Here is a 284,378-nt window from a genome sequence, read left to right as displayed (position 1 = left end):
AGTCTGTGAGAACAAAGGTCAGTGGACGCTCCCCACTGAAGCTCTTAATGGGAAGCAAGGGTGCAGAGGAAGCGAAGGAAGGTGCTGCTTCTCACCTGCTCCCCGGGGCAGGTGGGGCCCCAGCTGCCACCTCTGCGGTTTGCATTCAGCCCTTGTCTCTGACAAACTCCACATACAGCAGCCTGCTCCCAGAGATGTGCTATTTTAAGTGCTTCCCCTCCTCCTCTAAGGGTGCCATGTGTTTATCTTGCTTTCGAGTTAAAAGGGAAAATCAATTTCACTCTTACCTTAAGGTTTGGGGGTGGGGGCTGTGGGGTGGCTTCATTTCATTAAAATGAAAGTGGCAGTGGGGGCAGGGAGGGCTTCAGAGTCTCACCCCCGTGGCTAGTTATGAATAAACAACAGCCTGGTCCACCCAGACTGTGAGGCCCAGGAGGCCTAGGGCTCACCCGTAACCCGGCGCTGAAGCTAGTCCAAGGATGTATGTATATATGGGCCTGGCTTGGCTCTGAGCTCTGGGCACCATTCCTTTGGATGGACAAGGGCTGTGGCCTGGGCTCTGGGTCTTAGCTGGGTTGTTTCAGGCTTGGCCGGGCTAGGCTGGGTTGGGCCACCCTCCTCGGTCCCCGTCATCCTCCCTACCATAATGGTCGCCACCTTGGTGTCTGCATTTCTACCATCCCTCTTCTCAGCAGCCTGTGAGGAATCCCAGCTCCAGTCTTTGGGCCAAGAGGGCTGCTCATGCTGCTTCCTGCTCTGACACCGGGGGCTCAGGGGGCTGTCCGGCTCCAGAGAGAAGCTGAGGCAGTCAAGGGGAGCTTTCCATCCACAGGGCAGAGGCGCCTGGCCAGAGAAGAGCCAACCAGAGGTCCCTCTCTCCTGTCTCTGGAAGTTTTCACTGAGAAGGACCTTTGGAGTGGAAGGTGTAGGGAAAGGGCCTTCTTGGTGGGGGGACTCTGGAGATGGGGTCTTCCTGCAGAGCAGTAACCTTCGTAGTAAAAGGCAGCTATCTTTTCCCAAAGACCACCTACCCTGACTAAAGGCTGCTGGGTAAGAGCGTGGGTTTGTGGACTGCTTTTCTTTCCCATCCATCTTATTATTTAGCTGACATCTATGGAGAACCCTTGGGTTCCAAGTTATTTAAAAATCTCCTTACCTTCCCGTCGAATGTGCTCTCCCATCCATGGGGCTGATAGGGACTGCAGCAAGGGCCAGACAATGCTCCTGTCCTCAAGGAGCTTCTGATCCAAAGGAGACCAGACCCGGGAACAGACTCATCAAGGCAGGTGCTCTGAGGGGAACATGAGCAAAATGCTGTGGGAACGCACATGTCAGGGAGATTCCCTCCGATGGAGACCTGCAGGAGAAAGGCTCATGGGAGAAATGGGGCTTCAGCTGACCCCAAAAGGATGAGCTGGGATAGAAAAGGTGCCAAAGCAGGTGGGGAGTGCCCCAGACTAGGGGAGTGGCCTTGACAGGTGTTCAGTGATCTGATGTGTGCGGTGGACAGGTGACAGTGATGAGGCGGGGGCAGGGGTGGTGGTGGTGGGAACATGCACCAGAACCATGGTGTCCTGAGGCCAAGGGGATTCAGTACTCTGCTCTCTCATTTTATCCTCATGCCTATCCTTCAAAGTCAGCATGAGTGTCCCCAATTTACAGATAAGGAAACCGAGACCCCCAAAGGACAAGTGACTTGCTCAAGGTCAGTGAAATGGTAAGTGGCAAGGCCAGGATTCAAACTTGAGTGCATCTGACCCCAGAGGTCCTGCAGCCAGAAACAATAGGCTTAGGCATTTGGATTTATGATGGAGGCAATAGGGAGGGGCCGAGGGTCTTGAAGGTTTTGAGGAGAGGAATGGAAGAGTCTCAACTGTTGCCTTGAGAAGATCACTTTGTAAGGGTGGTGGGGGATGGATTGGCCCCTGGGAGAGCTGATGGGTTTGGAGAGCCATCAGTGGGCTTGCAAAACAGCCCAGGCTGGAGAGAAGGAACAATGGCAGTGGCGATGAAGGATCTGGGAAGGGTAGGAGAAGCAAAGCTTTGTGATAGCAGATGGAGGGGCAGGGACAGTACTTGTAGAGCTGACAGTGGTGGGGTTCCCGCCACCATCTCGCAGAAACTGTGGGTTGGAGGTACCCATAAGGTCAAGCAGTCCACACTCTTGCCCCTGCCCCTGTGCCTGAACCCCCTGGCAAACCACCTGGGCTTTGGGAATCCAGTGAATGGCTCCTCCAGGATTCAAAAACACCTGAGTGCTCCGCTACACTCCTCTGGCGCACCTGTGTTCACGTCCTTCCAGCTGGATGCTTCCGGCTATTAGAAGGGTCACCTTTCAACTTAAATGAAACTTGCCTCTCTGCAGCCTCCCTCAGTCTGTCCAGTTCTATTTCTTGGGACAAAACAGAAAGGGTCTGATGCATATTTCATACGCCTGGTCATCAGATACTTGATGACTATTCTCCTGTCCTCCTAAACTCTTTTCCTCTCTAGGCTATATAGTAAAAATGGTAATAATGTGAACACTTATTGCGTGTTTCCTGTTCCAGGTGCTGCGCTGGGAGCTTCACATACGCTATCTCAGGGGCTGGATCATGAGTAGATTTGAAATGTCTTTGTAAGGGGTTCCATTGTAATCCCAAAGGCATGAGGGCTCATCGCAGAATTTTAAGTACAAGAGAGGAAATTTTAGAAAGACCACTCAGGTGGCCAGTGTGAAAAGTGCCTAAAGGGATGAGGTAAAGTGGGGAGGCTGTTGGTGAAGAATGAATAGGGTCTGAACTTGAGTGGTGGTAAAGAATGTGGCAGACAGGGATAATGGGAAAGACGTTCAAAGGCCAAGTCAATAGAAGCTGGGGAGTGCTTGGACACAGGAGGTGAAGGAGAAGAGTCCAGGGCATCTTCAGATTTTTGTCCCAAGTGGATTCTATGAAACAGAAAGTCTAAGAAAAGTATCTGGATCATTTTGAAGGTGATAAGAAGAAAGAGATTACATTTGGTTTTGCATAGATGGAGTTGTAGATGCCAATGGGATAGTATTTACTTACTTTTAACAAGCCTTTTTTGAGGATCAACTATGTACCAGGTACTCTGGTAGGTGCTAAGGTAGTGAAAATTTGGGGCACCCTGTTCTTGATGGGCTTATTAGCTGGTGGAAGGAGACATATGTATAACTTGTCCAGTGTAAAAAAAAAATCGTATTACAGGATTTTCTTTAGTGGGTGAATGAATAACCTGTGGTACATTCATGCAAAGGAATATTATCCACTGCTAAGAAGAAGTGAGCTATCAACCATGAAAAGACACAGAGGAAGCTTTAACATATATTACCAAGTGAAAGAAGCCAATCTGCAAAGTTTAAACACTGTATGATTCCAACTATCTGACATTCTGGACAAGGCAAAACTATGGAGACAGTAAGAAAATCAGTGGTTGCCAGGAGTTGGGGGGGGGGCGGGATGGGATGAGTAGGCAGAGCACAGAGAACTCTTAGTGAAACTACTCTGTATGATACTATAATGGTGGATAAATGTCACTGTACATTTGTCAAAACCCTTAGAAGGTACAACATTGAGAGTGAACTCTAATGTGAACTATGGGCTTGGCGTGATAATGACTTGTCAATGAGGTTCACCGATTGTAAAAAATGTGCCATTCTAGTGGGGGAGGTAGATATGGGGGGGATGTGCATGTGTGGGGACTGTGGATATATAGAAGACTATCAGTACTTTTTGCTTAATTTAGCAATGAACTCAAAACTGCTCTAAAAATAAAGTCTATTTTAAAAGTTAGCATTATAAGATGCTAAGATTGAAATCTGTGTAGGGAATAGACTTCTGAAGGGGAAGGGGTGGTCAGGAAGGGCTTCATCATGGAGGGGACTGTGACTTGTGAGAGACATTCAGTGGAGACCAGTGGATAGCTCAGGAGAGGGCTCTAGGTGGGTGATAAAAATTCGGAATTCATCAGGTCATCAGTGGAAATCGGGGAACCCGGGGAAGAGGGTGTCAAGGTCAGAAGAGAGGAGTCATGAAGGTGGGACCCGAGCTAGGCCAGTGCCTGAGGGGAGGGAAGACCTTGGAGAGAATGAGAAAGGGAGAAGGTTGGGACAAGAAGGACCCGGGGAGAAAAGAAGCTTCTGGCAAGTGGAGAGTGTACGAGAGTGGCACCGAGGAACTGGGAAATGAGGGAAATGGTGAAGCCACTGAGTCAGTTTGAACCCATGGACTAAAGGAGAGACATGCTGGGTCATCTAAAACTGAAAAATAGTTCGGGGACCAGGAGTACTGGACTGTAGCCTATTTCGTATGTCTAGAAAATATAAAATAATGTGTTGTCCAGAAGGAAGTTGGTCCCAGAGCTGGAGAAAGTGAGAGTCCCCAGAGAAAAGATAGGCAGTGCCCATCCCAGGGTTGTGTAGAAGAGAGGAGATCTTGACCCTCAGTCTCAGCAAATTTTGTTCCTAAAGACAGGTACAGAGGGTTCAAGCCATAAGAATTTGTGTTCTCTGGGTCCATCTCAAGAACAAGATGGATGAATGCAGAAGGCTGTGGTGGCCTCTAGTCCCTTCATTCTGCCAGCCGTCTTTGCTCTGAGTCTATTCACGGAACAGCCGTCCAGCATTCATGCAGATCTGCCCTTAAGTTGCCAGGTCCTGAGTCCAGATTTGCCCAGGGGAGGTTGAGAAATTGGAATTTGGACATTTATCTCCAGCTGCTCATCAAATCTCCCACATGTCCTTTCTTCTCCTCATTTGGCCTCATACTTCATTGACAGAATGAAACTCCCTCATCTTCTTCTCCCACCACCAAATCTACTAACCTACAGATATTCGTGTCTAAACCTACAGTTGGTGTCTTCCCTTTCATAACATGGATTTCTTGTGTTTATGTCCAAATCCTCCACTTATGCCCTGGACTCACACCAGCTCACCTTCTCAAGGACTTTCCTCCTTCCATTCCCTCCTGTTCCTCTGCTAAATCATCCTCACCTGTAGATGTACATGTTCTGGAATAACCCATCTTTTGAAAACCCCTCTAACTGACCAGACATCTCCCTCCAGGTAGTGTTCTATTTCCCTGATTCTCTGCACAGCAAGACACGTCAAATAAATAATTATCTATAATCACTATAATCATTCCTCCACCTCTGATTCTCCCCTTAAGCTTTTCTAACTGGTCTTCCATTCCTACCATTCCACCAAAACTCCTCTTGTCAAGATTACCTGGGTTCCCCATCCTGCAAAATCCAACAGTTGTTCCTCATTGGCACTTGACCCCGACGATCCCTACCTTTTCCTTAAAATAGCCCCTCTCTTGGCTTCTGGGACACCCACTCTTCTTGATTCCTTCCCACTTCATGGGCCTCTCTTCGGTGTCTTTTGCAAGCTACTCATCCTCTACTTGTTGGATGACCACTAGCTCCCCAAACTATGTCCTCAGCCTTGACTGCTCTAACCCTAACCTGTCACGCCGCATAGTTGACAGCATTCCATGGGTGTCTGTCAGGCCTCTGGGTTGGCACATGGCCAAAGCTGAACTCCTAATTTCCTCACAAAAGTCTGTGCCCCATCTCAGGAATGGGACCCCCATCTTCCCCGGTGTCCAAACCAGACACTTGGAAGCCACCTCTGATTCCTCCCATGTTCTGTCCTACAAACTCTGTCCTCCTGTGTTCTGTCCTACAGTGAGGCCAACTATGAATTCCACTGGTTCTACCCAGAAATGCTATTCTGGTTCTGTCCGATGCTCCACATTTCTGTAGCCACCACCTGTAGCAGATGTCATAACATGACCAAGCACTCATTCCTCCAGCAACTGAGTCCTTCTCCAGGAATTCCTCTCAGCTGAAGAGGACCCTCTTGCCCAAGGCTGTGTTCCTTCCCCAGGCCTACATCCCACTGTCCAGGGACTGGTTGATTCTAAGGTCCGAAAGCCTGGCCCTCTGGCCCCCATTCAGGACAGCCCTGTGGGGGTCTCCCAGCTCAGGAGCAGCCCTTGACATGGGCAAGAGTTCTGCTGTAACTTCTTCACAGTTTGATTTCTCCCTGTGCCCAACCCTGCTTTCCTCACTCCCCCAACAGGTGTCACCCCTGAGTGCTGTCCCCAGGAAATTACCTGAATGCGAATCACAGAATTCCAGAGTCTGCCTCTTGGGAAACAATCTACACCATTCTAGTCAAAACCACCATGACTTCTCCCCCACACCACTGCAGTAACCATTCACCTAGTCTCTCTGCTTTGGCCCTTGCCTCCCTATAACCTATTCTCCACGTAGCAACCTTCATAAAACAAAAACCACATCACTGACTCCCCTGCTTTAAACCTCTATTCATTCACCATTGCTCTTGGACTAAAATCCAGACTCTCCACCACTGGGCCCAGTGTGGTCTGAGCCCACTGACGTCTCTGGTCTCGTCTCCCACCCCTCTGCTGCTCGTGCATCTCTGCTACAGGCAAGCCGGGCTTCTTTCTGTTCTTTAGACACCCCAAGCTGTTTCCCACTTTAGAGCCTTTGCATTAGCTGTTCCCCTGGCCTAGAATGCTCTTCCCCCAATCTCCCCATGGTTGGCTCCTTATTTTCATTCAGACCCCAGCTCCAATGTCACCTCTCTAGAGAAGCTTTTTCTGACTACCCGGTCTAATGTAGGTTCTCTACATAGGATGCTCTGCCACTTCACCCTGCCTTATTGTCATCATAATACTTACACACATGACATCTTACGGTTTGACTATTTCTTGACCTATTTTAATCTGTGCCCCATGCCTCAAAAGCAATCTTCATTGAAAGTGGGGACTGTGCCCATATTGTTGGTGATTTAGTACTGCACCTGCAATACTCACAAGTGTACAAGGGGGTAAAAGGATGAATGAATGAATGAATGAATGAATGAATGACAGTTTCCAGGAGCCGGCATTCCAGGATCTAATCACTCTTCAGTCCTCCCAAAGAGATTTAGATGCAATGAACATCTCCTTGGGACAAAGCTCTAAGCCCCTTTGGTCACCAGCATCAAAGGCCACAAAGAAGTCAAGTATAGGAAGGACACAAGTCATTCATCAGATTTAGTAACTAGGAGATTATTGGTGACCTTGAGGAGAATAGCTTCAGTGGAGTAGAGGAAGCAGAGGAATTAAACTGAAGCAAAATGAGAGTGAATAGAAGGGCAAGAAATGAATACAGAAAACTCTTGGAAGGAACTTGTCAGGGATGGAAAATAAAGGCTCACTTGTTTCTGTTGCTTGTTTGAGATGGACTTTGCTTGGTTATAATCTAGGGGTAAATTAGTGACCTGGTACTGCTATGAGCATCCACTAACACTCATAGGCTACTGGCAGTGCCAGGCTGTCTTCTAAACCCTTTATGTGTGTATTCATTTACATTACTATGGAACAAATTGCCACAAACTCAGCAGCTTAAACAACACATATTCCCCATCTCATAATTTCTGTGGGTCAGGACTCCTGACTTGGAATAATTGGGTCCTCTGCTCTGGGTCTCATCACCTACAATCAAGGTGTCAACTGAGTTGCATTTGCATCTGGAGGCTCAACTGGGGCAGAATTCACTTCTAAGCTCATTCAGATTGTTAGAATAATTAATTTTCTTGTGGTTGTAACACAAGGGGCCATGGATTCTTGCTGGCTATTGGCTAGAGGCTCCCCTGAGGTCCTAGAGGCCATCTGCAGTCCCTGGAGGATGCCCAGGGTCCCCCAGCGTGGCTGCTTACTTCATCGAGCTAGCAAAGAAAGTCTGTATCAAGTCTTCTGAGACAGAATCCTATGTAATGTGACATAATTATGGGAATGACATCCCATCACCTTTGTCATATGCCACTGGTTAGGAGCAAGTCACAGGTCCTACCCCTACTTCTGCAAGGGGATTTCATGATGGCTCAAACAGCAGGAGGTGAGGATCTTGAGGGACCTTAGAGTCTATCCACTTAACTCACTAATCCTCACAAAACACTATGAGGTGGATCTGATTGTTATCCTCGTTTTACGGAGAAGAATGCTGGAGGTGAGAGAGAAGGGGTGACAGACAGAGCAAGACCCCTCAGGCAGCAGGGATGGGGACAACACAGGCCAGAGCTGGAGAATTCTTCTGTAATTGGAGGAGAAACACCTCAGTCACCGATGCTGGAGAGGAACAAGGGAAGGATCCAAATTAGCTTATAAGATTGGGGTAAGTTCCTAGGTATCTACCCAAAAGAAATAAAAATGTATGTCCAAAAGATGTGTATGCAAATATTCATAGCAGCATTGTTCATAGCAGCCAAAAAGTGGAAACAACAAAAATGTCCATCACCTGGTGAATAGATAAACAAAATATGTTTTATCATATGATGGAACGCCATTTTGCGATAAAATGGAACCAACTTTTGTTGCAGGCTACACCATGGACAAGCCTGAAAAACATTATGCTCAGACACAAAAGATTACATACTGCATAATTCCACTTACATAAACTGTCCAGAAAAGACAAGTTCTATAGAGATAGCAAGTCGATTTGTGGTTGCCTAGGGCTGGGGGTAGGGATGGAGCATGACTGAAACTGGGCACAGGATTTCTTTTTCAGGTGATGGAAATGGTCTAAGATTAGAATGGGTGATGATCGCACAGTTCTGTCAATACATTAAAAACCATTAGATTGTACACATCAGCAGATGAATTTTATGGTATGTAAATTACACCTCATTAAGCTGTTAAAAAAAAAGAAGATTGCGTCAATAAGTTGGCAGAGTACTTCCCACCCCTGCCAATTGGTCTTTTTCTCTCCCACAGAGGTAAGGTCATAGGCTGAGAGTGAGGGGTGTGGTGTGGGGATGGGGATGAGGGAGGATTGTCCAGAGGGATGAAGACTAAAAAGCCAGGAGTTGGGGACTATAGGCGAAGCTGACGTGTGGAAGGTCATCACCAGCAGAGCTGAAGGTCCAGCCCTGGAGGAGACAGTGAGCGGGTCGTGTCCCCAGCCTACAGTATATTTTCCAAGTCCCTCAGCAGAAAAACAAGAGTCACCGGCTTAAATCAGACTTGGCATTTTGCTGGGTGAGATGGGGAAAAGGACAAGGAGGTTGAGGGCATTGGAAGAAGGGGATCAATGTGGTGGTGGCAGCATCTTAGACAGGGGAGGAAACATGCTGGATTCCGGGAGGCGATGATGGATGGGACACTGAGGAGAGTTCAGACACAGGGGTTGCAAGAAGGCCAAGGGCCAAGCACGGTGGGAGTGGGGGTCTGCAGGGACCGTCACAGGGGGTGTTGAATATGCTTCTCCTCTCATGAGACCTGAGCATCCCATCCCAATGTGCTGTACCCCAAGCAGAGCAGAGCAGATGGCCACCTCCCTTGGGATGGGCCAAGTTTAAATAGTCTCTTTGGCAGCTCGGAGCAGCCTGAGCAATGGGCTTTGCAGCCAGCTTGGGTGTATTTCAAATCCTGCTTCCACCACTTTCCGGGTTCCTTGGGAAAGTTGCTGACCAGCTCTCAGCTGGTTAGTTTCCTGGTCTGCAAAATAGGGATAATATAGTTTTGTGTCTCATAGGGCCATTGTGAGGATCAGATGGGACTCGGCCAGAAACACGGAGTGAGGTGCGGACCTAGAAAGCACCCTCCCTGAGTGTGCACTGTTGTTACTGGCCCCCACAGCAGAGAGCTGGCTGGTGCTGAGCTTCCTGTCGGCTCACAGCCTCAGAGTTACATGGTGGGTGCTGCTATAAGCCCGCAGCTGGGTTTGGGACCCAAGGGCAAATTGCACATTTATGCTTGTGACACTTCATCTTCTAAATCTCAGCCTGTTGGTCCAGCCTGAGGACGTCTGTCTGATCCCACCTCCTCAGCGGCGGGAGACTCTGCAGTCTCCACCTGTCTGCAAGCAGGTGCCTTCTGGTCCTCTCTGTCACTGTTGGAGATGCAGGCTCCTGGGCCACCAGAGCTCCTCATGCTGACTGTGGCTATGGCCCCTGGATCATCCATCTGAGGAAGGAAATTACAAAAAAAAAAAAGCAAACCCTTTAAGGTCTTCAAACACTTGCTTGGGGAGTGGGGTGTGGGGGGAGCAATCTCTTCCATTGGATGCCTCTCTGGGGTTCAGAACCCCCTCTCACCAGCCAGCCGGCACTTCAGAGGTGAAGGCGAGTCCACCCCAGCCTCCCTTTCACGCTCCAAGTCCCACAGGAAGGAGGATCGATGCTTTCTGCGTCTCCTGGAGACAGACCGCACATTCCTGCAGGGCTATTGACAGCCTGGCCGCTCTCTCGTATCTTCCATACTTCATTTGTGAAAAGAACTGTAATTACCCTCAAGGAGTCATTGGAGAAAAGTGTACAAATTGAAAAGGACTGGAAATGGGCACCTCTGGCTGCGGAGAAAACACTTTCCATATTGAACCGTCTTCACCCGGGCCGGTGTGTTCCCATTTGCTCAGCCCTTAGCATTTCCACTGAAAACTGTGGCAGGCTTTGTGTTTACCCGGACAACAGGCGTTTGACATAGAGGGCAGCGAGATTAATGAAAGACCAGAGTTTTCCATTTCTCCCTTCCACAGCTAACTACTTTCCTTTCAACTCCTACTGCTAAATAGCTCGGACAATTAATAAAGCTTCGGTTGTGCTTCTTTTTTTTTTTTTTTCCCTCCCTTCTTTTCTTCCCACACAGTTGGTTGTTGATGCTGCCTTAACCTGACCATTCACTGGCTTGTTAACTGGTCCAGAGACTTAGATCTTGCCAAGTGTGGAGAGTTATAGACTCTGGGGAAGAAAAGGTCCCTGTTATGGGGGCAGTTTCTGAGGTCAAGAAGCTGAGAGTCCTGTCCCAGGCCCTGAAAGGAGACCTTGGGACGGGGGCCAGCCTCTGAGCTCCCCACCCAGCTGCCTGGCCGGACGGTGCTCTTAGTCTTGAGGCCTTTCTGTTTGGGGAACTGTATTCCTTTCCTGGGGCTGCTGTAACAACGGACCATAAACCTAGAGATAGCTTACAGAAACAGAAATTTAGTCTCCCACGTTTCTGGAGCCTAGAAGTCCAAAATCAAGGTGTCAGCAAGGCTGGTTCTTCCCGGAAGCTCTGAAGGAGAATCTGTTCCATGCCTTTCTCCTGGCATTGGTAGCTGCCCGCAATCTTTGGTGTACCAAGGCTTGGAGAGGCATCACTCCAATCTCTGCTCTGTCTTCACAGCTCCCGCCCTCGCCCCCTCCCTGATTCTCTGTGTCTTCTCCTTTTCCATCTCTTAGAAGGACATTCGTTGTTGGTCTTAGGGGCCACCCTGATCCAGGATGATGATCTCATCTTGAGCTCATTACCTTCATCACTTCTACAAAGACCCTCATTCCAAATAAGGTCACAATCAGAGGTGCCAGGTGGATGTATATTTCAGGGGGCACGACTCAAACTATGGTAGAGCCCCCGGAATTCAGAGCTTGGGCTGCTTCCAGCCCCATTGTCTGCCTGGTGCCGGAGGCTAAAGCCCAACGTGTCACAGCAGCCGTCAGCGAGCAAGTAGGGGTGGCTGCGGAACAGGCTCGAAAGGAGGAGAGTGAGCACAAACCCCCACAGCAGTGGACCCTCCCCCCACATGCTCCTTGGCTGTCCACGTTCCTCCAGCAAAGCCTCCAATCCCAGCTGGGAAGCTGCTCAGGACCCCTCTCCTCAACCTAGTCCCTCTCCATCCTGTTTCCCCAGCTCTGAACTCTCAGCTCTGGGACACTGAAGTCAACCTCGCTTTTGACTTCTCCGCTCGTTTCTGTCCTTGGACCTCTGTTCTTGCAGACTCTCTGGGCTCCCGCCCCTGGCCCCGCCTCCTCCTCCTGCCCTCAGTGCCAGTCATTATATTAGTAGCACACATTTGTAGTGCGTATTCTTCGCCAGGCACTGTTCTAAGCACTTGGTTTGCATTAGCTCCTTGAATCCTCACAACAGCCCTATGAGGAGGGTACTGGCAGTGCCGGCCCCATTTCAGAGATGAGAAAACTGAGGCACAGAAATGTCCGGTAATTTGTCTCAGGCAGGGCTTCCTCAACCTCATCAAATTGACATTTGGGGCCAACAATTCTTTGTTGTGGAAGATATTCTGTGTGTTGTAGGATGTTTAGCTGCATCCCTGGCCTCTGCCCACTAGATGCCAGGATCATCTCCAACCCCCCCAGTTGTGACAATCAAGGCAATCCAGACATTGCCAAAGTCTCCTGGGGCGGGGTGACCCCAGCTGAGAACTACCGGCCCAAGGCCATGCGGCAGTGAGTGGCAAAGCCAGGATGAAAGCTCAGCAAGCCTACACCTGGCCCTCTACTTCCCTCTATTTGATGCCTATTCTGGGCTTGAATCTGTGCAAGCACCACATGTTCAAGGTTGGGGTGAGCACCTTAGCTTATACCCCATGAAATCTAATGTCCGTCCTTGCCTTTCACTTCACACCGAGACAGGCTAACTGGGCACGGGGCGGACGGGGGCACACTGTCTAGGACAGCTGGGGGTCTCCAACCCTGCACAGTGCTCCTAGCTATGGCCGTGCCGCCTAGGGCCCTGAACAGCTCAGCATCTGGTTGTGAACACCACAGCTCCATGTGCACTGCGACACCAGATTCACAAGTACGACCCGGGATTCTTCCTTGTCTCCTGTTCTCAGGACAGGGTGGCCCCCCCAGGGAAAGTGCAAGGACCCCACCTATTCTCCTTAAGAACAGGAGAAATTCCCGCTTGTGCTCGCTGGGGGGAGGGGATGGCCTTTCGAGGTCCCTTCAATCCTGGCTTTTGTTGATTCTAGAGATGGTGAGGGTTTGGGAGTCTTCAGAGAAGGATTAGTGATTAAAAGACGGGGTTAATTGCCCCTGGTGGTCATGGCTACCGCCCTTGGCTTATGTCCATCCCTTCTTCTACAGGGAAGAAAAGAAGAAATTCAACCAGGAGAGCCAGAGAGGGTTGTTTGTCCTGTGTCCCCCGCCCACCCCCAACACAAGTGTGTACGGCGATGGTGAAAAGCTCTGCATTTCTTTAACAAGAGCTCCTCTCTGCCTGATTCCATAATGAAGGAGAAAGGACCAGATCGTGTCATTCTCGGGGGAAATGTACCCACTCTTTCTAAACATACAGTGGCCCTGAGGCGCTAGCTGCTTTTCATCGTCTGCTATAATCGCTCGTTTTTTATTGGCACATAAAAGGGCTTCCTGTAAAACATATTAAAGCTCCCAATTCTGAATGAAAGGCACTTGATGTAAAACCTCTCCGTGAACAGGAACCACAGCCAATGGGGGCTGATGGCATCTCCCCTGCGTGGGGGGGTCAGAGCGGCCCGGGCTGTGTCCTGTGCCTCCCCTCCCAGGAGTTGGGCCTGAGGAATCCATCCTGGGGAGGACGTGGCCTGGCCAGGCCCTCCACGAACCTGGGTCTTTGATCCCTCTCCTACGGCTGAGCCCTCCCCAGATGTGTTCAGATACGTATCAAGGGGGATCCGAAGCCCCAGGCAAACATGATACATGGCTCCCGGATGCCTGTTTTATTAGAAGGTTCAGAGAAAAAAATGTTATTATCTTTATGTGCAAATAAACATGGCAATATTAGGGAGGAGAATACAAAATATGTGTGCATTTTTAATATTAAAACACAGGATTTCAGAGAAACCGCCTGGCTCTGGGCAAAGCTCCTATCTAGTAGGGGTCCTTTAGTGGAAAAGTTTGAGCAGCATTGATGTTCAGGTCCAAGCTCTAATTCCTGAGCGTTTCAGAATCCTTTACGGTCCGGCTCCATAGCTGGGGTGGAAAAGTCCACGGCCTGGAACAGAAGCTTCCAGAATGCAGGTCTATTTTTCCCAGTTTAAGAGAACTCTGGCTCGGAGGGAGAAAGGGTTCCCACATCACACTGCGAACAGCAGCATCAAGCTGCTCACTGAGGCGACCTGCCATAGCCCCAGCTTCCCAGTGTCATGGTTACAGCTCTGAGATCGAGAGATGTTCGGACCCACAGCGAGTTAGTGTACAGCTCGAAGTTAGGGCCACAGAAGCTGGATATAGCTCCCGTTTACCACCTGTACGATCTTGGGTGGTTGAAAGATTAGCTCACATTAATCGCGTGTTACCATGTGCCGGGCATTCTTCTAAGAGCTTTGCATGTGTCATTTTATTTGCTAGATGAGATAGCCCTAAGAAGGGGTTGCTATTATTATGCTCATTTTACAGATGGGGAAACTGAAGCACAGAATGGTTAAGCAAATGGCCTAAGGTCACACAGCCAGGAAGTGGAGAGATTCGGGATCTGAACTCAGGCAATCTGGCTGTAGAACAGGAATACAACTCCCTCTTAAGCTTCTCTGTACCTATTTTTTTTTTTTAGATTAGTATATTCTCAAAGAGGAGTCCTCAGACCAGCAGGATCGTCGGTATCACCTAGGAACTGGTTAGAAATGCACATTCTCGGGGCGCCTGGGTGGCTCAGTCGGTTAAGTGTCTGCCTTCGCCTCAGGTCATGATCCTGGGGTCCTGGGATCGAGCCCCGCATCGGGCTCCTTGCTCATGGGGGAACCTGCCTCTCCCTCTGCTGCGGCTCCCCCTGCTTGTGCTCGCTCGCTCTCTGTCTCTGGCAAATAAATAAATAAAATTTGGGGGGAAATAAAAAAGAAAAGAAATGCACATCCTCAGTCTGCACCCTGGACCTCCTGAATCAGAAACTCCGGCGCTTCGGAGCAGGGGTCTGTGATTTAGAAAGCCACTCGGTGATTTAGATTCCTGCCAAAGTTTGAAAATCACTGCTTTAGAGGGTTAAAATGAAATAATGTTTATAAAATTCTTAGCACACCATTCAACAAATGTTAGCTATTATCATGACCAGCTTTATTTTGATAAGAGTGAAAAAACTGTTGTGGGGAATATAAAAAAACACCTGCCTCCTTGGTACAGTGCCGTAGAAAGCAACTTACACTGGCAAAAAAAAGAAGAAAAGTATTCAAGCGCACAGGGGGGTCGGGGGGGGGTGTGGAGAGATGTCGACAAAACCATCATGGCACACCTGCCACCTGGAACTCGATCCAGTCCAAATAGATGCAGGCCCCCGCCCCCGCAAGGGGCAGAGCCCAGTTTGTCATCTGAAGGACGTGGTTGCCTTCTCTGTGAATCCGATATGATTTGGTTAATGTGCTGGCCAGCTGATTCACCGGCTGGCTTCAGAGCTGGACCCCAGTCCCCAGTCCCCTCCTGGGCACCCCAATCCCTGCCCACATGGCCTCCTGGCTCAAGACATGGATGCCTCACCCCCGCCCTCCTATGCTTGCTCAGGTATCGTGAAGACACTTTCCTTCGGGTGAGACCTGCCCTCTTGTCACGGTGCATCACCCTCACTAGGGTGACAGGCCTTCCCATCCCTGGGCCAGGTGTGTAATTGGCCTGGCATTCCCCAGCAGTCTCCTGCGAATCACTTCTGTCAGGAGCGGAACAAGCTTATCTGTTTAGCCTGAATTATGTCACCATGTGCTCAATGTAAATCTGACCGCCTTCCCAAAGCGCTGGTCCTGGATGGATGTGTGAATAATTTCGCCACCACAATTATTTTACAATTTTGAATCTTCGCTGGCAACTTAATGCATAGTTTGCAGCAAGAAGCTGCATAAATCAGGACTTCAAACAAAGGCTCCCCAATCGGGCTAGGGGCTCCCAGTGCTGAGAGAGGGGGTGAGCCCCCGACTCAGGGGGCGGGGGCTGGGCTTCTGGGCCCACACTCCCCCAGGCTGCGCCCAGGCTTGGAGCTTCCGTCCGCCCCGGGGGCCTTTCCAGTGCTCTCCAGGCTAGCTTTTTCTTGTGATCTTAGTGTTTAAGTTGATTTCCACTTTTATAAATGGAAGTGGGAGGGGGGCGGTGGTCTTACCTTTCCTCTTCCTGCTTCCATAGCCGCCTTCCCAAAGCTCGTCACCCTCCAGGACAGGACCTGGCCCATAAAGATCATCTACTCCAGCATCTTTTAAAAAAGATTTATTTATTTTAGAAAGACATGGGGGAGGGGCATAGAGAGAGGGAGAGAAGGTCTCAAGCAGGCTCCCCACTTGGGCCGGTGGCCGGGCTCAATCTGAGGACCCTGAGATCAGGACCTGAGCTGACATCAGTTGGATGCTCACCTGACTGAGCCACCCAGGCACCCCTCCAGCATTCTTAAATGTCTGTCCTCCAAGGTCCCAGAGGTGCTTCAGGAGCTGCCTTGGAGGGGGGCAGAGAGGCTCTGGGTTCCATGGCTCAGCAATCAGGGCAGCTCCCTTTGGGTTCATTTCACACATCGGGGTTCTGTCTGAATAAAAGTGTTCACCTGCTAAACAATTCTGAAAACCCCTAGTCTAATCTAACTCTTTTGTTTTACAGAATGGGAATCTGAGCCTCAGAGAAGGTGGGTTGCTAAGTACATTCACTGTGAGAGGTACATTCTCACCCAGGTGAGAAACTCAGGCTCTGGCAAAGGTCCCTCCGACCAGCTTCTTCCATTTACTAGCTTGTGCAACCTTGAGCTAAGGCCACTTCACCCCCTCTAAGGCTCCGTTTCCTCACCTATGAAATGGGAATAATGACAGATTTGTTCTGTAGATGAAATGAGGTCATGTGTAGAGTGCCCAGGCCAGCGTCTGGCACATAGTAAGTGATCAATACATGGATAAATGTGAGCTCAGAGTATTACCTTGGGTCGGCTAAATCCTGACCACAAGAACACACGTGGGAAACTATTTGTGGTGGAATCTGTGTGTAAGGAAAGAAGAGACTGGCATGAACTAAACACCTAATGCCTGCCCGGGTCCTATCATTTCATCTCCATGCTGGCCTGTGGGTCTCCTCATCTGCATTTTGCCAGGAAGGAAACTGCACTCCCCATGGCAGATGGACCGGGGCAGCCTCCAGGATGGAATTCCGTCCTCCCAAGACCAGACACGGGCTGGGCAGGGCACTACAGCCATTTCGGGAAAAGAATTTGGCTGGCACTCAGGCTGGGCTATTAGCAGTTTCTTTAAACCCTGTGAGCTGTGTTCCCCCAAGTACGTTTATTAGCAGACTTTAGTCTCCCTGCAGCCTTCTGACTGTGTTTACTTATCTAGCATTCTCCTGCTGCAGTATGTTGTTCTATTAGCTCGCTCTCCTCCCTAGTTTTGTTTTGTTTGTATACGCTCTCCACTTTCATAAGTGATGAAAGAGACTCACGAGGGGCCTCTCACTGCGCAGGGAGCACCGGGAGAGTGGGTGATGTGGTTCTTCACAAGCTTCAAGGCTGTAGACATATGAAGGGTGTTCTTTCTCCGTACATATGGGAGAGGGATGGGGCATCCCTTTATTCATTCAATTATTTAGCTGGTCTCCATCCAGCACTTCCAGGCACTCTGTGCAGGGGTGGACAAGGCAGACCTGGAACTGGGGGGCAGTTGGGAGTGGCGGAGGGGAGGCAAACTAGCCTCGGGGAAACTGAGTGGTGCAACCATGGGGAGGCAAGTCCTTGGTGTGGGTTGGGAGAGAACCTCACAGGGGCCCCACCTCAGCACCCAGCTCAGGCATGGCCCAGAGGAGATCTCAGTAAAGATGCTGAACAAGCATTTGTGAGAAAATCACAGTGGCATCAGCTCCTCACCTGCGAGCCCAGAACTTTCCATGGGGTCCACAATTGGTGTCTGCTCAGACCTGCAGGCATCCAGGGCAGCCCTCAGGGGAGTTTGCTCTGCTTGTGTTCAAGCCAGTGGGGCCCTCGACTTTCCTTCCCTGGAGTCTGCTGGGGACCTGTGAGATCCCAGCAAGGGCAGGGATGAGCAGAAGAAATAAAACTCCTGCCATCTCTCATACATGTAGACACACTTACATACACGTATGCGTCTCTATTATCTGCACAGTCTTGTGCACACAGGTAGGCATGGGCATCCAGAAAGACATGTTCCCATACTTAGAGGTACATGGCAAGCACGCACGCACACACAGAGCATAGAATCAGGCAGTCACTTAATTCTTCTTGAAAACCTGCATATACCAGACACCATTCAAGGCACAGGGAATAGCAGGGTTTCAAAGAAACACTCCACACCCTCATGGAAACAAAGACTAGACAAGTTAACACACACACACAAAATATACAGTAACAAATGCACCTGAGTGCATTGAAGGAAAATAATAGAACACTGTGAGAAAAAAATAGCAGGGAACATGTTCTTTAAGTTGGATGGGGAGGTAAGCAGCAGAGGGAGTGTTTCAGGGATGGGAGCACACAGGCCGAGGCCTGGAGGAAGGAAAAAGTTCCGTACATTCAAGGAGTCAAAATATGGAATCAGCATTCATATGAACACAGACCGTGCATACATACATACGTATGTACATAGAAATCTACACACAAATGAGTGTGTGCCCCAAGGACACATACCACACACACATAGACAGGTGCATGGAGCACTCACACAAACTCCGAGGCACATATACCAGTGGGGATGAGCACATGCACACACGCATCTATGAGTACACACACGCACCTGAGCACACGCACACATGCACCTATGAACACACAGACGCACCCACCGATGAGCACATGCACGCCCCAGAGCACACGCACACATGCACCTATGAGCACACAGATGAACCTGAGCGCATGCACACACACACACACACACACACCTATGAGCACACATGCACGCACCTATGAGCACACACACACACCTGAGCACACGCACACACGCACCTATGAGCACACATGCACGCGCCTATGAGCACACACATGCACCTGAGCACATGCACAGACGCACATATGAACACACATGCACGCACCTATGAGCACACACACACACCTGAGCACACGCACACACGCACCTATGAGCACCCATGCACGCACCTATGAGCACACACACGCACCTGAGCACACGCACACACGCACCTATGAGCACACATGCACGCACCTATGAGCACACACACACACACACACACACACCTGAGCACACGCACACACGCACCTATGAGCACACACACGCACCCACCGATGAGCACACGCACGCCCCTGAGCACACACATGCACACACCTATGAGCATACACACGCATGCACCTATGTGTACATGCAAAGCAGTATGCAGCAGAATATGGAATCGTGTGTCAGGCTGGCCTTGGTAGAAACATGCACAAGTGAATAGGAGAACGCTCCTAGAGGTACTGAGCACATACATGGCTGTGTAACCCACACAAATACTCACACATTCACCCGCACGCACACAGACATGAGATGAGTGTGCACCATATCTACATAGGTCTGCCCACAATCACCCGCCCAGGTGACATGCACACACGGGCACACACGATATGTTCGAGGAAATAGCAGGTGCTCCAGAGCATCAGAACGCACAGGGATTCCCGGGCCCTGGATCATTAAAGTCAATGGCCATTAAGTAGCTGATCGCTCATTCAATTCTGCAAACACTTGTGGGCGTAATGTGTGGCCCCCTCCATTTCTGCACAGCTTTGGAAGGATTCTGGAGGGTAAGGATGAGTGAGGGAGATCGGGGTCTTAGAGTCTTGGCTGTTGGTAAGCCTTTCCCACCGCAGCTCTTCTCCTCCCGGCTGTATGCAGATGTTGCTCTCATGTTCCAGAGGGGGCTTGGCTCCTTAATCCATTTTCTTTGGCCTTTCTGTGGAGATTAGACAAGTGCCCTCTTGGCCACCGAGATCAGCTAACGTTCCCTGGGGACTGGAAGCTTCCTTTTTCCAGTTGGGGGGGGGGCGTGGATTGTTTCTTGAGTGTCTGGACATCCCTTTCCACTGCTGGGTGTGAACAAGGCAGGGTCTGGGGACCATGCTCTCTGGGGACATGAGGCCCAGCTGAGGTGCCAAGAGAGCTGGGCAAAGTTCAATTCTCAAGGTCAAAGAAGTGGTTAAAGTCTAAAATAAACCTTAACAAAATCAAGTGAGGCCTGTCTGGGAGCAGTAGGGCAAAGTGTCAGCTGAGCAGCCCAGACGGAGAGTCACTTATATTTCCTAGCTTTGGTTTTGTCTTCTGTAATATGGATTTATTCACCAGCTCTTTGTCTTTCTTCACCTCACGAAGAAGACTGAAAGACAAATGGTATAACGGACCCCCGGTTTCTTTGCTGGATCTTCAAGGTCCCTCTATGACCCAACCCCTCTTACTGTCCTCCCCAACCTCGTTGCTAACCTCCCCACCGCTCCCTCCCACTACAGTCCAGTTACACCGAACAACCTAAAGTTCCGCAAACACACTCTGGTCTTTCTTGGCACCACACCTTTGCCCGTGCCCTTGGAATGCCCTTTCCTTTCATGTTCCCTCAACAAATTTCTTCTGAGTTACCGAGGACCGCCCCCCCCCCCCCCCCCCCCCCGGCCCTGAGCTGTGGTCTCCTGCAGGGACCCTGCCCTGATCAATCCACGCAGCACTGGACGTTTCCTCCTCTGTGAGCCTGGCCCGCATCCTCCTGCCCCGTGGGAGGCCCTGTAAGGACAGGGATCACGTCCTGGCCATCCCTGCATCCCCAGGTGTCCCTAAGAGCTCGTCTGATGCTGGTGGATGAGGAGTGCACTAAAAATGTCAGGTTTTAAAAAGACAGCGACTTACTTTAAAAACCAGATGCAGAATTTCTCTCTGGGAAATAACAGCTTTTGTTTAGTTATGTCTAGGGAGTAAAAGGTGATGTTTGCAGTAAAAGGTGAAGTCCACTGCCGTCCTCCCCATCTCAAGACGTGGTCAGAACGAGCCAGAAAGAGAAGGGGAAAGAGGAAAAGAGATGAACTGCTCTACAAAACCGAGTGGAAGAATTTGGAGTTTCCGGAGCAGCTAGGGAAAAGAAAGCCAGGAGCCAGGAAGGGTGGGGCTGGAGGGTGGGGAAGAGGACCTTGAGACACTGTGGGCCCTGGGGCTCCTGGGATGAACGCCCAGTCTCCCTGACGAGTCAGAGTGGAATTCCAGTTTGTGCACGATGCTGGCCACCATGTAAACCTCTCCAGCCCCGCCTCCCAAACCTCAGTAAAGTCAGCCGTACACAACAAACGCCACGTGTTGGTGGACCTTGGAGGGCACCAAAGGAAAGGGGCCCATGCTGGGTGCCAGTGGGGAGAGGCCAGCAGGTCTGGAAGAGAGATGACACAGCAGATGCCGTGAAAACCTATCTCCACTTATAGACAGGACCCAGGCGCAGGCCCCCACCGCCACGGTGGGTCGGGGTGGAATGCAGGTCCAGCACCTGCCCAGAAGCCTTTCTGGGGACACTGGGCAGCCAGAGGTCTATTAGTGTGACAGTAGGAATCACTGGTCTGGAGAAGCTCTGTGGCCTGGGGAGTGGAGTGAAGTGGGGCTGGGGACCAGGAGGGACTTCCCGAGGGCACCTGCCCAGGCCTGGATGCACGTTCAGGAGGAGGACCGGAAGAGCCTGGCAAGGCCTGAGGATCTGCAGAGAGACTGGTCATGCTGAGTCTGCAGCTAATGGGGTGCATCAGGGGGCAAGGAGGAGCTATGCCAGGGGCCTGCAGATCCAGGGGAGGGGCAGCCTACCAGGGACAGGCCCACACCTGATCCCTGGCCCAAATGGACTGGGGCTCCACTGAGGCAGCTCTGAGTTGTGCAGCAGTCTCTGATCCAGCCCCCTGACAGCTGCCTCCCTCCCTGGGGGGCCCAAGCAGCAAGCAGGAGGCTCCCAACATGCTCATCACGCCTGCCCCTGGGGAGGCTGAGGAGAGTTCGCCCAACTCAGCCATTCAGCACGTCTATGAAATTAGACTGAGCAATTAGGCTGGTTTAGAGGCAGAGCGATGGGGCAGGAAGAAGGCATGCCAGCCATGGAGTGCCCATCCTTACTTACACAGTGAAGCCATGCTCACAACCAGGGAGCATCTGGCTTCCCCTGGCCCGTGGGCTCTGGGGTCCCGGGAGCTCAGGCCCAGCTGGGGAGAGAACTGTCTGAGAAGGGAGAGTGAGAAACATGAGCAACCGAGGGAGACAGCTGGAGGCTCTGACGCTGGGTGATCAGAGAGGAGACTGCAGGATGTGGCCCTAACACAGGGAGCAGTTTGGGAGAAATTCCTTAGGGACCGCGTTCTTGGGAAAGGGAAGGAAAGCGGCTCATTCATTCAACAAGCATTTCCTGGGCACCTGCTCACGTGCCAGTTCTCAGCATTCGTGGGGGTTCAGGAGAGCAATTGGGTTGGAATTTAAATGTCTGTACAAAGAACCTGAAGAGTGAACTTGAGCTCCACATTCGGCGGGCTCTAATTTCCTCGTGATACAGAGTTTGGAGGAAGAATCCTTGACTTGAGGTGGGGACAAGGAGAGAAGCCAAAGGTGGAAGTAGGAAATGGACTTGGAGATGTGTCTAGAAGCCTGACTAATGAGCCTTCAGTGCCAACCCGGCAGAGGTGGCTGTGCCCGCGGCTGGCACCAGCTCCCTCCACAGTGATGGAGGCCTCTGCCCTCTGACTAGCTGAGCGAGGCCATGTGTGTGCTGAAGATGGCAAGGACTGGGGGGAATAAAAGTAGAAGGACAGGTGGGAAAAAGGCTCACTTGGGGGAGTGGCAGCAAAATGGAGGCAGGGCTCTCAAGCCTTTGGGAGGCCTGGGGCAGCGTCCAGGGAGAGGGCCGGTCTGTCTGGAGGTGAGGAGGCCTGGCATCTGCTTCCAGCTGGGCTGTTCCGGAGAGTGGGGTGGCCCAGTGAGCACCCAGAGGGAAGGGAGGGCAGAGGCAGGGGCGGAAGCATCCAGAGAGTCTGACCGAGAGGCAGGGCAGGCGCATTAGACACGGCTGAGCACACCCCTGGCATCAGTGGGGTTCCTCACCTCCTTCCCCCATCCCCCCTCAGCCAGGCCTGGTCAGGCTGAGTCAGGAACCCGGTGACAAAGCGAGCAGAAGGGGCTGAGGACGGCTGGGCAGACAAGGGAAGAGATGTAGCAAAACCCAAATCATAGAGCAAAATAGATCCTTCCCCAAGTGATGCTATTTAGATGGCCCCATTAGGGTTTGGTGCATTTTCCTGACAGTATTTCTTTGGATTGAGAGGTGTGACGGTCCTTGGGGGAAGGACTGCACATGGCTGCAGGACAGGAGGAGAGAAGGAAAGGCCTTGGGGCCAGAAGGGGAGGGGGCTTTTCAAGGCAGGCTGCACTAGGGTCCTGGGGGCCCGGGCCCATTTTGGGTCGAGTTTTGAGGGCTGAGTTTGGCAGTTTTTGTTTAGATATTAGAAAAATTAACTGGGACTCCACCCCAGGCCAGTGGCAGAACCGGAAAGGTGGAAGGAACAGCGAAGAATGTGGGGAAGCCCGCAGTGTGCTCCCACGTACGCCCGCCCATTCAGTTGGTAAAAACCAAGAAGCCCAGCGATACACAGTGCAGCTTCAACACTAGAAGCACACTGGCGCAACGACCTGGGAACACAACTGGACGTTGTCTTGTAAAATCAAAGAGTCCAAACACCCTCCGCCCCAAGGGATATGCGTTCAGAAACCCTGGCACCTGTGCCCCGAGAGGTCCACTGACAAAGGCTCGGGGCAGCCGTATTCATAAAATCAAACATAAAGCCCTGAAAACGGGAAGCAACGCAAGTGTCCAATTCTGGAAGGATGGCTGAACAAACTGTGGCAAAACTCACACTGTAAGATGATAAGGAGCAGCGGGGAACGATGGAGCTGTGGCTGCACCAGCAACCTGGGCGAATCCCGGTGACCCGATGTAACCACGGAGGCTCCGCGCACCGCGGACTGTGTGATGCCCCCTTGATGAGGATCAGAAGGAAGGCAAAGGGCACGATCATTGTTTAGGCAAGCTTCCTGTGTTAAAACTGCAGGAAGGAGGAGAGAGGGAGAGAGAGACAGAGAGAGTCTAGAAAGACAAGAGGGGAGGGCAGGAAGGGAGGAGAGGAGGGAGAGGGAGAAAAGGAGAAAGCAGCTCGCTGAAGTAAGCGTCGGAGGGGAGGGCAGGACCGTAGGGTTAGGGGAAAGCACATAGATAAATTCTAATTTGTGCTTTGAGTAGCAGGTTCATGGTTGTTTGTTACATTCCTAAGCCAAAAAATGTTTTAAAAATCAATAAAAAAGGGTCATCATGAAACAGAGTGTGTCCTGAACAGCAGTTTATGGCCAATACAATTCTGTGCTCTGAGGGACGAAAACATTGTAGAACCCCCCCCCCCCCCCCGGAGGTCCCTTTTGAGACCTTGGTTCCGCTCTCCTAGTGTCCTCAGGATGTCCCTAGGTCCCAACTACCCCTTTTCTACCGTCCCCTCCCTCCTACCATGACTCCATCACTTCCCCCGGGCATCTCTCTGAGCTCAGGGATGAGAGGATGCTCGGAAGGCAGAACCATGGGAAGACGGAACCCTCAAGACAAGAGGGCCATGCCGCACCGTCCTGCAATGCAGGGAGGGCTGCCGGCGCTCAGCAAAGGGCAGATGGAAGAATGGCTGTCCCCGTGTCTGACGTTGGTCCTTGTCCCCTCCTGCTGTCAGCGACTTGCTGACCTCCCTCGCTTCACCTTTGTGCCCACGATGCGTTGTGTCCTGTGTTGGGGGCACTTCTTGTCAAAGATCTATAGGCTCCAGGGGCGCCTGGGTGGCTCAGTTGGTTAGGCGACAGCCTTCGGCTCAGGTCATGATCCCGGAGTCCCGGGATCGAGTCCCGCATCGGGCTCCCTGCTCAGCGCGGAGTCTGCTTCTCCCTCTGACCCTCTTCCCTCTCGTGCTCTCTATCTCTCATTCTCTCTCTCTCTCAAATAAATAAATAAATAAATCTTTAAAAAAAAAGATCTACAGGCTCCAAAATCACAGTAGCCTTTCCCCACATCCCTGCACCAGCCACATCACCGGCTCCTCTTCTAGAACGGCATTCATTCACTCGGAAGCATTTGCTGAGGGCTCACTGTGTTCCAGGCGCTGTCCCAGATGCCGAGAAGGCAACAGTGAACAAAAGGAGCAAACATCTTTGCCCCTGGGGCACTTGTCTTCTTGGCGGGAGGAGGGCGGGCAGGACGACAGACAGTAACAAGGTAAATGTGAAAGAGACCCAGGGTGGCATATAGGGGTAGTGAGCCGTGGGCAAGGAGAGGACCGGGCCTAACTAAGGGTAAGGAGCAGGCTGGCTGCCGTTTTAACCAGAGAGGCCAGGGATGGCCTGATGAAGTGAACTTTGAGTATTGACCTCAAGGAGGTAAGAGGGCAAGCTATGGGGCTACTGTTGGGGCGGGGGAGGAGCCTTCCAGGCAGAGGGAACAGCCAGGGCAAAGTCCTCTGCAGTGGATGTGCCTAGACACAGGGGAACTAGGGAGGGGAGGCGAGGTGATGTAAGAGCCAAGGCAAAGGGGATAGGTAAAGAGGCAAAGGTGACACCCGGCAGGGACCAGGGGTGACCTGGACCAGGCTGGTGGCCGTGGAGGTGGGGAGAAGTGGTTGGGTTCTGGGTGCACTTTGAAGGTAGAACTCGTAGGGTGGCTGTGGTGTAAAGTATAAGAGAGGGGTCAACGATGCCACCGGCTCTTTGTCCTGAGCCCCTGGAAGGAGGGTGTTGTCATACACTGAGCTGACACAAGGCTGTGCAGGACAGGTCTGAGGAAGAGAGGGATTCCGTTTCGGATGTGTCAGGGCACGAAGGTTGTGGGATGTCCAAGCCAAAGGTTAGTGGGCACTTCGAGGGCTAAGTGAGAAGGCAGGGGAGAGCCTTGCTTCCAGAATACTCAACATCCCATGGGGCGCCTGGGTGGCTCAGTTGGTTAAGCGGCTGCCTTTGGCTCAGGTCATGATCCTGGAGTCCCTGGATCCAGTCCCGCATCGGGCTCCCTGCTCAGCGGGGAGTCTGCTTCTCCCTCTGACCCTCCCCCCCATGCTCTCTCTCAAATAAATAAATAAAATCTTAGAAAAAAATACTCAACGTCCCTTCACCGGCCACACCCCAGTGCGCCTTGGGGCTTCGGGAGGACAGGGATCATTTCCTAGGCATCCGGGTTTCTCAGTGTCCACTACAGGGCCTGGCCCATAGGCAATGGTGAACGAACGAACAAACGATGAATGCTCGAAGATTAAGAGGGTGTCCACTTTCTGGTCTGATCCACGATGACCATGTATGAGCAGAGAGGAGCAGCTGAAGCAAGGTGTACATAACTATAGGCGCATTTTCGGAGGAGTCCGTCTAGAGAGAGTGACCGTCCCCCTTTGAGGACTATCTCAGGCACTCAGGTGAAACTTGCCTGGAAGGGTGTCAGGGAGGGTGACAGGGGTCCAGTTGGGTTCAGGGTGCTTGGGCTGACATCACTGCCTCTGCAGAGGCTCATTAGCCCCAGGGAGGGGAGGGAGACCTCTGCAGGGGACCTGGCTTCTGGGCAAAGACAGCGTCCCTTTCGGCAAAGGTCTCCTGGGGCCTCCCTGCTCTCTTTCAGATGGCTTGGTCCAGCCTGGTAGTTTTCAAACATTCTCTTTTTCAGGTCATGGAACCCTGTAATAAATCTCCCTGGGAGTGGGAAGAGGGGGAAGAGAATCCCCAGCGGTGGGGGACCCCAGGTGGCACAGGGCACAGCAAGAGGACGGCGGGGGCCCCAGTGCTGGGTCAGGGACCGGCTGCATTCAGCCACACAGATTCCTAGGCCCCACTCCAGAGACTCCAAATCCGTGGCTGTTCTTTGCCTAATGGCTAAGTCCTTGGCCTCCGGTTTCCAATTCTGTTCCCTGAGGTCCAGGATGTGGACAAAGCGCTTCCCCACTCTGAGCCTGTTTGCTCCTCTTATAAAAATCCAGGTTCTGTGAGCACCTTGTTTATAGATGACGATTCAGCAAGACAAAGGCCCTAAAGCTTCTCTATTGTGACTATCAAAAAGCTCCTCCAGGATGAGTAGCTGGGAGGTCACCGCCCCCCTGAGGACACCACTGTTGTCAGATTCCATGGAGCATCTCCACCTTCTTCACAGTGTTCAAGCACTCCCTCCCCCGCCAGCTGTGAGTGTCTGCCTCTCTCCTCGCCCTTCCTCCCCCTCCTCCTCTGTCCTGCCTCTCACCTGCCTCTTCTCAGCCCCTGCCCTGACCTCGGAGAGGGACGCAGCCATTCTGCAGGGCATCACCTGTGAGACGAGCAGGTGTTACGGTAGACAATGGACTTCTGGCGAGGCCTCCTCTCCCCAAAACCTCTCAGAAATTGGGGGCAGCTTCTGAAGATGCTGTTTTTGGCCCAGGCACCAACCAGCACAAACAAAGGCATTTTCTACGGCTGCTGGGAAGGCGACAATTGTTTTCATTCAGCGAACATTCGCTGCTGATGCCAGTGTTTCCTCTTGGAAGCCAACGTTTGGTGGAGAAGACAATGCCAAGCTCAATATTTTCTCTGCATAAAAATCCCTTTAATTTTTTAATCATTTGGCAACAGCTCCTTCCTCCCTCCCCTCGCCCTTCTGTTCTTCTCCCCCCCCTCTCTGTCTCTGGCTGTGTCTCCATCACACCCAACATCTGGGCTGGAGTGGAAAAGTTTGGTGGGTCACACAAGTGTTTCCAGACCTACAAAGGGTGGACTTTGTGCAGCGGCTTGATGGGTGCACATTGTTGTTGTAAGTGTTTTATCTCGATAATTGAGGCTGATGCAGACATGGCCTTCAGCCCCCTCCCTACCCCATTCCAGCTGCTTATATTAGGCCCTGGTTAAGAGAGGCCAGCCCCACAGTGATGAAGGGCCCCTATGCTGCCAGCCAGGGCTGGGGTGACAGTAGTTCTCCTTCACTCTCTGGCTGAGGGTTGAAGCAGCTGTGGTCCAACAGGTCCCTCTTGCTTCCTGAGTACTCCATGGGGAGGATAGCCCCATCTCACTCTCTGTGCCAAGGTCCAAAGGTTCTCAGAGGTCCGGGCTTCCAAATTCCCTAGATCCAGGAGGGAGAGTGCCCTGCCCTGTGCCCCACCATGCCTCCATCCTGACAGCACCACAGCTGGGCCTGGACCGCTCTCTCCCACCGCCATCATGGTGTCTGCCCTTCTGGAGCTGCTTTCCCATCACACTACCTGGAATCAGGCCTCGTCCCCACTCTCTTTGGATGGTAATGCATACCAGGAATGCCTCAATTTGGACCTGACTCAGGTCTCCTTCCCTAGGGAAAACTTGTGTTTCTAGAACACAGCCCAGAGGGAGAAGCATATATGGGCAGGACTTGCAGAATTAATAGATAAATGGGTAAATAAATCAATGAGCGGATGGGTGGATGAACATGTGAGGCGGTGAATGGGTGAGTGAATGAGTGACCCACACGTCATGTGAGAGACCAAGTGAATAAATGAACTCATCCCTGTGTTTGTGCCCAAGGGCACAGTGTGCACACTGACACTGGAGGTGAGTCCGATAAATGTGAAATTGTGTGGAACGAGTCTCCGTGGAGCTGGTAAAGGGCGATTGCGTTTGTTCCTTCTTGCCGATAAAAGCTCCACCGTCGCAGGAAGGGCACCAGCTTTGGATCCCAGGCCCTCTACTGGGCTCGACTGCTGGCTTTGTCATTTCTTGGCTTGTGAACTTGAGCAACTTGCTTCACTTCTCTGAGCCTCGGTTTCTTCATCTGTAAGATGGGATGAATGGGTACCTATCTTTTGGGTGGTGTGGAGAATTTGAGGATTTGCACATAGAGAGAGCACTTACTATTAGTTTTTGTCTCCCTAAAGGAGGCTGAGGTTTTTAGGTCAATGGAAAACATAGGCTTTGGGGCGAGGTAAGGAGTAGCTGACCATGGCCTGGCAGTGGGTGAAGACCACCTTTTGGCTCCAAGGGAACATCTTTCTCTCTCTCTCTGTGGAAAGACATCTGGCTCCAAAGACATCTGGGGGAACACAGATATACCCAGAGGATACCGCCAGACTCCTCTGTCTTTCCCTCCTCTGTCCTAGCTCCTGGTGGATGTTTGACATCACATGGACCAAGCCGGTGTGGGTGGATTTAGGACAAATCCTTCTTGGTGTGAATGATGGAACTTCCTAGAAAGAACGACTACGAAATATTAGCAGGGGCACACCAGAGAGAATGTTCAGTTCACTGGGGCTGAGCGGGCTCATCACCAAGGCCTACCATCACTGTGAACACCGTGATGGGGAGCCTGGAGGCCACAGCTGAGGTGCTCCCTGGCTTGTGGCCTTGGCCATGTGATTTTGAGGGTTGACCTCCATTTCCTCTTCTGAATAATAGCAAGAATAGCATCTACCTCAATGCTAGGCACACAGTGAGCAATGTTGTAAGTGTGAGCTCGTATGGTAGATGGGATGATAGTCCCCAACTACACGCGCCTTCTTGCAAGAGGATTATGCAAGCTCTCCCCATGGCTTTGGGGCTTGGGCATGTGACTTGCTTTGACCAATGGCGTCTCGGCACGTGGGACAGTGTTCTAGTTCCCAGAAGAGCTTTTATGAGTATCTTCTGCTGGCTCTCTTCCTCTCACCTCCACCACGAGAACAACATATTCTAGATACCAGTTGTTTCTTCAGCCTAGGACCTGGTACAAGACACGGGGAGCCCAGCCAAGTCTGGCCAAGTGCAGGCAAGCTGCAGCCCCCATACAATGAGAGCAAGAAACAAATGTTTGCTAGGATAAGCCACGAGTTATTGGCATTCTGTTACTGTGGCAAAACTGACCGATTCAGCTGTTGTTACTCTCATTATCCCCATTTTATAGACGAGGAAGCCAAGGCTCCAAGAGGTGAGGTTACTTGCTCATGGCCACACAATGATTAAGGGGTGCAGATGGAGTTCACACTCAGAATCACTCATTCATTCAACAACTAGTGGCTGGCCCTGCAAAGGTAGATGGGGCCCCTGCTCTTGTGGAGCTTACATTCGGTTGGGCAGAAGTAGAAAAATACAGGCCGACCAGTAAATAAACAAGAAAAATGGGGGTGGTCATAAATGGTTCGAAGGATATAAAATAGGGTGATGTGATCGTGCCTGGGGAGGGGTGAGGGAGGAGCTTCGACAGGACAGTCAGAGAGGACCCTCCCCGCCCCCAGCCCCGCCCCAAGGAAGTAGCATCTCCTTGAAGAGGTCAAGGGTAAGAAGAAGCCGGCCCTGGAAGGAGGCAGGAGAAGACCGTGGCAAGCAGAGGGAACAAATGCAAAGGCCCTGAGGCTGGAACCAACTTGGGGTGTTCCAGGAACAGAAAAGGACCCAGGGTGGCTGGGGGCGAGTGAGGGCCAAGAGTGGAAGACAGGAGTGCAGAGGGAGAAGGGCCAGTCACCTGTGCTTTGTCATCCCTGCTCCGGAAAGCGGGTGGAAACGTATTCTGAGGGCCTGGAGGATTCTAAGCAGAGGCGAGAAGCGTTTGCATTGGTATTCTAGAATCATCGTGATTTTGGATGGAGAAGGCTTGCAGGAGGCCAGCTGGAGACTAGGGTGGTGGTGTAGGAAGCCGCGGTGGCCCGGCCCGGGGGGTCAGAGTGGAAACAGCCAAAGTGAACTGACGGTAGGTATGGTTTAGAAGGAAAGGCTGCATGCTCTTTGGAGGTGGGAATGAGATAAGGAGGTGACTCAAGGATGACCTTCAGGTGACCTCGGGTGGGGGTAGTACCCAACTCTGGTCTGGGGAAAGCTGGAGTCCGGATAGATCTGGAGGGAAAGCAGTTCTGCCTTAGATGGGCCTGTTTGCCACAGGGGGGCTGTTAAGCGGGCAGTGGGCTGTAAGGGCAGGGCTGGAGTTCAGGCCCGATTTAAAGGGACAGGGTGGGGGTGCCTGGCGGGCTCAGTCGGTGGAACATGTGACCCTTGATCGTGGGGTTGTGAGTTCAAACCCTGTGTTGAGTGTGGGGACTACTTAAAAATAAATCTTTTTAAAAAATACTTTTTAATAAAAAAATAAAAATAAATACAATAAAATAAAATAAAATAAAAGGGACAGGGTGTGATCCCCTGAGTCTGGGGCACCGCACTTGAAAGTCAGTTGGCCTTACAGGAGCCAATGAAACAGTCTGAGAAGGAGAAGCCGGCAGGGTACTTCTGTCCAGTTTCAGAGGAGGAGCTCATTATTCAGAAGCTCTGTAACCCTCGAAGCCTGAGACCGTGCCCTGTCTGATCTGGTAGCCGCCAGCTACAGGTGGCCACTGAGCACTCGAAATGTGGCCGGTCCATGTCGACATGCACTCGAAGTATAAAACACACCAGACTCCGAAGATGTAGTGTAACAAACAGAATGTAAAATATCGCATTAATAATTGTTATATTGATTACATGTTAAAATGATAATATTTCTGATATATTGGGCTAAATAAAATATAAGGATAAATCAATTTTACCTGTTTCTTTACATTTATTTTTAATTTTTATTATGACTATTTTTTTTTTTACCTGTTTCTTTATTTTTAAAAATGTAGTTACCAGAAAATCGAAAATCACAATGGGGCTCACATTTGTGGCCTGTGCTGTCTTTCCATTGGGCTCCGCTATCGTAGAAGGACCACAATGGGGTGCCGCCCCACAAAATGACATAACTGCTGAAGCACTGGCCAGAGTCGTCCCCAAGACTTTCCTCCTCCTGTTCTCCAGGGTCCCTGGGCTCCTCCAGTCAAGAGTAGGTGTCAGATTTCTCCACCAAGACTGACAAGTTCTCACTCCAGCCCCTCTGGACCTGTTTTTGCCTGGAAACCACATGCAGTTTCCATCAGAAAGAAAAATACACACAACATGAAACTAAAGAAAGGAGCAAAATTTCCCTGACGCACTGCCAAGCAACTGTTCCATTTCCCACAACACCCTGCAGTTTCTTCAAACACAAAGACGTTTGCCACATGGTCAATGAAATCATTTGGGAAAGTGTCAAAAGACCATCCACGGCGCTGGAAAGTTGCAGAGCCCTGAGATTTCCCCATGCTCCCCAATGGTCTAGGGGCCATTTATCTGGCCCCCTAGCTCAGATCTCCCGGGGGGGTAGTCCCTGAGATCACACCCCTGTAAATCCGCACCCCCCCTCACACTCACAAGGATTGCCACTGAGGGTCTGCATGAGCCCTGGGGACACCTTGGGACTCTGAGCCATTATTGTTTCTCCTTTGTGGAGGGCATTTTAATGCAGTAGGGTCAGGCAGTTTTTGAAAAGTGTCATCTTCCCTGCCTGCCCACAGCCTAGATTGGTTAGGCCACCTTGCCCTGGGGCTGTTGAATGAGGTGGACCCTCAGTAGAGTGAGCCAGAGACCTTAATGCTGCAAGAGAGAGGCAGAACCCCAAGAGACTGCCCAAAGAGAGAGCCCAGAGACAGTGAGACAGAGAACAGAAGGAACACAGAGCAAGGAGGACACCTTGGATACTCAGGTAGGGTCAGGCCTGAAGAAAGCTCAGAAGAAGGGAGTGCATTCACTCATTCATTCACAAAAATAGAACTGAGTACCTTCTATGTGCTGGGTACTGCCTTAGGCGTGGCTAATTCAGCAGAGAGTGCAGCAAATCTGGCGTCTGCCCTTGCAGGCTGGCAGACCTATTGGGAATATTAAACAAAGAACGCATGAATGTATTTGTAAGGAAAACTGCAAGTGCTGTGAAAAATAGGGATGTGATGCCGTGAAATCCCCACCAGAGATGTTTGAACTGAGCTGGGAGACCAGGAAAACCTTCCTTGGGGAAACAATATTTGAGCTGAGATCTGAAGGGGGACTTGGGGTTAACTGCATAAAAAGGAAGGCGAGCATGCCAACCAAGCAGAGGAAATGACATGTGCAAAAGTCCTGTGGCAGACGGAGCAGACTGAATTTGAGGAATGGAGGGCAGTGTAGTTAGAGCAGAGCTAGCTAAGGAAAGCTTGGTAAGAGATGAATCTGGAGATGAAGGCAGGGCCCAGACCACATGGGTCTCATAGAGGCTTCAGAGTCAGGTCAGAAAGTAGAGTCAAGATTCTGAAGCCACACACTAGAAAGAGGAGGAGACTTGTTCATTGCCAGGGAGAGCAGGTGCATGGTGACACATGGTGGAAGCAGTGACAGAAGTGGGGACTGTGCTGGGAGTGGGTCACACCTGCAGTCAACCACATCTGGGTTCACAGCCCCAAGATAATTTGTACTTTATGGGGGTACCTTGACGACTAGATGAAACAATGCCGGAGATGCACTTGGTGGAGTGCTGGCACATGGCAAGTGAACACATTATAAAGCAATTACATATTAGTCTATTATTCTTATTGTGGAGATGGGGTGGGGGACATAGACAGGGAGCCCCACAGCAGAGCTGAGACCTAGCGACAAGATGGTTCGGGTCCATGGAGGAGCGGGGCTGGTGAGAGGTATAGCAGTCGGGCACAGTATGCTGGGCAGGGCACTGCCAGGCGTCCCCAGGCCCTGCCACCCCAGTCCGGGGACCTCATTTCCCGTCTTCCCTCCCATCCACCTGGGAGTTGGCTGGTGTCTCCCATAAGGGCAGTGGACAGAGGCAGCATCCCCGGGCTCTGCCCTAGTGTCTCCCCCTAAGGATCCCAGATGACCATGCTGGCACCAGCTTCTGAGACCTCACCCTGTACCTTCCGGGGGGAACCTTCTGGGAGCCTGGGAGGTTAGCATCAGCGATGTGAACAACGGGCGTTAATGTACCTCAGGCTTCTCAAAGATCCCAAACTTTTACTCTGCCTTTAAAATATTTTTTTCGGGGCATCTGGGTGGCTCGGTCATTAAGCATCTGCCTTCGGCTCAGGTCATGATCCCAGGGTCCTGGAATTGAGCCCCGCGTCGGACTCCATGCTCTGCGGGAAGCCTGCTTCTCCCTCTCCCACTCCCCCTGCTTGTGTTCCCTCTCTCGCTGTGTGTCTCTCTGTCAAATAAATAAAATCTTTAAAAAAAAATTTTTTTTTCAATTTCAAAGGTTTGGAGCTTTTTGGGGTTTTGTTGTTGACATGGGTCAGAAGAAATGCAAACAAAAGAACCTGGGGATTCGGGAGGTAATTAGTATACATATAATATGTTTTTGGTTTTCTCTTAATTATAAAAGTAACATATACCCAACCTGGAAACTTGTAAAACACAGAACAAGACAAATTAAAAAATTGACCTAAACCAACGCTCCACAGATACTCACTGTTAACAGTATATATATATATATTTTTTTGAGCTCTTATTACAATATAGACCAGCCACCGCACTGGGGCATTTTAGGCACAACCTTATTTTTTTTAAGATTTTACTTATTTATTTGAGAGAGAGAGAGAAGAAGAGAGAGCACAAGCAGGGGGAGCAGCAGAGGGAGAGGGAGAAGCAGACTCCCCGCTGAGCAGGACTCGATCCCAGAACCCCGAGATCATGACCAGAGCCAAAGGCAGACGCTTCACCGACTAAACCACCCAGGCGCCCCAATGCATGATCTTATTTTGTCCTCACAACAGCCCTATAAGGTAGTACTATTATTATTCCCATTTCACAGATGAGGAAAGTGACCCTTAGGGCTGCTACACAGTTTGTTCAAAGTCATTCACACTAGATGAGGAGAAGCAGGTCTGGAATCCAAACTCGAGCCTGTCTGACCACCGGCACACGCAGCTTCGGACGTAGGTCACATCCTCGCCATCTTCCTTTCTAATACACACATTTATACACACATATACACATCTCTAGTAATAGTTACCCTTATACTGATTGCATGAACCAGATTATTTTGCTTTTTCACTTTGCAGCATTTCGTGTGTATTTCCTCAAATCAACCATATTCTTCTACGGCACTGTTGTGAACGTCTGCATTGCGCTCTGCAGTGTAGACAGGTAGCACTCTCAAACCCTGGCTCCAGGGGCATCTGGGAACTTGTTGGAAATGCGAATTCTCAGGCCTTACCCCCAGACCTGCTGCATTAGATATTCTGGGGGTGGGGTCCGGGAATCTGTGCTTTAACAAGCCCTCAGGTGATTCTGACACAGCTGACGTTTAAGAATGGACCCTTCAGGCGTTCTGCGTTTTTCTGAACTAATCCCCTATAATAGGCGTGTTTAGACGATTTCCAAGCTTTGGTTATCAAAGACCAGGCAAAATAACCATCTTCATTTGCCCGCGTGTGAAGATCAAGAAAGCGGTTTTAAAATAAAATAGGTGTTGAAACCAAATCAAAACAAACAAAAAACATGGACTACTAGATGTTACACTCAAAAAAAGGAAACTAAAGAGAAGCATGAGAGATTTTGGTCAGACCCAAGGAAGGACTTTCTTTCCTGGCAGGACCACCTGGCGGGAGGAATGTCTCTGGAGCACGGGAGCTCACCTGTGGGGACAGCTTTGTCCTGCGGGCAGCCCGGGAGGGCACTGCTGACGCACTCCAGGCCTTTCTCACAGTTTCTGGGCTTTGGAGCATATGGGCCGAGACGTTTATGAAAGAGACAGTTGCTGTCTGGGCCCACCCAGCGGGAGGAGGGCAGAGGGGTTGGGAGCCTCAAAAATGGATCTGGAGGGCAGGCTGGCCACTCACCTCCCAGCTGGTGATTTCATTAAGTGAGCACCTGTTGAGTGGGCTCGGCCCCACTCCTCAGCTGCCCTGCCAAGCCGTGTGGCTTGTTAGTCTGAGGCCGAGCCCAGACTTCAGAAATCAACTCCAGGCTGCTCCCCGGGGTCTTGGAAGACACCCTCCATCTGATGCCAAGTGGAGATCTGTCAACAGGGTATTTTGCTGCCTGTTCTGGAGTTCCGGACTATCACGAACGCCTGCCAGTTCTCATTTCCTGTCCGCCTCTCTAGCCTGCCTATTGGCAGGAAAACTTTCCTGGAACCTGATGGGCCTGAAGGACGCCGTAACAAAGAATTAAGAGAAACGATTTTAACTTTCCTGGCGTGTCTCTGTTTTCTCGCCTGTGACGTGGAAGCAGCAATCCCCGTCCAGCGAGAAAAGGGACCTCGTGTGGGTTGTAAATGGTAAGCCTTGCCTATTACGTAGGGTTCAGATGTCACCGCTGTGCATTCTGATTCTAGAAGCTGGTGTTGTGGCTGGCTCCTGAGGCAAACGCTGCATGTTGGCCTGGGGTCAACAGAACTCTTCCACTTAGTGACTGTGTACCGTGGGCAAGTCCTGTTTCCTTCCTGAGCGCCCGTTTCCCCATTGGCGAACAGAAGTAATGAAGTCTAGCTCATGGGATGACGGAGAGCGCCCCGCACGCAGCAAGCCACTCAGCAAGGGCTGTCTCTCTCTGTGTGGGAGACGGTGAGATACAGTAATCTGTGTTTTGACCTCAGACATCAGCACATCTTTTTAACTGGCTTTTCCAGTTAACGGGCAGCTTTGGACACATCACCTTACCTCTCTGTGCCTCAGTTTCCATATCTGTAAAATGGGGGAACAAAAGCACCCACTTTGTGGGGCTCTCGAAAGAATAAAATAAAATGCTGTCCTTAAAGGGGAGTGACTATACGGTATCACTAGTCCTAGTTTTCCAGATGTGGCACAGCCTGTGCCAGCAATCACCTGGAAATGTGGACACACCGGGAGAGTCCACTGCTTGTCGGTGTCGGTGGGATGTTCCGTCGGCAGAGATTTATCGGCCACTTACTGCTCCCCGGGTCCCTTGAGTTTGGGGTTTGTGGAGGCCACCTGGCAGAGAGGCCTCGGGACCGGACAGACAGGAGGGCGCGGAGGGGGTCCCTGTGAAGGTCAGAGGAAGTGCACCGCCCTCGGCCACTCTCCCGCAAGGAAGCAGAGTTCTCAGCTGGTGTGGCTGTGTCTCAGGGCAGTGGCCATCCCTGACAGCCCCTCCCCGCCACCTCCAGAAAAGCAAGACCTTGAACAATCGCAGGTTAGAAATCAGCCCTCAAATTCCACTGCAGGTTATTCAAGGGAGAAAAAGAATAAAAATCAATGCGAACCCAGTCTCCGGTTCTGAGGACCAGTCGCATCTTGTTTGTAACCTGCAGGGATCAATAAGAGATGCTTCTTTGGGTCCATTTTTAAGCTCAATACCATGGATGCAATTTGGTTGACAATTATGAGCAATCAGTTATCTTGTACAGCCTCGCTCCCACCGCCAGCCGCCTGTTCAGGCAATCATGAGCTATTACCGAGGGGGGCCGCGTTGCTGAGGGCTGGCTACTACAATGCGCTCACCAATGATCACTCAGAAGTAAACAGAATTTGCTGATCAATTAAGTCATTGGGATGGAGAACTTATGAGTGCTCCAACGCAGAAGCCTGGCTTTTTCTGTTTGTATCCATTAGCCAGGAATAGGTTGTTATTGAATAAATGATCTTTCTCCCTGGCATTGGCAGTCACAGGGGACAAATGTCTAGGTTAGGACTCGCAAGAGTTTGCAAGAGTTCAGAACATCCAGTGCCCCTTGCTGCCATCAAGAATGCAGAGGGATAGTCACCTTCATGACACAGATCTGAGTTGGGTGGATAAAAATCTACGGGGTGCCCCTGGGTTTTAGGCACCCCAGAGAGGGGCCTGAGCTAGGGCTTGTCAATGCCCTGTGGGGAACCTTCCTCCAAGATCCTTGCCTTGTGGCCACTTTGCTGCAGGAGCAGCCCTAAGCAGAGGGGTGAGTGCCAAGGTGAGTGAGTGGGTCATGGACTGCTTTGACAAATGGGCACAGGTTCTTCATCCTTTCTTTAGAAAATTGCTCAGATCCCCCAAGTTTTGCATATCATTTTAAGGCAGCCTATGAAACCTGTGATAAGAATGTAAAGCCAAGGCTTTTGGAATCAGATAAATCTTAATAATTGCTTCCCATTTGCAAGCCATGGGATCCTGGGCAGGCAACTTTAGTTCTTCCTCCCTGTAAGGAAATGGTGATAGTATTGACCTAATAGATTTGCAGGATGGCCCATGTGAAGCAGTAATCCATATGCCTAGCATGTAGTAAGTGCTTAGTAAACATTAACCAGTATCATTATTAACATGAATAATAACTACTAGTAGGGAGTAACTATAAATCATGTACTCTCTCTATGCTGCATCTGTAAAATGAGGATATAATGGTTCCTGTTTTGCAGACACCTTTATGGAAGAGTTACTTAAAAGGATATGTGGGAAGCACTTACCCCAGACCTGGCACATTGTAGGTGCTCAATAAATAGTAGCTGTTTATCATTATTCTGGTTGTTCATATTTTTATCCTAATGAATATGACTGATTGTTTCCTGTTCCCCCCATCTGCCGAGGACAGGCTTGGGCTGAGGGGGATCCTGATGAAGGCCTTGGCAGCTGGCCCACGACAAAGATGGTGGAGTTCATGATGGACTCAGGTGGGGGATAAGGAGTCCACAAAACAACCATGTGATGCGAGCTGTCGACCCCAACCCTGCGATGGATGTGCTGTGTGACCTTCGCTAAGCCTCTTTCCCGATCTGGCCAGCACTTTCCCAAACATATGCTGGGCAACTGAAGTTGATGATTTGTAGTTGGCTCAGCCCATCTAGTTAATTGCTGGAGAGATTTCCTGTAGCTGACACTGGGTCTAGACAGGTGTGGCCTGATGCCAATGGTGGACTGGGGCGGGGCCGGGGGGAGGCAATAACTTGACCAAAGGCAAAGAATGCCCCTCCTTTGCCTTCTTTCCTTGGGAAAAATAGGGCTCACTGACTACAGATGTCTCCTGAAACCTCCTGGCCATTGTGGGTCCTTCCCTCCATCACATCTAGAAGCTTCAAGTTGGGCCACGATTGCCCACTGTCACCATCCCAGCAAGCCAGGCAGCCGGGTCCTCTCTCCATCCTGCCCTAGCCTTACTTGAGACCAGGAACCACGGGCTGCCTTTTGCTCAATGCTTCGGCCGGGGTGGTGGGATGCCCAACCTGTACCGCCTCCACCATTTCCTTACAGATCTCTCAGAGCCTTCATTTCTCCTTCTGTGGAACAGCATGAATAGCCCTTGCCTCGCTTTACCCCTGTGGCAGAAAGGCAGGACCTCTCCATGTGGAGCAGGGACAGTGATGTGGCCACCAATGAAGCCACCGTCCCCTTCAACAGCACTTGGAGTGAGCTGGCGCACCCCAGCAACCTCTCCTAGGGGCCCGAATGGAGGACCGGCTGGGCGGGGTGGAGACGCTGTTTCTCACCCTGGATTTGCTCCCTCCCAGGCCAGCCCCCTTACTCTGGAGTGTTTCTCTGCAGGAAATTCCTGATGCCATCTCTCCACCTTCCTCCTCCATCTCCCTGCCAGCCCCTGATTCCAACTTCACCCTGTTAACCTTAAAAATCAAACTGCCAGTTATTTTACCAGAAAAAAATGGGTTTATTCAAGAACCACAAATCACAATCTAGAACAAGCAGGCTATGGCAAAACCACAGGCAAGACCAGGAAATGAAGGAGAGAAACTCTCTTTTATAGAGGAAAGCGGAAAGTTGGGAGGGGCTGTTCTACACAAAAAGTCCACTGGAGTTAACCTGGGAGCTTGAGTCTGGTGGCTTTTCGTTGGCTGAATTGTGGCGATGGGTCATTGGCTGGGCTGTTGCTGGGGTTGGAGGAAGCCGGCTTACTTCCTGCTGGGACAGTAAGGTAGTGAAAATCCCTCTCTGTCCGCTGGGTCTGCCATGGACTTCCAGTGGTAGGGTGGACTCTGTTCTAAACAAGGTTTGCCTTTATGAATTTTCACAGTCCACACCCTTTCTTGGCACTGCCTCAGCTCCCACACTGTTCCTGTGGGCCAGCTCCCAGCCCTCCATCTCAGGGCCCCTACCCGCACCCCCCCAGGTCCTTCCTCGGGCACCATGTTCATACATGTCCACGGCCAGTGTCACAGCCTGTCTTCCTAGGGCAAGTGAGAGCAAGAGGGGCTGGGGTGACTCCAGATACCCTGAGTTGCATTATTAGAAGCATACTATCTAGGAGGAGGGAGGTGACAGTCTTGCTCATGGCCCTGCCAGGCCACCCAGGTGTTATATTCAGTTCAGGTCCCCTGTTACCATGTCCAGAGAACTGGGTGGTTTTCCTTTAGAAAACACTTCTCACTGTCTGTAATTACTTAAGTGACAATTTGTTCATGTCTAGCTTCCTCACCAGATTGCATGTTCGGTGAGGCCAGGGGCCAGATGAACTGGTGTAGTTCACCTTGTGTTTACAGTTCCTACCCACATGTTGCCACATAGTAGGTACCCAGTATCAATTTACTGAATATATGAATGGATGAATGGATGGTAAAATGGATGGATAGACAGGTTAAGAGGGAAAGTAAAGACTTTCTGTAAAGCCATCCCCTTACAGGTGTGAGTTTAAAGGAAGTTATGTTAACCTCAGATACAAAGCTGTCTGTTATTTTGGAGCAAAATTAGTTTATTTGGGGATAATAGAGACATGCAATTCAAGATGAGCAAGCTATGCCAAAACCATAGCTAAGTCCAACAAACAAAGGAGAAGAAAGTTATTTTATGGAGAAGAGGGAGGAAGCTGGGAGGGTTGTTTTGACAAGTCCCCTGGAGAAAAGCAAGAGTTCAGGTTGAGGATGGTTTCTCATTGGCTGAGTTGCTAGAGTAGTTGATTTCTTATAAGAGATGCAATCTACATCTCTCCCTGTTGGGACTTGTAATTGATGATTCTTTCCTCTTAATGATTCTTCTGTTGGGGTCTGTAATTGACAATTCTTCCTGAAATTGACTTTGAATGGTATAGCTCCCCCTCCAGTCTCCCTTTCTAGCTTCACAAATCTACTTTAGTGAGGTTTCTCTTTATTAAATTTCATAGTTAGAAGGGAGAAGAGCCGTATATGCAGAGGTCAGTGTTCTGTGGCTGTCTGGGACGACATCCCATCTCTGAACCAGAACTCAGGTCTCCCCCCACCCCCAGCTCAGGGCATTGCCAGAAAGAACAGGATGGACCACGGGGTCCTGGACATGCTTCTCCCCATCCGTACACTACCATCACCACCCCCCACTTCATCCCATCGGATGGCAACCTTGTGCCCCCAACCATCTTGCTTTCAGGAAATTACATGATCCTTTCAGGAACACCTGAAACTTAACTGGATTCCATTCTTGGGGTTATTTGCATTTTAATGACCAGGAAAAAAAATCACTTCAGTCCAAAGGGTGATACAGATGAGGTAAGACAGCAAGCCCTTGTGTGAGGCTCTGTAGGTGTTTAGAGAGAAGGTCTCTAGGTAAGGAGGGCTTGATGGTTGTCTGGTTGACATCCTCCTGGCAGGTTTGTGGGCCATGCAGCTTCTTACCCCAACCCCTGTCCCCAACAGGTACTGTTCCAGAAACGTTCTTTATTTCCCCAACAGGGCTGGGTTCTCAATGGTGGGCATCATGGCAGCCTTTCAGAGCCGAGCTGCAGGCTCTCCTTTTCTCCCTTGCCCCAGACTAGGGTTCTTCTATCTGCCCAGGCCGCCCAGGCTGGCCGGAAGCCCCAGTTCAGCTCCTCCCAGAAATGTTGTTTCTGTTGTTTCTGCACAGGGGCCGTAGCTTTTGCAGAGACGGAACTGGAATGGCCAGGCTGCTCAGAAGCCAGGAGTGGGTTTGCAGCAACCCCCAACCCCTCCCTGTCATTAGGCAGGCCCTAGTGGGAAAGAGGAGGGGAGTGAGAGCAGACAAGCAGCACCAGGCATCAGAAAGAGGACCGCATGAAGTGCCTGTGGATTCTCATGTAAACAGTCTCCCCAAAGGACCAGATGGCTATCCGTGACCCCAGAGAGAACCCTGGGGTTCTCTGGAGAGGGTGGACATGGGTTGAAGGAGAGGGGCCTTTTCCCAGTCAGTCTGGGTGGTGGGAAATGCTCTCGCAATGAAAAGCAGACCCACTTGAGCCTAAGTGGCTGGTCCGTGCAGCACAGTTGTGTGGTATTCATGAGCCTGGCATTTGCTCTAATGGCAAGGCACCGTGGGCTCTGGCTGTGATACTCAGCATGGCCTTGCCACCCCCTTCTCGGCCACTCTGTGATTTCCCATCTGTGAAACGAATATGCAGAACACACATGACAGTGGCCTGGGTGGCCGGGCATGGGCAGACATACACACTCACACATGTCAGCACACGTGAACACGTTGGCCTGGGTTCTGACCCAACACCTGGATGAAGGTGGCTAGAAAGTCACCTCCAAACCCAGCTAAAGATCCTCAGGGACTGGCTCTGGAGCTGCTCCGTCACAGAATGCTCAGGAACCCCAGACGGAGAACGCCGGACTTGCCAGAGAACCGGGTTCGAGTCCCAGCTAAGAGCTCAGATTTGCCGGGTGTTCCTGTACCCCTAGCACCATGCCATGGGCCGAGTATGCCTTCTCTCCTCACCTTCTCAAAACAAATGCTGCAGCAGATGTCCTCGTCCCATTCTATGGATTAGGAAACTGGGATCAAGGAGCTTGCCGGACATGCTACAGCAAAGAGGCAAGGCTGGGATTCAAATGAGGTATGTCCAATTCCAGTGGGACACAGCGGGTTCTGTCACCCTGCTGCTTACTAACCTCACACCCTGCCTGGAGTCTCGGGCTCCTCTGCACACCAGAGGTGCAGACGTCCCCTACTCCGTGCACGGGATTGTGACCACGCGAGCGGGTGCCACACATTCGTCTACTCACCCTGGGGTTGTTAAGCCTCTTGATACACGGTAGATTCTAGGCCAGAGATTCTGACTGTCTGAGATCACAGAGAGCATTTTCACTATAAAACTCCACTCTAACGACTCGAGAAACTTTCCTTTCCTTGTGAAAAAGAACGTGGAAGAAGCAGCCCGAGCCAGACCTGGCAGTGCCCAAACCCGAGAGGACTCAAGGGGATGAATTTCTGTGAGCTTGCCCCCTGGCCTCCCTGATTCATTGTCTTGAGGGCAGAAGAAAGAGCCAGTGGGAGGGGGTTGGAGGCAGCTGATCCTCCAGCAGCCCCCCCCATCCACTTTCCCCCACTCCCCCCACCCCCACAGGAAGTAGAAGAGCCCCCCCTGCATTCCTCCCTCAAACCATCTTTGTCTTGCGTGGTCTCCCGGACCTAGAGCAAAGGACATTTACTTTGTTCATCCCTGAATCCGCAGCCACCAAGAAAGTGGGGCGGGCGGGCGGGGGTTCTGGGAAGAGGGACTGGACAGCCAGGAGGCTGATTTCTCCTGTGTCTTGGCGAGCTGAACCAGTGATGGCCGAAGCCACCAGCTCTAGGATCACCTGACAAGGCTGAGGTGGAAGATTCCCGTTCCAAATAGCAGGCTTCTCCTCACAGCATCCTGAGCACAAGCAAAGCCCCAGTCGCCTACGTGGTGGAGCTGGAGGGCTGCCCGGCTTGCCAGTCTGGCACCTCCACACCGGAGTGTCCCAGTTACAGGCACACAGAGACACATGCAAGCCGAGGGGGAGAAAGGCCCTGGGAGACACCGTCGTGGGATGAAGCTGAGCTTCTGGGTTCTTTATATCAGAACGGGGGGAGGCCACAGGAGAGGGGAGCGTGGGGCCTCCAAGAAAGACGAGCTGGCCGGGAGCTACCATCTGGTGGGTGCTCTCTCACTTTTTTCTGCTCAGGCCCCAGAGCAGAGGAGCCAAGAATCTCCTTCCCTCGATTCACCTGCAAGCTTCTCACTTCGCTTTACGAGAGATTCTGCCCCAGGCACACATCTGGTCACACCTGGTTGTATGAGTCAGTGTGCACTTAAGAAGATGTGTGTATACATACATATGTGTGTGTGTGTGCATGCATATGTGGGCAGGCTGGTGTGTGTAGGACACATGGAAGTACGTGTGTGCGTATACCAGTTGTTTCAGACAAGCACAAACCCGTGTGTTTGTGCGTGCATGTGCATTCTCAGCCCACCCATCTCTAGACCCTTTTCCCTGCCTGGGTAAGGAGACCTCCAGGCTGCTTCTCTCCTGAGTCTACACTTGCACAGGGGATCTCATCCTGATCCCTAGCTTCTTTTCCTGCCCCCGCCCCCGGCCCTGTGAGGATGAAACTCGCAAATCTGTACCTCCAACCTCCAGCCTCTCTTCCAAGCTCTAAAGCCTTGTTTCCAATGGATGACTTGTGTACCTCTCAAGCCCAATGGTCCCAAACTCTCCCTTATCACTCATTTCCGCAAACCCGTTTTACCCCCAGCCCTGAGTATGCCAGAGACCGCACCGCTGCCTTCCCAGCCTCCTTTGTGCCTCACACCTTATTACAGAGGCCTGTGAAACGTCACCTGCTGATTTCCCTGCTGCCGTCCCAGGCCAAGGCCGTCTCACCACACACCCACTCCACTCACGAGCCCCTCAGTAGTCTCCCAGGATCTAGGCTCTCTGGCCCCTCTACACCCAGGTCCGGGTGAGTGGGGCCCTTTTTAAAAGCATGAGCCTGGATCATATCACTTTCTATCAACAACCTTTTGCTGGGTTCCTGTGGCCTTCGAAGTCAGTTATACTTGAACCCAAATCTCCCCTCTGCTGCTCGCTACCTGTGGGATTCCGTCCACGTTACCAGACCTCTCTGAACCACACCATGGTTTTCAGGGTTACAGTCAAAACTAGCAAGACAACATACGAAAGGACTGCAAAGTGTCTTTTCTGTAATATATACATTATATAAATGTGTTTATATATATATACTATAAATATGTGTAAGTATTATATAAAATATGTATTTTCTTAATTCCAGTTCCTTGGTTTGTGGGGAGAAGTGTGTGCACGTGTGTATGTGTGCATGCATGCACGTGTGAATTTGCAAATATGTAGGAAAATGAGGGACTCTTACTTATCTATCTTGTCATTCATTCATTCATTCATTCATTCAGCATGCAAGCAAGAATTTGTTGACCCTACTCTGTCCCACGTGTTGGTTCAAACTGTAGAAAGACCCAAGTTCTAGCCCTTAAGAATTTGGCATCACATCTGAACTTCCTCTCAAGTCCTATACCCTGAGCGAAGTCCAGAGTCATCCCACTTCCCTTGTTGAGTCCCAGTTTAAGGAGGCGTGATGATGTTTTCAGAGAGGGCAGGCTGGCCCTGTCCCTCCTCCATCACTGAGGGCCTCTCACCTGGAATTATTTGTCTTAGAAATCACCAGGCTCCACAGAGCCCTTCGGCAGCCTGGTAGGCCTAGCTTCTGCCCCGCTTTGTTCTGCCTAGCGAGCGGCCATGGTCCGTGCAGACGGTGGCCGGCGTAGAGGGGCAGAGGGCGGGTGAGGGCCCTGCACACCCTTCCTAGGAAAGCCATGCTTGCCTTTGTGGGGGGCAGGGAGGTGGAGGTCGGCCAGACTCCATCAAATGGAAGGCTCTCCAATTTACTTTCAGGAAGGAGCTCCATTAACGCCAGCGTTTGGGGAAAAAAAAACAAAAACACTAATCACCATCCGAAATGTACATGCTATTTCCCATCTGGTGTGCGGAATTGGATCGTCTCGGGAGTCTCGGGAAAATGCGGCAGATGGGCTGGGTTTGGAGCTCCTCTCCCCACAGGCAGTGGGGAGAGGAGGAAGAGGCTTGGCACAGGCAACCAGCCTGCGTGAGGAATGGTGGGCCCCGCCGGGCCCCCATCAACTGGGTCCTGGAGGAACCCTCCCCACTGTCAGATGCCCGATGCCGCCAGAGCAGCTGCGTTGGCTGCCCCTGTGGCTTCTGGTCCATTCTGGGAAGCAGTGGCTCGTGCTCGCAGTTTGCAGGATCTCCGCGGCAGCTCAGGCTGCGGTGGTGCCAGGGAGAGATTTGAGGGGCTCAGACGCTGGCTGGTACTGCTTCTTAGCTGCGTAGTATGGGCCAGTCCCTTTCCAGGGATCGTAGTCAGTGCCTCCCAGAGTCACTGAGAGGCTCCATGAGGCCCGGGGCAACACCTCACACTGTGCCCGCACACATTATTACTTGGTTTGGATGGCCCTGGGCAGGAGATTTAGGGATGCTCCAGAGAGGATGGGGGCATCACCATAGACCTCTGCCGGGGAGGAGGCCTCACCCTCGAGCTTAACGTGCAGGCCAAGGGAAAAGGTGTCCAGGTCCCCACGCTGCACCACAGCAAAGGGGTGTGTGTGTCACAGACAACAGCTCATCTGGTGACCTTTGAGTGGAGTCAGGAAGGAGAAGGGCAGGAGACTGGAGCAGCTCCCAGCAGGTGGACAGAGAGAAACTGGAAGGGAAAGAAGGGGTTGGGAAAACAGAGCTCCTGCAGAGAAGGACAACGGAGAGACAGCAAAGCATGAACAATGCTCTCCGAATTCTGTGTGGCAGGGTCCCTTCTGGAGAGGGGATGCCCCTCTCCTCCATCTGACCCCCAAAGATGACTGCTGTCTTATCAGGTGGCAGGATGCCGACAACACCTTTCTTGTCTGCGATGACTTTCAGTCGCCCTCCCTGGGACACCCCTCCCTGCAACATCTAATTAAAGGGAGGAAAGTAATTAAGGAAGGGCATGTAACATTCCCTGTAACACTAAACTTAATAACACCCCCACCCCTCCCCACTTTCAATCCATAAATATGACACGCAGAACAACTCCCTGCAACACTAAATTGTTTATTGCTTGCTAAGCTGGAAAGCACTTGAATTAACCTACTGCATAAGTGGAGTTAGGAAAGATCCAGGCATCTTTAAGTGGAAAGAGGACGTGAGCCAGACAGAGTCCTCATCTGGGACCCCAGAGGATGATGCCTCACTCACTCTGTCACGCACTCATTCGTACAAGAGTTTGAGTCCCCACTGGGTAACAGAGCATTTGGTAGTGCTTGGGACACAGAGAATGAACCAGCATCGTCCCTGCAATTTGACACATGTTGCCTTCTGCAGCTTTAAAAGTGGCAGTTCTGAGCCAGTGATGAGGGGAGGGGACCCTCTTGGGGAGGGGGGTTAAAAGGAGATGACGGGGCAGCCCCTTCTTCCCGGCTGGGCCATTGCTGTTCACCAAGCCTATCATATACGCAGGCGCTGTGGGGGGTCCAGAGATGAAGCAGCCGCTGCCCCTGACCTAGAGAAGCTCACAGTCAAGTTGGGGAGAGGGCCAAGGACTCGACATGAATTGCAGCATTAAGAGGGCCAACCCTTAATTGAGACGTGCCAAGGGCTGGGAAAACAGAGGGGCGGGAGCGTCCACTTTGTCTGGGGGGAGCCCTAGGAAAGATCACAAAGGGGCTGACATTAAAGGTGGATTTTGAAGCGTAACTAGGAATTCCCAGCAGGGGAAAAGGGTCGGGGAAGGGCTAGATATGAGGAGAAGCTGGTACAAAGCCTCGAAGGCATGAAAGGTGAGGTGACCTGCTTGGGCTGAAGTTGAGAGGGGTGGGGACGGGTCCGGGAGCGGGAAGGCATGGAGGTAATCGGGGAGCGGGAAGGCATGGAGGTAATCGGGGAGCGGGAAGGCATGGAGGTAATCGGGGAGCGGGAAGGCATGGAGGTAAGAGGGAGGAAGGTACTCTCTCCTACGAAGAGAAGCAGGATACCGTCTGAGGGTTGGGCTGCCTGGATTCAAAACCTGGTTCTAAGATCTTGCCATTTGCAACGACGTGGATGGAACTGGAGGGTGTTATGCTGAGTGAAATAAGTCAATCAGAGAAAGACATGTATCATATGACCTCACTGATATGAGGCATTCTTAATCTCAGGAAACAAACTGAGGGTTGCTGGAGTGGTTGGGGGTGGGAGGGATGGGGTGGCTGGGTGATAGACATTGGGGAGGGTATGTGCTACGGTGAGCGCTGTGAATTGTGTAAGACTGTTGAATCACAGATCTGTACTTCTGAAACAAATAACGCAACATATTTTAAGAAAAAAAAAGAAAGAAAAAGAAGAAGATAGCAGGAGAGGAAGAATGAAGGGGAGTAAGTCAGAGGGGGAGACGAACCAGGAGAGATGATGGACTCTGAAAAACAAACTGAGGTTTCTAGAGGGGAGGAGGGTGGGGGGATGGGTTAGCCTGGTGATGGGTATTAAAGAGGGCACGTTCTGCATAGAGCACTGGGTGTTATGAACAAACAATGAATCATGGAACACTACACCAAAACAAATTATGTAATATATGGTGATTAACATAACAATAAAAAATTAAAAAAAAAAACCCTGGTTCTACCACTTCCTAACTGTGTCCCAGTTTCCTCATCAGCAGACTGGAAAGGATAATGGCACCCACCTCGTAGGGCAATTGTGCGGAGTAAAGGAGTTGACACCTGCCAAGTGCCTAGAACCTTGCCTGCACGGATAATGCCTATGATTACTATCAACTTCATTATCAACACCCTGCCCTGGCATGCTTGTCTAGCAGACATCCCAGGGTTTTGCATTTCAGAGAGGTTGGTCCAGCAGTGGTTTAGATACGGTATGTCCCCAAACACCCCTGTCCCAGAATCCCCTAGGAAACTTGCTCAAATCCTTATTCCCAGACCCCACCCCAGAATGACTGAGTCAAAGCCCCTCAGATAAATGGGCAACTAGTGATATTTCGGGGACGATGGAAATGTTCTAAAACTAGATTGTCATGATGGTTGCACGACTCTGTAAATTTCACTAAACACCGTTGAATTGTATACTTAAAATGGATGAAGTTTATGGTATGTAAATGATGCCTTAATAAAGCCATTAAAAACCAATTCCGCAGGTGATTCTGTAAGCAGCTCTGCCTTGGAGGTGGGGGCAGGCCGGGGCGGGAACTCAGAGCCTGACCGCAGGGTCGATGGGCGAGGCGGAGGAAAGGGACAGAGAGGTCACGGAAATCCTGCCGGCGGCTTGTGCCGCGCTCGCCTGGATTTGAGGCCGCTTTGCTGGGCTTAAACTGCTCTCTCATCTTTTCAAGGAAGCCATTGGATTTTGCTGAGGGCTCTCCCTCTTCAGGGCTCCTCCAGCACTGGCATCTGCCCACCTGTCATGAGCGTGTGGCCCCACCAGCGGGCTGCTCTGCTTCCAGGCCTGGTCCCCCCCACCAGTCCCGGGAGCTCCTCAAGGGCAGGTGCACAGGGGCACAGATGAGGTGGTCTTCTAGCACACAGTGGGTCTCACCACCCCAGGCTCCCTCCATGCGCGGTGTGGATAGCGCTTCAGAGCCTAGATGGAGAAGGTACTAAACTTGGCCTCCACATTCTCGTTGCTCAGAAGCCACTCTCTTCTGGCCATCAGCTTTATCTATGGCTTTTTCTCTTCTTCAAGGCCGGAGCTGCTTTTATAGGGTACAATTCCCCTCTTGGGTTCCCCACTTTGTCCCCTCTGCTCTTTCCTGGGTCACCACCATTCCTAGTTGTCTTTCTCCAACTCTTGCTTGGGTTCCAAGAGCTCCTGCTTTGGATATGACCTCTCGTTTGCCCCTTTGTCCCCGCTTTGGGTTCTCAAGTTCTCATCTGTCCCCTCAAACTCTCCACATGTTACCCTTCTGTGACCCCACGACCCCCACCTGCATCTCCCCGTCCCTATCTGTGCCCCTTGGCCTCTGCCATTTATTGCCAAGGATGCCACCTGTGACCCTATAGCCCTCCCCACGTCACCTCAGCCCTTTCTGGCCTCCCTGGGACAGAGGGTTGCCAGCAAAAAGGAATAAATGCATGGATGAGGGGAGCAGCTGGGCAGATATTTGGAACTAGCTGCAAGTGTGGTTGGTATAAAGTGTTTTCCCTTGAATTATCTGGAAAATTGTTTCTATTTTTTGCTCAGTGGTATGTGTGCAGATGCAGGCATGGGCCTCAACTCCACACCATGCTCTGTGGAATTCTTATCCATACCCTTGCCCTTCTGTCCTGGCCTCTGGTCACAGGACAAGAGTCAGCAAGATAATAACCATCTAGCTAAGGGCTCCCGACTCCCTGGGGCACATCCCACACATCAGCTCTTTCCTAGGGCATCCAAGGAGGAGGAGTCATGTAAAAAGCCATCTGGGGTCCCATTTTAGCTACTCTGTCATGCTCCTCTCTTCCCTGGGGCATTAAGGACACCATTAAAGACTCAAGTCCCCTGACCCAACACGTAGGGTCCCTCTTGCACTCGACACAGAGAGCCTGTGGGCCGTGTCAGATTCCCTCATATCCCAGAATGGGCATCAGAATCTTGTTCTCTGGTTCCTATCTCTCCTGAAGCTGCTCAGAGCTTCTCTGGGCTTCTCTGGGTGTCTCTGAGCATCCTGGTTCTTGGAAGGGATGCATGTGCATGCTGGAGAGCAAAGGGACTCAATTGGCAGAGTCAACAGAATGACAAAGCCAAATCAGAGAAATGAGGCTGTGGCCACTGACACATGTCCCTGCCCGGCCCCATCACCTCAACCCAACCAAACCCAGGTGGGGGGTGGGAGCCTGGGATTAATTGATGGGCAGAACCCAGATCTCCTGGTGCCTCAGAGATAACACAGAGCTGGGGCTTCTGCGGTGAGGCCCCTTCCATCCCAGGTCCAGGCTACCCCCAGACTTCCTCTCCCTGCTGCCTCCCCCAGCTGCATCCCTTCACCCTCAGCATTTAGCAGTGAGGCCGCTAGGCCTCCTAGGCCTCAGAGCCAGCCTGGGGACCCCAGCCCCCCTGAGTCTTCTGAAGGCTCCCAGCTCCAGATAGGGAGGGAGAGGTAGGTGTTCTCTTTCTAAATAGGATCTCCTGAATTGTTTCTCAGGCCAGAGGCCTGCGGAATGTCCCTGGGGATGAGAAGGTCCTGGACTGAGATGCAGGGAGAGCGAATCACCATTGTCAGGGCCAATGTCAGGACCGAGAGGCAGCCCAGGCTGGTAGGGGTGGGGACTTGGTGGCAAGAAAGGCGTCTGGAGAAATGTCCAAGCCTGGCAGCAGGTTTGGGGTACAAGCCTTAGGCTTCCCTCCTCCTCCCGATGGCAGAAGAACAAAGAAACCCCCACCCCCAGCAACCCCAGCTTCTGTGGGCATTCCATGCAGTGTTGGTGGGTGGGGGAGGGGAATAGAGGGTCTGCTTGACACACAGCATTCCTTCCGAGCCCTTCCCCATCCCCTGGGAACCCTGGAAGGCCTGGAGTGGGTGAGAGAGAGAGAGAGAGAGAGAGAGAGAGAGAGAGAGTGTGTGTGTGTGTGTGTGTGTGTGTGTGTGTGTGTACACATAGTCCTTCGTCCTGGACACTTATAAGAGAGAGGGTTTCTCCCAGGGCCTATTCAAGGCCCACCATGGCCATGCAGCAGAGCGAGTTAATCACTAAGTACAACACACTCTGACCAGGTGTTGGGTACTAGTCTAAGCACATCACGTGTGTTAACTCATTTAATCCTCACAACAAATCTGCAGGAAGGATTCCTGCCCATTCTACAGGCAGGCAACAGAGGCACTGAATTTGGTAAATTGCCCAGAGGCACTCAGCTGGGAAAAGACAGGGCAGATGGGAGGCCAGTCTGCCTGGCTCCAGAGTTCATGCTTTCCAGAGAAGTAGGCCTGCCCTGCTCCGTTCAATGAAATCTTGAGGAATCTGTCCCTTTTCCTTCCCCCAGAGGAGCCTATAGCTTTCCTCTGCCCAGGCTGCCCCTGCCTCTGACCAGCGCCCTGAGGCTGGTACTCAACGTCACTGCGTCCTTGCTGCCCATGGACGAGGGATCAGGAAGAGCAACAAAGCAAAGACATGTCTGAGCTCGGAGTGCTTGGATGTGGGGTGAGCTTGCTTTCTAGCACCTGCTACAGCTGGAATTTTGGCCACCCCCAGCCCTATTCCGGGCACAAACACCAACACTTTCTTCCACATTGGGCGGTTGCTAGCGGAAAATCTCTCGCCGGAACAAGGTGGAATAGGGGCCATATCTGGGGGGGTGCCACACCAGGAGGTGGGGGCTGCCGTACCAGGAAGTGGGGGCTGGGACTGTCCAGATCAGAGCCCAGGACTGGCATCATGCGGAGTTGAGGACCACTCCCCTCTGGACCTGGAGCAGGGAGGCAGTATCTCTCCCCAGCAGCCTGTTGTCCCCATCTCCCTCTGGGTCCTCCTCCTGAGTGTTGAGGTCATGTGCTCCTCTCCACTCCCAGCCTGGCTGCCTGCCACCTTGTCTGTCTTGCAGGCAGAGAAGTGCCATACCTGCGTGCCAGAGAGACACAGGTGTGCCTTTGCCACTCACACAGCGTACCACCTGCTGGAATCTTGGCAGAGGGTGGACTTGGGATGGGATCCATGGGAGAGACAGTCTGTGGCATAATTAAGAGGGAGCAAAACACAAAACAAAACAATGTTTTCCTTCCTCTCTCTTTTCTACCACTTGCTCTAATTATTTTCCCACTTTAAAATTCTACATCAACTTTAATTACGCTGGCCTCGGGCAGGGAAGTCTGGCAAACTTGGAGAAGTTCACTTGTTTATTTTCTTATCGCTCAGTGATTGGATTTTCGAGGCTGTTTCTCTCTAAGAAAGGATGATGGCAGCCTCCTGCCCGCGGGGGGACAGGTGCAGAAAAGAAAGGCTCCGTGCAGCCTCCGAGGGAGGCACTCCTCCAGAAAACTCTACTGCTGGCCCACTCATGCTCTAGTTTTGCCTCGCCTTTCCCTCCAACCCCTGCCTCTTGCTATTACCCTGCAAGGTCAAGGTGGGGTAGAGGGGAGCAATTGTTGCACAACCGAGAGAGCACTGGGCTTGGAGTCCAGAAACTTGGGTCAGAAGCTCCATTTTGCCGCTTGTTCATCCATGTTGTGTATGGATCGTTCATGCGTGTGCATTCATTCATTTATTTGCTCATTCATGCATTCATCCACTCCCTTACACATCATTTATTTGCTCATTCATCCCTTTTTCCTGACCACATGGGGCCAAGGTACATACTTGCTTCTGCCACACCCGCCCCCAGCAAGTTATCTGTGGGAAAGCTATTTGACTCCTCTGAGCCCATTCCTTCAACCCTGGGTTGTTTTAAGGACGAAGCAATCACGTGAATGGAAGCCAGTGGGGTTCCTCTAGCCCAGGGTGGTGGCATTTTGTGGCACCTCTAATATTACATCCATCATCAGACCTGGGCTCTGGGTTTTTGTGGGCCTTGGATTTGCTAGCAGGGCCAATGCCTGGACCAACACCACAGTCAGAGGTGTGAGCTGAATTCTGAAGGTTGCTGAATTTCGTGATCCAGTGGAAGAAAGGAGAGCTGGGAGCTGTGCAGGTGCCAAGAAGCCCGGGTGGCTGACTGGGGAGCTCAGGACACCGTTGGGGCACCCTGGGTTGTCCCAAGAGGTTGGATGGTGTCTGAGACTCGGTCTGAAAAGTGGCTGGGGACAGGAGCAGCAGGTAGGTGTCTGCCAGGGCTGGTGGGCAGGCAGTGCATGAATGACTGAGCGAGGGAGGGAAGGAGTGGGTGTGTGTGTGTGAGTAACTGAGCCAGGAGGCGATGGAGCAAAGGACTGAATACATGAATGAATGCGTGGACAACTGAGTGATTGAAGAGAAGAGTGGATGAGTAAACAAATGAATGAGTGAAGAAGTGAGCGAATAAGTGAGCAAGTAATTAAGCAGAAGACTGGATAATTGGATGAATGAGTGAATGTCTGAGCAAGACATTAAGTGATTGAATGAATGGATGGGTGGATGGATGGATGGATGAGTGGAGGAATGGGTAAGGAACTGAATAAGTAAATTAATGAATGAGTGAACGACTGAGAGCATGAATAAATTAATTAGGGAATGACTGAGTGACTTCAGTGAGTGAGTGAGTGACTCTCATCCGCACACCTGGAACCTGGCCCACAGGACAGGGAGGTGACTGTTTCCTGTGGGCATTGTCCCCTCCTCCCCTCCCCCTATGACAGCAGAGCCCCATGTCCGGCCCATCAGCGGCTGCGTCCTTATGTACAGATACAAACAGGATCGCCACATGTCGTTTACCCCTCCACCAATGGTGCCCGCATTACTGAAACACACATGTCAGTAAAATAACATATCTCTGGTGGCTTGTCTACCTGTCTCCCTCACTGCTGAGAAATAACTCGCAGCAGCGGGTTAAGCTGACAATAAACACAGGAATTGACTTCAGTGGGAATGAACTTGCTTGACTGTTGACAAAAATCTAAGGCGCTACAACCTTTGCGGGGCTTGTTGCTTGCTTGGCTGGCAGCCCCCCGCTGCCGTGTTTCTTCCTTCCTGGGACGGGGACGAAGGACGAAGGCCCCGGGCTGCTGAAAGGGTCTTCTGTCCCTGGGCCCAGAGGCAAGTCTCGGTGTCCTGGAAAGGGCAGAGGCTTGGCTTTTGTGGTTGCACCAACTTTGCCGTGGAGAGAATGCCGGCAAATGAAGAGCGGCTCTGAGAAAGGCACCTCCCTCCTCCTCCCTGCTCGGGCAGGTGGCAAAGATCCGGTCAGGGCTGGCAGTGGCCTCCTTCTGGTCCGGGCCCCCTCTGGGGTGAGAGGGGGCGAGGCAGCCCGTCCCCTCACTCTCCCCGAGGCACCCGGAGGGCAGGTCTGCATAGCCATGGCGTTGCCTGCGGGCACTGGGACACTTGGAGGAGGGGCTGGAACCCTGGCTTCAGCGTCCAGCTGCCACCAGCAGCCAGCCCGCTGGGCAGCCTGAAGGGAGATGACAGTAGGCAGGCTTCAGCAGAGGGCACTCAAGCGCTAGGAATCTGCACTCAGCAACCGCAAGCCGGTGCTCCGTGGTTTCCCTGGGAAGCGGAGACCATGAATCTCGGTAACTCGAGCCCAGGGCCTCATCACTCACCGTGATTGTGGGGGGATTGAGGGCTGGAGTGTATGGGTCTAAACAAAACGCACACACAGGGGACTCGTCCAAATGAGGCCGCCTGACCACCACTGGGAGTCTCCTCCCACCCCAGCAGAAGCCAAGGGGCCGGGAGGGGCCAGCGTCTAGGGCTTCTTCTTCCCTACCCCCACCTGTGAGCCAGTGGGAGACATGAATCTCGCTGGCAGCGACTTGGGCCAGCTCAGCCATTTTCGGGGATGTTAATGAAATGCGGGAGCACTTGTCCTTTCAGACAGCGGTCCCTTTTATTTTGGAATGAAAAGCTGCATTAGTCTGAATGAGGTTCGGAGGCCTCATAAATCCAGCGTTGGCTGCCTCGTGGGGGAGTGAGGAGCCGAGGCCTGGCTGGTGGGTAGACTTGTTTACCAACAATTCGAAAAGCCAGGATTGGTGGCTCCCTCCATCCCAGGGGATGCAGCTTGAGGGCCTGCCAGTCTGGGTCCCTGCTGGTGGCAAGATAGCCTGGAGAGGTGCACTGCACCAGGGAGAGGGGGCTTTGGGCTTCTCCTCCTGAGCTTGGGGGTGCTCCAGTTTGCTCTAGGAAAGGGCCCAAATCCTATTCTACTCTTAGCCTTTCTACGTATGAGCAGCCAGAAGCCCCAGTGGGCCTCTAGCAGAGCTGAGGGGATCCTCTGCTAGAGCCTGTCTCCTGGTCAGTCCAGGCAGGACGGGACAAGGGTCAAGCCTGCCCGCTTACGAGGCAGACAGGGCCACATGCAGATCCTGGCTCCTCACCCACAGCACCTGGCAGCGATAGCCAGTAAGTATTGTAGGAAGGAAGGAAGAAGGGGGCAAGAAAGAAGGGAGGGAGGGAGGAGGGAGGGGGAAGGAAGAGAGGAAGGAAGGAAGAAGGGAGGGAGGGAGGGAGGAGGGAAGGGAGGGAAGGAGGAGGGAGGGTGGGAGGAAAGAAGGGAGGGAGGGAGGGAAGAGGGAGAGGAGGGAGGAATGGAGGGAGGAGGGAGGGGAGGGAGAAAGGGAGGGAGGGGAAGGAGGAAGGGAAGGAGGGAGGGGTGAGGATGGGAGGAGGGAGGAAGGGAAGGGCGAAGGAGGAAGGTCACATAGTAGCTGTGTGACTTTGGCCGTCCCAACCTCCCTGAGGCTCAGAGTCTTCACTGTAAAATGTGAAGATCACAGGGACCCTAACCTAGCGGGCTGTGCGGGGGGGTTAGAGGGAGTGACACACCATCTGGAATACAGAAGACCTGTGATAAAGACTGGTGGTCATTATTATCATTGCTGTTGTTTTTGTTGTCTCGCATCCCACCCTTTCCCAGACTGGAAGGGAGCAGCAGGCTGCTGTCAATTTGGGAAGACTGCTGTGTGGTACAAAAGGGCTTGCCGCCATGTCCACAATAAGGCCCAGGTCTGGACCAGGGACAGCCAGCTTCCCTCTGACCCCAGGGCTCCCCCTGGGTGGCGGGCCCCAGTGACAGAGCCCCGCAGCCTCCGCGGCTGGAGGCTGTTTCCCACCGCAGCCAAAGGCAGCAGAGGGAAGCCTCCTTCCGCAGCGCCCGGCAAGCACCCGCCCACTCTGGGATGCGGCAGGAGCCAGGCCCAGCTCCTGCTCTTCCCTGGACCTGGCCAGGGGCCTGCAGGGGCCAGGGTAGCATCAGGGCCTGGGGGCCTCTGATTCCCCCTCTGCCTTCATCCATTCACTTCTCTAGTACCTCTCTGGTGCTGGCTTTCCTGGAGGCCGCTCCTTCTGCTGCTCCCCAGCTTTCATCCCTCCCTCCCTCCCACTGACCTTTCACAGGCTTTCACGTAGGGTGCAGATCTGCCCCTTCCCTGGAGTCACCCCTCTCCCCTTCTGCTTCTGCAGTTTCCCTGCCAGGCCACTTCTTCACTGCACCCTACCCCTCTCCTGGCAAGAGGCTGCTTGCAGGACCACCAGACAGAATCAGCATCCAGGCTCTCCCCTCCACCCCAACCCCTAACCATCCTTGGGCACCCTCGGTGGTGCCTTGTGAGCCTTGCGTCCTTTGCCTTGAGTTCAGGTCCTGCAATCCCCTTTCCCTTCCCCCATCAGGACACCGGGATCCCCTTCGTTAGAGAAGAGCCAGGACTTTTTGGTTCCTTGGAGCAACTAAACCAGGTGATGGGGATGGGGTGTCCTGTCTTCAATGAAGAGGCTCCCCTCCCAGCCCCGCCCCATGCCCCCAGCTTTATCCTGGAGGGTGGGGCCTTCTGCTCTCCTCTGCTGTGCTTCCTCCTTGCTGGTGCCCACTGGGGCCCAGAACTCTCTATCAAGAGGTGGCAGCTGCCTCTCTGGCTCTGGTTTGCATGCCCTTCCCTCTGGTCTCTCGGGCAACATTTTCCAGTGGCTGCTTAGGAAACCAGAGGCTCTGGCTCCCGGGTGAGGAAGGCCCAAGTCTGGCAAAGAAGGTGGCTCGGTATCCTCTCTTTGCTGTCGGGTCTTTGAGGATGGCCTCAAGACCCGCACACCTCTTGGCCTTCTCAGAAGAGCCCCAGGAATCCTCCGCCCCCCCTTCCCTGTCAGGTGGGAGGGAGTCCCCTTGCAATTGGCAGGATTGGCCACGCTGCAAGTCCCTTACTTCCAGAAAGGAAGGGAAAGAAAAGATGGGGAAATTAACAGCCGGGATAGAGCTGGACCGATAGTCTATTTGCAAGAAAATTAAAGATATGCTTTTCAGATGTTAGGGACCATGCTCTTACCAGACAGCTGGCAAATGGGAGAGATTGGGAATGATGGAATAGATCAAACTATTTAAATGAGAAAAATAAATTCACACACAGCCTAGCCGCTGCCCGGTGACAGATCCGTTTATTTATCTACTGTATCGGCACCGCTTTGTCTCTGTCAAAAAGGTCATTAAACTCGCCTAACTGCGAGTTCCCAGCCTCCTGCTCCAGACTCGCTCCACAGCCTTTCCTTTCCCTCGACACCCAGCGCCACTTGAAAAAAAATTTATTATTGCTAATAAACAAGGTTTTTTTTTCTTTTTAACCCTTTCTAGCTTGCTCCCCCGTGGGTCTTGCTCCATCCCACGGAAATGACAGTTTCTCTTCATTCTTTCTCAGGGGGAAAGGGAAAGAAGGTAGCTCCTCCTGCACAGCTGGGGGAAGACAAGGGATGGGAAGTACCAGGGTGCATTTCAGATGCCCTCGGAGTCTAAGGATTTAACCGTTTTCCTCGGAAAGCCCTGTGGCTGCAGGGCGCCGTCAAGTGTTGCCTTCCACGGCAGAGGGTCTGGCCTGGGCTGTCCCACCCCTACCAGATCCTGCAGCTCCCCGAGCCCAGCGTGCACAAGTCTCTTTGAAATCTGTCTCCCCGGAGGAGCCCCAGCCCCAACTCTGCCTCCCCGAGGGCTGGGCTTCGGGAGGGCAACCGGTTTCTGGGTCGGTCTCTGGCCGCCGCCGTCCAGCCTGCGCCCGCGGCGTGGGATCTGAAAGGCGAGACTCCGCAGACGGCGGACTCCGCGTCCCTCTGCTCCCGCGGGCGCGTCTCCTCCAGCTGGTCGGGCCGCTAGGCTGCCGCCGTCGCCCAGCTCGCGGTGCCAGCTCTCTTGCTCCACGCCCGGCTCCCAGGCTCCGTGCCCTCGCCGTTGAAGGGACTGGGGGCGGCAGGGCGGATGGGGACATCTGGGAAGCGAGGAGAGTCCTCGTTCTCCGGGCGTCCCCCTAAACCGGGTCCAGGGTCCCCTTCCCCGCCCCCTGCGCAGGTGTGAGCGCGCGAGTGTACGCCTCGGCGGGCGTGAGTGTGAAGTGTGTGTGCGCGGGGGAGTGCGCGGAGGGAGCGCGGGCGGCGGGCGGCGCGGGAGGCGGGAGGCAGGGCGCGGGGAGGGGGCTGGGAGGGAGTGTGTGCGCGCGTGCAACTCCACTCCGGGGCTTTGTGCGAGCCCGGGCGATAGCATTGGCGGCGGCTGGAGGAGGAGCGGCCGGAGAAGCGTGCAGCCCGCCCGCCAGCGCCCGGCAGCCAGGGCAGGTGGGAGCCCGCGCGGGAGCCTAGCCGACGCTAGCCGGAGCGGAGTCCGAGCGGAGCCCGGGAGCCTCGCTCGCGGGCGGCCCGTGGGCGGCAGCCGGGCGGGGCGGGCGCCGGCGGGGCGGCCCCCCAGTAAGATGTGCGCGGCGCCGCGGGGCGCCCCCCACTCACAGCGGCGCTTGGGAGCCGGGCAGCTGGGCCAGGCGGCGCCTCGGGGGCTGCTGCGCGCCCGCGCCTAGAGCTGCCGCCCCAGGGAGCCCGCCACGGCCGCGCCCCGGGCACGCTCGGCGGCGCCCAACGATGACCGCTCCCTGGCGGCGCCTCCGGAGTCTGGTTTGGGAATACTGGGCCGGGCTCCTCGTGTGCGCCTTCTGGATCCCGGACTCGCGCGGGATGCCTCACGTCATCCGGATCGGTAAGGGCTCCCCGGAGCCGGGGGTCTCTGTGCGCCCCGGGCGGGGGCGGGAATGGGGGGGGGAAATGAACGCGATCCCCAGAGATTTTCCCGACCTCTCCGGGCTGCCGGGGCCGGGTGACCACCGGGACCTCGTCCCGGTGAGGACAAAGTTCCAAAGCCGGGGTCACGAGGCCTTACTTAGTGGGGAGGAGGCGGCCGGGCCGCGGCGGGCGAGGGGCCCTTGGCGCGCTCGAGAGAGGCCAGATCTGGCTGAGAGTAGCGAAGCGTTCCAGCCCCAACCCGAGTGGCGGGCGCATTTCCCGGCTACTGCCAGCATGACCGGCCTCAGACCGAGTTCTGGACCCGGCTTCTACCCGGAGCGGGAACCCTGGGGAAGACGCCAACTTCTCTCCCCTCCTGGCTCCCGGCAGGCCCCTCGGCCCCATCGGGGGCACGGCTCCAGCGGCCGCGGCGGGGACGCGGGCGACGGCTTCGCAGGACGGGGGCATTGGGTCTCCTCTCCCGGCGGCCGCCCACGGCCTCGGGGGGGCCCCATGCGGCCGGGCGGCTTAGGGCAGAAGAGGGGCAGCCCCCCGCCGGTCGCTCCTGCGGTCGCCCGCGGCTGGGGGGAAGGGAGCGACCGAGCCTGCCCACGGCGGCGGGGAAGGCGGCGGGAGCCATCCGAGCGGCTTTTAAAGTTAGCCGAAATCCCTCCGCAGCTGGCGGCGTCTGGCGGGGCTGCGCGCGGCTTTCTGGGGCTTCCGCGTCTCCGCTCTCTTCTCTCACTCCGGGCTTTTAACTTTGTTGTGGTCGCCCCAGGCGCCTTGTGGGCAGCACTCTGGGCAGTGCGGGGGCTCTCCGGGTGTGAGGTCCGCGCCCGGCCAGGGCTGGGTCCGGCCTGGCCACGCGGGAGCCTCGGCCACGCAGGGCCTGCGCCTGCTGACAAGCCGGAGACCTGGGCCGCCTGGGTTCTTGAGGCGCCACCACCAGCATCTGGCACCAGGCGGGCAGAGCTCTGCTGAGCCAGGGCCACCTTCCTCCTTTGTGGCACTTCCCCAGGAGCGGGCGCGGACTGCTAGAGGCGTGATGGGGTACAGGGAACCGAGATCGGGCTTGGTTTCCGTACTTGAGGTTTTCCTAGGAGGCGGTTTGGAAGCTGGGGGTGGGGGGTCTGTCTTCGTGGCTCGCTCTTGGTTCCCACAATCTCTTGAACTCAATATCTATCGGGATGGGGGTAGAGCGCAGTCCCAAGCGCTGCCCACGCTGGGGTCTTTCAATCCATGCCGGGACCCTCGCAGACTCAAACCCAACCCGGAGGCAGAGGGGTCCAGGCTCGGGTCTCTGGGGACATCTCTCACGGTCGGGCTTAACCCTCTGCAGCCAGGGCTGTTCTTGGCAAGCCAAAAAACCAAATCAAAACAAAACAAAAAAACCACAAAACGTCTTCTATCTCAGCTCTTTTGCCTGCCCCAGCTCCCAGTTTGGTCACCATTCCAGGGGCAGGTTGTCCCTTAGTAGTGCGCCAGCACTCCCTTTATTCCATCCTTCCTTCCCTGTTTTTAGGGTGCCCTTGGGAGAAAGGAGGGGAGACCCAAAGGTGCTGTGTGTCCATCCCACGCATTGCAGGTTCCTCTTGCGTGGTTCTTCCCTCTGCAGGGGGTGGGGGGAAGCTGGGTATGCTCTAGCCCTGCCTCAGGGATGGAGGTCTTTGGGGGCCCAGGAAGTCAGGAGCAGATGAGGACAGGCCCAGAAGGATGAGCCAAAGAGGGGCAGGATGATGTATCCTTACCTGCCCCCTCTTACTGTGAAATTGACTTGCACTGGGGGCTCTTCACTGCTCTGAGGGGAAGCCCCAGCCTGTCTGCCCTTTCTTGGGTTCAGCTTGTAATAATGCAATTAAGAATGGCAAAGCCCTCCTCTCTTCTAATCTTCTTCGTATTAAGCCCCAGGATTAATTAGCGTGTCAGCCCAAGCCATTTATATCTGAGAGCCCTGCCCCATTTGATTCCCAGCCTGAGGACTGGGGTGCTGCGCGGATGCCAAACGTGACCGCCGGAGCTGTGCTAGCTTGGACCGAGGATGGGAAGGCTCTGAAGCCTCCGGGCTTCTCTGGAGCTTCCTGGGGAGCTGAATTTCCATCGTTCTGAGCCCAGGCTGGAGCCTTAGCTGGAGCCAGGGAAGCACAGTGGACGTGGTGCGCGCGTGCGTACACACACACACACGCACACAAAATCCTATGCCGAAACCCAAACACACTGCCTTGGCTGGGTCTGACACTCTCTCCCTTTTCTGATCCACCCGTAGGAGTCCAGGGCTCTGGCTGGGGCTGCAGGAATTGAGGTCCTGGAAATTGGGCTCCGGAGTGTGCTGGGTGCTTCTGGTTCCCCAGACGGGTGCCTGAGCCCGCTGTGCCTGGAGCCGAGTCCTCCAGCAGGCAGGCATCCCCAAGCACCAGCCTGGGAGAGGGTTTTCCTGAGGGTGTCTGAGGGGCTCTCTGGGCCGGGGAGCAGCATACCCGCCCCTCTCTTTGTGTCTTTTTTGGGGACTGAAATTTCCTCTTAGACAAGGAGATGGATAGCTCAGCAGTGTGACAGAGTGTTCAAACAATCCATCTTGAATAGATGAATTGCTTTGCTCTGTCTTTTTGTAATTGTGTCTATCAGAGGGAGAGGTCAAGGCATTGATTGCTTGGATGGTTTGCAAGTAACAAAGGAGAGCGAGGGAGAGAGCGAGGGAGAGAGAGTAATTGGATTGTAGTCTGCGGGAAAAAATGATCATTGATTATTTTATATGAATATATGGAAGATGTATCTGTGTATGATTATCAAGTGTTGCTCATTGAAGGTTTTCAAGGCATATTGTTCGGCGTTTTATTATTACTGTTATCATCGTTATTGTTGAGATGGATTCTGGTCTTAACTCATGGAAAGCAGTTTACTGCATGGGTCCTCTCAGTCAGATGGGCTTCATTGACCTCACGGGGGAACCTGAATTTCCTGGTTATGTGACCTAGAAGCTGAAGTGGAGGGGCCCTAGGCTGGGAGTTAGGAGGCCTGGGTTTTCTGCTCTGTCTTCTGCCCGTTTACTGAGCCATTTTGGTCAAATCACACTGTCCCCCCAACCTCGAGCCTCAGTTTCCCCATCTGTAACCCTTTGGGTTGGCTGTGACAGTGTGGGATCTTCTGTGGCTTCGAAGTACCTGTGAGTGGAGACTGATGGGGACTGCCCTGTCCGCGACATTGTACGTTTCATGGTTCCCTGAGGCTCCCTCCTGTTACATGCATACTGTAGGATCGAGGGCCAGCTTGGAACTTGAAAAGGGAACCAGACAGTGGTGGCAGCAGCTGGGGAGCTCTAGTGGAGGTGATGATCTCTAGCCAGCCAGGGGGAGGTTCAGAGCCAAATGACTGCGGAGACATAAAGCAGGTGTATGTGGTGGGGGTGGGGGTGGCAGGGAAGGGCTGATTCAGTCTGGGACTCTCCGAGTATCCACAGATGGAGCAGAACAGATGAGCCCTCGGCCCCGAGCCTGGGCTGGGGGGCCCAGTGGGCATGCGCAGCAGTCTGTCCCTGGGGAATGAGATCCCCTCCCCCAGAGGTCTCCCAGCCAGCCCCGTCCGTCCACATCTCCTGTGATCGGTTCACCCAAATGGTCCTGAACATTCATCTCCTGAGTTTGGGAGCCTCATGTAAAACAATGAGGAATTTCTTACCGTGACTGGTGATGCGCTGAGACATTTCCGCCTTGTGGGAGCAGACAGGAGCTGAATGAAGATCAATAGGCTTTCCCCCCCTGGAAGTAAATAGCTTCAGACAAGACCTGGGAGTGGCCCGAGGGGCCTTGGAAAGCATTAACTTGAGGAATTTCAGCCTCCACTTTCTAGCCCAGCCGCTCCTGTCAACCCGAGCTTCCCTCCTCCTCAAAGCTGGAGTTTAATTTCTTCTTGATGCTTGCCTCGCACTGCGCTAAACAGTCTTTCGACATCGGGATGATCTGGGGTTTTTAGAGGTGGCTTATGCAGGGTGAGCCAGGTATTGTGTCCTGACTGGGCTCTTCCAAGGTCACTTGTATCCCACTGTTGCTGGCATGACAGCTGACTTCAGAAGTCCAGCCCGCTGTGCTATTTTGAAAGGGCTTTGAGGGGCAGCTCTTCATCTCCCACCCCTTCAGGAATGCAAGGCTGCTTAGCTGCTTTTAGGATCCTTTCTGGGGCCTGTGAGCCTCCCCAAGTCCCCCGTGTTCCCACAGGCACTCTGTGTCCCTGCTTTAGGAAACAGAGCCCCCTCAGGGGTTGGGGGGGCGTGGAAGAAAGCAGAGATTCCTTCTAATGTCCCCTGTGGATATTAGGACTCTTCCTCGTCTTGGGGGTGGGCTACAAGGCCATATACAGGGAAGGTGGCAGAGGCTACTTGGGGTGCCCTTTTAGGAGGAGACTCGGTTGTGCTCAGCAGCTGACTTTGTTTCTGATCTGCTGAGGCCATGCTTCCTCCATCCTGTTACAGACAGCTGCCCCTGCCCCCTGTGGCTTCAGCCCGAGCCCCACCTTGTTTGCCCCGGACCCTCCCGAGGGACTGCAGAGAGGCGAGAGCCAATGCTCCGTTTGGCTGGGCAGCAACGGCAGCAGAGAAGAGCCTGGAGCGCTCCAGGCCCTGCCCAGCAACAATGAGGACCAAAGTTCCAGGAGCAGGGTTTGTCCTCCTGATGCTGAGGTGATGGGGCTGGAGCTTTGGGTGGATGGATGGATGGGCCCAGAGGGGCCTGGTGCACACAGAGGTCCGGGCTCATTCGCTGGAATGGCCCTTCTCCCAGGTGCTGATTCCCCAACAGTAGCACCAGGGGGCAGTGTGCCTGTGTTGAGGTATCCGTGTGTGTCTCCTGCCTGGGACCCCACCTGGGTCTGGAGCGACATCAAATCACTGCGCAACAACAGGGACAACACAAAGGGCCGCAGTTTATGGAGCACTACCAGGTGCCAGGTACCGTGAGGTTCCAAACACTGACCAGTCCTGCGGGGGAATAGTAAGTGCTCAATAAAGGCAGCTGCTGCTTCCCCCCACCCCAATCTTATTTAGCCTTTGCCACCCTACAGTCATTGTTTCCATTTTGCAGATGGGGAAACTAAGCTTGGCAAAGTCACTTACTTGCCCAAGATCGCAGGGCCAGAGAGTGGTAGATGCAGGATGGGAACTCCCATCAGCCCGACTCCAGGTCCTGTGTGGTTGACCGTCTGTGTGGTTGGAAGGTGTGACAGCACCGGGTTGCAGAGGCGCTGAGCAGAGCACCCCCAGCCCCATGGTTCTGGGTGCTGCGCGTGGCCTCGTAGGGCTGGGCTCTGTCTGGCCTGGTGTCGGAGAGGGCTCTGTAGATTCTGAGGCGCTTAACCCTGCCAGTTCTAGTTTGCAGAGTCACACTGTCCTTGCTGATGGGCCTCGGGGCAGATAGGCTTCCTCCAGAGGAAAGGACGGGTGGTCTTTCCCACCCCTCCCACCAACACACATACTTACACAGACTCCATCCCACTTTGTTCGGGCTTCTGGACTCTGCCCAACACTCCAATTCAAGCCTGAAAAAAAGGATGGACTTTCCCTGGGGGATGGCTTGTCTCCCCCCATAGGAATCCCTCTGCTCTGGGGACTCCTGCCTCCGTGTCCCCCCGGGCAGCCACCAGGTGGTCCTCAAAGCCCTCGTCACAGTCTTCAGGAAAGGGCCCCATCCCTGCGTCCCTCCTCACCTCCATCTTCATCTGTCAGTGAGCTGGCAAGAGCAGGTGGTCGGTGAATTGCTCTTTGTTCTTCCTTTTCCCCCTCACCTCCCTTTTCCCTCCCCAATCCCATCCCCTCTCCCTTCCAACATCCTTTCCAGGCTAATAGGTTTTATGGTCATTTGATTTTTAAGCAAGAGTCACATTCCGACCTTCTAGATAGAGCCTGCCTTGCCAGGAATTGAGACCGGTGGACAGTATGAGGGACAGGCCCACAGACGCTGGGCTCTGGAACCCATGCTCTCTCTCAGATGCTCTGGGTCTGGTGTGGGGACCTGGCTGCAGCCCTTCTGCCAGGCTACCTCTACGAGAGCAAAGGCAAATTCTTTTTTTTTTTTTTAATATTTTATTTATTTGACAGAGAGAGACACAGCGAGAGAGGGAACACAAGCAGGGGGAGTGGGAGAGGGAGAAGCAGGCTTCCCGCGGAGCAGGGAGCCTGATGTGGGGCTCAATCCCAGGGCCCTGGGATCACGACCTAAGCTGAAGGCAGCCGCCCAACTGACTGAGCCACCCAGGTGCCCCGAGCAAAGGCAAATTCAAGTTGACCCTTCCTGTTCACCATGTTCCTTCTTCCGGGGGATGCAGGGAGACTGGCCTGATGGTGGCTGCCAGGGACAGAACTGTCCTGGGAACTGCACTGCTGAGAGCCCCTAGAGAGGTGACAGGTTTGGGACAGGCACAATCGGAGGGGTCATGTTATTTTCCAGGGCCTCGGTTTCCCCATCTGTAAAATGGGGATGACTGTCTGACTCACAGAGTCAGAGAGGTAGGGCGTCTTTGCAGAAAAGCTTAAATGCTGTCCAAAGATCAGCATTTCTTATTGCTGGTGTTCGGGGATTGTGACACCAGCACAGGGCCAGGACGAGGGGGAGGTGAGTGAGGCGGCTAGGGGGCAGGATTTAAGCAGGCTCTCCGTGGTGACCCTGTGGGGTGCCTCTGACTGAGAGAGCAGGTGCTTGCTGACATGTTGCATCCCGAAGTGCCTCGTGGGCCTGGACCAACCCCTGTGCTTGCTCATGGAGTCCCTGCTTTCTTCTGCTTCTCTTTGTGCCCCAGAGACAAAATCCTACCCGAGTGGGAGTGGGGACACTGGGGTGAGGCCCAAGGGGTTGGGTTTGAGGACCACAGGTCGTTCTGATTTTGCTTTTGTTAACCTTTGGCCCCATTCTATAGCAGCCGTGGCACAGAGCAACTGGGCCCCACCCCTTGCCTTGTTTTATTTCCCTTGGAGTTATGTACAGGGTCCCCCTGCTTCTAAGTCCAAGCCTGGCACGCCCCTCTCCCCAAAGGTCACTCTGCTACATTACCCCCCTTGCTTCCTTGGACATCTCTGCCTTGTTTACCAGTGCGAACTGATCTTGGCTGGAGTTAGGCTTGTGGCTGTGTCTAGGGTTTTCTCCGGTGCATGCGTGTCCTGCCTCCCCCGTTAGATAAGTAGCTGCCCCAGAGTGTAGAAGGGTGCCTTCCCCACCATCACTACCAGGCGGCAGAACGAGTTGTTTTGGAGTCAGATAATGTATTTTACTGGTTCTAAGATGGACTTCCCGCCTCTATCTTCCCACTTCTCTGAAATCAGTGTGTCTCACATGTTGTTAACTGGAGTTATCTACAGGATCTTTTTCTTTCTTGGCACCTCAAAACATCATGGCGCATATGGGGTTTGGGAAAATATGGTGGATCTGAGTTAGACTCTGAGTCTGCATGTCTGTGCCTTGTGACATTGGGCAAGTCACGTTACCCCGGAGCCTCCGTTTCCTCATCTACAAGGTAGAAATATTACTATTAGGCAGAACCATATGCAGATGTTTTTGACCTGCAAAAATTTCATATGGCTGAACCTTACAGTATCATCTTCACAGCGTTAGTGTGAGGATTAAAGAAGATAAAGTGTATAAAGCTCTTTGCATGGTGCCTGATGTTTAATAAATGTTAGGAGAGAAAGGATCCCCCAAGGGTGGGGGCCGTGTCTTTGCCATCAGTGTTTGAGCTCTGAGGCTCTCTGCTGTTTATTTACCCTCTGCCTTGTGCCAGCCCTTGTGCTCAGTACTCCATGCAGCTTAGTACATGGCATTTACCCATTGCCCGCACACCCATGTGCCCCATAGCGGAAATGGTAGGGTCTGGCTGCCTGTGACCGTTATCCACCAAGTTAGGGAGAGAGAGAGGTGCCCTTCAGGATGCTTCTGTGTCTTAGCTCCCAGACTCCTCCTGGCCTGCTATTTATCACATACCTGTAGCCCATGAGGGTGCTGGTTCTTCCCTATATTTGCAGGGTTGAAATGCATTTTGCCTGTGTTCAGAGCCAAGAAGACCCTGGTTGTGGGATGTTCTTTAGGAATTGATCCGGGGAGTCCTGATCTGTCCTTCTTGGATGTGGAGTTGAAGCTTGCTTCTTGGGCAGGCCCGTGCAGCCCAGAGAGGGTCTGTGGCTGGAGGCTGGGCTCCAGGGGATAGACACTCCTGGCTCTGTGGGGAGACGTCAGGTAATGAGGCCACGGCAAGAGCTAGGGAGGAGAGAGTCCCCATGGTGATCATACAGTTCGGAGATAATGAGATGGAGTGAGATCTGGGGGGAGTGACAGCTTCGACTCCAAATCCTTTGGTGCCATGCTGAACGGTGGTTAAGGAAGGCAGGAGAAAAAAGGGAGCAAAAAGGAGCTGAGATGCTAGTTTGTGTGAAGGGGGTTCCAATCCATAGGAGACAATTAAGTCTTGCGCTATTAAAGGGACTGATGCAGACAGGCTGATGATGGAAGGGGTTTATAGAGTTCTCAGAACAACTGCAGAGATGAGCTCTTTAAATATGGGAATGAGGGAGACTTGTGCAAAGCTTTCCTGCATCAGCTTTGCAGAACTGAAATATGCTATTCCAAAAAGCCTGCCCAATTGGGTGGAAAAGCAGGAGCAGGGAGCCAAGGACTTCCCAGGGCTTCACGGCATCACATTTCCTGTCTGTGGTGGAGAATCACAGAATCTAGGCTGAAAAGGACCCCAGGGGTCATTCTAGGCCTCTGGTTCTCAAACATCAGCATGCATCAAAATCACCTGGAGTGCTCGTTAAAATCCAGATTGCTGGGCCCCACCTGCAGAGCTTCTGATTCAGTAGGTCTGGGGGGAGGCCTGGAATTTTAATAGGGCCCCAGATAATGTTGATGCTGCTCATCTGGGGCCTACACCTGTGAGGACCACTGTTCTAAGTCACTGCAGGGCCCCGCCTTACAGGTGGATCTCTGGTCTCTATTGAATACCACCTGAGACAGGAAGCTCACTAGTTTGGACCCTGTTTTGTTCCTTACTGCAAATGTTTTGGCTGATTCCAATCTTTGTTGCAAGTTTTCCCCTAAAATTCATCTCCCCACAGTTCTGGAAAAGGCCACAGAGCTTGGATGTTGAGAGTAGAAGTTCTGAGATCCACCTGTCTGAGTTTAAACCCTCTTCCCCCTCCAGTCTCTGACACTTTGGGTAAGTCACTTAACTTCTTGGCCTTAGCTTTCCTCACCTGTCACATGGGGATAGCAAATAGATTTGACCTCATGGGATCGTTGTGAGAATGAATCTGCCTGGCACGAGAGAAGTTGTCCGTGCACTTTCACAATCTAGCATCATGGATTAGTTAGCAGGTTCTGGAATCTGCTGGCCTGACTCTGAAGCCTGCCTCCATCATTTCCCATCCGTGTGATCTTGGGCAAATTAATCTCTCATAGTAATAATAATAATAATAATAATGATAATGATAGTACCTGCCTCACAGGGCTGTTATAAGGATTAAATAAGTTAATGTTTATAAAGCGTTTAGACCACGGCGGTGATAAGCACTCAACAAATGGTGTCCATTACTCTTATGTTACAATCACCATGCCCACTGATTCTGGTCCGGGTTTGCTCCCTGTCCCACCATGCAACCCTATGGAAATGCAAAGGCATTTCTCCAAATTAAATTTTTCCAAATTAAAATGCTCAGTTCTAAAAAAAAAAAAAAAAAAAAGATGTTCAGTTCTTCCCCCAACAAAGATGCTCTGTTCTTCCTGCATGGTGTTGAGAGCTCTCCACAGTGCTGCTTGTGAGTTGCACCCAGTAAGCGCAGCTCCTCAGCTTCCATGTCTCCTTGTATAACCCAGACCACTATCTCTGCCTTCTCAGCAGCCATCTGCTTTGCTGAGTTATGCGGAGCTGGTGGTCTCTTGAGATCACCTGGTCTTTTGCACAGGCATCGCTGCTGATCTATAACTACTCTCATCTTCCCTTTGGCAGTTGATCTCTCAAGCCGAAAAGCAGGACCTGTCATTTATCCTCGGTAAATCCCGTATCATTGAACCTTCAGGCGGTTATTCTCGCTCATTGTTTCTGGACCACCAAAGCCTGTTCCTGTCCCTCCATCCTCAGGAGGTAGACGTGAATTTCACTCTCTTCGTCTTCCCACTCCTGGGGGTCTGTGGTGGAGAGGTTAAGTGGTTGTGGGCCTACACTATGATGGGGGCTGGAAGCCTCTGTTCTCGATGGTGCAGCTTTTGTGGCTTCCCTTTCTGCGGTCTGGCACGCTTAGTGCCATGTGAGCCTGGGATGAACCCGCCTGCCCTCCCTTCCGCCATCAACACGTTAGTCAGGAAATGACCAGTGTCAGAGTCCGTTGGCTTAATTCAGTGACCTTGGGTCCACTGTCCTATACTTTAACCAACTTCAAAACCCCACTAGCTGACTTAGACTCTGTCCCTCTTTGCCTGACACACACTCTCTGTTCCACTGTACCGAACACCCAAGTCCCCAGGGGCCACTGTGCCTTCCTTCACACCCTGGGCCTCTGCTCTTGCTGTTCTTCCCAGACAACTTCTAGTCATCCTTGAGGTTTCAGCCTTTCTTGATGCCTGCCCACTTTGATGGGCCCTCAAACCCCCCACACTTCCCTTGTCATAGCACTTATGTACAAGCGAGGACTCCAGATGGCTTATTCACCACTTCATCCAGTGCCTCTAGCACAGTGCATGGCACGTAGTAAGGGACTAACAACTATTTGTTGAACAGATGAATGCACTGATGGATACAGTCATTTGAGGAGAAGTTCACCTACCTGCCCTGTAACTCAGCTCCACACCTTTTCCATCTGGTCAGCTGGATTTTGCGAAAGACATTGTTCGAGTCTTCTACCAAGTCTAAGTTCTAGCAAAGTCTGTGGTGTTCTGACACCTTAATTCAGCACCTTCTATGCTAAGACTTTTTCCATGTAGCTAGCTTGGGCAAAACTGGAATATTTAGAGGAGTGGGTCCTTCTTTTCCCCAGGCCTAGATTGGTCTTTACATCCATTGTCTGGTTCATATCATGATGATTCTTCTCGAGAGAGAGACATGAGATGTCTACTTCAAGGAGAAACTGAAGAAGAGCTCCCGACCTCACCTGTCCCTCCTCCCCACCTGCCCCTCAGCATCTCTGCGCCTAACCTCTGGAGCCAAGCCAAGAAAGAGAACTTCTGCCATTCGTCCTTACCAGGCAGGCCACTCTGGACAACTGGCAGACAGGGCTGCTGCTGTTCCACATGCTCTGCGGCGGGTCCTCGGTCGGGCCTCTCTGCTTTCCGCTTTCACCACATCACTTCCTTCTGTTAGGATGTGTAGACAACAGGTCTCCTTGCTGGCTTCGTGTAAAGCAGAGGTGTTGACAGTTGACCTGCAGGTTCAGGCTGTCTTGTCAGCTTGGGCCATTTAACCCCGGGGGCATGTGCATCTTCTGGGTTCTTGGGAGTGTGAGTGTGTACACGTGTATGTGTTTGTGTACTTCGAAGAAATGATGACCACTTGGAGGTTTGCTTCTCTAGCACACACTTCCCAAGGTGGGGCGCAACAGCCATTCTTTATCCCAAAGCCTGATGAGTGACTGTAGTGACTTTCCTTTGGGTCAGTGGGGAGCTGAAGACTTCAGTGGTGCTCCCAATTCCTGGCGGACTGGGCCGATGGGTCTGCCGTATCTGTGTAGCTGAGAGTGAGGTTGGGCCAGGTTCGCAGTGAAGCCCTGGGCTTCCCCTCTTGCGCTCGACAGCACCGAGCTCTCCCCTGAGGCCATGCCCCCTCTTTCTTGCTTCCTTCCCCAAGGAAACAGATGACACATTATGAGCAGAAAGAGCCTGTTGCCTACATGGCCATTTTTCCTGCCCAGTTTAGTAGAGGTGACAGCCGTCTATTTTACTTGTCTCGTAACATCGAATCAGTAAATAAAATATGGGTGAACTCTCAGGTTTAGCTGAATTATGGCTGGTCCATGGGGACGGAGGGCTCAGGGAGAGCTGAGCAGAGATTGAATCCCTGGCTTGTTGCAAGAGAGACCGAGGCTTGTGTCCACCTCTAGCTCCAGGAAATCTTTCAGTGCTGAAGAAGGCCAGGCAAGGTCATCCTGTTGACAGTCTCTGAGTTCATGGAAGAGCCAGAACACAAGGAGGGGCCCCCAGAATGTTGGAGCTAGAGGAATACAGTACCTCTCTTTCCTCTTTCGTATCACAGATTGGGATATTGAGGACCAAAAGGGGGACACCCCTTGGTGAGCCATAGGAAAATCAGATGAAAACATGGGTCTCTGACCCCCCAGTTTATTAAGAAAACTCCATCCTTGTTCCTATCTCTCTCTCTCTCTCTCTCTCTCTCTTTCTCTCTCACACACAACACACACACACATACATTTGAAGCTTTAAATTTGCAGTCTTGAGGTAGACTAAATTTTTCCAGTGCTGAAAAACAGACCTATAAAACATTTTTTCCACATTGAGGGAGAAATACTAAACCAGATTCATGTGTGTTTAGAAAGGCTCATAGGTAATTGATATATCCTATGTAATTCCCCAAGAGGCTGGGAGATTAAGGTTCACCCCGAACCTCTGTGTTCAGCACCACGGAGAGCAGTCAAGCCCTGGGGTAGTGAGTGGGCGCCATCTGCTCCCTGACTCTTCTAGGAAGGGTGATGTTATTTTATTTTTTTTAAAGATTTTATTTATTTATTTGACAGAGAGAGACAGTGAGAGAGGGAACACAAGCAGGGGGAGTGGGAGAGGGAGAAGCAGGCTTCCCGCTGAGCAGGGACCCCGATGCGGGGCTCGATCCCAGGACCCTGGGATCCTGGACCTGAGCCGAAGGCAGACGCTTAACGACTGAGCCACCCAGGCGCCCCAGGGGTGATGTTAGTGTAAGGTCTTGCTAAACAGGCGTTCTTTTTCCGAATGCTATTCCTCTAGGACTCTGGTGTTCATAAACTGGACTGAGGTGTTTAGCAGGCACACAGTAGGCTAGTAAGAACGATTATTGTGGTCATTCAAATCAAGTAATTCACAGTAAAAGAAAATGAAGAGAACAGATAGAATTTTCTCCCCCCCCCCCCCCCACCACACACACACACACACACAAATTGTTCCTAAGCCTTTGGTGCTTTGTACAGCTCGTCTGCTAGGGAGCAGTAGCAGATGACAAAACGAGTGAACATTCTATTGTCAAAGATCACACCTGATACCAAGCATCTTTGCTCAGCTTGTCAGCATCATCTTTCACATTGCATTTGGTAAGTAGGCTTGTGTTAGGTATTTTTATCCTGCTAAATGTGATTTCTTAAAAGTATTTTGTGTGTTATTATTTCCTGAGTTGTGGAACCCTGCATACCTATAATAGAGCCATATTTTCTGCCAGTAAATAAAATTACTCATCATTCAGGTGATGGGAATTAAATGTGTCACAGCTTCGTGGTTTTCCCCAAAGAACCCCAGCAGTACCAGGTGCTCCACCACCTGGATGTGTCTGAGAAGCCTTGTGATGGGGCTGGATATCGACAAAGGTCTCTCCTAGACAGGAAAGGCATTTGCTGAGTGGCCTCAGCATGCTCAGAGAAAGGAGGACCTTTTGTCTGTCACGGAGGTGCTGGGAGCTGGCTGGAACACCTGGCCTAGAAGCCCAAGGGCAAAGGAGTCTGAGAGTATCTGAATGACAGAGTCAGAGGAATTGGCATGTGCCTTTGAACAAGGAGTGATGTTTAAGTCAACGGGCTCCGAGGAGGCAAGATGGCACCTTCCAGTCATACAGCAGATTGATGTGGATCGGGCAGAGGGAACATGGGCTCTGTGCCTGCAGAGCAGGGCTACTTCAGGGCCCTGGCTTGAGAGATCTCAGTGAGAGGGGATGGGTTTTTCTTTTTTTTTGCTCCTTCTGCTTGGATTCACAGAATCAGAAAAATCTGCTTTGGAAATGTGGCTATTTTTATGCTGTTTGTAATTTAGTGTTTATTTCCTGCTGTTTTCACATGGACTCTGGGCTGACTCATTGATTCACCAAATATTTATGGAGCGCCCACTCCGTGGGTTGCGGAGTGCACCAGGAAGGGGGTTGTGGAGGATCTGGAGGCACGGAGCTGCCTCCCTGGACCTGGTGGTAACTCGGTGGCCTCCTGCTAGGTCCGTGTAGGTGACCTTCAGTGATGGGCCTCGTTCTTTGAACATGCAGATACATGCAGTGCAGACCAGAGCCCCACACTGAGAGATCTTCCTCACTCTCCTGGGTGCTCTAAGGAGGAGCACTAAGGCTCAGAGAGGGGAAGGAACACGGTAAAAATCACACAGCAGAGCCAGCTGGGAAGCCACATCTGTTCCCTTGCACCTTTCACGTCCGTGCTCCTGCTTGCCTTGCTCCTTCTAAAACGTATCATCCCTTCCATTGTTCTGAGGATTCCTTCACTCCTGAGCTGTCACACCCCATCCTTGCCCCCCCCCCCCCCGCCCAAGGCTCATTTTGGCCAGTTCCCTGTCTCTTGTCAGAATGGAACCTTCAACTTTTCTAGATGGGGCAGGTTGCGTGTGTAAGTAGGGAGGGAAGGTAAGGGTAGAGGTTAGCATCCCATTTTTGTCTCAAAAGGTTCTGTCTCCTTTGGTGGGAAAGTTTTTCTTTCTGGCTGATTCAGATTCTTCCTGCAGCAATGTAAATCCGTCTCGTCCATGACATGACATGGCCATTTGTGGAGTTTGGGAGGGAACATCTCGATTGGGAGCTAGTAGCTTCGGGGACTTTTTTTTTCCTAGGGCTGTAGCAAAGAAGCTCTCAAACACTGAAGCTGAAATGGCTACACCTGCCCTCACATGGGCTTGGGCAGATTTATAATATTTTCTTTTTTAAAAAATGGGGATTTTTTTTTCACGGAGACAATGATTTATGGAATAATCAATTTCTTTATCTACCTAATACATTGGAGTGATCCGTCAGTGCAGGCATCCATCTCCCCCAGAGGCTGGAGAGGGCCGGCAGACTTTGAGCCTGACTCACCCGGCAGAAGGTGGCTTTTTCTGTGTGCTAGTTTGATCCCAGAGTCTGGATCTGAGGCCTGCAGTAAGGAAGGTCTGGGGCTCCTGCAGCCCCACTCTTTGAGCACAGATGCTAGTGCTTTCTCCTCCTCCGTGTCAGCCCCACCTGGAGAGGAGTAAGGTCCAGCACTCGCCAGCCCCGTAGTACAGGTACGGAGTCCGAGAGGAAGGTCAGAACCCAAAGCTTGCAGATGTGAAGGCAAGGGTTGTCATCTCTTAATCTCTGAAGGCTGTTGTGTAGGAGGGTGAGCAAACATGGTCTTAGAAGTCCCAGCAGAGAGAATTGGAGCCAGTGGGAGGATGGCCCAAGAAGGCAGAATTTGGTTCAACACCAGCCATCTCATAGTCGGGGCTATTTGAAGATTTAAGTAAAATACCTCGGGGGTAGCAAGCTTCCTTTTAGGGGAGGTAATCAAGAACAGATTGGCCAGGGATGTTACCGAGGGGCTCTGGGTTCCTTTCACGGTAAATTCTAGGCATCCCCAGCTGTGCAGCTAGAGAGGCTATAAAAACCCGGGCTTTCTAAGTTGCCTGAAAGGAACATGCCTGCTCTGTTGACACAGACTCCACCAACTCACCAACTCTGAGCTCAGAGTGGTGGTTGTGAGAAGTCGTCTTAAGGGTCAGACTCTTTCTGTCCTGTCTCCTGCAGCAGTTCGTCCCTTGGCAGTGCCCAGGGGTCAGGAAGGAGACTGGTGGCTGCAGCCAGCCCCAGGAAGGACCTGTCAACGTTTTTGAGCAATATAATGCCACATACACTTGGCACGCCTCATGCCATGTCGTTTGCCCGTCTCTCTGCTGTAGGTATGATTACCTTCTTTTGCAGAGGTAGGAACCGATGTCTACAGGACATGGGTGGTCCAAGGTCGTACAGCTGGCCGGGGGCAGGGCTCTGTCCCGTTCACAAGCACACGAGCCACTGTTCCTCAGCGAGCCTTTACTGAGCACATACTATGTGCCAGCCCTGGGCCAGGTGCTGGGACCCTCAGGATGAGCAAGACAGACGTGGTCCTTGCCCTCATGGAGCTTGCAATCTGGCAGGAAAGACAGACATCAGAGAGTCACTACGGGTTCAATGCCTGTTACAGAAGGGAGGCGCAGGCTGCCCAGGGGAACATCGGGAAAGGCTTTCTGGAAGAAGTGACATTTGGGTTGAGACCTGAGGGAGGAGGAAGGCACAGTGACACCAGGATGATGGGGAGGAGGGAGGGATGTGTTCTAGGTAGAGGCGATAGCATGTAAATGCCCAAGGGACAGACAGTTGTGTTAAGTTGAACTGCAGGAAACTATCAGCTTCGTAGGTCAAACGTGGCCAAATATCAGCAATTTCATGTGTTTCAGACTTACATTTAAAAAACTCAAGGAGGTCTGTGGGGCTCAGTTGTTAAGCATCTGCCTTCGGCTCAGGTCCTGTTCCCAGGGTCCTGGGGTCGAGCCCCGCATCGGGCTCCCTCCTCGGCGGGAAGCCTCCTTCTCCCTCTTCCACTCCCCCTGCTTGTGTTCCCTCTCGCACTGTCTCTGTCAAATAAATAAAATCTTGAAAAATAAATAAATAAATAAAAATAAAAAACTCAAGGAAGTCCAGTGTGAATAGAGTAAAGGGAGGGGGATGTGGAAAAATAAGGCCTGAGTAGGGGGCTTCATGTAAAGCTCTGTAAGCCTTGTGAGGAGGCTGGACTTTATCCTAAGGGCATTGGGGAACCATTGAGGACTGTAGGAAGGGAGCAACATAGCCAGATTTGTGTCTTTGAAAAGTCATCCTGGTGGCTGTGTGGTGTGATTACTACAAAGTGGAAGCTGGGGGGCCATCAGGAAGCTGTTTAAGTAGTTCAGGTGAGAAAGGACAGGGAGATGTGTGGGGGCGGATGGAGGGTTGGTTAAGAGACCAGTTGCCCTCAATCCTGGTCCAGGGCTCTCCCGAGAAGCTGCTGTTCCCTTGGCCCCAGGCCTGAGCACTGGAAGTCAGGCCATGGTACATGATTGGACCCTCCCCAGAGCCATGCACCTGTTTTCTGAGCCCTCTGTTGTTGGATGCCACATCAGTTGTCTGAGAGCTCAGCTGGGCCTCCAGCCCCATTGCATGGTTCCCTGGTTTGACCATAAAACCCTCAGTGTGTTCCGTCTCATGGTGTGCAAGGTGATGAGCACCCCGTGGGTGGTGGGCTGCTCACAGTCTCCTCCAGCAGGCGGATGGGGCTTGGAAGTCTGGTCACCTGGCCAGGCCTTCTGCAAGTCCTAGGTCTTTGTGGCAGCCTGGCCAGGAGGCTTGAGAAGGGGACTCTGTCTGTCTCCACTTTCCTCTTTGAAACCTGTAAGGGGCCAGGAGCTTCTCTGTGGCTGAGCTGAAACCCTTCTCGCATTGACCTCAACTTGCAGGACAGATACCTGGGTCAGTGCCACTGACGACTGCCGCATCAGGGGCGGGAGGGACAGGGGCGCACGGATCTGGCCGGGCTGTGCTTGCCCTATGGTTTCCATCTCCAGCCCCCCGTGCTAACACAATGTTGCTGTGCTCCTAGACATAACACGAGTGATCTGTTAAAGGCTCACGATGTACCAGACACTGTCCTAAGCATCTTTCCGACATTCATTCACTTAACACAGCAGATCTAAGAGGTAGGGACTTTATCCCCACTTTAGAGACGAAACAGTGCCTGGCGGAGTGCACAGAGAGAAAGCATTCAGAAATATTCCTTGATACCATTATGGTCACCCATCATCATGGCTGCTATTATTTTAAATAACGGCTACCAAGACCTGTCACAGTTCCTGGCATAAAGTGGGTGCTCAGGGAATTTTTGTTGAATCTGCTTATACAGATTGGGGCAGAAAATGGGGTGAGTGGCTTGGGTCAGGAAAAGGGAAAAGCTTGGGAAAGGTGTCTTCCCAGCTTCCTCCTGGATCCCCAAGGATCTTTTGCTCCCATTCCCCCGACCCCCCGGCCAGGCCTTTCTTAGCCTGGTCCCTCCCGTGTCTCTTGCTCCTTACCTGTCCCCATTCTTCGAGCAAGGGCACCTGGATTCCATTTCTTGGCAGCTGCAGGCAATGCAGGGACAGCCCCCAGGGCCCCTGTCTTGGGGGAGTGGGTGGGTTGGAAGAGCCCCATCCTTCAGGACGTCACTGTTCAGTGGGCCCTGCCCAGTAGCCAGTCCAGCCAGGACTCCACATAAACTCTCCACGTCCAGAACCATTGTCAGCTCAAGGCAGGTGGGGCTGTTTCTTGACTCCTTGCGTCTGCGTTCTGTGCTTCCCACATGAATGCCCTCCCCCCTGGCCTCCTGCTGAATTTCTTCTTTCTCATACTTCCTCTTCTGTCATAGGCTCATCTCCTCCGGGAAGCCTCCTCTGATGCACCCAGGCAGTGGCATGACCTTCCCTGAGCCTCCCAGAGCGTTGCTCCAGCCCCCTTTTTATAGCACTTTTCATGGGTGCAGAGATGATCTCCTTCCCCTTGACTCACCCCAAAGCTCAAGTGGAAGCTTGTGGACCTCTTGTGTTTGCTTCTGTGTTGTTGTTGTTGTTGTTTTTAATCTTGTTGATGGTTTGCTCTCTTGAAGACAAACTTCTTAGCCTCGAATTTAAGGAATTCCCCTCCTGAACTCCTTTTCTAGGTTCTGCTCTCTCCCTCCCCCACCCCCATCAATTTAATTTTAACTTGAATTAGTTTTTTAAGTTGAGTTAGCCAACATTCCAAAATTGGGATGTTTTATATAAAATTTTAGGTTTCTAGCTTCCTTTCCCCCGTTTGCACACGCCATAGCTCCCACCTGTCCTTACAGTGCATCCCCTGAGACTGGCCGTTCACAGTCGTGCATGCGCTCTGCTTGCAGTGGCATCGAGGGGGAAAGGTGAAACATTTTGTGCAGCTGTGGTTTTATTATCGGGAGCGAAGAAGAGGCAGAGCAAGAGGGCCATTTATTTCAGATGTCTGTGTCTCACCCCATCCTGCCTCCCCGTGGGGTTCCTTTTGGCTCCCGCAAGGCACGGGGTCCCTGACCCCCACATGGATCAGGAGTTTCTCAAAGGCAAGGATGTTAACTCGTTCCTCTTTATCATGCTATTAAGAGCTGATGTTCACTGAGCCTCCCCCCCCCCCCCCCCGCATCTCATTTAACCCTTACAACATCCCTAAGGTCGGTGCAGTTATTTTGTCTTCTTTCCAGAGGCAGGATCTGAGCCCGAGCATGGGGAAGGACCTGTTTGGGAAGGGGTGGTTGACAGATTTTTATGCCGGTCTGCCTGGCTCCAACTTGATTCCCCTGCGTATTCCCAGCAGCTGCACCAAGCAAGGCCCACAGTAGACAGTTAAGTGCCGGACAGATCACACTGAATCCCCGAGTCACGGATGGGCTGGAGGCTGGGAGGGGGCCTCCCAGCAGTGGACGGTGGCAAGTGGCATGTTTGGGATGTTCCCGGCTCTTCTTTTTTGGGTGTCTGGATGGCTGTGAGTGGTGCTGTGTATCTCGTTGGCAGCATTACCCAGAGTTAAGTGAACACATTCCGGGCCGAAAATGTGCTGGGAGTCCCTTCGCATTACCGTGCCTTTGAGGCACCAGGATGTGGTGGGGCATCAGAGCGCTGCGGGAGCATTTTAACAACCACTGTCCTTGCCCCCACCCTGTCCCATTGTGCCGACACAGCCCCAACCACTAATCAGGCATGGATAATAGGCCACACAGACACGCCCTTTCCCACCCGCCTCCGGGCTCTGAGCAGGCATGCAGAGTAGGAGGCCCTGCACAGCCTCCACTTCTGCTTGGCCAGGGTGTGGGGGAGAGCGGGCAGAGGCTGTGCCCACAGCTTGGTAGGGGCATCTATAGTGAGAGGGTGGGCTGTCTGGTGTCAAGGGTCGGGAGGTGGCTGCAGAGGGAAGCTTTAGCAAGGCATGAAGGGCCAGCTCTGCCTGGGGTCGTGTCTGTGAATCCCGCCTTGCCCAGACACATCCAGCTTGAGATTCTAGATATCTGGCCTTTCTGGGTCTGGCAGCGGGTCCCTTCCCAGGGAGAATAGCCGTAGCTGATGGTGTTGGATATCGTGGCAGGGACGAAGCGTGGCTGCCTTACTGTCCCTGGCGCATAGTCTCCTGGGTACACAGTTCAGGGCCGCTTCCCCGGGGGCTGAGCTCAGCTCTGCCCCACTGTGGGACCTGAAGGTCTCCACTTCTGGAAATTGCGATGACCCTCAAGGTCAGATTGTGGAAGTCTGTTTGAGTAACCTTCGTTCTTCCCAGCGCTAAGGAGGTCATGCGGGGTTGTCAGCCCCATCCACATGTCAGCAGATCCCGTGTCTCCACCTCCTGGGGGCTTAGACCTGTAAGAGGAGGAGAAAACCGTGGAACGTTCCACCTCCCTTGAGGCTCAGCGCTTCCTGTGCCAGCTGGAAGTGACTTTGCAACATTGTTAAAGGTGAGGCACAGCCCCCTTGCTGGGGCAGATGCCAGCCCCTCGGGGGGCTTGAGAAGAGTCCAAGCAGGGGCCCCCCAGAGCCCCCCAGCCTCCCTGTGCTTTAGCACACCCTTTCCAGGGAAACAGGCTTCCCTGCTCTCGGGGTGGACAGCACCGCCTCTCTCATCGCCCCATCTCTGCAGACAGGCTCACACTTAAAACAAAGAAGCAAAAAAATAACTAATAGACCAAGACCAGGAAAAAAGGACCACCAAGGCTTACCGGCCACTTATGGTGCCGGGTAATATAGAGCAATTCTGGGTGCTCATTCTTTAGTCCTCATCATGACCCTGTGAGATGGCCCAGGTATCCCCATGTTGCGGGTGAAGAGCTTGTGGCTCAGGGAGATGAAAGGACTGGCCCGTAGGACTCAGCCGGTAGGTGGCAGAGACTGGGTGCGCCGTGGATGTCAGCCTCAGAGCCCTGGCCCTTAGCCATTCACACTAGGACGTGGCTACCTCCTTAGAGAACACGCAGGGTACTGTGGAGTATGGATTTTTCCAGATTCCTGAACCTAGAGTCCTGATAAAATCCGGGCAGGAGCTTCCTGGGCTTCAGGATCCCTTGATGCTAAGACAGGAACAGGATGTTTAGACTCTATTTTGAGCCCACTGTTTTCATCCCTGAATGAACCAATGTGGATGAATTCTGAGCAAGAGACAAAGAGTGAGTCAGGAAGAGGAAGCTGGTGATTGAGACAGAGACACTCAGAATGGAGGAGACAGGGAGAGACAAAGAGATGGGAGAGAGACAGAGACAGAGAGGGGAAAGGGAGACTAAGCGTGTTTGGTACTGAGATGAACAAGCTCGCAGATTCCCGGTGGGGTCAGAACGACCTCACAATCAAAATTTGCCTGTTCCAGGCAAAGGGAACAGCATAGGTGAGGGCCTTGGGAGCGGGAAAGAGTGTGGCCGAAGAACAGAGAGAAGGCCCACGTGGTGAACAAGAGGGTGGGCATAAGATGAAGCCAGGAGGTGGTTTCCAAGGTCCTGTGCCCAAGAATCAAGATGGCACAGATTCTGGACCAAGGTACAGGCCAGCCTCATACTATAGACCGTTGGTTCCTCTGGCCGGTTTAGGCTTTGGGGCTCAGCCTCATTCTCTTCTTTGGTACATTCTTCCATGGAGCTGCTCTCGGCGAGTGACCCTTCTTCCCAGTGCGGGGGCTCACTCAGGCGTGTCCCAAGCATACACTTGCTTGGTAGAGCAGTGGGGGGCCATAGCACTAGCCCACGGAGGACCAGGCTTTCTGCAGGGGACAGGTATCGCTTCCAGGGTGATTGATGTCTTCTGCCAAATCCCCAGCCTCCAGGTAAGTGGACTTCTGGTGGAGGTCTCCAGGGGCTTCATCATTCTTGGGGCAGGTGGGAGCTAAACAGCTCTGATTGGCTCTGATTGGCTCCTTCCGTGCAGCGTGTGCCAGAGTGTGTACCCATGCACGGCCCACGTCTTGGGGGGGAAGAGCACACGCACTCTTCGAGGCATCTGGAATTTTGAGGATGGGACACCAGGCCATCTGGTTCAATCCCCTGATAAATGATTCAACACATATCAGTGTCTGGGTCCAGGCTGGGCGCTTTGGGGAACCCTAAGAAGAGAGTCCATCATTTAAGGTAGCAGAATTTTCTCCGGTTTGCCAAGTGCATGTGTGTCTGTGTCCCCTTCAGTGCTCCCACTGGTGAGCTCAGCAGGCCGGGGCGGACGGAGGCCCCTCAGTCTGCACTGAAGAGACTGATGTTCCGTGAGACCAGCTCACTAGTTCAAAGTCACACGAGTAGGATCAAGAAAACCCTGGTTTAGGCCCAAATGTGAACCACTCCTTCACCGTTTAGGGGCTCTGCGACCTCGGGGGCACAAGCCCGGCCTCATTTTTCCTCATCTATAAATGCAAGAGACATGCTAAGCTTCATAGCACTTAGTTGGGGCTCTGGTAGAGTTGGTGCTTAGGAAATGTGCAGCTCCATTTCCCTCTGGCCTTGTGACCTGGCTCTGGACCTGGGCCTCTCCTAGCCCATCCCTTCTTCCCTGCTTCGAGGCTTTCAGGTTCATTGTTGTGACCTTGCACAGAAATGTCTTGATATTTGCTGCCAGGTAGACAAAACATCTGGAAGATTTTCCTCTCCATCCCAGTGTTTTGGTGTCATGAAGATAAAGCCACGGAGACAGAACTGCCAGGGCCTGGTTCCCAGAAGGCCATAAAACACGGGCAATTCTGCCTGGCCCCGCTCCCTGCAATCCAGTAAAGTGCTCCTTGCATCCAACACATGGTTATTTTTTACGAAATCGCTGAACTAGCCATGTTAGCTGTATTGATCAATAAATTACTTTGATGAAAACTCAGGAAGCAGTGTCCCTTTGGCAGTCATTCCCACACAAAGACAGGGCTCTACACTTTTCACTTCTCAAAAACCTTGGTGCCATTTTCTGTCCCATTTTTCTTCTCTGCGTACGGCTCCCCGGGCCACGGCCCGAGCCAGGACCCACCCGGACAGGATGGGGAGCTTTCTGGGACTACTGGCAGGGCTTCTGGTCCATGGCATAGAGGCTCACTAGCAGGAAAGTTAGTTGCTGCATCCACCTAGGCCTGCAAGAACAGACTTGCTTTCCAGGGCACCTTGTACCCACAGCCACCTGCTGCTAGGTGTCCTCCCATCTGTGAGAGACTCCTCATTAGCAGCCCTGCCGGGGAATGACAGCCAGTTACAGCATCAGCCTCCTTGCTTGGAAGAACCAGGAAGCCAGAGCAGACCCATGGCCTTTCCTTCAATTCACTCATTCATCCATTCATGTGACTTTTTTTGGGGCCCCTGCTCTGTGCTGGGAACTTTCTGTGTGTCATCTTACTGAATCCTTACCAAAAGGCAGGTTTTGGAAATTGACCTTTCACCCCCCTCCTTTAGGCATAACAGTCCTTTATAACAACATCCTTTATTGCATGCTTAGGGAAGGCAGGTGCTGTGCTAAGTGTGCCTACCTTGGGTGAAGCAGCAGGGCCGGCAGTTATGAGTCCAGGCATGGGGCTTTGATGCCTGGGTTCAAATCCTGGCTCTTCACCTTGGGCAAGTTCTGAACTTCTCCGTGCTTCAGTTTTTCCATCTGTAAAATGAGGATGAAGAAGCATTTGCCTCATAGGGTTGTAGAACAGATTGAGTTAACTGTGGGTAAGCACCCCGTGTCTAGAACTTTCAAGCACCATGTAAGTGTTGGCTGCTTTCAGCTGGTGAGGATTCAGTGAGCTAATATAGCTAAAGTGCTTACAGCGGTGTCTGCCACACAGAGCTTGAAGCATGTAAGCTAATGTCATTGTCTGTCCCGATCGACACAGCAAAGCTGAGGCAGGAACGTTTAGCCTCCCCGTGTCACAGATGAGGAAACTGAGGCCAGGTAGATCATCCAGGATTTTGGAGCAGAAATCTGGCCATGGCTGGTCTGACTGCAGCCTCAGGCATTTTTCTGTGGTGCTGGAGTGCGTGGCGCAATCGGGTCCTGTTGTAGGGTTGGAAGGCCCCTGGAGATGCTTGGGCCAGCAGAGTACACGTGGTACAGAGGGGGGAGTCTGCTGCCCGGAGGGGTAAAGTGACTTGCCTGAGAGTACACAGTTGGGTGGGTGACTCCTGGGTGCTTCCTGCATGCACTGTAGGCAGGAATCATGTGTCCGGATGTGGGCAGGGCTGTCGTGGCCACACATGCTCCCTTCCCTCCAGGAACATCTTGAGAGCTCCCAGCATAGCTGGTAAGCGGGTAGGTTCTTGAGTCAGACTTGTTGGCCTGGATTGGCCACTGCCCAGCAGTCATGTTTTCCGTACCTCAGTTTCCCTTGCTTATAGAAAGGACCAGGCGGGAGAAGATGCCTGGTGCATAGCAAGCACTCAGTAGATGTTATCTCATATTTATCCATCTCCAGAATAAACACTGAAATAACAAGAATAAACGTCTCTTTATACAGCTCTAAACATTTACAGCTCCTTCTGACCCTCGGACAGCTCTGGAAGATAGAACGGGTAGTGTTGGGTCCTTGCTAATTTGTAGCTGAGCAAAGAGCGGTCCGGTTTAGGGGACAGGTCCAGGTCACACAGCTGGTGGGTGAGGGAGGCCAGACTCAAAGGATCCGCAGGCCTGCAGAGAAGCCTTCCGCCCTGTGCTGCAGCTGCCCCCTTTACGGAGCAGGGGACCCAGCCACCCCCCGTGGAAGCTGGTATACAGCAGAGCTGGCCTCCCAGGCCGCTTCTCCCCCTTCCCCAGTGTGGGTGCGCTCTCTGCAAGCACAGCGCCACCCCGTCACTGGGGGTGGCCCTGCTCTTTCCTCCTCTTCTTCATTATGGGGACATTGGCTGCCCCCTCCAAGCTCTGTCTTTCCCCTGCTACCCGTCCCTTGCCCTCACCCATCTGCATCCTGGGGACTATGGCTGCAGGCCAGGGGACATTTTTCCCAATTACTGCTTTCACCCTAGTTCCTGATTCAGCCTGGCCCGGCCCAGCCCCATTTGCATACCATTAGCTATGATGCCATGCATTATGGATTCATATTTAATTTTAGTACTTTTTGGAGGCAACTCTAACCTAATTAAAATCTCCTTCTCCAAGAACCTGACATTTCCCCGAACTCTGGTAACATGGGTTCTGCACAAATGGACCCCCCCGCCACACACACACCCCTCCAGTCATAGACACATACTGCCATTTCAGCCCCCGTTTCATGGATTCTTTTTTTAAATGAAAAGGGAAAAATGAAAAAAATTCTCTCTCCTCCAAGTTGATTTGTATGCAGACTTATCTCTGTGAGCCCCCTGGGGCTTGTGTCTGGAGAGGTTGCCAAAGCTGGGCTCCACGGAGAATCTGGGGCTGGGGGAGTGAGGGGGTCTAGGCTCCAGCTCAGCCTCGACCTGCCTCCCCGGGGAGTCACTGAGCCTACCTGTGCCTCAGTTTCCCCTCCTCCTTGAGATCATTGCAAGATAAAAATTTCAAGTCCACATCATGCCATTATCTTCCACCCGTTCATACTCAGGCAATCTGAAATGAAGTATGTGGAAATCTTTTTCCTTAATCAAATGAAAATGAAATAGCGGGGTGGGGGGCGAGGGATGGAGAGGGAGAGATGAATAGGTGGTGCACAGGGGATTTTTTAGGGCAGTGACTCTCTTCTGTATGATACTACGATAGTAGATCTGGGTCATTACACATTTGTCAAAAACCATAGGATGTACACCACCAAGAGTGATGTCAGTGTAGGTTCATGGATTATAATAAATCTACCGCTCTGGCTGGGGTTGTTGATAGAGTGGAGGCTGGACACACGGGGGAGGGGTAGATGGAAACACTCTCTACTTTCTGCTCATTTTTTTCTATGAACCTAAAACTTCCTTAAAAAACAAGTTTTTTAAAAAAACAACAAATAGCTCGGTGTTTCCTTTTTTAAGATTTATTTATTTATTCTAGAGAGAGAGAGTGGGGGGAGGGGCAGAGGGAGAGGAAGGGAGGGAATCCCAAGCAGACTCTCCACTGAGCGTGAGCCCGACACCAAGCTTGATCCCACGACCCTGAGATCATGACCTGAGCCGAAACCAAGAGTTGGACCCTTAACCGACACTAAGCCACCCAGGTGCCCCTACCTCAATATTTATTGAATGCTCACCCTATGTTAAGCATTTCACATGCATTAACTAATTAATTCTCGTGGCAACAAGGGAATTATTGAGGTCAGTATTATAATTATGACATCCCCACTGGGCAGATGAGGAAACTGAGACTCAGAGGGGTACATAGCTTGCCCAAGGTCACACAGTGAGCAAATGGTGGAAATGGGATTTATTCCCAGATGGTCCACCTTCAGAGTCTGTGGTCTTAACCATAACACAGCTGCCTCCTCCTTTTCACCAAGGAAAGAATCAAGGAGATGGGCTGGAATTGGTTCATGGTTCAGTTCTGTGGTAATAATGACTTAATTCTTGCCTGTCTCAAGAGCAAATGATTGGTCACCGTCTGTCTCCCTGACGTTTCTCAGAAATCAGCAGGTCAGCGAGTTTTCTGACCACACACTGGAGGGCTCAAGGTGTTAGTGTGCAGACCCCACCTGAGTAAGCTGAGCCCACCCTTGTCTGGGATGGACGCCATGAGAGCACAGAGGTCCCCAGGAAAGGGGGACGCTGACCCTGTGCCATGCCCAGGCTCTCACTGTGACCTTCCCACGTGTGGAAGAGCCAGAAAGATGCATCTAGGTGGGTGGCTTTGTCTGGGGTTGACCCTAGGTTTGCAGTGTCGGGGGAGGAAAATAGGGTATTCATCTTCCCCCACCTTTTAATGATGAAAAAATATAAATGTACAGAAAAGTTGCAAGAATTTTACAGTGAATACCCAGACACTCACACGGTATTTCTTTAGTCACCGTCTGCCTTGTGCTCTGGCTGAGCCTGGCAGGGTCCACAGTCATTTCAGCCCTCAAGCAGGATCAGGGGAGTGGGGCTTCTCACACCCATTTTACAGATGAGGATCCTGAGGCTCAGACAGACGAGGTTACCTGTCGAGTGCCACCCAGCCCAGCAAGTAGAGAGCCAGGAGTTGCACCCAGAGCTCTCTGACCCCCAAGGCTGCTCTTTTTCACTCTTCTGTCTGTTATCCCCACAAAGAGTCCCCTTTCTAATGGCAGGCAAAGCCATTCTCACCCAGGCCCCCCTGGGTGCCAGGAGGGAGATACGTGTGGTGGCCAGAGGGCAGAAAGGAAGTGGAGGTAAGGTACTGGGTGTTCCTCTTCGGCAGGCTTGTGCTGGGCACATCATCCTCAATGACAGGCGTTCCCTCTTCGGAGACTCTTGGCCCATGCGGGACCCAGAGCTCTGAAGAGCAGTTGACCCCTCAGATGGCTGGGCAGCTCCCGGGCTCCAGGGTCCTCCCCCCTTCCCATGGCTGCCTGCTTGGCTCAGGATGAAGGTTGTGACCCCTCGATGCCCTCGTCAGAAGCCTTCCCTGACTCCCACTATGCTCAGTCCCCTACCTGGACCAGCCACTCTTCAACCGTGATGAGAAATAATTGTTGAACCAACCACACGTGGTTGAGCATGTTGAGGAAATGTGTGGAAAGTGGCCCGGGCCTGGCACGCAGCGTGTACGCATTACGGGAACTGTTCTTTCAGCCAGCTGGAGCTTCCCAGCGAGATTTGTGCTCCTGTCCCCAGCCAGGCCCGACGGCTCCCCAATGCCACCACACACTCAGGCCTCCTTGCCTTGCTCCTTTGGTCCTCTCTGCCTGGAATGCCTTGCCCAACATCCACCAAGGTCAGATCTCATCTCCTCCAGAAGGTTCTCCAGTGTCCCCCCCCCGGCACAAAGGACTTCTCTCCTCACCTTCTCCCTGGCCCCTGAGCCCCGTGACCATAAGCACAGTCTGGTGCAGGGGCTGCATGGCTTGACTCGCAGCTCTGCCACTTGGTGGTTGCCTGACCTTGGGTAAGTTACCTGTCTGCTCTCTGCCTCAGTTTCCTCATCTGCAAAATGGGTACGCTGATAGTCCCTCCCTCCTCATGAGACCTGCCCTGGCTAACGACGTGAAAGAACATTTGCCTGGTGCCTGCTCCCAGCATGTCAGAGCCTGTACCCCGGGGGGCCTCCCGTGCTTCTCTGCTGAGCTTGAGCTGACTCCGCGTTCGGCCCCCACGTGGGAGAATCGGTGAGGAGGAAGCCCTGCGGGTGGACAGGATGCTCCTCCAGAAGGCAAAACTCAGGGCAGCCGGTAGACGGGGGCGGGGAGCGGGCCTACAGCGGGGCTGAGGCAGGGGCCTCTGTCCGGCACAGGGTCCTCTCCGTGAAGACGTAGGCTTCCCAGGGTGCAGTGCCAGAGGATGCCGGCTAGGCCTGAGTTCAAATCCTGCCTGCACCGCTGGTTCGCTGTGTGGCCTTGGGCTCGTTCTGTGGCCCCTCCCAGGCCTCAGTTTCCTCTCCTGTGAAGGGTAGAAGCAGTCAGCCGAGGGTGTTCGGCACAGCAAAAGCCGCAGCGCTTCTGGCACTTTCCACGGCTTCGCACGGTTCGGCTCAGACCTGTCCTGTCTGCCTCTCTCACCAGGGGCTCTGCCGGTGACTGGGAGCAGAGCGCTGATGTGTGACCCACGTGCCTGGTTTGCATGGAGACTGCCCTTTATCCAGAGGGATTTCGATTTTTAGATTTTTCACAAATAAGTTCACCTGAGTCCTACGGGGCATTGACCAGGAAGGTCTTTGACTTGAACCTCCATTAGCTGCCTCTTCCTTTCACGCTGAGGCTTTTGCAGAAAAATCATTTAATGTTTTCTCTGTGTTTAAAGAAAGCTCCGAGGACCCATCAGGCTCAGCCTGGCTGGCCTGATCCTGAAACAAAGTGCAGTCCCCAGTGGAACATGCCAAGCTCTGCTCTTAAGTAAATTCAGGGGAGCATTTCTGCACGTGGCCTGGCTAGTTATATTTAGGTCTTGCCAGGCCTTTGAGTTCTTCCCCACTGCAATATTAAAGTGGCTCTGAGCTAAGGCTCACAGGGCAGGGACGGGGGTGGGGGGAGCCCCACCCCAGTGAACGGAGCAGGAGTTTGCCCTGCAAGGTCTGGGATTCATGCTTGGCTCTGACAGGTGTGTATTTAGAGACAGGGAGAGAGGGCCACAGACCCCAAAGAAACAGACGGCCTTCCAGAGGAGGTTCTCCCAAGCACGGGCCTCCTGAGTCCCCCTTTCACTCCCCATTGACTCACACCCACGCCCTTCTGTTGCTACATCTTCATCCCTACCTCGACGCAGGTTGTCTTCTGTGTCAGAGATTCTCAGTCTCTGATATGTCTCTGCAGGTCAGCTTATCCTCACCCAGAAACCCGTAAGGGCTCCCCAGTGCCTGCATGATAAAGCCCAACCTCCTCAGCTTAGCATTCAAGGCCTTCCATGATCTGGCCTCCACCTACCTCTTCATCCTCACCAGCAAGCATAAACCCCCTTGGGAGTAAATTCCACAGGCATAGGGGCTTTTTATGCTTGGTGCCTTGAGGATTGCCTAGGACACTGGAAGTGCTTGATAAATATTTGCTGAATGAATGAATGAACGACTAAATGAATGAATGAACGATGCCATGATCTGTAGTTTCCCTACCCTCATGGTTTTGCTCTGCCAGCCATGTGCTGCCAGGCAAACCTTCCCACCTCTTTGCCCACCTGTGTTCTACACTTTAAAGCCCAGATCAGGTCCTGCCTCCTCCGAGACCCCTTCCCTGGTAGCCCGGCCCTGGTGACCCCTCCTGGTAGCTTTGTCACCATCTGTTAGACACACGGTGTCTTCCTTGTTATCTGGCTTTCTAGAGGCCTCATCTGCCCTTATCCTCAGCTGCACACCCCTGAGGTCTAGGACGGGTGAGTGTCCACACCTTGCCTCCACACTCAGTGCTTCCCAGAGTTCCCGCGTGGCTTTTAGCGGATGTGAGAGGGAAGGTTGGTCCGATAGGATGGGACCTGGTCTGTCCAGGAGGGCAGAACCCGTCCTGGCAGGGTGGAGGGTAGGGGCAGAGATGCTGCCACAGGTGGGGGATGGGGCCTGGTCCTTTCTGGGCAGAGCGTGATGTCCAGAGGGGCCGGCAGCAGACATCAGGTGGGGGCCCAGACAAGGAGAGCCGCCAGAGGAGTGGCCGGAAAGTGGCAGAGCTCAGAGGAGGAGTCCCAGAAGCAGGGGAGGTCCAGCGCTTCAAGGCAGCAGGCAGAAGTGGGCCAGGATTGGGGGGTGCTGTCATTGGAGAAACTGTCCTTAGGGGGAAGGGACTGTCAGGCAGGTGTCCCAGACTGGCACTGAAGCCCAAGATCTAAGGCAGCAACCCCGTGTCACACCCATTGACTGAGGTTAGGGTTCCAGCTGGCTGAAGGGCCGGCTCCACGGTGGACTTCCTCTGCCGTGCTGGGCTGGCTGGGGAGGGGCCCAGAGATCCGGAGAGCTGAGACGGGGGTGGGGAGGGGATCCAGGGGTCTCACTGGGGAACGGGAAGGAAGAGGCTCCAGGTAAACACAGTAGGTGTTTGGTAAACGTGGGCTTTGGCCACTGCAGATAATGGTTGTCGCTCCTGCTGTCACCACGCCCAAATCACACGTGGGAAGTCTCTGTTGGAAGGCTTTCGAGGACACACGGGTGCACACACGTGTGCGTGCGTACACACAGATACACATGCACATACGCAGAGAGACACACGGAAATGCACACAGAACCCCCTCCAGAGCTCATGACAACAAAGAGACGCCACGCATGGAGCGTGGAGAGGGACCAGACGACCAACCTCCGATGCCTCTGGAGGCCCCTTCTCTGAAGACCAAGCTTGTTGATTCCGGGGTACAAGTGAGAACAAAGGGAGTGGTGATTTTATGTGGGGGAGGGGCAGGGAGGTAGGGCCTGAGAGCCTCCTGGCCAGCCCCCGCCCCCCCACCCCCCACTCCACTCCAGATCCTGAAACTCAATATTTCCCTGGTTCTGGGGTCACTTAGCTCTCAGAGAGAACAATTCTCTGTTTCTTTGTGTGATTCTTTATCCTTTTCAAAGCCCTTTTGTGCACAGTTTTCAATTTGATACCCCCCCGGTGAGGTAGGCAGGTATTCTTATCTCTGCTTTATAGATAAGGAAATCGAACCTCAGAGAAGGTGCCTGGCTTGACCAAGCCCCTCAGAGGGTGGGCTGTGCAGCGGGGATTAGAACCGGGAGCGTGTGCCTTTCTGCCCTGTCGAGCTCGCCTCCGCCCTCTGATGCGTGCTTGCATTGGAGAGCAGCCTCCTCGGGCCTGCAGGCATCCCTGCTGATGTTTCCTGGGGCGTGTGTGTGTGTCCGAGGGGGTGGGGTGCTGAGGGCTGCGGTGGGGCCAAGGGCTCCCTCAAGTATTCCATCCCCCCCACCTTCCTTCAAGTTGGCTTTGGGGGTCCTGATGGCAATAGGTGCCCATCCCCCCACCCTCGCTTCCCCCCTCCCCTGCCCACTGGGGGCCGCACTGGAAAGAAGAGAGTGGGAACAAGTGAGGTGACAGGGTGGGAGGGGAAACATGAGATGGCCCTCTCAGCCCAGAAGGGTGGCAGCGGGTGGAACGGGACTCGGACTTTGTCAGTTTGGAGGGAGCAGAGAAGTAGAAACAGCCTGGCTCTCTAGGAGCCACTGAAGGGATCTATCTTGGAACCCAAAGGACGAGTTCCAGGAGAAGTTCAAAGAAGACGTTAAAAGGCTTTCGGAGAGACATGTGGGTTCGGTCAGTTGCTCAGAAAGGCCAAGAATGGATTCAGGGTACAAATGAAAACAAAGTGAGTGGTGATTCTATTTAGGGGAGGGGCAGTGAGGTGGGGGCTGGGCACCTCTTGGCCAGACCCAGACCCCTGCCCCACTCCAGATGCTGAAGCTCAGCCCTTTTCACCTGTCGAGGCTGAGATCTTGGACATTAAGCAAACATCTTTCTCTTTCTCCTGTACAAGGCAGACTCAGCATCTGAAATTTCATGGCACTGACCCAGGAGGGCATTGTTGATGTTTTATGTTTGTGTCCAAAAGTGCAATTTGGGCTATCAGCTGAGATTAATTTTTAATTAATGAATTAGGAACTACTCCATCTCATTCCACGGAAATAACTTGAGGTTGTTTACAAGAATACATTTAATAAGGTAGCTAACTTATTTTTCAAAGAATCCAGGACCAGGAAAAATATAAATTAGAAATAAAATGTTTCCTGGGAATAATGATAAAATACTGTTGTTAAGTCGTAATGTCCATGACAGTTGCCGTAATGGGGCCAAATGTTAGACTCTGCTTCCTAGTGGCCAATACTACTGGTTATTAAAATTTTACCTTTTCTTTATAGAAAGATCACCCTGGTATCTCTGGGACAAAATAAAGCTTTTTATTAACCCTTCATTTTAAGGTAATTTCTTCATCTAAGGCTTTATATGGAAGGTGCTGAGAGTTGCAAAATCCTTCTAGCAAATGACAATAACAGATTTCCTAAGACTGAGGCTGGGTATTGTCTATTCTCCACGTCAGCTGAAGCCACATGACAAAACTCACAATGACAAAACAAAGCCAGGAGCCTACGTACACTCCAAGTACACAGCTTGATCAAGCAGAAATGCTAGATCGGCTGGAGGAATAGGTAGCTGGCCTGCTTGGCCCATTCTCCAAAATGCTATTTTTCTTTGGGTTTGTGTTGGGCAAGAGATGGCTGATGCCACCATCTCTGGCAAGATCTGACAGCCCCGTGGTAGTTGGTTAAGGGCTGCTCCATTTCATTGCAAGCAGTGATCACCAGGATTCTTTGACTGATCATGATGACCCCCCACTAACAGACTTTAGCGTGCACCCAGATAAATGTTTATTCTGTTGTTTATGTATTGTATACAGGTACACCCAGGTCCATATACTATGTACCTTATACCTCATCTGTGGAAATAAGTAATTAAAATGGATGAGATTCAGATCAATGTAGGTAGAAGCTAATGTATATATATGTATGTGTGTGTGTGTAATACATATATATTTTGAAGAGCAGGGCTCAATCTCACGACCCTGAGATCACGACCTGAGCTGAAATCAAGAGTCTGACGCTTAACCGACTGAAGCACTCCTAGAAGCTAATATTTTGTTTGTCTTCCCAGTGGCTTGTCTGATGCCCTCCCAGGCTGGCGCCTTCTCCTTTGGTTCCTCTGCAAGCCCAGACTGCTTACCCATACCTGTGACTGCGACTGGGAGCCGGAGGGTGGAATGAACTCTCCCCCACTGGCAGGCGAGGGCTTCCCATCACTACCCCTGCCTCCTCTCCCCTCCGCGGGGATAGCATCTCCCAGATGTCCCCCATGGTGGCTGGGTGGCACCCAGCTGCCCACAGTGGTAATTCACCTGAGAAAGCATCTGCTGTTAGCCGCCTCTAGCCCTGTCACTTCCGTCTCCTACTAGTGCAGCCCGAGATCACCTCCCAAGTAAACCACTGGCACACAGCTCTTTGTCTTGGATTCTGCCTCTGGAGAAATTCAGATTCCCTCCAAGCTTTCTTTTGAGGGATTGAGGAACCTATCCAGATTCTCGTCTTCTTACTTTGGCCCGAAGAGGGGCCCTGGTTTTTGTTTTTTTTTTCTTCAAAACCAGTCCTGTATCTCTTCCCCCAATCGGACAGTCCTAAACCTGGCGTGATGGTTCCAGCCTGGGAGATTTCCTGACCAGCCATTCCAGGCCCCCTCCGTGAGCAGGGAGAAATTCTGTAACGCTCCCGAGGCGGGCCAGCGCTGGAGCCCTGTGCCTTCCTGCCAGGGAATCAGATACAGGACGTCCCCCCCGAGTGAGTAAGTTAAGTACCCAGCCCTACAGAGTTATTGAATATAAACTCATTAAGTTTGAGAGGACAACTGCCAAATGCAATTGATTTTTGCTTTAGAACCATTGATCTCAGGCAATTCCTTCTGACAATAGGCAGATGAAGGACCCCTTGTCCACGGCCACTCCTGGTTTGTGACAATACAGTGGAGCCATTTGTCCATGGGAGCTCATTGTTCTGAGTACTCTGGGCAGCAGGGGTCCCCGGGAGACATGAAACATACATTTGCAGCACCTAAAGGTATTTTGACTCTTGAAGTTAGGAATGAAAATTACTGGTTGGTCATCTCAGGAAGACCCTTGCATGGTTATGGACAGAATCGAGGTAGGAGCTGTTGCAGCCAAATGCATTTTACTCGTTCACCTCTGCAGCCAGGGACTGCTGCCAGCTTCCCTTGCTGGGGATTCTGTGAAATCAGGGTCCCCTGCACAGTGCTTTGGTGGGTGCCCGTGGATGTTTGTGGAATGTGGATTTTAGAGGTGGAAGAACTCCCAACAGGCATTTTAACCCAAGAAAGGAATTGGGATCGAGGCCATCGTTTTCAAAGCTTACCCTTGCCCACTCTGATGTCAAGTCCCTCTGGATGCCCACTTCTGATGGGAAGCTTCCTGCCCGGGTAGACATAGGGGAAAGGAGGTGAATTTGGATTCAGAGAGATGTGCAGTTGAATCTTGGCTCTGTACCTTGCTACCTGGGTGACTTTTGACAGGTAACTGCAACTCTCTGGGCCTCCATTTCCTTTTCCATAAAATAGAATTATTGCCGTGTAAAATAGTGGTAAGCATTAAATGATGTAATCCAGGTGAAGAACTCAGCGTGGTGCCCAGCACGTGGCTGTGGGGACCTTGGGCAAGTGACCTTACTTCTCTGAAGTCCACTTTCCCCATCTGTCAAATTGGGTTAATAGCACTTAACCTCCTAGGGTTGTTGGGAAGATGGCCTTGACGAGATTTATGTGTGTGCAACAATGATCACCGGACCTGGCACCTAGGAAGTGCTCAATAAAGTCAGCTGTTAGCACCGTAATTATTATTCAGTCATATATATGTAATTATTACTCACTCACATATGTGATAGCAGTAATAAAAGGAACACCTGTCTTGTCCAACCTTAACAGTAGGAAGGCTGAAAGACCACGTAGGCCGGCGATCTCTGAAGGTCATTCATTCAGCGGGTATCTCTTGAGTGCTTACTGGGAGCCAGGTCCTGTCCTGAGCACGGGGGAGTGAGCAAAGAGCAAAACAGCCAAGATCCTTGCCCTCAGAGAGCTGATGTTCCAGCAGGGACATTAACCACAAGCGTAATGATTACAGTAAAATATAGAGAGTGCTTCATCATATCAAGTGTTTAGGAGACAAAATAATACAGGGTTGAGGACTTAGGAGGTAGAAGGGGAGGGTCATGTGAAATCAAGATCCGGGCCCCCCAGGACCTAGGTGAGAAGTCTGTTTGAACAAAGACCTGAAACTCAGTGCCTCGAAGTGGAGAAGGTGGAGGGGCCGGCGCTGGCCCCTCCCTGCAGATGCCTTCTGCGGGGGCCGTTGGCCAAGGGTGGGGGGATGGGTTAGCCTGGTGATGGGTAGTAAAGAGGGCACGCTCTGCATGGAGCACTGGGTGTTGTACGCAAACAATGAATCATGGAATACTACATCAAAAACTAATGATGTAATGTATGGTGATTAACATAATAAAATAAAGAAAACAAGAGGCCCAGCCAGAGGCCCCTGCCTTGGAATGGCCGTAGGCCCATTGCTTCTGGGGGAGGGAGCTGGAAAATCTAGGCTGGGTGGGGCAGGTGAAGGGAGCACTCCCTAAAGCCCCTCTCCTGCAGCCTCAGGCCTCTTTGGAAACTGTCTTCTATGTGGGCCCTCAGGATCCTTGCCAGAAAGGACCTTTTCAGAAAGCAACCCTGAAGGTCAGATGCCAAGTGCTGTGCTCTCCGCCTGCCCTTGTGTTCACCTGGCTCCTCACACCTGGCTCCTGACTTGCAGTTTCCTTCCTTCTGAGGCAGGAGCTTTGGTCCTGGTCTGGGAGAGTGACCTGCTCCTCCATTTTCCCCTGCAGCTGCCTCTCTGCTTTGGTGCACCTGGACCCTTTCCCCAGACCGTGCACCTCACCCCCAGCTCTGTGTTCCCAAGCCTCCCTCTGCAATTTGGGGTCCCTGCAACATGTAACGGACTCACCTTATGTGTTCAGGCTCCCAACCTCAGGCACCTGAGCCTTCTGCTCTGTATCCCATGTCCCACCTCTTCCCCCGAGTGGCCCTCATCCCTGCTCCTTCCCTCCCCATCCCCCCAGCACACACACATCCACACGCACCCCACTTCTGAAGTTCAGCAGAGCAGGGCGGGGAGGGTTCAAGGGGGTGTGATGGGAACTGCAGACCCTGCAGGCGGACATCCAGGGACACGTAGGAGGCTCAGAAGCCCCTAGGGCTTTATCAGGAGGGGGCCTTCACTGGTTCTGGGGGCCTAGGGACTTGCCCTGCCCTGCTTCCTGCCTCGAACTGACATTCAAGCTGTCTTTCCCAGGCTAGGAGAGGGGCTCCCTTCACCACCAGCTCGATGGGGAGATTTGGGAAGAGCAGTGGAGGGGGAAAGGGAGTTTCTCAATAAAATGGAGTTGGGAGCTCCTGGGTGGCACAGTTGGTGAAGCGTCCAACGCACGGTTTCGGCTCAGGTCGTGATCTCAGGGTTGTGGGATCGAGCCCTGCGTCAGGTTCCATGCTGAGCACAGAGTCTGTTAAAGTTTCTCTCTCCCTCTGCCCCTCCCTGCCTCTCTCTTTCTCTCTCTCTCCCCCTCTAAAATAAATAAATCTCTATAAGAACATAAAATGGATAAGCAGACATCACAAAGCCGTCAGGAGAGCCGGGTGAGATGAGCAAGGGAAGCTCTGTGCCCAGCGCTTGGCCCGTGAGGGAGAGGCCAGCCAGCGACAGGTGCAGCGAAGATGCTGCTGGTTCGTGCACCTCCGCCATCGGGTCCTTTATAGATCTCCCTCACCCGCACTAAGCATCTAGGTCCTTGCTGATACGGGAGAATAAAGTAGACGCGGGCTGTTTTTCTGGGAGACCACGGTCTTACTGGGGAGGCAGTGTTAAGTTCCAAGGTTGTGTGGTCAGGCTGTACCCGGAGTGAGATGGAGAAGTGCTGGGGAGACTGGCAATAGGGTGAGGTTGGGGAAGGGTTCCTGTTTTAACCTGATAGGGAGTGTCCCTCATGGTGGGGCTTTAGGCCAACATTCCAGCCAGGGCTCTCCATCCCCAAATACGGATCAAGCTAACAGCTGCCTCTTTCACTTGTGCCCTTGGCTCCTCCAGTCCGAAACCTGGGCAGAAGGGAGGGGCCCGGCCGGTTCTGGTCCCTCTAAGATGGACCTGCACACCGCTGCCTCCTCCCCTGGATTTGTTCAGCTTATGCCTACTGGGTGCCAGGCATTCCTTCATGCTCTGAAGTTACAGCAGGGAGCAAAGCGGATCCTGGTCCTTGGATTAGGTTTGTTCCAGTTGGGGGAGAGAGAGCCAGTAAGTGGGCACAGTCACCCCCGGCCCTTCCTGGGCTGCTCTGGCCGCTCTTCTTTTCCAATGGCTTTGGACTAAGTCTCTGCCCAGGGGCACCTCCAGTGCTCCCGGGATGGTGGCAGCCTGCCCCTCCTGGCCAGTGCCGCGGAGCTGGGGGGCTGGCTCCCCCTCGCTGTGTGTGGCATTGAGCTCTGGAATTATATTTCCTGATTTAACAACTGCAAGTGTTTGCTGTGGCTTTACTGCCTTAAAAATGTTTTCTAATAATCCCCAGGTGTTTCTCTCGCATACAATAGCCTGGCTTGTTACAGCCCAATTAAATCCTTATTTGAGACGCTTAATTAAAACTGTGAACGGAACAAGCCATAAAGCTTGCTCCTTGCCAGCCTCATGCCAAAAGTGCCTATCCCTGCCCCCACCCCCACCCCTTTCCTGCTGCTGGTGTTTGCAACTTCCGGTTTTGACTTGGTGGAGGGGGGGCATCCAGTTTCCTGCCCGGGGGCAGGGAGGGGGTGTGGGGTGGGCTCCGATTGCCGAGCTCCTGACCTAGAGACACAGGGATGGGCTTCTCCTTGAACTCTTGGTTCCCAGTTCCCCACCCAGAAGCAGCCTCTTCTCCGGGGCAGGGGTTTTCAGCCTCGGAAATATTTGCATTTCAGGCCAGATCCTCCATTGTGGGTTGCTGTCTACGCGTTGTACCGTGTTCCGCGGCCTCCCTGGCCTCTACCCACGAGATGCCAGTGGCACCCTCCCCCCAAGTTGTGACAACCAAAAATGTCTCCAGACATTGCCCAGTGTCCCCTGGGGGGCAAAATAACCCCCCCTCCCATTGAGGACAACGCCCCCTATTGAGAACCACTGTCTTAAAGGGAGGTGCCTTCCTAACACCACTGATCCCCAGGAGCCAGGCAGGGCACAGCTCGGCAGCCGCTGGAAGTTCATCTTCACCCTTCCCGCCACACCAAGTGCTAACAGAATGGGGAGCTACAGGCCATAGAGGTGCATCTGTTCCACTCCAGGACACTGGGAAAATGTCTCGTGGGGAAGCTGAAAGAGGAGGAGGGCCCTGCCTCGGAGCCCACAGACACACATCTCTGCCTGGAGAACCCGTATGTCTTCACAACTTCTTGGTCTGCCTCTTTTCTCCCATGCCGTGCTCAGCTTAGGACCAAATGGAACAGATCTTGTGGAGTAGACCCTCGAGGTAGGGCAACCAACTTGCCCTGGTTTGCTGTGACTTCTCCAGTTTTAGCCCTTAAAGTCCCAGGTCCCGGAGACTCCATGGAGCCCGGTGGGATGGTGGGGAAGGCCTGTCCATTGCTCATCCCACCGCAGGGTCCCTCACGGGCTAAGAGAACTGCTCTGGAAGGAGGAGTTGTTCCTGAGAGTCCATGGGCCCTAGGGGCATCATTTCCCTTCATTCCACAAGCTGGTGGGCTATGATCTTCATCTTCTGCGTGAAGAAACCAAGGCCCAGAGAGACTTGCCCACAGCGACACGGTAAGCAACGGAGAGCCAGGATTTGAACCAGGCTTGTCTTACCCACGCCACTCTCATGTACCTTTTCCATAAGATCCTGGAAAGGGAGGACTTGGACACTCTGGGTTCCGATACACAAAGCCTCTCTCCTTGGCCTTGGCCGTGGAGGAAGTGGAGCCTCTTTCCTGAGGCTACTACCCCCTGATGCAGAGGCAGGGGTGTGGGGGCAGGAGAGCCAGACCTCCCAACATCAGCTAGGCATACCCGTGGTCCTGCACAGAGCCCCCAGTCAGTTCTGGACCTGCCTGCTGATCGTTCCAGCTCCCAGAACAAAAGAATGTGACCAGAAGAGCCACTCGGGACCAAATTCTCACCAACGAGATGGCTGGTGAAGTGGCGTGATGGGAATGCTCCTTTGTGGAATGATCCACAAAGGAGCATTCTGGATAGGCTGGACTTACAGTGGTTGTATCCCAAGGATGGAAAGAAGGGAGGTTAATTGAAAAGGCACATCAGAAGTGATGTGCTTCCTGGAACACATCGTCCCCAGGAGGAGTGTCAAATGCTAAGACTTAAGGCAGCGTATAGAATATACTTAGAGACATGTAGCTGTAAGTCATAATAACGGCCGTTCTTTATTGAGTGCTTACTGCGGGCCAGATCGGATGCTAAACAGCTTCCATGTCATGGCCAGAACCGTCCTCACAACAGCACAGGAGGTAGGAAGGGTCGGCCACCCTGGTTGTTGAGATGAGGAAACGGAGGCAAATAGCGGCACCCGCCCAAAGGCACACGCATAGTCCTTGGGGGAGGCAGGATTGCGAACCCACAGACCTGGGTTCAAGTTACGGTCTGACCACTTCCTTACATGCTGTGTGGTCTTGACTCAGTTATCAGTGTCTCTTTTCTAGATCAAAGCTTGTTTGTTCATCCATGTGACATGTGAACACAGAGATGGGTCTGTAGCCTGTGTACAGGAAACAGGAAGTCCCTTCCGCCTAAGGGCCCTGCCATGGGAATGTCATAACACCGTCGAGCGGGAGCCCTTGAATGGGCTATGGGGAGGAAGAAGAAGGGAGCAGAAGTAAGGCAGGTGGAGAGTGCAAGTCTTTCCAGTTTCTATGGAGAACAAGAGAAGGATTTCATGTTCATGGGTGACAAGGGACTTACAGGTGACACTTCACACCACTGAGGGGAAGGATGGTCAGCCTGAAAGGGGCCGCCCAGACCTCAGGGAGAGAGAGCCCCAGGGTGGCCCGGGCACTGAGACAACCTGCCGCATACATCCCTGAACCACTGCCTACTGAAGAATGGAGGACAGGAGAGCCCTGGGAGACCAGGAATGGTGGATCCAAGAAAGGAGAGTGGTTTCCAGAAATCACAGATCAGGGAGCTTGCTTGAGGCTGAGGTTTGTGAACACTCATAAACCAAAATGAAGCTTTCTTGAAGACCTCTCATGGGGCACACGTCATGTTAGGTGTGGGGCCAAGTTCTGCCAGACCCATCTTGCTCTCCTGGACAGAGTCATTAAACTTTAGACCAGGGGCAGGCATTTGCCTGAATCCCGCAGGCCTTCAGATACGCTTCTCAACTGTCCTTGTGGACAAGGTGGAGAGGCTCAAATACCAAGGACAGCTAGGTGTGTGGGTAACTGGCCTGATGATTGCATTCCAAGGGTGCTTGCTTGTTAATGGTTCTGTCCACAAGTAAGGGGGACCTGCTGGAGTGCCACAGGGCTCTGTCCTTGGCTCACAGGTATAGAGTATGGGCTGCTTGGTTCCTGTGCGTAGGACCCAGTAACAGTGAAAGAATCAGGGCTCGCTCAGGCAGGGAGAAGCTGAGGAGTGGTTCAGATCTCCGACCAAGGTCTGGGGACCTCAGCTACAGGACTCAGGTTCCCCGGCTTCTGCCCTGTCTTCCTGACTTCCCGTTGCATCCTCACCCTATTCTCTGGCTCGGAGCTTGTGCTCACACATTGTTCCTGGTCCCCTGTGCCTGTCACTTGCCCATGGTTTGTCATGACCTCTCCCTCCTGTCCAACCTGGTGGCCTTTTAGCTTCCACAGGTAAAGCTTCGTGCTCAGCATTGTCTCATTGACTCTCCTATCAGAAGGAATCTGATGAGACCATCAACTGTTCACACAGGGCCCTTGTCGTGGGCCTTGGCCCAGCTATGGATGGGCCTCCAGCCTTAGTCAAGTGTTTGAAGCCCCGGGGGATGAGGGCTGGAGAGGTCACAGTATACAAAAGAGAGGGGCCTGAAGGCTGCCCTTTTGGCAGGTGTGGTGGATTGAATGAAACCACCATGAACAATAATGATCAGTTATTACTGATGGTGTGGCAGGTACAAGGATGTTAATTTCATGTAACATGAAATCGTGGGAAATTGCAATTACGTCGGGTGACAGCAGCAACATGCAGGACTCCCTTGATGGCTCTGTCATTTTTGTAACCACGCCTCACTCTGGTGGGCATCTGCAGCGCCCGTCTCCGGCAGCACGTTCTCTGTCCCCTCTGCTGAGGTCACTGACAGTGTCGGTCCATTGCATTTGTGGGTTCTGTCCACCATTGCGTTCGTGAAGGGCTTCACAGGCGGAACCAAATGGAAGGAGCCTAACTTGGACGGAGTGAAAGGTGGTGCCTTGCACGCAGGTGCAGAATCCAACCTGAGTCCAGAGGCAAAGACTGTGAAAGTATGTGAGTGTTACAGGCGGCTTTGGTTTTTGTTTCTGTTTTCTGCCAGGAATCTCGGAAGGATGCCCAGTGTATGTGATGGCTCAAAAGCCCCATTCTCCAAAAATTCTGGGCAGCATTATTCAAAGTAAAGGATCTGACAGGGAGGTGATGGGGCCACGCCACTCGGCACGGGGGAGACCACAGCCCATAGTACTGCATTTGGTTCTGGGTACCAACTGATGAACGTTGAAGTTCTGAAGATAATCGCCAGCATTTATTGAGAACCTATTGCGTGCAAGACACTGTTCGGGTGTTCTCTATGAGATTGATGCCATTTTGCAACTCATAAAACTGAGGAGCGGAGAGATTATGTAACTTGCTTAAGGTTGTTCAGCTTAAAATAGCTTGAAACCTGGGCATTTGTATAAATTATCTGAGAAACTGGAAGTGAGAAAATGGAACGGCCAAGTGGTTTGAAGGCAGAGCCCGCGGTACATACTAGGCAGCGCAGGAATATCTTAAGAACACTTAACACTTGTGCACAGTAGGGGTTACTGTGCCCATTTGATGGAGGAGAAGGCCAAGGCTCACCGAGGTGAACTAACATGTCCAAGGTCCCAGAGCTAAGAAATGAGAAAGGGGGTGACCCTGATTGGTGTTGACCACCTGGCTGGATGATGTGTGGGACCCTCAGAGCGGTCAAAGCAGCTGCCTTTTGGAAGAACCCGATAATGGCTGGCCTGGGCCACTGATGGGCTAGGCCACCCAGAAAGGTAGAGCCTCCGGCAGTGATGGTGTGCAAGCATGGGCTTGGTGAGCTCCTGGCAGGGTATTTACCAGGGAGGACACTTGGGACCCACAGCTGTGAAGGGAAGGAGGGAAGCAGGGCTCTGCGGAGAGAAGTGTTGCTGTGGTGCATTGGCAGCCCGGGTGCCTTGAGCCCCACGAGGTGCTTCGGAGCTGGGGTGCCCCTTCCACGGCCCATACACCCTTGTGCTGATCAGGTATTCTGCACGGGCCACCACCGGAGGCATGACCTTGGGTAAGGCCGTTTTCTACAGGAGAGGCGATCCCCAAAGCGGGCTGCTGGCTGGGGGCCACTCCAGCAGTGGGGGATAATCTTTCTTATTTCTAATCCCAGCAGCCATCACACCCCCTCCTTGTCTTGCATACACCTTGCCCAGACTCCTGTCATCTCACCATTACCGTGAGGGTGCTTATTAATATCCATCAGATTTCCTGCTAACAAAAGGCTCTTCGATGTTCTTTTGCCTCTTATCCTCCCAAATGCCCCATGAACGGATTATGATTAACGCCCGCACTTGATAGAAGATGGACTCAAGGGCACCTGGGTGGCTCAGTCGTTAAGCGTCTGCCTTTGGCTCAGGTCATGATCCCAGGGTCCTGGGATCGAGCCCCGCATCGGGCTCCCCACTCCGTGGGAAGCCTGCTTCTCCCTCTCCCACTCCCCCTGCTTGTGTTCCCTCTCTCGCTGTGTCTCTCTCTGTCAAATAAATAAATAAAATCTTTAAAAAAATAATTAAAAAAAAAGAAGATGGGCTCGAATGCTCAGAGTTAAGATACTGGCTCAAGGATGCACATCCAGCAAGAGGGGGCCTCCTGCCCCTGGCTGGAGTGCTCCTTGCACCAGGCCCTGGGTGCTCCCCCGTGGCACATGTGCTGATGGCGCCTTGGATGTGCCACACTTGGTCACTTTGCTGACTTTCCTCTATGGCTGGTCTGTTGAAGGTCCCCTATACCCCCCATCCCCAAGGCTTCATTTCTCCTATCTGTGCTTCCAAAACTCCCCTTCCCCCGCTGAGATTCAGGCTTTCTCCCTCTTAAGCGACCCAGATGTCCCAGAGACACCTTGGACTTGCCATATCCAGCACTGACCTATCATCTGACCTCAAGGCTGCAGGGCAGGGAGGTGGCATGAGCTCAGGGCCTGGGATTAGACTGTGTTCTCATCCTGGCTCACCACCTACTCGCCATGGCCTTGGGAGGCTTCTTGGCCTCTTTGTGCCTCAGCCTTCCCATCTGTAAAATGGGGATGAATGTGGCGTACACCGGCCTCATGAATGTGTGAGGGTCAGCTGAGCTAATGCACATAAAGTGCTGACAACAGGGCTTGGCACGTGGTCAGCGGTCTGCAAATGTGAGAGCCATTTGGACTGTTGCTCCTGAGGGTGCTTACGAGTGCGACCGTCCCCCGAGGCCCAGGTAGGGGCAGGTGCTGCCTCACCCTGCACACTGATTGATCTCTGCCTCCCTGTCTTGGGCACATGTCCCTCTTCGCCCCCCCACCCCGACCATCAGCACTGCCTCAGCAGTGTCCAGCTTCATCCTCCACCTGGACTCAGTATTTCCTAGGAGGCCCACCGAATCCATTCTCTGCTATTCAGGTACCAGAATTTGGCTTTTCCGATGTGAATATTTGCTCATGGCTCTCTTTGGCTTCCAGTCCTTCCATGACTCCCTATCGCTCTCAGGGTAAGGTCCAGCCTCCTGAAGTGGGTGTTTGTGGCTCTCTGCCATCCCACCCACAGCCTCTTCCTGCCCACAAAGGCCCCCCGATCCTGCCTCCCTAAGTGCCTGGCATCTATTCCTGCCTTATGACCTCTCTCACTTGGATGCTCTTCTTTGAGTTCGGTCTCCTTTTCGTCCCCAAACTCCAGGAAAGGCAAACAATGGTATATTGTTCTCTCTGTCTCGGGGTCCACTTGTTTTAGTTTGGTAAATTTGAGCATCGGAAGAGCGAACAATGGAAGGGGTTCCAGTCCCAATGGAGAGCAAGAGTGAGGCTGTCTTCTGGGCGCCATCCCCATCAAGTCCCATCTTTTCCAGATCCTCAGGCTCCATTCCAGTCCCGTCTGTCTCCCCTGGCAAGCCACACACTATCTGCTGCTAGAAGCAGCTGAGGATTGGCCACACGGGCCAAGCCTCTTCCATCACACTGGGATACGGACAGCAGGCCTCTGCACGGGGGCGGACCCTGGTCCCGGCCCTCTCTGCCACGCGGTTGATAACCTTTGCTGTTACACTCAGCCTTTTGTTTCCTGGGCCTGGGCTGAGACTTCAGCTGATGAGAAGCAGATGGGCCTGAAGCTACAGCCCTCCAGGATCTTCAGGTTCAGTTGGGAAAAGGCAGATTCCTGGGAAGAGCTCTGTTTGGAACCCGCAAGACAGGTTCGAATCCCAGCCCTTCCCCTTGCTGGGGGTGCGGCCAGGGTGAGGCACAGCGCTTCTCCAAAGCCTGGTTTTGTCGTCTGTAAAATGGGGGCTGTTGCCAGGAGGTTCATAAGGCAGCCTCTCATGGAGGTGAGCCCAGGGGGGCAGCCGGGGTGCTAACAGAAGACTGGGACCTGGGTTTGAGTCTGGTCTCCGCCACTCACTACTCTGTGTTTAAGGCTGCTCACTGCCTTTCTCTGGGCCTTCCGAATGCAGCACTGAATATGATGGTTTCTGTGGCCGCTTCAAACCCTGACCTGTGATGGTCTAGGACTCCTGCGAAGGGGAGTCTGGGAGAGGGGGAGGAAGAGTCGAGGAACTGACATTTGTGAAGCACCGAAGAATCGCTTCTCGGCCTTTTGGCTAAGATCAGGTGAAGCGCCAGTGAGGTACCAGCACTGTGCTGAGTGCCCTATGTGCCTGAGCATCCAATGAGGTGAGGGCTGTTATTCCTAGTTTACAGATGAGAAGACAGGCTCAGAGAGATACAGTAACTTGCCTAAGGTCACAAAGCACGGAAGTGAAGGTGCTGATTCTGGAGCTCTTGTGCTTCCCTCAGGTAGCTCGGGGTAATCTACAGCCCCCTTTTCCCACACACACCCAGGAAGGGGCAGCTGGGGAGCAGGGGAACGGACAGGTGGGTTAGGACCCAGGACCCAGTCTCTATACTCACCTGGACTACGGAGGTCAAAGCATTGTCCCTTCTCAGGAAGCTCATGGCCCCAGCAAGGCTCAGACTTGAGTCTGCAGCTAAACACCTTGCCTTCTCCTCTGCTCCCAGTGGCCCTTGGGATCATCCTTCCCCACTCCCTGGAACTCTGGCTTCCATGGAGAGCCAGAGCCCCAGGCTCAGAGGTTTGCAGCTACCCAGCTGCTGGAGACCTCCCAGCAGTCCTTTATGCTACATCCATGCTCACAGAGGAATGGTGCCATCCATTCCCTTAACAGACCTGAAGATCCTGTGAATGCCTTTATTTGCCATTAGAGAAAATGAGTTTCGTTTTGTTCCCCCCTTTTTAAAGTTTTTCGTATTTTTTTTAAGATTTTGTTTATTTATTTATTTATTAGAGAGAGAGCACGAGTGGGGTGAGAGGCAGAGGGAGAAGCAGACTCCCCTCTGAGCAGGGAGCCCGATGCGGGGCTCAATCCCGGGACTCAAGGATCATGACCTGAGCCGAAGGCAGATGCTTAACCAACTGAGCCACCCAGGTGCCCCTGAAGATTTATGTATTTATTTTAAAGAGAGAGAGAGAAAGAGGGAGAAAAGGAGAGTGTGAGCTGGGGGAGGGGCAGAGGGAGAGAGAGAGAGAGAGAGAGAGAATCTTAAGCAGACTCCCTGCTGAACATGGAACCCAACACCAGGCTTCGATCTCATGACCCTGAGATCATGATCTAAGCCGAAACCAAGAGTTACATGCTCAACTGATGGAACCACCCAGGCACCCCCGTTTTCCCCCTTTTTAAGTTGGACCCCAGCCCAGGCCATTCCTTGGAACTCAGTTACTAAAACCAGCAAATTAATGGGAATTTGTCTGGGTGGAGCCCTTCACGGGTCCAAAGGGTTCTCTGGGACTTCTCGCTAGCCCTCCCGGTGGCCTCTGTCTGGAGCTAACAATGCCTGGACTTCTCCCAGCCCCCAGGGATGGGGGCCCATTGCTGGCCCTGGTGCTAGGGGACTGGCCCTTCCCAGCTGGGGAGCCAGGCGGGATCTCGTGATGGAAGAGCCGGGCGGTGTAGCTGTGACTGTGTGGAGGACCAGCCCAGAGGACGCAGCAGGATTGGGGGGGGCAGGTGGTGTCCAGGCAGGTGGGGCATCCTGATGGGCGGGGTCGGCGCGTATTTCAGAAACCTGAGCTGAAGCCTAAGAGGGGAGGTGGTTGCAAGGGCTGGCGGGGCTCAGGGCTCGAGCCCCCAGGTCTGGGCTTGGGAGGGCTGCAGTCGCGAAAGGGACCTGGCAGACCAGCGGGGAGAGCCTTGAGGGCCTTGTTTAAGTGTGCTGGTTCCCCAGCATGTGTGTTCTGAAGCAGGGCTGTTGGGGTCAAATCCTTACTTTCTGTACTTGGTCTGACATCTTAGACAAGTTACAGAGCCTACCTGGATGCCAGCTCCCCCCTCTGAAAATTGCAGATGAGGGTAAGTATCTGCTTCACAGAACTTCGTGAGGCTCAGTGGGGTATGGTAGCAGGATGAGGCTTAGCATGGTGCCTGGGATGAAGTCGGGGTGGGGGGTGTCATTGTCATTGTGTTGTGGGTGCCATGCCAGAGAGGCTGTGAATTAGGACTACCTCAGGCCAAGATTGTGGTTGGGACACGCTGTGGTCCCACAGGACATGCAGGAAGAGGACCCTGTGGGCCCCAAAGTGGGTCAGCATGAGGGCAGCCAAGCTTTCCTGGGCCAGGTGGGGACCTGGCTGGTGTCCACTGCAAGATGGGTGAGTCTGGGCTGGAAAGGGGTGGGGGCCCAGGCTCGGGCTCCCCAGGAGGGTCCCAGAGATCAGAGCATGTGATTCAGAGGGGCCAGTTCGCTGACAGCTCCCTCTGCCGCACCAGACTCCAAGCAATTAACCAGCCAGGCCCCCGGGAGGAGCGCTCGGCAGCAATCAGAGGGTAACCTTGACCTCCTTTGCACACTGCTGAAGCCGCCTCCTACCTCCCATCTCCAAGGTGCTCTGGTGCTTTTGAAGGGCAGCTCCTCTCCCGCTCAGGGAGCACTGGTCCCCCTCTGCTGGCAGAGAAGGGGGCGGGGGCTCCCGGGCCACCAACACTGGCTCTTGGTTCTCCCACCGAGACAGCGGGCCTCATTGGGCTTTAGCCCTGGGCGCCTTTCTTGGAGATGCACAACATCCTCAGCTGTGTGTATGTCTGTGTGTGTGTGTGTGTGTGTGTGTGTGTGCACACGAAGGGGAGAAGGGATGGAGGATGTGCCCACGAGTGCAGGGGTGGAGACACCTGTATGCATCTGCGTGAAGGGAGAGGCTGTGGGTGCTCAGCTTCAGGAGCATGGACGAAGTGTGTAGGAATGTGAAGGGGGCAGTGGGGGATGTGTCTGCGGGGCGGGGTGGGTGGGAGTGGGAGACGTGCGTTGAAGGGACGGGGGAGCTGCCCTGGAGAGGCGGGGGCAGTGAGTCTGAGCATCACGGGAGTTGAAGCTCTGGAGGGGGAGGTGGCTGGAGGGGTGTGCGGAGCTTTGGTTTTAGGATGTAGTGACAGTACACTCCCGCCACCCCCTCTCCACCAGCTCGGGCCTGTACGTTTCAAATACTTCATTGTCAGTCCTGGTAAAGCCTTTATTTATAAAGCGCGGGTGTTTCATTCAGCTTAACTGAAAAGGCCTTTAAATCACCGCAGCTGGGAAGGGCTAATTGCAGTTAGAGTTGTCAAGGACTCTCTTGTCTGCTTTTGCCATCTGTGACATAGTGAATGCAAAGATCATTTTAAACATAGGCAGTTAATGTAGAGAATAATTTGAGAGCTTTAGATATTTATGGTAAATTATTTAACTTTATAGTTGAGTTTTATTGCCTCATTATTCAATGTGTGAAGAATCTTGGTGTTTTCTGTGACTCTGCACTTTGTGGAGTTTCTCTTTGCAACGCTCAGGAGTGAAGTTACTCCACACTTACTTACGTGAGATCTGGGCACATTGCTAGTCCTCTCACAGAAGGCGCTCTCTGATCTTTGCCCATCTGGCCACAGCTTCTTCTGGCCCTGCCATCAGGGTTTCTGGGCAGGCTTGGGTGCTCGGCAAAGCTTCAGGGTGCCTCTCGCCACCAGACCAGCCCAACTGCTTCCTGCTGCCCTGGGGGGGGGGGGGGGGGGACGGCGGCTCTGCCAATTACAGCATTGCTCTGCCGTCATCCCCCATCGGGCTTCGGTGATGCAGGGGAGAGGGGTGCAGGCAGGAGGACCGGGCTCTGGGAGGATGGCACCCAGGCTTGGGTTTTCATTTGCTCTTAGGCATCGCTGTCCTGGTGCCTTTCGTACCTGCCCGAGTTCCAGTAGGGCAGGCCCTGGTCATCTCGATGTCACTGATGTGCTTGAGCTATCACTGATCATTGTTCAGAGTTGAACCTTCTAATTACTTAGATTTCTTTTGAGCATCTGAAATTTAACTCATGCTGGAAGATAGCCCATCTCTCCCAGCTGTGAGCAGAGGGAATCCTGGCTTGGGTATTGGAACCCACGCACTCACCCTTCCGGGGATGCTGGCAGGGTTTGGCGGCAAGCACCCGAGACTCCTTCCCTAGGCCAGGGTTCCAGGGTGCAGATGCCTCAGGAGCAGCCCTCAGACAGCAATGGATAGGAATAGGAAGATAAATCCCCTGGCTTCTTTGCTCCTCTGTTGGGATAATACTGGGGCATAGAATGTTCTGTCTCCCAGCATGACCCAGTGAGATTGAGCCCAAACTGCTCTTGGCCATAGTCTACTCATCAACACCCCCTTTTTTGGCTTCCTTCTCTTCCCTCCCTCACTGCCCCTCACCAGTATTTCCTGGCCTCACCCCCCAAAGAAACTACTTGAACTCAGATCCATGTCTCAGGGACAGATTTTAGAAGCTTTACTAGACACATATGCAGCCGAGCCCTACCATTGCCCACTTGTTAGACTGGGGGTGCTGATGCTTGAACTCTGCTTCCCCAACCCACTGGCTTGACTTGGAGTTGGGACGTGGCATGCCCATTGCTTTGGGCTCTGCTCGTGACAGTTCAACCTTGATCAGGATTTCTGTGAGAGGGATGGAGTGCTCAGCTAGCCCGAGTTCAACTAGCACAGCTCCCTAAATGAAGGTGCTGGGATTTTCAGAGGAAGATTATGTCCTTGGGAAGGGTGAGTGACTGTTTTCTGTGAGGCTCCAATTCCTAGTTCAAGGTCTAAAATGAGTGCATCAGGTCCGAGCTCAGTGGCTGGGGAGGATTTAGTTTGAACCCCAGAGTTATTAGTTGTGGAGCTGAAACTGTCACAAGGTACCTGTGAGGGATGTCGGAATGAGCTCTCCCCACATCTCCTGCTAGGAGACTGCCACTCATTCTTCAGGACTCAGCTGAAATGTCACCTCCTCTGCCAAGCCTTCCCCAACTCCTCCAGGCTCTGGCCGATGTGTTTCCACAGCTCTTTGTTCAGGGCTTGCTAATTGTACTTACCACACTGTCTTGCCATTTATCTGTCTCCACATCTGGTCCCTGACCAGGCTGTGAGCTTCTTGAGGGCAGAGACTGTTGATTCATCTTTTTTGTCCACAGAGCCCAGGGCCTGGCACAGCCATAGCTCAAGAAATATGATCTGAATTAATGGATGGATGTGGATGGGTCGGTGGATGGATGGAAGGATGATCGAATGGATGGATGGATGGACTGAGGGAGGGACAAATGGCTGGTTGGATACAGACAGACTGAGAGATGAATGGATGAATGGATGGACTGACGGAGGGAGAATGGGAGGGATGGGCTGGTGGGTGAGTGAGTGGATGGGAAGGTGGGCAGATTGTTGGGTGGATGTTGAGGAATTGTGGCATGCTGTGTTCAAGTTGAGTTTCAGAGCCAAGAAACAACCACTTTCTCCAATGAGTGTATTCTTTGGGCAGTAGGCTCCTCAGGATTTTCACTGGAAACTCAGAGAGGAGAAGGTAGTGAGTGTGGGTCCTTGGGAAGGGGGCCTTTCCTCTGGGTGAGGTAGCTGGGCTGGGAGCTGTGGTTTGGAGACCCTCCCCCACCTTCACCTGGAGCCTGCCTTTTTCTCCACCATTCCTGCCCCCTACCTCTTTGCAAAGACACCACAGGGAGGAGCTGGGAGGAAACTCAGCTGGGAGGGGGCTGCCTGCACCCTTTACTGAGGTCCTACTTGGGGGGAATCCAGACAGAGAAGAGCCCCAAGTGTGGCATGCTCAGCAGGTGGAGAGGGAGCCCACACACAGCTCCAGGGCTGTGGCAGGAGGTCAGGGGGTTGGGGTGGGGTGGCAGAGCAACAGCCTAGAGGGCCGGAGGCAAGAGTGCCTTTGAGGTTTAATGACAGTAGCTGGGGACTTAGGGTGCAGCCTCTGAAAAGCCACCTTTTGCCATTTGATGGTTGCACCATGTGGGAAGTTGGCCAAGATCCCAAGGCCTTCCTTTGGCCCTGAGATGTTCCAGCAGGAAAGGTCATCCCTCCGCCACACCTGAGACCCATCCGTGCCACCTCGGGAATGGGCCACACCCACACCTCTGGCTAGCAGTGACAAAGGAGGCCAGAGAAGGTGTGAGGTGCATGCGCCCGTGCGCGGCACCGTGCATGCGGGTCTGAAATTCACCATGCCTGCCCCTGCTGCCTCCGCCCCAGACCTCAAGGTGCTTTCCATGAAGACTGCTCTCAAGCCCCGCCCCAGGCTGATGGCAACGCCTGGGAGGCAGGCAGACATGAGGGGCTTGTGGATGGTGGGGAGCCTCAACTGCAGGGGCACACCAGGTTTTCAGCGCTTCGGGCAGCTTTATTAGGGATGGGCAGGAAATCCTGGCCTGCCTTGGAGCCTGAGGAGGGGACAAGGCAGAGAAAGAACAGCACCCCAACAACCCCCCATTCTCTTCCCCAGAGTTCTGAAGAGGAGGTCCTGCTTGCTGTCACCTGGCCCTCTGTTCCTTCCTCCCATCTTGTCCTTGTTGATTCCAGTCTTTTCTCTTATCCCTCTGGCCATCCGCATGGTTTCCGGAGCGTGAAGCCTCCCCTGCCCTCTGTGGATGCTGAACATCCACTGTGGGGGTGACCCTGTTTGTGGGGAGGGGGTGCTCTGAACGACAATGCCCAGCATGTTCGAGATGTCCCTGAGGCCTGGAGTGCCCTGATTAATCCTTGGCCCGCTCCCCGTGTTTGCCGCAGCCGTCCTGGCCTGGGCCCCACACCCTAGCCGCACACATGGCCTGATGATTCCGGCGTGGAGACGCTGACCCTTTGGCCAGGCTGAAGCGGGGGCACCGTGGAAAGGAAGGGTTTGGCCCTTACCCCTGGGCAGACCCCAGCAGGCACCCACTGCCTTTTCTCTTCCCTCCTGGCTGCCACCCCCTCTGCTTCTTCCTGCCCCACACCCACCCTTCCCACCCACAAAGCACCTCAGTACCCACACTGGCTCATCTTCATGATTCCCAGAGCCCTTATGTCCTGGAGTTTGGGCAAGCCAGGAGTAGCCATTTAGAGAGCTGGGGGCAAGATCTCTGGCTGCCCGAGAGGGTCACTTCCTGGGGCCAGGTGCCCTGAGCTATGACTTTGCTCTCTGTCAGCTGGTGAAGCTCCTGGAGTCATCCCCCTGTCCCCACCAGTGTGGGGGTGGGTGGGTGTGAGTGAGGGTGCCTGGGCGTGTCTGTGTGTGTGACAGGGCACCTGTGGGGATGTGAGTGGAGTGCTGGCGTGTGGGTGCTGAGGCTGAGCATGACGTGACCAGTGTATGAGGCCTGGAACCCCAGCTCTTCGCCTGAGAGTGTGTGTGTGTGTGTGTGTGTGTGTGTGTGTGTGTGTGTGTGTGTGTCTGTGTGTCTGTGCAGACACAAGAATGTGTGTCTGCAGTGTTGTCTGTCTTCCTCGTTCCGTTCCCTCTGGGTTCCTACAGAGCATCTGCTCTGTGTCAAAGGCGCCTGCAAAGCAGTCTGGATGGAATCCGCATCCCCTTGGGGTGGGCAGTGGTGGGAGAGATAGAAACCCTCCCAGAACAGGGCCTGGGTTTGTAGAATGAACAAGTAACAGTTAAACAATCCCATAAATACATCATTAACTGTGATCATTGACTCTGAGGAAAAGCCCAGAGCTCACCAAGACCATATGTTAGAGCAATCTAATTTGAACTGGGGGTCAAGGAGGGCCTCAGTTTTGAAGATTTCTTGCCATGAGCATCATGGGATGGAGCAGGATAGAGTCCTGGTCAAGAGCTCGGATTTGAGGCCCAGCTCTGCCGTGTTACCAGCTGTGTGATGGGAGTAAATGCCTTGACCTCTCTGTGCCTCCACATCTGTGAAATGAGAATGATCATGGCTCCTGCCTCCTAGGGTCACGGCGAGGACTAAAGCCGTGAGCAGCACTTAGGATGGGGCCTGGCCTCTAGGAAGCTCTCAGGGTTCCCTAGGATTACTGTCTCCCCCATCCTCGGTGCTGGAAGGGCTGGGTGCGTGTGTCATGTGTATGTGTGGGTATGAGCAGGAATACGCACAGGAGACAGTGTATGTGACCGAGCAGATGTGCTTGTGGCTGCATACGTCCCAGATGCGTGTATTTGTAGGAACTGTTGTGTGTATGGGACAGTGTAGGTATGATATGGCCGGGGCGTGTGTGTGTGTGCACGCGCGTGTGAGAGCAGGATGGAGCAGGACCAAGGGAGGGCTGGAGCCAGAACTGAGTGCCGCTGCAGCAGCAGGTGGGCCCAGGGCCGCCAGGGCTCACTCCGCGTGCGACAGCCGGGTTTTAATTGTCCGTGGAGAGGATGGGGCTCTGGGGAGTTGTCAGCAGCCCTCTGAGAGCCGCCGTTGGGCTCCTTGCCCTACTTGTAGGCCAACATCCTTCAGCTCAGCGGGCAGCCACTCCTCTCCTTCCTCCTTCCCCTCCTCCCCCACTTCCCGCTCACTTCCCAGCTCCGTCCTCCTGGCCTCCTCCTCCTCCTCCTCGGAGCTCTGTGTATGACCCCCTCTCCACCGCTTCTCCCCCTTCCCCTCACCTTCCTTACTGCTTAGAGACCCTTGGCCCTGGGGCTGCCCCTTCCGTTCTCCCTCTAGGGACTCGCATCGGCCTGGGAACAGGGCACTGCTCCCTGAAGACCCTTTTCTTCAGAAAATGACCTCAGGCAGTTCTTCTCCAACTCCACACGTGGATTGTTCTAATGCACATCTGATTCTGTGGCCTGGAGCAGAGCCTGAGACCCGGCGTTTCTAACAAACCTTTAGGGTGGTGCTGGGCTGGCCTGAGGTCCACATGGTGACTGAGGAGGACCAGAGGCCTGCAGGGGCCAACTGTGCACCAAGTGGCCTTTCTCAAGGACTCCACATCCTCCCCACTCCTCCTCTCTGGGTGGCTGGCCGAGCCAGGCCGCCTCCTCTGGAAGCTGTAGGAGAAGTAGCTGCACTGGAGACCCTGGGGGTAACTGGTGGTTACCAACTGGGGTAACTGGGGAACAGCACATGTGTGCTTCTGGCTGTCCAGCCTGGGAACCCACCACGGGAGTCCTCTCCTGGGGAGCACCACATACCCGCCCCACTTGCCCCACCCAGTTCAGCTGGACAGAGCGGGATGCTGTCCTCAGGGTCTGTAGGAAACCCGCCTTCTGAGGCATTCTAAGCTGTGCCGGCTGAGCTGGCTGAGGCGGTGACAACAAGAGTGGGCTCCACGCGCTGGGGGCAGTGGGAGGACTTGGGAGCAGGGCAGGGAGCCTGGGGTGGCGGGGAGGACTCCTTCCCGGCCACCCACAGTGCCTCTTCCAGCACCTGCAGGCCCCCCTGCCGCTGCTGTTTGCAGGCACACCCCCAGGGGGACACAGACATGCTGTTCCCTTGCAGCTGGGCGTGGTGTCATTGGCTCCTTGACATTACGTTCTGTATTTATTGGTTTATTGTCTGACCCCTCAACAAGACTCTAGGCTCCAAGAGGGACTTTGTTCAATGTCACATCTTCACTGCCTAGAACAGTGCCTGGTACAGAGTAGGTGCTCGAAAACATTTACCGCGTGAATGTCCTAGGCAGCCTGTATACGCTCCTAGAAAGAATAAACGAGAGTCATCAATTCAAGGCTGACTTGCCCCTCACCCCCCCATTACCTCCCAGAGGAAAGACCGGGCTGGCTTCTGGGAGGTAAAATGGAGCAGATGGTAAGCCGACTCTGATCAGACGAGCCTGGCAGCACTCCCTAGCGTGGCCACTTACAAGCTGGGTGCTGCTGTTCGGCAAATTCTGTCAATGACTCAGTTTTCTCAAATGTGGAATGGGAGCAATGATCCCCAGTCATTGTGGCTGTGAGGGGTCTCAAGGCGTCGTTTAAAGGGAACTTCGATGGGGGTTCCCTTTACCTTCCCTTCTGTCACCCCTGACCTGTCTGGCTGCCTCACCACCCCACCTCCCTGGTCACTAGGCAACCAGCTAAGGGGACGTGGTGATGAGCAACCCAGTTCAGAGCCCTGTGGTGATGGCAGGTCACTTAGCTCAGTGCTTGGTATATGGTCAACATTGAGTCCCTTGCAGCTGTGGCATTATTCCCTTTGGCCATAGCTCATTGTTCACACAGCCCAGCCAATGAGCCAGGAACGGGGAGGAGGGATAGATGGATGGTAGGAGCTTCTGTTTCCTCTTCCATAAGTAAAAGAGCAGGATGGTCCTTCGTATGATTTCCTGCTGTTGTGGACCCTAAACTTAGCCTTTTTTATCTGTTGCTGTGTTCTATCCCCTCTTCCCTGGGGTGGAAGAGCCAGCCCTGCTGAGAGAAGCCAGACCTTCCTGGGACTCAGGGTGGGCGATGCTGACTCCAGGTAGGCGGGGCCTGAGCGCCCTTGGCCTGTTACTAGCACCTGCCAACTGCGGGAGGCTGGTTCCCGGGTCTGCATGGCAGGGTTCAGGTGTCCTCAGGCATGTCTAGTGTCCAAACCAGACAAGCTGATCCCAGTAGTCAGGGGAGCAGATGGCACGCCAAGAGGAGGGAGAGGGCCCCAGGCAGAGGGAGCAGCAGGGGCAAAGACCCTGTGTGAGAAGAAGCGTGGCACATTTAAGCCAGGGAAGCTGGGCACCTGCGTGGGACCCACCTCGCAGGGGACAGGCATTGTGGTGGGAGGTGTGCTGGAGGGCTGGGCAGAGGCAAACCCACACCAAGCTCCGTAGGCCTTGGGAGGATTTGGGGTTTATCTTAAGAGCAATGGAAAGTGGATGAGGAATTAAGCAGGGCTATGGCCTGATCCAATTTGAATGTGGAGAATGGTTGGGGTCCATGATTTTGTCCTGCTGGTTCTGCCACAGGGACATCGGGCTCTTCCAAAGGGGGTTTTGCTAGGAAATGGAGAAGGACACGAGGAGACCCCAACACACGGGAACGTGTATCTGTGGAGTGTGTGCTTAGATGCGCATTGCAAGAAATAAAAGCCACTTAAAAGGACTTAGTGTCAGGATGCATGTGGATTGGAACTGTAACTGGGCAGCCTTGGGAATCCAGAGGCCTCTGGAAGCAGCCTCTCTTTCGATCTGGGTCCCTCTCCCTCCCTCCCCCTCCCCGACTCCATCTCAGGCACTGTGGCTTCAGCCCTGTGATGTAGGAGCCCTCTTTGTTCTCCTCCTGCCACCTCTACCCTCTGCAGTCCAAAGTTTCTGCTCCCCGTGGAGCCCTCGGCCTCCATGGCCCATCATACCCTCTCTGGCCTGACCACACCTCCTCATCTTTCATCGGCAGTTCCTGCCGCTGACCAGCAAATCTTTTCTGTGTTTCTTAGTTCAGATTCCCAAGAGAAGAAATCTGATTGGATCAACTCTTCTTTATGAGCCCAGTCATAGATGGTTTGTCTTTGGGTCGAGTGTCTGCCCCTTTGATCGGTTGTGTCCAAGGAGGATGTGGATCCAGAGCACGGCCTCCAAGGCAGCAAGCACTATGAATGGGGCGCCTCCCCTTGAGGAGGGTGCAGATAGGGCAGGCACATAACCGGCTTATTCCAGAAGTAGACACTTCCTGCACTGGAGTTCTAAACTCCAGGCCGTCTGGGTCTGACCGCTTAATCAGTCGTGCTGGGAAGCCAAAATATCTGAGCTCTGAGTGACCAGAACTGAACTGGGATCCCCAGCCATAGTAAGACTAAAATTTGGCCTATTGGCTCTCTAGCCCATGCCATTGGTTCCAGCAAGGGAGTATGACTGGTTCCTTGCAGGCCAACCTCAGGGTTAGAGTACCTCTTGTAGTGAGGGCTAGTGGATCTAGAGTCCTTTTCTGTCTCAGTGATGGGTCCATTAGACTAAGACTGGATATCACTCTTAGAGGGGAAATTCAGTTTATAGAAGTCACCATGACCAATAACCATTCATCGGTCCCTGACCCATCCAGCAGGCTGTACTGCTCCAATATCATGAGGCGGTGTCTGAGCATGGTCAATGCCAGCCTCTCTTGGTCTTCAAATATGTGTTGTCCGTGCATCTCCAGTAGTAGGTTGATGGCAAATGGCTATAAATTTTCATTCCTCTCTGTATTTCTGATCTACCTAAGATGACTGCAACATCTCCCATCAAGAACTGGTCTATTTTCGGCCAGTAGAATTTGGCAGAAGGGACACTGGGGCTTCAAGACTCTTTGCATGCTTTTATTTTCTCTCCACTGGAATTCTGCTACTGTGATGTGAACAGGGCCGGCATGTCCACTGGATGATGAGAGATGGGTGGCCAAGTCACCCCACTGCTGCAGTTGACACAGCTGGCCACTTGTCAGTCATTAAATGAGGCAGCCCCTGCTGGCCCCTGCCTACCACAGACACATAAGCAAGCCCAGCCTAGCTTGGCCCACATCAGTAGAACCATCCCCATGATCCAGACTCCTGAGCAGTAGCAAGTGCTTATTGCTTACAGCCACTGAGTTTCTTGGTGCTTTGTTAGGCAGCCATGGCTAACTGATACATCTTCTTGCTGGGACACCTCCGAGGATGTGTTGCTAAGTGCTGTCTAGCTCAGCCTCTGAGCCTGGGAGGTTCACTCCTTGAAGGCAGGACATAAACCATGGTTGGACTCAAGTTGCAGCGATGACTCTGTATATTGATAGATGCCCCGTAATCTGGGCGCGGTGTGCCAGGCAGCTGCACTTCCTGCCACTTACAGAGAATTTGCTGTAATGCATTGTGATGCATTAGCATAATAATTGCTAAGCATTCGCAAATGAATAGCTCACTGACTGATGGATTTTGTACAGAATCTGTGAAGGTTACATCGAGGGTGAAAACATTTCACTGTGTCAATGAACATACTTAATTTTTCTGGAAGTGCTATTTAAATTGCGTCGTGCTATGACATTAGCATAACAAAGACATAATGCATTCGTTTATGCTGTAGTAGGGAACACTGCCTTAATCAGCGGACATCATGGCGGGGGCGGGGGGTGGCGCACGGGATGTGCAGAGAGTAGCCTGGGAGCTTCCAAGAGCAGTCCCATTGGGTCCCTGTGGCCAGGCAAGGGAGGTACTGCTCATGCAAGTCCCACCCCTCAGACTTGCCTCCAGGGGCCCTGGGGCTCTGGCAGTGGGTGGACTCTGTTTATTGGCTTGTTTCCTTTTCACTGATTTCTCTTCTCACTGTGCTGGCCACGGAGTCCTGCTAATGGGTGGGTGGGTCTTGGCTGTCAGAAGAGAAATCCTCGGAAGAATTAGTAAGCGTTCAAATTTGACAGGATTCACCCGCCCCCCTCAGCAGGGCAGGGTGGCCTCCCCAGAATCAGCCAGCTGGTCCCAGAAAGCTGGGCCTTGGGCCCTTGATCCCTCTAGCTCCCTTCCCTCAAAGGGCCTTCAGAGAGGTCACAGAAAACCTCACAAGGAGGATGGCTCCATTACCTTAATTTTCTTCATTTTCTGCATATCTGGCTCTTTTGGGGGGGTGGTGTTTGGAGAAGAGAGAGCCTGCTAATTGAGCATCTACTGCCTGCCAGTGAACTGTCTTTATTAGCTCAGAGCTTCTCCACCAGCTGTGCCCTGATGCTGGGTCTCATGGTCCAAGCCCTGGGTTAAACAGAGTGAGACAGATTTCTTTCCTTTTTTTTTTTTTTTTTTTTTTTTTTGGCGGAACTTCTCAGAACCTTTAGTATAATAATGAATCTTAAGTATCTCCAAGAGAGAGATGGTGTCAAACCTTTTAAAACAATGGAACCTGGTTTGAAAGAGGAAGACATGGTTTCATTTGTTGCTTTATAGGGATTCCGTGACATAAGGATTGTTAACCCCATCTCAAAGCTAAGGAAATGGAGGCTTCACAAGGAAGTAATTTGCACAGAGCTGGCAAATGACCCAGGTGGGATTTTAATCCACATCCCTCCCACACCAGAGGGATGATGTGGACTGGTTTCCTGAAGGGAAAGGAGGGGACTGACAGCAAGCCTTTGGAGGGACAGACCACACTGAGGATGATTACAATTGCTGCTGGTCACACCCACTCAGTCGCTTAGGACCCTGACTGTCTGAGGGAGTTCATTCTGGAGAGGCGGGGCTGAGGTCAGGACAGAGAGATGTCTGTCGTGTGTCCTGTGGCCAGGGGTCCTTCTGGCAAAAGGCATGCAATTCAGAAATGTGAGTAACCAGGGAGGAAGTCAGTTGGCCCTCCCTGACTCCTGAAGTGGGGTTCACAGAGGAGAACACTTAGTGTCTTGGTGCTTTGGGACTGGGTAGTATGGAATGAAGGAAGTGGGGGTGATTCAGAGCCCCAAGAAAGAGGGAGGAGCCAGGAGATCCAGGAGCCATGGGGAGGGGGGAGCAGGACCAGCCATGTCCCTTTGAGATGCACTTGATTTCACACTTCCTAAGTCCCAGTCCTCAATCTGGATGGCTCTGAGGTCTGGAGAGTGGTTGAGCTCATTGTGTGAGCCCTCTACCCTTGCCTCCAAAGTCCGGGGCCAAGTGGTGGGGGTGGGGGACAAGTGGTTTGGGACTCTGCCAAAATGGCTTTTCCCCAGAGCTAGGAACTTCTCTTTGAGGGATCACAGAGTCCTTTTAGAATCTGATGGAAGCCATGGACCCTTTCCCCAGAGAAATGCACATTCATATAATGAGTTGCATACAAAATAAAGGGTCACAGATGCCCTGAAGACCATCCCCTGGTATGGCCTCCTGTCTTGGGGAGAAAGTAGTTGAGACTTGAGACTCTGGCAAAAGGGAAGAGGAGGGGAGCCCTCCCATGGGTTTGTGAGGACTCATCCAATTGCCCCAGGTTGGCATTCGAGGGCTCATGTGGCCTTCCATCCTCCAGCCAACCACCCCAGCACACACTCCCTCCCACACCCCAGCCACCTGTCCTCTGCCAGCTCAGCCTGACAGCTCGTTGTCCATAGAGCGCAGTGCAGGTCTCCCTGCTTGGGGCTTCTGCTTGCCATGCTCTTCTGCCTCTGCTGCTAGGGGTGAATCTTGCCCACTTTTGGAGTCTCTCCTCTTCTGGGAGTCCCTTGTGATAACTTCTAACTCGGTCTCATTCAATCGAGTGTTTATTTATTGAACACTTCCCACGTGCTACATGCTGGGATACAGAAAAGGGCAAGAGGGATGGGTCACTGTTCTCATGTGACCTACAGGCCAGTGGGGGATCAGACAAGGAAATAAGCATTTACAGATGTAATGGGTGTCATAAAAAGGAGAAAGTGAAGAGTGCTCTGGGCCCATGTAGCAGTGGGGATTTCATTTCATCTAGGGTGGAGTTTCCAAACTTCCATCACTGAAATTCCACCTTTACATTTTTTGCCATATCAGCATACCATCTGTGCTATTACTTATTTCTCATTTTGGAAAATAAACATTAAAAGGTTTACTGACCCTCCTAGCCTTGTCCTAAGCAATATTATCTGTGAAATCATGGGTCTTAATGTGTTATTTATATATTTTTAAAGTTTTTCCTATTGCGGTAAAATACACATAACCAAGTTTATCGTTTTTGCCATTTTTTGAAGATTTTATTTATTTGGGAGAGAGAGAGAACACAAGCAGGGTGAGGGGCAGAGGGAGAAGCAGACTCCCCGCTGAGCAGGGAGCCTGATGCGAGGCTCGATCCTGGGACCCCAGGATCATGACTGCGCCAAAGGCAAATGCTTAACCATCTAAGCCACCCAGGCACCCCCATTTTCACCGTCTTTGAACATATGGTTCCATGGCATTAAGTACGCTCACAATATCTTGCAAGTATCACCACTGTTCATTTCAACTTTTTCATCATCCCATACAGAAACTCTGTACCTGTGAAACAGTAATTCTCCATTATAAAAAACAAAACAAAACTCTGCTTTGTCACCCCTCCCAGCCCCTGGTAACCTCTGTTCTGCTTCCTATCTCTATGATAATTTGCCTATTCTATATAGCTCATATAGATGGAATAATATGATATTGTCCTTCTGTGCCTGGCTTCTTTCATTGAGCATAACGTCCTCAGGGTTCATGCATTTTGTAGCCTGTGCCAGAATTTCCTTCCTTTTTAAGGCCGGATAATATTCCATTGAGTGTATATAGCATATTGTTTATGCATTCATCTGTGATGGACATTCGACTTGTTCTCACCTTTGGGCTATATGATGTGTGCCTTTTTGTATTTTAATTTATGTTAAAACATATACATAAGTAGTAAAGAGATAGTTTTCTGTGATTGTTTGTCTTGAGAACAGAGTCTAAGATAAGGACTTGGGTGTAGGCAGTTTATTTGGGAAGTAGTTCTAGGAAACAGGAGTGAAGGAGTGGAGAAAATGAAACAGGGACGGGATAGAAGCCAATGAAATAATGAACTGGTTATTGTGGGCACTTGGGGCTCAGTCCCATTACAGCCTTCTGATGAACCAAGTAGAACACCCCTCAGAATTATCCAGCTGGAGGACAGGAAAGCGAGGCACATACCTGCAACTCCAACACCCATTGCTTTATCTACCCCCCGCACTTCCTGGTGGCTCCTGAGGGGCTCAGCAACCTTTCCAAAGTTCAATAAAAGAGGGAAACTCCAGGACCCATGCTTGAAGTGGGACATGGGCAGGGAACTGTCCACTACAGCTGTGCTGAAATCAGCTGACGGACTCATTGTAAACGTCTGCTGCGTTATCTAAAAACATTCCTCATACTTCAGTTGATGCTTTGGGAGTGTTGGCCCCTAAAGGAAATGATGTCTACACTGTCACCTACACTGTGATTAGGAGCTAGTCAGGCAAACAGTATGGAAAGGGTGTTCTTGGTGGAAGGAACAGCTCAGACAAAGGCCTGGGGTACAGACAGAGCTGGGCATGTTTCCAGAAGGCCAGAGCTGCTAGAACAGGGAAGAGGAACAGGGGAGGTGGGCAAGGGATGGAGTGTGGAGGGTCCTGAGGGCCCCAGTGATGTTTGTATGCTTTCCTAAGAGCCATGGGAAGCCTAGGAAGGATTTCTTTTTTTTTTTTTTTTTTTATTTTAAGAAGTGTTTAACTTTATTATTTGCTTACATATTTTAAATCTTCGAATAAAAACACATGGATTAAAACATATGTAAATCTAAATAGACACTATGGATTTGAATAGTGTTCATACAAGTGGAGTAGAATGAATGGAAAAGTATTAGGAGTTCAGGAAGGATTTCAATAAGGTTAGGGTACCAGTACTGCCTGGTGCTTTGTCTTTGTTCCATTTTCCTGGGGCAGAGACTAGACTGCCATGGGTCACTCACTCACCAGACCCGACTGCCTCTCCAGGGGACTACTGTGGGAGCCTCTCAGGTTTCTTCACTCACAGGGCCCAATTGGCACCTGGTACCTGCTCAGAGTTGATGGTGACGATGGTGGAGGCCCTGGGCTTGAGACCCCCTGGGCAGGCCAGACCCCCCCCCCATGCAGTTCCCTTAGTATTAGCAGATATTTTGCTGGACACATGTGTTCAACCCCATCTTTTGCCCTCCAGTGTAATAGAGAGGAAAGAGTTCCATGGAACTGGGTCCTACCTCTGCTTCTAGCTAGCTGAAGGACCTTGAAAAAAATCACTTTTTTTTTCACCCATATCCTCAGTTTCCTAGTCTGTTAAGTGGGAGTAATAATGCCTGTCTTGCATGGCTGTTGGGCAGATTCCATGAGAAAACTTTATCAAGAGCACAGCAGAGTGTTTGGAAGCATAATAAGTATTCAAGACAGGGGGGTTTCCTTTCCTAGTAACCTACACTCATCTTGGTTTTGTGAACATAACCCGGCCCAACCTGCCTGAGGGAAAGGTCACATAACAGCGGCAGAAGGAACCCCTGGAGGTAGGGACAGCCCTTATTAAGATAGGGTCCACCTCCCATTGCTCAAGAGTCTGCTGCTACCCCCTCCATCCTCCCTGTTAGTGGGCACTGTTTCCTCGTCCAGGGGCTGGCTGAGGTTGGATGGGCTGGGTACTTTTCTCCCAAGGAGCTAAAGTCAGGAAAGTCTCGGCCACTCCAACAGGATCTGTCTACTTCCAGCTTGGACAGGCTCTTTGGACCTAGAAAGAGTGGCTCCAGCCCCAGTGAGGTTCTCACGGCAATTCCCAGGGCTCCCAAGCCCTGTGAATTCCCCTTCAGAAATGGCCTCGTTGGGATGCTGAGCACGTGGTAGAGCCCGTGCCAAAGATGGATCAGGAGCCTCTGCGTGTGGCCCGGCTGGGATGATTACTGCTGCTAAGTAAATTGCCAGTGCCTCCTCAAGCCCCCTCCTGCCTGGCTCTGTGATTCATTTCCGTTCAGAGAAGTTTAATAATTAGCAAAGGGGATTTTCTAACAACAGATGGTGCCTGGCCCTGGGGAGTGGTTCTGCCGCAGACGTACTTTGCAGAGAGGTAAGCTGGAGATGTTCTCCTGCTCCCTCCAAACGGGTGTGTCCGGGGCACTGTGACTAGTGGGTCTGTTTGCATAATGAGGCTGCAAGAAGAACAGAAGGAAGGGAGGATGTCCACTAGGGACACAGGGGTGCTGGTGACTCTGCTAGAGAGGCGACACCAGGCAATGGTCTCCTTCACTCTGCTACCCATCTGGAGGTCTTCAAAGATAGAAGATCAGAGCTGCCAGGAGTCACGAGAGCCCACCCAAGAGCCTGTGTGGGATTGGGACAAGACAGAGTGAACGGGCCAGGAGCCTCCAAGAGCCCCTAAGAGGCCTTTGATATCCCAGCATAAACTTTTCCCCTGGGCCCTCTCTGAAAGCAGAGCAATTGGCTCATCCTCTATCTCCCTCCTGGTACAGATTGAGAACTTAGACCTTGGACTCTCTTGATTTTAGAAGCCCCAAATCAAAGTATCTTAGGTAAAAAGAGAATTGGCAGGCCCTCCGAATTAGATAATCTCAGGATAAACTGACTTCAGATAGGAGTAAACCTAGGGAATCAGGCCATGCCATTTCTTGACTTTGCTTCTGTGAGGCCCAGCAGTGGCCTCATTCTCTTCTATGGCATAGGCTTCCCTCCCTTTGTGCGGGAAAGATGTTGCTTTGCTCACGCTAGCATAAACCCTCCAGATTGGCCTGGACTCGGTCATGTGTCCATCCTGGATTTGATCTCTGTGGCAGTGGGAATGCTGATGGCCAGTTTGGACACTAATCATTTCTCTATGCTTGAGAGAGAGCCCTGTGATCGACAGTTCCACCAGAACCACAAGGAGTAGGTGGTTCTTCAAAGGAAGAGCTGCAGAAGAGCTAGACCAAGCATGGCCTGGAGGTGGCCAGCCCAGATCATGCAGCAGCAGAGCTGGGATTAGGAAGTTATACTTTGCTTGACTAGTGGCTTCTCAGGCCTCAGCATGGCTCCCCAGTGAGGGCTTGTTATGATCCTCGTCCACCTACCATGTTCCTACTGGGACTTGCTCAATGGTCTGAGACTGTCCTGGGATAACACACAGGGTATTTCCTTTGTGACAGTAGTAGGCTACTTGGAGAACATATGTGAGAAATGATTGCAAGACCAAGAGGGATGTAAGACATTGCAGGGCCGGTCTGCAGAATCAAGGCATGAGTCATATCCCAGGGAGCATGGTAGGCCCATTCCCAGGAGTTAAGAGTGACGAATAACCACTGTGTGATGGGATGAGCTGGGGGAGGGAAGAGGTCTTATGAGTCAAGAGTTCAAGGATAGGCTGGATTTAGATAAAGAGTTCCAGGCAGAGCCAATGACATGGTGGTAGGACCTACCCAACCATTCATCATCCATCCACCCTTTTATTCATTCTACAAGATTCCTATTGGGTACAATTTATGTGCCAGAAATTGAGTTAATAGTGGTGATCAGAACATACAATATGCAAAGGGGACAATGAGTAGAACATTCCAGCCAGGTTAGAGAGTAATCTGATAGAAGAAAAGGCAGGAAATGTAGTTTGGGTCAGAGTATGGGGACCTCAAATACCAGACTCAGGGGTGTAAGGATTTCCCTGAGAGAAGCCACTCCTGATATGGGGAGTTGATCCCACTCACCACCCATGGACACCCTGGGGACATTCTCTTAGGTCGGGATAAGGGTTTCATGAGCAGAGAGACCTTCCATTGCTCTAAACATAGTGTTCTTTTCCCAAATCACAGAAACTGTGCAGTTAGTTGATAAGATATTCTCAATCACCACAACTCTTACACATTTTTAAAAAATTTTTAAAGATTTTATTTATTTCAGAGAGAGAGTACACAAGCAGGGGTGGGTGGGGGGTAGACAGGCTGAGGGAGGGAGAGAAGCAAACTCCCCACTGAGCAGGGAGCCCAATGTGGGGCTTGATCTCAGGACCCTGAGATCATGACCTGAGCTGAAGGCAGACGCTTAACCAACTGAGCCACCCAGGAGCCCCAACCCTTACATATTTTTAAAAGTTAAACCCTTGCTGCCTGCTAACACGGGTCCCCAGTGAGCGGTACCAGATGACGTGACAGGAGCTGTTCAGTTCTGAGGTATCCACACCTTACTCAGCCTGTTGACCTCACCCATCACACTGCTGTTGGTGATGTTGGTGTTCTATGTTTTCCCCCTGCCAAGCTGGGATTTAAGTACTTCCTATTATTAGTTTCGATATGATCATGCCTGTTAGCTGAATTGTTCTTAGCTCATGCAACAGAGTACTGTTCATCCACATTTTTATGGTGTTCCCAGGAAAGCACCATGATTCCTGGGTGTGCCATGCCCTAGATGGGTTTAAGACTTGTGTTGCAGCCTGAAGCCAGGACCCATGATTTTTACTGAACTCTGTGAGCTTCATGTCTCCCCTTGATGAATTCTCATTTATCCTTCTAGTGCCTGTGCCTGTGTCCCTCAGCTATGAAGTCCTTTCTAATACCCTCAAGAAATAGTGAATCTTTCCCCTCCAGAGGCTCCCAGGGCACCTTGCTCATAGCTTCATCCTAATTCCTGACTAATTCCATCATTAGGCTTTTCATTTCAGTACCTCCAAGGCCTCGCCACAGGCCTGGCACATGGTTGGTGCCAAAAAATGTTGAATGGATGAATGAACAAAGCTATCTTCATAATTGTATGTGAGGAGGTTAAGCTGTTGAGATCAAAAGTCTGCAAACTCTTCCCAAAAAAGCCCAACAAAACAAAAGCCAGGTCTGTTCCCAGGTGACAGATTCAAACACAGGTCCCACACTCCTTGTTAACGCTTGCCACTGATCTCCCCAGGGATATAATGGGGTGAAGATGACCAGACACAACCCCCTGTGCTGGTTGCTAGAGACAGGGTTGATCTCTGTGAGTTGTTTGGATTCACTCCTCCCCTTTCTCCCTGGCTGTGTCCTGACAGGCTCCTGCCACTGGTGGATACCCATCGACTCAGCCCCCCAAGGAGATTCTTGGCGAGGGAATCAGCAAGGGCTGATTGAGAAGATGAGCCAGAGGATGCTTTTCTGTTTTTCTGGAAAGGATGCTTTGTTTTGGGAGCCAGAGTAATTTGGGGGAAGGGAGGATGGCATTTGCAGTCAATTCCATTAATCTGGCCTCCTTGTGGGGAACAGAGGGAGTGGAGAGTGGGGGCTGGTTCCACAGTGGGCACTCTGATGAGGCTATTTAATTAGTTTGCTTCCCTTGGGAGAGGGTTGGAAAGGCTTTCTGCCTTGGTTTTGTCTTCAGGATGAGTCACTGTGTTTGTTCAAATTGTCAACTGTCAAACTACAGTCAAGAGTGCATCCTGGGTAGAGGTGTTGGTCCTGTCCTGTTCCTGAGACACCCACTTTTGAGAAATGGGGGCCATGTTACTACCGAGTTACTGGCCCAAATGTCTTGGCAAGGGCCCCATGAGGGCCTGGCCAGTGCCATATGGAGCTATGGTTGGGGGATGGGGAGGTGGGGGGTTCCAAGCTGAGAGGAGGATGCAGCTACTGTGACCATGTCCCAATACTACTAGACTGGTGGGATGTTGATGTGTATATAAGAGGGGGGGAAGGTCTATAAATCCAAGGCCTTTAAAAAGGCAGCTTAAGATATCTTCCAAGCTGTCCAAAGCTTGACTGGAAACAGGTTAAAATGTTCTTTGCTTTTGGGGGAGTATCAATACCCGGGGGAAGAATACCCAATCACCACCCTTAACAAAGAGCTTCTGACTTGCCTTACAGAAACGTGTCAATCTCAGTGGCCACCAATTATCCTGCCCTGCAGGACAATGGTAATGATGGGGGTAGGGGAGAAGAGAAATAAAGAAAGAGGGAGAAAAATAAAACTGGAGAGAGCGCATGAACAGAGAGAGACAAAACAGAAAACACAGGGTCACAGAGAGAAAGACATAAGAGCAGGTGAAACTGTGGGGAAGTGAATAATAGAGCTCCCATGGCTCGCAGTGGAAGTTTCTAAGGATACTCTGAACTACAAGAGACAGATATAGATGGGGTGGCTAGGGCGGGGCGGGGGGGGGGTATCTGTACCATCATAGAATGCCTACACTCCGCGAGCTCAGCTTTTCAGTGCAATAGAGAGACTGGAGGTGAATCTGGGCATCTGTTCCCAGGTGCCTGGGAGCAAGGTCCTTCAGAACAAGCTCAGTGGACAAGTATGTCATTTTTATCAATGGCTTTACTGTCTTTTATTGAGTGTTCACTATGGGTCATAGATCTGTGATCTTAATTCTCACAAGAAGGGTGTATTTTTGCTAGAATTAGCCATATTTTATAGATGAGAAAAACTGTCTTGCAGAGTTTAAGTAACCTGCCTCTAGGTGGCAAAGTTGAGCATCTAACCCAGGCCCATCTGGCACCAAAGTGAATCTTCGTTACCCTTCTGTCCTCTACTGCTCATCGCATACCTTCTATGGGCACTTCCTAAGGAATCCTCCCCTTGCCCCCACCACTCTGTGTCTGTCATGTTGGATTTTTTTTCTTGGTTTTCCATCCTGCTTCCTCTTTACTTCCTGTTCTGTCACCTCCCACATTCCCAGACCATAGCCAGTGGCTAGATGTCCAGGTGTCGGCTTTTCCAGCTAGCGACAGATGATCCAGGAGTCTTTGCTCCCTCATTTCTAATTACATTTTCAAGGGGTCTGAGCTCTGCATTGTGGAGTGATTCCTGGCAGGGGGTAGTCAGGTCCTGCTGGGCATGGAGATGGGAGTAGAAAGCCAGGACAAGCCAGAGGAAAGCAAGAGTCAGAAGCACTTCTCAGGATTTTGTGGTGCCTAGCAGAAGGTACTCAGGCCTGAGCCCCTGGCCTCTCAGCTGTCAGTGGATCGGGAGGACAGGAGGCTGGGAAAGAGAATTGTGGACCAGAAGGACTCTTCTATGCACCTATGGGCCTCTTCCACTCTATCACAGCACAAACTAAACTATATTGTCATTGTCTAGAGGTTAAAAGGGTAGGCCCTGGAGTCAGGATGCCTGAGTTCAAACCCTAGCTCCTCCTCTTGCTAGCTGTGACCCAGATGATAATGACACCTCCTTCATAGGGCTTCTTAGAAAAATTAAATGAGATACTGTCTATAGAGGGTCTCAACACAAATCTTGCTACTTAGAATTCATCAAATATTTGTGATAATTTTCTCTAACTTATTTGTTCTTTTTATCTCTTAAGAAGACAAATATTCTATACGTTTTTAAATAGTTGTATCCTCAGAAAGGAGCATGTTGCCTGACAAGCAGTGAGTCTTAGTACATGGTTGTGGAATGAATGAATGAATGAGAGACTCAGCACTCTATTAATCCTTCCTTCCCTGGGTCCAAGTCTAAAGGTTGGAATCCCCATGAAGGTAAGTGCCAGGGGGAGCAGGGTGGGGTGGTCTCTACCCAGGAAGAAGGTTCTGATGATGAGGATCCCGGGAAATAAGCTGCCACTGAAACCGTGATGGACCAGTGGTGTCCAGAGTGGTCCAGGAGTGTCCAGAGACAACCAGCTTCATGAGGGGGAGAGAGGGCTCTTGGTGTGGATGAGGATGAACCCTTTCCACAAAGATCGATCGGGATCTGCCTTACCAGTCTTGGCCTTTCAACTAGGAATTTCTCTCACCTGCCCCGCCAAGTGGGGCTGACCCTGAATTGCGTGGAAAGTCGAAGGCTGTAGTCCTCCTCAGCCTCAGCCAAGCAGAGCCTTGTTGGGAGCTGTCCCTGGTGCTGACCTACCAGCCCCACCCTGGTTCTGGCAAAGAGGCTGTGGTCCAGACTGACCCAGCCCAAGCTGGACTGTTCTGCTGAACCTTCCAAGGCCCCTGTTGGCTTGGCAAAGTCTTTAGGCTCAGTCCAGGCCAAATGCTGGCCTGTCTGACACTTGTCTGGTAGCCTGTCTGATCTCATCTCCTGCTTCAGAGATCCCAAATGAGCTGCCTCAGCTGATGCAGACTGAGTCTGTGGAGAGCAGATTGGGAAAATGATGGGAAAATTCACTGGTTTTTCTCTGTGCTCTATCCTCAGTGCTTGACTCTGACATCAGATTTGGAAACTTTCCCCCTGCACCAATCCATTCTCCTGTTCTCTGCAGATACCAACTGAGTGTGCTACCATTTCATTTGATTCTGACACTGTCTTGCTGGGGATATCATCGTCTCCCACAGATTAAGGGCTCAGTCCCACAAAACTACCCCCATCGCAGATGCCAGTCTCAAGTAATGGGTCCCTATGTTACCCACGGTTTTGTCTGACTTGGCTGTAAGTTGAGGTTCCCAAAAACCCCTCCTCAGGTTCAGTAATTTGTTATAACAGTTCATAGAACTCAAAGAAACACCTATGTTTACTGGCTTAGCATAACATAAAGGATATGGTAAGGGATGTAGATGAATAGCCAGATAAAGAGGTACATGGGGCAAGGTCTGGAAGGATCCCCCATGCAGGAGCTTCTATCCCTATGGAGTTGGCTTGCACCACCCTCCCAGCACATGGATGTGTTCATCAACCCAGAAGTTCTGTGAACATTACACCTCAGGAATTTTTATGAAGGCTTAATCATGTAGACATGATCAAGCATTATTTTTTCTTAAGTAGGCTCCACTCCCAGCGGGGAGCCCAACTCAGGGCTTGAACTCACAACCCTGAGATCAAGACCTGAGCTGAGATCAAGAGTCGGACACTTAATCCACTGAGCCACTCAGGGCCCTGGCCCGATCAATTATTAACTCAGTGTTTAGCCCCTGAAGTGGGGCTGAAAGCTCCAAGCTTCTAATCCTGGCTTAATCTTTCTGGAAATTCCAGATGCCTGAGATTCAGGAATCCAGATGCCGAAAATTCCAAAGGATTTAGGGGCTCTGTGTAAGACGCTCCTATCAGCTCATCACTGAGGAAGTTAGATTTTAGGAACTCTGTCAGGAACCGGACTCAAAGGCCAAATATTAGGAACTGGAGGCAGAGACCAAGTGTTTTATTTCTTATTATGTCACAGGTGATGCCTGAGGACAAAAGATAGGATGCATCAGTGTACAGCTGGCCAGATCTGTACCTGTAGCTGGTACCTCTCACTGGCCAGCATGCCCTATGGCCCAGTCTCTTGGGACCATGGGCCATATTTCTTTTCCACAGCAAAACTTGTGTTGTGGGTGGGGCTGAGAAGTGCCATCTCAGCATGATGCTTCCCGGCTAATATAGCAGTGTGAAGCCTCATCTCTGGAAGGGCAGATTAATCATTTCTGCTCAGAATCACCATCCTGGCCAGATTTATGGTGGCGGGAGCATGGGAGCCCCCGACTTTATGGTCTTGTAAATTACAGAGCTGCTTGTGCAAGAGGCAGGCTGGGCTGTAAATCATGTGTAATTGCTTGTAAATCGGGAAACAAATAGTATTTTTGCTTAAATTACCCTCTTTGCAATGTTTCTTAGGGAATTGCCATTCCACAGAGGACCTTTAACCTCTCTGGGGCCAAAATTCCCTCTGGGGCTCAATATATAAACCATCTCAGAGTTTCTCAGAGCCACCCCAGCAAATCTGGAGGCCTTTAGGTCAAATGGAGAAGAATTGACTGCGGTTGTCATAAATTCCTCTTTCAGGCAGGCTTAATCCACATTCTCCTGGGACCGCCCCCGCCTCCATTTTGAATTAACCCCAAGGGTCCCATCTGGCCCCTGGCTATGGCCAGTCCTCTCCAAGGCTCTAGGAAGACAAGCCCACGTGAGCTCCAGAGAATCCAATTTCATTCCTCCTTGTCCCCCACGCAAAGGCAGTGACTCACTGGATGCTGGTAAGCATGGTCTCTGTGTTAAGAAGCTATTTGCTGGCTTTTTCTCATTTTTTCCCATTTCAGTGAAATTACATTTATAATCTTTTTGCCTGCCTTGGTCAACTTTGAAGAGTCATTAAATTCACTGATAGGCAGCCTGGTAAACTTTAATTGAATCACGAATCACAGGCTCCTAGAAGGTTCAGCCTTCAGGGGACCTTGGGGACCACATAATTCAGCTCCTTCATTTGACGGACGAGGACATAGAAGTCTGGTATGGTTAAGTGACTTGCCCAAGGTCACACTCTGAGTGAGGGCAGCTCTGGGATAAGAGTAGAGTCTTCTTTCTTGGGTGCTGCGCACTTTCCTTCCACTGTGCAGGCCCTCGGATTTAGCTGTCACTTGCTGTGTGATAAATCTTAATGGGATCAACAAGCATGTGTCTTATAACCGGCGAAATTTCCTTCCCTAGGAAACCCAGGCAACCCATGGGCTGGGGCTAAGATGGTGGCTCCGGCAGCTACGGGACCTTCCTTATGGGCTCGAGCATAGGACTTCTGTTAGATCCCTTCAGGACTCTGCTTTTCAGAGTAGCACTTGAGGCTTGAGTTTGATGCTGTTGGTTGGATCTGTGCTGGTCCTATTGTGTGAGGTAGTTGCGGGGCACAGTAAAAAAAGACACGAATAGTCTTGGATCCCAGCCCTGCTACTCGTGGGTGTGGTCTTGGTGAAGTCACTTCACCGAGCCTCTGTTTCCTCATCTGTCAAATGGGCATCGGAAGATTTCCCTCACAGGGTTTCTGTGGACACCATAAAGATGAGGCGTGAGGAAAGCACCCAGGCCAGGGCCTGCACATGGGGATCCCCTCCGTCCATGCTGGCTGTATCCAAAGGCAGACATGTGGGGCTCTTGGTGTTCAGTGACCTGACCTTATCTGTGGATGCTCTGTGTATAAAGAAGGGGGAAGGGATTACGGTGTGGGGACACCCCTGGGTCACATGGAGCCTGTGGTCTGATTTCCTGTTCTTGAGGGGGTCTTCATCAGCTGTGCTGAGGCTGCCGGGCCAGAGCCCACAGGCACCCTCCAGGAGAGGTCACCTGAGCTCTGACAAATCCTGAACCCTCACCCAGCACCTCTCTGGGGTAGGGGATACTGCCTGCGGAGGGACTCCGGTGCTGTCTAGAGGGCTGAGGTACAGCAGCCCGACACACTCCCATCTGTCCCAGGCCTCGCTCGACTGCGAGAGCAGACTCGCGGGTAGCTCTCCTCCTGCCCAGGCTGAGCCCGCAGCTTCTCAGCACCTCCCCCATCCCCATGCTTTGTCCCATGGGGCCTCCATTGTCAAGGGTGTGAAGAGAGAAGGGTGATGGGCTTCTGCTTGGGAGGAGAAGCCTTCTGGCTCTACACAATGTCTCTTCACTCTCACCAGCTAATTCCTTGTCCCCGGGGTTGATGGGGGCTGACAGGCAGTCTGGGACCAGTTTGACACAGAATGTTTTGGGATGCCCTTGTCAGTGACAGCTGTTCAATGCCAAGGTGCTTCCGGGGGCATGCCAATCTGAAGAGTCGGAAGGGGGCTACAGGGGCCTCTTGCCAAGGATTGCTTCCTAAAGGACTCTGGGCCTCAGTAGGTGGGGCGCCCCTCAGAGGCCAGCACCCTCTCACTCGTCTGTGTAGATCACAAGAAACAGGAATTCAAAGCAGGGGTTCAGATCCTGCTGCACCACTTCAAGGCTGTGCAACTTTGAACAAGTTCCCAAACCTCTCTGGGCCTCTGATGTTCAAAGGAGCAGATAAGGGCACACAGCTCAGACAGTTGTTAGGGGACTCCGTGAAATCCCGCACGGACGGAGCTTAGCACAGTGCCTGCCACATGGAAAGCGTTCCTCAGCACTGTGGTTATTAATACAACTCCTCAGCCTCCTTCCTGGCCCGCGGGAGACCATCAGGAAGCGTGACGGGTGTGACTTTCATGTTCAGCCTGGCGTCCTGAGCGTCCTGGTCTCAGGAGGCTGAGCAAGATTGTTTATTCCCGGAGCTGTTTTCTTCACTGCCCGCCTCCCCCAGACACACTCGAGGAGCCAAGTGGGCAGGAGGCACGAGGAAGACCTGCCAGCCTGATGGAGTGGAAGACTGGTCTGGCTCCTGTGGACAGACGGAGTAGAGGACACTGGGCACGTGTCCTCCCTGCCTGGGACCCTGACCCCAGGCGTGGCCTGGCCTGGATAGGGACGCTCCTCCTCCTCTGCCCCTTTGCTGGTTGTTTCTCCTCCCTGACGCTTGCTGGTCCTGTGCCCGCCATCCCTTTCTCCTTGCTGTTTCCCCTCCCCGCCTCCAACCACCCCAGATCATTTTGGGCTGCTCGTTTGTCTCCCTTTCTTTTTCCAATTCTCTGCCTCTCTGGCTTCTTTCTTTCCTTCCTTCCTTCCTTTTTTATCCCTCTCTCCATCTGGCTTGGTCCTTTTCTTTGCCTCTCCGTATCTCCCCCTCTCTCTGACCTTTTATTGGCTTCTGTCTCTCTGTCTCTTGACCTCTCTGTCTCTTGACCTCTCTGCTTCCGCGCGCGCACGCGCCTTTGGTTGTCATGCTCCTTCTTTTCCTTTCTCTATCTCTTTCTCTTATATATATATTCCTGTTTCCTCCTTCCCCACCCCTGCACCCCTCTGCACCACCTCCCTCTCCAATGCCCCCCACTCCAGGGTTAATCAGCCTCTACTGCAGGGGAGGGCAAGGCTCTGCTCAGTACTCCCCAGCTCTTCTCCTAGACCAGCTGGTTTGCTTGGCTCTCTTTCTCCTTCCCTGCCCCTTCCCCCAGAAGCCAAAGCATTACTTTGATTCTTTCTTGGACGGCGGCCTTGGGGCTGGGACTGACCTCCTGCAGTGTGTACTTGGAGGAGAGAGAGTGGGAGGCACCAGAGGCCTCCGCCTAGGACCCCCCACCTGCGGCCCTTCTCTAGCGTGGCCAGAGCTTCCAGGCAGTGAGGATTTATTAAGCCCGCTGCGCGCCCAGGGCTGTGGGAGGTGTAGGAGAAAGGGGAGAGGGCCTGCTTGCAAGGATCCTTCCATCTGGTTGCCAAGGAGAAGCTAATGTGTGTGAACTGGCTCACAGGTGGGCTATGGGTGGTTAGAGAGCCAACGGTTATCTACCACGATGCCCGGACTTGTCAGGGCCGGCCTTGTCCCACCACCACCTGCCACCCTGCCCCTCACTCAGTCCTTCCTTGGGCCTCCCTTCTTTAGACGCCTTTCCGTGCCTTCCCCCGACAAGCTGGACCCCATGTCCTTTGTCTGCAGTCCCAGGCACCTGTGCTTAGACTCTCAGACCGGCCGTCACTGGGTATTGAAATCATCAGGCGGTTGGCTGTCCTGGTCCTTGCTGAGTCCCCAGCGCCTAGCTGGGCCTGGCACAGAGGAGGGGCACATTCTGGGCTCTTCTTAGGAGGGGTTGGGAAGTAAGGAGGTGTGACTGGAATTAAAGCAGGACAATCTTGCTGCAAGGGTCTTTGCCTCCTGTGGCGAAATGGTTGTCTCACATGTCCCTAGTCTGTCATCTCAAGGCACTCATGTCAGGGCTGCCAGGACCTTAGAGACGGCTCTGTCCAGCCCTTCCCGCTTACAGCCGGGCCCTGAAGCCCACACTCAGCCGGGCTCTGCTCCCTCTGTTCCCACTGAGATGCCCTGTCTCTTGATGCTCATGCCTGTTGCTGTCTTCCTCTGCCCCGGGCTGTCTCACGGTCTGCCACTGTCCTCACCCTCTCTCTCCTGTTTTTCTTCCCTCTGATGGGATAATTATGCTAATCAGCCTGTCAGAACAAAGATAATCGTGGTGGACTATTTCAGACTTTGGAATTCAGGCTGAGGCCCCTTTCCTGCTTGCCTCTGCATGCCCTTTAACCCCCAGCGCAGGGCTCGAGCCAGGCAGGTCTGCCGCGGGAGCGCTGGGGGGGGGCTCCTGGGGGCAGTGGCAGGATGAGGGTGTGGATGAGTGTGTGGGTGTGCACACACATGCACGCACACCTGCACTGCACAGGACCCACCTCTGTGTACGGGCACGCGTCGCCCTGGATGTCTGCAGAAACCAGCAGAACATGGAGAGGCTAATCAGAGAGCTGCTATCCCTGGCATGTGATTGCTGAGGGCAGGTCATCTCCATGTGTCTGGCTCCAGCTCTGGGGGGACCCCTGACACACCCCAAAGCAACAGTGGTAGTGACATGTGCATGGCAGTTCCCTGGTAAAGGCCAAATCAGCTCCCTTTCTTCTTTGGGGACTGTACCCCACCCCCACCGCAGCTCCCCAGCCAGTCCTGGCTGGAAGGGGCCTCAGGGTGCTCACTCCCTGCGCACCGTGGGTCATCACTGGGTGGGGGCCGAGGGGTGCTGCTGTGCCAGGCAGCAGGGCCAGAGGGGCGGTTCTGTGTCCTGGGGGTCCTGGGGGGAGTGATCCCCTAAGGAGCCCAGGTTTAGCAGCGGGAATCCTGGAGGTGCTGATGGGGAGGGGATGGGGGCTGATGTGAGGTTCTGGGCCACCCTGCCTGTTTTCCTGCTTCTCAGATTTTGCAGTGATCCGGAGGAGCATGGGCTTCAGCCCAGGAGTGGATCCAGAGTCCCTGAGGCTGCCGTCCAGCCAGCCAGGCCCCTTCGCATACCTCCCGCCTGTTGTTGATGTCCCCTTCTTCTCCAGGGGCCCCCAATCCCTCACCTGCCTTTCACTTGCATGCTCTCAACAATATTTGTCCAGCATCGAGCAGGTGCCAAGCCCTGGGGTGACAGATCCCCACCTTTGAGTAGCGCGCAGAATTACACCTCTCCCCACCTCTGCCCTGCCCAGTTCCCTGCAGTGTCAACATCTCCTCTTTAGTCAGAGTGCAGGCCCTGATCAGTCCCATGAGGCTCAGGACCCAATCCAGCTTTTTTCTGGGGCCCCTGTGTCAGAGCCTCTGTTTCTACACCTATCCCTGGACATCATGCCCTGCCTCCAGGAATGTAAATGGGGTGGGGGAGGGGATGGTGCCTGGTACACTGCGGGACTCAAAATGTGGCAGAAACCTGCTCTCTTCCCCCTGCCACCAGCAAGCCCCCCCCCCTCCACCATCCTTCCCCCTGCCCTGTGCCAGGCGCCCAGATCTTACAAAGGACCCATCTAGCAATTTACCTTTAAGCCCAGCCTCCGCTGCATTGGCCGGCCCCCTGCCCACTCAGCCCCGCTCCCCTCCAGGCTAGCAAACGGCATCAGGTCCCCAGAGGAGCCAGCTTGGCTGCCCTAGGGGAGAAGCTGCTGCCACCCCTCCCTCTGCAGGCATGGCCTGCTCAGCACCCCAGACCAGCTCAAGGCCTCCAGCTCCAGCGCAGGGCCTCTCGCTTCTTGAATCCTGTGGGTGCTGGGCCTCAGCCAGTGTGATGCAGATGAGTCCACTCACAGGCCAGTTCCCCGACTGGACAGGGAAGCTCTCTGAGGGCAGGGCCCCCCAGCAGCCGACCGATTGAATGAATGTGTGATTAAGTGAACCAATGATGAATGAATATTATCTCTAAGAGAGGAGATCCAAAGCTTAAAACAACAACAACAACAACAAATTTTGTATTTTAGAAAATTTCAGAATATACCAAAGTAGAGAGACTGGAAGTCATGCGCTCATCGGCCAGTTGTCATCAGTTGTCAGCTTGTGGCCAGTGTGGTTTCGTGTGTCCCTGCCCCCCTCTGGGGGCCAGCTTCGCTCTGTGCCCACTCTACCTGCCCAAGGAGGGTGGTGCTCAGGGCCAGGCTCCGTTAGGAGTCTTTCAGAACCTTGCAGAGATGGCGAGGCAGCATGCCAGCTGAGGGCGTGGTGTGGGAGTGGACATGGCCTCGGGCAGCCCTTTCCCCAAAGACAGAGCCTGTCTGCGTGCGGCGTGGAAGGAGTTAGCGGCGTTTCCCCTCTCTCTGGTGTGCGCTTGGAATGTCGCCGTCCGGGAAATTGTGGCCATTTCACAGTCGAGGCTTTGAGTCATTTAAATGGCTGGTGGTGAGATGCTACACTGACTCATTTAATCTTCCTAAGTAACTTTGCTCCTCTGCGCTTGTGCTTACGTAGCACCTCTGCCCAGCGTCGAGCCAAGGCAGCTGCTGGCTCCATGGATCACGTCTGCCTGCCCCAGCCCCAGCCCCGGCCCGTCTCCTCCTGGGGCTTCTCCCCAGCTCTGCCGCCCTGGCTTGGTCATGTGTGGGCTTGCCTGGAGAGGGAGGAGGTGGGTGGTGGAAGGGGCACATGTCAGAGCTCCCTGGGGGCCCTGCTCCCCAGGCTGAGGGTGAACACGGTGAGCAGGGTGCCAGGGCTCGACTCCTGCCTGGAGGCCCTCCACGTGCCCCCTGGCAGCCAAGGGAGACAGGCTGCTTGGGAGAGGAGTTGGGCCCCCAGGCTCTGCCGCTTTGCCCCGTCACCTACCAGTTCTGAGAAGTCAGTCTGGATGCTGAGCCTTCATCCTGGGGGCCGTGGCCTTGGCCTTGTTTACCCCACATGGGCGACCAGCCAAAACACTGGCCCCTGGCCCTTCCCAGGAGGCAGGGAGAAGAGAGGACCCTCATGTGGAAGGTCAGCGAACACTCTGGATGCACATATGAGTGCCTGCGTGTATGTGTGTGATGTGTGCGTGTGTGTGGGGGGGGTCCTGAATGCCTTGGTGTATTTGATGTATCTGAATCCATACGGCACAAGCCAGGATGTTCCTGAACCTTCTGCCTTGGCATCCACGTACACGTGTGCTTCAGTGTGTGTATGTTTGGTGTGTTCTGTGTACACGTGGGTATGTCTGACCCTATGTGTAGCCCTGGGACTGCTGTCTGTGAGTCTATACCGATGTGCTTGTGTGGGAATGCATGTGCCAGTGGCCCGTGTTTCCACGTACCTGGGCCAGGAGTGTGCGTACACGTGCATGTGTGTGTGTGCTCTGTGTCCGTGCCTCTGTGTTTGGGTGACCTGAGGTCTCTAATGACTCAGGACTTGTGTCTCTGTGGGTACCAGTGCCATGTGTACGTTACACGCCTCTGTCAGGCGCCATGCGTCTGTCCACGTGTTTGCGTGCTTGCCCGCATGTGCACGTGTGACGTGTGCTTCTCGGGGCTGAGGAATCACCATCAGGCAGTGCTGGGTCAGGCCCAGCCCGCGTGTCCCATATTCGCCCGTTCCTCCCCTCCCGGCAGCATTGACGCCAGCCACGCCAGGCCCCGCCGTTGGCCAGGTGGGCTGTCACTTACCTGCTGTGGCTGTCGCAGGAAGGGAAGCTGCTGATGCGTGGACTTATGTGTCCGCCCCAGCCTCAGTGACCGGGTGAGCTCGCAGCCCAGTCTGGGCACCCCCTCACTCTGCTGAGGGCTGTTTAGGGCTGCCTGGGGCTGGGGGCCCAAGTGGGTGAAGCCTGTGCCCACCCCTGCTGAGAATGCCAGCACCCTATGCCGCCAGCTTGGCCTTCCTGCTTGCTCTCGAAGGAACAGGCCTTCGCTCCTGTGGGCCCATGTATGTGTGAGTGTGTGTGAGTGTGTGTGTGCACCTGCAGGCTCACACAGGAGTATGTCCCTCTCTGCATACCGGCAAGCACTTGTCCATTCTGTGCTTGTGTGTTGAAGTGTCTTTGTGTGGCCTGAACTTGGGTGTCCCCGTGTGTCTGGTTTTATCTGTGCTGTGTATGTGCACGGGCATGTCCTCGTGTGTGCGCGCGGACCTGTGAGTGGAGGTGAGGCGTGTACACTCCTGCTTCCTTACACTAATCAGGGTAAGCCCGGGGGACCTGTCTTTTGGAACACAGACGTGTTCTCCTCCCTGTTTTCCTGCCCTCCGGCCTCAGGCCCTCTCCCCACCCCTGCACATCAGGGAGATCCCTGCATACCACTCAGCACTGCCCCGCTCAGAACCCTCGTGGCTCCCCACTACCTACTCAGTACAGACCACCCGCCTTTCAGGCAAGGCTGCTCCGAGCTCCCTCCCCCGCCCCCTCGGATGAGCTCTCGGGGCTCTGCCTTCGCTTGGGACTTCCTGCACAGAAGGGCATCTGTGAACTTACTTGGGCAGGTCCTTGGGTATGTGCTAGGCCCTGGGAGATGCAGGCAGGAGCAAGCCCCGCCTAGCACCCCAGGACCTGTCGGGCTGGTGCAGTGATAAGGCCAGAGCTGGGATGTAAGGATGTAAGTCATGCCAGACGCCTAGGTCTTCCCAGCAGGAACTCCCTCCCTCCATCTCGGCCCCGGAAAAGCCCTCTGTTTTTGAGAGTCCCTTCACAGCCCCTCTTCGCGGGTTCTCTGCTGATTCCCCGGTGGAAGGTGCACGCTTTGCTCCCCTCGTGCCCACCCAGCGGCATCTGACCTCACGCTCTGGGACATCCTTTGGCTCCTCGGGACAGTAGGTTTCCTGAACCGGGGCTGGGCACAACAGCCTACACAGAGGAGGGAGGCCAGTGGCTGTCTGACCGCAGAGAGAGAGGCCCGGCTGTGGTTCCCTGTCCTCAGCACCGTCCTGGGGGTCCTCCAACCCTTGGCTGTGCCCCTCCCACCGCAGGCGGTGTTTCTTATTCACGCTGTTCTCTTGGGATCCCTCTTTGCCCTTCCCGCTAGGGCAGCGCTTCCCGGGCCACACTTGGATGTTAAGCTAATAAAGCCCGAGTGAGTGTCTCCCCTGAGCGCCAAGTCCTGTGTGCCCCAGTCCTTGCTCTGCGTTTCCACTTGGGTGCCTCAAAAGCACCCAACTCGCAGTGGATGGCGCCTTCAGGTATCTAGTTCCACAGGCTGGGAACCCACAGGATCGCGGGGGACTCCCGCCCGCCTCGCCTGCCCTGGCCCCGTCCATCACTCTCTTGCAGGTTTCCCCTTCTAAGCATGCCTAGGTCCGTTTCCTCCTCTCCATCCGGTCTACGGCCGTCCCCCTGGGCCACGGTGATTGCCACCGAAGCTGTTCTTGCATCTGCCCTGGCCCCCACCCCTCCATCCGCTCCATGTGCGGTATCTACAGAGTCTGTCTTGGAGCCTCACCCCCAAAAGCCGTCCACAGCTCGCCATCACCCTGAGAACAAGCCCCGAGTTCTCTGCTCAGTCCACCAGGCCCCTCAACCCACAGACTTCCCTTCCTCCGCAGATGTCAGCTTGACTTCCTGTCTGCAGCCCGTCCTCCTGTGCTCCCTCCCCTGCCCCCACCCTGGTCGCGCCTGGTGGGGTCCTCCTGCCACCCGCTCTGATCACGCTGGGCGCACCCCTCAGCACTTCCAGAACCCGAGCGCCATGCTTAGGTTGGATTATTTCTTTCCCGGGTGTCTGGCAGCCCCTCCCTACCACGGGGGCTGCAAGGCCACGGCGGGGTCAGGGGTCGCCCCCCAACCGTGGCCTCGGTAGGGAGGCACACAGCCTGCACAGGTGGGGAGCTCAGCAGCCTTGGCTGCAATCACGTACCACCGCCCACCACCCCTGACTTTGGGCAAGTCCCCCCCCCCCAAAACCGGCTTCCACACCTGCGAAGCAAAGTGGCTGACCGGCAGGACATTCACTTCCCTTTGCCCCTCACAAGAGAGACCGCCTCCCGGAGATCCTGGCCGCGCAGTTTGGTGGGGTAGGGTAAGCAGGGCGCAGCCACATGCTTCCTGCCCCCCGGACACTGCCTCCTGCCCTCTTACTGCCCTCTCCGCTCTCCTCATTCTCTTCCCGTTTCTCCTCCCTTCGGTCGCGCGTCTTCCCCTGCTTTGTGCCCCCTCCTCTGCTCCTCCTTGGCCCCTTCCGTGCACCCCTTCCTCCTCTTCTTCTTCCTCCCCTTCTCTGTCTCCTCCCTCTTTCTCCTCCTCCTGCCCTGCCAAGGGGGAGAGCACAAAGGGTAGTCAAAGTTAATTTAGGCTCAAGTGCCTGGTCACCTAGAAACAAGGCCGGTCCCCTGGTGCAGGGCCTCAGCCGTGGCCTCATTAATCTGCGCGAGACCAGCATTGGCGGTGCCGACGGAAGTAAGTAGGACAGAAGCCTGCTGCTGTGGAGAGGGGCCTTGGGCTCTGGCCACTTGGTCCGCAGCAGTCACGTGGTCACCCCCAGGTGTGCGGTGGGAAGAAGACAAAGGAGAGGGAAGGAGAAACAAAGACCCCAGGATATCTGCTGTCCCTTCCTCCCTGTGTCCTTGCTCCTGGCCCAAGGACCCCCGGGGTTTTGCTGTCCCTTTCTTACATGTGTTCTTGACTGTGGTCCACTCTTCCTTACCCTGAATGCAGGGCTGCGTGGCTCCCTCCCTTCAGAGGGAGCTGCAGGGGCTCTGAGTCACCTGCCCCAGCCTCTGCTCACATGCACTGACCCTCAGAGGGCTCCTGGGTCCGGCCCCACAGCTGTGAGCTTCGGCAGCCCCACAGCAGGAGTGCTGGGCGACCCCGAGCACTGTGGCCTCCCGGGCCAGCCAGCTTCCTCCACAAAGCCACCTCTTCCCAGCTGCAGGCTCCAGCCTCCTCCTTTCCTGGGCCCTGCTCCGGGACATTTTCCTTCTGGGTCTGAGTACATCTGTTCTGCTCTGCCTTGGTTAATGTTAGGGAAAACCTCTGACCCCAGCCTGTAGCTGAGGCTCTGCCATGCCCCACTTCAGACCTTATGCAGTCGCTGTAGCATGATGGGCCCCCGATATCCCAGGGCGCTAAGTGTGTAATTGGTAGGTGAGAGCACGCAGTCATTCATGAGAATCTGCTCCCACAAATTGTGACCCCAAAGTCCCAGCCCAGTTCTGTTTTGCAGCAGGGTTCACATCAAGTGTTTATCAAGATAGTCCCTAGAATCAACAGACAAATCTCAGGGAGGCCCTTGTTTTACGAGAGCATATCGTGCAGTGAGATGAAGGGTACCAGCTGGGCCGAGCTGCTTCTGCGTGGCATGCCTCTGCCCTGTTCTGTCTGCCGGCCACAGAGCCAAGCCCATTCTAGTCTGGTCTGCTGGAAATCTGATCCATCTGGGAGTGGGGGAAGATGGGCTTAAATACCTAGCTGCCCAACTGTTAGGATTGGTCAAGGAAATTATGCAGCACCCACAATTTTATGGAAAAGTATTGTATTTTACTTAAAAAATATTATTTTATAAATGGGAAAAAGACTGGAAGGACCTGTACCAAAATATAAACAGTGATTTTTCTGGATAGTGCAATTATAAGTATTGCTAATTTTTTCTCCTTTATATTATGGGGTGTGCGTGTATTTTGTAAGCAGGAATGAGTATATTTAAAAATCCAAATTTGAATGCCAACTTGATCGAGTCTCAGCTGTGCTATCTTTGGCAAGCCAGTTCTCCTTTCAGAGTTTCAATTTCTACACCTCTAGGACTGGGGTTATAAGAACCATTTCATATCATTGTTCCAAAAAGGAAAATGAGATTTTGTGTGTGTGTGCGTGCGTGTGTGCGCGCACACATGCATGCACTGAAGCAGGAGCTGGTGTGTGTTTAGAACAATCCAGTATCATGGGCACACACGGGCCCTCTAGTGCCAGGTGGCCTGGATTCGAATCCTGACTCTGATACATGCCAGCTCTGTGTCTTTGGGAAAGTTGCTTAACTACTCTCTGCCCCTCTTGTCTGTGAAATGGGGTTGTCATTAGGAATAAGAGCATTAATCCATGCAAAGCACTTAAAGTGGTACCTGGACACAGCAAGGGCTCAGTAAATGCTATTCTTCTTCTTAGTATTTTATTATTGAATACCTGTTCTTTTATGTTCTTTCTAGACCATCAGGATCCAGAGCCCTGTGTGGCTCATGGGATTGCTTTTCTCCAAGAGGATTCTTTCTGCCTGTCTGTTTCAGAGTCAAGGGAGACAGAGACCTTCCAGAAGCTTCAGTCAAGTAAAATTGGGGCTCAATATATGGCTGGGGTCCAAGGTCAGGAAGAGGTTAAAGTCAAGGTTCAGTCTGGTGTCAGAATCAAGACTAATTTGCAGAAAGATTTAGGTCTCTGGGGCAGGGGCCCAGCTTCATCTCGCTTTCCAGTGGAAGCAGGCAGGGTCTGGGGCCTACTCCCTGCTGCTGGCTGGACATTCTGGAAGGGCCTTTCCCTGGGTCCTAAGCTCACCCCTCAGTGAATTCATCCTCGGGCCCATTTCAGCTTCCCCAGAGACTGTACGTTACCTTCCTTCCTAAACAGTTGGAGACGCTCTGCTGGGTGCAGTGACTTCCATCCTCCTCAGGCAGTCCTCAGGAGCGACCCTTTGTGTCCTGGACCCCTGTCTTCCAGCTCCGGGAGAGGCCAAGTCAGCTGTGGCAGGAGGGAGGAGCACCCTTGTCACAGCTGTGCCAGGCCTTGGCTGTATTTTAGCATCGCTCTTGCCTGTCCACCCGGTGGACAGTGGGCTGGAGGGCTGGAGACAAGGAGGCTAGGAGTCTCTTCCCCTCTGCAGGTTCAAGTTGATGGAAGGCCAAGCTGCTCCCCAGAGCCGAGCTGGGCTCCTGCGCTGGGCCCCGCTGGTGATGAGCAGGCATGGAGCTGTGTGCACAGATGGCCCTACGTGTGCTCATAATCTGCCAGAATAAATAGTTATTGTTAATCTCCCCTGTGCTTTCCTTCTTCCCCTTCCTCTCCCATTTACTGCTCGCCTCGGGCTGATGGTGAGGTGCTTGAAGGCAGGGGCTGGATTTTCCTTATCTTGCTGCCCCAGTGCCTGGTTCAGGGCCTAGCACAGAGTAGATACACTCTCAGCATGAAACCAGGCACATAGAAGCCTCTATCGGCCATCAGAGGAGTTCATCCAAACCAGATCTATACACAGTAGGCTTTCAGCCAACTCAGACTGGCCCGCAGGGGTGCTGTCTTGGCGTGGAGCCTAGCACACAATAGGTCTCTGCCAGTATAGGACCTGGCACACAGAAGTCTTCCAGCATGGTGTCTGGCACATAGTAGGACCTCAGCCAACCCAGAGTAGGTAAGTTTCAGAAAAATGCTTGCTGCATCAAGTCTTTTATCTCTGTGCTACACGCAAGAGGTAATTACTGAATGCCTAGTACGTACCTGGTTTGGTACCAGATGTTCCGTGGGGGGAACAGGGTGGGTAAGACACAGACTTTAATTCTTATTTAGGGAACCTATAGCCAAGTGATGAAATATTAGCCCTTTATAAAGACTCTACCACGTGGCTGATCGGGGTAGGTGAAAGGAGGGGGTGCTGCTTGGAAGAGGAGGCACTGAAAATGGATCACGGGTCCCACTTCAGCTTCGGTACAAAGGCAAGTGACAGAGAGTGGGGAGGGCCCATCAGGACAGCTGCAGTGTCATGAATCGCTGTGACAGAGTTTGAAGTGTGGGGTGTCAGGGCTGTCATTCATTTGTTCAACAAGCACCAAATGCCTATGACAGGGTATGATGATATGGCCACGAATAAAACCATCCCTGCTTTCAGGGGGGCAGGAAGATCGAAAATCTGGTCTATTGGATGTTAACTGTTGGTACTGCTTTGAGGAAAACCTAAAGCCGGGTAAGGAGGTGAAAGCCCAGGGGGGGTGGGCTCCTTTGGACGGTCCCTCGATACGATGATATGTTGACATTTGAGCCAAACCTGAATCCAGGAGGGGAGAGCACATGTGGCGTTAGGGCGAGAACCCTGTCGGTAGACAGAAGCGAGGGAGGGCCGGGGGTGGGAGCCAGACAGGGAAGAGCCTCGAACACCAGCATGAGGAACTTGGACTTGACTCTCTAAGCAGTGGCCTGCCTTTGAAGGCTTTTGAGCGGGGGAGGGACATGATCGGAGCCTCCAGAGGCAGAGCCTGGCAGAGCTGAGGGCCGTGGCAGAACTGGACGCGGAGGGCAGCGGGGTGGTGGCTGCCAGCCCCAGGCGGGGAAGGACAGAGCCCGGAGGCCGGCAGTGGTGGGCAAGGGGGGCGGATGCCATAGGCCTTCAACAGTGGAACTGTCTGGTGGCCTGAGGTTGGAGGAGGAGAAGCGGAAGCAGGGCAGATGAGGGTGAGTGGGACCCTCGCGATGAGAACGGGAAACACCAGGCCCCAGAGTGGGCTGGGGAGCCGATGGTCCCTTCCTTCTGGAATGGTGGTTGCCCCTGCTTCTCTCTCCCCCCACTTACTCCCCAGCAACCCCCCCGCATCCTCTTCTCTCCTCCTCCAGTGCCTTCCCCTACTGCCTGCAGACTCCACAATCCAAATCCCAAGAGGTGTCTTGCCTTTACCTTCCATGTGTCTCTTTCTCTTTCTTCTCTGTCCTTAACCCTCCTGAGCCAACCTTCTTAGAGGAGATCGTGAAAATCAACTAGCCCGGGTCTCTGTGGGGCCCCTGACAGCCCGATGGGATGTGGACAATATCAGAAGTAGCTAAGTACTCTGGGTTTTGTGCCAGACAGAGTCGGGTTTTCAGTCTCTTTTCTGCTATTTACAAGCAGTGTGACGTGGGGTGATCCTCCAATGTGTCCTCTGTGTGAGGATGGAGGTGCTGGCCCAGAGCCTGGCCCAGAGGAAGGCTTCAGAGGGCGGTGGATGTTGCTCTTATTGTTGTGATTTATTATCCACATGTGAGGCCGGTCACCCCAATAGATCCTTCGGGTCCCAGAGCCGCCTTCAGGGAAGTATGTGTAGTTTGGAATCAGGCCAATCTGCTCAAATGACTCCTGATGAGGTGCTCACCCCAGTGTCCTTTCAGGCCACCTGGCGGGGGAGAAAGTAGCCACTGTCCTTTCTGCAGGAAAGGCCTTCTGTCCAGTAGGCCCTGGACCCCCAGGCTCCCTGCAGCAGATCCAGCAGGTGCCTGGAGACTCCTTGCTGCTTGCTGGAGCTGCAGGCCCTCTGTTATCCCAAGACCATGTCCCCCTGCCTGCAGTGTGTTGCCCCAGGGCCCCTGGCCCCTCAGGCAAAGGATTGGTGTCCCATCTTTCCTCTCAGGGTGCAGCCCTGCCTCTCAGCCCCAGGCCGCAGGTGTCAGCGCTTTCCTGGGAGGCTCTGGTGCAGATCCGGCTCCTGTCCCTGGCCGGGCCTGCCCTCGGCTGGGGCCTGGGCTATAGCTTTGATGATGGGGATTTTGGCTTCCCACAGAATGCAGGCCCCAGCCTGCCTCCCCAAGTTCTGTCCTCCTCTGTCACTTTCTGGCCTTTCCATATCTAGCCCTGTCTTTTCACTCTGGGCAGATTCTCTCTGCCTCTGCCATCAGACAGGCACTTCCTGGGGGCTGGGGCTTTGTCACCCTGGGGAAACAAGGGTACTCCATAAAGTGAGACTCTGTGGGACACAAGTCCTCCTCCACAGGGGCCCAGAGGAATGAAGGACACATCCTCACCCAGCATGGGGCGCTAAGAAGAGCAGAACGTCCAAAGCTGCCGCTCAGCTGTGTGACCTTGGGCAAGCCCCTTAACTTCTCTGAGCTTCTGTTTCCTCACCTCTGAAGTGAGAATAGTCATTCCATCCTTCAGGGCCAGTGTGTTGATTAAATGAGATTTTAAACACCGGAAGCACCTTTGAAGCCCCAGCATTCTGGGGAATATGGGTTATGTATTAATATCTGAGTCAGGAGCCTAGGCCCTGACTCTTAAATCGATGGACAACTGTGAGCCATCCGCACTCTCTCTTGGGTCCCCGGGGTCCTGCTCTCTCTACTGCATAAAGGATCAGTCTGAATGATGTTGCAGGATCAGTTTTAATGCTATTGCAAGGCCCTGCCAGCCCTGAAAGCCTGTGACAGACACCTGGACTTTTCCTTTCCCTAGTGGGAACCTCGAGGCCAGAGAGCCCAGCCCTGCGCAGGCCGAGGGCTCAGACCACCCCTCCAGCTGCCCGGTCCCAGTCGGCTCCCACCCATCCCTCCCCATGTGCTGCCCCTGCTCCCCTCACCTGGAACCTTGTCCAGAAAACTAACTGCTGCGACTTCAGTGTTTATTTGGAGACAATACAAGTCAATTGAAACTGCCGCATCAGGAGAAATATGTTCCACTTAGATCTTTAAATTAGCTCGGCGCCTGCCTTTGATGAGGCTGGCTTGGGAGTGGCGTCCGCCCACGAGCTCCACTGATCATTGGCCATTGTGGGCCATTTGCTTAATGAACAGTGTGGCCAGCAGCCAGGGGCGGGGGGGGAGGGCGTGGGAGCAGCCCGGCACACCTGCCCACAGGCCGTGAGCCGGGGTGGCCTCACCGTGCCTTTGTCTTGGCCCTGGGCTCGGCAGCCTGCCTTCTGGTTGGAGAGAGCACAGGGGCAGCTTAGCTGCTGCTACTGGGTGGAAGAGAAAGGTGGCGCTGGCCACAGATCACGAGGCTCTGCCTGTGTCCCCTGCCAAGCACGGGCCGAGCGCTCGGCAGACACTGCCTCACTGAAAACGGGAGCAACTGCAAGAGGTCAAGGCCGTTGCTCTCCCATTTTACAGATCAGGAGACTGATGAGGGCCGCATCGCTCTGGCTCAGAAGCCCGTGGAGGTCAGGGGAAGAGGGCGGAAGGAAGGGGGCTGCAGCAGAGACTCCCTGCCAGAAATGCCAGGTCTTGGGGGCCCCACTCCTCTTCCCTTTTGTCTCGTGGCCTCCGTCCTGCATCTTGGGAGCGGGTTCTCTGCAGCCTGAGACCACTGCTATCTCCTCTTCCCCTCCTGCCTCCTTCCTCTTTTCTTCTGCCTGCCCCCCCTTTCCTCCCCCTGCTCTGACATCCTGCAACCCTCAGTTTTCTGCTTTGCCCCCAGATTCCTCTATGTGGGGGGCTGTAGAGATCCATGGGAGGCCTGTGATCCTGTCAGCCTATAGGGCCTTCCAGCAAGGAGGCCCTTCTGCCATCTCTAACGTTGATCTCCAGATGATTCTCAGATGCTTGGATTCCCCCGTGCCTTCCAGAGGTTGCATTCACTAGCGTGGCTAGCTCTGGGAAAGCTGTTCTCCTCTCTCCTTTCTGTCCTTCCATCTTTATTCCAGGCCTTCCTCCTATGGGGTGGGATTTATAAGTCATGGTTGCAGCCCTTTGAGGAGCCCCTCGTCTGGGCCAGCTGTGTGTGTCCCAGGTAGAATGGAATAGGGTCCTACGCCCCGGGGGGCAGTACTCAGGTTTGCTCTGATGTCCTGGGGGAGATGCGGGTCTTGAGCTGGCCTAGAGTCTCAGAACTGTTACTGCTACCGGCCCAGCTGGGGTTATTGGGAACGAAGCCTTCACCTGCAGCCAGGTTCCCAGCACGTACCTGCCGGGCCAATCACACTGGGTGGGTCCAATGCCCGAAGCAGACCAGCCCCTGGTTGGGCAGCACCCAGCCGAGATGGGCCTCCCTGGCTTCACAGGGCTTCCCCCCAGGATGGGAAGCTCCTCGAGGACAGGGCCCATGCCTTTTCATCCCGGCGCCCCGTGACTCCTGCCCTGCCCGGTGAGAGCAAACCATGAGTGAGTGAACAGCAGCTATTGTTAACTTGACTGCTATTCAGTTTTCTCTTTATTCATTTGCTCGTTCATTGTTTGCTCTTGCCAGGAATTTTCTGGTCCAGATTCTTAACATGTAATCATCTCCAGGGCCAGGACTAGGGAGATACTAATGAGGTGCCTCGGGCACAAAATTTAAGGAGACACTCGCTCAGGAGGTCATGGGAGTGCCTGCTTATCTCCGCTCCTGAAAATAACTTTGCTGTCAGGTATTGTAATTTCCATTTCAGAGATGAGGAAATGAAGTCAGAAAGGGGCTAATTTACTTCCCCTGGTCACCTGTCTGGGAAATATTTATTCCCAGATCTGTGTGACTCCAGTGCCTTTGTTCTTCCTCAGAATGGTCCTCAGTTTCCCTGCCTTGCCCGACCTCTGAGCAGGGCCCTGGCACACGGGAAGGGGGGTGAGTTGCCGCCCACTCACGTCCCGTGTGTCCTGCCCGCTCAGCTCTCCTGCGCCCCAAGCACAGACTGACCACCTAGGGGCTGGTCCTCTCTCCTCTGCTCAGCAGAGGACAGTGAACTTGCGCAAGTTACTTAAACTCGCAGTGCGTCCATGTCCTCATCCCTAAACAGGGACAAAATAATAGTCCCTTTTTCGTGAGTTGCGGTGAGGATGCTGATGTGGAGGGATGTGTAATACACACAGCACTTAGAACAGTGCCTGCCACCCAGCAAGCTCCATGAAATTGTTAGCTATTTTTTAAATTAATTAATTAATTTGAGAGTGAGAGAGAGCACATGAGCAGGGAGGGGCAGAGGGAGTACGAGAGAGACTATCTGAAGCAGACTCCATGCCCAGCGGGGAACCCGATGCGGGGCTCCATCTCAAGACCCTGAGGTCATGACCTGAGCCGAAATAAGAGTCAGACGCCCGACCAACTGAGCCATCCAGGTGCCCCCATTGGCTATTATATTTAATAGCTGGGTAACCTGTTGTCACCTGATGGTGGGTGGAGTCTGCGGTGAGCCCCAGGCCCTCGGCCCACTGAGCCCTCGGGGTTCAGTCCCCAGCTCCCTCTCAGGAGAGCTGGTCCTCCCCTCTTCAGGGCTGACAGTTCCCAGGCTGTCACCTCAACGCTCCTGGGACCTAGGATGAGGGGGATGGGGATTGGTCCCTGACACCCCAGTTGCCCTCTAGCTCTCAGCAAGGGAGCAGCCTCCCTGCCTCCTTCAGCTTGCCGGTCTCCAGAACTCACAGGAGCTTTGGAGGGAGAGAATTCACACTTCACTGAAAATGTGTTTTGAACAATTAGCAGGTCTTTACCGGAGGAGCCTTTGAAGTAGGAGCCCAGACCCATCTCTGTGGAAGATTTCCCCAGAACTGACAGGCTGGCAGACGCCACTGCTCAGCCTTTCCCTGAGTCCCAGGGGCTCCTGGCTCCGGGCTGGCATCCTGGGGCTCCCATGCGTCCCTCCATTAGAGCAGCTCCAGCACCGAGGGCTGGGGCTACCATAGGTGGTGCAGTGGAGCTGGGCTCCCCCTAGGGGGTGGGGGGGGGGCCTGTGTCTAGTCTGTGGGATTTTTCTGTCCCGAATCTCCCAATCCACCCGCTAGGGCAACTGAAGCCCTTGATTGTGAACTTGGAGCTCGTGCATCCTTGAATGGTGCCTTAAACTATGTATGTGATTATTAGTCGAATAAATGTGTGGATTCCTCCAAGGATTGGCCCTGCCATCTTAAGCCAGGCTCCATTTCCATGGGCAAACTGGAGACAGGGTGGGTGGGAGAGGAGTGGGCTTTCTGGTCTGTAGGGCTCTGAGCTAAATCTACTTTCCTTGGAAGGGCTCATATTGCAGTGGAGTGAAGACTGTGTCCTGACTCTGCTCCCCTATTAGCTGCATGATCTTGAGCAGGGCTGCCAGTGCATCTCGGGTTCTCCATCTGTGAAATGGGTATGCTAATCTCTACCTTGCAGAGCAGGTATGCAGAGGAAACAAAGTCCTACCTGGAAAGTGCTTGGCAAAATAAGTGCTCGTGACTGATTGGCTATAGGCTCTTACTACGCCTCTTCTGACCTGTTGCCACAGAGCCAAAATGGACAACTGTTAGCTGCGGCAGAAAGGGCCCTTTCTGCATCATCCCTACCGCACAGAACAGGGGTGCGGGGGAGGGAGGTGGGCAGGGAGGGATCCTGGCCTCACTCTCCTGCCCCGAGAGACAGCCCCCAGCCTGGGCCTCTAGGCTGCTGCTTGATTCCCTTTCTCTGACGTTCCATCCATCATCATAATTGCTTCTCCCGAAAAATGAATTTGTAGTTGATTTCTTCAAAAGAGGGAATCAGCCAACAGATAAAAAGGTTGTTTTATTTAATTTGCATGAAGAGGCCGCCTGCTGCCACCCAGCTGTGCCGGCTGGGCTGCAAGGAGGACGCCTGGCTGCATGGATGTGTATAGGTGGGTGCGGCTTTTCTCCAGCTCGGGGTCTCCCTCCCAGGGTGCGCAGGTCCTGGCCCCAGAGAGCCGATCTTCGGTGTCCACACTGGGCTGAAATCATTCTAGCCCAGGAGACCGGCACCTGCCCCACACCTATCATTTCGGGGACAGGACGGGGCTTCTAGCTCTCAGAAAGCTGAAGGCCAAGAACCCAGACACTCCTGAGGGCAAAACTCGGGAGATCAGGGGCTCGATCAAGCCAAGTCTGATGCCCATGGCCGAGGTCATTAAGTTTTCTCGGGAGAAAGGGGTATTTCAATTGCATATATGTTTGGGTCCAGTCAGGAACCCCAGGTTCCTCTCTGAGATGCAGCTCACCTGAGGCTGTTGTTTCCTCTCCAGTTCAGTGAAGACTTGGTGGTGCTCCCATGTGCCCAGGGCATGGCTGATTCTCTCCAGAAGCTTCTGTGGTAGTGAGCAGGAGCTCTGTCTTCAGGAGAAATTCTTGGCAGGGGCGAGGGTCCATGGACAAGGCAGAGCCATAGCTGGGGGGTAGGACTGGGGCCAGGCAGAGAAGTCCACTGAAGAGATCTCCAGGGATTCAGAAGCTTAGGTATTCCATGGATGGGGAGTGGGGTGGAGTGTGCGTATAAGTTATTGTCTAAACCCAGACACTTTTGCATGTGAACGTGGGTTGTGTTCATAATCACTCCAGGACTGTCTCTGGCAAAGCAAACGTATGGGTTCAAGTCAACCATGTGCCAGAGGCAGTGGGGACTTAGGCTGCTGGGGCACCCTCCGAACAGCTACCAAAAAGAGCATCAGATATTTCTGGATAGAACCAGAGGGCCTCCCTGGGGCGGCCAGGGCCATAGAATGGAGGTGGGGAAGCAGCTGGGGACAGCAGTGGGGGGTGGGTTCCATCCCCCCGGGGCTGAAGCTCAGGGCAAGCCACTCGCCCTGTTCTGGCCTCCGTCCCCTCTCCCTGAGTTACTGAAGGTGCAAGGGATGCATCGTGTCTGTAATTGCTTTGCTCCTTTGTTTAGTCCTATGAGAGTGCTCCCCCGTCCCAGGAGTCTCTGAGGACAGAGGCCCTGCCTGTCTCAGTCACTGCTGGGTCCCCAGCTCCTAGGACAGCACCTAGTACGGGTGGACGCTTGGGAAGTGGCTTGTGGACTCGGGGGGTCTGCGAGGGCTCTCACTTGCACACCCATCCAGGTAGGGCAAGAATGAGCATGTCAGGAGGGCCCAGGACAGCTGTAGTACATGCAGGTGGTACAACAGCTCCTCCTCGAGCTCCTTCCTGGTCTCTGCTGTTGGGTCGTTTTGTCCCTTTTCTGATTCACATGGAATTCTTCTACCCCCGCCCCCCTTCTGTAAGAAGCAGCAACATTCTGGGTGCATAATCCTGGTTGCAATTATTAAGGCAGGTTTGGGTGGGGAGGGGGCTTTCTGAAGGTGGCAATGGTTAACTCAAAAAGCATTATGAGCAGCCATGGTGGCTCACCCAGCAGGGTTGGGGTGGGGGGAGCTCCCAATACTCATCCCTGTGTCTTTTCTTCCTTGAGGGGTGGGTGAGAACTCCTGCCTGAGCCTCCATCCTGCCATCTGAACTGCTCCTTTTCCTGAGTCTTCCTTCCTGTGCGGACTCTCTCCTCTGTGCTCCACTGGGCTCCAGTTCCGCCTCCTCTCAGCTGGGATGGAGCAGTCCCTGTCGCTAGTAGCAGAAGGGGTCTGTCCTCTACCGGCAAACGCACAAAGCCAAGTGCACGACCTTTTCTGTCGTTTTGTTTGGGAGACTTCCTTCCTTTGCGGCAGCCCTCCAGGAGAGAGGCTGCAGTTGGGTCCCTTCCTTCGTCGCCCCTCGGGGACTGGGCCTCTCCCACCAGCTCCCCCATGGGTGCACGGTCCACTTGCATGTTCCGCCGTGCGTGCCGTGTGTTAGAGGGACGTGGGTCTTGATTGCAAGCAGGGGAAACACCTGGAGCATCTGGCACGTCCGTAGAGGCATTTACCGGCTCATGTAGCCACATGCGGGGAGGCAGGGTGGGCTCAGCCTTAGGGACAAGTCCATCTCTCTGCCCTCCCCCGCCCCCCACCGTCTTGCACTGGCTCGTGAGTCCTGCATTTCCCTGAGTCAACTTTCTTTTCTCAGGTTGGCTTCTCCATCATGTCAAGAACCATAGCCTCTGGGAACTCTAGGCTGTCCTTCATTCAAGTGTTACGTCAAGAGAGAGATGTCTTTTCTCTCTCACCTCCTGTTTGAACGTCCCCAGGAAAGGACTCCATTGACCACGCTTGGGTTGGCTGCTGACCTTGCCACCAATTTCTGCGGTCAGGCCGTTGGCTCAGGTCAGAGGACAGCAGTTCCCAGTCAGAAACAGGCCACGAGCAGGGGGCCCGGTACAGTGGAGGATCGCTGTCCTAAGAGAAGTGGCAAGTGGGGGTAAAGGAGACCTGGCTGGCAGGAGAATGGGGTGAGCTGGGCAGAATTATTCTAGTTTATGACGGACACAGGCAGGCCACTTTTCATCTCCTGGTCTTTCAGCAGGAGAAGAACTGTGAGTGTCAGTCCAGGCTGAAAACACATTTCTCCAATGAACAGAAACGCAGGCACCAAGGAATTCCTGACTGACATTATCGATTCCTTCCCTGGCAGCAGCAAGGCCGGGTTGTACTGTTTAATCACTTCCAACCCTTGCTTTGTGGCCAGTGATTCAGTTCAGGGCTCCGGAGGGGCTGGACAGGGCAAAAAACACCCCCAGTGCTCTTTCTGGGGAAGGAAAACAGTGTGTAACCCCACTGTCTGGCACAGAATGGGTCCTGTCTCCCCGTCCTCTCCCTCCTCCTGGTCTTGGGCTAGAGCCAGCCGCGGAGGACTCAGGAAGAGGTGCCCATCCGTTTCCACTCGAGAGGGGCCGCCCTCTGCTTCCTGCCCTGTCCTCCGGACTCTGCCTCGGCACTGCCTGTCCTGCAGGTGTGGACTGCCTTGGACTGGTGCTTGTCTTCTCCTCCCGTCCACGAGTGTCTGCAGGGCACAGACTAGGTCTTGCTCATTGGTTTGTCCCTAACACGTGACACAGGGCTGGGCACCCAGTCTATCCTTACAGGAATGCTCATTTATTATGTATTAGTAAAAGGATGTGTACACGCTTGGAAGGCATGCTGGAACATTAGGTTAGCAGAGGGCTGAGGTGTCTTGCAGAGACCACTCCATGCAGCTCGGCCAGCCTTTATCTGAGGGTCCTCCCAATTGACTGCGTAAGAGCATTGTCCTCCAGCTAGCTTAGTTCATGGAGTGGTCCTTGGGGTATTATGAATTAGCTGTGCAACTTGACTGTGCGTTATAAACTTGAAGTGATAGCAGTTGGAAGACCTGCTTCCTAGAACCCTTTCCTTCCTTCCTTCCTTCCTTCCTTCCTTCCTTCCTTCCTTCCTTCCTCCCTTCCTCCCTTCCTCCCTTCCTCCCTCCCTCCCTCCCTCCCTCCCTCCCTCCCTCCCTCCCTCCCTCCCTCCCTTCTTTCCTCTCCTCCCGTTCCTCCCTCCCTCCCTCTTTCCTTCTTTTTTCTTTTTTTCTTTTATATCTGTCTCTCTCTCCCTCCTTCTCCCCTCCCCTCCCACTCACCCCCCCCCACTCTCACCTTCTCTTCCTTCCTTCCTTGGAGTCTGACTTGTCTCCTCAGCAGGACTGTCACCTCTGCAAGGGCAGGAACCGGTCCTTGATCGCCTCTGCTCGCCACCTCTACCCCGACTCTAATCTTACAGGGAAGTGAGGGGCAGGGCATGTCTCCAGGTCATTTTTCTCTCCCAGGATTTCTGTTTCAGCGAATCACAATAAATTCAGACTGAGTGTGTTTATCTGTGAGGCCTGAGAGAGTCATCTCATGATAAGGCATAGCTCACGAGGTCTGATAACATCTGTATCTTCTGGCTTGAACTTTTGGACCTCAAAACTGAGTCCCAGTTCTGTCCATGCACACGGAGTGGAGCAAGGTATCACCTCTTGCCTCCTAGATTCTCCACTTCCATTAACGTGGCCACCGATGTCCCGAGCTTCCTGGGGAGCTGATTGGTCCTGGGCTCAGTGAGCACTTGAGAGTGGGTCGCTAAGCTATGTCCCTGTTCTGTCCTCTGCTCCAGGGATGTGGCTTCAGTGGACTCTTTTAGAGTTAGTCCATGGTTGGAGCTCGCTCAGATTCTCCATCCTATTCCCACTGCCATCCCTCTGGCTTGGTGACATGACTCTCCTTCCATAACAGGCTGCGGGGGAAACAGGAAGCACCCCCGTACGTCTCTCAGCGTAGTTACAGTTTCCAATATAACACTGCCAGGGAGGGGCGCCTGGGTGGCTCAGTCGTTGGGCGTCTGCCTTCGGCTCAGGTCATGATCCTGGGGTCCTGGGATCGAGCCCCACATCTGGCTCCCTGCTCCGCGGGAAGCCTGCTTCTCCCTCTCCCACTCCCCCTGCTTGTGTTCCCTCTCTCGCTGTGTCTCTCTCTGTCAAATAAATAAATAAAATCTAAAATAATAACACTGCCAGGGAAAATCTAGAAAGGGGAAGGAATGGGGTTGCACAGCTACTTCCTGACAAAGTGGTATTTCCTCTCGTTTGACTTCCCTGCTTGCGCACACACCCCCTCCACTGGGAGTCCTGCCGATTCTCACACCCCAAGCCCAAGGCCCCAGTCCCTCTCTCAGCGAGTGTGCAGATCTGGCTTCCCCCTGCCCTGCACACCTGCACACTTCTCTCTTGCAAGCACACAAGGTAGTGTGGAAGCAGGACTCTGACCCTGGGCGAGAGTCTGTATCCAGCCAGTCCCGCTGCCCCTCCACTCCCCTGCCCCTCCCCGGGGCTGCCCTGGGCTTGGGGAAGCCTTCCCTTCCTTGTGCGCAGCCGGACAGATGCCCCTGAAGCCTCTGTGCCCGCCCTGCCTCAGCGCCTCTGCTGTCCTTGCAGCCTGCCAGGACATGGCGCTCTTTTCCTGAACACCTTGTAGAATCTCACTCACCTTCTTCCTGACTCAGCCCGCCGTTTTTCTCCTGCCTCTGCCGCGATGACTGTTTCAGTTGCGGAGCAAGCTGGTCTGTGGCCTGCCTCGGGACTTTCACAGTGCTCTTCCCTCGATGGAATGCTCTTGCATGCATCCATCTCAACTCACTCTTGTCCTTCAGGTCTCAACGTAGATGTCATGTCTTCGGATGAGCCTTCCTCCACCTCTGTCCCTTGTTCTTTTCCTCTGGAGAATTTATTACAAGTCATAATTATATGTGAAAGCTGCAAAGGTAACAGACCTCACCCAGGGCCACCTGATGCAATGCAGCCTCTCCTAGCCTTGTGCTAAGCCGCACGCTCCCACCACACACTGAATGTGGGGAGCGGAGCGGGAGATCTGTGTCTGTCACCGAGCACAAACCTGCATCACTCTGTCCCCAAAGCTCTAACCCTTTGGCAGCCACCACTCTCTCTTCTTCCTTCTCTCTCCTCTTGAGCTGCTGCTATCTTGCTTCCCCTTCCTGGCTCCTGTGCCTCCTTTACTTCTCTCCCCTATCTGGAACCTTCCCTCCCAGGTTTTGATTTCCCTATCTTAATTAGAGTAACTTGGCCTTTCCTTGGTTCTTCAATCCCTTCCTTTCAATCCATTGCCCACCAGCCAAACGAAAGGTGTAAAAAAGAGCAAGAGAGTATCTAATGATCAGTTTGAATTCTGTTCCATGCACGTAGGTATATTTGTTTGATGACCGTCACAGGAGCTTTGTGCAAATTCCGTACACTTACGTGGCTTCACGGATGCTTTATTCACCGCTGCACACCCAGTGCCTAACGTGGTGCCTGGCACATAGTAGGGGGATCAGTAAATATTGACGGAATGAATGAGTATCTTGTTTCTCTAAAGAAACTCATACTGATTTCAATTTGAATGTCTGGAGTGCTTGGGTATCGAATCCTGGGTGCTCATAGACCCATCAGACTGTCACTGTGGTTTAATAAGAGGGATATTTGGTCTTTGTCCCCAGTTCCTGGCAGAGAGCTCCCACAAACTCTTAAAATCTCCTGAGTGATAAGGGTGAGATAGGAGAATCTTTTGGTCTAATAAGGTGACTCTTGTTGGGCCTTATAGATAGCTTCAGGGTGGGCACTGGTGGCCAGAAAGATCAAGCCTTGATTGGAAGCTTGGAACTTTCAGTCCCACCTCCTAAGCTCCTGGGAAGGGAGAGGGGCTGGAGATTGAGTTCAGTCATCAATGGCCAGTGATTCCATTAATCATGCTTACATAATGAAACCTCCAGAAAACCCCTAATGATGAAGTTTACAAGAAATTCCAGGTTGGTGAACACATTGGGTGCTGGGAGAATGGTATGCCCAGGAAGAGCATGGCAGCTCCCTGCCCCTCAGCTATACCTTGTCTGATGCCTTTCTTCCATTTGGCTGCTCTTGAGTTGTATCCTTTTTTTTTTTTTTTTCACAAAATCAAAATATTTATTTTGTTCTTTTACATATGACACTGTTAACACATTCCTACTACAGCAATACTGCTCTCCAGGAGCTTACAATCTAAAACGGTCAACATTAATTGTAGACTCAGTGATTAAGGCATTATATCAAATGCAGACTTTGTATCTTTAGATGTATCTTCTGAAAGAAACATATGGAGTTGTATCCTTTTTAATAAGCCAGTAAATGTCAGTAAACTCTCTTCCTGAGTTCTTGGAGCCCTTCTAGCAAATTATGGAACCTGAGTGTATTTTATAGCCACTGTGTTAAAAGATCAGGTGGCCCAGGACTTGGAATTGTCATCTAAAGTGGGGACAGCCTCGTGGGACTGAGCCCTTAACGTGTGGAGTCTAACTCTGGTTAGTTAGCGCCAGAACAGCATTGAATTGTTGGGACACCCTGTTGGTATCGGAGAATCAGAGAATGGGATGGGTAGAGAAAAAAAACCCTTCAGAGTCACTGTTAGACCATGTGCACATTTTGGGGTCTTAATCTCCTGGTGCAAACATTAGCATCCAGAACTCCCAACCACATGTGGATTACACTCATTCCATTTAATCAGGGGGGCCTCTGAATCTGGGATCATCTGGGGTACCTGTGGCAGCTCTGTGTCTAGGGAAGACCACCTCTCCTCCGCCCCTCCCCCATCCGCTCTCCCCTGCCCTGCCCCCACACCCAGTGAAGATGAGAGTGACTGAACAAGCGTGAACGATATGGAAACTTCCCTCCTGAATGATCACGCTAATGGTAAATTGATGGGATTGAATACATTCAAGTCGGAAATGATCCAAATATATGCTAATGAAGCTGAATATGCATTATTTAGACTAAAACAAACTAACTGCGAGTCAGGAAATAAAGTAGGTGAATTATTAGTTTGGCAACTCAAGAATCGGAGAAGCGTTCCAGAGACAGGCAGAGGCAAGCAGGAAAATGTGGTTAATGAATTCTAAACCAATTAACCGCAAATTGATGGTGTGCTCGGAGACCCGCCACCCCCAACTCCCTCGGATTGCTTTCTGAAAATTTAAAAGAAAATGCTGTTGCCAGGCACTTTTCTTGTTTTCACTTCCTAAATGTGCTCTCCTGGAAACTTGAGTCGCAGGGAAAAAAAAGAAGAAGAAGAAAAAAACTACAAACAGATCCCAGACACGGGAATAGGGCTATTTTGGCCACAGGGAGAGATAAATAATGCAAAGAGAAACCTCTCAACTCTTCTTTGTCAAAGGGAATCATCCTCAGACTGAAGAGCGGAAAGCAAGCCTCGATCAGAGGGAACTAAAGCTTGGGATGGGTGAAGAAAATGAAAGAACATACCGTCCTTGTCCAGACTAGAACAACTCAACTGTCCTGGCTGAATTGCACCCCAGGGCACAGAAGATCGCAAATGAGCCCCCCCGCCCCCGCAAGACTGAGGAGTCACTAGGAAGGGGTTAAAGCATAGGAGGTGGCATCGTGCTTTCCAAAGATAGAGTCTCTACATTCCAAGGTATTTGATGGGATCATAGGAGAATCTCAGGTTCAGTTCATAAAACGTTACAGAGTTACACCTACAGAGATCTTAGGAAGTAAGTAACGACCAGTTGGAGCCAGGGATCAGTTGGAGCCAGCATGGGCTCACCATGAACTAGATCTTTGCAGCAGGGGCGCCTTTGTTGATGAATGCTCTCCTGGTGGCTCGATAGAAATAGCCCCGCCCCTCGGCCACACCTCCCCTCTCCCACCCCGACACACATCCCTGCTCTTGTTTTTTGCCTTCTCCTCCCACTGGACTGGAAGCTCCGTGAGGACTGGTGCTTTGTCTGGTGCAGGGTAGGGGCTCGGTAAATATCCGAGGAATGAGTGAGACCTCCCCCTCATTCCACATTCCCCGAGCATGGCCAGGCCCTCAAGGAGGACCCGCCCCCACCTACCCACCCGGTTGTAGACCGAGACCCTGGAAATTAGAGCTGGAGAGCAGCCCTGGGCCTTGACTGCTCAGGGCTTGACCTCTAAGGCACATATCCCTGCCCCTTAGGAAATACAGCTCAGTGGACTTGGAATTCTCAGGTTGACAATTTCTCATCCCCCACACTCAGGACTCCCCTGCTCTACCCAGTCGAGGAAAGGGAGGAGAAGGGCTAGCTAGGGAGTTCTGACTCTCAGCCCTGTGCCCCTTCTACTTTGCTTTGTTGCCTGTGAACTTGGCAGTCATGTTGGAGAAAAGTGTAAGCCATGGGAAGGACTTCTGCTGCCGCAGGACAGCCAAAGCACACGGAGATATTCTACCTTTGATTACGACAGAGTCACTTCGTTATCTGTGGGTGGACTCACAGGCTGGCAGCAGAACCATGGAGAAACGCAGAAGAATATGGAAAATAATGGAGGGGAGGGCAGATGTGAAAAAGAGTCAAGTATCAATAATAGCATTCTTTCAGAAGGTGCCAGATGTTCAGAGCTGTGTAGTTATCTTTAGGCCCACATTGTGTTCTTGGCAACATGGCAATGTGCCCCCATCAGCACCCATTCAGGCAGTGCGTGGACGGAAGAGGAGCAGGGAGCACACTGATGCAAAGGCAATCCTGAGCGAGTCGCTGGGACACCTCTGCACTGAGGCCTGACACCTTGAGCAGAGTGAGGGCACCTGGCAGAGAGGTGGGGGGCACGGCACGAGTCGGGGAGGGGCCACTTGCAACCTCAAGCCCCAAAAGCTGCTGGGCTAGGTGGCCGCAGCCTCTGCAGGCTGCCAGGCTGTTTAGAAAGCAAATAGCTCAGCCTGCTCAGTGACAAACCATGTTAGTGTAGGCTTTGTTCTCTATCCACACACAAAAAGGATCGCTCAGACAGAAACAGACAATGTAACAGACTGCGGAATGAATGGTAAATGTGTTTCTACATATTGGATGTGAATGTAACCGAATCAGCTGACACTAAGTGTGTCGTTTGACATGTTTTGGTGATTAGTGTTAGTGATTTGGGGATTGCCATGACCTCTTTCCCCCTCCGTTATCCCAATACATTCATTCCAAGTAGAGTTATGTGCCAGGCACTGGGCTCACGATGACACGGGGAGCAAACAGACATGGGAGCTGGCCTCGGGCGTTCCCAGGCAAGAGCCCACTATGGATGTACCTGCAAGAGTGGCCAGGTGGACCTGCCTCTCTACTTGTCTTCACAAATGTTCAGAATGAAAGAAGAGGAGAGTGCCTTTAGGAAGTGGAGTGGATAGGCGCGAAGTGGCGGTTTAGAAAACAATAGGAATCTCATTTGAGCCAAGAAACTTCTTAATGGAGGAGGTGCCTCTGGTTATGACATGAGCATCATGGGTGCTGACCCTTTGTTGGAAAGAAAGGGGCTGGGAACGTTGCCTCTGTGTCCCCTGACTTCTGACCCCAGAAGGGAAGGGACATGAACTCCAAGTGACTCTGGTACCAATGGATAAAGAAAGGCACGGCAGGCCTTAGGAGTGCCGAGGTGTCTCCTAAATCTCCTCCCCTGGTGGAGGAGAGGACTGTGATACATCCAAGTCCCGTGAGCCAGAGCAGACCACATGCTTCATTTGTCTAGGAGTGATACTCACCGAATTTCTAGAGATTGGGCACCACCCAAAACCCCAGGGTCTGCTTTCTATGCCTGGAAGTTCTAATGCATGCTAAAAAAACAAGAATCAGATTGTCATGTAGAAACTATTCTCAAATTAGAGTGAAAGTCGATCATGGGAAATTGTCAGCATTAAGATTTATGGTCCGTGGGCCCTTTGTGCCCTGGAGAAGGAGAGAGGAGCCGACTGAGAGGCCAGTTGGTGTGTGGGATGTTGGCCCCCAAGGAAGCCCCAAGCATAGAACAGGTTCTTCCGGGAAAGGGAGAGAGTGATGAATCCAGGCTGTCCCAGCAAGCGTCGATGTCAGAGATGGGTCTTGTCTCGGGGCTAGAGAAGGAAGAGCAGGCTGGCAGAAGAGTTGACGCAGAGCCTCTGGAAGATCCAACTGGGACTGGACAGGATGAAGATCCGATGGACAGTCTACTCCTGAGATGTGGGGGCTGACGAGCAGGGTCAGCAAGTCAGCCCCAGCCAGTCAGCTGGCGAACAGGCAGGGCTTCTTGCCAGATGCCAGAAACATGGCCTCTGAGACCCAGACAGAAGGGGATGCACAAGTCTCTCTATGGGAGTGAGTTGGAGAAGCTCTCGTCTGGTCCCAGTGCCAGATTAGGAAGATGGCCTCTCTTCCAGATGTCTTCAGCGATCCGGCATATGGCAAAGAAAAACGCTCTCCTCCCAAGTCAAGAACAATCATCTGTGGAGTGCCAGCCCATGCTGGATGCTGAAGACAGAGTGGAGAACCAAACGGTCCTGTCAGGGGTCATTGTCGTATCCCCATGAACCTTGCCGCGAGGGAGCTAGACGATAAATAAATAAATAAATATCCGGATGAGTACAGCAGGTATTACGCACTCTGAAGGAACGGGACAGGATTCACAATGAGGAAGAAGAGGTGATGAGACCTTAGAGAAGGGGTCAAAGAAGTCTCTCTGAGGAGGGTGAGGTTTGAGCTGAGGCCGGCAGAGGGATGAGGACCCGCTCATGCCTCTCTCTAGTGGGGACGGGTGCAGAGAAGGAGCTTATTTCACCAGTGAGGAACAGTCAAGGGTTTCTGTTTCTATTCAGTCTTGCTTCTCGTGGAGTTTCTCTGTTTATCCTTTTATTGAGGCATCTCAGGTTTACTATAATAATCTGACAAATAGACTTTATAGAGAAAGAACATGCTTATGGAAACTCGGGGCAAACACTGGAGTCCCAACAGCTGAGTGGAGGGGAGACCCTTCATAACTGGCTCCACCTGCCACTTGTGACTGACCAGAGGGGTGGGCTCCATGCCCGGAAAGCCATCATCCCTGGGAACGTGCTGTGCAAATCCAAGCCAGGCCAGAGATACAGGCTCAGCAAGCATCTCAGGTGTCTGCACTCAGCTCTCCCACCTACACAGGTAGCTGGCTCTACTGCCCATGTGGTTGGTTGAGCTTGGGTTCGGAGACGGGGGGGTGGGGGTGGGTCTCAAGCTGTAGGTTTTGAAGAGAAAGGTCCGAGTTCCTGCCGTTCCTTAGATAGCAGTTGCAGAGTCTACTCGGAGATCAAGACAAATATGCATGGGCTACCTGGGGCCCACCCCATAATGTTTCTCTCCTACCCCCACCTCCATAAAGTCTGTACTTACACCATCCCTGGTGTGGAGCCCACTGAACCCTTGGCCCATGTGATCAGGTCTGTGGAAAGCTCGAGGCTTTCAGTAAGGATGGGGAGCACGCCTGGAATTTCAGGCCAGTGGATGTACCTTCACATATGGTCAGGCATGTGTGATGGACAAGGGGCACAGAGCCTGTAAGCCATGGTTTGCCACTGACTTTCCCTGTGACCCTGGACAGTGTCTTTGCTTTCATTGGCTTCCATTTCCTTACCTGTGCAATGAATTTGGACTCACTGGCTTTCTGCTTTGACACTTAGGATTTAGGATTCCTCCCACATTGTATCAGGATTGCCTGGTGTGACCGATAAAACGTGACGGTCCTGATAGTCTGGGACTCCTACTGCTAGGTCATAGAAGACATTGCCATTTCCTCTTTGCTCTCTTGGGTCACTCATTCTTGGGAAGCCATATCATGGGGACACTTGAGCAGCCCTGCGGACGATCCCTGTGGTGTAGAACTCAGGCCTCATGCCAGCAGCCAGCACCAAGTTGCCTGCCGCATGAGTGCGCCATTTTGGGTCTTCCAGCGTCAGTGAACCCTTCACGTGATTTGACGGACATCCTGACTACGGCTCATGCAAGAACCTTAGCCAACGAAGTTGCTTCTGAATTTCTGATTTAGAGAAACTGTGTGAGATAATATTGATTGATTGTTTTAAGTTGCCAAGTTTGGGGAGCATTTCTTCCACAGCCGTAAGGACTGTGCTGTCCCTTGTAGTCCACAAAATGTGCCTCAGAGATGGAGCTTCCCAAATTCTGTTTGCTGGGGCTCTTGTCCCAGGAGATGCTCACCAACCAAAAGAACTTAAAAAGGCCTAATGTAAAGAAGACTGTTGAGTTTTGCTTAACCCGGGGTTCTCCAAATTCACCTGACTGTGAATACCCTTTTGTGCCTACATTTCCAGGAATTCATGGCCGATGGAATGTGTTCTGGGAACTGCTGTTCTAGGACAAATGGAAGACTGGATGCACTAACGTACTAAAGTACTAATGTACTGTAATCTTATGTACTTGTTACCTCAGGGTCTATTTAGCTTCTGACTACATCTGACTTCATTCACTTCTCCATCATTTCATCCATCCATTCACGCATCCATCCAGCAACATTCACGGATGCCTCATCTCTGCTGGAACCCAGACGGGGTACCAGGAGTACAGAAATGCATCCTTCAGCTCCTGCCTTCAAAGACTCACAGGCCAGTGGTTAGAGTGAGGGTTCAGATATCATACTCCCTGATTCTGAAGCCCGGTTCTGTCCCTTATAAGCTGGATGACCTTGGGCAAGTTTCTTCACCTCTCTGATTCAGGTTTCTTTATCTGTAAGTTGAAACTAATAAAAATTGTATCTATCCCATAGGGAAGACTTCTAAGGATTAAGTGACCTAACATAGGTGCAGCACGGATTTGGTGCCTGGCATATGGTATGTGTTGAATAAACTTGAGCTGTTTTCATTATGCTTATTATTCATTCTCTAAAGTTCAGCACAGGTGCATCTCCTCTGGGGAGCATTCTCTGACACCCGTACCTGCCAAGCTGACCAAGGTGCTCTCATGTCTCCTTCCTTGAGAAGATCCTGCCCTTACTTGCATCAGAGCATTTTCTTCTTGCATAGCTGGGGACAGTGAGGGGTCTGTTATGGCCAAAGCAGAGGGTATAAGGGAATGAGGCTGAAGAGGGGGTGGTTTGGGGTATTTTTCCCCCAGGGTGAAGTCTAGGCTGGATTCCCTGGGTGATGGGAAAACAGTGGGTGTTGGGGAAAAGGGTGTGGCCAGTTGGTCCTCCATCCCCAGGCCTGGCTCAGCCTGCCATTGGAATGATGTCTCGCAAGGCTGCCCCTACACTCACATGAGCAGAATGTTAGACTGAGCCCTGGGTTGGTACTGTGGTTTTGCCTGGCAGGAGGTGACCTCATTGCGCCCGCCACCCCATGGCTCTGCCACTGTTGTTCAGACACATCTGGAATACCAAGGAACGCCCTTCTTTGTTCACCTGGGGAGCCACAGTGAAAAGTCTGAGTGATGAGAGGGAATCTGCTTCGACCCCTGGGGCCTGCATCCCTGGGATGGAGGGAGCTGTGAGCTAGACCATGATGTTGGAGTTTCTCATCTGTTCCAGCGGCATTGCCCACTCAGAGGGGTTTTGCCGAGAACAGCTGGTAAATTCACCTCAGTGTCTGCTTTCCCCAGCCCTTGCCTCCACTCACCTCTTCCCTTCCCCCCCACCCCCCAAAGCGGGTGGCTGTCTCTCCACTGAGCCACGGCTCTGACAGAGTCTCAGGGTGACTCCGAGGCCTTCCTGGTCTCCAGAGGCAGTTTCCAACCAGCAGCTGGCCTCGGAAGTGCCCGAACCCCCCTTCCAGCCCGCTGGCTCTGAGCAGTATGGTGGCCGTGTGCCGGCATCTTCAGGGGTTCCAGGCGGGGCCCAGCGCCCCCACCTCTGCTCTCTCTCGCGCACACACGATTCCAGAGGCAGAATGCTAGACAATCTCTTTTTCTTCTCAAATCCGTGAAATCAGGAACCAGAGGGCAAACTGGGGCTCCGGGTCTCCAATTATCTCTCTCCCCCTGCCTCTCAGGGAGCCTCACATTCTCCCACTCGGCTCCAAGCAGTCAACAGCCTCTCGGAACCTGTTGAAATCTATTACTGACCTTTGGTCTCATCACCACAAATGCGCTTTCTGCAGTGCGGGGGTGGATTAAACAGAAATGAATTGGCCGATGGAAGCTTTACGACCCTCTCCGTTCTCGCCTCTCGTTTTCCCCCCTTCTCTCTCTCTTTCTCAATCTCTTTTTTACAGAAAGCCAGCTGGGCAAAGCCAAGACAAGGTGACAGGGCCCAAATGGACTGAGGTCACAAACACCTGCACGAAATTCGCCTTGTTCGTCTTGCAACTAGGGCACCAGCAGCTCCACGGCACGGGGCCTGTTAGTGCTAAATTCATTGCGTCTGGCAAAAAAGAAAATAAAACAAAATGAAAAGCCCATAAAGTCGAACCGTTAAATATTTAGGGCTCGTGATGAACAGCATGTCATAATATTTGTTGAATTGCATTTGCTATTCAATGCATCCTTTCCACTCAAGGCCCCAGTTTGGGGAGGTAGAAGGAGAAAACCAGAAGAATTGGGTTGTGTCAAAAACGAAACGTGGGTTTTAATTTAACCTCAAAAGATAAATCTCTCTGTCTGCTGGTCCTGGGCTGCATGGCTGTTAGCACTCTTGAAAGGGGGTCTTTGCCTCCCCGGAGCCTGTCTATTGGTGCTCACACACAGCTCTGTGTGTAATTAGCAGATGCTCTTTGGCGTTCGACTTAAATTATCAGATGTCAGGACATGACACTTTATTTGTGTATGTTTTCCTTGCTTAGCAATTCAGGCGGTACCTGGGGAAGGGAGATGTGTCGGCTCAGCTCTAGCCAGCTCCTCCTTGCAGCTCTGCGTCTGGGAGTCTGCTCTTACAGGTTTGCTTCTTTGGCTTATGACCTCTTTTCACACAGATTCCCCAGGAGAACCCATACAGACTCAGTTCCTTACCTCATCAGAGGGAGGGTTAATAAGATCTTTTCTTGAGAACAAAAAATAGGCATGAATATAAGAACTTGGGGAGTCTGAGAGGTGGGGAGTCCCTGGCTCTGGCCTGGGAAATAATAGTAGATTCCTTCTTGACAGGCCTGGGAGATCCTGTTAAATAGAAGTGGGTAGCGAGAAGATGGCAATGAGAGAGGGAAGGAAGGAGGAGCCCCCAAGTATGTACATTGCGTGTATATTACCAAGTTCACCTGAAGAGCATACCACGACCACCCCCACTCCCGCTCTGTGGTGCTAACTGTCCAGTTGGGGAGTTTGTCCTACTCATGGGGCTTGCCTTTCTGTCAGGAGCCCAAAGGGCCAGGGCAGAGGCGAGAGTTGGATCTTCCTAAAGTAAAAGTAGGGCCCCAGGAATGTTTGGGGCTGGCCCTAGGAATCACTGTGATCTCAGGAATCCACAAGAAATGGTCTTAAAGGGGCATCTGGGTGGCTCAGTCGTTAAGCGTCTGCCTTCGGCTCAGGTCATGATCCCGGCATCCTGGCAACCTGGGATCGAGCCCCATATCGGAGCCTGCTTCTCCCTCCCCCCCCCACGCTTGTGTTCTCTCTCTCTCTCACTGTCTCTCTCTGTCAAATAAATAAATAAAATCTTAAAAAAAAAAGAAATGGTCTTAAAGATCTCTGTCCAATGACTACCCAAATCATTGTGCAGTGACCTTGGAAATCGGAGTAGAGATCTGGTGAATCAGAGCCTGATGGCTCCCAGGGAGGGTGTTCAAGAGCCTGGAGGCAGCAGGTCAGGCCCTGGTGCCTAAGTGGGCCAGGCCAATGAGGGGCTGAGACTGTGGATGATGCTTGGGGTTCCTTAGCCAGGCTCTGGCCACACCAGCACTGAACACCCTTTTCCTCCCCTGGGCTACTAGAACTCCAATAACCTTTTGCTAAGCTTCCCAGAGCTCTGGAGACATCCAGAGCCCAAAACTGAGCCTTGCCCATCTGTCACCAGGCTCTTGTGCCAGGCTCGGCTTGTGGTAGTGACCACACTGGCTACACCCTCAGCAGAGCCCCAGCCTCCACTCTGCAAGGCCAGGCTGAAGCTGAGCTCCCAATTTCAGCAGGCTTGTTTGTTTCCATACAACATCTGGGGCTTACTGCCACCATCTGGACTTGCTCCCAATCAAAGCCCACTCCTTCTTGCTAGCTGCCAGTGCTGTTCCCGACATCAGCCAGGTCTCCCAGCCAGAAGCTGGACAGCTTGTGGGTGAAGGGCTCAGAGGGCATGAACTGGCTCTCTAGAGCAGTGTGTCCAGGCCCCTGGGGAGCATTGAGGCAGAGGGTTGTGCTGTGTGTGTGTGTGTGTGTGTGCGTGTGCATGTGTGCACGCAAGTATGTTTTGGATGCACATGTGTGAGTCCAAGTTCACCTCTGTGTGCTTCTGTATCCGTGTCTATGTGTACGTGTCTGCCTTTGAACAGGCACGTGTGTATCAGTGTAGTGAATGGTAAGAACACTAGCTCTGGAGTTGGCGTGCTGGAGCCTTAATTTTATCATCTGAAAAATAAGTGTGTGATCATGTTTATAACTGAGGGGTTGTCAGGAGAGCCAAAGAGGATAATGCATATTCATTGCTTGCAAGCAACGTTCAGAGGAGGTGCTCAGTACCTATGGTGTTACCTGAGAATGTGGGTTTTTGTGTGCATGTCTACATGTGTGTATCTCTCTGTGGATTGGCGGTACGTGTGCCTCTAGGTCTCTGTATGTGTCTGGGGGATGTCTGTGTGTTGGCATGCTGTGCCCCGTGTGAGGTGTGTGCATGTGTGCTCCAGAGCCAGGCGCCTACTAAATATTTGTTTTGCCGGGCCCTGGGGAGTGCAGTTGGCAGAGCTGCCAGCGCTGCGTGCAGTGTTTCTGACAGCTCGAGCATGGCCTCCAAGAAGTGTGAACTTTCTCAGGGTAAACAGCTAATGATACCGCGATGCCAGGGCTGACCCCCCCTGGCGGGCCTCCTTGCATGCTGGGAGTCATTAGGAGGCTGCTGGCTGGCACCTCCCTCCCGCTCCCCCAGCATAGCACCTGGCGGCTGGGTGAGTGATACGATAGTGGGGCTCAGGACCCAACCCACACCCTCACCACCACCCACCCTCCCCACAGCAGGCAGGCTAGCAATGGAGGAGAAAAACAACTTCTCTTAGCCAATCTCCCCCATTCAGCCATCAGCACCTTGGAGAGCTCCTGGCGCGTCTGGGGAGGAGGGGCGGGAGAGGCACAGAACCAGCCCCTGCTTTAGTTCCGGTGCAGTCAGGACTGGGGCTGTGGGACTCTAGTCGCTCCAGGTCTCCGGATGATCAGGGAAGCCCTCATAGGGATGTGACTTCCTGGTTAATTTATACAAAACCTCACTCTTGTCTGAATTGGGTCATAGCCTCTGAGAACTCCTGAAACCCTGGCATGAAACCTATTTCATTGATGAGAAAAGTGGCCCTTGATCCTCCACCCCAGCAGTGCCCTCCCTGCCCCTCATCCCCAGTGCTATTTCTGAAATGTACCCAAGCTGCCTGTGCCCAGTACCCACCCTCCTGTCCGTGCATGACTATGATAGGGCTTCACCTTTTATTTGGCTGTGTGTGCACCCACTCAGGGAGCTCTGAGTATGTATGTGTCTTTGTGCACACTTGCTTATATGTGTGGGTACTGGATGCAGACAGGTGCCCAAATGGGGCCGCCAGTGCATGTGTGTACCTGTATGGATATGCATGTGCATGTCACCAGCTGCACAGACACAAGAGTGCCTTTTTGTGCTTGTGTCAAAAAAGGAGTTTTCCAAAAGCCATTCAAGGGCCGGGCTATCCAGACACACCGCAAGGGGCTCAGCTCCCCACTAGGTTATCTGCTGAGGGTGAGGACAAGGTGAATATTGAGATTCATTCTAGAAAACTGTGATGCGAGAGAAGCCAAGCTGGGAGAGAACACTGAAGACTTTCATTCTCCTCACCAATTAACAGATGAGGAAACTGAGGCCCTGCCAAGAAGTTGGCTTCTGGGAAGTCTGCAGGGGCAGAGCTGGAGCCACATCCTGTGGTCCTGCTTCCTGGGCAGTGTTCTCCCTCTTTTTGCCACCCCCCCACCCCCCCACCCCACCATGGGCGTGGCCCACTGCTTCTGACTTGAGCCCTCTCTGAGGCTCCAGCATATCAGGGGTCAGACAGTCCAGATTGCTTGGGTCTCCTGTCAGGTCGGAGGAAGGCCTCATGGATCTCTCCCCTCTCCACCGCCCCTGTGCCAATCAGTGGAGGTCCCTTTAACAGATGGATCAGGCCTCTCCCCCCGCAACACCCCCTGCTGCTGCTGCTGAAGAGAGAGAACCTTTCCAGACAGCCCCTGTCTGTGTTTCATTACAAAGACGCAGCCATATTCCATTAATTCCTCATTTGCTGTGGGCAAAGCGCTGATACGTACATTTTTACCTGGGGTGGTTTTAATCAGTTAATTTAACCAGAAACATTAATAATGTATTTCTTTGCCACTCGACTGCCCATCTGTTGAACAACTTACCTGTTGGAGAGCAATGTCACCTCCCGTGACTCAGAGCCCTCGCCTGCCCAGGAACAAGATGAGATTCTGCATATTTCATGGCTTTGCAGACCAAGGGTGAGGGCCAGGGTTGCTGCTCCCTGCCTGCCATGAGCTCCCAGGCTGCGGTGGCAGCATGGCCTTCCTCTCCCCCAGGCTCCAGACCAACGCCATCTCTCTGCCTTTGGTCATTGCTTTGTTGGGAGATTCTGGGCTACAGGAGAGGTTGGATCCCAGCTTACTGTTGGGGAGTGTGCGCTGGGAGACACCAGCAGACAGATCTGAGCTTTTGAGTGCAGCTTAGCTGCTCCCTGGGCAAGCAGCTGTACCTCCCAAGCCTCTGTTTTCTCGTCCCCGTCTTGGATCTGTTGGAAGGAGTCAGTGGGGAAGTCTGCATGAAGATCAGGCACAGGGCCAGGCTTAGAGTGGGTGCTCCTTATAAGAAGGTTTCCTCCTTTGAGGCTAAATAAGCCCAGGGCCCCATATCATCAGGGCCAATCCCAAGGAGGCTGAAAGTCTGAATTACCTTGAGGGAGTCCGAGGTGCTCTTCAGATCAAGTACCCTCCTGGCTGGGAGGGAAGGAGAGGAGCCATTCAGAGCCCCCGTGGGGCCCGCTGTTAAGCACTTAGGTACCAGGTCTTGGGACGTTCCAGGAGGGGGCTGGAGCAATTGAGGCAGCAGTGCAACCTTAGATGCTTGGGGATGCTGCTTGGCTGAGGTCAGGGGGTGCCAACCATAGGACAGACCCGCCGCCTGACCTCCCTGAAATCGTGGCTTTCCTGGGTTCACCGCTTTCTCCTCCTTCCTCAGAAACCATGAAGCAGCCAGAACTCTGGGTGCATTGCCCCACTTCTGAACCTGCTTCTCAGGGACGGACACTCAGCCAGCTCAGGTCTGTGTCCTGTCTTCCTACAGTCATGGGGATCCCGAGGGTGGCAGAGCCACCGTGTTCCCCGCTGGTGGGGTCCCAGTGCATACCCACTGCCTGAGCATCCAGCACTCACCCTCAGCCTGGTGCCGTGAACACAGGCCTCACCCTCTACAGGGCCCTGGTGAGCAACAGAAAAGCGAAGCATGTCTGTCTCTACCTAAGGGCTCTAGAAGGACCCTCACCTCACTCCAAGAGGCAAGAGTGGGCAGATGTCAGAGAGAAGCAGAAGAGGGGTGGGTTGGGGGGGGACACTGGTCCCAGGTGACCAGAGAGATTTGTCCCTGGGGGTCTGGAGGGGCCAGAGCAGGTGGGATACCCTCAGGAGCAGCAGAGCCAGGTTTCCAGAACTTTCCCTCTTGCCTCCATCTGCTTTGATTTCATCAATTCTAAAACACCACTGACTGAAAGATGCATAATTTTATGTACTTCCCTAAGAAAGAAAAAATCGCCACCAATTAAGCTATGACACAGTGCTTTCTTATCATCTATTGCAAACCCATCTCCATTTCATGGATGTTAAAACGTGGAGGAATAAAATGTGTAAGTGGGAATGAGTGAAATACGGTAATAAAATCAACACCCATTGCTGTTTATCCGGGGTTTTCCAGGCAGTAGCTTCTCTGTCTAGGGGAGACCAGCAGCACCTTGCTCCAACCTCACAGACCCTGGGACCTGCACTGGCTAGCATTCAGAGAGGTTAAGCAATGTTACAAGGTCACAGACGGTCCTAATAATGAAGAATATTTGACTATGCTTATGTACCGGTAAGATCCCCCTGGGAATCTGTAGGAAGGACTTGGGAGACACACACAGCTCCACAGGCTTGCCTGCAGTCTGGGCCTGTAGGTAGCAGAGCCTCTGGGTTTGACTGACAGCTCCACCGTTCTGTTATCAGCTGGCAGGGGCGGAGCTCCGACCCTGCTCCCAAGGCCTCCAGGCTGTGCTCCTAACCACTAGACTTAACTGCCTCTTTTCAGGAGCAGAGGGTGCCAGAGGGGGTGGTTCTGAGTCGGCGTCCACCTCCCCAGGACTCAGCCTCTCTCTGGCCTCCCAGTGCCCTGGAGGCTGCTCCCCCCGCCCCACCCCAGAATGGGCATTTGCTCCCCCGCCCCCCGACCCGGCTGGCCAGAGGGAGAGTCCCAGCTCTCCGGCCTCCCTCAGAATCCAGAGTGAGTGGGGGGCAGCCGACAGGCGGAGATGAGGCAGAAACGGGGAGAGCAAGAGCTGCTGTTGAAAACTCAAATTGGTCCCAGAGAGAAATGGAGCCTCTTTTCTGCCCATCAGCTCCCTTCCCCAACCATTACCAGGCAAGCAGCATGAGGGCCTTGGTTGGAGCAAAACTCAGGCGTGGGTGTGGGGAATGGCTTCGGGGCAGCCGGGACTCCCTTTTAGAAGGCCACAGAGACTCCGAGGGCCAGCCTGGGCTCATCCTCCTCAGGGAACTGGCCTGGAGCTGGGGACACTTGACCCCAGGTAACCTCGGGTGAATGGGAGGGCCCAGACCCACCTGGCACAAGGAGAAGGGGCAGGTGCTACATGGATAGACCCAGGTGCTGAGGGGCCCAAAATCTGTCCCAAGAGCAGACGGCAGCTCCTGAGGAGCCGGCATGGGCAGACAGTGGCTGGCTTAGGGATGGCAAGTTCGGGAGCGGGGCTTATTCCAAGGCTCAGGCAGAGAGCAGCAGGGAGGGAGCACCAGAGGCCGCAAGGGGCATCCACTGCGCGCCAGGCACGGGGCCAAGGGCTTCATGTACATTATCTTCTCTAACCTGCCCCGTAGCACTAGGAGGCAAGATTCCCATTTCACAGATGTAAAAACTGATAGGCAGAGGAACCACTAGTGAGTGGCTGAGCTGGGATGTAACTGCGCCCAATAATCTGACTCCAGACCACCATGGTCTTGTCCTTCTAGGGACACTGAGGCCTTCAGTAAGGGAGAGCAGGGCAAGATGAGCTCCCAGAGCTGGGGGGCACATCAGCACAGATGAGTTTCGGGGGCTAGGGTGCTACAACTCCTTAATTCCCTCCCAGCACCGTTCAGTCGTGCTCCTAGGCCTGTGGCAGGGTTCAGCAGGGTGCAGTGGGCGGCAGTGCAGGGGGTGGGGACATAGGCCTTGCCTTTGAGAACTGGGAGCCAAGCAGCTTCCCCTGGGTGTCCCTCTTTGGCTTGCCTGCTGCTGCTGATGCTTGAGCTGGCTGTCTGGCTAGAAGGGACTCTCAGTCTTTTTCCTCCCTCCTGAAGATGAGGATGCTCCCCAGCAGCAGTCTGCCCACAAGACTCTCCAGTCCTCCACTGTTGGGCTCCCTGGCCGGCCCAGTGCCAGCGGGGAGATGCTGTGCAGATCCATCATCATGGTGTGTCAGCTGTGAGCTGAGCACAGCAGTGCTGGAGAGAGGAGCGGCAGGCCTTTCTGAGACAGGGACGGAGAAAAACATTCCAGGGAGGAGATGGCCTGGCAGGCAGAGGCCTGGGCAGGACCACACCGGCCTCTGCCCCCTTGGTGAAATCACCAGGCTCTTTCATGCTTGCTCTGCTCCTGCTGTTGTTCTGCCTGGTCCATCTGCCTCTACTTACTCTTCAAGGCCCAGCTTAAACATCACCTCCTCCAAGAAGCCTACTGGGAGTGCTCCTGGTAGTTTTCATTCTTATGCACTGTGTGCTTCCCACAACACAGCAGTCATCACCCTTCTGGTTATTGATTTATTTATTTGATCCTTTCTCCCTTTAGTCTGTGAGCAACACAAGGAGACAACGAACTTACCCATTCTTAGGTTCCCTCCACATTAAGATAGCAGTAAATCTCCCTAGGAGAGCCAGAAAAGTCAGTCCCCTGGAGGCACCCTGTTTACTCCTTTCCCAGCTCTTATGACAAAGTTGGCACCTCAAAGGCAGGGAGCTTGTTTGCTTAGACCAGCGCTGTCTCCCCAATGCTTAGAATGGCCCTTTACAACGTAGCAAGTATGCAGTGACTGCCAAAGATGGGGGCTTTCTTCCCACCCACTCAGTATCTGGGCCCAGCACTGGGCCCTGGACAACACATCCCCTGAAGGCCATGCCGTCCAGTCGGGGGACCAAGATGGAAGCAGTGATGAAGGTCGAACCAGTCAATGTGGTGTATGGGGAGGGTCTACCTGGCTGCAGGTGTGAACTGCAGGGAAGTCCCACTCCCTCTGAACCTTCCTTTCCTCCTTAGTAACATAATGAGAATCTAATATTTAGGGATGTTGACTAAACAGGAGGATGCTCATAAAGCCTTTGGCCCAGGACATGGCGCACGAGAAGGATCGAGTACTTTGTCACCATTAATAAGAGGCATAGGCATAAAGATGTGGGCCTGGCTGAGAAAGCGTCTGATGGGGCTAAACCACACGTTGCGGAGAGAGGTTTAGCGGGAGTTAAAGTGGGTGCAACGATAGATGGGGCCAGGTTTATGGGAACATTTGAAAATCAAAACAAAAACCAGGGCCCTGAGCCTGGGGCAGGTGGAAGCTACGAAGGGCGTTAGGCAGAGCACCCAGCACCATTGAGTTCAGGCTTTGGGGTCCATGGGCCAGATGCAAGGAGGGTGGACTGGGAAGAGAGAGGGGGAGGGGAGGGAGACCTGGGGAGGCTGGTGCCCTGGTGTAGGGCTTGAGGTGGCAGGTGGCACCAGACATAGCCGTGACAGACCCCAGAGTCATCTGGGGGCTGCAGGGTGAGGAGGGGCTTGGGGTGAGAGGTGAAGACGCCCCTGAAGGACACTGATGCCCTTCCCTGAGATGGGAAGCCCAGTGGAAGAGCAGGGTTGGGGAGAAAATGCTATATTAGATTTCAGCGATGTTGGGTTAGTGCTGTCGTGGAGGGCTTGAAGGTACATCACAGGTTGGAGAGCCTTACCCCGACAGAAGTCTGCTCCTCATCCACAGCCCAGAGGCTACCAGCCTCTCAGCAAATGTGACACGTGGTTGGGATCAGTGTGGAACACCCCTCTCCTGGGTGAGGATGATAGGCAGCCCACCCTGGCATGAACATGGAAGGGGGCATTTACTTGATCATTTTTGGCAAACGAGTCCACCGTTTTATTCTCGTGGCCTAATTCCCTCTGCTAGGAAATACTTGAAGTCTGTTATTGCTGTTAATTATAACCTTATAAGGCAATGAAAGAATGAATGGGAAATGACTGAACCCATAGCGTAGAATGAGAACCACACACCATTTCCTCAATAGTTAAACATCCATCTAGCACCACGAAGCTACAGACTTAAGCACCCTGTGGGCGATGGTGTTAACCTTTCTCAGATGAGGCTTGGGGAGGAGATTCCAGCTTGGCTCTGAGCTAGATGCTCTATTTTATCACCTGTGCACTGTTTGCCATCTGAGGCTCCTGACTCAAACCAGAGCAGAGCATTAAGTTCTGGATCTGCAGCAGCTGTATGATTTTGGACAAATTGTGGACTTCTCTGAGCATCCATTTCCTCCTCTGAAAAAAACAAAGTGAGAATAAGAAAAGAATCCCTGTCATGGGGTTGTTGCGAGGATTAAGTGAGCTAGTGAGTGGGGAAGGCAGAGAACACAGGCTCAGGAGCCGTTAGTGATTCTCCTTCCAGTTAGTACAGCTCCTGAAGTGCTTTTGGTCCCCCAGCTAATCCATACCAGATGATTATGCAGAAAGTTCTGTCTCTGCAGTTGTTCAAAGGGCAGGGTTTCGTCGATGGTGTCTTTAAACCTTTATTTTAAAAATTCAAGCCACTTTCTCCAAGACTGCAAACGGTCCATGCAGATTTCAAGTTTGCAACTTTGCTCCCGTTCTCGAAGGCACCTGCTGTCCTGCCTGTTCTAAACTGCCTTGGGCTTTCGGAGTGGCTGTGACCAAAGGGGATGATGCATCTTTCTGGCTTTTGGCAGGAAGTGCCCGGCTTTCTGATCCGGACGCTCCTATCTGCCATCTCCCCCACCACTTCAAAGCCCCAGATTACAGTCTGACTTTATGTCGTGTCCCCTTCTGCCACCTGAGGCAGCAGCTCTCATTGAAAGCCTCTGTCCACATGTTACCTCCCTGGGGTTTTGTTGGTCAGTCATGTGATGCTTGCTTGCACTTGTAAGTTTCACACACATTCAGTTATAGCTGATATTTACAGAGTGCCTACTCTGTGGCAGGTACCGGAGAGAATGTGAGAAACCAGCTACCTAGGCTCAAAGAGCTGATGTTCTTGTGGTAGCTGACTATCAACTAGATGAAAAATTCTGGAGACCATTTCAACTTGCATTAAGAGCTTTGGGAAAATAAGCAAGGTAGAGGTCCCCTTACCCTTGCGGTGCTGTATAGCAGGTGCCTGACACACGGGAGGTTCTCCCTGAGTGTTGGATGAAAGGAAGGGAAGAGTAGCTGAACGTCTCTATCAGCAGAGTTGGTGGGGAGCAAGGTCACTTGGATTTTCTTTGTGCGAGCCTGGGATTTCTTTGTACAAGCCTAGAGCTTGTGAAAGATGCAAGCAGCCTCATTTGCTAATGATCATAATTAAGCCAGAATCTCTTATTCCAACCCCTCGGGGAGAGAGGCACAAAGCATGGGGCTGATGAGTTGGCTCCCTGTGCTTCTCTCCCTGCTGTGTCCCCGCCCAGGTGAGATGTGTGCCCACACCTGCCCAGGTGCGCTCGCACACAGCCACATGCTGATGGCGCCTGGCGGGGTAGTCGCACCTCGAAGCTCTGTTAAAACAACCAGTCACTAGTGTCCCAGAATCAATCCAGGAAGAAACAAAATGTGTCACACGGGGGCCCTGGTGCTAAGTAGATCGAACACCTTCAGTGTCATACTTTGTCATGCTTTCTTCATTCTTTCTGTGTGTCTGTGGGGCTCGCGGCTGGGGACCAGGTATGTGGGGCAGACTGAGATGTGAAGGCTCGGGCTTTGGGCCTCAAATAGCTCACACCTCAGAAGGGGGAAAAAAAGACCACTTTTGCCCAAAGCCCTGTAACACAGCGATTCCCAAAGCGTGTTTTCAGTGAGATGCTCTGCCAAAAAAGGTTTCCACGGCTGTCAAGTAAGTTTGGGGAATGTTGCTTATGCTACCCCCATCTCCGAGCCTGCACATGAGCAGAATAAATGCCCAGAAAAGTCCTGCAGAGAAGGAATCTACTTGACCTCATTGAACTTCTAGTTTCCCAAACATACGGGACACTCTAGCTTCCTTGCACGCTGACGGCAGTTTCCTGATATCACTGAAATAGCAGGGATAAAATTTGCCTTCCAACCAGGCCCGATGTGCCCGTCCTCCACCCAGTGCGCACAGTAGCTGCAGTCAGAACCTGGGCAGGGGCAGAGAGAGAGGATGAAAGGAAGCCAGGCTCTCATGCGGTCCAGTCATCCTGGGGCTGTAGCCTGCCTCTCCCCCCCACACACACCTGCCGTGAGCAGGGAGCTATTGGAGGGATCGGAGGGACACCACAGGGCAAAGCGGTGCTGTACCATCTACTTCCGGGAGGCCAGAGGAAAGTCACCAGCCAAGAGCGCAGAGGAGGTCAGGGTCTTTGAGCAAGAAGTGGACCTGGAATTGCTCTGGCAGCATTTAGGTAGAGTTTGGGGTAGGGGGCGCTATGGGGTAGGTGGGCTGAGGGCGGACAACTTCAGTGGATTCAGACCAATGATGAAGTGTACTGGTATTTTCAGCATCTGTGGGTCCTCCCTTTGAGAGCTCCTACCTGGGCCCAGGAGGCCCAGCTGGGAGAGCTCCCAGAGTCTGGGGCCTGGCACGTGTGTGTGTGTGTGTGGGGGGGGGGGGGGGTGTGTGGGTGTGGGTGTGTGTGTGTGTGTGTGTGGTGTGTGTGTGTGTGTGTGTGTGTGTGTGTGTGCGCTAATGAAAACAGCATGCGCTCTTGCTGCACCCGGCCCATGTCACTCCGCCCGTGCTGTCACAGAAGAAACAAAACAAAACAAAGAAGTGGAAGTTGATTCTATAATTAGTGCAGTTTCTTCACTGTTCATTCAGGATCTCCAGAGATCAATTAGCTTGCTTTTAAGCTAAAAGGCATCTGAATAAGTATTTAACCTGCATAGCAATTGATATTTAAAACAGATGAGGATGGGAGTAATAATGGAGAACGGGCTGCTCCTGTCTCCTCCACTAATTTCCCGGCTTCCGCACCTCCGGCCCCTCACCTCTGCCCACTCCACATCCGGTGTGGCCGTCAGTGGGGCCTCTTGGCCTTCTCAGGGCTGGGCTGTGGGTGGGCAGGCTGGCACTGAGGGGCTGCTGGAGGCAGGGCTGTCGTTCACATGCTGACACTGTGGAGCAGGTGGCCCGGTGGTGAGGAGATGAGCCCCAGTTAGGGCTGGCCCGCCCCCAGCGCGGGGGAGAGCCGGGTCCTCTCTCTCCTGCTACCAGCCATGCTGCCAGGCACAGGGCAACTCGCCCTCCAGGCTGGGGGCAGGGGGCTGCAAGCGTGCTTCCTGAGAACACCTCGGCGGAAGCTTCGTCTAGTAAGAGCCAGCCACTGCCAGGCTGGGGTGGGGGCAGCTTGGGAACTGAGGGAGCCAGTGTCCTCCTGGCTGAGCATCTTTTGGCAGGTGGTCTGAGGATATTTGTGTGCTTTTTGCTTTGTCACTGGAATTAACATCCTGAACTGGAATTAGCTTTTTAGAACAAACTGTGTGTGTGTGTGTGTGTGTGTGTGTGTGTGTGTGTGATGTGCATTGATAAATGCATTTATTTAACAAATGAGTCTTGACATCCTCTCTGTGCTAGATAGTGTGTTGGGCACTGGGGGAGGGAAAGAGATGCCAGGATGGCTAAGGTGTGTCCCCACCTTCCAGATGACCACAGCCTAATGGGGGAGGGGGGGCACCCGATGCATCATAACACGTGTGAGCCTACAGAAGATGAATTCAGAGTTCAGGGAAGATGTCTTAGTCGGGGACCCCAAAAGCAGACCTGACAAGGGTTCTGGTTCTGGGAGTGATCCCAGGCAGGTGGTGCTGGACAGGGAAGTGAGTCAGGGACGGAGGAAAGGCAGTGAAGGTGTGCCTGCCAGTGGGCTACACTGCGGATGCCTGGGGCTCAGCCCCACTGGGCCCTTTGAGGAACTGTAGATCGTACCTCAGAATTGTGCCTCCAGGGGCAAGGAAATGAGTTCACCCATCTACTCCCTTCCTCCTGGGCAGAGGTTCTGCAGAGTCCCTAACTCCCTGGCTCTTGTGGCCTGTGCTGGCCATGCCTGCACCATTGCCAGAGAATGTTCTAGATACAGAAAGCCCAGGCCATGCAGAGGACGTGTCTAAGGGTGGGCCCTGGGTGGGACTGGGGCATAAGGGTGGTGTCTGCGACACAGGCTGAGAAGAGAAGTGTGGGAGCCGGGTTTGGAGGGATGGAACAGAGGAGGAAGGAAAGTGGATGCAGGTGGAGGAAAAGCATGTTTGAAGGGACAGGTGCGGATGGGCCAGCGAGCACTGCCGTGTGGGTGGGGGACGTGTTGTGTAGAGGAGCGGAGGCTGGGGGAGGCCGGACTGGACCAGGAAGGGTCTCAGAGGCCAGCTTGGGGCTGGTCCTTCTGCAGTGGGCATGGGTGCATGACAGTGGGCTGCGTCATGGCTCTGCCCCTCCAGGAGGTGGGCCAGCCCCGCCGGTGTCTCAAGGATTCTAGATCTTCATTCCTTCGGCCCCTCCGGCAAGGACACTCGCTGCTGGTTGCACCCCTCTGCAGCAGCCCCCTTGCCAGCCCTGTCCCCAGCAGCCCTAGATCCTGCTCCTCTGCCTACTGACAGCTCATCGGTCATCAGGCTCTCTGGGCAGCACTGGAGCCTCCAGCCATCCTCCCAACACGGTCGATTCTGCAATATTTGACTTGCATGTCCCTGAGTTGTACAGACAAAGCTCCACATATCACCAGATCAATTAAAACAACTGCCACCAGGCCCCAGAACTCAATCAGGAGCCCCTCCCCTGGGGCCCCACGGGATCTGCTGCTTCTCTGGATGCCCTGTCTCCGGGAAGTGCTCCCCAGCTTCCTTGGCACCTCTTACCCCTTTCGAGGGCTTACAGTGGGCCTTAGATGATTTTTACCATTTAGGCCTCACAATAACTCTGTGTTATAAGTGCTGTTAATATCCCCATTTTTAGAAGATGAAACAGAGACACAGAGGAGGGAGGCGACCTGTCCAAAGTCACACAGCTGGGAAGCGGTGGGGTCCACTGAAACCAGCCATCTGGCTATAGCGCCCACATGCCTGACTATACTTCTGGCCTCATCCAGACCCTGTCCCACACCCTGTCCCAGACCCCACGTCCCTTCAGCCCCTCCTTATTGACAAGTCCTCCCCTCCTGCCTGGATCCCACTCGCCCGCCCTCCAGTCCTGCCCAGGATGCCCACCCAGGGCCAGTCTCCCCACTCGCCACTAGCTGCTGCACTCCCTTCACAGCTCAGATCTCGAGCAGGTCAGATGCTGCCTCCTCCATGAAGACCTCCATGGCAATCTTCTGAGTCGCACCAGCTTTCTTGACCATTCTTACCACATGGAGAATTTTTAGCCATGTGGTGTTTCTATTTGTGCCCCTCCTATCATCTCCTTTTTAAAGCTGTGAGCTCCTGAAGGGCTGGGAGAATGCCCAAGTGCTGGCTCACTCATGCAGTGACCAGCACAGAACTGTGTTCCCAGTTGTAGCCAATAAACTGCTTGGGGAATGAATGAATGAATGAATGAATGAACGAACGAACACGAGGGAGACAAACCTACTTCTTGCCCCCTCTCCTTGCCCACAACCTCAGAAAGCCCATCCTTGGGTCTTTTCTGCTAGGCACTGCTTGCCTTCTACAAACCACATATTATGCCCAGCGGGGAAAGCCAGCCAACTTGTCCCCCGACTCCTCCTCCTGCTGAGACAACAGCATACAGAGGCCCAAAAGCAAGTTCGGAGGCACCGTCAGGGTCCCCCAAGGGCTGGCTAAGGTACAGTAGAGAGCAGAGCCTGGTTCTTCCAACCCACAGGCTGCACAGAGCCGCAGGGGCCCTGGCAGGGAGACGAGAGAACCTAATCAGAACAGACAGGGAGGCGGGCCCGGGAAGAGGCTGTTAGCAACAATCACACTGATCAGCGTCTCAATTAATCTCCATGACACCTTGGAAACTTCAGAAAAAGAACAAAGCGGACCAGAAAAGAAAGAGCAGACTCAAGCCCCGGAGGAGAGACAGTGCCTGGGCCTGGTGCTGGGAACGTGTGTGTCTCCTGGGACTCCGCCACCAGACAGAGCGGGGAGGCAAGCCCAGGCCCTGCCGAGTCTCCCGGGCTCCCCGCGCTCAGAACTGAGCTGCTTCTACCAGGACCAAATTCAGGAGGACAAAGTTGGTCAAGAGAAAGGGAAATCTCAACAGACTCTAGAGCAGCCCTAGAAAGTCATGAGGCCATGGGCTTAAGCAAAGGGACTCAGCTTTCTACTGTCATCTGCCCTAAGACCTGTGCCTCTCGGTGTCTCTAGGGCCACCTGACCAGAGGGAATATGTGCTGGGGGGAGGGGGTGCCGCCAGGGTCCTTGCCCTTAATGTTGTAGGGATGAGGCCTGGCAGGGCAGCCGTGACCATCCTGCCTCCTGTTTTTTGAGGTCACACACAGGCTGCCGTAGCAGGTTCACCCAAGAGGCAGGGAAATTCCACCATTGGGGCACATTTCCAGAGACAGAAAAAGCAATTTTTAAAATATGGGCATTTAGGGGGCACCTGGGTGGCTCAGTCGGTTAGGTGTCTGATTCTTCTTGATCTCGGCTTAGATCTAATTCTCAGAGTCGTGAGTTCGGGCCCCGTGCTGGGCTCCACACTGAGCATGGAACCTACTTTAACAAAATGAGCATTTGGGGGGCGCCTGGGTGGCTCAGTTGTTAATCGTCTGCCTTCGGCTTGGGTCATGATCCCAGGGTCCTGGGATCGAGTCCCGCATTGGGCTCCCTGCACCATGGGAAGCCTGCTTCTTCCTCTCCCACTGCCCCTGCTTGTGTTCCCTCTCTTGCTGTGTCTCTCTCTGTTAAATAAATAAAATCTAAAAAAAAAAAAAATGGACATTTTTGCTTAGGGTATTCAGAATGTTTCTCAAAACATACAATAGCACATCATCGTAGAGGCTGCCAGAAGGAGAACTGGTTCTGGCTGGCACAACTAATTCACTCCCTCCTTCCCCGACCCCTGGCCCTCAGTTTCACTTTGTGGATCAGGGGATGTTTGAGCTAGTGATTTTTGCGCTGTGCTTGGTAGAACCCTGGGGGCTACCAGAGCCTTCTCCGTGACCAAGTCTTTAAGTGCCCAGATGGTGGAAATAGCCTTGGGCAGTGGTGTGGTAGTTAAACATACTTTCCAGGGAAAAAAAGCCTTAATTTGTAGCATCTGCTTATTTCCGTGGTGTAAATATTCTCACCGTGGCTGATTTCAAGCTGCCAGCTCACTTTGAAAATTCCTTAAAATTTCACAATTGGCTCTAATGAGCTGGCTTTGGTTGCAGAAGGGAATCTACTACATAGTAGTTATAACAGCATCCTGAACCTCCCTGGGCCTCATTTTTCTCTTACGTGAAATGGGACAATAATACTTTCTACCTAATGGGGTTGTAGAGGTTCTTTGAGTATTCAATGAAAAGTGTGGAAAACGTTCATCATCATCCCTGACACATGAATTATTTATTATTATTATTATTATTATTATTATTATTATTAGTTTTACCCACTGGGTTTCCACTCAAGATTTTGTTTGAAGAAAATGTTCCAGTTCCAGCTGTGTTCCACCCCTGCTTACATCTTTTGGGACCTAACTCTCTCTCTCTCTCTCTCTCTCTCTCTCACACACACACACACACACACACACACACACACACACACACCCCACCCCAGTTCCTCCGCAGCCCTGGTGTCTCTGCTCCATTTTATTAAAGCAGAAAGCAGTGACAATTATTTTCATAATGAACTGGCTCTTCAAATTAATGCCAATTACACTATGCAATCATGATTAAGATTATGCATTAATCAATGGTGCCAACCTACTTATTAGCCTCTTTAAATAACGATCATGAGGAATGTATGGGAAGGGAGAAAATGGAGAGGAGCCAATCGAGTGGGGGAACTTCCTCTAAGTGGGGCAGGATGCTCTCTCCAGAAGCCAAGACCCAAAGCAGCCTTTCTTCCATGAATCAGTACCCTAGCCCATCAGAACCTGAGCTTCCAAAGCTCCTTGATCTGTACAGGCCTCCAACACAAAAGGGAAAGGGGTCAAGAGGACCCAGCAGGGAGAAGGGAGAAGAACCCTTGACAGTTTATCAATTGATGAGGTTCAGTGCCCCCTTTCCCTTCCTTCAAAAGCATGAAAAGGTAGAGTGTGATTGATATTTCCCCTAGAGTAATGCCACCCCCATCTTAGGTCAGATCTCCCAGATGCAGAGCCTGAGGCAGGGATTGAGATGCATGAAGTTGCTAGAGGGGAAGAGAGTTCTTTAGGAAAGCACTGTCAGGGAATAAGCAAAACAGGGTAGAGATGGGGATAGGGTAGGCAAAGATGCCACCTTGGATAACAACATGGAGGTGCTGGGGGGCTCTGAAGCATGCATGCACCACAGAGTTATCCCCACCCTGATGCCAGGGGACCACCCTTTTGAGCCCCAGTGTGCATGAATTATCAGTGGCTGCAGACTGCTCCCAGGGTCAAGGTGAGTGGGGTAACCTTCTGGGAAAGGTAGCTCCCTCCAACTGAGAACAATTATCTAGAGAAAAGGGCAGCCTATGTATGGAAGATTCAAACCCAGTTCTGCTGCATCCAGAACCCACTCTCTGAACCTCTGTGTTGTACCCAAATATTTGTTGCTGGGGTGTCCCAAGAGATTCAAACGTTTGGGGTCACCTGGTCCTTGACATGTTCAAGTAGAATGATGCCCATCCTTGCACCGGGTTTGGGGGTAGGGGAGGGGCAGCCTTTTCCCGGCAGTGTCTCTAAGAATGCTCCTGGGTTTCTAGTTTCTCTGAATCTCTGCTTATTCCAACTTGTCTTCTTTCTGCCCCAGTTCACCCTGTGCTGAGCACTGCCTGCCTGCATTCACTTTCCCCAAAGAGCACAAGCTGGTGTCCATTTTCTGTGGCTGACTTTACTCAGCGTCAGGTCTCCTGTAAGGAAGGGAGGTGACAGCACCGTGCAGGCTCACTGGAAAGTAAGCACGCGGCACCACTGTGCTAACCCGGCCCCTTCCTGCCATGGATCCACCTTTGGCCATGAGTCATAGTCTCCTCCTTTCTCCCTTTTTGGGTTTATGTCCTACCTCTTGCCTTCCTCTTAGGCCCTTCTCCCATCCTCCTCATTCAAAATTCAACATCACATCCTTGTATCCTTTGCGCAGCAGGTTAGTACTATCATAGTCTTATCTTCTCCATCCTGGCCTATGGGACTTTTCCCTTTAAGAGAAAGGCTGCCCTTCCCCTAGAAGAGGGGATGAACTACAGCCCACTGGCCCAGTCCAGCCAGCCCCCTGTTTTAGTAAGTAAAGTTTTATTGAAACACAGCTGTACCTGTTTGCATACCTACTGTCTATCACTTTCACGTTACGATGGAAGAGTTGAGTAAACCCATCTGGTCCACAAAGCCAAAAATATTTACTATCTGATCCTTTACAGAAAGTTTGTTGACCCCTGCCCTAGAACATAGAAGTTTAAAATTCATTTTGTGCTTCTAACTGGCATTCTTTTAAGAATTGCCATGAACTGGGGCGCCTGGGTGACTCATTCGTTAAAGTATCTTGCCTTCAGCTCAGGTCATGATCCCAGGATCCTGGGATTGAGCCCCGCATTGGGCTCCCTGCTCAGCGGGAAGCCTGCTTCTCCCTCTCCCACTCCCCCTGCTTGTTTTCCCTTTCTCGCTTTGTCTCTCTCTGTCAAATAAATAAATAAAATCTTAAAAAAAAAAGAATTGCCATGAATTAAGCTCTCACCACATGATATGTGTTTCATTACATTTTCTTTCTTCCTCGCAATGGTCAACCCTTGGAAGTATGTGCCCCATTTTGCAGATGGAGAAATTGAGTCTCAGAGAGATCAAGTAACTTCCCCCAGTGGAAAGTCCAAGCTAGGGTTCAGACTGAGGCATAACCATCCGCAGAGTCTGAGTTAGGAACCTTTCCGCTTTTGCATCCAAAAGCTGAACCCCACACATTGGCAGGTTATTGTCTGCTTATTGTTGCCTGAGCTTTCCTGTAGGGCAGAAGCCTGGTGCTAACTTCTCTTGATGGGCTAGAACTCAGTGGCAGGTTGGCGTGTGGCAGAGATCGGTCAGTGTCTGTGGAACTGAATGGCATATCCCCTGGGCTGGGATCTCAGTGCCTGAGATGTGTCACCACCCTCATGAGCAATCAGCCTCTCTCCTTTCTGCCCCACCTGCCAAGATGTGAAAGGCGGGGAAGGAGTGAAGCCCTAAAGGAAAGAGCTCCTTGTCCCCTGACATTTGACCCTCATTTAAGCTGGGGATCTGTAATGACGACTTCTTCCCAGGCTCCCTTAGATAATTTTTTTCATTTTTACATTTTAAAATAATAAAAAGAATGTGTATTTATTGTAAATAACCTGGAAAAATCAAGATAATACAAGGAGCAAGCTAAAAGTATCCATAAACCCCTTCTATCCAGAGATACTCATTGGTCAAATGTTGGTAGAAATCTTTCCAGTCTTTTTTCTATAAATATAGATAATGTACTTTTAGTTTGATAAATAGATTTCAAACTGTAATATAATTTTGTTGCTTTGGTGGGGTGGAGAACGAGCATTTTCTATAACATTAAGTATTCCTTAAGAGCATTTTTTTTAAAGCTTTTTCCTTATTACCAAAGCTCTTGCTCAGTGTAGAGGACTTCAGGAAAAAAGCGCTAAGCAAAGCAATCCATTATCATTTTACTTTCTAGAAAGAACCTCTGTTAACATTTTGGTGTATGCCCTTCTGGTATGTCCTTTTTGATTTTAATTGGAATTGCATTAAATTTATAAATTAATTTGAGTAGAACTGACATCTTTACAATATTGAGCCTTCTCTTCCAGGAGAAAGTTATGTCTCTCCATTTATTCAAGGCTTCTTTTATGTCCTCCAGTAAAGTTTTGTAGTTTCCTTGGTATAAGAATTGCACATTTATTGTAAAGTATTTTATGTTTTTGTTGTTGTCTTTATGAATACGGTCTCTCTTTTTCCTTATAATTCCTCACTTTTTAGGAATGCTGTACGTTTTTCTGTATTTGTATGCTGGCTCCTTGATGAGCTGTCTGGATTCTGCTAGGTTTCCATCTGATTCTCTTGAGTTGTTAAGAAAACAGTAATAAGCGTCTGCAAATAATATTGCATCTCCTTTCTGATTGCACTACCATGATTTGTTCATTTTGTCTTATTTATACAATGATTTTAAAGAATATTTTATTACAGAGGATATCTGCCACATCCACTTAGGGAGAACGGTATAATGGAGCCCTGTGTACCCACCACTTGGCCCCAGCAACCAGTAACCCATGACCTTTCCTGCCCTATCCGTACCCACTTCACACCCACCCCTCCCCTATGATTTTGAAGCAAATCCCAGATACCATGTCCTGCCATCCTATACCCTGACTATTAATGCCTGCAAGTTGTTTTGCCATATGGGTGGCTTTTAATATATCAAATAATCTCCTACTTTGGGACATTAAGTTGTTTCTATTTTTTCAATATTATGTCAAGAATATCCTTCTACATAAATGTGTTTATGTATCTCTAACTTATTCTTAATTTATATCCTTAGAAATGCTAAATCCCTAGCATTAAATTAAAATCCCTAGAATTACTGGATCATATGGTATTTTGATCATTTATTTTCCTTTAAACACATACACACCATCACATGATGGCTTTTCTGATTAGAAATATAACACATGTTCACTTCAGAACTTTTAGAAAATACAGAAAAACACAAAGAAGGAAATTAAAATCACCCATAATCCTGCCACTCAGAGAGAAGCCCTCTTGACATTTTGGGATGCATTCTTCTCGTCTTGTTTTATGTGTGCGCCCAGCATGTGTATGCACCCCCACACCGACTCACATGTTTACACACTACGTGTTACAGATTGTAAACCTGCTGGAGGACTGGGGTGGGGGGCAGATTGATTAGTTCACTTTTTAAAATACTCACTTGGAAAAAAAATTTTTTTCAAAATGGTGGAGACAACCCAAATACCCATTAACTTGGTGATGAATGGGTAAATAAAATGTGGCACATCCGTAGAAAGTATTATTATTTAACAGTAAAATGGAATGAAGCACTGCTATACGCTACAATGTGGATACGACTCAAAAACATGCTAAGCGAAGGGAGCCAAATGCAGAAGACCACCTACTGCATGATTCTGTTTATATGAGATGTCCAAAAAAGATAAATCTCTAGAGACAGAAAGTAAATTAGTAGTTGCCTGGGGCTGGGGCTGCAAATAGTGATTGACTGTAAACAGGCTCATGGGATCTCACTGAGGTGATGGGAATGTTCGAAATTGTGATGATGCTCACACAATTCCATAAATTTACCCCCAAATCATTGTACACTTAAGATGTATTTTGTGGAGTTTCTTAATGTAAATAATACCTCTATGAAGTTGGCTTTTGAAAAGAGTAAAGAAAGTAAACATAAAGCTTCATTTGGAAAATAAAGAAAAGCACAAAGAACAAAATAAGAAATCTACCACATAGGACTGTTCGCTTGTGCTGTCTTGAAACACCTCCTATTTTTCTGTCAATGTTAAAGATTCCTCCTTATCTTCCTTCTGTTCTCCCTCTTCTAACGTGGAATCGCACTGCAACTACAACTTTATAACCTTTGCTTTTCACTTAAAAATATGTCTTGGGTATTTCCCAAGTCCCTAAATTTTTGCTATTGCATGGAAATATACAGGTTATTACAGTTTATTGACTCTTTCTCTGGTGTTGGACATCCCTAGATCCTCTTCCCCATAAGTGATTGGTATGTCCACCGTTGCTGTCAGAGCCAATTCCCAGAAACTGAAGTATTGAGTCAAGGAGAAGTATTGAGTCAAAGACCCAAGCATTTTTAAGGCTTTTGGTATTTTCTGATGGCCACCAGGAAGGCGAGGTATACCAGTTGCCACTTCCACCAACAGTTAAGCAAGTGTCTGTTTCCAAACGCCCTTAGCATGCGTTGGTGGTATAGTGGTGAACATAGCTGCCTTCCAAACACCCTCAGCAAAGCTGAGTGTTATAAGTTATTTTATGTTTGCCAATGGGATGGGCAAGACATAGTAAATCACTGTTGGTTGAAATGGAGTTTATTTGATTTTTAGGGAAGACACACATTTCTTCATATGTTATGTAACATATCTTCATATGTTACGTAACATATCTTCATATGTTAATAGCTCCTTTGTATTTTTTCTTTAGCGAAATGCCCATGCTTGCCCTTTGCACATTTTTCTTTTGGAATATTTGTCTTTTTTGTAGACTTCTAAGTGTTTATTTTTATAAAATAAGAACATCAACTTTTATACTGCCAAATATGTTACAAATATTTTTCCAAGTTTGATGTTTGCCATTTAATTGTTCATGGTAGTTTTGATACATTATTTCTGTGGAGTTATCAGCATCTCTCCTATGGTTTCTGACTTTGTTATAATGCCTGGAGAGACCTCCTCCTCTACCTCAATATTTTGTAATATTCACCTACATCTTCTTTTTTGGTACTTTTATACTGTTTTCTTTCTTCCTTCCTTCCCTTACTCTCTTGCCATTTAATCTTTAATACATTTGGAACTTATTTTGATATATGGCTAAAGATTGGAATCTAACTTAAATTTTTTCCAAATGATTGAATAATTGTCTCAGCACAATTAATGAATAATTCATATTTTACCTACTGATTGGAAACAGCCGCCTTTGTCATGTCTTAAATACTTATCTCTACTTGAATCTCTTTCTGGGGGCTTTTTACCTCATCCCATTGATCTGTCTGTATTTTCATATGCCATTAGGACATGTTTTTAATTATTTTGGCTTTTATGATATGTTTTAAATCCAGCAATGCAGATCACCTGTCATCTCTTTAGGCTGCTATCTCCTGGTTAGTCTTCCTGATGCATTTTAGAGTCATCTCATCCAGTAAAAGAAAAACCCTTCTGTGATTCTGATTGAAATTGCATTAAACTGAAAAACTAATTCAGAATAAACTGACAGCTCTTATTCTTGAGCCTAACTGTCGTGGAACATGCCATGTCTCCTCATTGTAGTCTGCTGTTACATCTTTCCCTTGTAGTGTTTTTGTCATTTTTAATGCTGAAATTGCATACTTCTTATTTGTTTCCTTATTCTTTATGTAATATTTTTGTTGATCATAGAAAGGAGATCTTTTACCATTAAGTTTTCTTACTGGTTGTTGCTGATATAAAGAAATGGTATTAATTTGTGCTAACTGGTCATTTAATTCAACCCTCCTGCTCCTGCTTCTTCTTAACTAGTTTTTGTGCCTGGAGATTAAGGGTTTGCAGGAAAACATTTATATCATTTGCAAGAATTATTTTTTCTTTCCAAGAGGTGTGTCTCTAAATTCTTTTTCTTTCTTATTTTGTTGGTTAATGGTGTGGTGTAAATCTTTACCCCTCCTTTATCTCTTTAATGAGAATGTCTCTACCCCTCCTTTATCTCTTTAATGAGAATGTCACTAGAGACATTCTCACCATTAGAGTGATATTGAAGGCAGATTTGAGCTAAAGATGCTTCAAGGCAGTAACTTTTCTGGTACTAGTTTATTAAGTTTATTAAGCGTTCTTAACAGCAGTAGATACTGGATTTTATCAAATGCCTTTTTACATCTTGTGAGTTGATCATATGTTATTTTTTTCCTTTGAATCATTGAGGTAATGGAACGATACCCATAGATTTATGTTGAACCACCCTTTCTTTATATTGAATATAACTATACCTGGTCATGGTATGTTATCCTTGTAATAGTCTAATAGATTCTACTTCCAGCACTCTATTGAGAATTTTCATAGCAATATTAATAAGTTGGTCATTTTATTTGGCTCTGTTTGTCAGTCTGTTGCTGGCTGAGTGAAATGAGCTAGGAGGATCTTTGTATTTCTTATGCTCTAGCACAATTTCCATGCATGGAATTATCTAAGAGAGTATTGAACATTTTGGGGAGAAAAATCTTATCCATAAATCGTTCTGAGCCAGGAACCTTTGTTAGCATGCCCTCCCCCCTTCCCCAGCACACACGATTTTACCCATCTGTTGCAGGAGGAATCTTTGAGTATGCAGATGGCCCCAACGCCCAGGTCATGAATGCTGAGGAACATGCTTTTCGATTTTCTGCCAACATCATCAACAGGAACAGGACTCTGCTGCCCAACACAACCTTGACCTATGACATCCAGAGGATTCACTTTCATGACAGCTTCGAGGCCACCAAGAAGGGTGAGTATGCAGCCCTGACTGGTATCTTCCAGGGGTGGGGACAGAGGGAGCTGCGTTTGCTGTCCAGGGTCCTGAAAACGGGCCCCAGCTCTTGGTGGGCTCGAGGCTTAGAGCCTATGCCGCCTGGTTTGGGGACCTGCTACATTTTCAGTTCAGGGTAGGCTGTGTCATCCCCCAGGTTGTCCATCAGGAATTTCTAGGCCACTGGCAGGTACCGTGAGGGAATGAGAGGCCATGGGAGGAGGTGGACAATGAGGCCTGAGATGGGGTTGGGGAGGTAGCAATGTAGAGGTCGGCTCATATCCCCAACACCTTTGAACTGAAGCTGGCACTTTCAAACTTGTTTTTCTTTCATTGAAATCCTACCCAGAGTATCAATAATTAAAATACGCAACATTTAGTTGCCATAAAAAGACTTAAACAATGAAGCTGCTTCTATGGCTAACATAATTTGACCCCAGAGGCTATGGATGACACTTGAAGCTTGACATTAGCCTCAGCATTCAATACATTTCCATATTTTGTTTTAGCTTCACAATAACGGGAAAATTATAAGTGATAAAAATCAGCTTTAGTAAATCCAGTCAGTTTTCTCCACACCTGGATTTTAAAAAATAAAACAAAACATACATTGGGTTGCATCCTTCTTTATTAGTGACACATTTACAATAAGCTCCAATGACTGCACAGAAAGGACTGGAGAACTTTATTCCAAAATCCTCAGGGAGAAAAAAAAGCAACTTGTCAATACCTGAATGAGCTAGCAGTTTCCAGGGTGGCTTATAGCACATTTGAGTATACTCATGTGCTCCTTTGTTGCTGTTTTTAAAAATATAATTTACACACACACACACACACACACACACACACTTAATTGAAATTAACTTAGAGTCTCAGCTAACTCTAGAAATAGCTTCCATATATCCCTAGATTTCCACAGAACTCCATTTAAAAATCTCAGGCCTAAGGAATCTCACTCCCAGGGAAGACAGGATCATCCTTCCTATAATTTGCCATCATAGCCCCTTGCTTTTCTTCTTCAAGGCGCTTATCACAATCTGTAGTTAAATAATGGTGTGTGCTTGTTGTGTTTCACCTTTTCTCCAATACTACTGGAAGGAAGACTCTTTCTTGTTAATTGATACAGCCCTAGCACCTAAAAGACTGGTGTATAGTAACTACTCATTGAAATAATTATTGAATGAATCAATGAATGAATGATGTGAGAATGGGGCTTGGGAGCCTGAGCATCATTGCTCAGGACCCTTGTCTGCTGAGCTTAGAGACAGTGTCATTTGTGCATCTCGGGTAGACTGAGGCTCATCCAAAAGATCCCCTTGGTCTTTCTAAGGGGTTCCCAGTAGCTAATCAAGGTCTCCTGGGCTCCCAGGTATAGGACCTGCCAAGGTTCTCCCTGGGGCTGGCTCTGTTTTCCAAAGCCCCATTGTGGGTAAACATCTTAGCGTAGAAAAGCAGTGTAGCATGAGCTTGGAGCCAGATTGCTTAGCCTTGCACCTTGTCCATTCTGGTATTAGTTGTGACCTTGAACAAAATACCTTGTGCTTCAGTTTTTTTTCACCTACAAAATGGACACATTTCTGTGAAGTGCCTGGACCGGTGTTTGGCACATACAAGGTACCATATTGGACTTAGCTCTTATTACATTTGTTGGTTTGCTCTCTACCCACTGAGCCATCAGGTTAAGGGCCTCACCTACAGGCACTTTCTCCACTGCTGGCCCCTGTCTCATCTGCCCTGCTCCTTCATGCCTTGTAAGCTGAAGGGCACAGGGTTCCTGACCTTGAGCACAATACCCCTGACACTTTTGATACCCCTGCCCTGAGTCTCAGAGCCGGCCTGCAGACAGACTAGAGAAACCCCACCCTGTTAGCCTCGGAGAGTGGTCCTTTGCCCATCACCCTTCTCCTTGGACTGGCCTGCTGTCCTCCCTACCCGCGTCCTCCCAGCTCTCTCTCTGCATGCCTGTGGCCAACGCTGTACAGTTAGATATCCACCTCCCCACTGAGAGTCCCCTGCTGGCATCCTCTGCCTGGCCTCGTCCAGCTAGAAAGTGACTGAACTCAACCAAAAATGCTCAGTGAAAAGGTGAGGACACAGAACAAACGCCTGGAATCAGAACAGAGGTTTACGTGGGCATGATGACCCCAAAGGGCTAGGCTGGGTATTCTGTCCATTTTTTCTAAAAGTCACTAAAATAATATGACAACTCTTTAGTAGCACACTTGCGAGTCAGCACGGGGACCTTCCCCAGCCAGCAGTGAGCCCCGGGCAGAACTCCAGAGTCTTCTGAGGCACTTCCTCTAGCGGGAACTTAGAGTTCCACGCGATGTGGAACTGCCAGGTAGTGGGTGAGTAGACCTGAGGCAGAAACACCCAGCTCTGGAAGTCCAGCCAGACTGGGCCGCGTGACCAAAACCACGCCCCCTCATCCCCCACCACCTGACTTGTTTGCTTAAAACCCCAGCTGCTGTGTCCTGCTATTCTTTTCCCAAATCATCAGAGCCCATGGGGGCCTGTCCAGTCTAGCCCAGATGTGACCTTCTAGCCACACCTGTGCCATTTGCTCCCCTGGCTTCTGGGCTCTAGCCCCACCTGCCATCCTCCGGATGCCACGCTTCCTCCCACCTCTGGGCTTTTGCACCTGCTCTTCTCTTTGATGCCCCTTCCCTGTCCCACCTCTGCGTTGCCATTTGTCTAGGTCCTCAGGGGAGCCCTCCCCAAGTCCCCAGATGAAGGTCAAGTCTTCACCTCATAAATCTCTGGACTTCTCCTTCACAACCATGATCCATGGGTGTGTGTGTGTGTGTGTGTGTGTGTGTGTGTGTGTGTGTGTGTGTGTTTATGTGATTATTGTCCACATCTTCTGCTAGATTACACGTCTTTTTGCCTCTTCACTGCTGTCCTAAAGAACCATTGTTCCGACTACCGGTGTCATACATACACTGCTCTGCCTGTTTCTGAACTTCACATAAAGAGAATACCAGTGCGTACATTTTGGCTTTGTGTGGAATATACCCGTGAGATTCATCTATGTTGTTGGATATAACAGGAATCTATTCATTGTTGTGTAGTGGTCTGTTATATGAATACACTACAATTTTTAAAACTCAAACGTATTGTTGGACATTCAGGTCGTTTCCATTTGAGCCCAGAGAGTAGAGCTGTTACGAACATTCCTGTAGATATCTTTTGGTGCACAAACGTGCATGGTTTTTTGGTGGGTAGACACACATGAGTGGAAGTATGAGGTCACGGGATGTCATATGTTCAGCCAGATGGCTTTCCAGAGTCCTGGCACCAGCCCTCTTGGGCGGTGCACAGCAGTGGGAATCCCTCCACAGCATCATGACCACTTGATAAAGTCTATTTTGTTTCTGGTGGCTCGTGTGGTGGATATCTCATTGCGGTTTTACTTTGTATTTCCCTGGTGACCAGAGGTCTTGAACATCTTTTCATTTGCTCATAGATTGTTCAGATCTTCTCTTTCCTTGAGTGGTTTTTGAGCCTTTCAACCACCTTTAAAATGGAGCTGCTTGTCATTTTCGTATTGACTTGTAGGAGTCTTTTATATATGGTGGGTAGGAGTCCTTAGTGGGACTTCCACATTGCTTATATCTGCTGCAAATGAGCTTGCCTTTTCCCTGTCTTAGCAACATCTTTTGAGAAACAAAGTTCTTAACTTAAAGAAGTCTGATTTGTCAATATTTTCCATATGGTTAATGGCTCTGTGTTCTATTTTTACCTATCCTCATGTCATGGAGATTTTCTCCTACGTTCTAGAAGCTCTGTTGTTTTTTTCTTTCGTGGTTAGCTCTCTGATCTGTCTTACAGTGATTTTTCTCTGTATAGTGGGAGGTAGGGGTTGAGGTCTATTTTTTTCTGCAGCGTTGGTGAGAGTGAAAACCGGTTGAACTTCTCAGGGGAGTTTGGAAGTGTCCACTAAAGCTAAACGTATGCCTGCAAGAGAGTTCCTGTCCACCTTATTGATAACAGCCAAATGTTACGGGAAATAAATTAAAGGTCCATCGACAGGGGAATGGATAGATTGGGGTATAGTTATACAGTGGAATTTGAGTTAACAATAAAAAAAAAAGAAAAAATTCTTCCTGCACAAAACATGGATGAGCCTTGCAGGCATAATGTTGAGTGAATGAACAGTGGTCGCGTCTGGGAGAGGGAGGAGTTTGCAGCAGATATTAACTGGAAAGGGGAAGAGATAACCTTCTTAAGTGTTGGGAATGTTTTATATTTTGATCCAAGTAGTAGTTACATGGATGCAGTTACATGTAAAATTTCATAGAAGTCTGTGCTTAAAATTGATGCCTTTTACTATATTGTGTTACACCTCAATAAAAAAAGTTTAAGAGGCTCCTCTCTGCCATCACTTTCCCTTAATGTCCCTCCGATAGATACTATACCCAAGACAGACCCCTGCTGTGGTTAGAACCACCGCTGTCTGATCCCGGAGTCATTTCTGTGGTTGGATCGTGCTCCCCCTTAGGTACGCTCCATCCCTTCGGGGAATCCCTTGTTCCCATGGTCTTTATGTTTTCTTTTGATCTTTGGTTTTTGAAAATGTATTCCTCTGAAGCATTATTAGGACTCTTCCGGGGGATGACCTTGGGGTTCGTTCTAATTAACCCAATGAGAATGATCAATTCTGCCATCACAGCCGGATCCAGCCACCTTGGGCCATGGTGGGGGGGGGGGGAGCGGGCGCTGCGCACGGAGCCCGGCATGACATGCCCCGCCAGCTCCGTGCAAATTAGGCCTTCCCTCCACAGGAGGCCCAAGAGGCCTTTCCCCATTAAAAAGGACTTTCACTTATTGTCTTTATTTTTAAATGTTTTGTGGAAAATTAAAAGATGAGTGACTGCCAAACAGTGCCTGAGCCAGCAACCCAGAGAGAGCCTGTGTTTTCTTCCAAGCCTGACCGGAGTGGGCCTGGAATCGACCCAGCACTCCCCAAGCTCCTCTGCCTTCACTTATTCTCTGGGCTGCTCAGTTCCTTTTAAGACACAAATTGATTGGGATAATTTTTGCTCTAACTACAATTGCCATGGAAAGGGGGTGAGGGGGGCTGCCTTCAGGCTGTGGACTCCTGCAATGGCTGTGAACCACTGAGTTACTGTAAAATGACCAGAAAATGGATTCCAGATTGAAGCTACAAATAATGTAATTACTGCAGTGTGTGCTCAGGGCTACCAGAGCAAGAGTTGGCTGCTGCCCTGGAAACATCTGGAGATAAAGCTGCAGCTACTCCTGCCTCTGTAACCCCCGCCCCGGTCCCTCGGGGGCAGCGGCACTCTTCCAGCCTGGGAGATCCTCAGAAGGTGACAGGAGCACAGAAGGGACAGAGAAAGGGATGAAGAGAGAGGCCAAAGAGAAGAAATGGGTGGCGGGCAGAACGGATGCTTCCTGTGCCCCGGCCGTGAGATGTAATGACTGCATGAACCGCAGTATGGCCATCATCCCCCTGTCACCACTGCCAACGCCAGTGCACCATGCCCACAATTACTATCATCACCCCCACCCTTCACATCATGCTCACTCCCATCACGGTCACTACGGTCATCGTCACCGCCAGATGGCCACAGCTTCATCATCACCAGTCTCAGTGCCAACATCATTGCCATCATTCCTACCACCATCACCACGGTCATGACACTGACATCTTCATCATCACCAATCTCATTGGTGCCATCAAAACTGTTATCACCTCCATTCACGCCCTTACCAATGTCACCACCCCATGATTATCATCCCCCTTATCTTCATCACTGTCATAGTGCTGGGATCTTCATCATCCCCAGCCTCATCAACACCAACATCATCACCACAGTTACTGTCATCACCATCAAACGGCTATCACCTCCTCTCTCATCAATGCTTATATCGCCATCATTATTCCCACCATCATCACCACCATGACTGTCATGGCATTGACATTTTTATCATCATCAGTCCCGTCCTCATCCCATCATTATGCCACAATATCAACATTATCATCAGTTCCACCTTCGTCCATGCCACGGCCATGATCATCAACAGTACGGTCTTGGTCTTTGCCTTCACAGCCATCACTGTGGTTACCTTTATCATTGTCTTCACAACTGATGTCAAAATCAAAATTGCCTCCTTCAAGATTGCTCTTACAATCCTCTGCAGAATCATAACTTGTGGTTGGCCCACTCTGCCTTGCCTCAGCCAAACCAGATACCTAGACCTTGGGCCCGGACAGGGGACCATGATCTAAGAGGTTGGGATGGGTGAGGGTGTAGGAAGTAGTTGCCTGCCTGCTTCCAGGCAAATATCAAAGGGGAAAATCCAAAAGGCAGATTCTTGGAGGTGGTAGTGGAGGGAATGAAACATACTGGTCATTTGACCAAGTTATCAGTCAGAGGGTCCTAGAGGCAAAAGGAAAAAGGTAGAGATAGGAGGCATAGGATGGAAACCAAGGACATCATAGGACAGTTAGAAGGTTCAAAACAGGGTTGGGAGACAGAGCCTGAGAGAAACTTACAGATTTTAGAGAGTGCCCACAGCTTGAGGGGAGTGGGAGCGACCAGGCCTAGACAGCTGTCACTCACTGTCACTACCTCTTTTGTGTGTATCCAGCCTCCATGGCTAAAAGTGACTCGCATATGGTCTCTTCCTTTCGGAGCACCTGCTCTTAGGGGGATGAAGTGGCCAGAAAGACACTTAACACACCCAGGATGCAGAGAAGCAGCATGAACGAGCAGTGAGTGGACAGGTCAGAGGGCATGGCCTCCTTGGGGCGAGGGCCCTAAAAAGAGAACTTCCCCAAACGGGACAATTTATCAACAAACCCAGTGTTCTATTTTGGAAGCATTTATTATCGCTGGGGTTGATCCCACACCGAGGACTTCTCCAGGCTTGTTGACTGTGGGGTGACAAGAGCAGGGACAGCAGCACTTCCCTGACTGTAGAAGCACCAGGGAGGTGCTACTGCCTCACTGTGCATCTTCTCCTGCACCTGACATCGGCCACGAGGAGTCCCGGTCACCCAGGAAATGCCCCCTATGTTGGCCCTGCTGCTTCCCATCCACAGCTGCCCTGTCCCATGTTCCAGGTGGTTCCAGCAGACTCCTGACAACAACTGGCTCCCCCACCCCACCCCAGAGTGCTGTATCTTTCACCCAGGCCACAAATGGCATTCTCTCGTGTTCTTGAGGGAAGTACAAAGTTCAGGGACAACACTGTCTATAATTCCTCCTTGTCCCAGGAGGCAGTAAGGGAGGAGAGGGTGGATGTCCATGAAGAAGAGAAAATACCCTGAAGACCACCCATTCTGATCAACTGAAAACCACCCTACATCTCTGGATCCATTGGTACCACTGTTGGCCCAAGCAAGAGGGCCCCTTTCCCTGGGTCTGTGCTTTATGGGGGCTGCCCTTGCCCTCCTCTGGTCAGTGTCTCCTCCCAGGACAAAGGGTCAGTGGGACTAAGGGCACTTGCCTAGCAGAAGCCTGTGCCCTGCCTTTCTAGTCTTTGCTCCAAGTATCTAGAACCCTGAATTTCCTACCCAGTTGGCCCTTAGCCCACCTCCAGGCCTGCATGAGCCTCTTCCCTGCACTGTTCTCCAGAGGGAGAGCCAGACTGCCAGGGTCACACTCTTAGACCCTTTCCAGGGGTGAGCAAAGGGCAGCTGTTTGCAGGGGTGTGGACAGAGCTCGGACATAGGGGTGGGGTGTCCACATGGAGAGTGCAGTCCTCCTTATGGTTCAGGGCAGAGCCAGCAGTAAAAGAGAGGGGGCAAGGTGGGAGCTGGTACCACCCCTCCCCACATCTCTGGGCATGGGAAGTCTCCATGCCCACCTGATTTTCCAGTTGTTAGGAAAGGTATTTGTCAGGGTAGGAGGAAAGGGTGCGTTTTATCTAACAGTTTGTTAGCTTGACTTACAACATTTAATAATGAGCCACATAGTATGTGGGCCTCCATTTATACTCTGGTCTGGGGCCCTGCAAATCTTAAGAGTGGCCTGAGCCCAGTAGGTCATTCCCAGAGGCCGTTGGGGCAGCCAGGACATGTCTGAATCCACTGCCCATCGATGCTTAGGGACTGTGTCTTGCCTCCTCCTACACGCACCATAGGTTCCGAAGTGTGCACGTAGCATCATTCTTGTGGCCGCAGGCTGGTGAGTTTGCTGACACTTTATTGATAGATCGGTTAGGGCTTTTCTGGCTGCAAGTGACAAAACACCAAAGCCTAAGTGACTTGAGCAAAAAGAGAACGTTTCGGTTCATGTACCCAAGGTCCAAGGTTGTATCTTATTTCTTCCTCTCCTTTGGCTCTGCTCACCTGCATAGTGACTCCGTTCCCGGACAAGCACTGCACTTTGTTTGTGAGCACAGGGTGGCTACCACACCTCCAGATCGTCTCTCCCCCAACGTCTCCTTGCAGAGGGAGAGTGCTACCTTCGCAGTGTGAGGTCTCGTGGCATCCCATTGGCTCTGACTGGTCACATAACCACCCTCTAACCCAGTGACTGGGGCCTGACGGAGGCCAGTGTCTAAAGCACGTGCTCTAGCCCTCATGGCCTGGGGGTGGAAAAGACAGGAGCCCGAAGGAAAATCAGAGACAGTTGCCAGAAGAAAGGGCGAGAGCTCCTGGGGAACCTTTCCCTTGACTGCCCCTGAAAGGTCCCACTTTAAGGATCTTTCAGGCACAATCCCTACGTGAGCCTGTGGCTGTCCTTTGAGACCCAGCTGCTCTGGGGCTGCTCGTTCAAAGCTCTCCTGTGCCCACCGGTGTTTGCCCTCCCCAGAAGCATCTGCCCCTGCCTGAGCCCCTGGGCCTCCCGTAAGAATGCAAACTGTTTGAAGGCAGGGAGTCAGTCCTCATTCAGTCAGCAGAGGCTCAGACCAAGTACTGCTTTAAGCACGTTTAGGTACTATTCGGGTACTGTTTATTGTTGATACAGCCGTAAGCAACATAGATCAAGCCCTTGCTGCCTTGAACTTGCATTCTAGTGGGAGGAGAAAGTCAACAAATGAACAAGACTTCTGGTGGTCATTTAATAAATAAAGAATAAAGAAAGGTTTGGGGTTTCGGGGATCTGGCTGGAGAGGGATTCTTATTACGGGTTGGGCAAGGGATGCTTCTTTAGGAGGACCACGTGGATGCAGAGACCTGAGGAAAGGGAGGGAGGGAGTCATGCAGCTACCTGAGCAAAGAGCACATCAGCTAGAAGGGACAGCAAGTGCAAAGGCCCTGAGGCAGTAGTGTGCTTAGCGTGTTTGAGGAGCATCATGGAAACCAGTGGGGCTTGAGTGCTGTGAGGAAGGGAGAGAAGGATGGGAGATGAAGTCAGGAAAGTGGTGGTGGTGATGGAGACAGGAGTGGGACAGGGGTGGGGAGGAACTGCAGTGAGCAGGGCCTCATCTGTCACGTAAGGGCTTTGGCTTTTAGACCGAGTAAAACTGGAGCCTTTGGAGCAAAGGAGTGATGTCACCAGCTGAGGTTGGGAGAGGTAAAAAGTAGGGAGGGTCCCTGAGGAAGCTGGGGCCGGCGAGGACGCTCCTGCAGTAGTGCAAGCAGAGGAGGATGGTGGCAGTGGCGAGAAGTTCTGATTCTGGCACATTCCAAAGGTGACGCAGCAGGATTGGGAAGTGGAATAGGAGAGAATGAGAGGAGTCGAGGGGAAGCCAGGGTTCGGGACCTAAGCACTGGGATGGTGGAGCTGGTTTACTGAGGAGGGGAGGCTGGAGGAGGAGAGGGGGTTGTGTTTGGGCCACGTTCGGTCTGAGATGCATCTTGGGCATGCATGTGGTGGTGTCCATCGAGAGGGGAGATGAGCACCTTGAACTTTGGGGAACAGGGTGCGGCTGGAGGTTCCACAGTCGCCACGGGGGAGGTGTTTCATCCTACCTGTTTCTCAGCCTTACCCCCCACCCCCACCGCCCAGAACGGGGTTGGGTCCAGAACTGGGGGTGCTCAGCACAGTGATGACAGCATCAAAAGTAATCCCCATCTCTGTTTCACGGGCAGTGCTGAGGGTCTTATACGCGTGATCTCGCTCGACCTTCCTATGATCCGTGATGCGGGGCGATTGCAACCCTGGCTTCTAGAGGAGGAAGCCGAGATTCCGAAGGGGCCTCATTCGTCTGCCCTCAGAAGGTTCCAGTTGCTGTTTGCCCCCGCCTGCCTGACGAGGCCCAGCACTGACCCCCGCACCTCCCCTCCCCCCCCCCCCCCGTTGCAGCCTGTGACCAGCTGGCCCTGGGCGTGGTGGCGATCTTCGGGCCGTCACAGGGCTCCTGCACCAACGCCGTCCAGTCCATCTGCAATGCCCTGGAGGTGCCCCACATCCAGCTGCGCTGGAAACACCACCCACTGGACAACAAGGACACCTTCTATGTGAACCTCTACCCTGACTACGCCTCCCTCAGTCACGCCATCCTCGACCTGGTCCAGTACCTCAAGTGGCGATCGGCCACTGTGGTCTATGACGACAGTACAGGTGGGTAGCCAGGCCTGGCTGGGCTGAGGGCAGGGGGTGAGGGAGGTAGAGCCCCAGGATGTGCTCGCCCAACTCAGCTGCCCCTGGGGGAGGGTGCACACTCACACCTGAGACTAGCAGGTCCCCCGGACCCTCGCCCCTGCACCCCCTCGCAGCCCTGGGCACGCCAGCCACTCACCTCTCGCTCAGCCTCAGGCTCACCTCACACCTTCCCCACACTCCCACCTCCACCCCCCTGTAGCATGCTCATGTCTGCACTCAGCAACCCCCCAGCCCCTGCACTCACCCCTGCACAGCCGTGCCCACACCTGCCCCACTCCCTCAGACTCACATTCCCGTCTGCAGCAAGCGTGGGCAGCTCTGAGCCGGCTACGGGCGCAGGCTCTGGACACATGGGCTGGGGACTGTGCTGGCTATGACACTTACTAGCTGAATAGCACAGAGCTGTTTCCCTTCTTCCTCTTTCTTTCAAAAGACTCAAGTCCCAAGACATTTCTTAGCCTGGCCTCTTAAGAGAGAGTGACCTTGGCAAGTCTCTTAACCCATCTGGCCCTTCTCTGCCCACGTGTCAAGTCAAGATCTATAGCATCCAGCCTGGAAAGAGCCCTTCAGCTCTCTGCAGCCTGTGATTCTATGTCAGCTCTTGATTACCTCCTAATGGGGAGTGGGAATCCTAGGGAGACAATCCCTCAGAAAAGTTGTCTATTTAACTTGAGATTCTACAAGCATCTATTGCGTTCCTGCTATGCCCACAGTACCAGACAGGAGATCGTGGCGGGCAGAGGCCCCCACCCCAGCTCAGTGCCCCCAGCATGAGGTGTCTGCCAGTGAGGGGCATGAGTACCCCGCTCCAGGTCGTGGTCAGCGTTTTGGCAGCCCTGTTAGATGATCTGTGTTAGGACACTGCTGGGGAGGACTGTGTGGTTTTGAGCCTGCTTCCTTGCCCAGACCATGAGCCTTGTGGGCCTCCAGGATTTAGAACAGGGCCTGGTACAACCTGGATGTTTTTAAATGCTGTGGAACTGAATTGAATTGAATTGAATTAAAAATCGAGATGAAATAAATTGTAATTAAATATTGCAGGAAGAGAGTGCTGGGCACTGGTAAGGGAGTAGGAGGATGTGGCGATCCCCTCGTTTTTGGGGAGTGAATCCTAGCGTAGGGATGTGAGCAGGCACCCAGAGGTCACTGGTCATTCCAGGCCACCGGAGCTAAGGATCAAGTGCCGGGTACATACAGTCAGGGCCAAGGCACTCGGGAAGAGGAAGCCCTGCTGCGGGCTTGGCTAATCTGGGCTGACTGACAGAGGCAGAGAGACGTGAGCGGGGCCTCGAGGATGGACAGACAGAGCGAGCCTGAGGGCAGCACCGGCCGCGGGGACAGCGTGAGCAAAAACTGGGGAGGCGGGACTTGGCATGGCGGCCTCCTCGAGAGCATGGCCTGGTGGGGGGAGAAGATTCAAGTTCGGAAGGTGGGAGGAAAAGGTCAGATGAACAGAGCGTATCAGGCTGCGTGAGGGCTTCGCTGTCTGGCTTCAGAGTTCACGCTTGATCTTGGAAGCAGCCAAGGCCCATGGAGTGTTGAGCAAAGAAGTGGAATAATGAAAGCTGAGTTGCCGAAGGTGGTGGTGACGGCATCGCGCAGGGAGAGGAGACACTCGGGGGTGGCTGCCTTGATGCAGGCAGGGACAGAGGAGGCTGGGATTTGAGGGGCTGCCTGGAAGAGAACTCGGGGCCAGGATGGAAGGGAAGAACTGGATGTGAGAGTGTGTAGCTGGACACAGAACAGTCAGAAGAGACTCTGGTGCGGACCATGGCTCCGCGGTCCTGGGGCCTCCGGACTGGAGGGGGTCGGGGCAGAGGCTTTGCAGAGGGTGCATGAGGCTGCTCAGGGCTGATGCTACCTTCTGGAGCTCCCTGCTCTCCAGTGCCTTCGCCCTAACCATACGAGCGAGTCCCTCGATTATTGGCTCGGGTGGCCTGGCATGCCCAGTCGCCTCTGGGTGGGCACGCACTCTCCCCCAGCATGATTAGCTTCTCAGAAGAGAGGGCATCCCGTCTTCATTTCTTCACCCTTACCATGCCCAGAGCACCCTTTCTTCCAGGATTTAATTAGAGTTTAATTCAACTTGATTTTCAATTCGGTTCAATTACATTTATAAACACAGGGGAGTCCGGGATGGAGCCAGTTTGGTCAAGAACACACTGGGTAGTGGGAATTCAGGGCTGGAGTCAGCCAAATAGTGAGATGACTTTGATGAGGACTGGTGGGTGGTCAGAGGTGTACTCCCAGAAGCAGGCTAGTTCAAAGGGACAACTAGTGAGTCCTCAAACCTCCCCCTCCCCGAGTGGGAAGCACTTCATAGTGGGCTTCAGGGGCTGCGTGCATTTGGATGTGCTGGCTGGGGTCAAAGACAACCCAGTTCCCACTGACTCGAGCAATAGGCACTTCGTTCTCTGATGGGCAAGAAGGCTGGAGAAGGGCCTTTCCAGGGCTGGCTTAGCAGCTCAACAGAGGCCGGGGCACTGGGTCAGTACCCCTGCAGTTCTCCTGGTTTTCTCTCTCCCGGTCAGAATAGAGCTGCTACAGCTCCGAGCAGCCCATCCTCACATGCCGACACCCTAGGAAATAGAAGGAAAGAGGCAGGAGCCAAAGAGATTTTTCCTGATGTGACTCCTGCCTCTTAGCAAGGAGGAAAATTTGTCTAGAAACCTTCCAGCAGACCGTCCTGGACAGCAAACTGAGTCCGTGCCTACTACCCCAAGCATAGTCAGATAGGAAAGGGAGCGCCCCTGACTGGCTCTTAACCAATCACCAGTCAGCTCTGGGGACTGGCACCAGGCCACTCGAACAAAATCATGGTTCTCTTAGCACATTAGAAGGGGGCACACCGGTCTCTATAATACTTCTGCGTTGATGCTGTGTCACCGGCCACCCCCCAAAACTTAGTGGCTTCAAATCCTACGCATATGTTTAGCTCACAAGTCTGTGGGCTTCACTGATTGGCTGAGCTTGGCCAGGCGGTGGTTCTGGTCTCAGCTGGATCGCTCACCTGCCCGGGGGTCATTTGACGGTTGGTGGAGATGACTGGCACCAGCAGGCTAGCCCAGGCACGTTGTCGTGACAATGGCAGAGGTGCAGAAGAAGAGACCCAGGGTGCACTTCCGTTTCCACTGTCTAATTGTGACACACCTGCTGATGCACCATTGGCCAACACAGGTTACGTGCTGGAGCCCAGTGTCCTGAGTGGGGCAGGTCACCTGCCCACAGCTGGAGGTCACTGCGAAGTTACATAGCAAAGGGTGAGCTACGGGGTGGGGCGAAGAATTCAGGTCATCCCTGCAATCGACTGCAGAGAGAACTCTTTTTAAGTGTTCTTGGGATCCCACAGGCAAGGGTGACCGCATGAGGACACGGAGGGGTCAGTGCCATTGAGAGTTGTTACAGTGCCCTAGAATCAGGAGGGGCCACAGCCTCATGGAGAAGCACCAGGGTTAGTCACGAGACAGGAGCCCGAGGAAAGCATGGGCAAGAGCTTTTTTTGTACAAGAGCCTTCAGTTACTTCATGACCATAAAACGGCCCAGATGAGGGTAGGTGGGATTTGTTAGGTGGGGCTGTCCTCTGTGGGGCAGGAAGCAAATCACAGATGTTGCGGTTTGATTGGAGGTTTGGTTGGAGGGCTTATACTATGATTTTGTGTATCCACCAAAACACAGGAATAATAGGAACGTAAACAACTTGGGCCATTAGTTTGGCACATGATTTCAGGATGCCGGATCATCAGTTAGAGAATGTTGCAAAGGATTATATTTTAGGAACCAGCAGTGTTTGCCCTGTGACCTTTGACAAGTGGTCACCTTCGTAACCTAATCTGCACACAAAGGCCAACTCATGTCAAGAGTGAAAGGAAAGGTCTTAGAAAAAGCTGAGATGGAGAAAAGGGCCGCAGCCTAAGAGCCAGCAGGTTGGGTCTCGAATCTTGATCCCACAGCTAGCGTGCCGCCGAACCTTGAGGTGGTCACTTAACCTCTGTGGGCCTCAGTTTCTTTGTCCGTACATTGGAACAAAAGCCCCTAGTCTACATGCCTTCTAGGACAGGGAGATTTTAAATAGGGTGATGAATGCAGAAGTGCTTTGTAAGTGAAAAGCGTGATTCTAAAAACCATGATTCACTGCAGATATTTTGAGAGAGATTGATTAGGGAAGCAGCCAGGAAGGAAGGCTCATTTCGGGCAAGCCAAGAGCCTTGTCCTCTGCTGGGGTGGGCTGAGACGAGCCTCTGGTCTCCTTTGGGAGTACACTGATGAGGAGGAGGTCTGACATTTCCTGCTGGAAAATGTGGGTCACTGTGTATTACACGGGGCAATGCACTTGGCTGACAAGAAGACTCATAGCCTTGTGCTCCAGTGTGCAGGCTGTCCCCCTGTCCTCACGTCCTGGATCCCAAAGCTCACGTGCCTGCTGATGCCACACAAGACTCTGAACACTGAGCAAGTGGGAGCAAAGTGAAGGCGGGGAGCCTCCCAGGCTAACAAGTGTGAGTGGGCAGCATCACTCAGCCCAACTAAGAATTTCTGGGGTGAGTTGGGGATGGAGGGTAAGGCTGGTGTGTGTTCCAGAAGAAGTTGTGGCCCTTCTCTCCCCTGCGCTGGTCAGCTGATGGCCCCTTCCTCCTCCCTGTCAAGTCTGGTATGGGGAAGCACTGCGGCCCCTGTTAGATCCAGACCACTCCCGGACTCCAGAGCCCTTTGCCAGCCCATACACCTGGGTCTGAGACCTTCCAGGGGGCTGGGGGATCCTGATGCCGGTGGCCATGGCAAAGCCTGTTTGGGAGCTCCTTGGGAGGCTTAGGTCACAGGGATATATCTCTGTCCTCCTCAGCAGAGGGGAATGATGTACACCAGATGGCTTTCCTGATGTCCAGCCCTCCAGAATGGGAAGGAGAAGTCGAACAGATCCAGGCATTTGTATCAGAAATGGCTTTGGAAGCCCAGAGGCTCTGTTGGAAGGCACTCAAAGTAGGCGGTCTGTGTGGGGGGACTTTGTCCAGATAGGGGACACGACAGTAGTTGATTGCAAGCTTTGATCCAGAGCAAACTGCCTTAACCAAAAAAGGGGGGCGGGAGAGTGGATTTGATTGGCTGCCTTTACTGGCAAGTTTAAGAGTCATTTTAGCTTCAGGTACTGTTTGATCCAGAGGCTCAAATGGGTATCATTCGGACTGATTTGTCCTGACTTCTGCCGTGTTGGAATCCTTCTCCGGTTCTAGGTGGTGATGCCTAGATTTGCTCCCTCCCTATTTGGAGGTAAGTGGAAAAGGGTGTATCTCTTACCCGATGCTCTGGCACCATTTTTGGAAGTCATCTTATAGGACCAACTGGCGTCACCTACCCAGCTCTGAGCCTATCCCTATGCCTAGAGGAATGTGGGTGCTGATTGGCCAGGCTGGGGCCACATGCTGTGCCCCGAGAGCTGGGGATGGACCCCTCCCAAGTCACACGGTTTGAGTATGGGGGAGGAGTTTCTCCCCAAAGGAGAAGCAGAGTGCTCTTTGTGGGGCAATGGAGCATGGTTGAGTGGACAGTGTAGTGAGGACACAGACCCTGAGCCCTGAGTGTGGGTGGGCAGCCCAGGGGGACCCTGGCCCCTGCTGGCTCAGCCCCTCCCTGAGTGGGGAGGGGTATCGAGGGCAGCAAGCAGTCTTGCTCCCAGGCTAAACAGAGGGGACTCAGCAAGGATGGACCTTGAAATAGCAACGGAAATGAACTTAATTAGACCTAAGTAAGCCATTTGTCTCCAGGAAGTGACATTCAGTTTTCCCTGGAAGTCCCCAGATTAAGTGGTTTTGCAAAATGCCAAGGTGGAGGATGGATTTTTCAGTGTGGGGAGAAAAAAAAACAGTAAGTCATTTCAATTATGGAGATTTGTGTTGTGCATCACCTAAGTGCCAGGCCCCGTGCTAGGGGCTGTGGGGATCCAGCCCATGAGGTTAAGGAGCCCATGGCGGGACGAGGGAGTGAGACAAGGCCAGAGGAGGCTAGTGCTGAGGGAGGAGGCCACTAGGTGGGGGGAGGGGTGTCTTGTTTAGACAGAGCAGTAGGGGTAGGCTTCATGGAGGAGGTGGTTGCCCGGAGCCTGGAAAAATCAGTCAGGTTTACTGAGGCAACCTGCCCTTGGGTTGGAGGCACAGTTCCGCTTTGTCTTACACGGTCCAGCAGTTGGTACAGCTGAGCCTCGGAGCCTTCACTTGTGCCCACATCCTGGAGGCAGGTGCCCTGCTTCCCAATGTCACAGGTGGGGTGATGAAGAGGGGTGCCCTCTGGTTTGGGCTCCATAAATCTGTAAATGCGTTCTAGTGTAGAGGGGAGTGCGTAGGTGTGTGGTCAGTGGGAATTTGCTGTCTGTGCCTACTGTTGAATCTGTATGTGTGTATATGTGTCTTTGCGTGCACAGGCCTTGATTTACATGTGGAACGAAGCCCAGGCTTGTGTCCGCATCAGCATGCATGCCCCTATAAATATGTGTTTGTATGGGCATACAAATCCATGGGTGGTTGCAGGTGTGTACAGCCTGGTGCACACGGCTGTACCCGAGCGTCCTGGCGCCCGTGTCTGGACCCACGTGGCTGTGTCCACGCACCTGCACAGAGCTCCATGGGCCATGCATCTGTGTCTGTGGGTGCACGCAGACCTGCGGCCACAGGCCTATGTGCACACCCGAGCCCGTGGAGGCCGACAGCTGTATTTACCTGTGTGCACACGTGTGTCTCTTGTACCCCGGGGCCTCCCAGGACTCATCCGACTGCAGGAGCTCATCATGGCCCCGTCGAGGTACAACATCCGCCTAAAGATCCGACAGCTCCCCCTTGACTCCGACGACTCACGCCCCCTGCTCAAAGAGATGAAGCGGGGCCGGGAATTCCGCATCATCTTCGACTGTAGCCACACCATGGCCGCCCAGATCCTCAAGCAGGTGCGTGAGTGGTGGCCAGCCCAGGGGATGGGGCGATGGAAGGGATGGGCGGGATCTGCCTGCCCTCTCCCCCTGCCCCGCACCCATGGCCAGGAGGTGGCCAGAGCTCAGGTGGAACCCAGCTCTGCTTCGGTCTGGCTGTTTCGGCACCCCGCAGAATGGACCCAGTGTGGTCTTCAAGGTCTGAGCCAGCGCGAGGGTGGGGTGATGCCCGGACTGAGCGGAGCCTGGCGCCGGGAGGCTGTTGCATCAGTGCTGAGGCTGTGGGTGGGAGGCAGGGGCTGCCGAGAGGGGCCCGAAGCCGCACAGGACAGAACATTGCGGGAAGTGCTGGGAGGCCTCGGGGTGGCAGGAACAGGCTCAGGGGGGCCTCACTGCCTCTCCGGTGATGCGTTCCCCATAGCCCGCAGCACTTGCTGTTACTCTCCGACTACTAGGAGGTTTATTGAAGTTCCCCACACCATCTGCTCGACTCTGCAGCGACTGTGGGGGAGGGAAATGCCTCTCGGTCCTGGATGGGCCTCTGTTCCTTTCCAAACACAGCCCAGTGTGGCATGCTAGGGACAAGAGCCGTCTCTGCCAGCTACCTAAGAAATAAACAGCAAAATCGCCCACAACCTCCGTGGAGGGTGCCACAGCTGAAACCCAAACCATTCACATTTGAGCCAGTGCTTTGTGTAAAAGGCAATTATATGGTCCCAGAAAGCATCCCTGGTGATTGAACGAGGCCTTCTGTGGAGCTCTAAGTCATGGCCTTGCAAGATGCAGGTGGTGGGGAGGAGACACAGGCAGTGCAGGGGGCTAGATGCCGAGCCGGGATAGGAGTGTTCAAGTCCCGGGGGGGCTAGGGAGTTCCCAAGTCCCACCCCCCCAGTCAGGCCCTGCAAGGGGTGCCCAGGCGGCCTGGGAGCCAGTGTCTTTCCCCAGGCTCCCTCATCCCCAGGAGGTTAAAGAGCTCGCTTGGGGTTTGACCCTCGCTTCTGCCCTTGGGTGTTGTGCGCCCAAGATCAAGGAGCCCCCGTGTCACCCCCTCCTCTGTAGCTGCAGCCAGTGATCCCTACCTTAGCCGGTGGCAGAGGATTCTGTTGAGATGAGGCAAGGAGAGAGTGTAGCCCAGTGTCCGGCACTGGGTGTGGGGCATCTGCGGTGTCACTGTGGAGGAGACTTACGCTCCCCAGAGACCCCTCACCCCTCCTCCCTCGGCGACGGCCAGCGCTTAGTGCTTCCCTTTTCTTCCTGGCACGGGTAACAGAGTAACAGAGACGGCCACAACCCTGGCTGGTCACACTGAGGAGTGACCGTGTGCCAGGTACCTGAAACCCCTCACTTAGCGCCCCCCCCCCAGGCAGGTGGCAATGGCTATCATGCCCAGTTTACAGGTGAGGAAACTGAGGCTCACAGGGAAAGGAACGGGCCCGAGGTCATCCAGCCAGAAAGAGAGAATTTACTCCCACATCTGCCTGACTTGAAAACATACAGACTTAAAGCTGGAGACGGTATGCTCCACTGAACACCGAACTCCGGAAGGGTGATCGCGGCTGCTGACGGAGGCCTGGGCTGAGCCTCGAACTTGCTGATGTGGGCTGTGAATCTCTAAGAGGGCGAGAGAATGAACGGTGCTTTCCAAGTGTACCTGACCCTGGGATATTTTTCCTCCAGAGCACTTAGGGGCCCCGGCATTCTGAAGAACTCTGTAGAAAGTGCGTTATGGTCGTTAATATTATAGATTATAGGTTTCTAATAAAATACGTAAATGAAGGTAATGCAGGCTTCGTGATGATACACAGCATAATGTATCATCATAGTAATTACATAGTAATAATCGCATAGCAGCCTAGCGGCCTGCCTGGTGGTCGGCTGGACCAGGGAAGCTGGGATGTCTGCACCCTACAGGGAGGTTCGGCCCGAGCGAAGCCTCTCCTCCTCGGGCCTGGCTGGGCTGGGGAGGGCTGGGCTTCCGCACACCTCTCTCTGGAGCCAGGACAGAAGGTAGTCTGGGGCTAACTCCAACAGCATTTCTCTAAGTGTGGCAGGCCCGGAGATGCTCACGGAAAAGCCAGACGACGGGGCCCAGCCTGGGCCTGCGGAATTTGGAATCTTTGCATGCAGAGTATGGCCCAAGATTCTGCATTTTTTTTGAAGATTTTATTTATTTATTTATTTGAGAGAGAGAGAGAGAGAGAGAGCACAGCAGGGGGAGGGGCAGAGGGAGAGGGACAAGCAGACTCTGCTGAGTGGGGACCCCAATGCGGGGACTCGATCCCAGGACCCCAGGATCCCGATCTGAGCCAAAGGCAGGTGCCTAACTGACTGAGCCACCCAGGCGCCCCAAGATTCTGCATTTGAATCTGTCCCGGGTGACTTGGCTGCACACTCCAGTGCAAAACACACTGCTGTCTGCTAGCCAGTCATTGTTACTTCGGGGAGGTGGTCTCGAGGACATCCCAACTCCAAGTGGCCCACCTCCTCCGAACCCCTGCCAGTCTGGTCCTCCCCACTGGGGTGCGGATGGGGAGGGGGCTTCTCGGGTACCCCCTGCGGACTGCTGATGCTCTGCTCTCCCGCAGGCCATGGCCATGGGCATGATGACCGAATACTACCACTTCATCTTCACCACGCTGGTAACGTACCTCTGGGTCCTGGCACAGGTCAGGGTGGGGTCCCCTCAGAACAAGGTCAGCCAGGTGGGGACCATTGTGGCAGCTAGAGGAGACTCAGGCTGGCCTTGCTTCCTAAGGCTCTAGGTATGGCCCCAGGCAAGGGCCCAGAGACATCTTCGTGGCCTGCCCATGTTGAGAAATGCCCTCGAGTTGTGACTCAGGGCAGTGAGTCTAGACCTGCCTGTGTTGACACAAGCCCCTCTGATGACTAGCCAGTCATTAACCTCCCTGCCTCAGTCTCTTCGTCTGCAAAATGGGTGCGATAATAGCTTCTACCTCCTAGAATTATGAGCTCAGAAAGTAAAATGCTGAGAGCAGTGCCTGATTGTGTGAAGAACGATGCAAGTATTAGCTGCTCTTATTAAGATGACCCTCGGCTCCCAGCTCACACGCTTCCCCATGGATGTCTCAGTCCTCACGCGACAATAGGAAATGCTGCTTTGGATTCCTGCAGCATCCGTGCTGAAGTCTGCCCACTCACTGTCAGCTGGGCCAGCCCACCTGTGGGCTCCAGATGGGTCCTGTCCAAACTCAGAGAACATTTAGGGCCATTTAAACCCATTAGGATAATTAGTTGTGGCCTGAAATCAGCAGAATAAAGAGATCCCTGTGCCAAAGGGGCACCCACACACAGCCACCCTGCCCTGGAGCAGACATTCTAGCACTTCCCTGGGGCCCTGGGTGGACTCTTCCACCCAGCCCAGTTCTGGGGCACTGACTTCCTGGCGCTGAAACAGGCTCCTGCCCTCCTCATCAGCCTTGCTCCAGCCCAACAAGCTTCTGCGTTCCCTCATCCATCTGGCACCCAGGGCTCCAGTGAGGGTCTCATGATGACTGGCACAGAGGCCCCGCCCTCGAGGAGCTCCCGCCCTGTGTGGTCCGCACCTCCAGGTCTAGCTCCTTCGCAGGTGTATGCCATCCCAGGCCCGGACACGTGGTCGTGGCACACAGTGGAAGGAGACATCGGTGTGGAGGGGTTGGTGGAAGGTAATTTGAGGCAGGAAGGGAGATGCTTAAACAGGGCCTTGAAGCATCAGTAGGAGTTCACCAAGGAGAGAGAGGAAGAATATTCTGCACAGATGGAACAGCATAACCAAAGGCCAAGATGCAGGTTAGCTCTTCACTGGAGAGCTGGGGCTGGCTCAATCTGACTGATTGCTAGAGCCCATTGTAGTCATCTGCTCCCAAATCCACGTTCAGTGGTAGTGCAGACATAGCTTGGAGTTGGCCGTGGGGGAAGGAATATTCATACCACAGAAGTTGGAAAATACTACAAATTAGGGTTTGTAACCTCCCCTCCACTGAGAGCTGGTTACTAAGCATTTACCAGCACACTACTGTTTCTTCCCCACCCACTGTATTTTCTGCCCTTGGCAGAGCTCTGGGCTCCCCCTGCACATGCTCCTGCTCCAGGGCTCAGATCTGGGCATCTGCCGGGAGTCATGTTGGGAGAAAGGGATTCTGGAAGCTGGTGACTGAGATCAGGCACCTTCTTCCCCTAGTCCCTTCTGGATTTCTACACACCCAAGCTGACTTTTCCATGTCGTGTTATATCTTGGAAAGTCATTGGAGGCTGGAGGATGAGGCTACCAGATCTCCCACATTCCACCTCTGTTTGGAGCTGGGAGCAGGGCAGAGGAGGAAGGCCAGGAAGGTGCGGTGGGGCACGTTCATGGGCCCAAGGCCCTGTCCCTGGCATGGCAGCCCACCCATCCCATCCCGGGCATCTAGGGTGCTGAGACCGACTTCTGGGCCCTTAGCCCTGTGGCCTGGCTCGACCTTTCAGGCAAAGCTCTAGAGAAGGCACCTCCCTAGTGATGCCATGTTGTTCTCACTGATGCCATTGCCTTCTTGGGGTCAAGGTTAGAGGTCTTGGAGGGAAGCTCAGGGCAGGATGTGTTGTGGGTTGTCCTGCAGCCCTAGACAGGATCCGCTTCTCTTACTTTTTCATTTCCTTATTCAGGCATCCATTTATTCACTTCTGGCAGCCACGTACAGATGGTCTCAAGGCCCCAGGTTCTGAGCTAGGTGCTTGGGTGGGAGACAGTATGCAGAGTTGGATCCATACAAAGCTCACCAGTTGGCAGTCTTCCTTCATGCACATAAGGATCAAGGACTGTGCCCGATTCAACTGCCCCTGTCTGGTGCCCACAGAGTGCCTGGCATGCAGTAGGTGCTCATTAATGCTTGGATGAGTGAATGACTACCATACAAAGTAGAAGGTAATCCGTGAAGTTATCAACACCCTTGTCATGGCAACAGTTAAGACCAGGGACTCTGGTGCCCGCCTGCCTGAGTTAGAGTCGAGATCCTTCCACTTCCCTGGGCAAGTTACTTCAACCTCTCTGGACCACCTTTTCCCACCTACAAAATGGCCACAGTAACAGCGCTACCTCATAGCACTGTTAGGCTGAGTGTGCACTATGTCGAGTGCCTGATGTTTATTGAAGCAGCAGGTAAGAGTTCAGTGGATGAAGTACCTCCTGCTTACGTCTTCTGTGTATTCAGCATACGTCATCTCATCCACAAATTCAGAACGCCTCTCCAAGGGAGGTATGATCTCCCAACTTTACAGGAAAGTAGAAACTGAGGCTCGAGAGGTCACCCAGCAAGAAAGGGGCAGAAGGAGGGTTTTTACCAGCTGGAAGCTGTCCAGCTCCGGAGGCCTCTGCTAGGAGCTGTCACACTGAAAGCCCGCACGAGGCGGTGGCTGGCCTCCTCTGGCTGCACACGGCAGCAGTGGTCCAGATGCGGTGATTGACACGAATCGGGGGCATGGAGCCTCCACAAATCTCAGCAGGGCCCACTCTTCACAGGTTCCAAAGCCCTTTCTCCACATCGCTGCTTTACCTCTTCACAGGGCAGGGGTTTTGCTCCCCGTTGATGGATGGGCAAACCTGGAACCAGAGAGGTTGAGTGACTTGCCCAGAGGCTCCCAGCAGGTCGGGGTAGAGGCCTTGGCTCCTGACTGCCAGTCTTGTGCATGGCTGTCCCAGCCCCCTGCCTCTTCTCCTCCCCATGCCTCTCTGAGGGTCAGGGAGAGTGGATCTGCCCAGGGACGCACAACCCTTACACACGAACAGCTCTGCAGTCTGCAAGGGAGTAGGTGTGTCGGCATGTGTCGGCGGGGAAGGGGTCTACCAGCATCTCTCCCAGCTGCCGCCTCGCCGCCCGCCTGCCTGCCAGGGCAGCAGCTGCGTGTCCCTTGGGCACTCCACTCCGGCCCATGTCCCCCTTCGGCCTTGGCTCCCACTCCGCGATCCTCCTTCCAGCCCCCGTGGGCTTCAGAGTCTACCTCATGATCCTGCCTCTTCACGCCCGTTGGTCAGTCAAGGCTGTATTTTGGGAGGCCGGTGGCATCTGGCATTTATTTGCTTCCCTTTCAGAAACCCACGTCACCAATGCGTCGCTGCTAAAAAAATTCTCCGAACTTGCTGCTTTCATGCAGTAGACATTTTAATTACCCCAGCGGCCATAATCCGCTCCAGCCAGCTTCGAGCCCTTCCTAGATAACCCGCGTTACTCAGCCCCAGCTGAGCCCCTGGTGCATGTCATGTGTAGGTAAAAGCCTGGAGGTGAAAAAAGAATTATAATAAATTAATAGATAAGCAATCACAATTAATGCCACTTCCCAGCAATAACAGTTATATCATGGGAAAGATATTTTCATCTGTCATTCCTTAAGGCAATGTTTTCTGAGCTTCGGCTTCTACCCAGTCAGACCCATGGGGTGCTAATGAATTAGTCTATTATGTTATGCTGAATGTTTCTAAAAGGTCCCTCGTCGATACTGAATTCAGTGTGTCAACATTTGGCATCAAGAACAGCAACTTTTTGCCAAGCGGCAAGGTTGCCCGTGGCTCACTGTGTACGGCGATTGGGGTCTCCGCTCAGGGCAGCGCGGACACAGAAGTGGAGCTGGACAAAGAGCCCTCTTTAGCAGCTCCCGTCATCCCTGCCCTCGTGTCACGGGGGTGGGGACGCTTGGTGCCGCAAGCCCTACAACACTTTGCACTCCAGGCTCGGTGTGACAGGGAGGGAGGTGACCCCAGCAGTGACACCCCATCACCCCCCCCCGGGTTGGAATGGCTGCGGCCACCCCGTGAGTGTCAGCAGAACACATGCCACGTCCAGAGACCGGAAGGGCTGATGTCACCAGCCCCCAAGCCTCCCACCAGGGCCAGGGATGCCACCCTTCTCACTGAGTCCGGGTGGCCTCTGGTCCTAGAGGAGGGTGAACCGAGTCACGGACGCCCTGGGCAGGCTGATGCTTTGGCATCTTTCAGGCCTTAGGTAGTAGGTCAGCACTGCATTGGAGAGGAGGCTGGGCCCCGTGCTGGGGTGGAGTGAGAAGGGTGTTCCCTGGGGGCAGAGGTCAACTTCTCTTCCTTGGCCCTGGCAGTGAGCTCTGGCCCCAAATTCACATTCTCCATCTTGCAAAACAAAACTGTTCCACCTCCCCTTACCTGCCTTCTCCAAAGGCAATTTGGGGGAAGATCTCTTGATACTAAAGCAGGCCCCTTAAGGGTCTCACTCTCCCACCCCCCAAGGCAATTTACCAAACCCTTCCTAGCCTCCAGCTTCATTGAGAGCTCCCCCTGAGAGGAGGATGTGAAACACTAGTCTCCCATCCCAGGCCCTTCCCAGCGCTGTTTAGGTGCCCCAGAGAGCTACTCGGCTGGCTGACCCTTCTTTCCACTTTGGGTGACAGGGGTGTTTGGCTCTGGGGTTCAGGAGACAGACACAGATACTAACAGTTGTTATCAGTGGGGGTGAAAGGCAAGAGGTCCCAGGATGAAAGCGGAAGCCCCCTCGACCCACCCTGTGGTGCATGTGTAAAGGAGTAGTCAGGGGAGGCTTCCCGGAAGAGGTGCCACTTGAATTGATTTGAATCTCAGAGAATAGCCCGCCTAAGAGGGTTGAGGAAGAGAGACAGCCCCGCCAGAGGCTAGAAGATGCACAAATGCCGGCATAGCGATGAGAAGCTGCGTGATGGGGGCAGGGGCAGGCGTCAGCGAGGAAGGGAGAAGGGGAAAGTGGTTTGGTTCCTGAAACAAACATGGGAAGGGGTGGGAAGAAAAGTGGGGCAGGAGGGCGGTGGAGAGCTTTGTAAACTAAACTAAGGAACTTGGACTTCATTCTGAGAAGGTAGTAAGGATTTATAAACACAGGGTTGGATTGATCCTTCCGAGAAACCCCTCTGAATGCTGTGTGGACTGCAGGCTGGTCACGGGACGGGGGGGGGCTTGGGAGCTGGACTGCCTGGGTTGGACTCTGTTGCTCCACAGGTTAGCCGTGAAGCCTAACCTCTCTGTGACTCAGTTCCTTCCTCCGAAATGGGGTGAAAGTAACACCCTCCCGGGATAAGGTGGAAATGAGAATTCAGTGAGTTAATGCACAAAAGGAACTTAGAACGTGGCCTGCTGTTCCGAGGTTCGCAGGGGCTCATAGCTGTTAGCTCATCGTGATTGTTCCTATATTGCCAAGACGGGTAAGGCAGGAAGGACCCAACCCCTCTCTGCTCCTCTCCTCTGACAACCGGGCATGTCCCTGGGGTCGTATCCCATGACTGTCACAACCTGCTGCCAGAGAATATTGGTCAAACACTTAACTACGTCTACCATGCACCAGATGTGCTCTGCGCACATCCATGAACCCACTTCTTCCCCATGACAACCCCACCTGCTAGGTCCTGTTATCATCGCCTGCATGTGGCAGCTGAACCCACCTGAAGTGAGGAGGGTAGATGCACCTGGAACCCAGATGGCCTGGCCTCGCAGTCTGTGCCCCCGAGCTTTGCCGGGGCTGTCTCCGTGCGCCGCGCTCAGGAAGGCGCCGTGGGGAGAGAGGCCTTCTTCTGGGCATGCCTTCCCCATGCCCCTCCGCTCCTCTGATTCCACACGTGTCCCCAGCTCAGCCCTGTCAGGAGTCATGACTTAGATGAGGGGCTTCTCAAATCCCAGAGTTGCCAGGCCGCACCCCAGACTCTCCATGGCCTATACTCCCCAAAACAGCTCCAAAGACAGTTCGGGTGCATATCGCGTGTTTGGCAACCACGGGGGCATAAAGCTCAGGCGTTTCTTGAATAAGACAGACGGTGGTGTACCACCCGCTGTCCAAGTGTGTGGGAGGGAAACCCTGGATTTGGAGTGCTTCTAATTTCCATGGTGAAAATACTCCCCCCACAGCTGGTATCAGGTGACCAGTGTGAGGTGACTGGAAGCAGGAAGAAGTGCTAACAGTTAGCTCGCACAGGCCAGTGCGAGCCAGCTCCAACACCCCACCGAAACAGACCTGGGTACAAATTCTGCTCTGCCTTTTTTGAGCTTTATGACCTCAGGCAGGTCACCTCATGCCCCTGACCCTGTTTCCTCATCTGTAGAAGGAACACACTGTTAAACAGCTACTCTGCAGGGGTGTCAGGATGGGGTGGTATCCTCCATGTGCAGGGCTGAGGGCAGTACCCACCCTCCACTCCCCACTGAGACTGGGGCAGGCACCCTCTGGCCCACTCGGTGAGACCCCTTCATCTGCTGACGACCCCACCTCCTGCTCCCACCCGGCCCCTTCCCCATCCCAAGTCCTGGCCTAGAATCAGCGCCCTAGTTGTTTGGGCAAAGCTAGGACTAAATTTTCTTACCCGGGGTTCAAGTCTGCTCCAGATCTCTCCCCAACATCCTATGCCCTAAACTTTCAAAGAGGAAGCCAACACCACACATTCCAGAAGGAGCCCATTTTGAGGGTGCAGCAGGAGCAGGAAGAATTTAGCATCAGTCGGGAATATGTGAGAGACCAAAGGAAGCCAGCACCATGCGGAAGGGCTGCTCCGTGAGCTCATCATTCCTCGAGCTGCCGTCGAGTTCATGGAAGCCTGGACTATGATGGGCTGGGTTTTAGTCCCAGTGACTGCAGCCATGCAGAGAACAGTACAGCCTGTGGGCTGTCTTGCCTCTCTCCCAGCACAGGATGGAGCATATGAGTTGAGGGACCCTCGAAAGAGGAGGGACCGGAGGCTGGGACAGAAGATAGCTTGATGAGAGTAGAGCATAGAAAAGAATAGACAGTTGACCAGGAGGACCTTAGGACTCAGTTTCTCAAACCACTAGTAGGAAGGGTCTGCTCCTCCTAGGCTACCACCCCCTATCTCCTCGACACTGCCACTTCTTCCTAGTTTAGCACCTGGCTTCTTCCTCCATGCACACACACCCTGCCCAATCCCTCTCTGCCTCCTTGCCCCACCGGCTCCCCTTGCCCCAGAGCTGGAGCTGCAGAGGGCCTGAAGCTCGTCTGCCCCACACGTTAAGGCCAGTCTTCCTGGTCCTTAGGCCGGGGCCTACTCCTTACACCAGACTGGATGCCACCTGGCCGTGGACAGATGGGCTGACTGCTGGTCTGTTGCTCCTAGGACACAGCGGGTGTGGAGGTCTGGCTGATGATGTCGGAGGTGAGGGGAGAGAAGAAGGCGGTGGTATTCCTTGAGTCCCAAGCAGAAAGACTATTGTTTTTATTGAATTATAATTGACCTACAGTATTATGTTGATTTCAGGGGTACAAGATAGCCAATCAGTATTTTTATACATTACAAAATGACCCCCACAAAAGCTTTGGTTATCATCTGTCACCATACAAAGGGATTACCAAGTTGTTGACTGCGTTCTCTATGCTCATTACGTCCCCATGACTTACTTATTTTATAACTGGAAGTTTGTACCTCTTAATCCCCTTCACCTACCTTGCCCATCCCCCCACCCCTCTCCCTTCTGGCATCCACCAGTTCTCTGTATTTATGAGTTTGTTTTGTTTTTTTAGATTCTGTATATAAGTGAAATCCTACGGTATTTGTCTTTCTCTGTCTGGCTTCACTTAGCATAATGTCTTCTGGGTCTATCCACAGTGTTACAAGATGTCAGGATGTCCTTCTCTCTTATGGCTGAGTTACATTCCTCTGTATGTACACACCACATCTTCTTTATCCGTTCATCTAGCGACGGGCACTTGGGCTGCTTCCATATCTTGGCTATTGTAAACAACGCTGTGGTGAACATAGGAGTGCACCTATGTTTTCAAGTTAGTTTTTCTGTTTTCTTCAAATAAATACCCAAAAGTGGAATTGTGAGATCATAGGGTAGTTCTATTTTTAATTCTTTGAGGAGTCTCCGTACCGTCTTCCAGAGCGGCTACACCAGTTTGCATTCCCACCACCAGCACGCAAGGGTTCCTTCTCCACATCCTCGCCAACACTTGTGGATGTCTTTTTGATTTTAGCCATTCTGACAGGTGGGAGTTGATTGCTTCTTGTGGTTTTGATTGGCATTTCCCTAATGATGAGGGACGCTGAGCTTTTCAAGTACTTCTCCCTTTCAGCCTATTCATTTTGTCGATGGTTTCCTTCACTGTGCAAAAGCTAGAAAAAAATATTTTAAAATAGCCTTTTTGGGGGTGGGGGATACAACAACTCCCCTCAGCTTCCCTTGGAGATGCCCAGGCCTAGTGCTCTTTGTCCCCCCCGAAGTGGGCACCCCCGTCGTTGGAAGTGACCATCATGACCATTATCACGATCATCTGATGTTCTGGGCCAGGCCTTTCATGTGATCTGCTGCACCAGTCCTATAAAGGAGGCAAGAGCCCCATTTTGTAGACGAAGAATCCAGCTGAGCCACATGCAGGGGGTCCAGCAGCGAGTCCATGAGGTCAGCCGCCAGGCAGAAGGCATTCCAGCTGATCCCCCCTCCGGTGCTCCTGCGGGTACTCCACCGCCGCCGCCGAGCCTCACCTCGTGCAGGGCAGGGCTCTGCAGGGAGTTGCTGCCTTGGGCTCCCGGTGCTCCAAGAAGGGCGTGTGGGACAGTGGTGGCCCAGGTGAGGGGTGGCTGGGGTTTACAGCAGGCCACACCTTTATTTACTTGAGCCTCTTTCTGTCAAGGATCTGTATGCGTTAGACCTGGAGCCCTACCGCTACTCAGGGGTGAACCTGACGGGGTTCCGGATCCTCAACGTGGACAACCCGCATGTGTCAGCCATCGTAGAGAAGTGGTCCATGGAGCGGCTGCAGGCGGCTCCCCGGGCAGAGTCCGGCCTGTTGGATGGCGTGATGATGGTATCCCAGCCAGGCGGGCCAAATCCAGGGGCACCCCTTCCTCGGCAGCCCTCCCTGTTCCCTCTTCTGTCCTCTCTCCCCTACTTCCTCCCTATCTCTTTCTTCCCTCCCACCACTTCCCTTCCTAAGACCTGCTCTGGATCAGCCAGACCTTAGGCTGGGCCCTGGGAACACAAGGAATCAGACACAGCCGCCCCCAACCCCAAGGGTGGTAGGGGAGGCTTGTAAACAGGTTGTTACAGAGTCTGGGGGTAAGGACCCATGTGTCCTGGGCACAGAGGACTTTGAGCTCTAACCAGCTGGAGCCTAGGGAGGCAGAAAAGGAGAAGGTGTGGACAGGGCCTAGGAGAACAGGAGTGATGGGATGAGAAAGGAGGGCTTAGAATGAGAAGGTCTGAACTGCAGAGAGGGTGGGAGTTGGGTGTCTGCCGAACAGCAGGGGCACCCAAGCCCGGCCTTCACGGAGGGCATGGACAGGGTCACCCTGGGCCTTTCCCTTGTCAGGACCCCATATGCCTGGTGGGGGAGGGGCTGAGCAACTTGGGCCAAGGACCCTCAGGGCTGGGGAGCTGCTCTCAGGCCCTGTGCCCTCCCCTCCAGACTGACGCGGCCTTACTGTACGACGCCGTCCACATCGTGTCCGTGTGCTACCAGAGGGCCCCGCAGATGACCGTGAATTCCCTGCAGTGCCATCGGCACAAGGCTTGGCGCTTTGGCGGCCGCTTCATGAACTTCATCAAGGAGGTGAGTGCTCCCCCATCATCCCCCCCAGGGCCTCCTCCCTGGGGGTCTTCGGTGCTGCAGAGCAAAGGCGCGGGTGTGGGAGGCAGGCAGAATTGATTTCTAGCCCACACGAATCTGGGCACGTGGGTTCACATCTCCGAGCCTCCATTTCCTTGGGTGAAAATGGGCTGGACGGGACCCATCTCACAGGGCGATTGAGAGGGCTATGGCCCTGGAGCCTAGGAGGTTCTCCGTGGGCGGTCCACGTTGTCAGCAGGACCTGCCTGGGCTTTCCAGTGCGGCAGATGAGGGTCTCTGCCCCGGCTGTGTGACCTTGGGCAAGCTGGAGAACCTTGCTGAGCCTTGGCTGCCTCATCTGCAAAATGGGGTCCGAAGCATGCCCCCTCAGAGGGATGCCAGGCAGCTGAGACGAAACCCCTGGGTGGAAAGAGCTCAGGGCAATGGGCGGGGCAGTGGAGGCTGGCCGGATAATCAGCCCTACGTACTCCTCTTCATGTTCCGGGTCCTCCGGGCCCCGGCTCTGCTGGCTCCGAGGTGGTTGTGAAGTTCCATCCGTGGGGCTGATTCAGAGGAACCAGGAGCAGAACTCTGTCCTGCTGCAAGACGGCCGTTGACACTCACAGTGCCAACCGATAATTCTGAAGGACTCTCCATCATCCTTGTCCTTGTAAGCTGTGGATGGCTCTTCACCGTTCCCATTTTACAGGTTGAGGAAGCTAAGGCCAAGGCCAAGCATCCTGGCGGCATCGCAATGAGTTATGCAAGTTTGGGTGAGAGGATTAACATTTTGATTCTCAGTTTCCTTGACTGTAAAATGGGCATAAAGAGTACTTGCCTCGGTGTTGTTGAGAAGACAGTGTGCAAACTGTCCACGGAGCATCTCGCCCAGGACGTGGGCAGAGTCAAATCCCAGTAAATGGTGGATGAAGAAGGCTCGGGGAGAAGATAGGGCAGGGTTATCCTGGGTTGGAGGGAGAGACCATGTCCAGGCGACTCCAGGTGCCGTCGAGAGAAGCCCTCAAGGAGGGTTGTAGAACGATCTCTCCGTGGCAACCACACTGGACCAGGGTGAGGCAGGCTACTTTGAGCGTTCATTCAGTTATTCAGCAGCTAGTTGTTGTGGTCCTGCTGGGTGCCAGACCCTGGGATCCAGTGGGGCTGAGACGGACGAGCCCCTGCATTCACCAAGCTCACAGCCCAGGGAGGGAGCGGACATGAATCAAGTCCTGGCATTCAGGGATGTAATCCCACGTGCAAAGGAAGGCAGCTCCAAGGGGGTATATAGCAAAGAGACCCACCACCTTACACACAGCAGACAGGGTGCCTTTCCCCAAGGGCTGATATCCCCCCTTGCTGCTTGGGAAGGGCGCTAAAAGGAATGGGGATGGGACATCGGCTGTAGAGTTTGACGCTCATGCCCGTGGAGCTCGTCTCTGCCTCCCCCAGCTGTGCGGCTTCACACGTGTTCCTAGGTGGCCACGAGCATCCGTTTCCTCACCTGGCAAACACGCTCTCACCATCATGGTGAGGGAGGCATGAAGTCCTTGGCACCAGCTCCCCTCACGCCCAGAAGGGGCTCCATCCGGTATCAGTGGTATTGGCATAAGAGGACCATGATGGTCCCTTCTCATCCAGCCCCTCAAAACTGCAGAAGAAGGCTGATTGTCCAGTGCCCTGAGCAGGCCTGGTTAGCCTGGGAGATCACCCGCTTGTTTCCCGGGAGCGCTGAGGCCTGACTCCTAGCCCCGGCTGCCTCCTTCCTGGGCAGACCTCTGACGGAGGGGCCAGAGGCCCTTCTGAGGGGGTCGGTGACCCAAGCCACAACCCTGGGCCCCTTAGGAGCCACACAAAAATGCCTTTGAAGCTTCACCCACTTTTTAGCTGTGTGACCTTCGACAAGCTGCTGAACCTCTCTGTGCCTCCAGTCTGCCTCTGTACTCTGGAGATTTTCCTAGGGTTGTTGCAGGATGAAGCGAGTTAGGGTGTGTGTGGAGCACTTAGGCCAGAGCCTAGCACAGAGCCAACGCCCAGCAGAGGGGCTACCCTTATGTTGTCTCTGTCGTCACGAGTGCCATCACTGTGGCTTCTTGTTCCCTGGTGGGTTTCCAGCTAACGAGGGTCCCTGGGCCACATAGCTTTGGGGACCCTCACCCTGCTCACTCCTGACCCCTTGGAATTTTTGAGGCTCAGTCTGCAGCCCTGAGGGGAGCAGGTTCGTCACTGCCCACACTAGAGGAAGGGGCCCCTTCTCCCTCCCGGGGCTGACCGGCCCGCTTTGGTGTACCTCCTGTTTCCCAGCCGCCGGCCCAGTGAGTGGCCCTCAACACTCATGCTCCTTACAGAGCCCCTTCAGGGACATCTCTGTGACACCTGCACCTTAGGGCGGTGGACATGGAGGCCTAGTGCAGCCACGTGGCTTGCCTGCAGTGCCGCAGCTGCCCGAGCCTGGGCCCCGAGTGCCCTGCTTGAGCCCAGCATACCGTCTTCCCTCAGACCATTTCCAAGTTGCTCGTCTCCCCCATCTGACTGCGTGACAGTAAATCATTTAAAGACTTGGCATTTCCGAGAGGAGCTGGAAAATACCAGGCCGGAGTTCAGAGCGTGTGAAGCATCTTTCATTTAGCGAGTCTGGAGCGGTGGCTGGAAGGGGCGGGCAGGCCGGGAAATGTCACGGGGAGGGGCTGTCCCCGGCTCCCTGCCCTGCCCTGGCCCTACCCCCCCACCCGGGGCCCACAGGCAGTCCAGGCCCCTGCTGGCATTTCCTTCCTCTGTAGCTGACAAGGGGGAAGGCTTGGCTCCGAATGCAGGTTTGAAGGCACCTGCTGTGATTTCCCCTGGGGGCCAGGAGAGAGCCTGAGGGTACAGAGGAGGGGGAGCCAGCCAGAGCTGAGCTTCTCTGTGAAGCCATAAACAGTGGTCTTCACCTTCTCTGGTCTTTTCATTTCTGTCCCCAAACCGCGTTTCCGGCCCCCTGGGCTCTAGAAGCCTCTCCCACAGAACTTGGGCATAGTGAGGCCAAGCTCTTCAGCTCTGTTCCTGCAGACCGGGCTTCTGCCCTGCACCACCATGATGTGGGGTTTGTATATGGCTCAGCCCCTCTTTGAGCCTCAATGTCTATGACCATAAAATGGGGGTGACAGTGACACCCACCTGGCAGGATTGTCATGAGACAAAATCAGCGCATTCAGGGAAGGAGGTTAGCCTTCTATGACAGGATTTCTACTGAGGCCTCGGGCCCTGGCCCAAGTGACCAGCCCTCCTCCCAGCCAAGCGCCAGCCCTAGTCCAAGGAAGCTCCATGGAAGGAAGCAACAAAGGAGTACTAATAATATAGACCACTTAGTTGGGGGAGCATAGGCCAGGCACTTGCTAAACACTTTATACATCTTTTTTAACACTGAGGAAACAGGTCATTTTCCCCTTCCTGAAGCTCGGAGAGGTTAGATCACATTCTGTCTAACTCCTTTTAACAGCCTCCCGGACCCCTTCCAGGCCCCACCCCTCTGCCTGAGTTAGTCTACCTAGCTGCTCCCCCCTGCACACTTCCCACGATGCCTTAGAGCTGCCCAAGTGTTTGGAGAGCCCTGTGGATGTCACTGTGGCCTCCAGCGATCCATGATCCCATGAACTTGGGTGCCACGCCGTGAGTGTAAGCATGAGTGTCAGGAGCGTTGGGCCAGGGAGAGGCCCTGGAACCTTTTTCAGAACCTCCAGGGCATCCTGACCCCAGTGTGGCAAAGCAAGGACTGCGATTTTCAGGGCTTCCCCTTCCACATGCTCTGGCACCTCCTTCCCCAACCCCGTCAGCCCGCAGCTCCCCCTGGTTCCCAAGGACTCCAAGTTTGTTCTCCCAGACTCAGAAAGCCGGTGGCATGGGGGTGTTCACCTGGGTGCCCGCGGCCTCCTACCTCCACGGAGGTGAGAGAGAAGGGGCATAGCTCCAGCCCGGGTGCTGGAACCCTGGGACCCTGGGACCCGAGCGGCAGGGTGGGCTCTCATCCACTCGGTGAGATTGGGGGATGTGCTGGCCCCAGGGGGCCTGCTTCCTTGTCTGTGAAATGGGGATGGTGACCTCACCTGGCCCACCTGCCAGGGCGGCAGGTTACATGCTCTGAGCAGCGGGAAGTACTTCGTAGGTATCCGCTGGGCCTCCAGGAAGGGTATCTTCTAGAAAGGAGTCGGCAAACCTTTTCTGCCACAGGCGGGAGAGTGCCTATTTAGGCTTTGTGGGCCAGCTGGTCTCTCTGTAACTATTCAGGCCTGCAGGCACTGGGCCAGAGAAGCCAAAGACACTAAGTAAACACATGGGTGTGACCGTGTTCTGATCCACTGTTCACAGAAACAGGCCGCGGAGGAGTTGGGGCTGCCAGCCGTGGATTGCCCATCCCTGATCTAGAAGAGTGGGGCTCTTCTCAGCTCGGGGCTGGGGTGTTCTCTGAACCCCGGCCTCTCTGTGCTAGCCATATTAATGGCAATAAAAGATGACAAAACCTGCCATTTGTTCAGGGCTCTGGTATGTACTGAGCACCGTCCTAAGTATTTTATGGGATTTATCTCATTCCACCCTCCTGGCATTTTGGTACTATTACAAATTCCATTTTGTAGAGGAGGAACCTGAGACAGAGAGGTGAAGTGGAATCCCCCAGGTGGCAGAGCTAACAGCGGTTGGACCCGGGCCTTCTGACCCCTGCATTCTTAACCGCGACCCCGTGGAGCCGGGGCCGGCGGCGGCAGTGGGGGTAGCTTCTCTGTCTCCTCCAGCTCTCCTCCAAGCGTCTGGTCTTCCAGCCAGGATTGGCTTGGCCCGTTGGCTTTTCCGCTTCCATGCAGGTCTCGCCTGCCCCACGCCGCCCACCTGCCTCCTTGCCCCTCTCTGCGGACCCGCCACAGGCTCCGCAGGGGCTCAGTTGAGTGCATCTGAGATCGATGTTGTACACGAGAAGGTACAAATGTAATGCTGGCTAAAGAGCATAATAGAATTTATGGAAATCGCTGGCTTGCACCACAGCCCGTGCAATGATGGAGGTGATTATTAATTAATCATGGTCTTGGGGGAACAGTATCAGTGCAAAGAGTAATTAAAATGAATCATTGTACAGTTGTACCGAGTGATGATTTATGAGCCCGAGGAATTGCCGCTCTGCCCTCTCCCTTTCGGCAGGCTCAATGGGAAGGATTAACTGGACGGATTGTTTTCAACAAAACTAGTGGCTTACGGACAGATTTCGATCTGGACATCATCAGCCTGAAGGAGGACGGCCTGGAGAAGGTACATGGGCTCAGGAGAGGGAGGGACAAGACCTCGGGGGCTTGACATGCCCTGGCATGGCCTGTGCCTTGGTCCTTTGGAGAACATGAAGGCGTGGTCGGGCTGGACAGGTGCAGAACCCAGTGGCCTGGCCGTGGCCAACACCCAAGCTGTCACTCTGCGAGCAGGGGCCACTGGAGATTCTTAACCTGGGAAAAGTAATGAAAGGCTCAGGGGGCAGAAAGACAGACCTGACTTTGGGTAACAGAAACTTCAACAACAAGTGGGTGCCTACCTGGGAAGTAATGAGCTCACTGTCCCTGGAGGCATTTAAGCAAAGATTAAGCAACATGATTGCTTGTCTGGGAACTGGAGTTCGTTCGTTCTTTGGAGAGAGGTTGAAGTGCATGGATTCTGAATTCCCCCCTCTTGGTTTCTAAGTCCTCAATGATTCCAGGGGGTTTGGATGAGGATCGCAGGCCCTTTTGGGGCTGGGGCCTCCATCTGGCCACCAGCAAATGTCTGTAATGAGGCCAGTTCTGCTCTCTGGGAACAGTCCACATATTCTGTTGAGTCAGGCTGCTGGGCTGAGGAGATTCAACATTAGCCCCTAATTCTGCACATCCTTGGGGCCTTTAGGCCAGGGGCTCGGCCACCCCCTTTTGCACCAGGGCATCTGTCCAGCCCTGGGAATGGGGTATATGAAGTGCAGGGAGCAAAAGCCCGGAGAAGGAGGGGCTGGCTCTGAGGTCTCTGGGCCTTCAGGATGCCCTGATTACTCTCCTGTCCACCCCTGTCTGCCCTGGGTCAGGCCTCTCCCTTGGATGATTTTAGCACCCAGCCCTGGCTTCTCTACCTCCACTCCTGAGGCTCCGGCCATCCTGAGTGTATACACACACACACACACACACACACACACACGCACGCACGCACGCACGCACGCATGCACACAAAGCTTCCCAACGCACAGCTCTGCCCGGCTCCGCTGGTACCCATGGTCCCCCAGCACTGAGTGAAGCTCTGGCCTCTCACCTGAGCCTTTATGGCCCTCCAAGAAATAACCCAGCCTGCCTTTCCAGGCCCAGCTTCCATGGCCCCCAAAACATTCCCCATGGCCCAGCCATGCCCACTCCCTCGGGCCCCTCCTTTGCCCACGTGGTCACCTGGTTGTAGGAGTGGCCTCTGGCTCCTGGGTTCGCTCCCTCAGGCACACACCTGGCTCTGGCTGGGTTGTACCTTGTGGCCAAGTTGACTCCATTCACGTCTGAGTTTCCCCACAGACTCCCGGGGGGCCCTGGACAGGGGTGTCCAGGGAAATCCCACCTTCCTCTGCCACTCTTTCGTGCCACATACAGCATCAGCCCCTTAGGGACAGGGGTTGTGGCTTCTGCTCCTAAGATCAGGGAGACCAGCTGGTCCAACCTCCTCATGCTAGGAGTCCTTGAGGAGCAGTCTCCTGGCTCCTGTTTAAACCTGGCCGCGCAGGGGGGCCCTTCCTGGTCCCCAGCATTGCTGCAGTGGGATCCACTCAAGTGGCGTTTCATTTTTGTTCTCTCAGCTGTCGGTCTCTAGGGCTGGCCTAAAATTCCGAGGGTGGCAATTAGCCGCACATACACCGCGGCGGCGATGCACTCCTGGGCCCGCAGCAGACCTCAGGAGTGGGTCACGAGAGCACTCCCCATCTGAACCCATCACAGCAGCCTTCTCCCAACCAAAGGCAGAGTGCCTAGAGCCAACACCCGGGAAAAGTCCTCCTACTGTCCCAGGACGAAGGCTGACCTGTGCCGTCTGGAGGCTCCTGCTCGCAGCCACCTGGAGCGTGGGCAGACAGCCTCTGTGGGGCTCTGGCCTCCTCGGTCCTTACTGTGCTCGCATCCCCAGGGCACCTGGGGCCTAACAGGGCGCATGCAGCTGGAAGTCCGTAGATGCTTGCGGGGGCGAGGGTTTCAGCTGCTCGGGAACCGCTGGACAGATGTCTGTGGGCCCTCCAGGTGGGCTGCTGGGGACCCTCGTGAGCTCGGCCCACTTGAGAGAAGGACCTCTGACGCCATCTGCCTGTCTCTCCTGTGGGCTCTGCGGGGGTCTGCACAGACAGAAATCCTGCCTGGAGAGGGTGCTAAGCCCAAACACAGCCACCCTGCCTCTTGTCTCATGGCTTCTGTTTGCTAAGCCGGGTCACACTGATCCCGCCAGCTCCCGCCGGGGCTCTGGGAGGATTAGAGCAGAACTACCCAGGCATAATTACATGGCTCCTGCTACCAGCTTTGAGCAGCGCTCTGAGTGGGATGTTTGTGTTCGGCCTCTCTGTTTAATTGATTAAGTTTCCTGAGTGCCCCCCAGCTAGGCCAAGGACAGAGTGGGCATGCCAAAACCTTCCTTGAGGGAGAAGACCCGAGAGGGGGGTGGAGCCGGGCAGCGGTGGACCTTCACGAGGCCCCGGGTGTTAGAGGATTGGTAAACTGGATCTTTCCTGGCCTCCTCCAGCTTTGGGCCTGATAGCAACGAGCGTACTGTGGGGACACAGATGATGCCACCTTGGCCACCCTATCTGCCAACTTTAGAAGTAAAACCACAAAGCTAGCTGCTTTTGAGCCCAGCGGCAACCAGGCCCACAGGGAGGGCCCTCGTCTCTGGTCTGCCACCCCCAAAACAGTTACAAAGGCCAGCTCCTGCCCAGAGTGCCTTCCCGCAGGTGCCATGTCTCCTCCGCTGTTGACCCATTCTGCAAATGCTTAGTGAACGTCTCCCTTGCTCCAAGCCCTGCCCCGGACTGTGGAGGGTGCATGGCCCTGGGAGGTGGCACCAGAGCGGAGACCCAGTGAGTGAGCAGCTGGGTGCCCAGGCTCTTCCCCAGGAAGAGGGGGTGCCCACTGGGATCAGAGTGCATCTGCCCCAGGACCCCTGATTTCCTGGTGCACCTGCTCCACCCCTGGCTGGGCTGAGGTCCCTGGACTGTCTTTATGCTCACCTTCTCCTCTGCGTTTTCCCCACCAGTTGTGCTGGGGTTGCCAGCAAGGGGGAGGTGGCAGAATTCTGGAGACTCGACACCTTGGGGCCCGCCTCCCACAAGAAGAGAGGCAACAGGGTTGTCCGAAAGGTTAGCTCGCAGCACGTTAGCTGTGATGACGATGCTCCCGAGGAAGGGGAATGAGTGGATGGTCTTGTTGATGTGGAGAAAGGATGGAAAGACGGGGGGCTCAGCCCCTGTTCTCTGTGTGTCTGTCCGTCCAGGTTGGCGTGTGGAGTCCTGCGGAGGGGCTCAACATCACGGAGGTCGCCAAAGGCCGAGGCCCTAATGTCACTGACTCTCTAACAAACAGGTCGCTCATCGTCACCACTGTGCTGGTAAGAGCCTGCAGCCCCGCAAGAGGGATGGCATGAGCCGGAGACGGGCTGAAAGGACCCAGACTGGGCACCTCTCAGGGCTATTTCGAGACTGGAAGATGGGGGGTGGGCATGGAAACATGGAGTGTCCCTCAGAAAGCCCTCAGTCACTGGAACAGAGCAACTTGCCCATGGTCACAGGCCAAAGACCACAGGGGCTGGCTGTCAGCGGCCTCTTCCCAAAGACAGAGTGGGCTGGCCCTCATGCCTGTCTGAGATCTGCTTGGAAGCCCATCTGCAGAGGCCTGTGTGTTTGCATCTCCCCCCACCCACCCACCTACCCCTGAGTCCAACTACAAACCACGATGGGGTAGATGGAAGGAGGTTAACCTGCCCTTTGCCCCAGGACTCAGGCCCTACCTCTTCACCTCAGCTCCCAGGGAAAAGGCGCTTCTCGCTAGTACCCCCAGCTGTGATGGGTGCTCTGGCCACACCCAGAGAGCCCAGAGGTTCTGCGGGGAGCCCACACATGCCACGGTCCACAATGCCCATCCCGAGAGCTCTCCTCCGTGGTCACTCTACCTGCCACCCTCACTCCATTCCCCAGGACTGAATAGCGCCAAGGAGTGGCTCTTGGCATCTCCCAGGCTCTCTGCACCTTCGAGCTCAGGATGGGCAGAAAGACGCACCCACACCACTGGCCTCTTAACTGGCCAGTGCTGTGGCCCCTCCGCATGCACCGGCCCTCCCTGGAAGGCCTCCAGGGTCTCAGGACCCACCCTTTCAGAGACACAACACTGCTCTTGGGGACCCAAGCTGGGCCATGCGGGGGAGAGGCAGCCTGATCACCACCCAATAACTTCTGACCAAAGACCTTTGGAGGACAATTCGGTCAGCTTCTCCTTCTAATTAAGCTCATACAGTATAATAAATACAATACAAATAAAACAAATCCTGTACAGAGCAGAGGGCTCAGCCCAGTTTGGAGTGTTCCAACCAAGTAAGGCTGCCTGGGATGGAATCAGAGAGTAGGGCTGGGCACCCGGCTATGGGCCTTTCCACGGTACTGGGGTATGGTTTCCCCACCTGCTTCCCACTGGGGGCAGCTCAACTGGGGCCCACAGAATGGTCCTTTGCCCTCCCTCTCGTGTGACTCACCAGACAGATGCTTGGCGGTGGGTGGTGGACACCCCAGAGCAGGAAGGGACATGGTAGTTAAACCCCAGCAGCTGTAGCCCATGGGTCTCACCCCCAGTGTCCAGGGTTGTAACCACTGAGAGGATCCATGTCAAGGGAGCCCTAACAGTGGTTCTGGACATACTGTCGATGGAGCCAGGATGGGAGGGCTGGGGAGACAGCTGTCCCTCCAGGTTTAGGCATGAACCCCCCCACCCCCGAGCACCTCCCCCAACACCATACATCCTACCTGCCTTTATTGATCAAATTTTTGTTAACTAAAAAAAATAGAGAAATCAGACTACTGAGACGAGTAAGTCAAAAGATTTCATCGGGAACAGGGGAAAAATTGTAAAAAGAAAAAAAATCTAAAAAAGATTAAAAAGAAATAAACAAAAAAGAGCAAAGGAATTAAAGACTGATGAGCAACTGAAGGGATATTGATGTGGATGCAAATAGAAAAGAAGAGAGTTGAAAGGAAACAAAAAAGTTAAAGGGAAAATAATAATGAGAAAAATGAAAATAAAGCACAAGATGAAAAGGGAAATCATCAAGGAAGACGAAAAATTAAAATAAATAATTAACAGCTCCAGCTAGACAAGGTAAAAAATGTAAAACCAAAATGTCAGAAAGCAAGAGGATAAAAGTGTGACAAAGCTAAAATATAAAAGGGTAAAAATAAAATAATAAAAAGGTAGTAAAAGATTAAAAACAGAGCTGCATAAAATGTGAGATATAAATAAAACACTTTGCACAAGATGAGATTAAGAAAGGTAAAACTAGTGCGCTCGGAGAGATTAAGAAGAAGGGTAATGACGTGGGCCCAGATGATTCCGCCACAAAACAATGCCCTCAAGTGAGTGGCAAGCTAGACGTAATATGCCAGGATACCAGATACACACACCTTTAAAGACCACGGGTATGCATTTTATTAAATTGGCAGCAGCCTGATTTCAAGGGCATAAAACCCTTCTGCAAAGGTGCTCGGGATTTGCTTACACCGCAGAGGCAGGATCCGGCAGACATCCTACGCCCTTCTTGAAGCTTCTTGGTCAACACTCACAGCTTCTTGCAAAGGTCCGGACCTGATGCACTCGGTCCCTTGATGGAAGTCCCACTCGCAGCTTCCCGCTGGCTCTCAGGCCCCCACCCCCACCCCGGGGATAGGGGAGGAGAGAAACCCCTCTTGGCGCATGGCCTGCACAAAGCTCCATCTGTCCCACTGCCCCTCATCTGGGTGAACACTAGCTCAGCAGCTGCTGGGGACATGCAGTGTGACCAGGATGCAGGGGCAAGACTGTGATGGTTAAGAACACAGACCTTTGGGTCTGAGCCCTGGCTTCACTGTTAATTAGCTGTGTGACCCCAGAAAATTGCTTAACCACCATGCCTCCGTTTCCCTACCTGAAGAAGAGAGGTGATAATAATTGTATCTACTTCACAGAGTTGAGAGTCTGATGGATTGATAAATCTCAATGGCACAGAGTGCGTGCCAAATGATAGCTGCTGTTGTTACTAATGACTATTATTGATTACAAATCCAGGCCCTGGTGAGCTCAGGTTTAGTACAGTATGCAGAGTGTTCTAGAGAAAGCCTCGGTTTCTGCCCACCCATGAGCCCTGAACTTCACTGAAGACTGACCCCTGACCACAACCACAGAGGTTCTCCCCAGCACAGGCTACCTCAGAGATTTCGAACTTGCATTCAACAGAACCCCAACACTCCCCATGGTGGACACTCCCCAGCCTCTTGCCTCCTTGTTTCCTGACTGGTCCCTGAAGGCATTAGGGTTTGTGACCTCGACCTCCTGAGTCCCTCACAGCTCTAGTCTCCTGTTGATACGTCAGACTCCAGACCCAACCACGACCTCATCGTCTGCTTTGCCCAAAGTCTGAGCTCCTGGGCCTGACATCATGATAATTCCCTCCCCCTGGCCCCCGTTGGCCTTGACCTCTGACATGGCTGCTGACCCACCTGAAGCAAATGTCCCACCCACCGTCTTAACCCCATCCTGCAGTATCAGATGCCCACATGGACTGGGGGCAGCCCATGATTGCTGTCTGCATCCTCACTGCCCAGAGCTCATGAAGGGTAGGGTCTGCTTCTCCCTGTGGGTCCATGAGAGAAGGCCAGTCTTTCCTGGAGGAAGAGAAATGGCCAGGAAAACGTCTGGAGGATCCCTGATGGGGCCAGGGGGTGTGACACATAGCCTTTGCTCTGGTCTCCGAGAAACTCTCTGTGTCCAGCTAAAAATGTCTTCAGAGTCTCCTGAGTGAGAGAGGCCCACTCCCACGCAAGGACGGGCCTGGGGCCTCCTTCCCAAAAACCTCAAGCTGGTCCAGATGCTCCTGAACATCTCAGTGTGGTCCGCCTGTCTCAGAGCCCGGTTGGGGGCGGGGGGGTGCTGTTCTCAGGCTGGGGCTCTTTGGGATAGCCGTACCAGTTGTGGAGAGTGGCCCAGCCCAGCTGCTCTAGCTGAAAACCCAGCCCCAGCACTTGGCAGCATGAAAGCAGGGCCAGCACGTCCTGTGAGTGCACTGAGGACCCAGGCTGCCTGCAAGTGTGTTGTCCGGGCAACGGCACTTTGAGTGACAGGCAGGTACCAAAGCCCAGCTCAGGAACATCCAACTGCTTTGCCCCCAGAGAATAGGGCTGGACCCCTAATCAGAGGGGTTTCTGCTCTTTCTTTTCCCTGGAATCTGGGCACGACAGAGGGCCGCAGCTCCCACTGGGCTGCCCTAAACCTGCCTCCTCTCCTCCCCTATCCCGAACCCTGGAGTTAGGAGCAAAGGGTGCTTTACCATGGACACACAGATGGACGGAGCCCTAACTCCACTCACCCTGGCCCCTCAGAGCTGCAGATGGCCTTCTCCATGCCTGAGGTCGAGAGCCTGGAAGCCTGCCCTCTCCCGCCCCCTCTCTGCCTGGCCCCAGCTTCTGTTCGGGCTCTGCTCTTCCACAGGCTCATGAAAAATTCATCCACTCCAACCTCAGCTCACACACTGAGAAAACACACCTGCCTCACTCCTGGGGGCCCTGCCTTTGAAGGTTCCGAGTTCTTCAGGCTGCTGAAGAAAGCAGCAGTGTTGACATGCGTGCGGTTATGTGTGTGGGTGTGGGACTGGCCCAGCCACACTCAGGTGTCTGGAGACACACTGACGGGTGTATTTGTGCCGTGTGCATGTTGTGACCTCGTAAGACTCAACCACCAGGCAGGACCCCTAGCACGGGGCAACAGGAGAGGCAGAGAAGCAAAAGAAGGCCAGGGTGTGGGCTGGGAGGACCATCCCAGGCCAGGGACCACCGTAGGCCCCACCTCTGGGGTGGGTAGGACTCCCAGTGCTCTGTCCTGGTTCTAACAGGCAGAAGCCAAGGTCCTGGGTGCAGAGCCTTTCGCCCCTGTGGCCAAGCAGGGCTGGGCTGACAGAACACCAAGAATGTGGTACTTAGTGCCGGTGGCATATGGTGCATACAGGTGTGCACTTGGGTGGACGTGTATCGATGCTGCCTGTGTCCGAAGGGGGCTTGGGAATGCAGATATCGGGCAGCTCACCCTTGCATCCTTCCCCCCAAGACCCCTTTCCAACCCCACAGGTCCAGCCGCCGGGAGAAGCTAAGCACAAGGCCCAGCTCTCACGTTGGTGTAAGTGATCAGAGAGAAACCAGACTGAGAGAGCTGGCCACGAAAAGTCGGAAAAGGTTATTTTTCTGGACCCCTGTTTCCTGTGGCTTGTTGAAGAGAAATATTACCGCACTCCTATGGCTGTTCTCCCAGAGCAATAGGAGAGCATGAAGTTATGAAATTGAGGGCACCTTCACTGAGCAATCGATTAGCAGCCGAGAGAGCTTGTGAATTGGCTGTCTGGACATTTCCAGTAATAAATTGTGAAATAGTCCATGAATAAGTAGTTGGCAGAGTTCAGAATTACCCCCTAGGAAATGTTGCAGGTCTAGAGACACATTACTAAGGCGAGCACCATTTTAATGCTCTGGGCTTTGGCTGTTAAATATGTATGCCATCCGCAAAGCACTTCCCGAAATTAATGGCATTTTACAGCTGCTCCGAAGGCAGCGTATTTATATGGAGATGTATAGATTCTGGGGCTGTGGTGGCTTCACAAATGAAGTGCTAATTTTAGAGAATAGGCCCAGGGAGGGGCGTGGAGGGAGGGTCAGGAAGTGAGCTATCTCAGGGGCCTTTCCTGAAAGGTTTTTGGCCACCAGCTATGGTTTTCAACCTTTGGTGACCTTGGACATGGTCTCTAGGCTGGAAAGGGCACTGAAGTCACGGGCTACCCGGCAGACGGAAAGAAGGTAACGATATTAATAAAAATCAATCAATCAGTCATATTGACGACTTACATTTGCCAGGCTCTGTTGTAAGTGCTTTTCATATAGATTGACTCATTTACTCCTCACAGCAACCCTGTCTGGTGGGTTCTAGGATTCTCCCCATTTTACAGAAGGTGGTAGATTTTGTCCAGGAATCTGTGTGTGGTTGGTGATTCCCCTGGGAGAGCTAGTACCTTCTCTCCAGTTCTTTCCCTGAGCTCACATCAGGGCCAACAGGGACAGTGGTATACTTTGTTCACTGCACAAGAATATCCGACCAGAAGGATGGGGGTTGGGGGGATTGAGGCTCCTGCCCCCAGGCCCTGTTCACCGGGCCCCATGCCAGGGTTCGTGGCAGCACCTTCTCAGAGATGGATTTGCACGATGGCAGTGTGTGCACCAACTACAGCCCCCTTCCCTCCAGGTAGCCCCCCACAACTTCCCCGGCCCCACCTGGGCTCTTCTCACCAACCCGGTGAGCTGCCTACTTGGTTGCAGGGTGGGGATGGGAGGCAGGGAGATTCAGCATGGACTCCAGCCAGAGGCCCCAGTGTTTGTTCTACCCAATAAGACCGAGAGGTGATTTCTCAGAATCCCTGGAGAGGGAGGAACCCCTTGGGGGTTCACACACGCCCCTGTCCTTGCTCTGAAGCATCCCAAAGGATTGTTGAAAATCTAGAATAAATGAGTTCTGGGGTGGGGTGGGATTTTGAAAGGTGGCAGTACTGGGGGATCAGGGCCAGAGAATTGAGCCCACCTGCCACAGTGGGAGCCCAGCAAGAGGCTGCTGGCAACCTGTCCTGCAGGCCTATGAGGCCTGAATCAAGCAGCCTGTGAGAGAGCCTGAATCGGTGTCCGGTGCGTAGTAGGAGCTCAGGAAACACTGAGTTGGCTCAGGGGTGGCTCGTCCACCACAGCCCGGGGACAGGGACTTGTCAGTGAGGCTGGGTGGGTGGACCCCGGGGAAACATGGACTTGTGCGTCGACCTGCACTTTGGGCCCCTGCTGTGGGCCTGGGTTTTACCACAGCAGAGCCCACAGTTCTCACCCCATAGACCTCAGACTGGACCACTGTCTGTCCTGCCTCTGCCCCCGGTTCTCCGCAGGGCGGCGAGGGGCTTGTTTCTAAATGAGAAATCAGGCCGAGGTGTGCCCTCTTCCCAGCCACTCGCTGGGTCCCCATTGCCTGTAAGGGAGGGAGCCTGAGGTGGGACAGAGGGACCTGTGCTCTGTCTACCGAGAGCTACCTGCTGAGGACCCCCTGTCCACCAGGGAGAGGCACTCTGGAGCTCGGGGCCTCTGGCACTGTGAGGGGGTTAAGAACTTGCACTCCGGGGCTACACCCGCCTGAGTTCAGGGGCTCTCCTTGCCAGCAGGGTGAGCTCACACCAACCAGTCACGCGTCCTTGTGCGTTCACTGTCTGCATCTGTAAAGCGGGACTATTGGTCCCCCCCCCCCCCCACCGCAGGGTGACATCCGGGTCTGTCGAGCACGCCCTTGCTGGGCTGCATGCTAGGCCCTCCACAGGCACTTGGCAATTGCTGACTTCCTAGTGCCTCCTGGGTCCACATACGAGTGCAGGCTCTCAAATCAGCCCTCACTCACCTAGCATATCCTCGTGCTGGGGACTGAGATCTTCGGAAGGAGAGAAGGGTATCGGGGAGAAGTCAGGGAGGATGCTGGATGGAGGGTCTTGTGCAGCGGGGTGCTCACACATGAGCAGACATCAGAATCCCCTGGAGGGCTTCTTTTTTTTTTTTAAGATTTATATATTAATTTGGAGAGAGTGAGTGTGATTGTGAGTGAGGGGAGGGGCAGAAGGAGAGGGAGAATCCCAAGCAGACTTCCCATTGAGTGTGGAGCCCAACGGGGGCCCGATCCCATGACCCTGAGATCATGACCTGAGCCAAAATCAAGAGTCGGATGCTCAACCGACTGAGCCACCGGGGCACCCCTCCCTTGGAGGGCTTCTTAAAACAGATTGCTGGGCTCCACCCCGGAGTTACTGGCCCAGTGGTCTGGGTGGGGCCGGAGAGCGTACATTTCTCACAAGTTCCTGGGTGCTGCTGGGGCTGCTGGTCGGGGACCACACTTTGAGAACTGCTAGCCTTACACTGATGGTGCAGCAGAGGGCTTGGGATTCAAATCCGATCGTTTTGAGTCCAGATGCCTGTTCCACCCCTTCCTAGCGCTGTGACCATCGGACAGTTCATTAGTAAATACCTACCAAGCCCCCGCCTCGGGCCACTAGAAGTTGCAGACGAGCAGAGGTTCCAGCCCAAGCTCTCGCCCGACCCATGCCGCCTTTGTCAGCTCCTCTCCCATCTCTCCCTGCAGGAAGAGCCCTTTGTCATGTTCCGGAAGTCCGACAGGACCCTGTTTGGGAATGACCGCTTTGAGGGCTACTGCATCGACCTGCTCAAGGAGCTGGCCCACATCCTAGGCTTCTCCTACGAGATCCGGCTGGTGGAGGACGGCAAGTACGGGGCGCAGGACGACAAGGGCCAGTGGAACGGCATGATCAAGGAGCTCATCGACCATGTAAGCGGGAAGGGAGCCCCAGGGGCTGGGGAACCCCTGGGAGGTTTGGCCAAGTCCAGTGCATGTTAGGGTGGGGCATCCCAGCAGGTGGGGACCCTGGGGGCAGGGGAGATGGAGACAAAGGTTGTGACCTTGGGAAGGACCCAGCTCCCTGGGTCCTGCCTTGCTCATGCTCCCCAGCTCCCAGACACTGCCCTCCACACAAGCACACATGAACTCCCCCCGCCCCCACCCCGTCTGACTGAGCCTTTCCCACTGGTGTCTTTGGCGAGCTCACTCTGGAGGACTCCCTCAGCTCCTCACTGCTTCTTGCTCCTTTAGGAGCAACCAAAGGATGCCCCAGCCACGTGGGCAAGGTGCCAGCACCAGACTCTAGGGCATAGAGTTAGATCTGTCCCTGCCTTGAGTGACTTTGGGCCCAGTGGGGAGACCGGTGGTGCAGGATGCTGAGGGCTTGGTGAGGGGACAAGCAAGGGTCAGCTGGGACGTACTGTGCCTGAGTGGGGAGAGGACAAGGGAGGCAGACAGGTGGGGCTTTAGGAAGAAGGGGCAGCTGGTGGGAGGGGCCTGGGGTTTGTGGGACCCTGGGGGGAAGACAAGCCACGGTGTGGGGTCACCACAGCAGGGGGCAGGCAGGGGCCCTGGGTTTGAGTGCCGGTACCCTGCTCACCATCTGTGTGACAGGGGCCTTTCAGGGGAACCCCTCTAAGCGATTTCCTCATCTGTGGGATGGGTATCATTCCTTCCTTCCTCAGAGGATTACTGTGACCCGGGATGGAAGTACTAGGTGTGGGGCGCAGCCCATGGCGAGGCCCTCAGTAAGACGAAGGCTTGTCAGATGCCCAGATGCAGTCCGCCGGAGCTGAGGCTCAGGCCCCACGTTAGCACCTAGTAGGTGTGCGACCGGGTATGTTCATCAACCTGCCTGAGTCTCAGTTTCTTCACTTCTAAAATAGGAGTAAGTGACAACCACCAGAGCTCCTGCAGTTGTTGCAGGAATGAAAGGAGGAGCCATTTGTGGAGGCTCAGGTGGCACGTAGCAAACGTTTCCTGCCTTCCAGCCCAGAGCCCTCAGCTTTCCAGAGGCATCTGTTAGCAAAGACCTGCTAACGAATACGAGGACCTGATCTGTGCTAGACCCCTTATGTTCCCCTCCTGTCAGTTATCCTCACAATGACCCCGTGAGGTAGGTCCTGTTCCTACCACCCATTTTACAGATGAGGAAACTGAGGCAGAGAGAGGTGAGGACCCACGGCTCGTAAGTGCTGGAGCTGGGGTTCAAAGTGGCGGAGTCTTTGGAGGCTCTCTGCTTTCAGAAGCCCCGTGCTCCAACCCCTGCAAAGAGCCCTCTTGACCCCAGGAGGCAGGGCAGAGGTAGGGCCCCGCTCTGTAGATCTTGGCATGGAAAGTACCAGCCATGGGATTGTCACCGAGGCGGGGAGCTGCCCTTCAGGGACCCTGGAGCCTTGGAGGGGAGGGAGTGGTGGGAAGGCTCAAGCAGAGCCTTTATTTCCTAGGCCCCCTGGAACTCAGGCTCCCATGGAGGGCTGGTGGGAGAGGCTCGTGGTCACCAGCACGAACTTGGGCTGGGCTTCATTCCCACTCCACCATTACCTAGCTGTGCAGGCCTGGACAAATCTCTAGGCCTCTCTATGTCTCTGTTTCCCTATCTGTAAAATGGGAATGGCAGTAACTGAGCCAGCCCCATAGGCTGTGAGCGCTAAGTTCACAACCGTGCATTAGGCCATCTGCACCAGGTCAGTGCTTGATCTTCTTATTTTTATTTGTATCGTACGGTTACTCCTTCAAGGCCAAGGAGGGGGCTTCAGGAAGTCCCCTTAAGTCCCTGAGCTCCTAGTTTCTAACCCAACATTGAGAATACGAATACGGAATACCTGCCCTGTGTTCTTCCCAGCATGTTGAGCGGCTGGGAGGAGACAGCTGGTGGGGAAGCACTCCTAGATTGTGGAATCCAGTGTAAAGGGAAGGGAGTGGTGTTGTCACCATTATTAGTAATAACTATAATTATTATGGAAATTAGTCAGCAGGCCCCAGAGGCCTCTCCATTTCTCAGCTCCCCCACTGCAGCTTGGTGTGGGGGCTCTGGAATGCGGGGCCCCAGTGGGTGTCAGTGCCTGTCCTTTGCAGAGGCAGGCTGGGCTGGGGAGGGGGTGGGGGTCCCACGGAGCGCTGGGGCCACCTGTGGAAATGAGCAGGGCTGGTGCCAGTTCTGGCAGCCACAGCATCTCCAGCGTCCAGAGCTTTGAAGAGCATTCACAAGGGGGCAGATCAGAAAAACCCAGCCCTTCTAAGGCCTCTCCAAGCTGACCCTCCACTGGGGAAAAGAGGGGAGGCAGCCTCATCTGCGGCCTCCATGCGGCGCCGTATCCATCAATTCACGGGCCCTGACGGGACATGCAGGGGACCTTGTTAAACCCGATTCCCTACAATTGATGAGCCTATTAATCCTAGCTTGGTGCCATTTTTAATAACATCATAACCATTTATTAGTGTCGTCGGATAATTAGTCTTCTCGCTAGCTCATAGGTAGTGTGGTAAAGGCTTGGCAATATTATTACTTCCTTATTAGGGATCTGAACGCAGACGTAAAAGTGATGAATGCCTGCCTTTGCAAGAATCTGCCCCCTGAGGCCCATCTGGCGGCCCTGGGTGGAGCCCCTGACCAGCAGGACTTAAGAAGTCCTTCTCGGACACTCTGCTCACCTCTGTCCCATGCCACATGGCCTTCCAGGGAGCCAGGCTTATGGAGGAAGATGGGGCAGGCTCAGGGTGCGACCCCCTCCTGCGGACACACTTCTCTTGCCCCCCTCACCCCACTGCCTCTTCCAATGGCGCGAGCAACAGACGGATCGGACAGAGCAGTGATTTCTCCATCCGTCAGCCTGGCTCTCCCAGACTGTCGCTCTCTCCAGCCTTACTGTCTGCTCTCTCTCATTTCCCCTCTCCCGAAGTTCTTCTGCCCACGTCCATGCCTTAAATTACTCCCAGGTGTTTTAATGACTCTGGAATCCAATAGAGACGACTTCACATTCCAGGTCTAGCACATACTCAATCTCTCTGGCCTCTCTTTTCACATCTATGAGATGGGAGTAATAAAAAAAAAAAAAAAAAAAAGCCTTCTTCACAGGGTTTGTAGGATGATTTAATGAGATACGGCCCGGAGAGCTTAGCAGAGTGCCTGGCTCTCCGTAAATGGGCAGCACCTGGGAGCTGCCCCTTAGCCTTCCCTCCAGGGACAGCCCTGCTGTCTAAAGTACGCATGTGGATGAACGCGGTGGCAGGAGCAGAGCTGGTCCCTCAGCCACGGTCATCCTGGTGGGCCACAGCGACCCGGGATCTCAACCTTGCGCCTCTGAATCCAAATAGGAGCGTCAGGAAACTGACTCACACTGATCAGACTCACAGGGAACGGAGGCACGTTGCAAGGCCCTTAACTTCACTCGGGGGCATTGACCTTTCCTGACACCTGCCATCCAGAGCTTCTGTCCTGGCACCTGGTGCCCAGGACCGTGCTGGGGGGTGGGGGGCGGGTGGCGGCTGAGCTTTCAGAGTGTGGAGAGTCTGAATCCAAGAAGAGAGGCTGCTGCTGGAGAAGGGGGCAAGAGACGTTCTTGAAGAGCCTTGGGTGCTAAATGGAGGTATTCGGTTTTCATCCTGAGAGCTGGGGGGGACCACAGCGGGAAGGGAGGGACATGAGAATCATGTGGAGGAAAATCACTGTGCCTCTGGGCTGAACGGGAGCCGGTCTGGAGGCCATCGCTGGGGCCTGGGTGAAGGAGAGCATAGTGGAGAGAAAGAAGGGAGTGTTGCGGTGGGGAAGGAGGGAGGCAGATGGCTCAGGATGGAGACGAGAAGGTAGAATTGAAAAGATCAGTGGTGGGTTGGATGAAGGAGGTGGGGCAAAGGGAGGATGTTTGCACCAGGACAGGTATGAAATTCCAGCTGGACAGATGACCGTGTCATCCCCAAATAAAAAGCCTCGTGGTCCAATCGGGGAAGTGGGGGAGGTACGGAGTTCACGCTGGGACTGAGGGGCCAGGAGGTGGCTGAATCTATGGCTGGGCAGTCAGAGGAGAGAGCAGGGCAGGAGGTGGGGATTGGAGAGGCATCCGGCCAGCCTCGTGGGGGAACCTCGGGAGGCAGTCAGAGGCCGGACTGCTGGGCAGAGGGGAGATGGGAACCTGGGGAGGTCCCGAACGACAAGGAAACATAGGGAGAGAGGAAAGGGAGGGCCCCACAAGACGCCAGAGCTGCCGAGGCCAGAGTGGAAGGAGGAGAACCAGGAGAGCATGGGTGACAGATGCCGAAGGAAGAGAGGCTCCTGGAGAGGCACGGGCACAGGGTCACACGTGAAAGACAGGGAGGTCAAAGGAGAGGCGTGAACAGCGTCCACGTGTTGGCGCGAGCAGCAGGGTCAGCCCCGGCTTGGGTTTCCTGAGTGCTCCTGGCCTGGCTCCCTGCAAATTTTATTCTCTGTGACCCAGGAATCCGGTCCTGGCTGCCTCTCCTAAGCCCTGGAATCAGGGGGGGTGGGTTAGGCAGAGACGAAACAGGAGCCTCGCCTCAAGCGAATGTATAAATGCCCCCCAGGTCACAGGCAGCCGTTAGTTCTCCTTTCTCTCAGTTTTCATACCTCACTTAGAGCAGGTGAGGAGGATTTGCTAGCGCGTGGTTGAGCCCGGACCAAAATGGGGGATAGAACAGGATGGAGACGAGGAGCGGTCACGGGTAGCCGCGGTATGTCATCCTTTCCCTCGTGAGAGACTTGGCACGGCCCGGACATCCCCTCTGCCTCCTCGTCGTGTTGAGTGCCGAGCAGAGAGAATGGCACGGCTCCAGGTGCCCATTCCCCCCGCCCAACCCTTCTTCCAGATAGTGAGCGCCTGAGGAACCGCTCTGGGCGTGGGCTGGGCACAGGGAGCAGGCGTTGGTGAATGAGGGTGTGTGAGTGAACACACGGGCTCACACACCTTCCCCAGAGGCACGGCTGTGAGCTCCTAAACATTGAGCTTCCCATCCTGTGCAAGCGGAGGGTCAGGTGTCAAGGCCATCACGCACTATGTCCCCTGTCATTCAACCGGTAAACAGACCTTAGTTCTGGTCTCCATGCATTCGTGGCAGGAAGAACCCCAAGCCCCTGTTTGTGTGGCCACGAAAGGCTCTGGCAAACCACCTCCTTCAGCCTGGCCAGGGCCCTTTGAAGCAAGGCATGCTGGGAGCTCACCTGGGGCAGGTAGAGACCTGAGTGGGACAGGGCAGTTGAGGGCAGGGGATCTCCCGAGGGCACGCAAAGGTGGACTCGTGGTAGGGCAGCCGGGTTGCCAGGGCCATGACCGCGGAGCTCCAGGGAAGCTCAGGAGCTGCCTGAGAAGGAGCAGGGAAGCAGGCCAGGGCTGTGGGAAGGACCCGGGGCCACACTGAGATTCACCAAAGAACTGTTAGCTGCCAGTACCCAGCCAGCAGAGCCCACCCTGGGAAAGACCTGGAAGAAGCCTGGCTGGAGGTCAGGGGTCAGACAGCCAGGGGCCAGAGCGGTCAAGGCACGGGTACAATGGGGCTTCTAGGGCGAAGGGGAATCGGAGGGAGCCAAAGGTCAGAGGGAGCGAGAGGAACACACTGACCCCCGGCTGAGGGTCACCTACTCCATTCGTTCTACAGAACTTTATGGAACAGTCTCAGCCTGGCTCCCGGACAGCAGAGCCTGAGGCAGAGGCTTAGGTGCCACCACCTAGTATGGGGGTGTGGTGCCAGGGAGCGAGTGAGGGGCAGGGACACGGAGCGGGGCTGCAGAAAGCCAATACGAGGCCTCATTAGTGAGCCCGTCCGCACTGAGTGTGACCAGTCCCTGAGCCGACACCCTAGAAAAAATTTGGAGAGTGTGTCTCGGATGAGGGGAGGAGGGGGGACAGGTTTGTCCATGGGCTCCGGATTTCCATGCATTTCTGGGTTTGGCGCAGCAGGCATGGGAACCAATGGGGACCCTGCCGCAGTGCCCACAGCGGGCCGGGCAGGTAGGAGGTGAGTGTCAGCTTTTGCCTACATGAGGACAGTCAGAGCCAGAGTACCCGACCTGGTGCTCGAGGGCAGGGGTCCGAACCAGGCCCCCACGATGTGCCAGACCCGGGGGCAGCGACTAGAGAGATGGGAGCAGCCAAGGTGGCCGTCCGTGGCCCTCGCCCCCGCCCCCACCCATGGGAACAAACTATGAATCAGCCAAGCTAACTTCTATTAAAACTTCAGTCGGCACCCCAGAGGGGTGCGAGGGACTTGGGAAGTGTAGGACGAGGAGAAATGATGAGGGCTTCCAGGCCAGAGTGACTCTTGAGCTGAGACTGAAGAATGAGAAAGAGAAACCAAGGAAGAGCTATCCGGGGCATGGCTGGGGTACCTGCCTGTGTGGGGCGCTGAGGATGCCATGTCTTCACCCTCATCAGGAGGCCTGCAGCGCTGGGCCAGGTCCTGGGTGGACCCCTGCCTGGTGGTCACCCAGGGCGTGGGGAAGGGGGCTTCCTTTAGAGGTGGGAATGGCGGTGCGGCGCGTCCCCGATCGTGTGCCGCAAAGCAGGGGACGCCCGCCCCGCTGTGCCTTTGCTGGCACTCGGGAATCAGACCCTTGTTGCAGGCTTGGGAAAGGCACAGACTTCATTTCTCACCGTCAGGCGTCCGGCAGCTCGGGGGCCCGTGCGTGAAGCATGGGTACATGACCCCTCAGTCTACACAGGCATTTCCTAGCACCTGGCCTCATCTCTTGAGATATATAGGGGTTTTCCCAGGCTGTTCTTGGCCATGGTGCTGATGAAGTGTGGCAGCTGTCTGGTGGGACATCTGCAGGTACTACCTGTGACTCGGTATACCCTGTGAGAACTGCAGTGTGGCAGGCCTGGGGAAGTGCTTACCGGGTGACCTTTCCTAAACCTCCGAAGGTGGGTCCATCCAGTGTTCCTTTGGTCGAGCTATTCTTTTGTTCATTAAATGTATTAAGGTAAGCCCCATGACAGCACTGAGGATAGGGCAGGGAACAGAACAGGCAGCATCCCTTCCCCGAGCCTGCGGGCCTCACATTCTAGTGGAGGAAGCAGACAGTAGTGCAGGGATGGATGAACCCGTGTGACCCTTCAGCCTGGGTACATGTCCTGTGAGAGTAGTGTGTCCAGGTAAAGGCTTGCAGACCAGTGCCTGGACTGGAGCCCTTGGCTCAGCAACCAGTGGGGAGTGGCCTCTGGTCCATCCCAGGAAACCCCGGAGGAAGGTGCTAAAGACTTGGGAGAGGTGGGAGTAGCTCCTGAAATGCCTTCCCTGTCCCGTGGCCAGCAGCAGGCAGGGGAACCCAGGGTGGGGGTCTGGGTCATTTCTGGCTCCCTGGTGTGCAGCGGCCCAGCTGGTGCATGTGGGTAAGTGAAGGAGGACACAGACTTGGGAAGATGTCTCCCGACATGGCCAGTGCGCCCATGCACTATGGTCTCCCAGCAGATGTGACAGGAAGATCTGGTCTCAGACATGCCATCACCACCCCACTGTGTCCCATTTTCTCCCAACCAGGGAACAGACCTGGACTCTGGCCTGTATGCATTGGTCCCGACCCCTGTTTCCAAGGCCAGGGAAGGCTCTGCCCCAGCGCCCAACTCCGGCCCCCTCCCCAAGCCTGGGCCAGGGCACTTGCAAGCTAGGCCTGCTGGGAGCTCACCTGGGGTGGGGCAGAGTCCTTGATGGAGCACGACAGGCTGGGGGTGGGGGACAGATGAACCCAAAGGGTGGACCCTCCCCGGGGTGGCCGGGCAGCTCGGGGTGATGACTGGGGAGGTTGTGGAGCTGAAGATGTCACTAGGACCTACCTGAGGAGGGCCATGAGCACAGGTGAGGGCTCCCGGCGAACAGGCCAGAAGTAAGGGGCCCATCAAAGGCCAGGGTACAGGGAGCGGAGACCTAACTCTGGAGGAAGGCTGGTGAGAGGCAGGGGTGGGGCGACAGCACCTGGGCAGACTGGCATGGGTCACGTGACTTCAGGGAGAATGGGGTTGCTGAGCAGGGAAACAGAGGCCAGAGCTCAGCCCCCTTAGGCTGTGGTAAGGGCTGGTCAGGACCCTTGGGGGGTACTTTGTTGCTCAATCTTGCAAAAGAACTTTACTGAGCCCCTTCTTTGGGCCAGGCTTTGTGCTCACCCGTGGGACACATCAGTGTGCGATCCAGTTCAGTCCCTGCCCTCCTGGAGCTTATACACCAGCAGAGGAGCGAGGTATTAAGCAGTGACTTATAAATAAGAATTTAGTTGTGATAAGGACACTGAGGAGCAGTGCGGCGGGGGTTGGGGGGGCGCTATGGGAGCAGATCACTAGGACCTCCCAGCATGTGGAGGGAGAGGGGGCTCACTGCCCCCAGCAACTTGCTGGGCTGATGCCACCTTCGGAGCCCCGAGAGGTAAGGAAAGGAACAAGTGAACAAGTGATCGGAGATGGAGCTGTGGTGTGTCCATCCTGGGGCCCCTGGGGCCCTGAAGCGGGGAAGACCCGCGCTTCCTTCCTGAAGGAGAGAGGCTCAGCGGCTCTCCCAGGCCAGGGAGGGGCGTGGGCATCCTTCCTCACTGGCAGGCAGTGGTAGCCACCGGTCAGGAAACCAGCATGTGAATCACAGGTGTTAAGAGGTGACCCATCCGCTGATACTCAGGAGTCCTTTCTGTTCTCATGTGTGGGTTGTTGAGGCCGTTGGGTGTCAAGTTAATGTCCATGGGCTTCCAGGGAGCACCATGTTTTCTTAAGGGTGGAGTCTGGGAGTCATCAGCAGACACCTTGCATGACTTGCTTTGCCCCCTTGTAAACTGCCACGGGCTCAGCCAGCTGGCTCTGTGGACATGCTTGCTGAGTGTCTCTCCTACACAGGCCCATTCATCCAGTCCCAGAGTCTACTGACGGCGGACTGTGAGCCAGGCACTGTGCCAGGCCTGGGGCCCACCATGGTGGAAAGACACAGGCTCAGACCCTGCTCCCATGAACTTACGGCCCAGTGGGGGAGAAATCACGAAGCCTCTCTGGTCAGTGCTAAGAGCAAAAATACTTGTGCTGTGAGAGGATTCACCAGGGAGACCTGACAGCACCTGAGGATTTTGTGGACGTAATTGAGCTGAGATCTGAAAGAGAAGTAGGCATTAGCTACACAAAGCATTTGTGGAGGAAGACGTCCCAGGTAGAGGAACTCACATGTGCAAAGGTCCTGAGGTGAGAGAGAGCCAGGGTTGGGGGGTCTGAAAGAAGCTAGTAGACAGCAAACAAGGGGACATGAGGTAAGGAAAGGCTGGAGAGGCGGGCAGGGCTGGGTCTGCACTTTCCAGCTCGGTAGCCACCAGGCCTGTGGGGTTATTTAAATTTAAACTTAAATAAAAATGATTTTTAAAATTCTTTCATGCGAAATTTAAAGTATGAACTCAGTTCCTCAGTTACATAAGCCACATTTTAAGCTCTTGGCCACATGTGGCTAGCGGTTACCATATAGGACAATGCCAATAGAGAACATTCCTGTCATTGTAGAAAGTTCTCTTGGACAAAAAGTTCTCTTAGATCATGAAAGGCTTAAGGAAGCCCTAATAAGAGTGTTTTATCCTAAGGGCAGAGGGAAGTCTTGCTGTAAATGAAGCAGGATTGGGAGTGGGGGAATTCTAGCTGGAGCAACACCACTTTGAGAAAAGACTGGAAGGTGAATTCCAGGGATACCACGTACGTGGGCAGAGAACCAGCAGACAGAGCCCTGTGGAGAAGTCCTGCATGGGTGGCAGGAGTGAGACTGGTTTTCTTGGTGGACTGTGGAAGCAGAAGCAGAAGGATCTGGAGGGAAATGGGAATGAATTTGCATGTTCCACAGCCGTAGGGCTCAGAAGCGCAGCCAGGCGATGCAAAGTGTATGCTGAGGAGACGCTGTGGCAGCCATGGTCGGCAGCCGGAGTCAGGTTCATGTCTCTGGGAATGCAGCCCAGCTTCAGGGTGGGCCCAGGCCTGCTCATCTGAATGGGGCGGGAGAAGGGGCATCCTGCCCAGGCCCTAAGCAGCAGATGTAGGAGTGACCCAGGGCTGTCACAGCAAATGACCACAAGCTAGGTGGCTTAAAACAATAGAAATGTCTCCTCTCTCAGTTCGGGAGGCCAGAAATCAGATGTCAAGGTGTTGGCAGAGTTGGTCCCTTTTGAGGGAGACTGTGTCCTATGCCTCTCTCCTGGCTTCCAGTGTGGCCAGCATCCTTGGTGTTCCTTGGCTTGACCCTGCATCACTCTGGTCTCTGTCTCTAGTGGCACAGGCCTTCTGTGTGTGTCCCTGTATGTCCTCTTCTCTGCTTATAAGGACCCCAGGCCTAGGATGTAGGGTTCAGCCTAATCTAGTATGGCTTCCATCTTAACTTGATTACTTCCACAAAGACCCTGTTTGTGGAGCTTCCAGGTCCGTGAACCCGTGGAGATGCGAGGAGAATGGAGTGCCCCGAGAGAGAGAGGACATGGGAGTTTCATGTCCCTTCCCACATACCTTGCCTGATAAATCGCTTCCATGCAGCCGCTCCTGAGTTCTAGTCTTTTCTAATAACTGGCGACCTGAGTGGCTGCACCATTTTACACTCCTGCCCACAGCCTAAGAGAGATGCGTTGCTCTGCATCCTCATCAGCACCGGGTATTATCAGTATCTTTTTTTTATTTTGGCTGTTCGGATAGGTATGCAGTGGTATTATGGGAATTTGAAACCACTTGGGGAGTGTTGCTGGACATGTGAGGGAGAACTGTCACTCGGAGACCAGATGAACACAGGCTCCCACCGAGAGCCATTGCACCATTAAAACCCACGGTGCTGCGAGCCCAAGAGTGACTGTGAGCACACTGATGAATTTGGGGGCACTCAGCAGGAGCCAGAGAAACCCGATCTTTGGGGAGGCGAACACACCCACTGAAGATAAGAGTGTGTCCTCCCTTTGCACAGCCCAAGATACTCTCCTGGCAATCTATCTGACGCTGTTTAATCTCAGTGGCAAGAATAAAAGACTGTTTTAGTGGGGGGAGAAAAAGAGCCTATTTCCAAGTAAGGTCACATTCACAGGTACTAGGGATTAGGATTTAAACATATTTGGAGGGGGTGCACAATTCAACACACTACATGCAGCTTGTATGGGGGTTTGAGGTCACGGTGAAGTGGGTCCAAGTATTGGCTCAGCCATTTACCCGCCATTCACCAGCTGTACTCACTACTATGACACCAACGCTTGTCACCCAAACCAGTAGAGCTTGAACAAGCTTCCTAGCCTGATGGACCCATGGGACCCTCATCTAGAACGTGGTGGTAATATTTTCTACCACGTGGGGCTGCTGGGAGGATCCTATACGGTGGTATACGTAACACACTTAACCGTGCTTGGCATATGGGACTCATCCAGGAATGATTGTGGTTCTTGCTATTTTAACTGTAGCAGGTCCCAGTCTGAGCAACAGGACACCCCATGGAATCCGAACCAAGAGGCAGAGCACAGAGATGGGGAATCTGGTGGAGCCCATACCTAGAATGCAAGTATGCAGGGGCCTACAGGGACACCAGACACAGGTATCAAGCTGGGGTTCAGGGGGCAGGTCTTTTCCTCAGGGAGGACCCCTGGCTTAAGAGGAGGCTGATCAGTGGGAAGTGGCCCAAAGTGGGACCATGGTCACAAGTCTGTTCTTAGAATCTGGGAGGAGGTTTTCCTGGTTTTGCTTTCTGGGACAAGGCTAGTATCCAGCCAGCAGCCAAGGTGGCTGGATCTCTGGGCCAAAATATAGAGCTGCAGCTGTTTAAGTCATTCTTGCCTTCATTCTGGTTGCTGGAGACGTGGTAGAGCAAATGGAGCCAAGTGGCCCCATGCAAGTATGGAGTAGAGTAGGAGAGGCTGGTACCAGGTGGGTCCTGACAGATTCTTGGGAAGTGGAAAGCTGCTTATGGGGATGAAGTAAGATCCTGGAAGGGTTGTCCTGCCCAGTTTAAAGGTTTAGAAAAAGTATGGAAAGGTCCTCAGGCAGATGGGACCAACAAATCACCCATAAGACTCACGAATGTGTTGGACAAGTCAGAGGTTTGGTTTGTTCAAGGACATGATTACTTTGAATATGAGAGCAAAGGCCTTGGGTAAGCTCTGAGCCTCAGTTTCCCTCCATAAGAAATAGAGGGTTGGAAGAGATGTTCCTAAAGGTCTCCCTCCCATCCAGCTCTGACAGCCTATGATTTTATGAATTGTCCTCAAAGAAAACTTGCACAAGTGGGAAGAGCCTGCCAAGGTTGGGCCTTTCATTCTGAGTAATGAACTGACACAGTAGAGACTTGACATCTGTTCCATGCTTTCAAGGAAAGCTGGACAAAATAATGTCTTTTTTTAGAGAAATCATAACCAATGGTGAAATGTAGTGTTTCCTGCCTAAACCAAAATCAAAGTGGAGAACGCCAGCCTTCCTAAAGCCCAAGGGAGAAAACTCCTCAAAGCTCCCCCTGAAGAAGGGCAGGTTGACCAGCTGACTCGCTGCTGTAGACACAGAAGGCCACAGACGCCCGCCTTCTGACCTGTGAGACCTGGAGAGCAGGAAGCTGTTGGGAAGATTCTGAAGGCTCCAGGATGGTGCTGGGAAGAAGGGCCCCCAGCCCTTCCTCACCAGTCCTGGACTGCTTCTCATGAAACAAGCATGGCTGCAGACACCCCTACCCTCCCATCACTAGTCCTTTCATCCAACTTGCCATCAAAGCCAGAGGAAGATTGACACCATTGAATTGACTTTGAGGTTCTCCCAGAGCAATGTGCTTTGAAGGGACAGGGCCAGGGGAGACCAAGTTCTAGAATCAAAAGCCCACTACACCCCTCTTATGCCAACATTATAGAGGATCCTAGAACTCAGGAATCAAAGGAACCTTCCAGGATGTCCCACCCTAGTCCCCACCCCGCTGAGTCCTATCGACATCTCCCAGCAGGGGCTCACTTGACGAAGCTCCATAAAAACAGGAGCTGGGTCTCCTGCTCAACCCTGTGTCCCAGACTGGAGCATAGTAGGTACTGAGCAGAGACACATTACTCACTCTGCACCTTCCCTGATCGTTCTCTCCTCTTGTTGCATTCATTTGTACACACCCTGAGGGCTCCAGGGGGCCAGGGTGGCAGCAGCTGGGCATTTCTTCTTTCTCTGCCTTCAAAGCTAGGCAAGTTCCAATGCACACATTCAGAAATTTACAAAAGGAAGGTGCCAGTATGATGCGTCCTTTGTAATAGGCTCTTCCTCCCTCTCTGTCCCAGGTCCTAAGGTTCCCTGAACCCTTGGGCTTTGAATGTCAATAATCGGCTGTGGGGCCTGCCATTAAAAGGAAAAACACTGGGGTTGTAAGATCAGGGTCGTGTGTTTGCCAGCACCCCCCGCCCCCAGCCTGGGACACCTGCCGTCTACCCAGATCAGGCTTCCCTTCCTTAAAGTCTGACTTCAGTTTGGCTGCTGGTTCCTATTCTAGGATTGGTGAAGTCAGAGATGGTGTTAACAGCTACCATTCAGTAAACAGTTTGATTAATGTCCGTCTCCCCAAATAGATTGTAAGCCCCCGGGCAGAAACCATTTCTGCTTGGCTCAGCTCTGTATCGTTAGTGTGCTTAGCAGAGCTCATAAAATGAATGAAGGAAGGAAGGAAGGAAGGAAACTGGACCAAGCCATTGGGTGGCTGCCTAGAGACTTTTGCCTTGGAAGGGTCTCAGAAGCAGCCATCCCACTTTTGCAAAAGGGTCTTTACTGCTAGTCTTTAGTACCTGATATCTCTTTCGGTCCTGCCCATCCCCGAGACAGGGAAGCGATAACTTGGTTCACATTCTGATACGTAAATACCCACAGGAGCCCTCCCAGAGGGAAACACTATTAACAAACAAATATTAACAGAGGCTGAGATGGGGTTTGGGAATGTACAAAGCAGTGTATCAGCTACAGCCTGACCGCACTTAGGAAGTCACAGGTAAATAGGCAGATAAGACAAAAAGTCACATGGTCACACATCCTGCATTCACACTGAGTGGCTTAGGACCTTACCATGGGGCAGAGCAAGCTTCATGGGGGTTTAGCATTGGAGGTTATCAGGGAGGGCTTCTTGGAGGTGGTAGCATGTGCAAAGAAATACAGAAGCTAGTAAGAGCCAACAGAGAGAGGGCATTCTCAATAGGGCAAGGTGTGCAAAGCACGAGGTGAAAAAGGGAATGTGGGAAACAGGAAGCAGTTAAATGGGGCCTCATGGAACAGGAGAGCAGTAGGGACGAGGCTGGGAAAATGGGAATGAGGGCTTACAGACTGTTAATCAAGAAAAGCTCAGACCAAGGAGATAATAGAAATAATAGACCTTTAATTATGACCCTCACTAAGATCGTGATGAGCTAAAATTGACCAGCATAGGAATGTTCCTAGCCTTCCCCACCCCCTTCCTTTCTTCCTCTTCTTTGCCCTCCCCCCTCCCCTCACCTATTGAAGAGGGCTCTGGACTCGCCTCTGCCTCCAAAGAGGGCATTATTTTTGCCCAATTGGATTTTGAGGCCTTTAGGATGTACAGAATATCCAGAACAGGAAAAGCAGTCAAGAAGTGGTTAGGAGAGGAAAGCAGATTCAAATAAGGTTTGTTCTGGATTCTGTGTCCTCTTCATGATGTTTGAAAGTCACCAATAAAGAACATGAGTTATTTTTAAATGTTTGTAGATTGCTGAACTGTATCTATTTGACAGAGCACCATTTTGGGAATGAACCGCATGGGTATAACTTTCATAGGATTCCACTCTCTGGATGTTGATACCACTGTCCTCTTCTGAAGGCCATGAGCTCTTGGAGAACAGGGCTTCCGTCTAATTCATCGCTGTCTCCGCAGCATTCTGGGCACGGCCTGGCACAGGGGAAGGATTTGTAAACATTGTGGTCGAGTGACCTCAAGGCTCTGGAAACGGACGCCACTCCCTTCCCTCCCTTCCTCCAAGAAGAGGTGCTTTCCCCCTACTAGTCTGAGGCTTTACTCATGTCTGTCTGTGTGTATCTTTCTCATTGCAGAAGGCAGATCTGGCCGTGGCCCCCCTGACCATCACCCATGTCCGCGAGAAGGCCATCGACTTCTCCAAGCCCTTCATGACACTCGGTGTGAGCATCCTGTATCGAAAGCCCAATGGCACCAACCCCAGTGTCTTCTCCTTCCTCAACCCCCTGTCCCCAGACATCTGGATGTACGTACTCCTCGCTTACCTGGGGGTCAGCTGTGTCCTCTTTGTCATTGCCAGGTAAGAGCCATGCCTTGGCCAGAGCTCTGGCCCATGGTTGGGGTTTCCGGGAGCCAGACTGGTCCCCACCTCATCAGTCCTTAGCCATGCCAAGGTTCAGGCCACTGCTGTGCCTGCTCCTCTCTCCCTCACTGAGGCTCAGATCCCTTTATATCCTTCAAGGAACATTCCATAGCCCCCCACCCTGCGAGCTTGAATCCCCCAGGCCTTCCCCTGGTCTGTGCCCACGACCGGAAGACAGCGGTCGTATCCCAGGCCCTGTGAGCAGGCTTGGAGAGGTTAAGTCATTGCCCAGAGCTGCACCACCTGGGCCAGGCACCCAGGACAACAGACTTAGGTACATTGGATGGTCCAGCGAGTGGACTGAAATTTGGAAAACAGACTTCGTCTGCCTGGTCCACACAGCAGGAGGAATTGTACCACGTGAACACACACGTGTGCATGTGTGAAAACTTGGCACGTACACTAAACGCACACGTGCGCACGTGTGAAAACTTGGCACGTACATCCCTGTCCATTACACATGCTGGCAACCCCCTTGTACGTTCGGTCGTTCGCACGAAGGAGACACAGCACATACTCGCTGGTGGATGGTGGGAGGAGCTCACTAAGGCACAGGTTTAGCTCGGTGTTTGCTGAGCACCTGGTGTTTGCCAAGCACTGTGCTCTGTGCTTTACAGGCATTATGTGACTTAATTCTCTCAGCCACCCACCCGCACGAAGGGGAGACATCTAAGGCTCACCGAGGCCATCCTAGCAACAAGTGACCGGCATTTGAACTCCCATCACCTGGGGTTCTATCTGTAATCCACATCTCTGGCCACCTGGACATTTGTCCTTTGCCCCAGCCCCAAGAGAGTGGCTCCTGGTCCCTAGGCCCTCCGCCCCCTCCTTCTAGGCTCCAGTCCCATCCCCTGCCCTGGTTCTTTTTCTCTAAATCCTAACAAGGTGCAAAGAGAGACTTCTCTGGAGAGGTGATTTGAGATCCAAGGACTTCGTGTTTGGGCTTTTTTTCCTCCTGAGTCTTCTTTGAAAGCCTTCCTCCCACCCTGCTCCTTTTCGCTCCCTCCTCCCGCACAGAGAGAGACCAAAGGGAAGGATGTGAGGGAGGAAATTGTCCTGCCTCGGAAACCCTCGGCTGCCAGCTGGCGGATGCCGCCTGCCCACCCCCACAGCCCCAGCCGGCAGCCCAGCCTGCAGGAGAGGCCTGCATTAAGCCTCTTCTTCTAATGGCCTAACAAGCCTTTGAAAGCAGGAGCCACTCTCCAGAGCTCTTGCCGTAATTTTAGCAGATCCAGCTCGCTCTGGGCTCCCCGCCCCCTGGAAAACAGCTCCAGCTTCTCCAGCATGGCTCCGATGTGTGCCCAGTCCCCCTCCGACCTCTGGCCTTTCAGCCTGCTTTTCGCCTCCTGCCTCCTGGCAGGGAAGGTAGGGGACCCCCTTTGCCAGGTTAGGCCGGGGAGACTTTCTGGAAGAGAGATGGGACTTTTGCAGCTGCTGCAATGACACAGGACACCTGAGGGGACAGGAGAGGGACAAGGGACCTGGCCACAGGGCCATGAGCTGCATCACAGTACAATTACCACATTATGTAACACTCACATAATTCACACGCACCCTGCCTGATCCTTACAAAGGTCCTGTGAGGTGGGGATAACTCTCCCCACTTCACAGAAGCAGCAGATGAGGCTCAGGGAGGCTCAGCCAGTGCCCAATGTCAGAAAGCGTTCTCTTATGGAGTCGGACTCCTGAGCAAGAGCTGTTCATTTTAATTCAGGGTGGCAAACCCCAGCGCCCGCGGGACCAGACAGGAAGCGTGAGGGAGGGAAGCAGGGAGGGGGAGAGACCGCATGGCTGGATGGAGACTGCACTAGGCAGGAATGCGGGGCCGGCGCTGTTGCGTTCCTGGTGTTAAGAGAGAGACTCGGGTTTTTTATGTGACACCTCGTGGCTTTTATAGGTAGCCACTAACTCGATTTTTTTCCAACACTGTCAGGGTCAAGCAGGGCACATCTCCAGGGTGGCTGTGGCCCTATGTGCCCCTTCCATGCGGCCTGTGTCCTTTGGACCACTCCAGACTGGCGGCTGGAGAGCTGGACACCGCTGCCCAAGAGATGGGGTCGGCGAAGCATGGGCAGGGCCCCAGGCCCCCCTGCGGGGCAGCCGTGGCATGTTACAGGGCTGTCCATCTTGCAAACTGGCCTGGTCTGGCCTGTGTCTGTCTAGCACCAGGAGGCCACGCATTGACCAAGGCCTTTCTCTGCCAGCGGGATAGTCTTGCTTTATGCCTGGAGAGGTACAAGGAGAGCGGAAGGGAGGGTGCGCTCTCACCATGGAGAGCAGGATAGTGGGCACTCGAGGCAAGAAGATAATCCTAAATGCCTGATCCCGGAGGCAGGACTGAGGGTGAGCTGCCAGCCAGTCCAGCTCCTGGGAGTCTCCTTCTGGTCACATCTGGTGCCGATGAGCATCCCAGGGAAGAGATGGTCCCGGCCAGCTGGTGCTCCCTCTACACCTCCATCACTGGGGCTGGACCTCAGCTTCTCCCATGAATGGAGACCGAGTATCGCTAGGTCAGCCTCCACTAGCTCCTACCTAAGTGCGAGGCTATGACAGTCCTTTGCAGCTGTGAGCCATTAATCCAAGATCCATCGCTAACTTGGGTGGCACCTTCCTTACTGTTCAGCGTCCAGCCTGCTCCTGTTCTCTCCTGTGGCCTGGGGGTTAGCATCTGGACCCTCCAGCTCCCTGACTGCAGGGGCGCCCTCCCCTGCCTGCTCCAAACCACCTCCCCATCTGTAAAATGGGCCCCCGTTGCACTGTCCACCTCAAGGGGTAGCGAGGAGCCAGGCCCCTTACAGTACTTGATGACCAAGAGGCCCATTCTAGAACCAAGTAGTCCGATCATGAGAAGCAAGTCCACCCCTGGGAGTTTATCCTGTTGAAAGTCACCACTGAGCCCCACTTTACAGTCCCCCCAAATCTAGAAAGCTTCACCTCAGAAGGGAGGGCGGCCCTTCGGCATGGGTGCCCATGGCGGTGTCCCCAGGGCTGTTTCTTCCAGCAGAGTGTGCAACAGTGGGGGACAGGGACAGGCCAAGCACCGGCAACAGAGGAGTGGTTGAAAACACTTCTGAAGTAGTTGCAGAGAGTAAGGCAGATCTGGAAGAACCGACCTGGAAAGAGGCCGGTGGCTTATTAAGGGAAAAGTCCAAGTTCTGGGTAGCACTATGGTACGATATTTTCCTGTGTTTAAAAATGACCACAGGTATCGTGGATGTGTGTAAGCCACGCAGGACTTGTGAGGTCTCATCCAGAATCATCTTTACTGTGTCTCCTCCCTCTTCCATGTGCTCAGAGCTGAGGCTCTCCTTGCCCCGTGAAGGCTCAGCCAGGGTCTCACTTTTTGGCTCATTTCCAGGTCACAGGAACCGCGGGTGTCTCTCTAGTCACAAACACTGTTTCAGTTCAGAAATGAGAAGGTTGAGTCCAGTAGAGTCCTTGACATTTCTACCTTTGTTGACACATCAGACCACTGGTTGGCCTGCTCCCCGGGTCGGCGTGCTCCGCTGATCAGCACCTGACCCCCCAGCAGCCCCTGCCCCGTGGACTCTCCCCGTCGCAGTCCTGTTGCCCTTCTCAGATAGGACTCAGGGTGGAGTTGGCCTGGATCTCTTTTCTGCTTGGGCCCATCTGGTCCAGGGAAACACTTTTGGCCCAGTGTCCTTATACCTGGCTGTGTCTGGGTGTGCAGGCCAATACCCTGCAGCAGGGACTCCCCCTCCTTCGTGCACCTGGGAGGCATGCATCAGCCTGGCCCCTGCCCTCCAGATCCCCAGGCGGGGCCCACCTCTTTACAGAGCCGCCCGCCAGCTCCCTCAGCAGTTCCGTGGACACCCTTCTCCCAAGCCTTCCCAGGAGGCACGCAGGGACCACTGAATGCATCGCTCTCCCGAGGCTTTCTCCAGAAGCTTCCCAGAGCAGTCTCCGCCTCTCCTCCCTTCAGCCTTTATCTCTTCCTTGTGGATTTGTAGAGCCTCTAGCCAGTTCATGGTCATTCCCTTTGAATATCCCCATCTTGGTTTGAAGCCTCACTTTAAAATTTCATATGTGTAGGATCTTCCCACTTTGTGAAAGCAAAATTCTTCTCACACGAGCTTTGGTGATCAATGTATAATTTATTAAAGCTTTTAAAAGGGGGATGGACAAGTCACAACATCATACTTAAAGCATATCATACATTTAAAAAACAGAACAAAATTCCACTGGACATGCCTCTCCTTCTGGGCCTCTCTCATCTCAGCATCCTACCCCACGCCAGCCTCTCAGGGGCTCTTTCCAGGGTCTCCCAATCTCCCCCAGAGCGTGCTAGCTTCCTCCCGCTTACATGGCCTCACCTGGGATTCATGCAGCAAACAAAGATCCCTCCAGTTATCAGGACTTCTCTTCCTTAGAAGGCAGTGGGGGGCTTTAAGTAACAATTTTTCCCTGTCATGCAGGTAGTTGTATATTCAGAGAGAAAAATCTAAACAGTTATGTAACACATTGTTCTCTCCGGGGGTGGGATCCTGGAGTACTTTCACTTTTTCATTGTATTCTTTATATTGTTTGAATATTTTATGAAGTGTATGTTTTGCTTTTTTTCCATTTTAAGTATACAAGTAATTGAAAAGCCCATTCTCATTTTCTAAAAATTCATCTAATCCACCTAAAGCAACAGGCTGCCCTGAGATAACTCCCCTCCCCAGAGGTAAATGCTGATATCTTTTAGGTAGGAATCTTTCCAGACTCTTCCAACATGTTTGTATACACACATCCCTAAAGAGGCATAGAGCTGTATCTTTAGGAATCTATTTATATAAATGTGATCATATTGTTCTTATTTTTTATCACTTTTCTTTTTTTTTAAACCAAACAGTATGGGGTGGAAGATCTTTCCCTCTCAGGACATCTAGACGTCTCTCATTCTCTTCTCTGAGCCGTGTGACATTGCGGACCAATAATAATAAATAAACTTCTGACGGAGTTTACTTAATCATTTTTCTGTTGAAGGACATTGAGGCTGTTTCCAGTTTTTCGCTATTACAAACAATGCTTTGATAAACACCCTCACATGCTTCTCTTTATGCTCATGTATGGGCGTTTTTTCTAGGCTGGATAATGAGTCGCAAAATTGCTAGGTTGAAGGGCATGTGCGCTTTTAATTTTAAGAGATACTGCTGAATTACTTTTACAACCAGAAAAGGGCACTAACAATAAAGAACAAGAAGCAAAATGGCCCTGATTTCCCATTCCCGGCCTCCCCAGCAGAACGCTAAGTAAATGGATGCTAAAGTGGCAGCACATCGATGTTTGCTAAGCAGGCAGCTCCCTGAAGCATGGGTGCCCCTTCCCTCCCGGCTCCCCGCAGCTCCGCCCACCGCTCCCCTCTCCCTGCTGCAGGTTCAGCCCTTACGAGTGGTATGACGCTCATCCTTGCAATCCGGGCTCCGAGGTGGTGGAAAACAACTTCACTCTGCTAAACAGCTTCTGGTTCGGGATGGGGTCCTTGATGCAGCAAGGTAGGTGCCCTCTCTCCCCAAGGCTCTCCTCTCAGGGGCGGGGGGGTGGGGCGGTGCCTCCTCTCCTGAGCCTCCAGGGCAGCTTCAGACCTGCAGAGCTGCCAGCAGGTTGGAGACACCTGGAGACTCAGCCACGTACCCTTGTCCCAGGTCCCTGTCCTCCACCAGTCCTGTGACTGGACTGGCTCAGGGTCTGAGGCTAAAGCAGAGAAGTCATCCCACCTGTCGCGTGCAGGGCTCATCCCTAACCTCTCCTGCTGCAGCTGCAGTGAACATACGGCCTCCTGCTTGCTGGGGCCAACCCCACTGATGGCCCCCCATCACCTTAGACGCTGGCTGGGTCAAGTTGAGCGGAAGACAGGGGAGACTGGAGGCAGGGAGGCTGGGTGGGAGGCCATTGCAGAAATGAGAGGATGAGACCTGAACTGGGGTCATGGCCATGAGGGTAGAGGACAGAGATGGACTCTGAGAACTTCAGGATGTAGCAGGGACAGGACTTGGTGACCATCTGGCCGTGGGGAGCTTGGGAGTGAGAAGGGTCATGTTCCAGGCGGTGAGTGCATCAGGGAGGGTATGCACAGAAGGACAGCATTTTCTTACATCCTCTAGAGGGAGGGCCGGTATGTTGCACCTGACCCTGGCCTGGTGGCCCACCCTGTGGCCAGATCTGCAGCTGCTCAAATGTCTCAGAAAGCAGAGCACCCTCACTGGCTGCAGAAACACCATGGGCTGAAGGACAGGTGGCGGGAGAGGAGCCCCCCCAAGGAGGACCCCTCTCCCCAGCCTTGCTGGCCAGGAACCACGAGCTCGTTGTTTCTGCCTGTCGAGTCGTATGTCCAGAGCCTCTTAACTCAGGGGATGGGATGGGGGGATGGGGATGGAACCAAAGTCTCTGCCTATGTTAGGATCCACTAAGGGGCAGTGGGTGACAAGGAGGCAAGGAAGGGAAGGAGATCCAGGGGGCAAAGAATTCCCTACCCCTCACTCACCTGTGTGTGTTCTCAAGGCCCAGTCCAAACCGTGGCCCTCAGTAGACATCCGTCAGCAAATGCCAAATGAATGCTATTATCCCAGAGTGTCCTGAGTGACCACTACATGCCAAGCCCTGTGCTGGGTGCTTAAATGAAGGAGAAAGAAGGGAGAGAAATCTGCCCCCAACTCCCCAACTCCAGCAATCTCCCAGCCACGACAGAGGCCAGTGCAGGGGTCTGGGTAGGGATCCAGCAGAGCCTGGCACAGTCCACCAGGAAAACAAGTCATTCTCCCCTTGCGGGGGCAGCTCTTGCCCTAGGTTGGAGCAATCTGGTGGGGTTGGGGGGAGCAGGTATATGAGGTTGCGTGTGGCCAGTTGGGGAGGGGCGCCTGGGGAGCCTCAGTGGTCTCCAGAGCTGGGAAGCCACAGGCAGCTTTCAGCGGAAGTGCATCTTTCTGTCCCCACTATTAATGAGTGTCCCGAAGCCTCACCTTGCTTCCTTGTCCATTATCCTTTCTCAGTGACAGTTGGGAGAGACCTGGAAGCCCCCCATTGCAATAATCGCTTCTCCTCGCCCTCCGCTGGCTGCTATTCAAAGCCCCGGCCCCTGATGTATTCCCCCACCAAGTTTTGATTAGGAGGGAGAAAAATAGTTATGTATTTGAAAAACTCTCCTTTGAGTGATTTCTTTGAGACAAAAAAAATCATCCGTATCAAAGCAGACACTTTTCAGATTGCAGGTCCAAATATTCTGGGAAGTTCAGGAGTCACTTGCTATTTAAATCTCTTGAAAACCGCCTAGTTAATTACTTCAGTTAGAAGGTTTCATCTAAATTGTGCTCCACACCCAAGGTTGGGGAGGAAGAGGGATCTATTTCGGCAACGAGCTTCAAAAAATGTTGATTTTTCTCCTCCAGCAAGGCACCAGCAGGCAATCTTGCGTTTGTATCCCGCTTGTATCTGCAACACACTTTCTCCTGCAATTATATCGCTGCAGCCTCACGGTATTTGTGTGAGGCTGGGACAGAGGAAGGACCAGTCTCCGGGCTTTGCACGGTCCCAGGGAGGGAAAGCGTCTGGCACAATCACACAGAGTTGGGAGCAGGATTCACTGCAGAGGTTGAATCTACTGCTACCCGTTCCGAACCGGGGACGGCAGGGGCTGAGGAGCCTGTGAAACGTGCGAGTGAGGGTCATTCTAGAGCAGTGGTTCTTAAATTTTAGCCTGCATCAGAACCGCCTGGAAGGCTTCCCAAACCCAGATTGCTGGGCCCCACCCCTCAAGTGATGGATTCAGTAGGGCCTGGGAAGGGGCCTGAGAATGTGCATTGCTAACAAGTTCCCAGGGTGTTCTTCTGCTGCTGGTGGTGGTCCGGGGGGCACAGTGAGAACCTCTGCCGAGCTGTTACTAGATAATCAGTGGAGTCCGTGACCCAGAGGGGCCTGAGCAGCCCTGGACCGTGTCAGAGACCACCTGCCTTCTCCATTCTCCCAGGGTCTGAACTGATGCCCAAAGCTCTGTCCACACGCATCATCGGGGGTATCTGGTGGTTCTTCACGCTCATCATCATCTCCTCGTACACGGCCAACCTGGCTGCCTTTCTGACCGTGGAGCGCATGGAATCGCCCATCGACTCTGCTGATGACTTGGCCAAGCAAACCAAAATCGAGTACGGGGCTGTCAAGGACGGGGCCACTATGACCTTCTTCAAGGTGAGACCCTCTCCTTCCCTTGCCGCACCACGAGCTGACTCTCCCACACCCTTCGCTGTCCATCCCTAACTTCACAGCATCAGTGGGCCAGGAATCCCCAAGGCTCAGGCCATTCCTCCCTGTTTGAGACCAGTTGGCTTTGGGGAGCTTTGATGAGGATGTGGCCACCTGAGTTGGTCCCAGCACAGATCCTACACATCTTCATACCTGGGACAAGCAGGGTAAATGTGCTGTTTTCTTCAATCCTCAGAGGATGGCAGGTGGAAGAATGAGGCTGGAAAAGGGAGAAGGAGAAGCGTGGCCCAGACACACAAACAGTTGTGGGGGCCAGGGGGTTCCCTGCCCTTGGCTTAAGGTCTCTGTGGCATCCATGTCCCAAGAGCCTGGCCTGCCCTTGGCCGTGAGCTCTCCAGTACTGAGAGGGTAGCAAGGAGCACATCCTTCAAGGCAGGGAGGAGGTTAAAACTTGAACAAGCGTTTATGAACATTTCTTTGCACGTTACACTCTTGGACCACTGGTGTCCAGATAAAGCCGTCGTCACCTGCTCAGGTAACTGTTCTGATGGGGATCTGGCCAGGGCTCTCCTGCTCCTCCTGCTTTGTAGGGTGTTGGCTCAGTTTCCCAAGGTTTTCACCTACTAGAGTAGCTAGGGTTTTCCTAACCCACTGACGGACCCTGAGAACTGGTAAATGTCCTTCTGGAAATGAAAATAAAAGTCACAAGAGCTACCGCCGCCAAGAGCTCACAGTGGGCCAGACTAATGGCTTGGCCTCCCTGAATCTTCATGACCAATCCTGTGAGGTAGGCACTACGATTATTTCCACTTTACACATGTGGAAACTGAGGCTCAGAGTGATGAAGCAGGTTGTCCAAGAACTCACAGCTGAAGGGCCCAGGTCTGCCTTCCTCCAAAAGCCCATGTTCTAGGCCACACTCAGATTTGAGTGTGCATCCCTATCACCTGGGAGGCTTGGGAAAACCCAGATTCCTGGGCCCCACCCTCTGGGTTGGTAGGTCTGGGGCAGGGCCAAGAATGCATGTTTCTAGTGAGTTCCCAGGTGCCGGTGCTGCTGGTCCCGGGGCCACAATGAGAACCTCTGCTCTCATGGTTTCTCCAAAATGGTCAGGATCGGGAACTTGGGGGCCGTAGGTCCATTCATCCATTTATTTATTTATTAGTCACTTGGAAGCCTGGACCCTGGTTCCGCATCCCCCAGCTCTGGTCTCCTTCCAGGCTAAGCCTCGGAGGGATGGACTGAGCTTCCAGCCGGGCCTGAAGGAGGCGAGGGGAGGGCAGCAGAGGATTGGGAGGGAAAGCCTCTCCCTCCTGAGCACCAGAGCCTTACCAGCACTCTCCGCCCCCCTGGCCTCCCTGGGACCCTCCTTGAGGGTGGAAGCAGATGTTTAGCGAGGAGGAGAGAGAGAGGAAAAGATCTCCCCTCCTGTGATACTGCTGTTACCACCAAGAAGTGGCCAATGTGGCCTTCCTGAGAGGTCACTGTCATGCATTTGGGGCAGATAGAAGCATTGTGACAGGCATGGTCGGAGCCCCCTGGGACCCTGGGTATGTGTTCGTGAGTGTGTGTGCAGGGGATGCCTGTGTGTGTGTGTGTGTGTGTGTGTGTCACAGTTTATAATCCATAGAAACATGCATTTAGGTGTGTATGTGGACACACAGGTGCCCATGTACAAAGTCTACCTGTGCGGGTGTATGTGTGTCTTTGTGCTTGGACAGGAGTAGTTGCAAAAATCTGTATGTGTGCTGGCAAGCATGTGTGTGCTCTGGGCGTATGGATATGTGCCTATGAGTGTATACAGGTTATATGTATATGTGCATGGAGATTATATGTGTGTCTATCTGCCTGAATGTCCCCATGGGTGTATCTAGACAAGTGAGCCTGGGGGGATGGGCATCCGTGTGTGTCGTAGGTCATGTGTAAGAGCTTGTTTGTGTGTGTGATGGCCCCTGCGTGCATGTGTCTGCATGTGTAATGGTTCGTGGGGGGGGGGGGTGCGCACGCTGGTGCAAATGTGCCTGCTTGTGCCTGTCCCCAGGCTGCGGCCCAGCCCTCTGACTGTGCCAGAGCATCTCTCATGCATTACACATGAGCCCATCTCGAAGCAGGGCTCCTGATCAAAGGGAAGCGGCATAAATAAGCCCGCTGCAGGCTCATTGCCGCAGATTGGATGCCCTTGCCTCCCTCCACGCTAAGATGCTCAGATTGGCTTCCAAGAGCCTGGTTCCAGCCCCCACCGCGCTGCTGTCCTCAGCATCAAGCAGCGCCTCCAGCAGCCTGCTCCGCCCTCACGCACCATCCCTGCATATAGTGCAGCCCAAAGGGCAGAGGAGGGACACCTATGCTGTCACCCAGCTGGGATGCCGGGGCCCCGGGGCCCATGCTTACAAGGGCTCCTGGCCAGAAACAGTAACTCCACATCGCCCTGCAGAATCAACCCCGCTTTCCCGCTCTCCTGATCACCAGTTAATCCCCTTGGACATCTGGCGACATTGTCTCCTGCTTGAATTTGAGGGAAGCTCTTCTAGCCCAGGCTCCCTTATCACTGACAGCAGCAATGGGACCGCATTGCAGGCGGAGAGGAGCTTGAATGTGGGGATATTAACCCCACCTCAGATCATGAGCTGGAAGCACAACACCCACCCAGAAGTTCCCCAGACAAGCTTCCTTCCTCCCCACCCTACCAGCCCCCACCCTCCATAGCTGGGCTTTCCAGTCACACATCCCCCTCCCAGTCCCCACTCCTCTCCCCCAGGAGGTGGTAGCCTCCTCATTATCACTTTTGAGTTAGAGCTGGAAGGAAACCTGAGTTGAACCTGTTTCTCCAAACAGAGGGTGGGTGATTTGCCCATGATCACACAGCAGATCGGTGGTGGAAGCACAATGCAAGGTCAGATAATTCTGTGTGCACATGCAGCGCCCTCCCCCACACCCACTCTAGGGTCTTCTGGAGGGCTAGTCCTCCCCCCTGCCCATGAGTGGATGTGGCACTAGGCTTGAACAGGGAGCAGCTTCAGGTGTAACCACAGGATGTCTAGGAGACATTGGCCAGGTCAACGGTAGTAGTAACATTTGTCGAGCACTTACCCGGTGCCGGCCACATTTGGGCACTTGACCTGCATTCACGCATGTCATCCTCACAGCAACCCCAGACCATAGAGACCATTATTATAATTTATCTCCATCTGACACCTGAGGAAGGTAGGCTCCAAAGTGACCTGAGTTCGCACGAACTTGCCTAAGATGGAGAGCTGGTGAAATGCTGAGCTGGGATTGGAACCCTGGCGATCTGGCTGGAGCCCTTGCGCCCACCCTGCAGCCTGGGAGACGCTCCAGGAGGCCCGGCGCTCTGAAGGAAATTTCACTTGAAGAGTTGTCGGGGAGCAGCAGACATCACAAACAGCATCTCCCATGCTGTCCTCCCTCCGTCTGGGAAGATAAAAATTAATTAGGAGATGAAAAAGGAAGTCTTTGAAAGCACTGTATGGCTGTAAAAATATGTAGGCAAATATAAAGGAGAACACTGGGGAAGCGTGTTCACTGGGCAGCTTTGAAGGGAGCCAGGCTGTCGGAAGACGGCTTCTGCAAGGATTTAGCCCCCCTTCCGTGTTGCGGTGGGGGAGGGGGGCCCGTCACGGCGGTGTGCGTGACGGACTCCTGCTCAGGGAAGAGACCAGAGCTGGGGCCCAAGGATCCCAGGCTCCCCGGGGCTCCAGCTTCATCAAGCCCCCCACCCCCTTGCACAGCCTTGTCTGGCCCTAGCGATGGAGCCTAGAGAGGCCTTCCATCCAACGCCCCATCTTCCAGCTGCTCCGCCGACTCTTCCCTGAGCTGGAAGGCTCACCTCATCTCAGCCTCCAGGTTCTCCTGGCCCATCTGCTGGCTGGTCTAGAATCAGAGCCCTGCCTTCAAGCAGAAGCAGGGCCTCCAAAACTCAGGGGCCAGGCAGGATTCAGTGCCGTGCAGCCTGGCGCGGTTGGGTCACCCTGGTGTTAAAAGTCAGACCAGGACTTGAGTCCTGGGTGTTGGCTCTGCTGGGTGACCTGGGGTAAGTCCCTTTATTTCTCCCAGCCTCAATTTGTTCCCCTGTATGACACGGATACGGGCTCCCCATGCGCAGCAGTCAGCAAGAGGACTCAGTGCGCTCCTTTGTGTACGGTGGTTAGCCCAGCACCGGGCACACAAGGCGCACTCGAGTCAGACGCTCCTCCAGCTGGCAGACCCAGAAGACTAGGAAGCAGGCTGGACCCTTTTCTCCTTTTGCCCCATGGGCCCCAGAGGACTTAAGCGGGGCACTTTGGAGAGGGACCAGCCAAGGGACACCTGGAGAATCCCCCTTCCTCCAAGTCCCTCCAGATGGAGGACCATGGGCTTTGGGAAGGACCTTGGTGCCTCTCACAGGATGGCCATTGGCCACTGCACAGAGCTAAGAACTCGGGAGGAGCCCCAAGACCCTCAGAATAGAAGAGACCCCGAGAGGGCAGGCCGAGGAGCAGGGACAGGTGCGGGGCTGGGCCTGTGGCGAGAGGAAGTGACTGAACACTCGAGTGACTGAGGACCGCTCTGGGCCTTTCTATAGAACGGGGCTGATAATAGAACCCCCCTCGCAGAGTTATCGAGATGACAAAGTGGGATCATTCACAGAGACAGCGTAATAGAGTCACAGCTGAGCACCTGACCCAGAGCACACGCTGTAAGAAGTGCTAACCATTCTTATGGTTTTGTTGAAAGTGGTGGTACACAGGCCTGCTCAGCCCCCAGACACGGTTTTGGGGACCATACACTGCTTACATTTTCTTATGTGAGTTGCCAGCATTTTAAAATGGAGAGATTTTTGCATTTAAAATATTCACATTTCCAGCTTCTTGAAAATGTGAAGGATCTGGCATCACTTAGCTGCTCGCCTGCAGAACAAGAGTTGTGGGAGCCAAGAGGCAGTAGCTTTCCCAGGCTCTCAGAATCCTACTCAGTGCTCCCTCCTTCCATATTTACGGCTCCCCCTGCCCCCCTGCCCCTGTCAGCACTGGGGTTTTCTACCCCGGGCATTGTGTCATTTAATTTCTGTAGAAACTCTGCACTGTAGAAATGATTATCCCCAGTTTCCAAATGTGAGAACAGAGGCTTCGAGAGAAATAATGTGATGCCGGCCACTCGTCCAGCACTTCGTAGGGACCAAGCTCTGTGCTCAGCTAATGCCCATTTTACAGATGTGGAAAATGAGGCTCAGAGATGGGACATCACTGGCCTGTGGTTGCAGAAGGAGCTGGCCTTTGAACCCAGGTTGGCGTGACACCAGAGTCCAAGCAGCAGAGCTGACCCCCTCCGGCTGCCTCCATCCCCAGCCTGCAGCCCTCACCTCCTGAAAGCCCAAACTCCTCTGCATGGGCCAGCCTGCAGCCTGCCCCCCTGCCCCCGCGCCTGCACACACACACACAAGCCTCGGGGCAGGCACCAAGAGCAGGGGTTACTGCAGGACTGGAGGGTCAGTGAGTCTGTCCTTGGCAAGGTGGACTGTGATGGCAGGCAGAGGCAGCAGACTCAGGGAGGCTGCCTGGTCCCCACGGAAATAATCCCACAGACATGATTAACTGCTCAAGCATGTGGATCTGATAAGGCCAAAGCCTCCACACCCAGGATAAGCAAGCCAATTAGTTTGAGGAAAGGTCTCCTTTCCACCATGGAAAATACCCAAGGTCTCGCATGGAATCACATTGCCACTGCCTCTCTGCACACGTTCCCTGGGATTCAGTTCCCTTTGAAATTGATAGATATTTTTATATATACCTATATACATTTTTCTTGTACAGAAATGTTAAATTCTCAAGATTAAGTATCTTCAGTTGGGGAAAAATCAATTTACTTCTTTGAGGAGGCTGGAATTGAAAGTCGTGAGCCTGAAACTTACTTTCTTGCCAATTTTACTGATAAAAAAAGCTTCTCTGTCCTGGCACATCGCCCTATATTGGCTGCTCCAAACAATTCCATTAATTGATTTGTGTGACTGGCCCTGAAGCAATGCTTATTAAGGTTCCCACTGGAGCTGGGACAGGCAGGATGATGTGGGAGTCGTAGCTGTGTGGGACTCCGTTCCCTGGGGTGGTGATTATAGCTCGGGCCAGTGACAGGAGCTCTGGCCTCTGGTGACCAGGCCCAGGAGACGGGAGAGGGACCCGATGCTCCCGGAGGGGCCCCAGCTATGTCCCTCCCTGCCTCAGCCCCGCACTGCTAGAGGGGAACTTTTTGGGGACGTGTCCTGGAATCACAGCATCTGGAAGACAGGAGGGAACTTAAAGGGAAGCAGAGACCATGAGTGGATGTGGTTGAGCATGGGAGACCCCAGACACAGAGTAAGCACAGTCGGTGGCCATTCTCAGGATGCGGATTTCAGAGCCACCTGCCTAAAGTTGGTGGAGGTGTGAATTTGTCGGCACTGGAGCTGGGAGAGCGGAACCACTTGAAATCAGCGTCACGGCCAGCTTCACTCTCTTCTCTCAACTGGCCCCAGCTCTCTGGTGTTCTTCCATCTCCCTCACTGCCTTCCTTTACCCACTGGAGGCTTTTATGTGTCTTCCTCAAAGCCCATTGGCCTCAACAGCCCTCCGACCCCCAAAAGAAATTTCTGTGTCCATTTACGGTGGAGTATTACTGGAAAGAACTTATGTTTTAATGTCGGAACCTGTTTCTACTCGACGTGACTGTGTGAAGGAGGAATGGTGTGTTGGGGGAGGATACAGGGAGGAGTTTGCAGAAAGAAGAGTTCTCATCCCTTTCTGAGACAGAAGGAGTGGGGCAGGGCTTCCTGAGTGGTTCATTGTCAAGTTCCTTTTGCCAGTGTTTGAGATTTACTGATGGATGACTGGCTTCATGGGAGAGTGAGGTAGTGTGTAAGTAGTATGTCGGTGAGAACATGAACATGATGAATGAGAGGATGGATGCATGGATGGGTGGATGGGCAGATGGATGGGTGGACGGATGGATGGATGGATGGATGGATAAATAAATAAAAGGCTAGGTGGACAGTTGAGTGGTCAGTTGAATGAATTAGTGTGTAAGTAGTATGTGGGTGAGAACATGAACATAACGAATGAGAAGATGGATGGATGCATGGTTGGATGGATGCTTGGATAGAAGCAGGAGCAGGATAGAAGCTTCCTACCACAGTGAATCTGGGCAGGAACAGTCACAGAGTGAGAAAGGCCCTCAGGGACAAAAGGAGCCAGAGAAGGAGAGTCTGGACATCCGAAATTATGTCTGAGGAGTCAGAAAAGCTGGAAATCAGGAATGTTTTTAAGGGCAGGAGTAGCTAGTAGGGAAGTGTGTCTGGGGCCAGAGGAGGAGCTGGGGCAGGGAAGAGTAGCTGGCAAGAGAGAGTAGCTGGCGAGCACAGGTTTGAAGGTAAGCGCTCAAGAGGCGAGAGTAACCGGTGGTGGAGTAGCTAGTTGCACACAGGCCTGGCAGAAAGTAGGATGGCTGAGGACAGGAGCTAGAAGCATCTGAGCCCTTCCAGGCCTTCGGCTTTGAGGCAGATAAATTTGCAGGTGGGACAGTAGCTGCTTGTCTGTGAAGGTGCCCCCAGTCCCAGAGGCGGCATCACTGGTCCTTGATGGATTCTCGGTTCTGATAAAATTCAGGTGGGGTCTTGCCTGCTGCTTCAGGGCTCCCTGCTCCCCCAGGCATGCTTGGGTCTCCAGGAGCCAGTTTTGGAGAGGACAACCCTCACCAGAGCTGGGAAGCCCCTGGAGAATAGTAGATACACTTTCCTCCCGGCCACTGCCCCCACCGCCTGGACTCCTGGCAGACATAGCTTCTTTCCCCATCCGCTACCCATCCCCCAGCCCTGCACCAGCCTGTCACACACACCGGAGCTGGGCCGGGTGCCAATCAGACAGGCTGACATCACAGACAGGCACAGCTAGACTTGGAAGCAGCCGGGTACAATGGGGCCTGCAGAGCCACCTGCTCCCCTGGGATCTGTGGGGCAGGGCCATTCCCTGCTGGGAGCAGGTACCTGGCTGGCTATCATCTCCCGAGAAGTCTCATGAATGCCATGCACCCTGATCTGTCCATTCTCCTCAGGCAGCAGGGGACATTCAACCTTGGGCCCCTCTCCTGGGCCCAGCTCCTTCTCTGAATCTCCCCAGCCAAGCAAGACAAGCCCAGCAGCTCACCCCCTGGGCCTCATCTTAGGGATGCTAGTTCTGCTCATCCATCAGCGTCCAGTCTGGGATGCTTTGGGGACAATTACAATAAGGAGATAAGGGCCCTGCCGACCACGTGCTCTGACAGGCCCCCCTTCTCACCCCGCTCCTTAATGAAGTCCAGTAGGCAGAAACCCTTGTCTTCCCTTGGAACACAGTACACAGGAGGGGCCCTCTTTGGTTGAAGTGGGAGTAGGGGCCCAGAACCCACCAAGCTTTGCCTTCATTGGCATCCACCTCTCCCTCTCTATCTTCACAGAGTTTTCTGTGAGGTAGTGCAGCTAAGTGGTTGGGAACATGGGCTCTAGAGCCAGATGGCCTGGGTTGGAAGCCTAACTTTGCTACTTAGTGTCTGAGTAACCTTGGGCAAGTGACTTAGCCATGGCTTCAGTTTCTGTAAAATGGAGCTAAGGGTAGTGCCCACCTCCTATGATTGTTGTGAAGAATCAGTGAGTTAACGCAGATGAAGCTCTTAGAACAGGGCTGGCACGTGGAAACCTTGAATAAAGGTTAGAGAAAGAAAATGCATTTAAAAAAAAAAAAAAAAAAACAGTCTGAAAACCACCGTGCCATGGCAAAGAGCTAGGGGTTTCTAGGTAAGTGGGCCTGAGTCTGAATCCTGGCTTCATCCCTTACCAATTGTGTGTTTTGGGACCTCCCCTCCCAGGGTCTCAGTTTCCACAGCTGAGCAAGGGGTGGCCTTCCCTCCCATCAGAGGGTTCTAGACAGGGTTCTGTGACCAGAGCCCTGTTAAGTGGGGTGTGGGGTGCTTGGCCTCTGGTGTGCTCAGTAACTATGTGCATCACCCCTCCCATTGTGGCCCAGAAATCCAAGATCTCCACCTTTGAGAAAATGTGGGCCTTCATGAGCAGCAAGCCATCAGCGCTGGTGAAGAACAACGAGGAGGGCATCCAGAGGACCCTAACGGCAGACTATGCACTGCTCATGGAGTCCACGACCATCGAGTATGTCACCCAGAGGAACTGCAACCTTACCCAGATTGGGGGCCTCATTGACTCCAAGGGCTACGGCATTGGCACGCCCATGGGTGAGCAAGGGGCTGCGGGTGGTTGGGGGGGCCTGGGGGGACAGAGGATGACCGGGGCCCCCACAGCTACTCATGCACCCCATCTCCTGCTCCATCTCCCAGCTCATCCCATTGAACCTCAAAAGGTGGCATCTCTTCAACCCAGAGACAAACAGTAGAGTCACAACCTTGCGAGGTCAGCCTGGGCCTAAGCAGAGAAGAGCTGGGGCCAACACAGAGGTAGGGGGTCAGTTCAGAGGTCATGCCTGCTCTCTCTGACCTCACCCCTGTCGATGCAGCCCTAATACATGGGGCCTTCCAGGGGCCGACGGAGACAGGGACTCCTCGGCAAGACTCCCACCCCCAATCAGGACCTTGTTCCCACCGGACACCATAGAAAGATTCAAAGAGGGGCCTTTAGGAGCTTATGGAGAGGCTAGTGATGGTGGCCGGCGCTGTCCAGGGTGCTGACAGGGGCACATGCACAGGGACTGAGTGCCCCTGCCAGCCCGCTCCCCGCTCCCCCACTCAGGCTCCCCGTACCGGGACAAGATCACCATCGCCATCCTGCAGCTGCAGGAGGAGGACAAGCTGCACATCATGAAGGAGAAGTGGTGGAGAGGCAGTGGGTGTCCCGAGGAGGAGAACAAAGAGGCCAGCGCCCTGGGTATCCAGAAGATCGGGGGCATCTTCATCGTCCTGGCCGCCGGGCTGGTCTTGTCCGTGCTGGTGGCTGTGGGCGAGTTTGTGTACAAGCTCCGCAAAACAGCAGAGCGAGAGCAGGTAAGCCTCAAGAACTGGGGCCCGCATGGGGAAGGGAGGGAGTGGGGAGCACAGGGTGTGAGCCGGGTTCACACCTCCCAGGCACGCGTGGTGTCTGAGCCAGCCCTGCCTCGGCTCCAGCAGGAGGCTTGCCGGCCCCACCTCTGCTCTGACTCTGAGCACACATCCCCACCACTGTGGCTCCAGGCCAGGCCAAGCCCCCTCCTCTCCAGCTGGCTCATGCAACAGCCTCCACTCTGGCCTTCCTGCCTCTTCTCTCCCATCCGCTCTCCAAACACAGCCAGGGCCCTGTTTAACACTTCATTCAAACCATGTCATTCCCCTGCAGAAAATCCTTCAGGGTAATTGTTGAAGCTGGGTGATGGTTACATGGGGCTTCATTATACTTCTCTCTCTCTCTACTGCTGCATATAGTTGGAAATTTCCATAATCAAAAGTTTAAAAAAGAAAGGAATGTTAAGAAGTCTGGCCCAAGCATTCAGACAGTAGAACTCTGCTCAACCCATCTGATTAATTCAAGTGTGGTTGAGCAGTGGTTCTGGGTCCTGGTAGCAAATTAGAATCACAGGGAGAGAGTTTTTTAAGTGCTAATGCCCTGACCTCACTCCCAGAGACTGTTTTAATTGGTCTGTGGCAGAGCCTGGCATTGGTGTCTTAAGAAAGTGTACTTACAGGGTGATTTAAATGTGCACATGAGGGCGCCTGGGTGGTTCAGTTGGTTAAGCGTCTGCCTTCGGCTCAGATCATGATCCTGGGGTCCTGGGATCTAGCCCTGTGTTGGGTTCCCTGCTCAGTGGGGAGCCTGCTTCTCCCTCTCCCTCTGCCTGCCACTCCCCCTGCTTGTGCTCTCTCTCTCTGTCAAATGAATAAATAAAACCATTTAAAAAATGAAAATTTAAAAAAAAATCAATGAGCACGTGAGTTGAGGGCCTCCGGGCTGGAGGGAGGTGCCTTTCACAGAGAAGTTCAAAGGGACACAGGGCCAGTGTGGAAGGAGATTATAGGTATGTCCTATGTGGAGGGGACCACTCAAAACAGGTACTTTTTACATCCATCAGAAATGAAATGGGGTCCTTTATAATCGGTAAGCCAGAGTCAGCAATGAGGAAGGGGAAAGATCATCCTTGGTGTCATAGTTCTTGTGGGCATGAGGAAAGGGACATGCTCCAGTCTTGCTGGGAGCAGTCCGTGCGTACGTTTCTGGAAGGCAGCTTTGCAGTGTGGACAGTCTTAAAAGTGGCCACACATTTTGACAGTGAATTTCTACTTTTAGAAATGCACCCAATGGAAGAGGTCAGTTTTATTTACAAGGATATTCACTGAAGTGTTAATTAGCACATGAAAAATGGAGGGGAACATCCCCCTCAATGTCCAATAATACAGAAGGGCTAAAAAAATTATAATACATTAAAAAAGAACAACCAAATTCTTTAGGAATTCCCATTACGGTTGGAATGAGCTCCACAATCCACCCAAAAGCCGACAACAAGATCTGGTTCTATCCCACTTGTCTGACTTTCTCCTTCCCACGTTCCCCTCCATCACTCTCCTCCACACACACTGGCCTCCTCTTTAGCCCTTAACGCACCAAACACCTTTCAGCCCCAGGCCTTTTGCACATGCTGGTCCATGTACCTGCAATGCTCTTCCCACCCACCCCCACCCCCACCCCGAGCACCGTATTATTGGCATGTTCTGGTCATTCAGGTTTCAGCTGAAACACCACCTCTCAAGTAGCCTTCCCCACTTGCCTCCACGCCCGATGCCCCTCTATCTCATTCCACTGTTTTATTCTCTTAACAACACTTACCGTGCTCTAAAGTGATTTATTTGTTCACACGTTTATTACCTGTCTCTATCACATCATAGACCAGAAGCTCCCTGAGGGCTGTGACCTGCCTTTTTCATGTCTGTTTGCCTGACATCTAGAACAGCGTGTGGCACATAGTAGGGCCTCGGTAAATATTTTCAGAATGAATAATGGCAGGTGAGGAGAGTTGCCATTCTGTGTTTAATGGGCAGACAAGGGGAAGCTCAGAGGGGAAGTGAGTAAGAGGCAGAGCCAGAATTGAGAATCTCCGCGCCCTCCCCTCCCCTGCACAGCCTTGTCACAGCTGCCTGAGTGCTCCTGAGAGGACCTCACCACGCAAATGGAGCCATCAACAGCCCCCCCCCCCCCGCCTTCCAGACAAGCCACAGGACAGCCTCTGGCCATGGGTCTCCTAGGAGCCCCCGCCGTCAGACACCTGCAGGCAAAGCATAGGGACCCAGGCCAGAAACCACAGTCACCCAGCTGCCTTGCAGGGACCTGCCTCCCACTTGCACACCTTGAGAAACGTGCTGGACTGTCCCTGTGGAAGCGTGGTGATTTTGCCCTAGGTGGGAAGCCCTCCCAGGGGAAAGGTTACCCATACATTCATCAGGTGTTTCTTAAGCCTGACCCTGGGCCAGGCCTAGTGCTAGGAGCTGGGCTTACAGGGATGAAACTGGCTGGTTCCTGCCCTCAGAATCTAGTGGAGAAAAATCAGGCAGGTCAAATTCCTCAAACTTTAGCGTGCACACCCTTCAGAACCTCGGTTTGCTCCTCTGGGAAATGGGGATAGGATGATACTACCTGCCCTGGCTACCTTAGTCTCCAAACAAGAACGTAACGCTCTGCAGGCTGCCCCAAACTGATCATCTTGAGTGGGCAGAGGGTGGGTGGCCTAAAGGTGAGAGTGAGACAGGCAACCTTGGCACCAGCCTTGGGAGGAAGGGGAGGAGCCGGCTGGGGTTGCAAGGCCGGGCCTCACCCATGTGCCCCTTGCCCTCCCACCCCACCCCAGCGTTCCTTCTGCAGCACCGTAGCCGATGAGATCCGTTTCTCCCTTACCTGCCAGCGTCGGGTCAAGCACAAGCCGCAGCCTCCCATGATGGTCAAGACTGACGCTGTCATCAACATGCACACGTTCAACGACCGCCGGCTTCCAGGCAAGGACAGCATGGCCTGCAGCACATCATTGGCCCCCGTATTCCCCTAGGCACAGGTGGGGTGGGGACCGAAGGCCTGGGGGCAGGGCAGAGGAAAGCAAGGACACTGGAAGGCACCTCCCCTGTGCCCACACTGGGCTTGGGGGCCAGAGCTGCCGCCTGCCTGCTGGGCCAGGAGCCCTCTGCCCTTACCTCCCAGGAAACCAGCAGGCCCCGAGGCCAGCTGCTTGGGCCTCACTCGCCTCTCGTTTCTTCTGTGGGTTTCTAAAGCTGCCAGCCGAGACAGCCAAGGCCAAAGGAAGCACATGCCTCTCTCAGGCCAAACTCACCTGCCCCTCAACTCTCCTTGACAGTCAGAAGTTCCTACCACGGCCTTGCTGAGGCCAAAGAAAATGGGAAACAGCTCATATGGTGCCTCTCCTTCCATGAGCCCAGACCTCCTGGGCCATGACCGTGAGACCAGAAACACAAACCCTGGGCACCTTCAGGATTGTAGTATGGCTACCAGTGGGAGCTGAAGATGGCGGATGGCTACCCTACGTGTCTTGGGCAGAAGGAAGACTTCATCCCTTAGGGGCTGCTCACATAGTCTTGGTCTCTTGGACTTGGCAGCGTGTATGGCAGCCCCCATCTTGGCAAAATTGAAGGCAGAGAGCCCCATAGAAGAAAAGAGGAGTTTGGGGTATGGGAGAGAAGAAAATGCACAAAGGCCACCATTTTGAATTCTTACGGACGATGTCCCAATTGTTCCCATTCCTCAAGGAGGTCTCCAGGAGTATAAAGTGGAGGAGTGGTCAGAGCAAATTTTCTACTTTCTGGCCAGAAGGTAGAGGACCCCCTGAATCTCTCACAAAGGGTGACCAGAGATTCAGCCGATATTTGAAGCCAGAGGAACAGTGGATGCCATGGAAATCCCATAGTCCCTTGAGCCACTGGGTCTTATTTGGCTGGTTACTGAGCTGTTTTCTAAACCCTAGTGGCATTTGAGAGCTTGGGCTCTTTGCCATCTACTCATCAGCAACTCCCCATTCCTGGCCAGTTGACCTTGACCTCCTTCTGTCACCTTGGAAGGAGAAGAGAAGCCTAGATTGAAGTGAAAGTCATGACGCCCCCCCCCCTTAAAAGAGGGGTACAGGTCCTACGGCACAGGCTAACTTTGGGGTAGATGGGGAAGGCCGGGAGGGCCCTCAAGAACTCTTGGCCTCCTGAACTTGCCAAACATAAAGATGCTCCCCAGAAAGGAAAGTTTTCAGGGACAGGGTATCAGAGCTCATAGAGGCCCCAAGAGTGGGGAAAGAAAAGCTGTCTCCTGGAGAATTAACCAAAGACCCCACATAGAGACACAGGCCACCTAGGCCCCGATCTCTTGTCCAGAGCAGCTTGGACCTAGTGGGGCTTGGGGGTATAGCAAAGAAATAGTAGCAGATGGGGTACCAGTGAGGGCCGGACCAGATGACTTGTGGGTTCCAGCTAGGTAGGATGGATGTTCTAGAAGTCTGTGACTTTAAGATTCTGGAAAAAGAATGAGACATGGAAGGTTTAGGAGCAAAGTGTCCTTAAAGAGACTATGACGGGGCCAGCAAAGCTTCCCATTGCTAAGGGTGAAAGGCAGTCTCGGAACAGGGGAGGGAAGGCTGGAGATTCCGGATGGGGACCCAGAAGACACTATTATCCCCCTCCCACCTCTCTCCTGTTTCTGCCTGGGGAGTCTGGTTAAGGAAGAGCTACATTTAGATCTCAAGGACCTTCTCAGCTGGGGTGAAGAATCATCTCTAACTCCCCCCAGGGACTCCCAAAGCAGGAGAGCGCAGTGGGCTCATGTGATAAATAACATTCCTCCTCCAAACTGTGAGCTGCAGGACCAAACCAGCTGGTTCCCACCCTCCCAGCAGCTCCAACAGGCTGTGTGCTGGGGAGGTGGGAGAAGAGAGCTGGACGCGCAGCATCGCCAACACACGTAATGACAGGAGAAGCCATGCTGTCGTGAGCTCATGTGTGGGAGTGCGTGTGTGCATGCATATATGTGTATCTGTGTGTGTGAGCTCTAGGGGCTGGGGGTGAGGGACGGATTTGGACATCAAACAGAGTCCAGGACATGCAATAATAGAACCCTTTAGGTTCTGACGTGTGTGTGCACACATGTGTGAATCTGGGATGAGGGAGACAAATCTGGACAAGCAGCAGAGCCCCATACATGTAAAAACGGGAGAAGCCATGTCTTGCCGGGGTCCTGGGGAGTACATACACGTATATGTGCATGCACGAGTGTGTATGCTTGTGTGTGCCTGGCCTGTGTGTGCATGCACGCTTGGGTGTACGTTTTGCACCCCTGGCAGAGGGTGGAGGACAGGATAAAACCCGCAGCGTTGCCAAATGTTTAAAAGGAGAAGCCATGTCGTTGAGGGGTCCACATGTGAGCAAGTGTGCATCTGTGTGTGTGGGCATGGGTTTGCAGCGGAGAGCAGGACAGAGGACAGAACCAGAGAGCTTTGTGGTACAGATCAGTGCATGTGTGCAAGGAGCCATGTGGCATCGGAATTACTTGGGGGGGCATGCTCCCACATGGGTGTGCAGACTCACCCATGTGTTCCAGCTCACAGCAGGAGCAGAAATGGACAATCAGGAAGGCAGGGAATCAGGGTCTGCTTGCACTTCTGTTGGTAAGGAGAGATCATTTGTCACAAGGATTTGGCGAGACAGTGTGCTTTTGTGTATGATGCTCCATGAGCGAGTCATGTTCTTCTGAGGCGGCACACGAACACAGGCTGATGGGGGAAGAAAGAAGTGGCGTGGGTTTGGGAAGATATTTCATCAGCGGAATGAAGAATAGTGGCTATTGGAGGCACAATTCATTTAGGGAAATCCCCCAAAAGGTACTAAAATGATTTTTAGACTTGTAATGAAGGTGGGGTGACATGCTGCCCAACCCCGCCCCCCACTCAAGCCTTATGTCCCTGTGTGTGGCTAATGTTCAAACTCTGGCTGGTGTCCTTGGTTTGCCTTTGAGACCAGCCCAGTGTTCAAAACACAGTGGGGACTGCTTCTGCCCAAGTGGGAGCTATGTCTCTCCCCAGGTCCCGAAGGTGCTAGCTGGTACTACTACACCGCGTGGGGTGGGGAGGGGAGAAGGTGTTCGCATCAAGGCGGATCAAGAGGAATTAAAGGCGACGTCAACCATGCCAGCAGGTGCGCACATGCGCTGCAGAGGGTGTGAGGGGCACGCCCACGCACGGCGGCACCGAGGTTGGCTGTAGAAGCGTCAGAGCTGGTTTCGATGGAACAGAAGACGGGACTTGCCCCAGCAGGTGCTGGACTGTCCTTGTCGGGCCCCACATGCCTGCCCTTAACAAGAATGCCCCCACCTCCCACCCCCATCTCCCACGCAAAATGCCAGTGCCTCCTCTCAGCCAGCTCAGACCGGCCAAACTGAGGGGCAGCAGCGAGCAGACCCCCCCCCCCACACACACACACCCCGCCAGTCACCAGGGCCCTGGGGCTTTTGGACCATGAACCCTCCTCCTGTCACTCCCCTTGACCTCTTACTGGTCTCTGTGCCATGGACAGATAAGAAAACCCTGACCGCTTGGTCACCACTCAGGTGGCCCCACTCTGCGAGTGTCTCTCAAGAGGAATCATGCTCTCGTGGCGGATGAGCTGACTCTGAATCTCTGAAGGGTTGGAGGGCCTCCCCCCACCACCGCCCAGCAAGACTGCCCCAACTAGAAGAGCACATCCTGGCCCCCTCCCCAGTGCACTTGCAGACAGAGTGATGGCCCAAGACAGGGGAGGGGTCTGGCGGGGCTGGATGAAGGTTCCATGTGGTGAGAAGTCACTCCCCTCCTTAAAGTGGAGGGGAGCAGAAGTCCGAGCCGAGCACTCGCTCGCTGAGAACAGAGGCTCCCTCCCTGCCTTTCCCAGGGCTGCGCTGCGGACGTCCGCAAGCGGCTGCTTCATCCCTCGGCATGACGCTGGGCCCTTCCCAAGCCATTCTCAGCTATCTGCACAAACAGCTCGAAACTGGCCAAACTCTGGCCCATGTCTGGACTGATCCAGTGTGGACAGCCATCTGGAAGGGCCTTGTGATCTGGACAAACAGCTGGTTGGGCTTAAACATCTGGGATGGGCCCCGCCCTGTGGACAGATGCAAGGAATGAGCCCAATTCTGTCGACAGATCTTGAGCAGACACATCTGGAACAGTCTCCCCGACGGGACTGACCCAGCTGGAAGGGTCCCCGCTGCTTGCCATGGTAGAAGGGCCCTGCCCCGAGTCCCCATGCCAGTTTGAATCGAGCTCTCATTTTTCAATCCTGGATTTGCCCTGGAGTTAGAATTTCAGAGCTAAGGCCATATGTGAAGTCACAAAACTGTTTTTGGTAGAGGGTTAATGTTCTGTACAATATATATATGAGTGTAAAAAGATATATATATACTGTATATATATATACATATATGCACAGTGTATATATGACCTGTAGCCCATGTGTATACACGCCCCTCCCTGCACGTCCGCACACAGAGTGTACATAACCCAGCCAGTACGGGTGGGGACCAGGTGAGGGATGGGGCGACAGCAGCCAAGTCTGGAATGGAGGTCACCGGGGGCAGGGGCCCCCTGGGGATGGGGAAGGCCCTGCATACATCAGAGCTCTGGACCGAACCACAGGGGCTGGCAGATGGGCCTTGCCCAGCCGGTGCCTCCTGGAGAGGGGCAGGAGAGACCCAGGGGCCTTGTCTCCGTCTGAGAGTGTCTGAGCCAGGGCAGCAAGCAAGGCCTGTGTCTGCGGAGTCATGTCATGCTGGCACTTGGCCCAGAGACCTGTACTTGTCACAGTGGGCAGATAGGTGTCGGGCTCCACCTGGAATATCCTAAAGGGCTGGAACGTTCTAGGTGGCAGAGGCCTCTGCCTCAGATTCCCACCCACACACAAAGGCACAGTTCACAGCTAGCGCAAATGCTTTTTAAAGAGAATGGCCCCAAAGGCATTGTCCACATGCCAGGGCAATGTCCCTGTGCCCGACTCACTGGCCCTGTCCCCATCATCTGCCTTCTAGAACAGAAGACCTCCAACCACCCTGCAGCACGTCTCTATTTTACAGATCAAAACTCTGGGGCCTCCAGCTACAGGGCAGCAGCTGTAGTAATGCCAGCAGGCTTGTCGCACTGCAGACAACCCCCCCCAGGCCCATCTGACCCAGAGGCTAGCTGTTAGCAAGTGACCGAGGAGCCAGAGATGTGAAGGGTGCAGTGACGCCAGGGGAAAGAGAAGCCAGCAAGGCCCTCCTGCCCTAGCACAGCCCAAGCCATCTGTCTGCCTTCCCTCCCCCGCTCCATCTCCCCCAGCAGGGCAGTGGGCAGGGAGCACCGCCCACCGTACCTGCCGACCGTGGCCCTGCCCCTCCCCGCTCCTCGTGGGCCTCACGATCCCAGTCCTTTAGCTAGCGGTCCTGCCCCTGTCACAGGCCAGAGCACCTCTGGAATCTGCAAGGGAGAAGACACCCGGAGTGAGCTTCCGTGTGGTCGGCAGACTGCCTTCTGCTTGGGCCCCATCTGTCAGGCTGGTGTGCACTTAATCTGCCTCTGGGCCCCCCCTCCCCCGCCGCCAGAGCACATCTGAATCCAACCCCCTTAAGAGGGGCCTGTCCTGGCTCCAGGGGCCCACATGCCACTGTGCTCCAAACCCCCACCCCATCTCTGCCTGGGCCTCCCTTGTCGGGGACTTGGGTTCCCAGCCCCAGGGCTGAGCCCCCAGACAGTGCCATGCGAGACCCTTGGCCTGCCCCACCACCCAGACCAGAGTGCCTGGATGCCCCCCACTCCCACTCGACATGGTTCCCACACACTGGTCTCTGGGCCATTCAGGGGATGCCCTTTGTGGACATGCAGAATTTCTATGAATATAGTTTTTTGTAAACATTTTGTAACAATTTGGGTTTCATAGTAACTGTGTTACTTGCCAATCATTCTAGGCTGATGTAAATAACTTTCCGAACAAATCTGATTATTTTCCTTTTTAAGACACTGTGATATATCAAAGTGCACAGTTTGCTGTATGAAGTAATATGGTTTTAAATTTTAAATAAAGAAATGTTTCTAGAAAACAGTGTCCACGTGAGGTGTGTTTTCTGCTTCTCTGCTTTCTCCTTCAAACCAGAGGGTGCCGGGCAGCTGAGCCACCTTCACCCCTGGGCTGACCGTGTCCGGGGCAGGAGACCCTGGGGATGGGCCGGTGGGGGACTCCAGCTCAGGCCCCTGGTTCCCGTTTCAGATGACAAGGGTGAGGCGTCCATCCCTGACATCGTCTTAACCTCTGTCTTCTCGTGGGCACATCTGTCCCCAACGCCTCACCATCCACAGAGCTACCCTGCTAGTTGTCAGGTCCTTATGTGACCCTGTCCCTCTGGCCACAGCTGGGGGTGTCATGTGGGCCTCTTCTCCAGGCTTGGCCGATCAGCGATCTTGCCATAGCTTTTTCAAGGTGGAAGTAAGGAAGCTCCAAGTCGGTTACTCCTGGGAGCTGGATACCGTACGCATAACCAGGGCTCGGGCCAGGAAACTTTAAGCAGGAAGGGATTGAACACGGATGTTTACAAAACCAGTGGAAGAGATGAGGTGACAAGGCCCAGCTGGGCCTCCAATGGCTCCCAGAACAACATAGAACTGACCCGCCCAGGGAGTAGCCACATCTGAGACTCTGGGACTAGAGCTATGAGACGAGAGTGCACCCCAGGCCTGCCATCCGGGGCTCAGCAAGCCTGGGTCAGGAAGGCGCTGCCATCATTGCCCCCATCACGTTGCTTCTCGTCACCCTGGTAGCAATCCTGCTGAAAACCCTCATGTTTCCATGACGGAGACAGCCCAAGAAGAGGGGGCAGGAAGATGGACTCTGCCTCTCTTCTGCTTTCTATATCTCATGCAAACATCAACTTGGTAGAGACTAATTTGCATCCAGAACCCTCCAGGCCCCCCTATGATACAATCATAATCATAATAAGTCATAATATTTATCAAGCACTTCCTACATGGCAGGTGCTATGCTAAGCTCTTGACGTACATTATCTCCTTTACCGCTTGCCTCAGAAACTGACACAGCTCAAACCCGATTCTCTATGATCTTTTCATCCCAAACCTCCACCATCATTGACTCAGTATCTTAGTGTCCCCATTCTAATTCCCTGGAGAGTGACCATTATTGGACCAGCTCTGGTTAGTTGGTCACCTGTGATCCAATCGGCTGTGGCTAGCAGGAGTGAAGGGTCACATAATATAATCATAGTACCCAGGCTCTTTGCTTTAGGAGGATTGAGAAAATCCGAAATTCTGAAGAAAGCTATATGGGTTGAGCAGTCCTTCTAAAATATCCACCCTCTTATTTCATCAGTGCAAGTGCCAAGTCAAGGCCCCAGAAATCCCTCTAGAATGGAGAGGAGGCCAGGACCCAGTGGGCTACAGTATCTGAGAATTCTGGTCTAGCCTGCAGCCACAAGGGGGAAGAGGCTTTGGGTCTAAGCCAAGGAAGAGGCAGGTAGAGGCCCTGGGTTGAAGGACATCTGTCAGGAGGCAGAGGTAAAGTCCATCACCTAGGAGTGAACACACTGGGGTTCAGGATGGACTCCAGGTCCAGAAGGGAATAGGATAATGTGGAGAAGAGAGAGGGAATGGACCTGGTAGGAATGAGGCCCACATTAGGGGTGAAGGAACGGGTAGATTACCCACTCATCCATCCATCCATTCACTCATCCATCCGTCCATCATCCATCCATCCATCTGTCTGTCCATCCATCCATCCATCCATCCATCCACCCATCTATCCATCCGTCCATCCATCCATCCATCCATCCATCCATCCATCCATCTATCCATCCATCCATCCATCCATCCATCCATCCATCCATCCATCTGTCCGTCCATCTATCCATCCGTCCATCTATCCATCCATCTATCCATCCATCCATCCACTCATCTGTCCCCTTTCCCCTGAACATTTTCCCACCCACCTACCAATTGATCAAACACTCCATCCATCAATCCATTTACCTGTCCACCCACCCTGAATCCATCCATCCATCCATCCATCTACTCATAGACTTGAATATTTTGCAGGTGAGTCCAGCTCTACCACCTATTAGGTGTGTAATCTTGAACAAGCAACTTCACATCCTTGAGCCTTGGTTTCCTCATCTAAAATGCATTGTCATGAAAACCACCTCATGGAATGGTCACGCAGGCTAAACGAGAAAAAACATGGTAAGCATTTCACACGGCTAGGCATACCATAAGCCAACAAGAAGTGACAGCAATTTTCATGAAGAAAAAGGAGGAAGGAGAGGAAAGAATTAGGGTCTACTATATGCTGAGCCTCCTCAGGGGATAGTCTGGTGAGTAGTGAGACAAGCCTCCTTCCCGCTGGGGCTCAGAGCCTGGCCCAGAAGCCCATTCGTGACACTCTGGGCTCTCGATGAGGACCAGCCAAGCCTCTCACAGCAGTGGGGTGGCTCTGATTGTCTCTGGATTGGACAGAGAAACGACAGAAACTCCCCGGTTCCCCAGCCTCTCTGAGAGCCCCTGACTCTACGTCTCAGAGCCCATCTCTACGTGGCTGGCTTTCCCAGGGAACTGAGCTCTCTCCACAACCCTGTCTCAAGGAGGCAAGGAAGTTGATCCTAGACGTTGCCTCTCCCTCCCCAACTCAACCCCAAGAGCAGGAAGTGCTCTTTTTCTGCCTCCAGAGGGGGCTCTCACTGCTCTCTCCCCAAGGAAGGAAGCAGAGTCCATATTACCTGGCACCCGTACAGCTCAACAGATGACAGCTTTTTTTTTATTTAAGATTTTATTTATTGATTGATTTGTCAGAGAGAGAGAGAGAGCACAAGCAAGGAGAGGGGCAGAGGCAGAGGGAGAAGCAGGCTCCCCGCGGAGCAGGGAGCCTGATGTGGGACTCGATCCCAGGACCCTGGGATCACGACCTGAGCCGAAGGCAAACGTTTAACCGACTGAGCCACCCAGCTGTCCCCCGATGACAGCTGTTATTGTGGAGGAAAGTAACGAACGAGAGGAGCCCTCTCCCGTTGCAGGCACAGGAGCCTAGGCACAGAGGAAACAAAGATGGCCAAATACTCAGCTTTTAAGCTCAAAGGTCTGGGTCCCAGTCTAAGACCCAAAACATCTGGATGGACGCATGATCCTGTTCCCCCACCACGAACAACCAAATTTGGCCAAAGACTCCACAGACGGGGAGGAAACCTGAAGGAGATCGCCAGAGAGAAACGGAGTCAGGTCCCGGGGGACCCTCGGGTTCTGCCCCGGAGAGCTCCAGAGAGCAGATCCCAGCCCCCAGACACCCTCCTCAGTGCCTCCATAAGGACAGTCCGTAAGGACACACGTCCTCCATAAGGACAGCTTCCACAGCAGCCAGCTGACTCCCGCAGCCGGCTTGCTTGAGCGAAGCACCCCTGCACCTTTTGAACTCCCTCAGACCCCGTTCTCCCCACGCTCTGTGGCCACATGCTCTGGCTCGGGATCAGGACTAGGCCCCTGTCCTGAACACTTAGAGGGAAGGTGGTGGCGTGCAAAAAAATCCCTCTACACGCCCCTAGCCAAGTGGGGCTACACTAGAGCGTTCCCTCTGAGCTGGGGGAACAAGCCCCTTCTTTATTTTATTCATCATCATCATCATCATCGCAGTCGGGGTTGTTATTTCTGTTTCCCACGCAGTCACTGCAGAGCCCTGGTGGCTTGGAGATGACAGGCCCAGACAGTCCCGAAGCAGATTCTCGTTGGGTTCTTTTAGCCTCTTCGCTCAGGGGGAAAGCTATACCCTTGATGTCAAGGGGTCCCTTTCCTTTGACCTTGGTTATCTCACCCCACGTGAAGCACAGGGATCTGAGTCACCAGTCCCCACTGCCCTCTAGGTCATGGCCCCGCTCTCTCTCCTGCCATCTCCTGCGGCCCGGGCCTCCTGTCACTCGTGGCAGGAGACAGGGGCTCAAAACTGGAGACAAGCGTCAAGGCACCCCTTAGTTTAAGCAGACACAGTGCGCTCACAGCCTTGGTTCACCATCCTGTGCCTCAGGCAGCCCTTGGCAGGAGGGAAGGAAAGCACACGCCAAGTGTCAGGCAGCCGGCTTACTATTTACAAGCCTTTCATTCACTTCCCCTTCTCCATGTCTGTCCCCTCCGGGTCCCTCCGGGGTGAGCAAGGAACAGGAGGAGGTCAGGGCCCGGGCGCTCCTGGGGCAGCAGGTCTCCATGCGGTGAATCAGGCGGCAGGGACACACGGCTCCCCTGGGGCTTTGATGGCACTTCCTTGGGAAACAGAAGCCGAGTGTTTAAGAAGCATCTGTCATTATGGAAACAAAGTTGCCAGGCCATTTTTTTTTTACTATTTTTACTGCGGTTTCATTATCTTATGCAAATGAGGCCACTGATGAAGCCTTTCTGCAGGGTGGCCCATGCTGGGACCAGCTCCATCGAGGGGATTTATTGCCTGCCTCGGCCTCCAGACAAGATCTGGAATGACGAGGTCCCGTGGAGATGACTTCCAGAGCATCCGACCTGCCCCGGAACACACGGGGCCCACCAGACCAGCCCCCACGTCCTGCCTCTGTCCCAGGTTCTTTATTTCCAAAGATCCAAGTGTCAGCTCAGCCTGGTTCAGGCCTCTGTCTCCGATTCCTCAGTCACTGGAGCCCCTTGAAGACTGAGTTGTCAGTATCCAACAGGAGGTAAGGGGAAAAGTGGAGAGCACCAGAAACTTCATCCTCCCAAGGGCCTCTGGGAGCAGCTTATAAGATGCGTCTCAGTTTCTCATCCAAGGGGAGAGAGAGCAGAGGGATGTATACACCAATCTTCGGTCTAGGTGAGTCCCCTGAGGTTGTCAATCCCAGGTATTTCTGGCATGCCACTGGTGGCAAGGTGGCTTCTGGGCCAGGGGGAGGCCTCAGGGAAAACAAGGCAAGTGGTGGTAGTAGGAAATGGGGCCCTTGTGGGCAAGTGGTATGGGCAGGAGATGTGGAGAGCACTGACCCACTCGTAGAGATGAGCAGCCTAAGGCTCAGAGAGGCCAAGAAACTTCCCCAAGCTCCAGGGAGTAAGTGGCAGGGCAGAGCTAACCCAGGGCTGTTTGCCTTGCCAGCTTAAGGAGCCACCAGTGCCTCGCCACCTCCTGGCACCCTGCCCTGGCCTCCCCCCGTGCTCCTTACTGCAGCTCTGACCTGGCCGAGAGCTCCACAGTCCCAGCCCACTCCAGCCTGTCCCCCAGGCCGTTTCTCCCAGTGTGAAGTGTGTTGGCAAAGTACACACTCTCCCCAGGCGTCCACAAGCTCCCAGATTTTCCTCCAAGAGAATGCTCCCCTCCATCCAGCCCCTCTGGCCCAAAGCCTTTACTTTTCTTCTGCCATAAGAACTAGCTTCTCCCCTGTCAAGCCTCAGGCTCCAGCATTTAGTAAAAGCCTTCTGCCCTCTGTGGGTACTTTCCTCCTCGGGGAGGTCTGACTCGGTCCTACATTTCCCAAGGTCTGGGCAGTGATGAGACCAAAAATGTGGAAAACTAGAAGTTTCCCAGCCCTGCTCACTCATGGTGAGCATGAGGTCACAGCAGGTGCCATAACCCAAACATCGCTGGCTCCAGGTACTGTTGCATAACCTGCTCCAGCCGCCTGCAAAGTCTGAGGGACAGGCCTGCTCTGCACTCAGAATCACCCACTGATCGGATGGCCAAAACTTGAGAGTTCTTAGCGCTGGTCTCTTTCTCTTCAAGGAGAAGGTGTCGGTAATAAAACCATCATCATCATAATACTACCTTCCAGCCAGCTGAGGGACGACCCCAGACCCAGCACTGTGTGAGCAGTGTGCAGACCTCAACCCCCAGCATCTCACCATGACCCTATGAGCTAAGGGGATACCATGCCCATTTTACAGATGTGGAAACGGAGGCTAAGAAAAGTAGAACAACTCAGCCACAATCACCCAAAAAGCAACAGAATGAGGCCTCCAGGCTGGGACCTCCGTTTCATAGATTTGATAAATGGGTAAGTGAATAAATGAACGAGTGAATCAGAAAACAGTCGATAGCCAATGCTGTTTACAGACCCTGGGGAACTTCTATACTTGTAGAAAAAAAAAAAAAAAACAACACGCCAAACTTGATTGGGCCAAAAATGAGAATTACTAATTACAGTTGCTCACAGGAACGACCCACCACTTATGCCTAATTGCAGTGCAGTCCAATAACAATTATGCACATCAATAAATGTGTCAGATTAACTTGGTTGTAAGTTTTATTTGATTGCAACGCTAAACCCTGTTTTTGGTTCCTCAGACGTGGGAGGCCGTGGCCACCCCGACTGGATCAGTTGGACCCTTCTGGAAATGAGGAGGGCCTTTAGTGCTGGAAGGGAAGTGAGAGACCGGAGCAGAGAGAATCATCTCTCTCCTCTGCCGCAGTGTGCCTGCCCTGGCAAGCTCCGGGAAAAGCAGTTTGGCAGGGGGTCTTTGCAGGACTTGCAACGTCATGAGCCACCCCTCCTTTCCTCAGTGCCAAAGGCAGCTTCCTAATTAGAACATCCATAACCCTCAGCATCTGCTCCAAGAGAATTCAGCTGCTCTAAGATGGAGAAGTCCATTAACTTTATTGCACAAAACGTCGGACGTGCTTTTAGACAGAGGATCACTGCCAAGTGAGACAAACTGCCAGGACCTGCCAGAGGAACACGCCAGAACTTTTTGAAGTCCCCAGCTGGGTCCTCGGGACT

General features: G+C 53.1%; 1 protein-coding gene across 3 annotated transcripts; it reads left to right on the top strand.

Moving 5' to 3' along the window:
• The first annotated feature begins 58,480 nt into the window (after positions 1-58,480).
• On the top strand, positions 58,481-277,675 carry GRIK3 (glutamate ionotropic receptor kainate type subunit 3). Of its 3 annotated transcripts, XM_027580712.2 has the most exons (17): positions 58,592-58,706; positions 188,327-188,503; positions 198,751-199,008; positions 205,801-205,982; positions 208,550-208,603; positions 217,565-217,738; positions 218,339-218,482; positions 223,643-223,750; positions 226,961-227,074; positions 234,901-235,104; positions 250,161-250,384; positions 255,827-255,945; positions 258,414-258,631; positions 267,673-267,895; positions 268,407-268,657; positions 270,527-270,615; positions 271,483-271,600. In XM_027580712.2, the coding sequence occupies exons 1-16, from the start codon at positions 58,592-58,594 to the stop codon at positions 270,584-270,586; spliced, it is 2,625 nt and encodes an 874-aa protein (XP_027436513.1). In that variant the 3' UTR covers positions 270,587-270,615; positions 271,483-271,600. The 3 variants fall into 3 exon arrangements, with proteins under 3 accessions (XP_027436520.1, XP_027436513.1, XP_027436504.1); XM_027580703.2 differs by lacking the exon at positions 270,527-270,615 and having other exon boundaries at positions 271,483-277,675; XM_027580719.2 differs by lacking the exons at positions 268,407-268,657; positions 270,527-270,615; positions 271,483-271,600 and adding an exon at positions 267,998-268,102 and having other exon boundaries at positions 58,481-58,706.
• The last annotated feature ends 6,703 nt before the right edge of the window (positions 277,676-284,378 follow it).

Source organism: Zalophus californianus, chromosome 4 (genome assembly GCF_009762305.2).
Source record: "Zalophus californianus isolate mZalCal1 chromosome 4, mZalCal1.pri.v2, whole genome shotgun sequence".
Taxonomy (NCBI): domain Eukaryota; kingdom Metazoa; phylum Chordata; class Mammalia; order Carnivora; family Otariidae; genus Zalophus; species Zalophus californianus.
This window is presented reverse-complemented; position numbering and strand designations above follow the sequence as displayed.

What these genes read in the sequence shown, in the direction of transcription:
- GRIK3 (XM_027580703.2), top strand. Translation starts at nt 58,592, where the DNA reads ATGACCGCTCCCTGGCGGCGCCTCCGGAGTCTGGTTTGGGAATACTGG. An exon ending in GTCCTCTTTGTCATTGCCAG is followed by an intron (nt 250,385 to 255,826) that starts GTAAGAGCCATG and finishes TCCCTGCTGCAG; the next exon opens with GTTCAGCCCTTACGAGTGGT. An exon ending in CCACTATGACCTTCTTCAAG is followed by an intron (nt 258,632 to 267,672) that starts GTGAGACCCTCT and finishes ATTGTGGCCCAG; the next exon opens with AAATCCAAGATCTCCACCTT.